The sequence below is a fragment of the Brienomyrus brachyistius genome, chromosome 14, assembly GCF_023856365.1.
Source record: "Brienomyrus brachyistius isolate T26 chromosome 14, BBRACH_0.4, whole genome shotgun sequence".
In the NCBI taxonomy this organism is placed as follows: Eukaryota; Metazoa; Chordata; class Actinopteri; order Osteoglossiformes; family Mormyridae; genus Brienomyrus; species Brienomyrus brachyistius.
In genome coordinates this window covers 14693863-14945209 of record NC_064546.1, presented here as the reverse complement: position 1 = coordinate 14945209, position 251347 = coordinate 14693863, and the positions used below count along the sequence as shown (strand labels likewise).

The following is a 251347-nucleotide window of genomic DNA, read 5'->3' as shown; positions in this document are numbered from 1 at the left end:
GGGGACACGCCCAGTACAGATTACAGAGAGAGAGAGGAGATGGGGACACGCCCAGTACAGATTACAGAGAGAGAGAGGAGAAGGGGACACGCCCAGTACAGATTACAGAGAAAGAGAGGAGAAGGGGACACGCCCAGTACAGATTACAGAGAGAGAGAGGAGATGGGGACACGCCCAGTACAGATTACAGAGAGAGAGAGGAGAAGGGGACACGCCCAGTACAGATTACAGAGAGAGAGAGGAGATGGGGACACGCCCAGTACAGATTACAGAGAGAGAGGAGAAGGGGACACGCCCAGTACAGATTACAGAGAGAGAGGAGAAGGGGACACGCCCAGTACAGATTACAGAGAGAGAGGAGAAGGGGACACGACCAGTACAGATTACAGAGAGAGAGAGGAGAAGGGGACACGCCCAGCACAGATTACAGAGAGAGAGAGGAGAAGGGGACACGCCCAGCACAGATTACAGAGAGAGAGAGGAGAAGGGGACACGCCCAGTACAGATTACAGAGAGAGAGAGGAGAAGGGGACACGCCCAGTACAGATTACAGAGAGAGAGGAGAAGGGGACACACCCAGTACAGATTACAGAGAGAGAGAGGAGAAGGGGACACGCCCAGTACAGATTACAGAGAGAGAGGAGAAGGGGACACGCCCAGTACAGATTACAGAGAGAGAGGAGAAGGGGACACGACCAGTACAGATTACAGAGAGAGAGAGGAGATGGGGACACGCCCAGTACAGATTACAGAGAGAGAGGAGAAGGGGACACGCCCAGTACAGATTACAGAGAGAGAGAGGAGATGGGGACACGCCCAGTACAGATTACAGAGAGAGAGAGGAGAAGGGGACACGACCAGTACAGATTACAGAGAGAGAGGAGAAGGGGACACGCCCAGTACAGATTACAGAGAGAGAGGAGAAGGGGACACGCCCAGTACAGATTACAGAGAGAGAGGAGAAGGGGACACGCCCAGTACAGATTACAGAGAGAGAGAGGAGATGGGGACACGCCCAGTACAGATTACAGAGAGAGAGAGGAGAAGGGGACACGCCCAGTACAGATTACAGAGAGAGAGAGGAGAAGGGGACACGCCCAGTACAGATTACAGAGAGAGAGAGGAGAAGGGGACACGCCCAGTACAGATTACAGAGAGAGAGGAGAAGGGGACACGCCCAGTACAGATTACAGAGAGAGAGAGGAGATGGGGACACGCCCAGTACAGATTACAGAGAGAGAGAGGAGAAGGGGACACGCCCAGTACAGATTACAGAGAGAGAGAGGAGAAGGGGACACGCCCAGTACAAATTACAGAGAGAGAGAGGAGATGGGGACACGCCCAGTACAGATTACAGAGAGAGAGAGGAGAAGGGGACACGCCCAGTACAGATTACAGAGAGAGAGGAGAAGGGGACACGCCCAGTACAGATTACAGAGAGAGAGAGGAGAAGGGGACACGCCCAGTACAGATTACAGAGAGAGAGAGGAGAAGGGGACACGCCCAGTACAGATTACAGAGAGAGAGAGGAGAAGGGGACACGCCCAGTACAGATTACAGAGAGAGAGAGGAGAAGGGGACACGCCCAGTACAGATTACAGAGAGAGAGAGGAGAAGGGGACACGCCCAGTACAGATTACAGAGAGAGAGGAGAAGGGGACACACCCAGTACAGATTACAGAGAGAGAGAGGAGAAGGGGACACGCCCAGTACAGATTACAGAGAGAGAGGAGAAGGGGACACGCCCAGTACAGATTACAGAGAGAGAGGAGAAGGGGACACGACCAGTACAGATTACAGAGAGAGAGAGGAGATGGGGACACGCCCAGTACAGATTACAGAGAGAGAGGAGAAGGGGACACGCCCAGTACAGATTACAGAGAGAGAGAGGAGATGGGGACACGCCCAGTACAGATTACAGAGAGAGAGAGGAGAAGGGGACACGACCAGTACAGATTACAGAGAGAGAGGAGAAGGGGACACGCCCAGTACAGATTACAGAGAGAGAGGAGAAGGGGACACGCCCAGTACAGATTACAGAGAGAGAGGAGAAGGGGACACGCCCAGTACAGATTACAGAGAGAGAGAGGAGATGGGGACACGCCCAGTACAGATTACAGAGAGAGAGAGGAGAAGGGGACACGCCCAGTACAGATTACAGAGAGAGAGAGGAGAAGGGGACACGCCCAGTACAAATTACAGAGAGAGAGAGGAGATGGGGACACGCCCAGTACAGATTACAGAGAGAGAGAGGAGAAGGGGACACGCCCAGTACAGATTACAGAGAGAGAGGAGAAGGGGACACGCCCAGTACAGATTACAGAGAGAGAGAGGAGAAGGGGACACGCCCAGTACAGATTACAGAGAGAGAGAGGAGAAGGGGACACGCCCAGTACAGATTACAGAGAGAGAGAGGAGAAGGGGACACGCCCAGTACAGATTACAGAGAGAGAGAGGAGAAGGGGACACGCCCAGTACAGATTACAGAGAGAGAGAGGAGAAGGGGACACGCCCAGTACAGATTACAGAGAGAGAGGAGAAGGGGACACACCCAGTACAGATTACAGAGAGAGAGAGGAGAAGGGGACACGCCCAGTACAGATTACAGAGAGAGAGGAGAAGGGGACACGCCCAGTACAGATTACAGAGAGAGAGGAGAAGGGGACACGACCAGTACAGATTACAGAGAGAGAGAGGAGATGGGGACACGCCCAGTACAGATTACAGAGAGAGAGGAGAAGGGGACACGCCCAGTACAGATTACAGAGAGAGAGAGGAGATGGGGACACGCCCAGTACAGATTACAGAGAGAGAGAGGAGAAGGGGACACGACCAGTACAGATTACAGAGAGAGAGGAGAAGGGGACACGCCCAGTACAGATTACAGAGAGAGAGGAGAAGGGGACACGCCCAGTACAGATTACAGAGAGAGAGGAGAAGGGGACACGCCCAGTACAGATTACAGAGAGAGAGAGGAGATGGGGACACGCCCAGTACAGATTACAGAGAGAGAGAGGAGAAGGGGACACGCCCAGTACAGATTACAGAGAGAGAGAGGAGAAGGGGACACGCCCAGCACAGATTACAGAGAGAGAGAGGAGAAGGGGACACGCCCAGCACAGCTAAGACTTTAATCCAACCGATGCAATCAGATGATGTTTATGACCAAGAGACACTACTAGCAGTGCTGGAATATTGGTTCCCTCATCTGACCTCTATGGTCCTAAAAACCTGCAGGACATCAGCGAAGCCCCCAATACACACTGTGCTGAACAATGCTTTTTGGCTCCTTCACTGTGTCTCCTCATTCTCCAGTGACACAGGAAAGGTTCGCAGAAACAGGCATTCGAATGAGGGAACGCCCTCCTCATTTCCGAAGCCCCTTCTCCACACTGGGAGGTAATGCGAAATGAGAAAGTAAATATTAACGACTCAGCAGTGAGAGACCTTCAAAAAAAAAAAGGGTTGAATTTGTGCAATTACCCAGGAGCAAAGTAATGATCTGAAGGGATCCAACTTTATAAATCCAATTATTTCGTACAAAAGCACCCTGATAAATAACCTCAGAGCTGGTATATCACAATTAACTGTTGCAGGAAATATCTTATCCTGGCTACTTATTACAAGTTGACATCATTTTCATTTTCATAAAAGGCTCCCACATCAAAAGGTAGTCTCCTGTTTCCATGAAGAGATCCTAATGTACTTTTAGTTATCACACCCCTACACCACATTAAGGAGAAAAAGCCCTAAAGTGTAAGAGGATACCGGAACCAAAGGCTTCGTGGGAGTTTTACTTACACAAAAATGTTCTGAAGGCGGAATGGAAAATGGTTCAGAGTGATAACCAATCAGATTGTAAAGGAGGTGGATCCAAGCAACAGGCGAATCGGGACCAAGACATCTGATTGCTTGGACCTACCTCCTCTACAATCTGATTGGTTATCTCTCTGAATCAATTATTTTCTTTTTCTGCCCTCTGTACATTTTTGTGTAAATGAAGCTTCTATTAGCAGCATTAACCTTTACTTAGACAACACTCATTCCAGCTCCACACTGCATATTCACCAGGAGTGCACACATGCACCCCGTTGGTGTCCGCAAATACAGACAGCAGCGTGCAGCGAGGCCAGGACCAGGGATATCTGCTCATCTGAAAAGCCAATCAATAGCAATCTCACGCCCAAGCAGAAGCCCAAAACCTTTCCAATGCACACTGGTGGCAGGATTACTTCAGGGACAGCCTTGTGCTGGCATGCGTCACGCTGACGTTCCTATGAAAATAAAATTCTCTCGCTTCCCACAAATGATTTCTGTACAAAATCTGCATCTACGTCAACCAGGTTGAATTTCAATAGAAAACAGATGCTTTACAGATCGCTTCTCAATCAGAGGTGCAAAAACAGAAAATGCTTTTCCTTAATAAGTGCCTCTGCTTACACTTTTCAAGCACATATTAAGTGCAGACACTTTAAGATAAGGGATTTTCCAGCCTAACGTGCACTGAGACTGCAAAATAACACTTTCAGCTTCAGAGCTGAAGGAAGCCACAATTCTAGATGATTTTTAGATGTTCTAGAACATCTGGTGCTTTCTTCAATGAGGAAAGTTTTAAGTACTTTACTGAGTTTCTAATTAAAATAAAAACGTGTTTCTTTTCAAGGGACCCTCTACAAGTCCCAGACAGAGGTGTTGGAGGGGCATGGATACCCTGTCAAATTTACGGGGCCCAACATTGGACAGTGGTCGGTAATATGTAAAATTTTACTCACAATTAAGCGGGGAACCCAATGTGACATTCTGTTAGTGGGCCCAGAAGTTCTTGGTACACCCTGGTCCCAGACACTGCTTCCAGAACACTGTATTCAAAGACTTCATTGGTTTGCATGGAGACACCGACCAAAATGGGAGCTGGCATTGGCTTAAATTGGATTTGCTGCCGATACTGTAGCACACAGGATTTGCTTAAAGCTGCATAATGGGCCTGTCAGCTTGACTGTAAGGCAGTGGATCCTGGACTTTCACTGGCTCATCGGCCTGGAGGGGCTGCCTCACCTCAGCTCTGCTGGCACCTTCCCAGGAGACCCCCGCCTGGTCGGTGCCCTGGGCTCAGCCACACGCTGGCATGTGCCACCCTGCAGGAAAGGCTTTTGCCACAAAGACTGTTAAGGTTTGAGTGACAGCATAAGAGTGAATGCCAGGCACAGGTCCAGAGAACACAGTGCGCAGTGGCGTCTCTTACGCAGCTACCTGCCTGCATGTCGCCTTGCAGTTTGTCGGTTTTCTCCTCAGCTCTCGTGTGGAAGTGAGTCGCAAGGGTTATCGAAAGAGAAACGGCTCAGAAAAGTAACGACCAACGAACCCACGTGGGAAAAACAGGCAGGGCAGGAAGAGAGGGAAGGGGCATGACGACAGTGTAGCGATCGTGATGGCGACGGCGGGGGTGAGCGCAAGGACGGCTCTCCAGAAGGTGCGAGCACAGCTGTGGAGGGACACCACGGCTCTGCTGCTGGTGAAGTCACACGGCGTTTGGCAGCATGTCTGGCTCCCTACTGTCCATGGCATACAAACCGGCAAATTTCACTGGCTATAGACAGGTCCGCTCTCCTGTGCCCCCAGTGGCCGACACTGTAAATTACACCCTGTGTCCCACTGCTATAATCAATTTTTCATCTAGAATGCTAGAATGCTCTCCAGGGAAGAACAGCAGCCCACCGGCACCAACTCACACTACAGCCCCCTGCCCACCTCTTTGGCTCCGGCCTCCGGCTTTGCGGAGCGACAGTCATTCATTCTCCTATCACTGTTCTCCAGTTTCCCCAGCCATTACACCCTTATGTATTCCTGTCTGCTATTATTACCATGCATTATTGATGTGGGTATTCTTTTCATTTAAACACATGCAGGCCGACACACCAATGTATCATCTTTCTAACTGAGCCCCAGAGATCTCCTCAAGGCTGCAAATTTCTGCTGTCAAAGTGAAACCATCAAAATCAATAAAAGATCCCACTTCGTAATATCCAAACAAGGCAGGAACAAACGCACTTGCTCTAAAGAATGTTTACCGGCCCGTGGGGAATGCTAAGGTTGCAGTTGCTCACATGGGCTCCCTGACTCCCTGGTACGGCAGTAGGGACAGTACGGCAGTTGATGGTGTCTAGATCAGAAAATGAATGGATCTCTCACGTACAGTACCAGTCAAATGTTTGGACACAGTATCCATAAAAAATTTGTACTATTCGCTACATTTTTGATTATAAAGACACACACACATATATAGAATAGAATTATGCACTGAGCAGAACAACAAACAAAAAAAATACAATTTAATGGAAGGCCGGCATCTCTGTGGGTTTGGACTCTGGTTCAAAAGGTTGCTGGTTCAAATCCCTAGGTCGACAGAGTGATTCCACCATTGGGCCCTTCTGCAAGGCCTTTAACCCCAGTTGCCTCAGGCACTGGCTGACCCTACTCTTTCCCCTACGCCAGTTCCATGAGGTGGCCTCCTGGGATGCTTTTCGAGCTGCCCTGAGGGAACGCCTACATACATATATGCTGAGCTCTCATTGGCCGCTTTTCCTTCACTCTCTGGTCAAGCTCCTCCCAAACCATTTATACTATGTTTAGGTCAGGTGGTCAGATCATGTGATGCGATACTATCACTCTCCATCGTAGGTGGCTTAGCACATCCACCTTTGATTGATACTGTAACCCCTTTACAGAGAAAATAGTGCTCCCCAGAGAGGCTTTCTCTGAGGCTAGGAGCTCCACACCAGGTGACGTCAAGAAGGCCACAAAAACAGAGCTTGGCTACCTTCTGAGGACAGGCCAGTGAAGTTCAGGTACACTGAACACAGTTCAGAGAAGGGTCTGACGTAAGCTTGGTTAACTTTGCAAAAAAGCTTCAAAACTTTGTTTAGCTATGAAACTGTCAAGAGTACAGTTATAGCCAGGAACCTGGAGGCATCAGTCCATAAGGACGGCAGGGCTCCTCAGCCATGATTGCCCACTTTAATGGGGGAGGAAAGGACATGGAGCAGGAAAGCAGCTTTGGACTCTCCGCAGAACCCCTGTCCGGCAGCGTTAGCACTATGCTAAGAGAGCGCCAGTCAGAGATAAGAGCGTCACATCGTTACAATCCACATTATTTATTTATCACAGCTTGATCCGCACGAAATGTCGGCTTAATGCAGCGAGTGGCGTCTCTGACTGGCACGCTCACATTATCTAAGAGAAACACGCGCACTGAGAGCGGTTTAGCGCCATTGCTACTGTCAGCAGAGCACGGCACCGCGCCGCCTGGGTTAACGACGCATCAGCCACGTGGCCGGGCGCATAAGGCTGCACGAGTTCGGCCGCGGTATTTTTAACAGCATGGAGGAGATGCAGAATAATATGAACATGCAGACAGAGTACAGTGTACATCAGGTATATATGATGCATGATACTGAAGATGTCATAGTAAAGCCTTGCTTGATATCCTAGATCTAAAGTTAGCGTCAGATAAAAGATCATCCATCCATCCATCCATCCATCCCTCCCTCCCACAGGGGCAGCAGTCTGAGCAGAGATGCCTCCCTAGGCACCTCCACCATGAGGACACCCAAACATTAAAGCTAAACTGTTCACTTTTTGGTGTGATACACTCCTTTGCTTAGCAACCAGCGCATTATGTAGATGCATGGTAGTCTACCCAGTCACCCATGACCATCACAGCCAGGGGGAGCACAAGAAGCAGCTCTCATACGTACCTTCTGGGGGAGATCTATCCGTGCGACAGCACTGAGCACAGATACCAGAAAGGGACCTTAACTTGTCACATATCAGATAATCAGGATGAACTCAGTCTAAGAAACCCACTCGTGGCTTAGACATGGATAAGACTGACTGAGTGGTCCACTGTCAATGGTTCTTACTACCAATATATTCCATAGTTATAAAATCAACTGTAACATATAAACCAAATTATTCCTTTGATGTACTGACGGCATTCAGAGACCAGTATTGCTTGTGACATGCTAATTAAAACATTGATATAGCGATATGGTGACCACTGAATACTGTGTTTGGACTCACACACACACTGTCCAAGCAGGATCACGAGCACCCAGAGGAACTGCACAAAAGGCTTAATACTGCGTAATTGTTTGTTTACAATATTTATGCAATTACAATATATTTTCTTCAGGTAGCCGTTTCCAATAAAAGGGGCTGAATACGTTTGACATTTGGCAAAACAAAAACCCTGTCTTTGTGTAATCAGATGGCATCCACTGAAATCAATTATGCAAACCCTGGCCGTAGATCCTTAATAAGAAGGGCAGCTTAATACAGGGTGAATCAGGGAGAATTTGTGAGGCACAGAAGCGCACAGCCTCCTCTAGGCCTGGGAGAACCTAAAGAACTCCCAGCTTGAAAACGGCGCCATTACTTAGATGATTGCATTTGGCAGCTCTGGGGCCTGCACTTTGATCAAGATGGATGGGTTTTTTATTACACTCAGACATAGATCCAGCAGTCCCGCTGCGTTTGCCTACAGAGGTCGAGTCTAATTAAGACGAGAAGACACCGATAAAGGCCCTCACGAGCCAGGCATAATGATGCAGACGTCCAGGGGGTCAGAAAGGGAGACCTGGGAGTGACGATGCAGACGTCCAGGGGTGCCGAGAGGGACAGGCGGGGCTGACGGTCTGGGAGGTCAGCGACGGAGACCCAGGGTGATGGTGCAGACATCCGGGGAGGGGTCAGGGAGGGAGACCTGGGCTGACGATGCAGAAATCTGGGGGGGTTAGAGAGGTAGCCCTGGGGGTGACGATGCAGACATCTGGGGGGTCAGAGAGGGAGACCTGGGCTGACGATGCAGACGTCCGGGGAGGGGTCAAAGAGGGAGACCTGGGCTGACGATGCAGACGCCCGGGGAGGGGTCAAAGAGGGAGACCTGGGCTGACGATGCAGACGCCCGGGGAGGGGTCAAAGAGGGAGACCTGGGCTGACGATGCAGACGTCCGGGGAGGGGTCAGAGAGGGAGACCTGGGCTGACGATGCAGATGTCTGGGGGGGGGTCAGAGAGGGAGTAGTTTAAAAGCCCTGCGATCTTGCAGTGGTGACCCATCACATAATCATCAGACTGACTGACGCAGTCAAAGCTTGGTCAAAGTAGCCTTTGTACAGCTTGTATAACTGGACTTTCTGGTCTGGATTCTAACTACAGGAAGTGACATCATGGCACTACATCAGGTATAACGGAATTCTAGTCAAATGATGTCTCTGCACCCGGCAAGCAAACTCCACACAGCTGTATAAACACAAGCAGCTAAGCGGCCTGAAAGCTCCATTTCACTTTTTTCCCAGTACACACAAGCACCAAGCTTTTTTCAGGACCCATTATCAGCACAATGGTCTACATCTCCCTCCCATTCACATTCAAAAGAGCACCAACAACTAATGGAAAGACATTGTGACAGCTTCAAGTAAATAAAAACAGACAATTATTTAGAGATCAGTAAAATCATGAGTCATCACTCTTCCAGGTTCAACAGGCAGGGATAAAACACTTTTTGGCTTACAGAATATTTTCTACAAAAGTCAATTAAGGTAAGCAAAGGAACCAGAGGGAGATGGAGGACTGATGTGAATGGAAAACTGGGGTGGACCGAGGGAGGTTGGGAGCAGACAGAGGTGGAAAGTTCAGGATCAGAACGTCCAATGAAACAATATTTTGTTTCCACCAACAAGGAAATAAAAAAGCTATTCTTCCACGACAATAAACAAACAGTAGATGTTCACATTTCCTCATGTCTTCCATAGAATCCAACTCTTCGATGTGCGTGACGCTTGGTGGAGATGACAATGGCCTTTTGTCATAATAAAGCCTCAGTCTTCTTCCACCTTCAGTTATGTGCTACAGTCAGCATGGAGGATCACTGTGCAAATTGGAGACAGCTGACCAGGTTTCCTATCCAGCTGCTCAACATGGAAGCCTTCATCCATAGGAAGAGTTCATACAGGTTGATCTGCCACAGAGTGAGAACCTCGGACAGGAAGATCTGCAGCCAGCGAGGGTTAGATCTGGCTTCACTTCTGCCATGCCTGCAATGGAGGGATTAGTGGTTAGGAAGAGAGAGATACTTACAAAGAGTTTCCATCAAATGCCTCAGAACACTTGTATGGATGCAGGTTTTTACTGATTTCAGAATTACCAGCAGCAAAATACCTACATCCAACACAGCAGCAATTCATCACAAGTCATTTATTTTGATGAGCTACCCAGCAAGCTAAAAGCACAAAAAGCCTGGGAACATTCACTGTACAGGAGTGCTTCCAACGCACCGTAAAAGGGGTGTATAATGAGGTAAATGAGCGTAGCAGCTGAATGCTCTCACTGCGGCCGGGGGGGGGGGGGGGGGGGGGAGGTGGTGGTGGTTGCTGAGGAGCACTGCAACACCCAGGAAAGCACTGCTGCCTTGAACCAGCGAACAGCACAGAAATCGTGTTCATCTCTGCCGATTTTCAAACAGCAGAGTGCCTGCCGGAACCGCCGGGTCTGACAATGCACACGTCTGTCAGGGATCTCCAAAAACACGAGGCTGGAGGAGGAGGCGGCCGTGTTTCCCGTCTGTGCGACATGCAGCGCTTTGTTATACAATGAGAGGAATAACGGAGGACGTGGGAAGGGATGCCTGATGAGATGAGTTGCGAGACAACATGCTCGATCCACACATGCTTGAGAAAGACTCTGGTGGGTTATAGTTTACTAAAGTAGTTTAAAAAGAGCATTGATACAGGCCCATGGAGACACCATCAAAGACCTCTAGCAACGAGGAGAAAGACTAACTCTACCCTGGCTACCCAGCAGATAATACAACAAACATGACTTTCCATAAAGACCCCTTCCTTGTGTTAACTGTCCCTGCTCTGTATGGTGTGGACGAATAATATTCTCCTCACTCTGTACATTGTGTATGAGTAGAGTTCTACTCAGTCTGTACGTTGTGTATGAGCAGAGTTATCTTTGATCTCTGGAGCATGCAGTGAAGTGGGCCTTTGCAGTGCAGTGCTCTGTGCATTAAAACATTTACCGCTAATCAGCATTTTGAGAGTGGCTGAAAGAAGAAACACTAAAGAGCTTGTTCAATAGATGTACTGCAAGTTTATCTGATAAAATGCTTAGTGCCCACAGAACTCAGGCCAAAACTCTTTTCGGCTAAGAGGGATGGTGCCCGGGTTGGGTTGTTTTCAGACCGAGCAAATGAAAGAATTCTACCGGGAGATGGAGGTTTGCTCACAGTGGTGTTACACATGTCTTTGGAATGATCAAGACGCTGACAAATATGCGAGTAAGACAGAAGGCCGGGGGAATCGGGTGGATGGGGGGGTCCTCTATGCTGTCAGCCAGCCAGCGTTGCTTAGCTCATGGTTGTCTCCTGTCTCAATAGAGGTGCTGGTGCAGGCAGAAGGTCACTAATACGTCTTACAGGACAATATAAACACCGCCTGCCTCAGTCTGGGTCCTAATGATTTTTTCGGAGACAGCGCACTTCATTAAAATGCGATCCATACACTACTAGAAAAGGACAGCACAGTCATGGAGTTCATTCCCCTGCAAAACCTGCGAGTCGAAAGGCAGGGGGCCTTTCCATCTCATCTGAAGAACCACATCGCAGGTCTATCATCTCCGTTGTCTACACGGGTCCTGCTGTGAGTTCGCTGAAGAAGCGTTTCAGGCAGGTCCTGAGGGCCCTGCCCTTGGGGAGGTCGTTGACCAGGAGCAATGGCAGGGAAGCCCAGCTGATCATCCCCCAGCACTGACGTACAGCTCTGTCTTTTTTGCCCCTACGTCCGTTCTAACAGGTAGCACAGTGACTTGGCAGAGGAGTCCGAGAAGACCAGTGTGAGTCTGCTAAACACTGCCAACTCTATCCACTACACAAGGACATGCTGTTCAGGTGTGACTGCAAACGGCCTTTAGCGTCTGACTGTGCAATAGCATTCTGTGTGTGTGTGTGAGGGGGCACAAACTGAGAAAGTCTGACAAGCATAAACCATTGTCTGTATTTCCCCTCAAAATAGAAGCCTACTCCAGATTTAGGTATGCCGTTATAATTATGAGGTCATTAACTGCAATGGAAAAGTGTCAGACACACAAGTGAATGAGCGGGTGAGTTAGTGATTGAATGAGTGAGTGAATAGTTAATGAATTAGCCAATGAGTGAGTGAATGAGTGAGAAAACGAATGAATGAGCGAATGAGTGTGTTAGTAAGTGAATGAGTGAAGTGAATGAATTACTGAATTGAGGAATGAGTGAACAAATGAGTAAGCAAATGAGTAAGTGAACGAGTGAGTACCCTGCGACTGCATTCCCACCTACGCCCTACACCACATTTGGCTCCCTTCCTCAAGCCACGTCTATAACACATAAAACAAAACCCGCCAGAACACGCGGCCGTGCTCCCCTCCCCACCTGGACAGGGCGCGCACGCAGCAACGGGACATATTCAGGAAGGAGCTGGCACTGGCGCGAGTCTGCAGGACCGTTTCGATGCCTCGCAGAAGGTCGTTGGTCTTCAGAAGCAGCAGCATTTGCCGGGGAACCTTGTTGAGGAGATCGCTGATCTGGGGCAGGTAGCGAGCGGCGTTAGCACGGATCTCCGTGTCCTGCGCAGTAACATGGAGAGACAACGTCAGTGTAACTCGCAGAAAGGTTCTAGGATTTCAATGTCCATCCAGCTGCAACCAGCAATAAGGGACCCAAAGACGGCTGCAGTGAGGGAGGTCAACACCCATAAAAACATGGCATGCGAGTGAGGCAAGGCCTTTCGCTGTCTCAGTACCCACGATGCTTTGGGCACTGACCTCAAGAGCATCGCGATTCTTCATGCTTGTGTAACCTGAGCTCAACATTTAGGTCCAGCAGGATGTGTGGGGCCGGGTCTGAAGAAGGGATTTAGGCCTCAGAAATAAAGATCTTATTTGCGTTCCCGCGAGTGGATTTAATTTCTCACCATCATCGGCTTAGGTAGAGCCAACAGCATAATTCTCTCAGCTGGACTCTCTGTCACATTGCATTTCAGGCGCGTGGGGCGATCCACCCATCCTGTCAAGCGGCCATCAGCAGAGAAGCTCGGGAAACAGTGCCTACCCAGTAATAGAACACCAGTCAGCCTCGTACGACATCCATTTTCTCGTTTACTCTTTCTGTCACAGCCTCCACTACTCTGGCCAGGCAACAACAGCAGCTTTAGTAGACAACAGGCAGACGGGGAGCCCACGGCTGCCTCAGAGGAGATTTGCTTCAGGGCCTTATCTGTGTGTCAACCCAACCCGAGATTGCAAGTGGCTCTCACAGCAGGCCAGCTAGTGGCCCCTACTCCTGTCCACCTCCTCGTCTGTGACACACTTTAGCTACACCCATGTACACACAGGGCCCTCGTCTCAAACCAACACAGGATCTGCTCATGATTCTTGCCATCTGGTTCTACTCAATCTACTTCCGGCTTGGAGATCTTGGTCCTGGTGATTCCACACTAGGTGGTGGTCAGTGTCTGCAACAGGATAAATCTGATGGCCAGAGTGTTGATGGGTTATGGAAGGTGGGGGTGGTGGCAATAGTCGTCAACCACGGGAGGGGAGCCCACTTGTCTGCAAGGGTCTGCCTTGGAAACCTCAATGTATGGCACAGCTCCTTGGCTTACACAGACGTCATCAAAACACTCACTAAGGACTGATCATCAACAGGCAGTAGTAGAAAGGAAACAAAGGAAAGACAAGCAGCTGGACAGAAATGGGCCGTGCTGTCTGTTACAGATGAGAATCAAACACGGCACATTGTTCTTATTGAGGATCAGAGACAATGGCAGAAGATGATGAACCACATGCGGCAAGGTAGGTGTAACGTGCGGTAAGAGGATTAAGCCAAAATAAGCCACCAACAAGCTAGAGACGAGCTGTTGGCTCCACGCCCAACCTATAGTAACCACACTGGTCGAAGAGGACAGAGTAAAACACTACTGACTGATGCCTGATCACCACTAATAAAAGCGACCATCACATGTAAAAGCAGCTGACACAGTTAAAAGAAAAGAATTCAAACCAACCAAGAGCTTGTGCGTCTCCCCTGACATTGTACGCTGAAGGTGACGCAAAGCCTTGTGTTTAGGACAACCCTGCAGCCATAATGCCTCAAACTGATAACGCGGGTCTTCCAGAGAGCACAATCAATTAAGAACTTCCGGGAAAGTGATTAGTCAGCTGGCATCTACCCACAGACCGACAGCCTTGTATTACACAAGCTACTTCTACAGCTAACTATACTCGTGGGCCGGTAAAAAGAGTGCGGCAAATCAAAGTGCAATTACTGTAGAGAACGCTACTTCTGAGAAACACACCCAGAATGAACGCTCCTTTAAACGGCTACCATGAAAATCAGGAAATAGCTTAGAGATTCACACTCCAAGGGCTGGCTCCGCGTGCAATCCCAGAAGGCACTTTGGCATCAAGCTCAGGTCTGACAGCACGGGGATTTTTAAACGAGCTGTAATTTAATAACTACGATTTCTGTCCTATAACTAAAAAACATCGAGCAGCTACCTTATGTTTATGCTAATCCCTAAAGCTCCGTTTATATGATTTCAGCAGGGAGATTAGAGGGTAAGTGGATTCCAGTACTGCAGTGCTTGTGTGGGACGCAGGAGGCTCTGAGCAAGAACAGCCAAAAACTAGAGGAGAAATTCCACATGACCTCTGACCCTGCCCTCAGCCCTGAGCAATCGAGCATCGACTCTCCAGGCAGGAAGTGTAGCCTAACCCCAACCTGAACACTGCCCTCCACATCAATCTCCATGCCGCGCCTGCGTCACGTCCTGACAGCTCTGCCGCACTTTCCGCAGAGGCAGGCTGCCGTATGACCGGTGTCAGAAATTGTTTCGTTCCTTTTTAATTATTATTTTTTTTTTAAACCATCAAAGGAACACACAAGCCCCCTGAAAGCACCCCCTCCCCCCCCCCCCCGCCAGTCTGACGAACTGGCATCTCTGCTCTATTTCGGGACGCGACAGAGCAGAGAGCACGTGGAGACGTAGGCGAGGGATTAGCGATGCGCAGGATTTCCGCCGTGACACTATGACTACAGGTGACACGCAAAGAGCTTTTCTGCGTTCGGGCTGGACACAGAAAGGTTCTAGAAGCATCTCCTGCATATGTCCAGGGGAGGAAGCAGATATAAGGGTCCTCTGTGATCTGCCTCATATTTTTAACACACGTAACATGTTATCATAATCATAATACATTATTGCATTGTATTTACTTAATAGATACTTTCATGTAAAGATATATATATATATATACATTTTTTTGAGAAAGCAGAGTCCCTGGAGCAATTGAGGGTTAAGGGCCTTGACTCAACGGCCCAATGGTGAAATCCTATGCCAGCACCAGGAACTGAACTGGTGACCTTCTGATTGCAACCACAGCGCCCTAATCCGCTGAGCCACATGCTGGCCCTATTGTCTGCCAAAATGTTCAGAAGAGCAGCCACAATGCCTGCAGATGGAGTCTAAGTTAAACCAAAAAATCCCCACCCATGTTACGTGACTGACTCAAAATAAGGAGTGCGCTGTAGGTGAGCACCGGGTCGCCGGCTCTCCGTGCCAGGCATCCATCACCCCGTCCCCACGGTGTGGCTTCTCCAGGGTGTTGATCAGCCCTGGCATCACAGCAAACAACCCACTGTAATCTTTCCCCTGGGACAGACATGAGGGTAGTAAGCTGGGTATCTATCCATCCCCCATGCAGACACCTTTAGCGTACGGAGAGACTGGAAGGTTCCTCAGGCAGGTCTCGACTGCTGGGAGCAGCGCCTGATGTGCAACGTCACGGTGAAGAGTAAAGTGCTCCGAGAACAATCAGAGAAAGAGGGAGTGTCAAAATACACAAGAAGGGTGGGAAAATTGCTGAGACTAAAAAAACGATTCATCACTTCAGTTCTGTCAAAACAATAATATTATCATAAGAAGAAAGGATAAAATAAATATAGCCTTCAGTTGGGCATTGAAGTACAGGATTACTTTGCACTGCACCTGAGCATCACACTGCTGTTTTGGAGTTAGGGTTTAGGGTACAGCTTATTGACAGGAAACAGTGACGAGCCCATGAGACTGTAATTAATCCTCCTTGGCCAGTATTAATTGCAGCAATTGCATTCAGGGCACTGGGGAAATGTAATGCCGGGTATTAAGCTGCAGACGACAGCCCAGACTGACGACCCGCCAACTCAAAGCCGTCACAGCGGTTAGTCGCGAGGCTGTCAGATGTAGTCCTCAAACGGGTTCCAGCCACAAGGGGGCACTCCACCAAATGGCCCCAGACACACTAGCACCCATAATGGGCCACCTGTAGAGAGAGAGAGAGAGATGCTGCTAGACAAGAGCAGCGATTCCCAATCCACTCCTCAGGGACGCACAGACAGTCCATGTTTTTGCTTAACGGGAGCTGGGAGGGAGCAAAAATGTGGACCGGCTGTGGGTCCCCGAGGACCGGATTGGGAAATCTGAATCATGACAAGGAGCAACGTAAGTGTACCATCTGAGAGAGTGTCCCAGAAGGCCATGCCAAAATGGTGGCAGAGAGTCCTCCATTTCCAGGAGAATCCAGGACAGCCCACTGCAACTAAATTATAAAATAAGTTATTTATTTTCCTTTACAGCGGGCGGGGTACTGGGGTAGGAAGGGTTAAATGCACAGGTGTCTGGATTCGGTGCTGTTCCTGGCCTGGAGGGTCTTCATTTCCACTTGGCATTCTTTGGTTCAAAGCACAGTGGCTACATTTTCATTTTAGAATAAACTCAATTTCAGATAACCGCGCCAGACCAACAATGCGGATGCGATTGCCCGTCGCACGCCACCTCCAGAGGCAAAGGTGTCTTCTTAACACGACGTCTGCTTTCTTCTCCATCAAGCCCACAGAGATAAAAAGGAGCAGGGGGGTGGACACATTGAGGAGACAGCAGGCCAACGCCCCCCAGGCAGATGTGAGGAGGCGAGGCAGTCTCCCTGTCACACCCCACCACGCCGGTCCAGCCTGACTGCTTTGGGGGGGGGGGGAACTGACAGCCTAGGGTGAGAACATTCCAGGAGGGATATACAGGCCAGTGTGCAAATGGCGGAGGGATCATCAAGCACCTCCATACTGCCTCCTGTCACAGAGAGAGACATAACCCACACTCTGAGCTGCCATGCAAGTGATCATACTCCATACTGTCATTGACATTGCCATACTCCACACTATCAGGGAAGTGACCATAATTCATACTGCTAGAAACACAGCCATATCCACACTCCAAGCTGTTGTGGAAGTGACCATACTCCATACTGTCAGTCACAGCTATACTCCACACTCCAGACTATAAAGACGAGACCGTAATCCACACTCTGAGCTGTCATGTAAGTGACCAAACTCCATACTGTCAGTCACAGCTATACTCCACACTCCAAACTATGAAGACGAGACCGTAATCCACACTCTGAGCTGTCATGTAAGTGACCATACTGTCAGTCACAGCTATACTCCACACTCCAGACTATGAAGACGAGACCGTAATCCACACTATGAGCTGTCATGTAAGTGACCATACTCCATGCTCTCTTAGATGGGCAGAGTGTGGCTCAGAGGGCTAACACTCCGTGCCTGTGATTGGAAGAGTATCAGTTTGAGCCAGGCCTTGGCAGAATAGTCACATGTCTGAGGGCCTTTGAGCTCCATGGACACTGCTGCAAATGGCTGCCAAACTTGCTCTTGTCTGTGTGCCATGGAGACCAAGATGGGGTAGGCGAAAAGAGAATTTCCCCGCAGGGATCAATTAAGTGGCATTATAATAATAATAATAACAACAATAACAATAATTATTATTACATAGCCACACTCTACACTCTAAGCTGTCGTGGAAGTGACCGTACTCCATACCAACGATGGGCAATCTTATCCGCGAAGGGTCGGTGTGTATGCAGGTTTTTCGGATGACCGTTAGGTCAGGTGTTCAAACCCAGGTGTGAGAACTCTTTTACAAATCAGTCCTGTAATTAGTCACGCAGCCATAATCCATACACTTAGCTATCATGGAAGTGACCATACTCGATAGAGTGGGCTATCACAAAAGTGACCACACTCGATAGACTGGGCTATCACAGAAGTGACCATACTCCATACACTGGGCGATCACGGAAGTGACCATACTCCATACCATCACACAATCATACTCACTGTCATATACATCCATCCATTTTCCAAACCGCTTATCCTACTGGGTCGCGGGGGGTCCGGAGCCTATCCCGGAAGCTACGGACACAAGGCGGGGAACAACCCAGGATGGGGGGCCGGCCCATCACAGGGCACTGTCATATACATCTCAAGCATAAAACATTACATGAACCAGGCAACCAAAACACACATGGAGTCGCTGTGGAGCTCACAAAGACGCCACTATATGTCGCTTTTAAGTGCTATGTTATATTTAGTGGTATTCTCCCCCCGGTTATGAAAACACATTTAAAATGAACACTGAATGACAGAGCCTGAAAGGGCAGGCGAATCAAAGGCAGAGCCTGTGATGCACGGTAACGTTACTGCTTAGAGCCACTGGAATATCAGGCGGCTCTCGTCTGCTGCTCCAGGTTTCTCAGCATCACCTCCCACGTGTCCCACCGCCCCCCCCCTGCACCTAGATGCAGGCCCGCCCCCCCATTCACCTCCACAGCGCAGGGGCTCCCTCTGATTCCAGTCCGCCCATGCATGCGGGGCCCCCTGCGGTGGGACACGGCCGCTTATTCTCAGCTGCATCCCAGGCTTGCAGATGTGGCAGATAGAAGCACTGCGTGCTGTGGGTGTGAAGTGACCCCCACACAGAGGCTAATGTGAACACACCTCTTCCTCCACAGCACACCACAGTCAACAAAACAGGTCAGTGGGGAGCAGCCTTGTCATATAACGTTTCCCAAGCATTGCCACACGAAGGAATGGCGTGTCCAGAGAGCAAATATTTCTATATCCTACTTTTTACAGAAACAGAACCACAAGAGTCCTGAGTAAATATTTCCATATGCCGGTTTTTATTGGAGCAGAACCAACAGAGTTGGTTTATGCATGTCCGTAAAGAACAACTCCACCTATGCTCACTATGACTACCACAACATCTGTTAATATGCGATTAAACATCTGGATGTTATTGCAACGTTCAGAAAACTGCCATACAGCTACGCAACTTCAGAAAACCATTGAAGGCAATCATTATGAATGAAAAAGCAAAGAATGTTTCATTACTGCCACAGTTTATGAGTGTTGTGAATGTGTTATAATAGTATTATGTTGGTATCGCATAATTAGACAACTTTTAACAGCATGGGCTGTTAATCTTACTAAGAGGTCCCACCATTTAAGTAAAAACAACCTGTGCTGTCTAGGTCATTTCACCGCCTAGAGCCTGCAGGTTTCCACTGACAATTTAACAACCCTTGAACCTCAGGATACACTTTCAGCAGGAGCCAAACGCGTGTGTCAATGGGCGTCACTGGTGAAGGTCACGACTCTGATATTCACACAGGGTGAGAAGCAACTGAAGGCTCCATTGGGACAGGAACATACCAGGCCGCATCTCAACAGCCTCGACTCAATCTGAGGGCAGCCGAAGGAACCCGGCATTACACGAGGCGCCCCCCCTCTTTACAGCTGCAGCCTAGTGGGCCTCAACATGGACAAACGGCACTGTGCTGCTGGAAAATTCTGTTGCAATACTTGCTTTTGGTGGTGAGCTCCACATCCTACTGCACAAAGTGGGCGTCGGGGCAGAGTGCATAATGAAAGGTTGAGCATTGCGCTATTTCGAGCACATTACACTCCAGGCCAGACCCAACACAATGCCATTAACGTCTAAATGCCGCGTCTGATACTTACCTGCTAGCATGTCTGCTTCCCATATTTCTACTGCTGCCATGAACATAAGGCCCCGGGGGCTCAGTGCATGCTGGGAAAACAACAGCTGACAAGTCGGCTGCGGTGCTAAAGCCCAGAGGACTCGGAGGAACTGGACAGAGCCCCGCGAGAGACACCCTGGACCAGAGGTGCACAGTTCAGGTCCAGAAATTAAAAATCCAGACTAAGTTGTTTCAACCAACCAGTGGAGTATAAAGAGTTACAACCAACTGGTTGGTTGAAACAAAATCTTAGTCTGTAATTTTACTTTCTGGACTGTACTTTTACATTCTTCTGAACCCCCTTTGCCCTGGACTGCTTTCCCTTCATTTTGGACCTACCTTGCAGGTTTGAGTCTTCATACCCGAGGAGAGCTACCAAGTGAGCTTGTCATTTAGATCAAGCAGCCCAGCTCCGGCACTTGATATGACAAAATGAGCTCAGTGAGTATCCTGCTGATCTTCTGAAATCACGGAAATGGAATATTTTAATACTGATGTTACACAGCATACAGCTATGAATCCTAATAGCATAAGTGCGATGGCGGAATGCAGCAGAAAGCTCTCCACAGCAGGGTATGAGGGTCTCTTCACTGTACCCAGCCCACGTAGGAGAACCTGGCAGTCTGAGAGGAACCTCCACAAGGGATACACTCCCCCACATGCAACATCACACTATAGGCAGTCCACTGAGAACTTGGGAGAGACTTGTCTAAGAACGTCTTGCTCAATAAAAGCAGCGATAAGACAACCAAGACCAAGGTGGATGATTAAAATGTGTGTCAAGACATACAAATGTGTGAGAGAGATACATACCTCAAGGTGTCATTGTTCTGGGAGGGTGCAGGGATAGGGGGGGGTTACAACAAGGTCCCCCACACACATACTAACAGCCGTATGAAAAATGGTGACCTTAAACCAAGCTCAGCATGATAGGGAATCAAGGCTATAGGCTTAGTCTCAACATTGGTAGGGACCAAATCAGCCCTGAACCCCCCCACCCCCCTAAACGCACACAATATTCCCAGAATATTGGTAGGGTCATGTCCCTCCCCCCTCCAAACCCAAATCTACGCCCTTAGGAAAAACCTACCTGTGAAGCATCTACTACAACGCAGAATGCTCTCATCAGCCACAATAATTTATCGCAAGTCTGTCAAAGTCCAAATCAATCAACACGTAAGACTTAAGGCTGATTTACACTTCAACAGTGAATATGCCGCGAGTACAGTGGAGCCCAGAGTGCGCCTCCCCAGAAATGAAGGCACACGTTGCAAATCAACTGTGATTTGTCCACTTGGTAGCATCGTGCTTCTTCCCGCACAAATGTTTTGTTGTTGTTTCTTTGTGGCTGGGGGTATTTTAGTGGAGGACAAGTCGTGTTTATTACGTTGCTGGCCGGCTGTTTTTTCCCCATGGCTGTAGCCATTCACCTTGTTAAAAAACATGATTGCAGCCGTTCACACTAGAGCTACACAATACCGGAAAATTTCGGATACCGCAATGTGATAGATATTGATATTTTGGTAGATATTGAGATATTTATAAAGCAAAAAAGGAGTTTAAAATACGTAAATATTTCACGAACTCATCTACGAGCGATTTAAACAGGAAGGGTGATTATGATTGGCTTTGAGAGAGCATGAAGAGTTCGTGCAAAAGCGGCAGGGATAGACTCTCAACTGATTTTTAAATACTACATAATCTTGAAAAGAAATAATGATTAAAACTGTATGTTTCTAATGATAGAGTAGAAATGTTTTAGCAAAGAGCACCGTGCTCAGCCAACTCGGCTAACAGTTCAATAAAGCCACTGGTTGTCAGGAGCACAGTAACTGAACCTGCCCAGTGTCACTCTGGCCTCCAGGAGGCGGGAGGAGGACGATATAGCGAGGACCCCCAAGTGGGTCTGCAGGGTGCAAGTGATCAGCGCCTGCCTGTTGAAGCCCATTGCCCAAGATTTCCTGCAGATGCTTAAATGGTTATTGGCTAATTGAACACATCATTGTTTGGTTAAACGATGCTAGTAGGTAAGGTTTTGTTACTTATAGAACGAAGTTCAAATCGCAAACCATCAAACTGCGACTTAATGACACTGATTATCGGAGACGTGATTTCACATCGGCCAAAGTCTTTTGTTCCCAAAAACATTTCCAATACCCACCGAAGACACATGCACCACTATTGTAAAACGTCGCCACTACAGAGAGGTCTCTTTTCAAGCAAATATTAAAAGGAGACAAGCAAACCAGGAGTGAAAAGAGAACATTATGGTTCCGAGCTGTGAACTCAGATACTGGGGCTTGCAGCATGATGAGTGAGGTAAGGGAAAGGGCAATCAGACCAGCTGACTCAATGCAACATCCTGCTCCAGTAGGTATCAAAATCAGTTCACCAGTTCAAACCTTGTCCTCCAATCTATACTGGGCCCTTGAGCGAAGCCCCTGACCCCTGAAATGCTTCTGAGGTTCTTGGTCTCCAAGCTTCGCTCTCAACTGCATATAAGCCTTTGTATCCTCAAAAGGAGAGAAAGGCGGGATATATCAAAAGGAGAGAAAGGCGGGATATATCAAAAGGAGCATAACAGAAATATATGTATGGCTTCCTGCTGCTGACTGCTCAGAGACACAGAGACAAGCTGCAGTGACAATGCTGGGGTTCTGGTCCGAATGGGCTCTAACCCAGCCGCTCAGTTTCCACCCATTCCCATTACTACACACCACATAACAATATGCCTTTATGGCTTCTTTCTTATGTAAATTAGACAGCATCCTTAAGAATGTCACAGCTGTACATTGAGAAGCAGCCATTATAACTGGCTGTAATTACCCAGGGCCAGGCCACTTCTAAACAGGCCCATAATTTGAGGTAGCATTGGTAGCGAGCTGGCTGCTTGCCTTCCAGTTGGCAGAGAAAGAAGGTGACAAGCAATCAGTCCAGCTAGGGCAATGGCCTTGCAGGTGTCACGTTACAGCCACTGTAGCTTAAGCGGGTATGAAAGGGTTAGCCAATGACATAAAATGAGCATTTAACCAAGCCGTGATTAATTGAGCAATTAATGAAAAGTTCTGCGATTTCAAAAGGGAGCTCTGTATATTATAGAACATCTAACATGCACTCTGAATAATCCGGTGAGGTTTGAGGCAGTGGATACTCAGTCAGACAGTAAGATTAGAGGCAGTAGAAGCCAAGTAAGCCAGCATGGTTAGAGGCAGCAGATACTCAGTAAGTCAGTGAGGTTAGAGGCAGCATATCCTTACACCTTAAAAGAGGGGGTGGGCAATCTTATCCAGAAAGAGCTGTTGTGTATGCGGGTTTTCTCTGCAACTGATTGCGACTGCAAACTCACACCTGGGTTTGAACAGCTGACCTAAAGGTTATCCCAAAAACCTACATATATACTGGGCCATCGTGGATAAGACTGCCCACCCCTGCCTTAAAAGGACAGAGCTGGGCTACGTACGAAGTGAGCTTCAAGAGCCTTCCCATTGTCCTGAGAGCACACCTCAGCATGGCTTTCCCATTGTCCTGAGAGCACACCTCAGCATGGCTTTCCCATTGTCCTGAGAGCACACCTCAGCATGGCTTTCCCCAGCAGCCAGGGATTCCTCAGAGTCACAGAAGCTTTGTGTGGCGGCCAATGTCCTCTCTGGACTACTGAGGGCAACAGGCTGTTAAAGAAAAAAGGCCCATGGATGGAATAACTTATGAATAGCCATCGCTGAGCCTTCCTGGTACCTGTGCCGGTTCAGTGACGTCCCAGAGAAGGGCTGTGACCGTCCAGGCCTGGCTCAGCCACGGAGTGTGTGCTCAGCCACAGAGCAGCGACCGAAAGCGCGCAGGTTGCGCAATGGATGTAAAAATAGAGCACAGATGGTCCTCCCCCCAGCCCAGCACAGGGGGAGCCTCCAGGCCGGTACCAGCACCACTCACGCGTGCGCTTGAGTCACACGCAGCCCACCGGCCCATCCCCCAATGCCCAGCCCCCGCCCTGGCAGACAGAACCAATCACAGAGGGGGTCACTTACGCCCCCGTCTTTCCACCAGGACGTGAAGCGGGGGCTTTCTGCGCACGAAAACAGACAGGAACAGCAAACAGGTACGTTCTGGAGGTGCAGAGGGTACGTGGTGACCATCAGCAGAAGACGCTTTGGCCATAAAGGCACTGATATCACCAAGGCAGCGGGCACCTGCTGAAGCTTGTGCATCCAGAGCAGACGTCTCGCAGATCACAGGAGACTGACACACGTGTAACCCTGCATACGGGAGCAGCAGCAGAGGGCCATACCTCCAAGCTCGTCACGGCGGTCTGGCTGATGCCAGCATTGAGGGAGGCCCAGGAACGCCCGGTGAGCACACAGGCGAAGAGCGGGAACATGTCTCCAGCTCCCAAGCGGCGGCTGTACCGCTCAACGCCCTTCATGTCTGCTTTCATCAAGGCTCGCCACAGCCGACAGTAGTCCAGACGGAAGGCCTGCTTGAGAACCTTAGAGAGAGAGATGCACACCAGAGAGTCACCATCAAGCCGTAGACCACGCTGCTCAGCCCAAAGTGGCACCCTGACCGCACTCAAGTTTGTGCTTACAGTGATCTCCAACCCAGCAGCTGAAGACTCCTAACTGATCTGGGATCAGTAGTGCAAGGAGTGGATACGCTTATCCCGGCAAGTACCGCAGGCCAGTGAGGTCTCACCTGATAGAGGCCATGGTCAAGCAGCACTATTTCACTCCTCTTGCTTCTGGGGCACTTCCGGACCAGGACGTTACCAGGGTGAGGATCACAGTGCACAAAACCATGGACAAATATCATCTCGCTGTACATCTTTCCCAGGTTCCTCGATATCTGTGGGAAACACAGACTGTAACTGTGCATGCTGACATGACCTCAACTGCATCATTGCAAACACATAATATCCGCAATCCACAATCTCCAGTGGGAGCAGGGATGCCCACGAAGGGGAGCTCACTGGGGGCTTCTCGCCCTGCTGATGGATACGAGATCTCCTCTTGGAAAGTCAGTCATCCGGTGGGGTGGATTCATGGTAAAAACCCCTCATGTGAGAAAATCCAGCATTTGGGGAAGGTGCACCAATAGCAAACACCCCGGTCCACTTACGTTTAACATATTTCGCAGATGTTTTTGTTCAAAGCTACAGTATATAGAAATCAGGCAAACGGCACATTGCAAACATACATGCTGTCAAGAAGTTCACCAGGCATAGGTGCAAGTAAGCTGAGTTTCCCAATGTATGCCCAGGTACAAGTGTAAGCAGTACTGCTACAAATCAACTACACAACTACTTCTAACAAAGCAAGAACCTAATAAGGGCCAGATGTACAACATAAGAACATTCAGGGAACATAAAGGGCTACTGTATGCAGAAGGATATTTTCCGGGTGGCATCCAAATGACAGGGACCAACATGCGGAGCTGCTTTGATTGCACACTGTAGCTCTCAAGCTCATTAAACCCACATGATGACTCCGCTGTACTCAACAGTGAGGCAGCAGCATCGCTATAAATGCTAATAAGTGGTTCGCGCTGTGATCTCGGTGTCCGACTGCCTGACTCACGTACACGCTTCTCTGCATTCGAAAGGACAGCTATCCATGGCTATGCGGCTTGACTGACGCCACTTCATTTTAAACGACCTCTAATGAAACGACGAGCGGCCTAAGGGCTGTCAGGAGGCGCAGTGTTTCATGCTCGGCGAAGAAACCTGGCACAGAAACCTCACCGTCAGTGGCAATGGAAATGTACTTCCGTTTCTCGCGTCTTCAAAAGCTTCCCCATTCATTGCGTCTACAGCCTTCCTCTTTGCACAGGAAGTGTGACAGTCTGACCAGCCACATGTGAGGTGAGCTGCCCGCTAATTAGCTTCATTGCTGGTTTTCATGTTATTTATCGTAACCATATAAAGCAAAAATCGAGCAAATGAATCAGCAGAAAAGCGAACGCACTTGAAGGTCTCTGTTTAATCTGCTCCAGTCGTCCGCTGTCACTAATCAATACCGAGCTAGACAAAGAGAAGCTCTTTTTAGGTGGGGCAGCAGTAACCCTAATGATCTCCTTTCAGGAACTGGCATGTGGGCAGCTGACTAAGCTGATCTTCAACCCGATAACACCTATGGATTGCTAGCATACCCCCCCCCCCCCCCCCCCCGCTTTTGAGAGGTCACATATGCGATCATTCATGAAGAGCTGCCCTCAAAAATAGCCTACGAGACCACAGCTGGACAGGCGCATACTAAAGCTGATGGACTTCACAGTCTTCCTGGAGTGTCTGTTGGCATGGAACAGCTCCTCACAGACAGCGTGAAGACGATGACCTTCGTGTCCAGAGGGGCTCAGTCTTAATCTCCTGTCCCAACAACCCATTCCGCACAGGCTGTTCCTCCTTTATCGGGTTCCTCTCCTCGAACCACCCAGACACTGAAAATCGTTTGGATGGGACTGCTTGGCGTCCAATGTGCCCAGCCAGGGAGAATTCTCCAGCCCGCAGCTGCATTTTAAAGCTGAACATTCCTAACTCGACTGCCTTGCCCTGTAGGTGCAACATCTCAAAGCCTCATTCGTCCACAGACACTCATGATCCACACATGAATCTCACACTATTGGTGATCTGCAATGAACAGCATCACTACCCTGATGTGGTGGAGTGGCTCAGCTAAGCCTCTTTTCCTGTGATCAGAAGGTTGCTAGTTCAAGCCTGGGTTTGGCATATCTGCAAGTCCCTCAGCAAGGTTCTTGACCCCCAGCACCCTGTGTGCCTCAACAGGTGGCTGTCCACCTACAGAGAGCAAGTTGGGGGAGGCATAAAGATTATTACCCCACAGAGATTAATTACTTACATGACTGTTACAGTACCATATTATCACACATATTATTCACAGTCAATGTGCTGCAATCCTCCAGTATCCCATGCTGCCCTGGATTCTCACAGATAGCCCCGCCTCCTCTCAGGGTCCCACTCTAACCATATAAGGTTAAACATTTGTACTGTCATTCCTTGCTACAAGTACCACATTCCTGTGAGTCTGGAAGAAAAGGTCAGGACATTTTTCACACAGACAGCTTAATAAACTTTCTGCATTGATTCACCGTACTGTATTTTTGCAGTGCATGACCAGGAAATTATATATCGGAAAGTCATAAAGTGCGGTAATGTATGAGAAAATCCTTCTGGACCTTCACGTGAAAGATCAGGCAGAAGCTGCAGCAGGTCCAGGATGCCTCTGTGGTGATACCGAGGTACCATGAGGCCTGCTGTGTACTTGGGTCAATCAAAACCCCAGAGGGTCAGACAGGAAATAATAGGAATTATCTGCTGTCCTGCATTAGAATAGTGTTTCCCAATACTTCCCTGGGGGACCCACAGCCGGTCCATGTTTTTGCTCCCTCCGAGTTTCCTGTCAGACAGTCCACATTTTTGCTCCCTCCCAGCTCCCTGCCAGGAACTGAGAGGGAGTAAAAACGCGGACTGTCTGCAGGTCCCCAAGTCCCGGGATGGTAAACACTGCATTAGAAGGTGAGGAGCTCTGAGCAGAGCTGGTAGCATGCTAGCCTGAACTCTGCAAACAAGAAGTGAGTCCCGTGAGCCACCACGACAACTCGTAAGGGGCTCCGCTCTGTGTAAGACTGGGCTGGTTAGAGATTACGCCGATGATTCACTCCGATCTGTCGGCTCTGGCAGGCTCTGGGCCAGAAGGCCCTCTGCAGGACCACACTCAGACTAAGAGAGCTCATAGACAGAACAGACCAACAGCGCCATGGGGGGGGGCAAGGGAGGATTAGTGATAGGGGTACCCAGAGCCAGGCAAGGCTGCGGGGCACCCTACTGCAGGGATCCTATTGTGGCTGCAGCTTTGCTGGCCGGACACTCGCTGTACTCCTGGGACCTGTATGAGGAGCTCGTGTGGGATGAGCATGGGGGGGGTCGAGACAGCACCGATAGGGAGAGGGAGCCCCCTGAACCGGTGCTAAGCACTATTTAAAAGTGTCATTGTCCCCCACACTAATTCCAGACAGTGAGGCTGAGGGAATCTCCACTGTTGCACAGAGTGGAGAGGTACTCCTTAAGAGGCAAAACTCCCAGTACGAGAGGCAGAACGTAAAAGTAACAGAGCTGGGTACTGCGACCAATCAGAGACCGGAGGGCCCGGTGTGCAAATGATATGCACACCAGCAGACAGGACGCTAGGGCTCAGCAGAGGCCCACATATCCGCCGCTCTCACACGTTCGCTTAAACGGCAGCTCTCGTGCAGATGCTGCTGTCATTTCATAATTCTCTGCATTTTCTGAGGAGGACTCCATTTATCAAGCCTGATATCCATCTCATCAGCTGTCTAATAACTCTCATTTCCCACAACTAATGCCGCTGCACCTGATAAAAGAGTGACACAGGACGGCCGTTTACGTGCTTGGGGAGTAAACGGCGTCGCGATGACAGCGCAAGGGGGCCTGGCAGGATGGCCCGACGGCCTTCAGCTGCCGTGCTCCGCGACAGCGGTCTTTAATCTTAGAGACTTACGGTGATCACACTCGTGCAGTGAACACGGCCTCTGTGATGCACAGGATCTTGGGGAAAGAGAGACGAGCATTGCTGGGTTTCAGTCAAGATGTGTGCTTTTATATAGTAAGGAGCCCTGTATCACAGTTAGGGTTTGAGTAGGAAGGCCGTGGTACAGCAAGGGTTAGAGCAAAGAGATCCGTAGTACAGCAATAGGTATACGAGGTCAGAGGTCAGAAGTAGGGATGGTCCAATCATTGATTTTCTGTTGTTATTTCTGTTATTAGCATCGGGCGAAAATAAGACCAATTTCTTTTGTTCTGTAAGGGGAAGGTGTGACCTCCAGAAAAGGTTATTCATCATGACGTGGATCTATCTTCAATGCAAATTCAACCAAGGGAACTGAGTTAGTAAAATCAGAAATATTAAAGTTAAATCTTTCAAATTTTAAAGAATTTATGCAGAAGCGTTGTGGAGCTGCGCTGTCACGGTTTGATACAACCGTGGTAGAGCCATGTGCTTGAAGTTCGTCACTGGTAGATGGTATCGTGGCTCTAAATGAGCCAGCAGACATTTGATATCCACACCTTGTACAACCGACAGCGGCTGGCTGTCCAACCCAATAAAGTATTATTTAGCTGCGATACGTTTCGCGTTCTTACTTTCCATACCGTAGGGCTTGACTTTTTTCCACTGTTGTCGTTCAGGGTGGTTGCACAAGAGCTGGTTTGCTAGTCACAGCAGCCTTAGTTAGCATTTGCAAGTTTTTCAAAGTCTGCATTTCAGGTGTTGATTGAGGCTTGCAGTGTTTTTTTTATTATTATTATCCCCCACAAGCAATTTCTTACCTCACTGCATATTTGTCATCTTTAGTAGAGACATGATAAAACCGGCGGAGTGGTGAGGACATGTGCATTCTGACTCTACAGCGTTTGCCTTATGTTTTTCTCAATGTCAGACCCGTGTCCAGCCGATCGGGGTCCACGTCAGAGTCGTGTCCAGCCGGCTGGGGTCCATGTCAGAACTGCGTTAATCCCCCATCTCGTATGCAGACACGCTGCATCACTGCACAGCTGTGGGAGGCCAGCGTACCCACAAAGACTGGCCAATGAGGTGCCAATTCAGCACACATAGGCTGGTTTTAGCTAATAGCATTTTTATTTATCACCAAAAAAAAAACTGCTTTGTCACCCACTCCAATCTAATAAAATTTGTCTAAACATAAGAGTTGGGATTAGCACACTAAAATTTCACAGGACGAATGTCCCCGAAGAACGTTCTCCTGTTTAGCGCTGGGCTATTTAGAAGTGGCTGGGCCAGGAAGCTGTGACGGGCTCCTGCGTGGACAGGGGCCATATCACGCCATGCTCAGCAAACGCTGGAAGCCTGTTGGCTGCTGTCAAACGTGCACGTTGTAGCTCATTACCTTCAGCTAAAAGCAGAGCCTACATCTTATTTATGGATCATATTTAAGCATTTCTGTAACACGACAATATTCTGTTTTCGAAACATTCTATTGATGTACTTTATTTTTTTACACTACGTTTAATTGTTTGCACTATGCGTACTGCCTTTACATCTTGTCTGTTTGGCACTATACCTATGCTCCTCTGTGCAATATGTTCTGTTGTATGCAACAGAATTTCCTGGGATCAAATAAAGTCCATCTTAATCTTGGCACAATGACTTGCAGGATTCAGTTACAGATGTATCGACGTGAAAGTGGCACTTTTTGCATTAATTCAGGGTTCCGCTTGACTGGGGTCTTGAATCCATGGGGCACGACTCACATTCCATACGGGACTGGCTATGGGTTACGCCTCGCACACAGCGGGGCTCAGGTCACAGCCATGTTCCCCTGAATGGACACCTCTTCTGTGCCAGGTGTAGGTGGGGCATGAGCTGCTATATCAGCACGTGTCGCTGGGCACCGGGAAACAGCTTTGGCTCCACCTCCGTGCAGCCTGACGAGAAACCTACAGGAAACGTCTCCAAAACCCGACCGGGCTCTGGTTCCTTTCCATCCGTGCGACTCCCCCTCTTCCCGGACCTTTCCAAAAGCGGTGCACGGATGTCAGATTCAACATGGCGTCTCTTATCAGTATCACAGGTTGAAGGGGAATAAAACACAGCCCAAAAACGTGAGCAATTAAGCTGAATGAGACCAACAGGAAAGGAACTCAGGTGGCAGTAAATCAGGAGGCAGCAGCCAATCAGAGGCTGCCTGGGTGCCTTTGTCCTGGGCGCGACCCCAAGGTCCCGCATCCGTGCTTACATCCAGCTGAATACTGCAATCTGCCCTATTCTCTAGCACATCCTGCTCAGGAGCTGCCACTCGGAGGAACCACAGATGCTGGGCAATTCAGGATGTTTCTGTTGCTCGCTGGCTACCTATTAAAGACATCTGGCAGCTGTTGGAGAGGGGGATTATTTCAACCGAGCTTTAAAAAAGCAAAACGTGATTGAAGTAGAGCGAAACTGAGAGCGTCAGCCGGCCTCGCCTCATGCCCAACAAGATCCAGGCCGTTTTGAGACCCGTGACACCGAGGTGCGGGGCGGCTGGGAAGGGACGCCGACTAATTACACTCATTCAGAGAAAAGGTACATGACCAAAAGGCATGCTATGTTAAAGGAAGCCTTTCATCTCCTTTGCCGCATGGGAAACCGCTGTCATACAGGCCAATAGCTCACATAATGCCAGCAAACAGCAGCCTGCTCACTTGCACATCTCTACATTATATTTATTTACCTTTTAGTCATTTATCCAAAGCAACATACATTTTCTTGAGAAAGCAGGGTCAGCGAGTACATGAAGTGAGTGGGAAGGCCTCACCAGTGAACTCACTGAGCCAACCCAGGGATGTGAACCAGCAACCTTCTGATCATGGGAGCAACAGGACGAGCCACACAAAGGCAAATGGATCTCAGCTGGCTGAAAACACACATGATTGGTGTGGCGTTTAGCTAAAATCACACTGTTAATTTACAGAGTGGACCCATCAAATCGACCCTGACACCTCCCCCCTCCAGGTCTCTAGAAGCCAAGACGAAATCACTCGATTTCAAAGCTACTCCAGGGCCAGGTTTAAAAAGCACAAAATTTAGTCTCTGATTCTTTTCTTGCAGCCAAAATGAGGCTAAATATTTAGGTTGACATTCATTACAAACGGCAAATCTTAAGTAAGACTCTACAGAAGGGCTCGCTTACCGTAGCCCTACAGGATTAAGCAGCTCTGTTGTCCCACATGACAGCAACACTCTGATGTTGAACACCTTTTCAAACGTAATACATCAGCCAGCCTCCCAATTGGCGACGCAGGGTCACGGCGGGTCGAGGAGTTAAAATGACCCCTTCTCTCTGAGCGGAGGTATGGACTGACAAGACTGAAATGTGGGATGCGGACGGTCACTGCAGGGAGGACTATGCTCTCTCCCTACCAAAGACACACAGAAGTAAGTGAGACAGTTGATAAAGGCCATTAGTTACGAGGAGGCGGCTGGCCTCGAGAGGGCCCCAGACTAAGCGTAGAGGCAGAGCAGTCTTTCATGGGTGAGACGCAGGACAAGCGATCATGTCAACTCACTGCCCCCCACATCTACACGGGACACACACAAAGCACAGCTCAAGGCTCAAAGGACACAATCGACCAGTCAATAATCCATTAACATCATAGGATCTGAACTGCCTGGAAGCACAAGGACTGATCACTGGCAGCCGGATTAAGTCTGTCTGTGTTAATCAAACCTCTTTAAATACCCAGGGTCTTGATTATGATTAACTGGCTTCCTGACCTCGGAATTAAGCAGATTTATGGCGATAAACACACTTAATATGCCTCAGTCCATGTTTACTGAACAGCAGAAGAAATCGGCTTGGATGGAGATCCTCACACAAGCATTCATCTGCAAGTCGTGGGCTGGGGGGGGGGGGGGGGGGGGGGGGGGGGCGGGAAATGATGTTAGCAAATCAGGAAGTCTGAGAGCAACTTTGGGTTCCGGCTCCCCCCTACCTCACCTCATTAACGTCGACGCTGTGTCGTCTCATGTACTCCCGGTCATTGACCTGCCCCCCCTCCATAAAGTCCATGGTCAGGATGCGTTTGGTGGACAGATCCCAGTGGATCTTAGGAACCTGGAGAAACAGAAGCCCAGTGAACAGTCCCGAACAGTGCAGAGCCGCTACCGTCCCTTCCTGAACAGTGCAGTGCCGCTCCTGTCCCTTCCTGAACAGTGCAGTGCCACTCCTGTCCCTTTCTGTACAGGCAGTGGCCCTATGTCCCTTCCTGAACAGTGCAGTGCTGCTCTTGTCCCTTCCTGAACAGTGCAGTGCTGCCCTTGTCCCTTCCTGAACGGTGCAGTGCTGCTCCTCTTCCTTACTGAACAATGCAGTGCTGCTCCTCTCCCTTCGTAATTATGGATGTTTCATTCTGTTTATTTTTCCATTTCACAGTATTACTTATGCTGCACTGCTAACTGATTTAACATAGCTAATCGCGTGTTAAGAACAGCGATCTGTGGATTTAAGTCAGGTAAGCAAGGTATTTTGTATTCGTCACAATTAAGGGGGATTTACTTAGCAGCTGGCAGATTATTTGTCATGTGAACTCTTTCAGGGAAAGGAGGACACAGGTGACTTCCTGTCTAGGTAGGGGTGGACGAGCCCAGTACACACACACACACACACGTAGGGTATACCTATCCTTATGGGGCCCGCTCATTCACTTCTATGGGAAAAATGCTAACACTTACTGCTAAGGCTCCTGATGCAAGATGCCTTAACATTACAAGAGCCGTGTCTCCCTCCTTGGAGGCAAAGTTGTGTTTCTGTTTTTTTGTTAATGTTCAGTAGGAAACCCAACCTAGGATTAGACAAGCCGAGGATTTCGAGTTATCTGGCACTCCAACTTCATACCGCTGTTCACTCAATCACAGGTGAGAATTCCTTATAGGTTGTTAGGCTCCTCACAGGACCACTGCAGCAGACATGGAGTCTGCTCCCTTAGTGACCAAGACCCAGGAGAATACGGTCACCAGTGAGCTGCAGCTGATGTACCTTCAGGAACTTGAAGTCCTTGAGCAGCTCTGCCACCTTCTCAGCATTACGGCCTTCGTTCAGGAAGTCCAGCTCCAAAGGCATATTCTTCTTGGCCTCTTCTACCAGCCACATGAACGAGAAATCAGGAAAGAGCCACTTCACTGCCTTGAGGAGCACCTGCAAGGCACACACTGGATCTGTTAAAGCAGGTAAGCTAAGGACACAGCTGTGGTGAGAACAGTGAACCAAAATGTACCAGGGTAGAGCAGAAACTCAAGTATCAGGTTCGGGTAAACCTAAACGTCCAATAAGAACGTTTCAAGTTTTACCGTCACATGTATTATGAGGAACACTGAAGTTCTTATGCTGAATGTGCAGGGGAGGCTACAGGTGGATGGGAGGACAACAGGACAAAGCAATGTGTAATACAGGGCAAATTGCAGGGCAGTGAGAGATAAGACCAAAACGGTGCAACGTGGGAAGTGAAACAATAACTATGCAATAAACAGGTGGTGCACAGGGGATGTACAAATACCCACAGCAGTGGCACATCACTGCTACATTACTGATATGTAATGATCAGCATGGAGAGGTTCAGTAACACTGGATTCCTGGATGTACCTCTATTACAACGATGTCCCGAGAGCTCTGCGCCTGCACCTTGGGGTGCTGCACCTTGATGGCCACCGTCCTCCCATCATGCAGCAGGGCCTTGTGCACCTGGGCCAGGGAGGCCGCACCCTGGGGGGTGTCCTCAAAGCTGGCAAACAGCTGGCTGATCTGGTCAGGGGGGAAAGAGGCCAGCGGGCGTTAACTCTAATAAACGGAGCATTTGCGTGTCGTGTGATATTATCAGGGACAAGACAGAAAGAGCTCACAGGGCATTTTCAAGTACACGATTAATACAGCAGCACCATTAAAAGGCAAATTGCAGGGCTTGTGTCTATGTTTTATGCATGCAAAAAAAATGGCAAGACTCATCTGAGATGAGGCAAAGTTAATGGGCTCCGACGTGAGCGTGGTCTCCACGCCGACTACATACATGGCTAATTTCCCCATTTGTATTCCGACCTTATTTAGATGGCTTTATTTTCCAGCACAAAATAGCCAACAGGATTTTCTAGCCGGGGGGCTGGGGTTGTGGCTCAGCGGTTTAAGGTAATCTTGCCCATGCCTGGAAGGCAGAAGCATTCAAATCTTGTGGTGGAGGAATAACTGTACCACCGTCGGGCCCTCAGGCGAGGCCCTTAACCCCATTTGCCCCCTAGACGCCAGCTGACCCCGCTCTCTGATCCTCTCTCGTACGTCTCTGGACAAAAGCGCCTGCTAAATGTACTGCAGTGCCTTTAGTGGTGACAAGACGGCAGGTCCAGAAAAGATCTTACGAGACGACCGACAGGCCACAGGGAGCATCACCCCAGCGCGGCCCCTTATTTCTGCTTCACAAAGCAGCCTGATAACAGAAATTCTGCATCCTCTTCCACTTTTCTCTGGAAGGTAAAGTCAAAGTCGAAGCCGTGTGACGTACGCGTGGCTGTTCGCGTGGGCGGCCTGCTCTTCGCAGAGCTGCTAGAATTTCCTGCTCCGACGGCCGTCGAGCCACTTCACGGTTGCCATGTGAAACAGGAGTAGCTCCTCACAGACGATTCCCTGGCCCAGGGCTCCCGCTCTGCCACCTCAGCAGAGGGACATGTTGGCCCACCATCTGCTGTTTGCCCTCCCTCCTTCGCCAGTCCACCTGCTCCCCTGACTCGGCTGCTCAAACGTACACTTTCACCACCCTCTTATCCAAAGGGGAGGGAGCATTTCCAAACGGAAAGAGGCCTGGCGTCTAGGAGCGGCGCACAGCTGAAAGTGCTGTCAAGGGTGCTGCTAGTGGTGCTGCTTAGCATGCTGTTTACAGTGTAGCCGGCAGAACTACTATGTGTATAGTTAGCAGAGCTGCTAAGCATGTAGCTAGCAGTGTTGCTAAGGGATGTTGTGCGTGCGACTAACGGTGCTGCTAACAGTTGCCATGTGTGCAGCTAGCGCTGCAGCTAAGAGCGCCTGTATATGCAGCCATTGGTGCTGGTAAGAGCTGTTATATGTGTAGCTAGCAGCACTGCTAAGAACGGTTGTGTGTGTAACTAGCAATGCTGCTAACCGCTGCTGCGTGTGAAGCTAGCGGTGTTGCTAAGAGAAGTTTTGCTAGTAGTTCGCAGTGCTGCTAAGAGCTGCAATGAGCTGCATCCAGCAGTGCAGCTAATAGCTGCAAGCTGTTAAACACGGGACAGAGAATGTTATAATACTAAGTGCTACGAGTGGGGATAGTCAGTAGAGCTAACAAAATGAGCTCAGTTACTAGCACTGGCACAAAAGAGACTAAGGATGCTTACATGAGTGTGGTTAGGAGCTGCCACCAGCAGCTGGGCACAATTCATTGTAGAGCAAAGCAAGGCAAAACCAATTAAGGCTATGGATTTGGATCTGCTAAGGTCTAGTAAGCTAATGTTTCGAGGAACCTTCTGTTGTACCCTTGTACATACCGCCATATCCCCTAACACCTCCTGTAAAAATGGCCACCTGCGTAATTAAATCATGTGACAAACACATAAGCCACTGGTCACTTCAGATAACAAAGAACGTTACATAAAAGGTTCAGGGAAAAGGTGGCGGCAATGAGACAGAGTCTTCCGCAGACTGAAGGTCCCACATGGCAGAGGGGAAGTGACAGCATTTGGTGTGAAGCACCCAGGCACTAGGGGTGGGATGCCCATCCAAATCATGAGCAAAAAATAAGAACTGAGCAAGGCCAAGCTGTTCCCTAAAAAAGGGTCACTGGCCCTATGGATCCACTGTGCTTCCCAATTCCATCTGAGGCCTGAAATTATCTAAACCCCCAAGTCCTGGGAAACCTGCTAGCTCCTCCCCACACACCCCTAGCTCAGGTCACTGGCTGTTTACATTACTGCAGCCTGGATTATCACAGTCAACACTGACAACACAGATCGGTCATTAGCATGTGCGGGAGACTAGCATGAAGACTCCACACTGCCACCTGGAGGGCTTTTGAATAAGACACCCAGCCTTACTGATTACAGCACCAGAAGGCAAGTCGGCTACAATTTACACAAAACCCTTTGGGACTCCACAGGCTAAAAGACAACGGGTGAGCCAATCAGAGGCTTGTTTCCTTTTGTTATGGGAGGAAGATCACCCACTATTAGTCTATGGTGAGGATCTCCAACTCAGAACAGACGAGGTCCCACCAGCAATACTCCATCTCCACCATCTCCAGATGCCACTCACTCACACGGATCCTGTGTAAGAGTGTCAGCAGCAAACCAACGAGGACACGCCCTCCGTGAGCTGGCCCTGTACCACGGTATACTAGACACGCACTGGGGTAAACCAGACATGCACCACGGTAAACCGGGTACGGCATTCATGATCCGGCCAAGCACATGTAAGACAGCAGTGCACCACTGCAAACCACGCTCGTCACCCATGGCCCATCCCATTAATTATCTCCACAGCACTTCATCTCACAGCTGAATAATTCCAGCTGACCCCTGACCTCTGCTAGCATGAGCACCACTGCACAGAAGAGAAATGGGAATCGGAGCAGACCACAGAGACAATGGGAAGGAGAAAAAGGGCCAGACAGTGAAAAGACGGCGGACGCTTCATGCTGGTTGCTGCTAGGGGCACAACAAATGTGTTTATCGCTGTTTGATCGAGCTGAGCTCTAATCGCACTGGGTGGAAATCCATAAATCACCATTCCCCATGAGCCGGGGAAATCAATCAGCATAAGGGAACACTTTGGACCGCTTAACCCAAGGCTCAAGGGCCTGCAGAGGACCACAAGCGCACGGTTAGGGAGAACGCCGGCCTTCTGGACACTCCCACTCTTCTTCGGCGATGCAGCGAAACTTCACAACATGTCGTCACATGGGGGGGGACTCGTGTGAACCTACCTGTGAACTGACTAAAACCTACAAGGGAGCTGATTCATTACACTTCTGCTTAAAAGCAAAGGCGTAGTGGCTATTAGCTGCGTAGTACATACCTAACTCATCTTCTATCTCTCTGAAGCTGAAATTCCCAAAAAACGGAAACACCCTCCATTAACATTTTTATCATAAACATGTGTTTTTCAACTCCTTTCAAAATGCTGTATAGATCCTTGGGAAAAAAAAACCACCACTTACTGAAATTGCTTGGAGATACAATCTTAAATTGTGCAGCGCCGTTCGGCATGAAATTGGTCGTCTTATCTTCAAAATGCAAAATCGCTTTTTTTTTTTTTGTTTTCAGATGCTGCACATTCAAACGGAACTGACTGGAACTTAACGTTTAACACACTCGGGAAACATGGCCAGTCAGCCAGCTTCTGCGTACTTAAAATCTGCCTGGCTGATTGGATCCTTTCATTTATTAACCAAAGACGAACATTAAAGGGGCAGTTCATCCCAAAACTGAAAAAGATATGTTTCAGGGTAGTGTCAGTGCTATCTATCCGAGTTTTGGAGAAACGTCGGGCTTCCCTGAGATATAATGGGAGTGAACGGAATTCTTTCGGTGGTGTTAAAGTGCGAAAAAAAATACATTTGAAAAATTGTACAGCATGTCTCTTACCAAAAATTATGATCCAGTTACTTGTAGTGAGCATTTTAATGTACAAAGTATTTTCCACACACCAGCACAGAAATATCGACAGGGTGATCGTATTTTCTGTACAGTCATAGTGCGCATGTAGATGCACTACAGGGAGCAGCACTAGTCACCTGTGAGGCTGAATCTGAGCTCCTCCCTACAGTGCAAAGCATCGAAGGAAGACGAAGGAAGGAAGACGAGAGTGACCTTCAAAAGGGGCGAGGTTGTCACCTGGATGATCCCTATGACACTGAAGTGTTCAACAGTCACTGCCATGAGGATCCTCTGGAACCACCACAGTGCAGACCTGGCAACACACTGCGCAGACCCTGGCCTGTAACAGCACACAGACTGGCCAGAGTGCCCTGCACAGACTGCCCTACAGCACAGCATACAGACTGGCCAACATGCTCTGCACAGACTGCCCTGCAGCACAGCCTATAAACTGGCCAGAGTATCCTGCACAGACTTTCCTGCAACACAGTACACAGAATGGGCAGAGTGCCCTGCACAGACTACCCTGCAACACAGTACACTGACTGGCCAGAGCACCCTGCACAGACTACCCTGCAACACAGTACACAGACTGGGCAGAGTATCCTGCACAGACTTCCCTGCAACACAGTACACTGACTGGCCAGAGCACCCTGCACAGACTACCCTGCAACACAGTACACAGACTGGCCAGAGCACCCTGCACAGACTACCCTGCAACACAGTACACTGACTGGCCAGAGCACCCTGCACAGACTACCCTGCAACACAGTACACTGACTGGCCAGAGCACCCTGCACAGACTACCCTGCAACACAGTACACTGACTGGCCAGAGCACCCTGCACAGACTACCCTGCAACACAGTACACAGACTGGCCAGAGAGCCCTGCACAGACTACCCTGCAACACAGTACACTGACTGGCCAGAGCGCCCTGCACAAACTACCCTGGAACACAGTACACAGACTGGCCGGAGCACCCTGCACAGACTACCCTGCAACACAGTACACAGACTGGCCAGAGAGCCCTGCACAGACTACCCTGCAACACAGTACACTGACTGGCCAGAGCGCCCTGCACAGACTACCCTGGAACACAGTACACAGACTGGCCAGAATGCCCTGCACAGTCTTCCCTGCTATGCAAGGCACAGCGTGCCCAGAACACTCTGCATAGACTTTCTGCAACACACACTGGTAGCATAGGGGGTGGTGATTGCTACAGCTGGGCCGAGAAGCATGCCGACTTAACAGAGCAGCTTGATCCACCAAAGGATGTCGAGACGATGACCCCAGTGCGAACGTGCTCTCAAGACCATAGGCCCTTTGTGTCAGCCAGCGCAGCACCCGGTTAGCCGATCCGCACACACACCGGCACGTACATGGAGCGGATACACGCTAAAGACTGTAGTGAGAAACACACCTCCCGCCTCCCGTGCCCTCAAGGCGGCTGCGGGGACACAAGCGGTCGTTTTTTATGCCAAACGTTTTCGGAGCAAATGTTCAGCTGGGATGTTTAAAGAGGCAAATTGAGTCAGATGTCTGCCCTCCAGGCAAGTGGCCTCATTTAATTTCATGTGAGTCAGAGTATTTTAAAGCTTCATTTTTCAAACCGCAGCAATTAACGAGTACACATTTCCAGAGGAATGCCTTCTGAATATTCATGCTGATCTTGAAAAATACCTTCAAGAAAACATGCAAATTTAGCACGAACGTCTGAGGCGCTGACATTTTAAAGGCTGATCAATCAGAATGACGTTCACTCCAACGTTGAAACAGTATTCACCGTGAATCACAGCCACGGGGAAACCACAGACCAGTCCCCAGAAAAAAGGGCTTATATTCGGGACCGCATCCACCAGAAAGGGGATGCCAGCAGCCATAGGCCCAGCAAGACCTGGGGGAAACACCCAGGATAATGAGGTGGCGAGAAGTTAATTAGGTGGCAGGATTTGGAGGCAAATGTTGGGAGACTGAAATTTGGCCCCAAATCCCCAGCATCATGAAGCTTTGATTTTCCTGCACAAAGAAAAATAGGTGGGTCACTAAACACTTCTGCATGACACGTAGAAGAAAAAGACCACATGGGACAAGATCTTAAATGACATCATTAAAAACCACAGACTAGAGGCCAGAGTACGGGAGGTCCACCTCATCACCCTGAGCCAGTGTTTCTCAATCCAGTCCTTGAAGACCCCAAGATGGTCCACGTTTCTGTTCTCTCCCAATTCCCTGGCAATTGAGAGAGAGCAACAGCGTTGACTGTCTGGGGGTCTTCGAGGAATGGATTGAGAAACCCTGCCCTAAGTTATGAGGAATAACTTCCACTGCTTCTCCTCGAGGTCCTCCAATCTCTGCTGTCGGCTTCTGCGTGGTCCATCCTACCGGGATGGGTATACCATGCGCTGACGTCCGTCTCGCTGCTTGAGGGCTGGCCTTCACTGATGAGCCCTGCTTCTGCTTCTCCACAAAGGCCCTTAATCAAGAGCAAGCAGGACCACAGCTCACTTAGTCAGCCCTCATACATTAATGGTCGCAGTGGTGCAGGTCGCTCACCGATCTGTTTTCTCTAAGGATTACTTGATTAAAAGCCAGTAAATCTATCCTTGGTCCTCCTTCACAGAAGAAGAAAACCTGCTCTGCAGGCAAGAAGCTCGGAACAAGCCACAGAATGGAAGTTACATTTATATGGTGCTTTTCAAAACACCCAAAGCACTTGTGGGGAGCCACTGGAAACACCACCACTGTGTAGCACCCACCTGGATGATGTGATGGCAGACAGTTTGCACCAGTATGCTCACTATGCAGTAACTAAAGTGGTGAAGGGGCAGGAGAGAATTTTCCAGTTGGATACAGGGGATGATTAGAGTGCCGGATCTGATAGGGCCACAAATTGGTGCCCCCTCAACACAACTGCAACCAACGAAAGCAGGGGTGTCAAACTCCAGTCCTGGGGTGCTGGAACCCTGCACAGCTTAGTTTTTTTCCTGTTCCACCACAAATTATTAAGCTCAAGAGCTGTATGGTAATTAGCACAAGGAGATGAATCAGGTGAGTATGACATACTCTTCCTGTTAGTGTAGTGCAAGCTAAAACCTTGGGTTCCTTTAAATCAGTTGGGTAAGATTTTAACAGCTCTGAGCTTAAATGATTATGGGCCGAAGGGCCTCCTCTCGTTTGTAAATTTCTTGTGGTCTTATGTAGATGTGTTAAATGAGGGGAAACCCAAAAATGTGCAGGGCTCCAGCACTCCAGGACTGGAGTTTGACACCTCTGGACTAAAGGAATCAGGAGTCAAGTTAAAGGGGGCGCTGTGGCCTGTCAGCCAGTTTTGAACTACCTCCCCCAATGTCTCAGTTTTATACATGAGCTTAACACGTGAGAGCTAAGTGGCTGTCTGATGAGGGACCAGCCCAACGACGGGAACAGCACAGAGGACAGCACACACTGTGCCGAAGTAACTGACACCATAATGCTTATCATCTGAACAAACAGCTCTCCTGTATTTCCAAGTGATAATTATCACATGCCATAATCTGCGCTTTATCTCTCAGCATGTACACGCAGCTGCCCGGGCCTGGTCCTCCCTCTGCATCATGGGAAATCTGCGGAGCAAGGAGCAAAGCTGGCTTCCGTCTGGCAGTATTAATTACAGGGCAGTCCAGATAGGATAAGAGCTCAAACCACAGCCCCAAGCATGTGCTGTAGGAAGGTTTCCATTATCAAATCAACGGTTGCATGTCTGATGCAACAAAAAACAAATATTCACAACAACAATTTCCATACAGTCATTTCGAGGAGCTTTTAATTACTAAGTACTTGCACGAAAAGAAAAGAAAAATCTTTAGTTGTCTTTTGCACAAGTACACTGTTTTCGTATATCCCATCTTGCTCTCCTTCCAAGCATACAAACATACGCATATACAGCTGACAGCACAGACTGGGGTCCAATCGCAGGGTCAGCCATTTATCTAGTGCTCCTGGAGGGTTTCAGGGAATTAAGGGTCCAATGGAGATGTAACTATTCTGCTGAGGATGGGATTCGAACTGTCGACCATCGCAGACACATAGGGCAGGCAAAAAAAATTTAAAAATTAAAAATAGCAGTTTTACACTCCAGAATATGACAAGAGTGAGCTACTGTTCGGTAGGTCGTCAGATGAATCTCGTATGGAGAAGTAAAAAACTAGGGCTCCACACTGCACTGCAAAAAATGAACGTCTTTTTATCATGGCCCATAAGGCGTGTGTAAACCCCGTCACGCTGGTGGTGCTACATTCTTCTGCTCTGACTTTCCGCAGAGCCTAGGAGGCAATTTAACATTTACATCAGTGCTGGTGTTCAACTAGGCCTGGGAAGGGTCAGCAAAAAATTTCAGCTGAGCTTCTCTGCAAGATACTGGTGATAGTGGAGGATAAGTAAGGAAGCGAGAGCAGAACTGTGCTCCAGGAAAAGTGAGAGTCATTGTCCAGGCGGTCGCAGCGAGGGGGAAACTTCTGATACTCAGCCATACGGTAACAAGGGAGGGAGGTTACAGTAAGAGCCAGGACTCTGCTAATTCTACCACTGCATCTCCACTATACAAGGAAGGAAATGGCTGAAAGACAGCTAGCCAATGACAAAGGAGGGAGGTTGTTGTAAGGGCCAGGATGCTGTCAATTCTGCTCTGGATCTTCACTGTATTAAGTGAAAAAAGAAAAACCAGCTGAAATGCAGTTTTTCAGAGACAGGGGAGGGCAGTGACTGTAACAGCCAGGAATCTTATAATTCTAACACTCCGTCTCCAGTATTCTGGGCAGGAAACTGCCACAAGACAGCCAGACAAACAGAGGAGGGGGGTTATTGTAACAGCCAAAGAAAACCCATAACTACTCCAGGCTGATGCAGTAATTCCAGAGGAGTCACAGCTTGAATGTGGTTGTGACCCACCCTCCCACACAGCGTGGAGACGCTATATGGGTATGAAGCTATGAGTCCCGCATCTCCTGCCTTTTCACATCTGTTTGTTCTTCAGAGAAAGCAGATCAGGCTATAAGGTAAATGAAAAGCTTACAGACCAACAGGTCCGTGAAATGTGAAAGTGTGTGAAGAAATGGGAAACGTCTCCGACCTCGAGGAAGGGGTCTGACTGGCGATCCCCCCGCCCGTGGAGGCCGCGCTCCTGTTTGGGATGTAAATCACGAAGCACACTGGCTGCAAGACAGGCAGTCTGAACTCTATGAACAGGAAAATAGACCCAGCTGGACAGCTCATAATCCACATAAAAACAGATTAGTACTTTAAAGATTCAATGTTATCTTTTGTGCCTTAATAAAACTGCACCATTTAAGATCCCATGCATTCAAGTCGATCCTGTGTACTGCCACTCCTGCCAGCCATCATCCTTTCATTGAAAAGCCGCGGAGGTGTAATGAATCAAGCCAGGTCAGCTCACCTCATCTGGTCCCCGTTCACGGCAGAGTGCTAATGAGGCACAGCCTTGTACCAGACTCTCCCTAAAGTTCATACACCAGGGCAACAGTGCAGTGGGTGACACTGTCGCTCTCTGGCCCTTGAACAGCACCCTTGAAAGAATATCTTTTCCAGGGTGTTATTCACAACCTGCACCCCAGCCTTCGGCTGGTACCACCACACTAACTGGTTTCCTTGCCTGTAATAAGAATTCCACTTCCAGATGTTGATGAAGTGATGTCACAACAGACCCACCCAGAGCATCAATAAACCTGTACATTATGCAGAACTTCAAGGGGGGACAGCAGCAGTCACCACCACAGATGGCTCTCCAGGTAAAACCGTCAGCAACTTCAAGCTCCTCAGGCTCCAGATCTGGGATGGACCGATGTGGGCGGAGACCAATCCTCACCGAAGCCTGCCGGAGCCTTCACTTCACAAATATTTACTCAGCAGACCCTTTTATCTGAAGTATCACGTAATTGAAAAAGCTGGGTCAGGCAGTGCCTGGAGTAATCGGGATTAAGGGCCTCGCTCAAGAACCCAACGGTGAAACGACTCTGCCGACTAAGTCAACAAAGGAAAGAAGGGATGAGCAAGGCCTAATGCAGATCTGTTTGACAGCGACCTCAGCAGCGGTATCATGGTATGTTGGGGTGGAGGCATACAGAAGGCTGTCAGGTCGGCCCAGAAGATCACAGCTCCATCTTCGGCAACAAAGCTCAAAGTAAATCAGGCTGTTCTGAGGCCTTGAGTAGATGGACACGCAGCATCAAGCTGCTAACCACCACACCAAACTAACTACCTAACCCCTACTCCTCCCATACCCCAACCTCCACAATCTCTAGCCCCTTACATACTCTCTCCAAAAACTATTTCTGCATATCAACATCTATGGCTGTCCTTTCATGCGCCGTCACATGACACTGCCTCAGTTTTGGTGCGATTTTTCCCAGATCCAGTTCATCACCTATACACTGTTCCTGGGAAGTTAGAAAAAGATCCATCCAGATATTCTGTTCACAAGATGAAGTGTCTTCTGCAGCCGCACTTCTTTTTTCCTTTGCTGCCACCTAGCACTTCTGTTTCAATTTTGGTGCCATTTTGTCTTGAAGCTAAATCAGGTATAGGTGTAAACCCATATGTTTTTTTGTGATGTGGTAATAAGATCCATTAAATCCTTCTTTATTTATGATATTCAGAAAATTAAGCATTTTCTGCGGCCACGAAGTGACGTCCATTTTCCAACACGCTTATCGTACCGGGTCGCGGGGGCTCCGGAGCCTATCCCGGAAGCAATGGGCACGAGGCAGGGAACAACCCAGGACAGGGGGCCAGCCCATCGCAGTAGTCATAAAATTTGTCTGTCAAATACTTTTGGAGTTGTTGCAGTAACGAGAAAGTGACTGTAGTGGTGGACATGTTCCAAAACCATATGTATGCCCTATCTGGGAAATACAGTAACAGTTATTCTACAAATGCATTCTCCTCAGATGGTAACACCTGAGCATTTCAAGTGTTTCAGAGCACTGCTGTTCTCTTATTGTCCACTAATTTATAAACTGTTGTTCTTTTTAACGAGTGTGGACTGAATGGGTTACCTGCACAAACCCAGTAAAACATCCGAAATCTGTCATTTTGCCTGCAAAATGCAAACCAGAGATAAAAGGATATGAGGGGTTAAACGTCAGTAATTAATAAATTATACACTTGAGCACATGGCACACTGTGAGCAGGCACAGCTAACGCGGCCCATTATGCACTGATGTATGCAGAATTTATTATTTATTAGCCCCTTGATTAGCAGTTTATCTTGACGGCTGCCCCAAGCAGGCGGTGTGGTCCGCGAGAACGCCAGTAGCAGCTTGACTGAGTGCTCAGTGAGCGCAGGCCAGATCGACACCACAGGGAGGCATATGTCAGTACACATGCTTTCTTTCAAACGGCTTCCTTCGCTGCTGTGCTGAGAGATGGGAAGCGAAAGAAAATGAGAGCAGCTACCACATACCCTAACACAGCACAAACACGGGCCAGCCTACAGGGCATCACACCCTAACACAGCACAAACACAGGCCAGCCTACAGGGCATCACACCCTAACACAGCACAAACACAGGCCAGCCTACAGGGCAACACACCCTAACACAGCACAAACACAGGCCAGCCTACAGGGCAACACACCCTAACACAGCACATACACAGTCCAGCATACAGGGCATCACACCCTAACACAGCACATACACAGTCCAGCCTACAGGGCAACACACCCTAACACAGCACATACACAGGCCAGCCTACAGGGCATCACACCCTAACACAGCACATACACAGTCCAGCCTACAGGGCAACACACCCTAACACAGCACAAACACAGGCCAGCCTACAAGGCATCACACCCTAACACAGCACATACACAGTCCAGCCTACAGGGCATCACACCCTAACACAGCACATACACAGTCCAGCCTACAGGGCAACACACCCTAACACAGCACACACACAGGCCAGCCTACACGGCAACACACCCTAACACAGCACAAACACAGGTCAGCCTACAGGGCAACACACCCTAACACAGCACACACACAGGCCAGCCTACAGGGCAACACACCCTAACACAGCACACACACAGGCCAGCCTACAGGGCATCACACCCTAACCAATCATACATACTGTACAGGTCAGCCTACAGGGCAACACAGCCTAAAACTGCCTTGAAATTAATTTAGTTTTTATACATTTTAAGTTAATGTTTTTGCAATTTTATTTCAGGGAATAAACTGAAAGTTGAATTTGTCTGATCTTTAGACAATCCTACATAAATGGACTTTAGCTACTAATGCCCTCAAAATTGGCAAAACCCATTCCAGGTATTATTAATGGTAAATGGTAAAGACAGACGCATCAATACTTTAGCTAAATACAGAAAATATTTGCTGTTTGTTTTCATTTTCTTTCAGGTAGCTTTGGAAGCAATATTTATCATCTTTGTTTAGTTTTTCAAATGTTATTTTCGAACCTATATTTCAATTTATGAGAATGTTGTCTTATAGTTTCCGTTAGGTACAGTAAGCCTGCACAGTAAACACCCATGTCCAGGTCATCACACTGTCAGGGACGGGAAGCTGGACCAGCTTGGAGCTTTATCTTCATTGAACCCAGAGCTCTCTATCTGATGAGCAGCAGAATCCTCAGCCAGCCTGGAGGAACGGGGTTATGAAGGGGTGTCCTGGGAGAGTAAGGGTTTCAGTGCCAGGGGGTCTTCTGTCTGGCACCAGGCAGGTCTGCAGCTCCACCCCTCTACATCCCCACATCTAGCGAGAACAACGCACAGTCCACGCCTTCTGCCAGCTGCCCCAGAGGCCGACACCTGCCTGGGTCCAGGGGATGTGAGCCCATTCTTCAAAAAGCTTGCTGGGCTTCTGGGTCTGGCCTGTACCCCTTGGAGCTTCACCCCACTCCGCGCCCCCCCCCCCCAGATGACGACAAAGCACAACCCAGAAGGGCGGTTTCCCAACAGGCAAAGCGGCAGCCCTCCAGCAGCAGGCCGAGAGAGAGATACGTCGCAGGCGCCTCGCCTCCCCCACACCGTAGCCACCGGAGCCGAAAATGAGAAAACTGGCCCGTGCACGGACACGCATCACGCTCGGCATCCGGGAAATTGAGTGTGCTCGTACATGCAGCTGGTTGCCATGGCGGCGAGAACGCGGCAACCCCAGCTCCAAGGAGACACATTTGATGGGAGTCACCCTCCATCAGTCTGACAGGCACCCCCCCCCCCACACCTGGCTGACCTCTGGGGAGGCTGGCAGAGGGATCCCCACATACGGCATCTCTCCTACCCAGAATCACGGCCATTTAACAAGCGCACATCTACGTTCGTGTTCCAACCGGCGTCCCGGGCAGGGCGACCTGTCAGGATGAGGTCCCCGCTGGCCCCTGGGGTCTCGCCACGCTGGGATCACACTGGTAGGCCTGGCTAGTTCCCATCCAGCAGCAGGAGCTTTCATTGCAGTCAAGCGCCGGGGATGACGTGTCCTTTCCTGAAGGACGCCTCGCACAGAGGCTGCAAAGCTTTCATTTATTTAAAAAGAAGCTGAGAGGAGGGGATGAGGGCCTGGAAGAAGATGGAAGCATCTATAAATAGGCGGTGCGGGCTGTGCCCGGGGGCTGAGGGATTTAACGGCAGAAAGTGAATGTTTATTACGCTAAAATCACGCCGCACACCTCACTTCCTGATAAAACCTGCGACTCAAACCTCAAACTCAGTGGGGTTAGCGTGTGTGTGTGTATGTGTGTGTGTGTGTGTGTGTGTGTGTGTGTGGGGAAGCTGAGCGACATTCTCAGGGACGGCAGACGCCTGGCACGTTGCTAGCCAGCGCACCACAGACCCTGGCACCAGTCTGTCCAGGTGTGTCGCTGAATGCAACATCTGGGAAGGACACACAGCTGACCCAAGGAACAAGAACCCACAGGGGTCCCACAGCAAACAAATACAGAAAATGTCTGATTGGCTTTGGAGAAACAAACAGATGCAAAAGGACGGAAATCCATGAGGCACAATATGGTGCACAGTACAAGCACAGCGTTAACAGCCTCACAGATCAGCAAGGATCTCCGCACTGCTACTTACATCCCTGTGGGCAGGTCTAGTGCCCTCTTCTGCTACTAAGAGCCAAACTTATAGTTTTGTAATGTACAAAGTACCTCAAAAAGCGAGCAGCCTGTGTGAAAGCCTCCCTGTTTGTCTGCCTCCCTGCCTGCCTGTCCGTCATCCTGCCTGTGCTAGTTTTTCTGCCTGCCTGTCTTCTTGCTTGTCTTCCTGCCTTCTTGCATGTCTGACTATTTTCCTGTCTGTCATCTTTCTGCCTGTCTGTCCATCTTCCTGTCTTCCTCCCTGTCTGCCTGTTCATCTTCTTGCCTGCTTGCCTGTCTGTCTGTCCCTGGGCACGGGGAGGTTCTGCTTTGTCCACAATGAAGGAACCACCAAACTATTTACAAAGAATAGATAAAACACAACACGCAGATGGCAACAAACTGCTACCGAACAAACACACCCAGCAAAGTGTGAAAACTTCCCCTTGTTGAGGTTAACCTTTGGTAATAGTTTTTGGCTGAAATCCGGGACCCAAGCAGACAGAGAGTAAAACGCCTCATCATACAGTGATGCTCCCCCCACCAGCTCTCTGACTCACCCTTCTGACCCTTGACCTCTGATCCCATCAGTATGCACTAGTATGGAGGCCAGCCAGAGGGTGACTAAGCTTACAGCCTCCCCTCCCCAGCAGAGCCACAGCCGGTAACCACCCCCCAATATAGCCACAAACGGTGTGTTACACCCATGTACGTGCGTGGGTGCAAGCGCAGCCATCTGTGCTTTAGACAGGCCTAACACTGGCGCACGCTTGCTGTACCTCCTTGCCCAGGTCCTCCCGTATGACCTGCTGGACCTCGACGATGGAACTCTGCGGGGCGCGACTGTGTAGCTCTTTCAGGACGCTGGTGTACTCCTCGGGAAGCAGGTAGTCCAGGGCGCCCAGGTGCTGGCCCACCTTTATGAAGGTGCCCCTGTTGGCACAGCATAGGTCTCTGAGGCGTTCTGCTGAGCGCTGGTGAACCTGCGTGGTGAAGAGGGCAGCGGTCAGGTCATGAGGGTGAACCTTCACATCAGTGCCTGGCCCAGCGAACAGATCAGCTTACGTCACATGGGGTGAGGTACCCATACTCTCTCATTATCCACATAATCGCTTGTCCTGACAGACACTGTTGCCTAGTGGTCAAATGCTGTAATAGCAACCCCTGTTCAAAAAAAAAACCCAAGAAACAAAAAGCCCTCAGTCAGAGCAGCACCGCTCCTGTGGACCCAGCGCACAGATGTAGAAGCAGATCCCGTCCGTTCAACAATTTACGAGGCCTGGTAGCCACTCAGCTGTCAGCCAATTAAAGGACACCAGTTAACTCTCGGCCTGTTTTCATAGCAGCCTGGCGTTTCCGCAGTCATCCAGCTTCCAGACCCAGACCCCATGACTGTCCCTGATACCACAGTCACCTATAACAGCCCAGCAGTTCCACAGTCACTTAGGCTCCAGACCACCACCGTTTCTGGGGCCATGACTGGCGACTGAAGCCACTGAAAACGAATACGACCTAGCACCACCTATTCTCCGAATACAGGGACTGTTTTTAAATTTGCCTGCTGTCGCCCCCTACAGGTCACAGGTCTCATTTTAGGCCGTGTTTTCCACTCAGAATGGGCACAAGGAGGTACTGCTTACCCAAACCCTCTGAACATCACCTGAAAGCCCTTCTGCAGATGGAGGCTTTAGCAGAGGTTAGACCAGGGACGGGGAACCTGTTCCATGGAGGGCCGGTGTGGATGTGGGATTTTAGGATGACCTCTCATAAAGCCAATCACAGTGGGTGTTAAAAACCACTGCTCTATTACAGGCTGATTGAGAGGTCATCCCCAAAAGCCACATCCACACCGGTCCTGCATGGATCAGGTTCCCCACCGCTGGGTCAGACGAATATATAATGGTAACGTACTGCTCATGCCACAAAATCTCCTGGCTGCATGATGGTCAGTGGCAGTGTGGGAGAGAAGCTGTCCTGGGTCTGGAGACTACAATGCAGAGCTGTGCATCTCACTGCTTCCAGAGACTCCGGGGTATGACGGAGAAGTCAGCACCTTGTCAAGCAGCGTCACGCTGACCACGGAGCAGTGCCGTTTACAGTTACCGTCGTGAGGGAGGGGTACATTCATCATGACACTGGCTTATGGAGTGTCCCATTTTACCACAATTCATCATTTAGCTGACTTTCAGTGGTGTCTGCATTGATTACAGTCATTTCATGGTCTGTGAGCCAGAGAAAAATGTATCGCTGAGACCATGCTCCCAGTTACTGAGAACGCGGAACTGAGATCACCCACAGCACGCTGAATAGCTGCAACTACAACAGAAAAATACAGGCAGGCATGATTGTCGGGCAGCTTAGCAAAAAATGTACCTTGCCCCGGTTATTACTGTGGATAAACACTCTGTGCTTGCTCTGTAATACGATCGTCCTGCCAGTCGGCCTCTACCAGATTTCATGGTCACCCTGGTCGAGAAAGACGCAGCGACAAAAGCTGTGCTGTGTCAACAGAAGCGTCGGTTTGCTGCCCATAACAGTGTTTTAAAGCTTTTCAAGCCACATCATTTTATTGTAGCTTCACACACACGTGTTCTGCCAGAGCATCGCAGCTGGGAAAAAGCACGACTGTGGTGTTTATTCATGCAACGTCTTCATGTAATACGTAAAAGCTGCAGTCGTGGGCAAGGGTCCACAATCACGTATCGATGATATCATTCTAAGCAGAGCTTATACTGGGCCTCGCTTCAGTGCTCATGGACTGAACCAGATGTCTTGGTCCCGCCTCCTCTATTTGCTCAGACCCACCTCCTCTACATTCTGATTGGTTCAGAGAGAGAACCAATCATTTTTCATTCTGCCCACAGAACATTTCCGCGTAAGTAAAACTCCCACGAGCCAATCGTGCAAGCAGGGTAGGATTCCTAAGAGACCATTTCAGATGAAGCTGCTTAATCTGTGGACTGCTCGTGTAGCAGAGGTGAATGCTGGGCTCACTGGAGGGAGATGACACTTCTCAGCTGCTGGCTCCCCGCATGCTGTGCTTCTGTGGAGCCACCTTCAAATGAGACATCCACTATAACAGGATAAACCGCAATATTTTGTGTATACAGACGCACCTCTACTTGCTAACTTTCAACTTCCGAATTTTCAGACATACAAACGAAGAGGACTAAATCCAAATTGTGTTTGTTGGGCTCCTGTTTCCTGTCCAGTAATTCCGCCATGTACGACTTCTGACCACTACTCCCGCCGCGCAGCAGCGTAGCGTGCGTAATCCCAGCATCCTAGTTCTTTATACTTGCGTATAGCCTTGAAATGATGTTGAATAACGACTTACGGACATTTCAAGTTAACAACGGCCGTTCGGAATGTAACTCATTCGTAAGTAGAGGAGTATTTTTATTGTGATATTCTGAAACTTTCGTGACAAAATTAGGCAAGCAGGGGTGGGGGTGACCCCCCCCCCCCCCCATGATAAAATCTAAATATATTAGGTGGACCCCGCAACTAGGCAAATTTTATCACCAGGATTTCTAAATACCAGAATAGCACCAATTTTGAAAATATCATTAAAATACGATATACCACGGTATAATGTCTGGACAGTTGGATGGTATGAAAAATTGAACAACTACTCTAATAGGAGGTCCCCTCTCACACAGAGATGAACACACCCTCCATGGTCACTGGCCAGCAGTCGCACCTAACTGCAGCGCTAATGACATAACACCAAATGCCCATGGATCCCCAGGCAAGCACAAGCGAGGAATTCACACATGCCGCTCTTGGGGGCTGTCCCACAATAACATCATTACATTCCGGTCTCCCCAGCATTCTCTTGTCGGAGTGAAGGCCTGTCTAGGATCTTCAGAACACTGCAATAGGCTCCCCGATACGCCTTCCTAATAAGCACATTTTAACGTTCATAAGCAATTATGTCCACAAGCAAGGATTGCTGGGAAATGCTGACCGTGAAGATCTACAGAGTTCCATAAAGCCTTCTTTGCCAACATGTCACGCACGCAAACACACTGACATTCGGACGTCATTCTCAGTTCCAGAAAGGTACCACGGGGCCTTGTATGGAGCTCCTCGCCTAATCCCCAGCCAGATCGGACTGCACGCTGATCTGTTCTGACCGCCCGCGTTTGGCCGAGAGCCACCTGGCAGGAGAGAGGGGAGGTACACCTGCCTGACGGTGGGTGAAGAGAACTGCCCAGGAGGACAAGCCGACCATTAGAGGCTAACGCCCTGGGCATGGCCGCTGAAGATCAGACCCATGCGCCCGGGAGGACTCGGGGACCGAGCGCGCTCTGTGGAGAGGGGTCTGCGCTAATGCTAAACACGACTCAAGTCTCAACCAAGGACTATGTATGGGTATGGTTAGACGTTGGAAGGATGACAGGGTCAAACACCACACTGGCTTTTATAAAGGAGATGCAAGCCAACACCAATGGGAAGTACCATGGTGAGAGATAGTAATAGGGGAGGGGTGTACCATGATGACGTCCGTGAGCGGGGGAGCGGACCATACAAATGGGGCAGAGTGGAGCGTACCATATTGATATACAAACGGGAGGAGGATACCATGTTGAAATACGAATAAAGGGAGTGCCCCATGGTATACAAAAGGGGGGTAGGCCCCCCACCCACAGCCCACTTGACTGTAACAAGTAGCTTTAATAATCCCAGCTTGCGATCTTCTGCAGCAGAGAAGTAGATACTGGAGTCTTATCAGAAAGCCATGTGGTGCAGGGAGGATAAGACTAAAAGAATCACTGCAAATACCAAAAAAAAACACACACAAAATAACAATCGGCATCACAAACCTATAATCTGCGACAAAGCGGCCAGCTTGCCTGTATGGGGAGCAGAGACGTCACACACACACAGTCAGGCATGTCCAGACCTCAGGGAATAAACCTGCTCTGATCTGGAGGGACCACTGAAGCTCTCTAACAGGAATGGACAGCAAACGGTGTCTTACACGCAGGGCTCAGAGGCGGCCCTGCATTACCTGGGAGGGATCCTCCAGCAGCTCCGTAACTGACCACGAGAACTTTCCCGTTAACGCTCTCGGAAAAGGCAGGAGGGTTCCAAAGAGTCCAGTAGCCTTCAGAGGCAGATTATAAATACTAATATTAGGTCACAGGGTTAATGACATCTCTTCGACCCCGAGCCACCCTGCTCCCACCACACGTCCATTAACAATCACATTTAGTGCCGAATGATTTCTGTTCAAGGCCGTTTTCTTCGGGGAGGCTTAAAAAGCAGCCTCAGATATATAACCCATTTCTATAGCGATGCCAACCTCCCATCACAATGGAAACGGGAAACTGAACACGAGCGAAGGGCTGAATGTCAAACGTGAGAATCGAGAGAGAGAGAGAGAAAGAGGGAGACTGAACAGTGGCAATTTAGCTCTCAGCCACAGTAAATTTCATGCTCTGCATTTGACTGTCACGCATCAGTAACTTCAGGCCCCTTCAGCACTGAAACCCTCCCAGGGAGTTGACATCACCCCCCCACCTAGCTGCACTCAGCACCACGCCCACCTCAGCTGGGTCAGGTGCCTCACAAACATTTCTTGGTGGGGGAAGGCAGGATCTGGCTTAATCAATTGCAGATGTGTTATGGAACATAGAGACGGGTTTCAACAGCCAACCAAAGAAGCATACATATGGCCACCAAACCATTCAAATCGACCTAGACCATATGACTAAATGACGCCCCTCACCTGACCGCAAAAGAACGTGCGGCTAGCTGACGCCCCTCATCTGATCGCCAAAGATTGTGTAGATAGCTGCCGCCCCTCACCTGACCAACAATGACCACACAGCTAGCCAACACCCCTCACCTGACCGCCAAAGACCGCGCGGCTAGCTGACGCCCCTCACCTGACCAAAAATGACCGCACAGCTAGCCTACACCCCTCACCTGACCAACAATGACCACACAGCTAGCCGACACCCCTCACCTGACCAAAAATGACTGCACAGCTACCAGACGCCCCTCACCTGCCCACCAAAGACCACACAGCTATCCAACGCCCCACATCTGACCGCCAAAGACTGTGTAGATATCTGACACCCCTCACCTGCCCGCCAAAGACCGCACAGCTAGCCAGCAGCCGACACTATAAGGAGGAATCTATCTGCACGGATGAATATCAGATGAGTTACGTTCAGAGAAGCATGCATTTTTGTTATATGAAGTTCAGACCTTGTGTGCCCATGCAGCTCTCACCAAGGAGCAGTTTGCAATGAACAGAGCAATTCACCTTAGGTCTATCTAAGACAATCTTTACATCAAGCCATGAATTTCAATTACAAACGGAAAACTTTTCAGTCCCCTGATGATGAGGCCAGCGGGGTCCATAGCTATCTGCAGAACTCGGTCCAAAGGGACACCTCTATTGTTCATCTTTGTTGTAAATGTGCCTCTTTCATTTACCACCAAAACAAACATGTGAAATTGTGCTTACACCAATTACTGTCCTTTTCTGCAGTTACTGTTAAGAAATAGCTTTTCCTACCTTCTTAGGTTATTAAAGAAAATCACACCCCATTCTATCAAACAAGCAATTTCAGCCCAGAATTGCTCAGGTGAATTAACAGCTTTCGGACCAGACGGCTGAAGCTTGGGCTTGGTGTTTTCGGGTGATGTTTCAGAGTGGACAGCTTCATCACGAGCGTCCAGCAAGGGGCTCCTCCAGATGGCTGCCCCACCACTCCCAGCTACAGTTCTCACAAAACCCAACCTTTTATTTCTGAACCGTACAAGGCCTGCATGCCTTGGGAGCGGTCAGCTAACCTTGGACCCCGACACCTTGAACAGAAGTATATTGGTCACTTTAGATTAGCGTTTCACAATCCAGTCCTTGGGGACCCACAGACAGTCCACATTTTTGCTACCTCCCAGCAAAAATGTTGATGAGCTTGGAGGGAGCAAAAACATGGACCGGCTGTAGGTTGCTGAGGACCGGATTGGGAAACACCTGAGACGAAGAAGCCCAGCTGCTGGGGCCAACAGACAGATCAAATGTGGTCAGATGGACTCAGAGAGGCTCCAGGCCTGAGTCCTCCATCTCCAGAAGTGATTAAAGCACTCTGTTGTAGTGCGTTACCTAACAGATGTCAATGGCAGCTGGGATGCTAGGCCCAGGCAGCACTGAGATGGGGAAACATGTTAGAAGATTTTATTTAGCGAACTCAAAAGCAAATTTATACTTGGTTTTAAGCGAACCCTATCTGTTAACGACTTAAAACCATCAAATCACCAGACACCCCTCACCTCTGAACCCAAGTGAGCCAAAGAGGGCGCTTTGGCTTGTTGTTTTATCGGCTTTCTTAATGCCTTTTAAAAGCACGATCAGTGTCGAAGATCCACGCCTCAGTTTCAGATGCTCTTGGCCTTTTCTGCCCTGACAGTCACTCCAACATTATACTGACAGATGCCCTCCATCATTCAAGTCTCTGAAGCAGTGTTTCCAAATCGGGTCCTCGGGGGGCCCGCAGACAGCCCACATTTTTGCTCCCTCCCAGCTCCTGAAACGTTGACGGTCTAGCAGGGAGCTGGGAGGGAACAAAAACGAGGACTGGATGTTAGTCCCAGCGGACTGGACTGGGAAACACCCCCTAAAGTAGCGGTGTGCAACCCCTGGTCTGCAGCTGGGATTCCATGGGGCCACAGAAGGAGGGGGTGTTACTGGGGGGTTGGTTAATTCCCAAAAATAAACTATATATTTTAAATTTCTCACAATGCTTCACATTTGCACATTCTGCTCACACCTGAAAACATGCAAACAACTAAACTGATTAACATCGCAGATGAAACCAGCGGTACATTTTACCAGTCCTTGACATTTTTTAAGAATTTGTTTTTACAACGTAAACCCATCCGCAGACATCAAAGGGTTGGAAACCCCGAGTCTAAAGGTTATGGACCGAGGAACCAGAAAGAGCAGAATCAGAAATCACAGGAGCTCAAACTAGGACAAAACAAAGGCTGAAAGTAGGGGAGGGTCTTTCAAACAGGACGGGAAGGCAGCCAGCGAGGAATAGAAAATACTCCTGAAGTCGAAAAAGAGAGGGCTGCAAGACTGCAGGGGCAGTAAATAAACTGTACACCTATTTAGAGGAGAAACTAAAATGAACCCTAATGTAAACATGATATACCTGAAATACTGACAGGCCTCGAACGACTAAATGAATGATTAAAATGAAAACATTTTAATTTCCAAATATAGGTGCTCCATAATGGGTACAGTATAATAAATTTACTGGCCATTGACTGTGAAATGAATCATTTCCTATTCCTCTAACAGTGTGGTGAAGGTATGAGAGGCTAACAGTGCCAACCGCAGTAGATCACACCAGTTTTGGATACACTAAGCCAGGGTTCCCTGCGCTAAGTGCTGACCATGAGAAGAGTCTGCTCTGCCCTTACGGAAAACCCGACCCAAAGAAAGCAGCACCCACATCTGGTCACACCTGGCAGGACTTTAGCCAGTGCTGCCATCTAGTGGCAGAGAGAGCAACTGCGAAGGCATCTTTTCCGAATGCCCACGCAAGCAGCCAAACGTATGTACAGTATGTGTGCTTATGTTGGGGTCTGATCTGGGAGTCTGTCCCTGGTAGCACAGGAAACTCATACAGTCCCCATACAGAGGTTATCATTTGCTTATCAGTCTGGACCAGGAAAAACTCCACCATCAAGATATCAGCTACCTCATAAAGCAAAGAGCAAGAAAGCAAATTAAACTATTCTATGGAACAAGATCTGACAAATACCTTACTGAATTATCAGCGGAATCAGTAAGCAGCATGCGCTGATTACAGCACGTAGCTGCACCCGTCACATGACAAACCACCTCAGGGATGAGAACTTGAGTGCAGCCATGTGGCAGGTGATACCTCAGCTCCACCCTACTCCAAATGGACCAGCGTGAGTTTTTTTCCACTGGCTGGAGTGCCAATCCTGCCACCAACCCCCAAATTTTCCATGATAGTTGGAGGACCTGCCTGCGCAGCTGGGTGTACATTAACGTCATTCACAGTAGGTTAAGGGCTTTGCTCAAGAGCCCAACAGAGAAGGATCACTCTTGGCATTTGTGGTATTCGAACCAGCAACGTTCCGATTAGCTAGCATAGATCCTTAGCCTCAGAACCATTACTCCGTCCCCTGAATTATGACGAATCCAATTATCCTGGTCATAGAGGGAGAGCATGCAAAAGTGATACAGACACACCAATGATGAGATTCGAACCCTCAACCTTGGAGGTGTGACACGGCAGAGCTACTCGTTGAGTCACCCTTAATTAAAACATGCTAGACATTTATAGGAGCAGACTACCATAATGATTTAAGTTATATCCCATAAACAACAGCCAGTCAGTGTCCAGAAGCTAAATACAGCAGCCCATCTTTGTCAAGGCTGAGCTCCTTACGGACAGACTGTTGGCCGCACCGGCGGGAAAGCACACCTCCGGTAAACACTCACAATAACACCCGTTCCCTTACTCTGTCCGCTATTGGCGGCATTTGCATTAGCGGCAGCCCTGTCTCTCATCTTTATGCCTCAAATGGCAGCAAGACTCTTCGGCCTCACGTAATTAGGCATTCAGAGAGTTTTCCTGCGTGCCTCCTTGTCGATCAGAGACCAGCTACCCAGGGGATCAATATCCACAGGGTGTCCCCACAGAACAGCTCCAGAACCAGCCAAAAGGCTAAGTGGAATTGACTGCCACTGGTCAGGTCCAGCTGCCATCCTTTTAAGGGGGCGTGTCCAGAGCAGCAGATCTGGGCTGGAGGCATGGCCCTGACAGCCACGCCCATCAGGCGGGAGAGCAACTGGCCACAGAAACCCAGCCGGAAACAGGAAGAATTTGGCGTCCCAAACACCATCCCTCACAATTATCGACTTCAAACACCGCTGAGATTTAGGCAAAAAACATGACATACTATCACATCAAAGGCAAACTTACAACACTGGCTTCAAAGGAAATCCTTCATTACGAATGTGTCATTACCTCCCTTTAAGGGTGTTTCTGTTCCCTGAAAATACACTGCATCTCTCACAAGTGAATACAGCTGTTAAATGGTACACATCAAAGACTAGATAAATCACCAGTGAGATCACAGAGGCTCTCACTTCCGGGTGTTCTCTCTAAGGAGAACAGAAATCAGGCCCATTCCTTAGCTCTTCAGGAGACTGCAGCTGCGGCGTTTAAAGCGTGACATTTAGTAAAGCCATCTGAACGAAGCACCCCACTTGTGGACACAGTAGACAAGTCTGAACTTCCTCAAGCCCGGCAGACATGGTGATGTCCTCATCGCTGCCCACGATTCCTGAGCTGAATGTATCAGGCAGCCATCACGAGATTGGCGTTTGAGGGGTATAATTAGCACCATGTCCCTCGGGGTCGGCAGAGGGCATCTCGGGGAACTGGGGGGTCAGACCTGAGTCACAGTAGCCAAATGATCTTGCTGAGCGGCAGCATGACTAACAGCTGGTGACGGATATCTCATGACACATTGATGTGAACGTGGCACATAGTGAAACAAAGCTGACAAAACGGCATTGCCAATCTACAGCAAAAAGGCAAGATGACCACATCCTAATGGCCATTTAGGCATCAGACCCAAGCGTGTCCCTCATACAGGCGGAGATCTGCATACAGACACACAACAAGACTGAAGGGAGGGAAGAAATCACAGCTCCCAATGACACCTCCATTACGGCCATGACGCTGATGCAGAAACGTGCAAACCATAAGGGGGAATCGAACCAGACCGGAAGGAACTATCCAAATCATAAGGAGGAATAGAACCAGGCCAGAAGGAACTATCCAAACCATAAGGGGGAAACGAACCAGACCAGAAGGAACTATCCACACCATAAAGGGGAATCAAACCAGACCAGAAGGATCTATCCAAACCATAAGGAGGAATCGAACCAGACCAGAAGGAACTATCCAAACCATAAGGAAGAATCGAACCAGGCAAGAAGGAACTATCCAAACCATAAGGGGGAATCGAACCAGACCAGAAGGAACTATCAAACTATCAAAGTTTTTTTTTGAACTATCAAAAGGAGAATAGGGGAACTGAACCCAGACAGAATGGGAGTGCCAAATCAGGAGAATAAGGGGAATTGAACCCAGACAGAATGGGAATGCCAAACCAGAAGGATAAGGGGGATCAAACCCCATCCTGAATGGGAGAACCAAACTAGGAGAAACTAAGTCCGAATGGGAGAACTAAAGCAGAAGAATAAGGAGGATCAAACCCCATTCAGAAGGGGAGAATCAAATTGTGCACAAATTCTTCCCCACAGTAAAGAGCTTCAGAGCTTGCTCTAGCTGGCAGCTCTGGATGTAGGAAAAGAGAAGCCTGTGGGGCCGAAATAACACTTCCTGCAGGAGAACTGTGGAAAAGGACAGGAGACCCCTTACCTGAGGCCATAAAATGGTTCTCTTACTCCTGCAGTCATCCGGAAAATGTCATCCCAATCTGAGCAGAGCACAGAGGTCCCTGCGACCAGCGACACGACCCACCATAATGAAGCGAACACATTTAAACACCCATGACAAACAACCAGAATGGGTCCATATTAATAACCACCAAAAAGGACACGAAATAAACCCTCCCGACCTTCATCTGCTTTTCAATGACTCTGACCATTAATCAAGATTAGTCATGGAAACGACATTACTATCAGCAGGCTACATCAGGTGTTTTTAACTTGGGTTTTGGAGCCAAGTAATTAATGACATCATTGAGTTGAGATTAACTAATAAATAGGGGGCGGGGCTGCAGCAGGGTCCCAGGAGCTAGCACTGGAACGAGCTCAGAGGCCATTACCAGCTTCCCGATATTAATGGGGGCCAGAATCGTTCGGCTTTAATGCCTGATAGTGAGGTAAGTGCACCAACAGCCACTCAGCCTGGATGCAGCAGCACAGTACAGGACTAATGCTCAAAGATGGCGCTCTCACAGTCAGCAGGTGGGGGCAGTGTGCGGAAGTTGTGCCTGGAATCAGAAGGTTGCTTGTTCGAGTCCTGTGGTTGGCAGAAGAATTTTGCCATTGGCCCCTTTAACCTGAGCTAAACCCTCTAACCCCAATCTGACCCTGCCTTCACAAGAAGCTCCCTCTCCTTCATTGTCATCTGGCTTTCTTTCTTCCATTTCTTTGTCTTCCGCATTCCCTGGCTTTGAATTATTCTGCATAAATGATGCAGGACTGTTGTGAAAGGTGCTATATATAAAAATAAACTGAACTGAAGTGAATCCACAAGAGGCCTGGCTTTTGTCCTCTAGGTTTGGGAGAAATTCCACCTGAGTCACACCTTTACTCCATGTGACGTTAGGAGGAGGGAGCCTTGCTCATCTGATGACTCTGCAGGCTGGCACCCCCTTCCCCCACACTGCCACGCACCACGCCCTGCCTGCAGGACTTGGTTATGCCCCCTGATACAGCTAAATGCGCTTGCCAGGCTACATTTACCACATCAGATGCCAGGACCCCACCTCCCCCTCACAGAGATCCACATCTCAGTCAGCATTAGATACAGCAGACAACCCTCGCATTTATGGCAGCATTTAGCCTCCCTGGAAGCACTGACAGTCGCCTTCTCTATGTCGGGTCAACCGGTGGACCCCCCCCGCTGTGATTGGCTGACGGGCTGAGGGCCCTCCCCCTGGCGGCCATTTCACAGCCTGCTCTATGGATGAACATGAGAACTGCCAGGCAAGGAGGGGCTCAGCGGCTCACCGTGCGTCTGCTGCCCCCCGCAGGCCGCCGGCACGCATCAGCACGGGCGGTACACCACGGCAAAGCGCTCATCCGTTTAAGCACGTGGATCGCGCTCGCTCACGAGAAATGGCTCTTTAATCCAGGAGGAGGGAAAATCAGCGACGGGTCCTGCGGGTGGGGCCAGGGAACAACCGCAACCTTGGAAGCCATCAGACACGCTCTCGACACTGACGGCAGAACACGTGCGCGGCAGGAAGTAATGCCCGCCCACTGGCACTCTGCTAAAATCATAATTAGCTCTGAAAAGCTCTCTACATCTCCTGCTGCCCTCTGTACACACGACTTTTATGTACGGTGAGATAACTGCTCGTGAGCAAAAGCTTTAAAAGGCAGAGAGGCCAGGCGGCCAGCTGGTGGGGAGCACAAGTACAAGCCAGAGATCCTGGATACTGCCCGTGCTGTAGAACAGGAACAGGCCAGATATACAGGATCCTGTCCATACATTATGCTTCAGATCATAGGACAAGGACAAGTTAAACATCCAGCATCCAAAGTACTATATTGGGCAGAAGAGAGTCCAGCAATAATCTATTCTTACTTAATTATCTATCTTTAATAATCCTCACTTTCTCTTGTGCCTAATAAACACAACACAGCAGCTGATGTCACAGTGTTTCACACAGCAATGTGACAAGGGCTTCACAGCCATCGAGAAACTGATCAGCTGTCTGGATTAAATCAGGGTCATTAATTCTAATCAGCGCGAGCAGCCAGGCATGACGGCTGCCCGCGGGAACACGGCGAGCTCTGCGCTCCAGAGCAGGCCTGGCTGCGTTCTTCAGGGGTCAGCGGCTCCCCTCCACACCTGCGCCGCTGGGCGGGGCTTTCTGGGTGGAGCTTTCTGGGCGGAGCCTGCGGGGGAGAGAGGCGGGCCTGTGCAACCCTCAAGAAACACAACTGGTCGGCTGACAACAACGACTGGAAATTTGTTTCAGAAAAAAAGAAAACCATAAGCGAGCTCACAGTTTATGTTACTTAACTATGGAATGTGTGGTCATACACTCTTATACAGGACACATTCTTTAAAGTGTGTTTTTAAATACTGAAGTAATAAAAGTGTCCAACTGGGGCATTTCTTCCAGCAAGCTTAAGCGTTATTAAAGCTCTCTGACATCAAACTAACACATTATGTGACATGCTGTGCAGTGAGACACCTGTTTGCAGGCCGTTCTGGGACAGGCAACGCCTTATTCGAGGCCAACTGCACATGCGCGCCAAAATGACCCAGTGACCTCAGAATGACCCAGCTGATCACCACTGCAGCCACATGTAGTGCTTGCAGGCAGAACTCCACCCTGCACGGGGCCTGTGCTCAATCCCGTTTTCACTTACACGAAATGCGACACACACACCACAGACTAACTGCAGAAAAATGTGACGCATTAATCCCATAAAGAAGGACACGTTTGGCCCCTTATCTGTTAGATGCACAACCCCCGAAACGATTTAAGGGAAAAAAAATGCATCTTACCTTGGATTTCAGAGCCCAGTATTCCTCTGTGCCGTACTGCACGTTTCGGAGGGAAGTGAGGTAATCGTAGCTGATAACTGCAGTCTAAAGACAACAGAGAGATTAAGGCGGGAAGACCTGTCAGTTTGACACATTTTCATTGGAAACAGATATGTGCGAAATATGTAGAAAAGAAGGACAGTTAACTATAGGCTGGTCAAGTGAATCCAGCCACACTGCCCTTAACCTGGGGGGTGGCAGCTTAAGGGACACAGAAAGCCAAGTGTAGGCAGCCTGTACTACAATATGTAAGTATGCAGAGTCTGAAGGACAGACAGGCAGTAAGGGAAGGTTTTAGCTAGACTCTTCATTATGGCAGGAAATTCTGTCGAAAGGAGATTAACCAAATATGAAATTCTATCATATGTGTTAGATATGCATGTCACCATTACCCAGTACGTGAGCCAGAGTGTTTGTGTCCGTATTAGATGACCTACCGTGTATGCGGCTCTACCAAACCGAACCACGCTGACGTTGCTGGGGTCCAGCTGTTTGCCGTAAAGGTAGAAGCCGGAGGAAGCGCACAGCGCGGCGGCGGCGGACGATACTGTGAGCAGGCGGCCAGCCATGGCGGCGCTGTAAGGGCGGACGATGGAAGTGAGGGACGGGCGGCAGATCGGCCCACGGAGGCCAGCAAACCATAAGCAGCCGGGACTGCAAATCATCTTGAAGCGGCGTAAGGTGCCGTTTAATCATCACCGAATTACTTAAGGGACAAAATGTAAACAATCGATATCTTTCATAAATTCTGTAAAGGTTGAATACCAGACTGCGCTAAACTGGTAAATGTGCATTTACATATCAAATAATTTTGTTATAAATAATTCACCTTTTACTTTTCCAAGATATGCATAAGTGAGATATGTAATCATTTTATCGTTCTCTTTTCAGATGAAGAGGATTCAGTATATGCTCTAAACGTTACAGAAAGCCATTCCCAAGTTTATTTTAGTGTCTATAATAATATCTGGAAATCACTCATCGTCCCCTTTGAAAATAAAGCAACATTTCCAAATTTCCATTTTTTTGAAATTTCAAAATAGTAGTGATGTGTCGGTCGCGAACGAAACGGCTCTCGGAGCCGGCTCCTGCCTGTGAGCCGGAGTCAGAGCCGCTTTTTTTCCATCCGCACGGATTGGTCAACTACACGATGCGTGTCTGCACTGAGCAGGAGCGGAAGGGGCGGTGCTACGGGGTGTGTTCGACTTAGGCTTTAAGGCATAACTCGTCTTGCTCTTGTGAGGTTTTTGTACCATGTGACATGGTCACGGATGGTGATGACGTTTTGCAGCGCCGGCTGAAGTCGGACAAAAAAAAATCTAACCATGATGCATTACGTTGGGACCAGAATGCACTGCTTTAAGCCAGCGCTGGAAACGGCTGCGTGAAGTCGAATGCACCCATAGACAAATACAGCAATCGCGCGCACAGAGAGAGAAACAGGAAGGAAGGAGACGCGCACGACAAAATGAGTGACTGCAGGAAACGGAGTAAAATTTGGATACATTTCAATTGCATTGATAATACAAGGGCAGAGTGTAGAGCTTGCAAGGTTAAAATCACATATCGAACAGGCCCTACAAATAATCTGCATCGGCACATGCAGAACTGTACATCCATCAGTGCAGTGGAAGAAAAAAGACAAGCAAGTGAACCTGCTACTAATTAAAGTGACAGTTTGTCTACTGCAACTGTTGAAAGTGCCAGTTTGTCAATGTCTACACCGTCATCCAGTACAGCACCACAACCACCTAGACCTACAACCTAGAGCTCTATGAGACAGTTTGCGCAAATAGAACACAACTGATGAGGAACTGGCTAAAATGATTGCACGTGATTTCCAACCACAGTAATTCATTTCACTAATAATGTACATTATTTCTGGTAATAAATTCACTTAAGCACCAAAAAAAATCTGAAGAGCCACTTGGGAGCCGAAAGAGCCGGCTCTCCTAAAAGAGCCGGAAATCTCATCACTACAAAATAGCTTTAGTCGCATACATTCATAGTTATTTTTAAAACTCATACCTGAACATGTGCAACCGGTCAGTCCCTGCCTATACTCTGCGTTGTGTTTTAGGGTATTATCAGGTGTGTGTGAGGTGCAGGAGGAAGGGATATTACAGACGCCGTTGTCATTCCCGAATTTTTTATTGAACCTGTTGGGAACAATAAGGAAAGGGGTAAACTTCGTATGATCTGGCCCTCTCTGCACAAAGTAAAACAATATATATACTTATGTATAGACATTTTTTCTATCCCTTACTTATGATGAATAATAAATCAAATATAATATATATGGGGCATAATTATACAATTGATTTATTAACTCGTGGAACCCTGATACTAGATCCTCATCTGCAATACACCAAAGGGAAGAGGAAATTAGGTTGGGACCCTTATAAAGGGGAAAAAACAGAGGGAGGGGCGATGCAGGACAAGAGCATCATGGGAAATTTAAGGGATATTGTACCCATCAGGTTAAACAGTAAAAGGAAAACAGAATCTGGTATAATTATAAATTAAAAGTAAAATAACAACCCGTCACACATGCAAAATGTGACGATTTTTTAAGTTCCTGTCGAAACTAAGCTAATAAATTGTTTGACTTTACAAAAGTAAGTTTCATTGATCTCCGGCACGGTGTTGATGTTCGCTGTTATGTGAAAAAAACGAAACATATTCAGCGTTTTTAATGGATATCCTACAGGTCAGGACAAAGTCAGACGGGGCAGAACAGATGAGAGGTGATTACAGTTCTGCTCTGACAAGTGTAGGGGGTAAACGGGACGTCACAGGGGATTGGCCATGCTGAGTAACCGGGAGGTCCATGTAATTTAGTTTAATTCACCCAAGATAAACACGGCCAATGTCACTTCACGATACGAATTCACCAAACCATGCAGGATAAACTAATACGTTACATATATTTCCTCAATTTAAAAAATATTTTTAAAAGCGATGTACGAAGGCTATAAGGTTTAGATTGGATAACTGTAATAATTTTCATTCACTCACCGGCTTTCCGCGACCTCTTACCTAACACAAGCTACATTACTGACACTGCGCATGTCACTATGTACGTAGCCGCTAGGGACCTCACTGCGCATGTTGCCTCGCACGTCATGCTGGTCAATGTAGTATACGCAAGTCCTGTTCGCATATTCAATCAAAACAAGGCAAGGACATATATAAAGCCAAGCATTCCATAAGGATAAATTTGGCTATACAAATAAAAGTAATTTGTATCATCGGCTATGATTAATTATTGTTAGAGGAATACTCATTCCAGGCAAAGCAAACAATTAAGCCATAATTATGTTTCCAACAATACAATGATACTGAAGTACCTAGGAAAGTGTGCAAGGATTTGTATGATAGCTTATAGACTTAAAAAATGCTGGTTCTTGAGAACAGAGAAAGAGATCTACAGTTTTGGAGATTTAGCCTCCCATACATATGGCTTGACTTTCCTACTGATCTTTGTGGTGTCCTGACACTTAGAGTCACAAGAACGATACACTTCAGTCAAAAGAAAATACGAATATATGAATACATCATCTCCCATAAAATTCAGTGGAAGTCATTTGTCAGTATTGAATGAAAGGATCATGTGCACAACTGGAAGCTGAGAAACAGTGAATGTGTGGAGTAATAATGAAACATGCAGCGACCAATAAGTCCAGGGACTTTATTTGGCTTGGTGATAAATATTTACAATAAACCAGGGAACAGGTGCACATTTTCTCAGATCACATATACTGGTTTACAATTTTTCCATAACAACACGGACATTCAGCTTTCCTCCACTTCTCCGATCAACCTTCGGGGTACAGATTGTCTATTTCTGCCAACCTGAAGCTGTGAAAAGAAAATCAATTTAATATGAGTTTTAATTTGCATAATATACATGGGAGACGCTTACAGTAGCAGAGCGGTAACCTAGTGCAGGCTTGTGAGAACACTTACCTTTGACCCTTCTATAATGTGTGGGTCTTTCTGTAGCGCATTAAGAAGCCCATCTTCAGTGGAAAAACTGACCCAGCAGAATCCTTTGTGAAAACCAGTGTCCTTGTCCTGAGCAATGAATTGGACAATCAGTTTCACAGAAGAACGCGCCAACATATTTTCTGATTACACTGAAGACAACTACTTACAAAAGGAAGAAGACATCTTTTTATCTGTCCAAACTGCCCGAAGTACTCCCTCATTTCCTCTGCAAAAAAAAATAAATAAATAAAAAATTAAAGAAATATACTGACAAAACTGATTGAAAATAAATTAATGGAATTCATTAGGCTCTTTTGGTGACAAATTCCTCAAAAATAAGCTGGGTCAAGAAACAGTTTCCCCACATTCGTGTCTGGGATGATCACCATTTGGCTGTAGTACTGCAGCATCTCTTCAGAGTTGATCAGGTTGTAGCTTATGACCTCTGGAATGTCGTCCCACTGTTCAAGGTCAGTGTGAAGTTGTCTGTTATTGGTGCACTGATTCAGAGTATCCGAAAGTTGCTCGATGGTTGACATGTCATGTGCATTTTATTTATTTCACAGACACTTTCATACAAAGCGATGTATAATTGAGAAGGCAGTCCCTGAAACAACTGGGAGTTAAGCTTGTTCAAGGGCCCAACAGTGAAATCACTTCGCTGATCCTGGCCACGTTCCACCACATGATTGAAAACACTGCCAAAAGCAGAGATGGCTTATGGTGAGGAGATGGGCATTCATGGCTCTGGAAACAGCTCTGGTGGACATCCCTGCACCCGACATGCCAATCTGCAAAACTTGAGGTTCCCGGGGCATTGTTTTATTTAACAAAAACTGCACAAATTAGCCATATTATTGTAGTCAAAATAAAGCACACCTGTGTAGCAATCAAGTTGCTCAGTCTGTCATGTTACTACTTTACAGTATATAGCAGGGGTGTCAAACTCCAGTCCTGGGGGGCCGGAGCCCTGCGCATTTTTGGGTTTCCCTTCATTTAACACACCTGATTCAACTCCTTGCACCTCCTTGTGCTAATTACCACATAGCCCACAGCTGATTAATTTGTGGTGGGGCTGGGAAAGAGCTAAGCTACATAGGGCTCCGGTCCTCCGGGACTGGAGTTCGAAACCCCTGGTATATGGGTTACAAATGCATAAATAACCTTTTATTTGGTAAAATCTGAAAGACATACGCACTTGGTACGCCTACAAAAAAACCCATTTTTTTTAGAACTGCTGGAAAATAGGAGTAAAACCCAAAAGTGCAGCCATATATATTCTTGCTCAGCATAAGATGCATACTCGTAAATTAGCCACACGTGACATACCCAAATCATTTTTTTATTCCATCACGTTAAAATGAAAATGTACAAATACTTAACAATTACAACAATCCCACAACATCCACCCCAGAACAGATTGATAGTGTCGACCGCAACAGTCTATCAAAGACCCTAAATTCTAACACGTTTTATTTGAAACATGCCGGCGAGCCGTCAAGCAAGGTGACATTGATCATTTATTTGTAAACATGCAATCTCCATAAATCACTTCACGTTAAATGTAACAGCATACCACCCTGGAACTAGGCGGAATATTTAAATGTACACCGATACTCACTGTTTGCGACAGTCCATGGTACTTTGTTAACGAAGAGCTCGAAAACCTTCTTCGAGGGAGCAGCCATTTTCTCCGGAAGTGGAGCGCTGACCTCTCACCCAAAGTCACATGACACGACGCCACGTGAAACCCCTCAAAGCGTTGCAAAAATGCAATATCATTGTACGGTAACACACTCATTTCATTTACTCGTTATATTTAGCATTCGTGTAAGCAGAACATTTAGTAAAAGTCAGTTACTTCCCGCTACAGAATACCTTGAAAGTGGAAGTAAACTCACAAGGCAAACAGACCGGCCGTTGCTTAGGAAACCAGCGTTGGTTAGTATTTACGTCCATTTGTGCGCGTGCTCAATGGGACACAATGAAATTACACCAAGCTTAATGCTCCGCTAAGTAAGGGACACAGACAAACGTGCATGTACGGTTCACTTTGGTTGAACTTTTTCTACTCGTGACAATAAAATAATTTGATATGATGTATTAAAGCTTTTTACTAGCTCTATGCGGAAGGAATGACAAACACCATTGGACATTTGGTTAAGGTTTATTTCCTTTTCAATGTGCTAACCGTCATCACCTTCTCAGCAGCTATTGACTGTAAGAAGCCCTTACCAAAAAAACCCATCAGGTTGTTTCTGCATCGTCTAAAACTATATAAAAAACAATGCATACAATAAAAGATGATGTGCACATCGTTAGACAGTTTTATAAACATTTATTATAGCCAATCACAGGGCAATGTAATCTTGCCTGTTCGACAGGAAACACCGTGGTTATGAATAGAAACCAGTTCTGGATTTATAATGACAGGCCCCCACAGGATGACAACTGCACAAAACAGATGTTTTTTGACATTGTGGGGAGGGGAGAAAAGACAGGCGATAACTTGTTCTCGTGAAAGAGAATGAAATCTTTATTTACAGCAAAAAAGGAGAATATCCGGTTGCCGCTAAAGTGTAAGAAAAAAAAACTCTGACCGGAAGAGCAACGTAACTTCCAAAACGAAAGCGGATCTGCACTTGGAATTCCAAGTAACTACAAGAACCCGCTACAACGTAATTGCACATTACTGCTTCTCTACCAGCTGCCCTTAAGTCATTTACAAATAAAAATACTTTCCAGCACATCCAGTTCCAACCTGCAGACATATACTCCAGTGTTTCCGTATTTTAAATGAGTAACAAAAAACAAATTTGCTTGTTTAAGTAACAGCTCACACACCAAACATTAATTTAGTGTAGGACTTTCTGAGATAGAAGTCACAAGGAGTGGTTACTAATACAAAATGTAAATGCCTCCCATAGTTAGTAACTGGCTGATGCAGAGGCACCCAATTAACTCTTAAAATTTTAGTTTTTGTTACATTACACATAAGGCAACTGTCAGTTGCCTTGCAGCCATTCATTTCTATTCAGTGCATTGTGTTTGTTTTTTGTGACATTCTGTCCCAAATTTAAAAATGCAGACAGCACACTGTAGCTATTTACATTATTTTCAGTTGGACCTGAAATGGCAACCATATGCATCCACTTGATTTACAACAAAACAGAAACACCGATCCAAACCTTTATTCTGGTCTGCACTCTGCAGCAATGTGTCTTCCTCTGATACTGCGAATGTCACTCCTCCTATGTAATCAAATTCAGGATAACAATTCTCATTTGCATAGAGGATTGAGGTGTCATTTACCAAACCTGGCCATGTGACCTCTTATCACGGGAGTGCAGGTGTGTGTGGTAAGTGCTGCTGACCTAGTTACATTCATGGAGCTGGTTCAATTACCCAGCAGCCAGCCAAACAGAAAAGTGAAATGATACAAGGTTACTAGTATGTTTCTTCATCCTAGACGTTCCCCATATAAAACAAAACAGGGTATTGATACGGAGCCTTTTTACAAAGCTTCACTCAGATGGTTTTGTATAGGTTTATAAAATAAGCAGGAGCTCAGCTATAATAATAAAATATCCTTTCTTACCAGTATCTTTATCTTTTTCTCTTAAAAGCGACCTGTTTTGCCCTGTGATGGGTTGGCGCTGCATCCTAGGTTGTACCCTGCTTTGCGCCAATAGCTTCCCGGATAGGGTGTGAACCCCTGCAACTCTGCGTAGGACAAGCTGGGATGGATGTTTCGTCATCTTTTTCACTGTACACTTAAAGCATGAGATGGTTTCTTAGCAGCTCTGCCAAGACACTCTGACATTAAGTCTTTCTTCCCTCCTACCTCTGTCCTTTGACACCTCTGTGCCTCCCCACATGTGCAATACCGCAGAAGTGTGTCGGGTCGACGTCAGTGCTGGTGGGGGACAGATGGAAAGACCCAGCGAAAAACACTTTGAAATGGAGCCTGTTGGGTGGAGGAGCTGCAACCTCTTTGGACCCACAGAGACTTTCAGGGGGGAAAAGGTCCCAGGTGAGACTCTGCTCCAGCTATTTGCTTCATCCTTGACCTAATGGGTGTCTCAGTCATTACAGAAGGGCCGGCATGTTAGAAGGTAAATGGTAAATGGACTGCATTTATATAGCGCTTTTCTACTCCTACGAGCACTCAAAGCGCTTTACATTTCATGCCTCACATTCACCCATCCACACACTCATTCACACACCGGTGGCGGAGGCTGCCATGCAAGGCGCCAACCTGCTCACCGGGAGCAATTTGGGGTTCAGTGTCTTGCTCAAGGACACTTTGATGGGGTCAGGAGGAGCCAGGGCACGAACCTGCAACCCTCCAGTTGCCGAACGAGAGCATTACCTCCTGTGCTACCATCTTCCCCAAGGCTGGTCCCACGCAGTCCTAAGGATACTGCTGCAGCAGTGACATGTATCTGTGCTCTATCTGGCATTGCTGTGAAACAACCTGATATTATCAAGCGCACATTGACTTTGATAGCATAAGGGGTAAATCATCACATTGGGGTGTATGGTCACGGTTCGTACAGCACAAATCAAAAAATCTGGACACACCTACTGAAAATCCTTTGTTTTTCAACAAGATAACAATCCTAATCACACCTCGAGGTTATGTTGTAAGTATCATCTCGTGAACAGAGATGGAGTGCTGTGACAGACCCCCTGACCCCCAGAATTCCCCAACCGAAATTCTATAGAGCTGGTTTCGGAAGGGTTGCATCAGAGAGTAAGCGGAAAGTATCCAACTTGTGCCCAGAACTTGTGGAAACTCCTTTAGGACTGTTGGCTTGTGGGAGTTTTACTTACACAAAAATGTTGTGTAGGCAAAAGGGAAAATGACTAGTTCAGCGAAATAACTAATCAGATTGTAGAGGAGGTGGGTCCAAGCAACTAGAGGAGGCAGGACCAAGACATCTGATTGGTTGCTCCCACCTATAATCTGATTGGTTAACTCTCTGAACCAATCATTTTTCCTTCTGCCCTCAGAACATTTTTGTGTAAATAAAACTCCCATGAACAGACCGTTGGATGCTGTCGCCAAGGCAAAAGGGAGCTATTTTGAAGAGTATAAAATTTATGTAAAGTTGTATGTCCCTACTTGGCTGGTACTGTATAAGCATAAAATAAAAGTAATATGCAACATTTGCAATTATCTATAATGTAACATAACTGTTTTAATCTAATTAAATCTGTTTTAGATCGAATTCACCTGCCACAGCGGCAGCACTGGCATGTTCTTTGTGGGTCCACTGGACAGAGTACTGGAGCTTCGTACACCCTGACCGCGGAAGTCATGGTCCGCAGAGGCAATCTGCTATATCCTGGTTCCTGCTAGGACTCATGCTACCTCTCAAGACGGTTCATCTTTAATTGTACCGGCATGACGCCCGTCTCGTTTATATGCTAATGACACAAAAGTGTTTAGTCTTCTGTCATATTAAATCAGTCAGGAACTGTACGGCGCACTCATTAGCTGTGATCTCAGTTTGACATTGCCAAATGTCTGACAACAGTGAGAGAATGTTAAACGAATGCTGCATTACTACATCAGGGATGCAGGGGGAGCCTGGGTAAATCTGACAGGCAGAGAGAAGGGGTTCACTCTGGACAGTCTGCAGTGTCCGCTAACCTCTATCACCGCAGAAGAATCTGCATTTAGCAAAGCAATTGTAATTTGTTTTCAAATTTAAATGACCTTCGATTCAGTCTTAATATTCAATTTCGAACAGATAATATTAGTTTCCAGGTAAGTAATTTGTTTTCTAAGAAGTATCACAAATGCACGACCTTAAATGAACCCTGAATGTCTACTAAATGTATTTCAAACCCATCCATCTTGGAATTATTTGGCCAGGGAGTTTAAAATTTTTTTTTTCAAAATATATGTGCCTTAGGATTCCACCGGAGACCTAAAAACTCTATGATGCTATCGAACTGATCAACTTAATACGTTTCTGTTACGTCCTTTCACGGAAGTATCAGATGTATCTAATGCATAGTATAAATTAAGATGTGGGGGTTTAGAAGAACTGTCATTCGGTCCAGTGTGTACCCCAGCCTTGTTCCCCTCGGCCGCATGGGACGGGCTCCAGGCCCACCCACAACCCTGATCAGGAAACAGTCGGATGGATGGCTTTAAGAGGAAATGGATTATTTAGTAATGTGACAATAAGGTAAGAAGCTACATTGCTGGTCAGCCTTGAGGGTTTCCCATTAGCTCAGCTGAGCACATGACAATTGCTCCCACACTGGGTTTCCAGTTCTCTTCTGTCCTATCAGTACTCAAGGTGAAACCCAAGGAGCAGCCTGACCTTTGTAAAATGAATGGTCCTTACAGGTCACTGAAGTGGCTACAATAGCTAAAGAGAGTCTAATAAGACTAAATCAATCTCTATCAGCTCAAATTAGATTCCCACCATACTGGTTAGACAGCTCGATTCGGGGATGATCCACCGACAGAGTCAGCTAGCTACTGGCTTCACGTGTGGTGCATGGAAACTCGTTTCCCTCTGAATACATGATTAATTGAGAAGCTGCAGTAACAAACCGGCACCATAACAAAGGATCCAATCAAATGCCGTCATCTACGGACACGTGTGAATATTCAGCAATACAATATGGCACAAATGAAGGCGATAGCTTGCCATAATTACACTTTGATTGCACACCGGCGCTTGAGAAGTCAGAAACAGAAAGAAGTGCGAATTTGCATGATCCTAGGCTGAACCATGCACAATCCGCATGAAACGTCTGCGTTTATGCAGACGTCTAACATATCGCAGGGTGCCGCTTAATCTGCACCCCCGTATTAAAAGGGACACAAAAAACTGCAAAAACTCCAACTGGCTGTCTCCCTGAACATCTCAGGTACACCCCCTGCAATATCCCAGCTCTCTACTGCTGGCAATAGGCCAGCGATCTATCATGAGTGTCTCTGATTAGGGCCTGCTAACTGGCATCAGTAACTCCTGCATGAAGTTCACTGAAGCAGTGAAAAGCTCTTCTCCTGAATAATAAGTAAGCCAAACTTGTACATGAATACATTCGGCTTGAAATTTCCAGCCTCGGCAATGGAATGAACAGATCTATGGGAATCAGTCTAAGTTAGAACCCACCACATATAGTACCAGTCTTATGTCTGCAAACACCTTGATGCATGTATCTATTTTAGCCATGTTATTCATCATACAGCTTAAGGCCTTCAGGCAATTAAGCAATACATATCAAATATTGCAATAACCAAAAGAAGTATTCAGCATCTCGAAAGTGTTCAGCATAGATGTTAGACTCTTCGAAACAGCCCCTTCTTGCTTTGATTCTTCTACCAGTCTCCAGACATAGCCACGTGGAATGCATCTCTAACAGTCCTGAAGGAGTTTCCACAAGTTCTGGGCTCCAGTTGGCTACCTTGCTCTTCAATTCAGCTTCATCCCTAACCAGCTCTATAGGGTTTAGGTTGGGGGACTGTGGGGGCCAGGTCATCTGTCACAACACTGCATATCTTTTCTTGTTCTCAAGATAATGCATGCTACACACCCTGGAAATGTGTGTTTCAGTAGGTGTGTGCAGACTTTTGACTGTATGCAGACACAGCTGAATGAGCAAAAAATGGCAGCATCGATCTACTTTACTAACAGCTGTGGTAAACCTAAATCTAAACCTAAATCTAAATGAACAAAACTAACTAATTTACTACCGGAGTAAATTACACACCTTTGAGTTGACTGGAGTGTGTAGGAACGTTCAAGCTGTAATCCATGACTTCCTGATTAACTGGGGTACAAACATGAGGTGACAGAGGCCAAATTCCCGTAGTCATCCATCAACATGGGAAAGATCAGAGAACACAAACCGAATGAAGGGAGAAGTGTGCTGACCTTCATAAGACAGGGAACGGGTATTAAAAATAGCTATTCGCCTGAAAATGCCCATTTCTACTGTTGGGGAAATAATAAAAAAGTGGACATCAACTGGAACTGTTACAAACCTGGCCAGAAGAGGACCCAAGTTTACTGTGCAGTGAGGAAGACTGTAAGACAGGCAAAAAAAAAATCCTGCGAAAAACCATCGGACACCACCTTCATGATAACAGATTATTTGGAAGGTTTGCCAGAAAAAGCTTTTTGTTGTTAGTTAACCACAAACGTAAGCAGCTGGAGTCGGCGAAACACTACATCTTCATGTTCTATGGTCTAATGAAGCAAAAATGAATGAAAAATGAAATTAATCTTTTTGGCAATAAACATTCAAGGTGGGTTTGGTGTAAAAAAAGGATGTATATAATCAAACCTTATTCCAGCTGTAAAATATGGTGGAGTTTCAGTGATGTTTTCCTTCACAGGCCCTGGAAACCTTTTTAGGGTTCAAGGCATTATGGACTCCATGAAATGCCAGGAGATTTTAAATCACTGGATGTTCCAGCAGGACAATGATCCTAAGCACATCCAAATCAACATAGAAATGGTTAGCTGACTGCAGAATCAAGCTTCTGCCTCGGCCATGTCAGTCACCTGACCTGAATCCCACTGAACACCTGTGGGCTGAGCTGAAGAGCAGAGTGCACAAGAGAGGGCCTCGGACCCTGGGTGATCTGGAGAGATTCTGTAAAAAAGAACTCAGATTCCCTGCTCTGTATTCTCCAACGCTATACAATGTTATAAGAGAAGATTCAATGCTGTTATATTGGCAAAGGGAGGCTGTACAAAATATTAAATGCTGGGCATTAAATTGTGGCATGTATTTTAGCTGAAAATAATTATTTCTTGGTGAGGTGTTTGTTTTTCTTTGATTAAATTTATTTCAATGAAAGGTTGGATTTTCCAAATTTTTTCAGTGTGAGATGAAGCTACTTTGCCAAAATGTGGATTTTTTCTAACCCTTTTTTGCAAATCTTTATAGGGGGTGCCAATAATTGTGGAGGGCACTGTAAGCATATGCAGTAGCGGGGTCTCAGTTATCCAGTGCTTGCACTCCTGCAAGTCCAAATAGAAAACAACATTAGAATAATTAGTTGTGCGCTCAAACACGCAGGAGAAGTAAATTGGTTGTGCTGCAGGTTTCGAGTGGCTTTGTAAGCCGTAGCCAAGCTAAACAAAGGTTACTCGCAGCCCAGCTCTGTAGCGTTTCACGAAACTAATTAGCAGGGACAAAGAAGCATTCTGGCTGTTTCGACACGTTGATCAATTTCTACAAAATAAATCTGCATTTTCAGGAAAGGACGTTCAAGGGAAGAATCACTTCAGGAACCTTAAGACAAAGGAGTTGTCAGAGAGAGCCCTGCTTGGTTCTTAACTTGTGTGTTCAGAGGATAATTATTTTTGTTTACTCTCAATAAAGTAGGATGTGTATCTCATAACTAGACAGGTGCAGTCCTCTCTCCTCCATTTTCATCCTTCCTTCGAGCGACAGCAACTCTCCTCTGCCGTTATTCAAAGACAATGTTGTTCTCAGCATCTCCTGGCCGACGGCCACATTGATTTTCCAGAGGAGCTGTGGGGCTCATTCATTAGCTTTTGGGAGCAAAGAGCTACATCCATCAGATCCTGCTCACACATTCTTTTTGAGACCCGAACACCAATCACAGCCCTTATCATTACGGCAGCACAGAACGCGAGCTGCATTCCTCTGCTTGACACCGGGGCAACCGGCGCTTATTAAATCATCACCGTGATCAGCGTCGTCAACGCGCCTCCACGTGGGTGCACGCGGAGGGACAGAGAGAGCGATAGGAGCTTTTCGGAGTCTGTCATGATGTTCCACGGCTCTGCTGTTATCCGGCAGTAATGAAGAATGAAATGAGCAGGGTGAGAGCGGATGTCTGGTTTTCCGAGGCCAAGCTCAAGTGACACAATGAGATGCCATTGTGGAAAACCGATGATGATTTTATTAGTGCGGGGAGTGTGACTGTCGCACTGGCATAGCGTGTCTCCCTGCACACCATACTCATACTCCAGAATCCGCTCTGGGAACCTCACAGAACTGCTACAGTTAGTAATAAATACATACAGATCTGGGCAAAAATCTTAGGCAGTCAAAGATAATGATGCTTAAATGATCGTCATGTTGGTGTAAAACTATGCAATCATATTTGTCAAAGTGTGATTTTCAAAACCTCTCTTAAATAACCCCAGAGTTTACAGCAACCATCCAATACACCCATACATTTAATAATCAACCTGAGTTATGCAACCATCCAACATCCGTGTCAGAACGTGTAAAAAAGTCAAACAGGCCATACTTGTTTATTACAACCAGAGGCATTTAATGCACAGGCTCACCCAGGCTGGAGCCCAGGGGCCTCTGATAAAAAGTGAACTCTACTAACGTCACTTAAACCATTTTGACCTATACAGTTGCCATCCATCCTGCATTGGAATATAAATTATCCCATATTGTGGGGGGGGGGGGGCATATTTTATTGCCAGGTTAACAACTACCTTGAAGAAAATAGTAACCATGTTAATGCTCATCTGATTACAGCAGGGAACCAGTTAGCACAGCTGATTCGTCAAATTTCAGGCCTAATGTTCAGATCAGCAGTAAACCATGCAAGCATGGCCACGCCCTCCCATCGGGGACACACCTACACCCAATGGGGACACGCATGTCCCCCATTAAACACACACACCCCATCGGGGACACAAACCCCATGGAATATGACAGTTCATACCAATTTGTGATTCTGCCTCCTCAGTCAGTCTGTTTCCCTTTGTAACCACAAGCTTCCTCTTGTATTTTGTTGCCTCAGTAATTAAGCCCTGTTAGTCTGGCTGTGCTATCTGATTGGGTAGCAGTCTTGCTCTCACTGCTGATCCAACCGAAGCATGCATTTGGCCACATGGGTGACGCCGGAGCCCGACTGAGCCCAACCGGCGAGGCGCAGCTGCTGGCGGCAGTCGTGCACGTTTCATCCAGGTGATTTCGCTCCCTGAATGTTCTCTGCATTTCAATTATTTCGGTGTGAAATACAAGGGGATGAGGAAGCGTGAGCAGATGGAAGATGCCACTTATTTTTGCCCGTTTTCTCTGTCTCCTCTGACTGCATTCTGCACGTTAGCTTTCATTCTCTTGCGTGTCTGTCCCGCCTGCAGCAAAGGGTAATAATGAGAAATAATTCCAGTTGTTTCTCTTGGAGAAAAAAAAAACTCATCATAGTCATTGTAGAAGTCTGCCTCGCTCCAGGCGACTGGGACAGAGACGGCTTCTTCTGGACTTCCGGGAGAGAGGCGGCTGCCGACATCTCCACGTTACCTTTTGCTTAGGTCAGCTGGCCTAACAAGCGTTTTCTGGATAATCTCGACAGTCTTCACTCCCAGGCAGCACATTACTCGGCGTGGAATAAACGGGGAGGGGAATCACCCACACGTGGCTGGATGGGGCTGCACGCACAATCACCCTCGGTCCCATTAACCCTAGTCTTCCCCGCACCTCCACCCCCCAGCCTCCCATTTGCATGCAGGCGAGGCCCCTGCTTTCGGCCCGTAAATTATATGCTGTCAGGGTGATGCATGTACTCGCTGCTTTCATTTCTGCCACATCTACAGCTTCACTTGCTGGGGGTTTGGCCCAGTTGCCCCAGCCCTGGCTGTCATCCCCAGATCCTCTCCAGCCCTCCCAGGCCACGAACAGCCTCACATCCCAAGTACCGCCGCACCGAACACCGTGCACAGGCACATTCTCTGGTTTGACCAGACGGCGAGGTACGCCTGTAAGGTTAGGGAACAGACAGGCGCAACATCAGTATTCTGGGCCTGTGTACCGCCGCTGACCTCAGGCTTGTTTATCCTGATTTGCTGTGAAATCCCATCAGGCCGACAGCAGGGCTGATGCACAGCGTCCCCTGGCCGCACTCAGCACCACTCCGCCATCTTATTTGTATGAATGCCGCCCGGTTCCGCATTTTCGTGGGGAGGTCAGTGTGTCATTGGGAGAGAGATAGCTTTCACCCGCTTTGTTGGTTTTACGTTCACAGCTCTCATTTTGGGAGATAATGAGGGAACATTAGCTTTGCAAATTGGGGCAAAATTGCGGTTGCTGTGTCATTTTTATAAACTGCCATTAGCAATAATTGCTGCAGTTACATTGAAATGCAGGATGCTGAAGGACCAGGGGAAAATGGGCGGTCCCCCCTGCTAGAGGAGCCTGGTGCCTGGGTTAAGCACTCCCCCTAGAGGCAGAGGGAGGCAGTGACACAGTGATTAGCATACATTCTCCTTGCTCCCCATCTATAAATGCTTAGACTTATACAGCTTTACAATCTTTACCTTTAACCCTGAGCTGGGATCCCAGAGCCAGATTTCCTTATTCCATCCCAGAGACTGATATACAAAGAGTGTTCTGCTATGCTCCAGGTGTGACGGCCATGCCACTGCCTCTGGTGGGGTGATTTTGGGATGGTGTAAATGGCGAGGAGAGAAACACTGAACGTTCATGCTTAATGTTCACCCCTAAGTTACACAATAATTCCAGTGGCACAGTTACTACTACTGGTACACGGTCGATTTGTTTGGAAATGTGTATTAAAGAGATGCCAATTAAATCCTGAAGGTACAATTAATCAACATGGGGTGATTTTGAAACCTACAAGATACTGGCAGCATCTAAACGACAGTTTTAGGTCATTGACTTTACACCCAAACCCACCAGCATTTTCTGTCTGTTTTTTTCCAGTCAGACACTGACTTCCTGTGTCCATCGACACACAAACATCTCCTGGTGACATCCAGCCTGGCTCTGCCTTCCCCGATCCCAACACCAGGCCTCTCAGTCAGGCACCACACACACCTGCAGTTGATGGACCCTTCATGGCACAGCACTAAATCTGCAGCACATAATTAGGTCCACTTATGGCTGATAATTCGGCACACAGCCAGTGTGGAGCGTGCCCCCAGACGGCGAGCACTCACCCTAGCAGGGTTGGGGGACGGGGGGAGAGGAGGGGGGAAGGTCTGCCTCCGCATCTGAAGACCATCTCCATGTAAAATCTGCATGATTTAACTACAGGGGGGGGAGGCACTTGACATCACGGCCATGTGCTTATTAACTGGGCGTCACTTCACTGACCACACCACATGCCATGTTCCCGGGGCAGCCCCACAAACACCGGACATCCCGTGTACATCCTGCCTCCTCACTGGCAGAGACCACACCCCTCGTCAGATGATGTCACGCAGTAGTGCTGTTTGTCTCCTGGAATTGTTGCTAAACATGGATCCTTGTGTGGTGCAGGCCTGGCTCTTCTTCTGCATGCTCCTCAAGTCATTTGCCTCTATAGGGTCCTATTGAAGCTGCTGTCTGCCCGAAGCGGCATCCGCACGCAGTGTGACACCGCGATATGTCCGTCACACAGCTCTGCATTCAGGGGCATGTCACTTCCGGGGCCCGCGGTCTGCACACGATCAGACAATCCTGATTAGTCTGACTCAGAGGTACGAACTTTATGGAGAATGAAACCACTGGTGGGGAGGGGGCATATCTACGGATGGCACAAGACAACAATGTCAAATGTCATGGAAAGTACATCTTACCATCACCAGCGCTCGCCAATCAGAGCACAGAACGGGACAAGTGAACCATCTGGGCAGAGATTGTTTCCCACAACAGGGCCGTCGCCCCGTCTGAAGGAAAATGTCACGGCGCGCAGAAAATCCAGCCGAATGAACAGGAGGGTTAGATTCCTGCCGTACAAAAGTACGACAGCTTAACCCTGCATCAGACTGCAGCGATAGCAGGCCACCTTCCCTGCAGATGGCACGGTGCACTCGCAGCGCCAATCACATCATGGCGGAGCAGGCAGGGCTCCCAGCAGCCAGTGTGCCTTTCCGCTGTGCCAGGGTGGTTCACTTGAGCCTCACGCAGCTCAGAGGTAGAAATATATTCAGCAGATATTTAACTGACACACAACAATAATGTTGTGTGTGATAATAATGAAGAACCCTCCCACCTGTGATTTTTGGGTTGTTGACTGCGGGTCAAGGTTTTGCTTTCACGTTTAGCTTGCAACCACCCGACGTTAACTAGCCAGCACAGTGGGGGAATAGCAGGGCTGAGGAGAGAGGGTGTGTCTGAGTGCCGTTATTCACCACAAATTATAGGCCACTGCCCAAAACAGCCCCAAAAAATGACTCCAAATTTCTGAGATGAGTGGAGTCCATGCAGCCAAGTAGGGGGGTGGCTGTGTGGGGTCATGCATACCCCCATCCGAAGCGAGGAGGATCTTCATGCCAGAAAGCAGCACCAGCTGCCGTTGTTATGACAACGAGTGCTTGCAAGAGAATCAATGGTTTCCTGGTGGGTTGATTACGGGCTATTATGTTATTTGCTCAGACATTATTGTTTTAATCTGTGTGCGCCCGTTGCCATGGTACCGTGACTGAAAGATGCTCTCTGCTCCAGGCCTTGATGGCTGTCATTTGCTAGCTGTGGGAAGGAGGTTTACCGTGACTCTTGCTGGATGCTCAGGAAAGGGCCTCTTCATGCCACCGGTCTACCACGAACCTCCACCGTCCGAGCAGTCAGCCGTCGGTCAGAGGGCTTTAGGAGCCATTTCTCACCTGAGATGTCACCCTCGTTCGTCTCCCCTGCTGTGGATAATCTCCTAACCGGACGACACACAACACAACAGGTCCCCTGCTAAGCTGGGGCTGCTGTTTCGGTCTGGGGGGATGGGGCCTCGCCTGCACCGCACGCCCGTTCTCCTTGGAACTGGGAGGGCGGGGAGCAAAGGCCTTTGTTTCCGTTTAACATAATCTCCTGCCTTGGGGGGGCTACTCGCGCCTCACGGCTTTTTGGTGGCCTGTAATTTCTCCTTTTCAATCACGCGGCTCCCATGGCAACCCTATCTGCCGGCCGGCCAGACGCACGTTGTGAAATTGTTCAAGGGCTGCTGTAATTGGCTCCAGGTTACCCTGAGAAAATGGGCTGCTCCACGTGTGTGTGTGGGGGGGCGGGGGGGGGGGTGCCTGAGGGGAAGTTTCAGCATCCATCACGTTTGGGAATGCCAGAAAGCGTGACAGTTTGTGTGGAGAAAGAAGGTACTAGCATTCCCCGGCATCCCATCATCATGAGGGTAGTGACGGAGGGTGGAGTGAAAAGCTACCAAACTGCAGATCTGTAATTCATCAGCACAAAAGCAGTGACCAGCTGCCCAAATGGCTGCCTTCTGAGGAGCTCTACTCATCCCACTGTGAATGTACTCAGCTGGGCCACGTGCTTCTCCGTGTCCGGCAATTGGTCTGGCCAACTCTCCATAGCGTCCCGGCTCCAGCCCACTCCCTGCGTGTCCCCCACATCATGTGAGCTGGGCTTCTCACTCACTAGCTTTGCAGTTCCAGCCAATGAAACTGTTATATTACCACAGATAACAAGTCCTCGTAATGAGTTAATCCTTGTCACCTACAGTATTTTACAGTTGAGTATGTGCTACGGTCCAACAGCACCCCCTGTCAGGCTTCCCAATGAAATGCAAGCGTTTGCATTGTTGGGTTTATGGTGACGAGTGGTCAGACCTACTCACCGCAGGTTTAAAATGTCTATGAACATCCTACCTGAGCTGTAATCCAGCTCTATGCGGACGATTTCTGTCTGTCCCAGGAGAGGTGGCCACGATACAGGCCAGCATGTCTCTTTGTAAGGAGGTACCAACCAGACAGCTTCAGGGTTAACAAACAAACACACACACACACACACGCCTTTCTGCCTGCCAGAAATGTGTACTCAGAGATGCCACGGGACCGGGCAGCATCATACGCTAGATACATATCTGACCTACTGTCACACTGGATGTATGACTGACCCTCTATAGCGCTGGATGTATGACTGACCCTCTATAGCGCTGGATGTATGACTGACCCTCTATAGCGCTGGATGTATGACTGACCCTCTATAGCGCTGGATGTATGACTGACCCTCTATAGCGCTGGATGTATGACTGGCCCTCTATAGAGTAGCTCTGGATGTATGACTGACCCTCTATAGCGCTGGATGTATGACTGACCCTCTATAGCGCTGGATGTATGACTGACCCTCTATAGCGCTGGATGTATGACTGACCCTCTATAGCGCTGGATGTATGACTGACCCTCTATAGCGCTGGATGTATGACTGACCCTCTATAGCGCTGGATGTATGACTGACCCTCTATAGCGCTGGATGTATGACTGACCCTCTATAGCGCTGGATGTATGATTGACCCACTGTCATGCTGGATGTATGACTGACCCTCTATTGTGCTGGACGTATGACTGATACAAAGACTGAAGGATCCCTGAAAGCCCCAGGCAACATGATGCAGGTATGGTTAGCTCCACACCACCCCTCCGGCCTCACAGAAATGGTTCGGTCCACGATGCCCCACTTCCCTCCCAAAGCTTTAAGCTTGGTGCATCTCATGCAAGGCAACCCTCCTGCTCTGTTTCCATGGCATCCAGCAGCAGCGGCCCAGGCGGACAGCGGGTAGGGGTGGCACCAACCCCCCCCCGCCCCGCCTGTAGATGCCTAGCACGAGCACCGCTCTCTTATCACTCGCAGCCAGATGTGCCTGGTGGGGGCCCCTGTAATTAGGTGGCGAGATCGCAGACTGCGATGGCCGTGGCTGCTTATCGCGCCTGACACCAATCTCCTTGAGTGACATTCCGCCCCAGCAACTCCGGGATCTGCACGGAAAGTCAATGCAGGGAGATGGAGGAGGGAAGGATTTACGGCCACGTCGCACCAAAGGCGGCTGTTCACCTCCGTCGTGTTTTTGTCTTTATTTAATTAAAAAGAACAGCTCAGCCAAATAGATAAAACATTCATTTTAATGCTTCGACACAGAGAGGCAGAGGGAAGAGGCTGTCCAGGCAGAAAGGCGTGGCATTCACCCACCGCGAGCGGCACTGGCGTCTCTGCTATCGGATTACAGTGGCCCTCTGACTGGCTCTGCGCAGGGAACCCCCTCCTGTGTGCTCGACCTGGGCTGCACCAATTGGTGGGGAGTCGGGGGGATCCTGAGGGCATCTTCGTGAACCGACAGAGCAGCTGTCAAGAAGCACTTCATACGCCTGGAGTCAGTCGCGGGAAAAATCGGAATCACCTCAGCGGTGCGTCGCTGCAGCGGTAACGCCCTCAGCCGTACCCAACACACCTCAGATTCTGCGTCATTCTGAAAGATTCTGGAACGTTCTAGCCCCCGGCTGAAAGCCACCTTCACCAGATCTAAGCTGAGCGGACACCCTGTCCGCTGGACTGCCCGTTACGCAGAAGACAGATACTGCAGGTGGCGTGCTGTGTCACGCGGGATCGAGGGCCGTGCGGAAGCTCCCTCCACTGGGCATCGTCCTCCTGCAGGGGCTGCTAAAGAGCCACCTTCTCTACAGATGCACATTATCATAAGACAGCATATAATGCAGCCGGGGATGGGATGGGGGCCAAAAGAGAGAACAACAGCAGAAATTATCAGACACATGCAGTGTTAAACGATAGCTTATCTCGCTTGTGCAGGGAGAATGCTTTTGTTGTCACATGCCGCCCTCCGATGAGCACACAGGACAATGACAGCAAGCCTCATAAGGAGATGTGGATGTGGGGCACATATACCCTCATGGTCAGAGTGACACAGGCTTAGTCAGTGGTACGGTGACACTCTCCTTCCAGTATTAGGAGGAGCACACCAGGCACACCTATAATGCTAGTCTAACTGCTTCATACTCGGCGCAAGGAAACAGCCAACAATCTACAGGCTTAAAGCTCCCCCTAGAGTCCTTGCTATATAATTACACTAAACGAGCAAGCAGTATTCACACACACCATATGAAAGGCATTTTTGTTTTTTTTTTGTTGCTGTACAAATGACTTCTTGGAATAAAAATCAGTATGCAATGACAAACAATTCAGTGAATGATGGCAGTGCAATATATAAAATATATACAGCAGTGGAGTAAATTAAGCCAAATTAAGAAATACAGAGAAATATAGAAAAACATACAGAAAATGATTTAGAATCGCTTTGCAGAGCACATTTGCAAGGTTTTTTTTTCCTGAAATAAAATGAAAATAGCTTTACCTCTTTGTTTCAATATCACATCGTTGCTTCATTAATGTATTTACTTTTTCTGCATCCTGATTAACTAAAATCACAATGTGGTACCATTTATTTGTTGATTAAATGCTAATGAGGAATGGCAATTAAAATCCCAGTGTGCAACAGCTATGATTTTTGCCAGTCGGGCATTCAGATTGTTCCTGAATTTAAAGTGTAATTTAGAGTCACACTTTGGGTCAGCTTTGAGTTACATCACCCTGTTAACTATTCACTACCCGTGGAAATCAGCAGCACAGCAAAACACTGGAATATAAAGGAGCCCAAGCCTAATGCTTCACACATTTACACCTCAGTTTCCCATCTCTCCTGTTCACTAGCGATGGACAAAATGACAGTTCATGAACCATTTGATGTATTTTTTGACCCCACTAGATGGTGCTCTCTATTTAAAAAAGGCATAAAGCATGTGCCAACGTGAACCAAAAGCGCCATCTAGTGGGGTAAAAAAATACAGCAAATGGTTCATGAAGCATTATTTTGTCTGTCACTGCTCTTCACTAATTAATCCCAGATTTATTCACAGCCCATTTAGAAAGAGTGAGTCAAACTGCCAACCTGGGGAGTGCTGGGTCTTGTGTTTGTTCTTTCTCTGGTTGATGCTCTTAAAGTCCCATGATGTATATTCTGTGTTCTATTTGGTTAAACTATTTTAATTGGCATTTCATGACCTCGGTGCCAGTCCTGCTGGCTCCACCGACAACATTCCTAAGAAAACTCTATTTTGAAGTTTGCCCCCAAACATTTAAGACACATAAAAGGCACAAACTAAGTGTTCACCAGTTCTTAATCAAAATGGACCTTTGAAGCAGCACTGGGAATTTAGGGCCATGAGATCCGAGAAAGTCAACGGGGAAAGTTATAAGCTATTATGAGAAAGACAATAACTGTTCTTTGCTGATGTAGAGAAAGAAAGAAAGAAAGAAAGAAGCAATCAAACAAACTAAATAGTTAGCCCTTGCAAGGACACATTGGTCTACAGTGGTGTTTTGGATGAAAGTCGACCATACAGAGCAAACTCCCTCTTTACTTACAGCAGACAAAAAATCAACATTTCATCAGTTTTGCCAGGTGATTGCAACTCTAGTGCAAATCATGGTGGAATTACCCAGGAAAATGCCAGAATAAATAGAAGAGAATAAATAAATAAAGAGAAACCGCACCTAAAAGACCTACTGGTCAATAAAGCAATTTATATAATCAGTAAGCTCTACTGCTATGTCAGGCACAAAATTACCAAGGAGTGTTAGAAAGTCCATACCTACACAGGCACTGAAACATGGGGGATGCAAAGAGTTCTAATAAAAGGTGTCACTTTGTTTAAAGCCTACGTAGATTCCTGCTACCATGAATATGCACAAAAATTACTTAATGGTGAACTATAGCCAGAAAAAACATTAGGGACCCACACATCTGTCCACAGTGTCCCTGAGGCCAAGATGGACCTACCGGAAAGAGGGTCCCACAATTACAACTGGACATCCAGGTCTCAGAGGAATCAGACGCGACCTGCTTGTGTATTTACGATCAGAAGGTGAAAGCACGTCGGATCTGTAGGGTGATAAAGCCATTTATAGAAGCCCACTCTTTACTGCAGCAAATGTCAGGAACTGGAAGCTCCGGGGAATTCCTTTGAATGGAAGGCATGTATTTTACCCCCTGAGAGAACGATGGGGGAGATAGGAGGCTGTTTAATGTCACACCAAAATGCAAATGTGCTCAGCATCAAAGACGTACAGGACTGTTTACCGGTTCTGTGCTGTGAAACAGGCAACAGTGGCCTGGATTCACCATGGTCTACAGCAGTGAGTGGCACCTTTATATGATCATATAATCAGAAGCAACCAAATGTCTGCTTCAATGTCATCACTTCTATGAAGTGCATTATGGGAGAGGATAGCATAGCAGTTGTATACATATGGTCACTTGTTGGCCACTGCACAAGTACATAGGAAATCATCTCTTCACCTACCCCATCTTGCTCTTCATAGCTTGGGGAGGGGGGGTCACAACACAGGCAGCATCTCTGGAGCTGGGGGGGGGGGTTAAGGGCCTTGTTCAAGGGCCCACACACACACACACTCTCAAGGCTGGGGCTTGAACCTGCAACCTTTTGATCACAGACACGGAGACTGAGCAACTCACTCCCAAGCAATATATCTAACATTAGCAATATGTATTGGACAGTGGCAACCATGTTCAGTAAGGTGTGTAAAGAGGCCTGTCCTACACGCCAGACACTGTGCTGTACTGCCTACCACAAGATGGCAGCGTAACTTTAAGCATCTACATACTAAACTCTGACCTTTTGATATAATTCATAATAAGCACACAGTGTTGAATCCCAGTCTAATGAACACGAAGCTCTGTGCTTTACGGTGGTTACCAGTACACAGCCAGCCTGTAGTCATGACCCCATAACCATTGCGGGTGTTCATGACATCCCCAGGCAGGATTTCGGGGCGCGTGGCAGGAGTGAGGAGAGTTCAGCCAGCGTGAAACCCAAAGCCTGTGACCTTTTGTAGCTTGTTAACATCTCTTCCATAATTAACGGTGAGTTAAGCAGGGAGCACTGCTGAGGATCTGCCTGGCTGAAGCTGATCGCTCCCCCCTTTCACACCTCTGCAGTCCTGGGTACACAGAGAGCTAATGGGAGGTGGTGCTGAGCCAGACTGAATCAAGGCACAGTCTCCATTCTGCTCCTTCCCCTCACAAACACTAGAGTTAGACTGCAGTTTGTAACAGCTTGTTATTATCCTTCACTTAGCAAGACATCAGTAAAATAAAATATACCCTGAGAGGTATATAGGGTCCACATATGGAAGTTCTTTTGGTCCATATTCTGTTTCAGACTGAAGATTTGTGTCTGCGTGGAGTTAGGCATGGTTTTGGTAGGGGGCCCTTTTCTGGAAAGACCCCAGCGCTGACCTGGGGGAGGGTCTGGGTCTGAGGGTGGGATTGGGGAACTGGGGCTTATACCTCAGCGCCAATAAAATCGGGAGAGGAGATACACAGCAATACTGGTTCATGTGTCAGGACAGACCACGGTACAAAGGCGGTACCGTACTGTGTGTACTGCCGGGACAGACCGTTTACAAAGCCAGTTCCAGTTTATGTGTAGTATCAGAACAGACCGGGTACGAAGTTGGTACCAGTTTAACGTGTATTACCGGGATTGATCCCATACAAAACCGGTACCAGTTTACGTGTACAGTCGGGACAGACCGTGTACATAGCCGGTACCGGTTCACAAACCCAGTGTTTTTTCAGTAAACCCGTCTTGCCTCTCTCCTCTCTTGTTCCATCTCCATAAAATCGTTTTTGCACCAGCGACACATGGCTAAACAGAATTTCTCTCAGCTTCATTAGCATTAGATTGATAATGGTCAGAAGCCATGGGGGACAATTCACCTGGCTACACATGGCCTCTTAGTATTCTCCAAAGAATGTTGTTGATTTAGACATTAATCTTTGAATGAATTTTCGACATTTCAACAATATTTCTGTATTACTGAAGCTCAGGTTCCAGCAACGGCGATCTTCTGAGACCTGTAAAGTGAGGGGGTGGGGAAGTTTCTTAACCGCTACGCTACATGCTGGTTTTGCTGTACGGTCTGATGTCGAGAAGTTCAGGAAGCTGCCCAGTTAGCAGGTTGCATAGGATCTGCTTGGTACCCAGATCAGCACCAAGCGGTACCTTCTTTTCAATGTCTAATAAAACCACTGCAGTACCAAGATTTGCAGGGCAGTATTTGTTTATTTAGGAGGAAAGTTATCTTATATCATCACAGTGTCAACTAATATAAATCTCTTGCCAGCTCACAGGACACGCCTCTGAAATGTCCTGCCGAAGACCTGGCAGAAATATTACCTTACAAACGAAATAAAAAGGGCTCCGTGCCTCCCCATTCCGTCGCACACTCGCTGTAGCGCCTCCCTCGTCATTCTTGCATTGTCTCTATCGGAGGATCCTCCTCCTCAGTGGCACGAGTCTATTTAATGAACATCAAATTATTCGGAATGACACCGGAACTTTTGGAAGCGGGAGATAAAAACATCATTACCCGAAAACAAGCCGGGAAATGCCGTACAAGAGACGGGTCCTAGAACTAGATACTAGAGATACATGAGGAGAATCACTGTCGCGTAAAAGCGGATAGTTCTAACTTTCTCTTCACGCTATAGCCACATCTAACTGAACGGAGAGAACAAGCAATGTAACTGCCTGTAAAACGCTCCGTCCAACATCTAGCCCTGTTATAATCAGGGACACCCAATAATATACACCTTCATGCATCAGTACATTTTAAAGGGACTTAAACATGACAGCTCTACAGACTGTTGATGGCGTTTAGTTTGTGCCTGAGCCGTAGTGCTTTAACCCTCACCTGCTGAAGAAAGTACACATATGTTCCAGGCTGGACTACGATCATCCAGGGGAGCGACATACACACAGCTCTTCAACGCCGCTGTCCCTCCTAAACTTTTAAATCGCGCAGAAGTTTTTCGCTCACCGTGGAGAGAAATGCACGCATTGATGCAAAAGTGGGCCGTGCTGACGATGCTTCTGGTTCAGGTATTGGGTAGTATACCGGAGGTAAGTGAGTCGGCTCGTACAGCTTATACCGATTACTGCAGTCTGGTTCGTCTGTATGCAGTATTTCATACATGCATCTGGCAAAGAGCTGCGCGTGGGCATGAGACAGGGGAGAATCATCCACACACACACACACGGTGTGACTTACACGGATCAGCACGGTGCCAAACGTTTGAATACTGTGGGCTTAAATGGGGAAACAGTAGTTGAAGTTTCATCAGAACCACTTGTGCTCCGATCCACACGTGGGATTTTTCCCGCTGGTTTGCAGATTCTCGGCGATGGTGCATTACATAGAAGGATATAAATCTTATGATTGGATTGGAGCCCAGATACAATAATCTCATAATCTCTCAGCAAATAGCAGTTTCAGTTCGGGGGAGTTAAACACGTGCCTGCAATGCACAAAACCAACACCATCACCACTTGCTCAAAATACCTAGCAGGATCATCATATATCCTTGTACAGCCTAACATTGCTTTTCTTAGCTTGTAGTAATAAAGGGAATGGGGGATGTTTTTGGTTTCTCAGCCAGCCTTAGGAAGGCAGCCACGTTTCCCCCCGTAACTGGCTCCATATGACTTGGAACTGGACACTAATGTGATGTGAAAGTGCCAAAATAACTGGTTCCCTAACAATCACCCTGCAACCTATGGAACTGAGACACGCTCTCAGTGCTCAGAAAGCAATGCCGTCTTTATCCCTGAAAACACAGGTTTAGCAATGAGCCCTTGAAGATGAGAATAGTTTCGTCTAGAGGAGCACGCAGGCCATCTTCTGAAGCATTACATGGTTTTTGTTAAACAGGCATTTCAGGAGGGTTCCAGCGACACTGATCAGAGGATGGGGGTTCCACAGTCCAAGCCGACCGCAAAGGTCCTACCATATCACCAACAGAAGCTGAGGTCACCTTACCAGTTGAGAGGGATTCAACCCAAACCCTCATCCAAAGAGAAGCCATTTCTCCTAGACCCGAAAAACTTTCCAGAACTTTCTGGTGCAGACCTCCGCTCCCACAATCCAAATATTCAGGTAGAGTGACTCGGACGCCTTTCAGGGCAGTTGCTGGAATAATGCCGTTAAATGGGGAGTGTTGTGGGAGCATGCAGTTTTTCCTGTAACTGGGATGTTAAATTCCACATGCACACTATTACACACCGTTCTTATGGAAGGCTGCCTTCACACAGCTTTCTGTCTGAAAGATCTCTGGCTGACCCCTCCACCTTCTGCCTTGCTGCAAATACTTGCACTGATTTAAATATGAAATTATTTTCAAGCCCTTAACTAAAATAAGTGGACAGATGGATGGATGGATCATTTTAAAACTCTCACACGAGATGCATCTATAGCCAAGGTGTCACTCAGGGACCTTGTGAATTCTCCTATCTCCCCCCCCCCCCCCCCCCCTCCTTTACGGCACCCCCATCCTGCCTAAACGCTCTTGTGGCTTCATGCTTGCACAGTGGAAAGGTCTGTAAATGCTGTGTAATTATAGGACTAGTAGATGATGTGGTAAATAAGCTGTTTCCTGGGGCCGGGCTGCCTGCCTGAGCTCAGCATTATCCTGCCCAGGAGCCGATAAAGACCCCATGTTCAAAGCAGGAGGAGGAGAGAACTGGCTCTGGTCAGGGGCGGTCCTGCCGTTTCTGGTCCTCCTGCTCCGCTTTCTGCCCTCAGCTGCACCAGACCATCAGAGTACATGCTAAATGACCGACTGCGACCTTGTTTGTGTGTAAACACCTACGGTAGCCGCCGGACTCTGCTGCTCTGTGGTAGATAAAGAGACAGCTTCATGTTTCTGCCGATGGACCACAGAAGGTTAAGGTTAGGCAGGGACTGCTGATATTTTTCCCATCAGTTTTTTTTTTTTTTTTTTTTGGGGGGGGGGGGGGGGGGGGGGGGTTATGCCTGGTCTCAACGATTGTGAACATGATGCAGAAACAAGCTCAATTTCCGTGTGATTATGAACCTGCTTGTGGTTATGGGCTAATGTGCACTCTTGCCAGGCTGGACCAAAGCCTTTTTTGTAGGAGCCAATGTGTATTAAATAAATGCTTTAGGAGGGAACTTAACAGAAGTGCTAGTTATGCGGTATAGAAGAATTGACATACCAGCCAATTGGGAAGCAAAGCCTCAGGCCATATTGGGTATGTAGTTTCTGTTGTATCTGCAGAGCTCTGGTTATCTCAGTGACACGTCGCCTGCCCTGCCCTCCAGGTAACCATTGAGGTTATGGACAGCCCCCAGATCGAGTTGGAGATTGACCTGGCTGAGGGCCGCAGCGAGTGGTCGCTGTCCTCCCTGGGTTGGCTGGCGGGGAGAACACCATTCCGGGTGCTTTTCTGGGAGCATCCGGAACCCGAGGATGGGCAAGGACACAGGAGCCCAGAGGACATGCCTGAAGACAGTGAGTAGGAATCCTCAGACTGGGGTGGAGACCAGGACAGCCATTTAAGGCAGGGCTGGGGGCCCACAGATGATTCCGGTGAGTGCCATGCATCATGCAACATCAGCCAGAGGGATGCTGCTGCTCATAGATCATGATGCTGTAAGATGTGTCCTCCCTCGCAATAGCACAAGCCCAAAGTGACTTTAAAGTGTGTTTGAGACATGTTTCACTATTGAGGTTTAGTGGGACTGTGGTTTCATTTGTGCCAGGGGTATTACTCAAGGGATAAGGTTACATCAGCTAAGTTCTCCATAAACCTTGCTGGTTAGTTCTAGTGATCATGTTACTATTTATCCGGTGAGCTGAGCTGACCTCCGATCCCCTCTTGTCCAGGTGTGGACAGCTGTGAACAGTGGCTCCGCTGTAAGAGCGACTTCCTGCAGCAGCTGCTGCTCGCGGAGCTGCCCAGCTGTCCCTGCTCCTACCCCTCGGAGATCGTCTATGGTGCCATCAGCATCTTCGACAAGCACCTGGGGAGGGCATTCCTGTGGCGCGATGCCAGTGGGCCCAAGGAGCGGCTGGGCGTGTACAGGGCAGCGGCACTGTTCTGCATTCGCTCCACGCCGTCCCGAGGCGGCGTCCTGACAGCAGCCCAGCAGTGCTGCTATGACGGGGACATGCAGCTGTTGACGCGGGGTAGTGGGGCTGGAGTGCCTGATCTCATCAGCGCTGACTTTTCCCCAGAGCTGCACCACCGGCTGGACGTGCTGCCCTGGCTCCTGTGCAAGGGCGACTGGAGCCGCTTTCATGCCGCCCGGCCCCCCAACAACGGCCTGCGGTGCACTGAGAACCCATCAGAGAAAGAGTATGGTCGGCAACTCGAGGAGGCACGCGAGTACTAATACACCCCGCCCATTCCGAAGCCCCGCCCACGCCCGAGCCACACCCACATCTGAGCCCCACAAGAGGTGGACCATAAGGGGTAGCACAGGCCATCTCACTCGAAATTCCAGTCTCAGCCAATCAGGTGTCGCTCAGGATAAGACATGTCACACTAGGGAACAGGGAGGATTGGGACATGGAGCCAGATGTATTTGGATCCCTGACAGAAAGAGGGAGACCTGGAATGTTTATTTCACTGAGGTTGGCCGATTTTTTTCTTAAAAAGTGTTTTATGAAATAGGTAAAGGGGTATGTGCGATTACCAGTCCAGGGCAGAACAGGACATCGTAACCGAAATCACAGGGTGTGGAGAATGGACTTTTAACAAAAGATTTATACTCAATTTTCAGGAAGAGACTAAAATTCAGAGTTCGTGTCGCAATGAGTAATTACATAGAGAAAAGCGCTGAAACATGATTAGAAAACAAATATGCTCCTTACATACAGTCTTAAAACCATCTGGGAATCGTATTTATCCTATTAAAAAATTGCAAGAACTGAAGGCTGTGGGAGGAGCCAGGAAACCAGGTGCACATCAAAAGTCACGTGGGACAGACGCCCACTTTTGGAGAACTGCTCCACACAAGGTTACATTTCGGTGGCGTACTTTTACTGCTTATAGAATGTTCCATCTTGGCACAAAACACAGTCCAGCTTGGGAGCATAACCACCATGATGTGAAATCGTTCCTTCAAAAGAGGGACGAGAAACTAATATCACAACTACAGGGTTTATCCTGGAATCTCCATGAAGAGCTGATGTGTGTGTGAGGAGTCGTTTCTAGGCTCTAAATACTCGCTCTCTCTGCTGTCACGTTCTTTGCTGAACTGGGAGACCTCGTCGACCCCATTTGTGATAGAGGCCCTTACCAGACAAGGGGAGTATTACTCAACAGGTAGTTGGGGACCACCTGACATTGGCCGGTGCCTCGCCATGTAACCGAGCACCTGTGAGCAGAACCACAGGCTGACAGACAGGTCCGTTTGTCTACGGCTGCAAGTGAGAACACGGGCCTGACGAGGGAGGCAGCGCGGCCTGGGATTCTGACATTGGCACATATAGCCGATTGGCACAGGAAGAGGAACAGGATGTAGAGCCAAGCAGGTGAGAGTCTCAGGGACCACCACATGCGGGGCTGCCTTCATGCCACCGAGGACTGGAGCTCCTGTGTGCCACAATCAAGCTGATAGGAAACTGGGGCAAAGTCACCTACAGTTAATGACTCAAACTACTAGCTTTGTCAAAGATGGCATCCCACCATAGTGGTGGCATTTCAAAGACAAAGAATGACACTGTGTGTAAAGGTAGCATGTTTGTATTATCTGTCAAGCAGTAAAGGGTGTGTACCTATCCATTGTTATGTGCTTGTTATGCCTTTCTAAGGTATTTATTAGAGTTTACACAATATACTGTGTGGGATAACAAAATAACCAGGAACAAAGCGGGAAGCAGAACAGAACAAACCAACTACAGGACTTCAGTTTGGACCAACTAATAAAACGTTTGCAAATGACCTTCATTGCATGTCAGTGGAACAATCACAACAACATGGCTATTTAAAGTTGGGCGTGTATGATCGTGTGCTCTGGTTTCATGATTAAATGTGTCGCGGACCTTGCGAAACACACAGATCTCGATTCTCTCAAATAGCCAAAGGAGCAGAGCCTGGAAATTCCGAACTCAGAACGAGAATGTATGTGTTTTTTTTTTATGACACCTGCCTGTGCACATGCTAAAGCGGGGTACTGGACACTGTGGGGAGATACGCAGAAAGAACAGGTGGAAATAACAGAAGGACACAATGTGTCACGTCCTACAAGAATCTCAGGAAAGCTACAGGAAAAAAAGACCAGCTACAGGCATGGTCAAACATCTCCCCTCACAGCTAATACCCCACACCGTGAGCACACAGAGAAAGACCAACAAGCCCTCATACCGTGGATAAACACGAGCACTAAAATTCGGAAAGCGACTCAGGAGGCTGAACACCCACATAGATTATCCTTATCACTTATTCTTACAAGTAGAAAAACTACAGGTCAGTGCGCAAAGCTGTTTCTGGTTATTACCCAGACAAATGACGTCAGGGATGTTTTCATGGTGAATCAGCTCAGACTCCCTGGGCATGGAACAGGAAAAAAAAGGACCCCCCTTATTGGTGAAATTTCACACTTGCTGAATGCTAGAGCATTCAGAAGATCATTAGAACAGATACATGTAAACATGTGGGATAAGACAGCTGCTGCGTGCACATAATAACCAGTATTAACTCCCTGGTCTGCTTCAGACATACAGTAGGCAGCGCACAGCACTTACCAAGAGCCTCGTTCCCACTGGGTGTGAATCGCTCGAATTCTCCACTTCACTCCATTTTGCTCATTTAAATTCTCCTTATTCTGACCCAACGATGTGTCCAGCTGTTGGGAAAACAGCAGGCAGAACATCAGGCTTTATTCGGGTCATTTGGAAAAAACAAACCTTTTGCTAGGAATGTGGACGACGTGTTGAGACAAACAAACACAGAGCCGGGGGGAAGCTCATTTCATATGGCTGATTACACGCCATCAAAGGGGTTGATAAGAAAGAAACCATTATCTCGACACACTAACTTCACACTCACTAATGCGTTTATTTTAAAACGACATGCCGTTAATCAGAGCTCTATAACTTTAAACAAAGGCTGACTATGTTCCACTAGATACACCCATTTTTAAACAAGCATACAGCACCCAGTTACACCCGAGGCTTAAGAGAAAAACAGCAATTTAATAAAGAATTCCATTCCAGTTCTGCACAGAAGTTTTCATTTGCTTTACCTGAGGGGAGCTCTCTCCCCCCGACAATAGCACACGGCAATAACTGGATGTTGTTCAATTAGTAAAATCTACACGATTGCTGTCCAAAATTACCCTGGCAGACAGCAGATATCTCAACTGCGCTGTCACTCACAGGATGCATAAACACAGGCGAGGCTGTCGGCTGTGTGTTACAGTGCAGTGCAGAGCCACACTGGCAACTGCAAAGGAACCAGCTCACTCTCAAATCACTCCATGGCATCCAGAGTGAGCTTCCTCCCTCCCCAGCAGGGCTATCTGGGCGGGGGCTGCTCCTTTGATGCTATCTCCTACACGCCAGCCATCATTGGCATAAAGCAGGTATCTTAAAACTGTATAACAGGCTTGGGATACAAAGCTTTGTTAAGCTCACGCTGGGCCACGCTGCCATCATACCTCAGGCGGCTGGGAGCACTGTGACACATCTTTCCTCTGTTGTTTTTTTCATTCTTTTCAGTATAACTTCACTGCGGCGTATTTATTTCATGTTTATTAACCTGAAACTTTTATAGTGGGATGTCAAGGTTGCGCAGTGATTTGCACTGTCGCCTCACACCTCAAGGACCATGGTTCAAATCTACATCTGGGTTCCGTGTATGTGGAGTTTGCATGTTCTCCCCATGTCATCGTGGGGTTTCCTCTGGGTTCTCTGGTTTCCCTCCTGCAGTCCAAAAACATGCTGAGGTTAACTGGAGTTGCTAAATTGCCCATAGCTGCATGAGTGAATGGTGATGGGTTTGCATCCCATCCTGGGTCGCTCCCTGCTTTGTGCCCATAGGCTCCAAACCCCCTGCAACCCTGAATAGAACAAACGCTTACAGAACATGGATGAAACTTTCATGTCTTATTTTTTTCACTATTTTTTTATCTTGCGCCGACCACCTTGCATTTCACTGCAGGTTATAGCTGGACTATATACCTTGCACGTGACAAATAAAACTCTTGAATCCCTGATTGGATTTAAGTCTTTCACCAGTGAGGCCTATTCTGACACCCAGCTTTTTCCAGATCAGGTGTAACACTAAAAGACACAAAGCCCCGTAAAATTAGGTTCAGGGGCTGGAGATCATTCTCTGGGTCAGACGCGAGTCCCAGTTTAATTTCTGCGAAGCAGCGTGTCAGTCAGCACCTCCTAAAACACGAAGGGTTGGAAATGGCTCACCTGACGGCACTCACTGCGATTCCATTCTCTGAGCCATTCCAGGGTTAGGTGCATTGCCGATCTCATGTTGACAGTCCATTCACAAGGAAAGGTATCTGCCTCCACTCTGCTTACACTGTTTGGCTTCATTGTTAGAGGTGTTTGGTTTGTTCCTTCACCACAAGTTTGTATACAGCAAACAAATGAACAAAGCTGATTGAGATGGTTTCTTGAGCAAACCCAGTTGGATCACAGAGAAAGAACCAGCAATGGATAGAGCTGCCTTAAAACAATCCTTTATACACATGGTGCCCAGCACATCTAGATGTCAAGAGATCACGTGGCTGGACTAAAGCTCAGACAGGGGGTGATTTTCTTAAGCATCCGCAATGTGGTTTCCGGGTCATCACTATCGTTTACGAGCGTGTAAATACTGCCACCTTGTGTACAACTTAGGAAACAAACATCGGCGCGCAGATCGTACGGGAAGCCAGCGGGAAGATAAAAGGTGATCTTCGACTAAACGATATTTTATTCTGTTAATGCATGTCGCTCTACAATATAAACCGTCATGCTAAATATGTGTAAAGGAATTTACCGTATATAACGTACTATACGGTTTAAAATGAAATATACAAAACAACTGACACTTGCATGTAACACAAAGTGTTTTCTTCTGTTTGTAATCACGGTGCTTTTGCCAAAAGCCGGTGAGCGTCGTGATACACCTTCTGCCTTGGACTTTGACCAACTGTTCCGCAAACGGAGGTGCGGCTGAGCCACGATGATCGTAATAATCACCGCAGCACAGTTAATAAGCACCGGCATTACAGGTAAACGTTCCTGAAATAAACGGTGAAAATTAAGTACCGTTAGGCCCCAGCGAGGATCGAACTCGCGACCCCTGGTTTACAAGACCAGTGCTCTAACCACTGAGCTATGGAGCCGAACCACAAGTTCTGATAGAGGCAACATGCCATACTTTAAAACTCCCAGCTTTTTAAACGAGCTATCATGTACATAAAATTATAGGAATTATATGAACGCCCCAATAAGCACAGGCAGTGAGCCAGGACTAAGTGGGAGGTTTTGTTGATTGGGTGGCTTACCAGCACTAAATAACCATCATGGCTACTACAACAGTGGGTAAAAGGGCTTCCTGCATGGAAACACCTGATGTAAAGTCACTGCATCCATGTGACGCAGGGTATCCATGCGTCCTGCCTGTTTAATAGTCACATGGAAGCTCATCACTAAGACAGATCATCACAGATCATCATGGCACATCGCAAACCTGTCACCTTCAAAATCCCCTTCCAGTCACGCTGCAGGAATCCAGACCCTTTGAGTTCAGTCCCAGGGGTCAGGCTCCCCTCGGTAGCCCCTCTGTACAGCAACAGTTACGGAAATGGGCCTGGTTTTTACTTTAGGCAAACCGTTACTGATTGGGTGACTAGAAAATCCATGTCAGGGAGGACACTTTGAGCTAGGACAGGATTTGTAAACTAATACTTCAAGTAAAAGGACCTGGATTTTACTTAAGCACTGAGTTCTTCTTGTGCACTAATTGGCGAGTCTCATATAATCATGAATGTGTCACAAATGTTAATGTGAAACAGTTGGATTAGTCATTCAATCAAAGAAACAAATCGGTCAAAGCACAAGACGACCTATTTAGACCAAGCACAGGAACCTTTCGGTTTTAAAGTAGGTAAAATGTGACGTAGCTGAAAGTGTACGTCCTGACGTGAATGATCTGATCACCCTATGACTGGGACACAAAATAACTTCATAAGAAAGAGGTAACAACCTTTGCAAAATGGATAAAATGTGCATTTATTTGCTGTTTATGAAGGTATTAGGTTAAGAAGTGGTACACAATCAGCTGTATACACTAGCCTAGCATGCTTGAACAGTGTGCATGTACAAGTCTGTTAGCGCCTTATGCTAACACAGAGCTATCCGGTTAGCATGCTTTTACCGCCCCGTGCTGTGGCAGGCACACCTCCAGCCTGAAACTCCACGCCCCAGCTTTGTCCCGCAAAGCTGGTAGCAGTGGCCCCCCTAAGCGGAGTTGCTGGGCTTTGTAGAGTCGGCGTTCCCGCACACGACCCCCGCGTCCTCGTGGTGCCCGCAGTTGTGCTGGGCCACGCCAGCGTGCTGACACTGCAGAAGGGTCGCCTCCGAACCCTGGCACCGCACATCGTCCAGCAGGATGCGCAGTCGCCGCCCTTCCCCGAATTCGGCGCGCCTGGCGGCCCTTAGCGCCATGCCGAAGCCCAGCTGCCTGCAGGCCACGCCGGCGCTGCGCTGGTCCCAAAGGTCATCGCACACCGTACCCCATTCGCCGTCTACGAAGATCTCCACCCTGCCACGGTCGAGCTTCCCCTCCGGCTGCCCAGCCAGACGCAGGGCCCCGTTCCGGTGCTTGCCTTTCCTGCGCCGACCCTTGCGCGCCTTGGTGGGCTTGCGTGACTTAACCGGGGCGGTAGTGATCGTGGCGGGAGTGCTCCTCCGAAAAGCAGGGGTGGGGGTGCCCGGGGTGGTTCTTCTTAAGGGAGGGGTGCTCCTTCTCGAGGCAGGGGTAGGGGTGGCGGGGCTGGTCTTCCCTGAGGTCCCTGCTTCTGCGAGCGAGTGCACCATTTTAGGGAACGAGACGGTGGTGGTGACCTGGCTGGGTGCAGGCGACGTCACAGACACCTTGGACGGTTTCACCGTAGGGGCCAGCTTGGAATGCTTGGTCGGAATCGTCACCCCAATCAGAGCTGCGGAACACAGGCCTTGCTTACGGACACTTAGGGTGTGTGACCATTGTGTCTCAGCGCAAAGCGTAAACATATATCATGCGATTGGCACAGACTAGCTTCCCGAAGCTGTGTGAACTGTACTCACTTTCCTTCGGTTTGAATTTAATGAGGTTGCCTTTCACTTTGACTGGAAGGGGTTCGTATTGGCATTTTGTTGGTGGCGCTCGTCTGTAAAAACAAACACAGCATTACAAAATGGTCCCACAGCCTGTAATCAGGGTGGACGGTCAGGCGATGAGCTTCAATCCAGATGCCCCAATGGCAGCATTCTGATTAACATATACTCTCTACACACCAATTTCAAAATGATTCCCAGCTGTCTCTCAGAACCAGAAATATTCATTCTTATGAGAGTGTTTGGGCTGGAGGTCAGGCTGCTGTAATCGCATCGTGACGTAATCGCGATTATATGGCACACGTACATTAATAACCAGGACTTCAGATGACGGGTGAAGCATCTGTCCGGACGCCAGCTTTTCGGTAATCTACGAACATTTACTTACACAGGCAGTTTGGAACACAGATTAGTAGTACATCTATAATATTCATGAGAGGCATATTGTGATGGCCAAAAGTCAATAGTCTATATGAATTCATGTGCCCTTATTTTTAATAACTGCCTGACCATAAAAAGCCATGAACTCGTCTGCCTGCTACCTTAGAATTTCCATTGAATAAGCGTTTGAGGAAATGTTTAGGTTAGAATCTGGACTTATTCTACCTTGACTGATGGTGCCAGTATGCATGTTCGTGCACGTTTGGTCTTGGTGGCTCTAGTATTATTATAGTAAACTAAATCTGAAAGGAAAACTAAATAAAAAAAACAATAATTTGTGAACAGAAATAAAAATGCTTATTGTTTCCATGATTTACCAAGACAGTTTTATGTGGCGCGCTCCGATAATCAAATTTAATAAACATAAGAATCCACTGCATTTATACAGACTATGGACTTTTAAACGTCACAATACGCATTTCATTAATATTTTAGACACTCTACTAATCTGATTACTCGATTGTTGCCGTAAGTAAACGCCTGTAGGGTAGCGGCAGCCCTGTGTCCGGACAATTGTTTCACCAGTATTCTAAAGTCCTGGTGATAATTGTGCACGTGCCATATTATCATGATTATATTGCGACGTGATTGCAACAGCCCCTGCTGCAACTATCTCCCTGTTTTCCGAACTGGTTCTTTAAATGTTATCTCATCATTCCACTGGGACTCTCAGCAATCCGTAGGAGGAAAATACAGGCTAGGGGATGAGTATTAGTGAAGAAAACAGGTTTATGGCTGTCCACAAATGTGGCTGGACTGGAAAGGACAGTAACGGACTGGCAGTTACTCACCGTGAGGGATCGATCAGTTTGTACACAACACCTGAGGCCGATGCTGCACTCGGGACACCAGTGGACATGAAATACAACTCTCCTGTGAAACACAACCTTTGGCTCTCAGGTTACCTAGGATCAGTTTAGTCCTGTCAGTTTTTACATTAGTAAGTGTGGCAAGGAACGGGTTGTAAAGCAAAGGGCTGTCTATTCCAAGAAAAGGCTACAGTACGAACCTGATTGGTTAGAAGTCACATGGTTAATCAGGTGACTGAAAACAACTGCAAAACTGCTTGGGTAGATATACCTTGGCAAACACAATAGCTGGACTGGCTGGATTTCAAAAATGTGTCTTTCTGGATGGTGCAGAGATGTTTTCTTAGTGAGACGAATTTTTCAAAGATTTGAGATAGGAGCATTTGGCTAAGTATGCTCCTGAGGACTTTTATAAAACTTCTGGAAACTCCTACTGAAGTTCTTGGTGTTATTTACACCATGGGAAAAATCCAGAATAATGCGGGCATTAAATGGAAAAAGAAACAATAAAGGTGTGGAGAGACTTTTCCCTTCATCCCACCTGCCTCATCCTCAGCAAAGGAGATGATGTACTGATAGTAGTTGTTGATGAGGCCTGGAAAAGCACAGGTCAGACCTTGGCCCATGCAGATCTCATGGTCATCCCACTGGCTTGTTACCTTGTCCTCCTGGAGAGCCATCATGCGCCTGGAATGCACAGGAACATCCGAACCCCCAGATTCCAATACAGCAAAACAAATTCAACTGTATCTGTAGATCTAATTCAACCTTGGTAAACAAAACAAGATCGGCACACTTTGGTTTAAATACTAACCCCCCCCCCCCCCTCAAATGATCCTTACCCACTCATGAAGTCTCCAAATATATACATGCCGTTCAGGTTGGGGTTTTCACAGCCACGATACACATACCCCCCAGTCACTGACTTGCCCAGTTTGTGAGGGTAGGCAAATATGGGTAGGACATCATCTACAAAAAGAGGAGCCAATCAGTTTCCTCTTGATCATCCAGTTGCATCCTGTGTCTCAACCAGAAAATGCCTCCGTATTTGGCAACGGGATAAAATACGAGATCATTTCCCTTGGTCTGGGAAATCATGGGCCAGAGTGCACCCATGTCACATATGGGGACCATATGGATCTCGGAGCTTGCGGTCCATTGTAAAATACCCACCCAGGGAGCTGTTGGCACACAGCTTCTTGTCATAACAGGAGAAGCCCTCTTTGGCCCTCCAGCCATAGTTCTTCCCCGATTCGATGATGTCAACCTCCTCATATTTGTTCTGTCCCACGTCTCCGCAGAAGATCCTGCCCTTTCCTTCCTTGGTGATGGGGTCGCCGCGGTCCACGGAGCAGCGCCACATGTTGCGCACACCGTAGGCGTAAACCTCCGGCCGCGCACCGTGCTCCCGCAGGAAGGGGTTGTCCGACGGAATCTTGTATGGCGGCCCTCTATCGTTGTCATCCACATCAACACGGAGAACCTTGCCCAGCAAGGTGGACCTGTGTGAGTGAGAGGAGAGACCGGATCATGCTGAATCAAGAGCGCTTGGTCCCATATGCTCCTGGAGTTTCACATCTCATTCTGCTCTAGCACTCTAAATGGCCCCTACTTGTTTTGTGAGTTCCCGAATTTGCCGAAAGGGTCCCCAGCCATGCCTCCGTCCCCAGTGAAGATGTACAAGTAGCCGTCGTCTGCAAACAGCACCTGGCCTCCATTGTGATTTGATGCCGGTTCATCAATCTCTAAAATAACCCTGCAGTATGAACGTTTCAAGAGAATAACAGCTAATGTAATGTAAAACCATTAACTGGTACATCTGTTGAAGGCTTCACACATGCACCTTCACATGCAGGTTGCATTTAACACAAGTCACATTTAGACAAAGGATGACTGGACAGACACACACCTTTCTGAATTATGGTCTACCACATTCATATCACTGGAGGAAATGCGGAACTGGCTGATTCTGATCCTCTCCTGGCGGCCCACCTTCACCGAGTAATAAACGTACAACTTGCCGTTGTACTTAAAGTAGGGGTGAAAGGTCAAGCCCAGGAAGCCTCGCTCATCGCCCTCCCACGGTGAAGTGAGCACTGTCTTTGTGATGTTTAGGAATGGCTTCTCCAACCGGGAGCGATCTGGCAGATAGGCCCAGACCAGGCCCACCTGCTCCGCCACAAAGAACCGATGCGTGCCATCGTTGGCGTGCACCATGGCCAGGGGGTTGCGTAACCCATTGGCCACCTCCTCGACGCACAAATGCAAGCAGCCTTCCTCATTTGCCGTGACCCGGCCCAGGTCCTTGGTCAGCTGCGGATTGCTCAGCAGGTGGGGATAGCAGTAGTCTGCATCGTCCAGCTCCAGGTACCTACAGAAGCGATGCTGGTTGGCCTCCAGGCCCTCCAGGCTGGTGTTGTTGGAGAGCAGGGTAATGACCGAGCGGCACCTCAGCCAGAAGCGGGAGCAGTAGTCTGGGCAGAGTCCCGGGAGAGCGCGAAGAGGAGTGCTAGGGTCCTCTGCGTCAAAAAGGTGAGCAGCATATGGGGAACATTCCTGGGGGAGCAGAACAGAATAAGAAAGGAGACCTCATGTGTCTGGGTGCCTCAGACTGAGGAAGTCAAGCGTAAAAGAGGGACCTACCACTATTCACATCGATTCACATTCATTGTTTAGAAGGCAGCCACATTCTGCATTTTTCGTTTAATTAAAACAGTTTAGTAAACTATCGAAATGACTCGTATCCATTTGCTACAGGTTTTAACAGTAACACATAATCGACTAAAGCAACAGTTATGGCACTCCAGACACTAAGAAAGTAGATTCGATGTACCACTTTCAGTTTTGGAGGTTATAATAGCTTTATGATATTTGCTTACCTGACATATAAGCTCCTGAACATATCCCGCGCAACTGGCATATCCCTGAATGTCGAAATTGTCCATGATCTCATAAAATTTCGCCATTAGTTCCCGATCTTTGCGAGAATCACAGCAGCCGAAGTCCGTGTACATTACGCAAAACGCGAGGGTATCCTGTGGTTTAAATGGGGGCTTGAAATCCAGGCACTGTGGATGTGGGGATGCAGGTAATATCCTGAGTCCGAATAAAAGGAGCAGGGCAAACAGCGGATGGCAGGCGCGTCCCGGGGTATCGCAATAGTACCGCATCTTACCGTTATTTCACTCAGCAGTGCCTTTATTCTGCAAAGACATCTAGACGAAGTACCGCAAAACGGCGGAAAAGTCTCCAGTCTGGCTTGTGAGACATGCACGTAGCCGTGTTTTTATTATTAACTATTTCCCTGAATCGGTAGTATTTCCATGTGCTGAACTGCGGTGCACTTCTCTACAGAGAATTTATACATTAGAGGACTCCAGCTACTTTTCCCTCGGAGTTACGAAGCCATTTTGGCGTTTTGTGCTGCTGGCAAATAACTTTCTTCCACGTTGTACTTGACCGCAGACGTTAATCATCCTCCCTGAACTTGCATCCAAATGTGTCAGTGTCTCAAAGGGTCGAGTTCTCATGCGAGGAAATCACGGAGATGAATTGTAATTAAGGCATCGGGCTTGTTTGGAATGTGCAGCCGCACCACGGCCAGACATCGCAGGGGCCGGGGAGGGTCACTCTGCTCCCGGTGGTCCCACGTCAGAGTACGCCGATCCGCATGCTTTGCTCCCTTCTGCCCAGGCTGATTTGTCCCACTAAGCTACTCACGCGCAATCACTTGATTTTATAAACGTAATACTTACCAAGTAGAAACAACGGGGAGGGGAGGGGGGTATGATAATAATTCTACAAATATTTTTCTCAGTGTATAAATAAAAACATGTAGCTGTAATCACAGCCGTAACGTTTGCTTGCTTTTACATGATTCTGGGCACGTACTTGTAGAAACGTGCTTGCGGATAAATGAGAAGAGTGGACTGTGTCCTGAAGGGGGCGCTGCATTCACAGAAACGTCGCGTAGAACGGGAACTGAATGAAACGTCGGATTTCAGGACTAACACTAATTAAAAAGAATAACGGAAGCTAAATATTTAACTGTGATAATGAATTATTTGACCCCAAAATGGACGTATAAATCTGTATGCTGCTATGCCTTTTGTCATGGGCCACGGTATTTTCAAAGAGCCCCATCGCTGCTCTTACATTTGAATCGGTCCCCGGCTCTGGCTCTGTCTGAACGGAGCTGCCATGCTCCTCCCACGGCTTCGCATGGCTTTCCTCCAGCTACTCCGCTCTTTAGCTGGATCTGCTTCTGAACTTCGTGTGCTGTATTGTGCGAATGGCCTGCGATGGGCGAGCTTTTGGTCTAAGCGTCGCAAGGCGTCTCTTCCTCGTTCTTCGTTTCTCGTTCGCTGTCAAATGTAGCGATTCGGCCAACTTGTCAAAACGTCAATAGTAAAAATGACATTATAACGGAGGAAGGCAAATATGCTTGGCACACACCATAAAGAGAAAGTCTAATAGAGGAACATTCATCGTTAATAATATCTATAGCGATACGAAACTCCAACTGTATGTTATTAATATCAGCAGGTATCCAAGTGGGTTAAAGTCACGACCGAGGCGTGGCTGGTAACACTCTCAAGCGATTCATTTCATTTGCTTGCCCTGGCGCTATTAAATAAGATTTATTGCTTCAGTACATATTTATGTACATATCAAATGGATATGAGCAAAGTACACATGTCATTATATTCACCCTTACACATGCCATTCATAGTGGGAGTGTAAATGAACGCCATGTACCCAGAAGGCGTGGTTTGCTGCTCCTTTAAGGAGGCCGGGCCTTGAGCACAAAGCGTCCGGCTGCACCTCCATCTACCTGCACCGTCACTGGGCGCTGGGCTGCACCTCCATCTACCTGCCCCGTCATCGTGCGACCGGCTGCTGGAAGCGAGCCTCTGCCGCGGCAGGGGGAAGCACCCATTTTAACCTGGAGATTCCGGCTAACAACCGTGTATTTAATGAGGGGAAACTTAAGATCCTCTGCGCTAACCCTCTGTTTGCTTCGGAGCAGTGGCTTATTTATACCCGACGGCGAGATAATCAGCAGGTATTTTGATGTAAAAACAGCCTCAATATTCAGTATACATTAAGCATAGAATGATCCGGGAAGTAACGTTCTTTTGAATTGATAAGGATTGGAAATGCCTTTACTGCATGTTATTCACTAATGTGCTGAGCGAGGAGCCGCGGAGAGCGACAGCCACCGGGACTGACCGATCGTTTTTACCACCGCTGGCCGTGTGTTGAAGGAGCATCTCCGTCTCACGCTACGGACATAAACGGGTTACTGACATAAATCACAATATGTGATTTATATTGACAAGAGGAAACTGGGCGTCACCACAGTCTTTTGCGGTTTAATCAACAGTTTAGAGGCTTTTTTTTGCCTATTTAGGTCACCCGATTTAACGTTTGTATTTTATGTTAGACATTTATTTCTCCAAATTGATGTATTAAACCAATATGCTTTTCGTTCGAATATTTCGCTTTTACAAAACTATTCTAATGATACCGTTAAGACTCCATTAAGTCTGCATCTGTAGAGTGTACCTAGTTACACTGTGTATGTGTTTACAGTAGTGAATATGGCAAAGAATGTGGCGGACGAACCGATGGACGATTTAAGTAAAGTTCCTGATGGTGAACTGCTGAAATGGAGCAAAAATGACTTGCTTAAGAGACTGAGAAAAGTGGATCAGGAGAAGATGAACTTGATGGTTGAACATGGCAACATGATGAAGGATGTCAATCGAAGGCTTCAGGTGCATCTTCATGAAATACGGGGCCTGAAAGAGGTCAACCAAAAACTGCTGGAGGACAACCAGGAGCTGAGGGAGCTGTGCTGCTTCTTAGACGACGACAGGCAAAAGGGCAAGAAGCTGTCCAGAGAGTGGCAGCGGTTTGGCCGCTACACTGCCAGTGTTATGTGGCAGGAGGTGGGTTTGTACCAGCAAAAGCTGAGGGAACTAGAGGTCAACCAGGAGATATTGGTGCAGGAGAACACGGAGCTAAAGGAGATCATCGTTATGCTGGATGAGCAGCGGAGTGGAGCTGGGTCTAGGAGCTCCATTGACAGTCAGTCCAGTCTAACGAACCTGAACGGTGGGTCCAGCACTCTCCGAGATGTCGGGGATGGAAGCAGCACCTCCAGCACAGGCAGCGTCGGCAGTCCAGACCACCATCACAACCACGGCCACACGCAGAAAGCGGGGGAACCTAAGGTGGAGAGCAACAGAAGGTCCATGGAAGATCTGTATGCCCCCACCCACCACCGGAGTATCCCCACTGCTCTTGATGGTGAGTCTAAATTGCCTCTGCAGTTCCTAGGAAGGACAGGTAACTTCAGTCTGTCTTACTACTGGTGTACTTTCAGTAGTTTTGTATATGCTTACAGAAATCTTACAATCTACAGTCACCATGAATCACAAATCCATTTTGATTCCATAGACAGGGAAGGATTTAATAGATTAATACTGATGTTCTGCGTATCCTGACACCATACCCAGAATTACTGCTGTGCCATTTAGTATTACTGATTGTAGTCTGTCTTTGGTCAAAGGCGGATCAGTGTTATTGCACAATCAGACTGTGTAAGGTATATGTTATTTATGCCAGATGTGGACATTTCAGGTACAGAAAGTACAAATCCAGACCAAGATTTTGATTCAACCAGCCAGTTGAGTACTCTGTGACTGTGACTCTTTATACCCAACTGGTTGGCTGAAACAAAATCTTGGTCTGGATTTTGACTGCCTGGACCTGAACTGTCTGCCTGATTATTATGAACTTTAGCAGAGTAGGAACAGCATGGTCTCTCTTTCAGTATTAACTGAGTAAGCAGACACCCCATGCTTAAAGGCTTGCTTACACACTTTGTATGACAGGGGGTGTGATTGCTCCTTTGGCTCCTGCCCCAGATTAGCCTCCTCACCTGGACATGCTATACTTAACCAGTCTATACTTAACCCCCCCCCCCTCTGTTGTGCTGTGAGCTCCTGAAAGAGAGAGGGGGGGGGATAACCTCAACAGATTTAGGGGTTGTGATACTGTCTCCCAGAACACCATCTCTCTCTCTCACTCTCTCTCACTCTCTCACTCTCACCAGAAGGTTGACCAGTGTTTATATACACTGGAAATTGCTTGGTTGCTTTGGTCAACATGGATACAAAAATAAAACCTAAGTAATAAATGTCAAGTTGAATTTGCATGTCATGCTTATTATCTCAACCACCAGTGTCTTTCTGAAACAGGTTAACTGGGAGTTTCTGGTATGTGGCCTTTTGCGATGGGGGTGGGGGTGGGAGCGGGTGACCTCTTCCCTTTAACTTGCACCTTTTCACCAATCCTTCAGCACTTTTGCCATTCCACTGACCCTTTGTCCTCTAAACCTTTTAGTTGAATCCATCTCCACACTCCCCCAAATAAAGTCCCAACCCCCAACCACCCCCCCCCCCTGCAGTTAAGTACCAGGGGACTAAGGGGGTCTTTTCTGGGTCATGAGCCGGACTTCTGTTGCAGGGTCGGGTATCACTTTTGCTCCGTCTTCCCACGGTCAAAAAGAAATGGAACCGTTTCTGTGGGATGGGAGCTTCCATTAGGTCCAGATCGGCCGCAGGGCCAGAGGATGCGGCAGAAGGCAGAGTGCTCTCAGTATGTCTGGGTGGTATTTAATATGGTAATTACCATGTGTATCGGTTTCTCTCCCATCAGAACTGGTTAGAAACACTCCCTGACAAAGCATTTTCCAAAATGTAGTTGGACCTGTTTCCTATTTTCCGCAGAATGCACCCCTATCTTTTTGAATGAGAATCAGCTGTGATGTTTATATTTCTGCATCTTTTGAGATTGATGATTTATCTAGTCCTCACTGCATGTGGCAGATCAGGTTACTGGTGAATTTATAGACCAGTTCTCTGGGTGACCACCCATATTTTTATTTAGCAGTGTGCTGTTAGAAGTGCTGGGATGGTGGCTTTTTATTTTCTTAAACACACTGATGTACTTCATGTATGTAATCCAGCTGAAGATGATTTAAAAGGTATTTGGGGAAGGGGGTGTGCGCAGACTAAGGTAGTCTGCATGTCATGGTGGTCATATAGAGGGCAGACCTAGCAACAGGGGCTCAGTGGTCAAACTGTCTTTCTCCACTTGATGAACATGTATTATTGGCTGCTCTAGATGTCAGGTTTCACCTATTAAATTCCCTCCATACTGGACTTCAAAGAGTACTCGCAAATAAGCTTGTAATTGGCTTGTCCTGCGGAACCTTCCAGCCACTCCAAACCACACTCTTGGGAGTATTTCTGAGGACAGAAGCTTGGATGGAAGTTCTTTCCCACTGACTTTTACAACAAAAACCACTGAATTGAGAGTTGCACTATAAACCATGGAAACCCCCTGTACATTATTTATGTTGACATTTATTGTTTGCTTGCTTTGATTTTGTTTTAAGCTGTAAATAAAATGTAGATTCATTAAATATTTAGCACATTCTAAAATTGGAAAAGAATAAAATTCCAAATGAAGACCTGATGACGTTCTCTGACTAGAGGAGTGCGTACATGGTTGCCCGTCTGACTGTTGTTTGTGCTGCCCTGCCTGTATTGGTAAAAACGGTCCATTGCACTGCATAGGGCCACTGTTTTGTTATGTTAATGAGCCCATGCAGAAAGACCTTCTTGATGAGAATGAATGGACGGGATTCTATTTTTGAAAGGCCCCCACCCCCTGCTTCACGGCTTCATTCATTTACTGCAAATAGCTGCTGCCATAGAGATTTTGTGGATTAGAATGTAGGCTTTTCAGGTTTGCTCCTTGTTTCGGAGTAAAGGAGCTTCTCATATTGCCGAAGTGGCTGCTCTGCCGTGACCACGTCTGGGTTGGGGACATCTGGTCTGCATGGGTAGCAGATAGCGCTAAGTTTCTCTGGAGTGGATATCGTTGGCACACCAGCAGTCCTGGTGGCCCATATGGTGGTACAATACAGGCAGCGGGACAAGGAAGGTCAGGAAAAGCACATCAGTGATGCTTCTATTCCAAACCACCAGTTTCCAAATGTATTCTTGATGTCACCATGAAAGTATATTCAAGTACGCTGTCTAGTTTATAGTGGATTTGGTTACACAAATTCAATATGCATAGCGCCAGTGTTAGTTCATGGTGATGTGGTTGACACAGTCTGTTTACATATCTGTATGTAAGATCTACTTTGTTCTGGAATCTCATTCTACTGTTAAGCTGAGGGATACTCCCCTCTGGAGCACGTATGCATTTCATCCTGTTTTCATTTCATTTAGGAAGAATTCATATGACAGTTTTAGCCCTTTTATTTTTTCATGTGGTTTGAAGAAACCGGTAATTGCGAGACTACCTTGAAAATGATCTAAGTGATGAATTTCTCAGGGGACTACCAGTGTCCAGGGTCCATTAGCAGCACAACGGGGACATTAGACCTGGAGATATCTTGTCTACACTGGCAAGACATCCTTCCAATATGTTTTACACTAAAGGAATTCCCTAGCCTGTTGGATTCACTGTGAAATTCTAGTGACAAAAAGAGATGAAGTAAAACAGTCACGACTGCAGCAGATGACACCAGTGCAGCATAAATAAAGAAAAGGGTCAGGCCATATATGAACTTTACACGTTGAGGTTGGAGAGTGTGACTCCAGGCTGAGCTAGTTAGGCTCCTAGGACATTGTGGCTTCTTGTTCTTAGGGGAAACGTAAGCTGATTGGAAAGGAAGGAGGTCAACTACAGGATGGCTCAGACCAGCTGCTCTTCCTGCATGTTTGGAGAAGGCTGGAGAAGTAGTGGGGGTAGGGCACCATGGTAACAGTTATTATCATCCAGCTGACTGCTGGCAAATCTGGTCCCAAGAAACAGAAGTGGGGCAGCACTGAGCTCTCTCGAGTGGGAGGGGGTGTTTAAAGCACTCTTTTGTTAAAGCACATCAAAGGAGAAAAAGCCTGCTGTCATGCATCTGCTTATACAGGAACAGTTAAGTTTTTCCCACAACTGTCCTACAAGTGAACATCTACCATGCCATGTTGGAGAATACAGACCCTTTGTGGGATAGTGTGTTATGCTTTAACATGTTTAATTTGGTTACCTACCTGGGAACCACAGAGAGGCGTTATTAAATGAGCTGCCCACTCAATTTCACCCTTTAATTTTCCTTTAGGGATGCTCACGAATGTGTTCCTTGGGACCCTATATTACCACTATAATAGGTGTCACTAACACAGATCTGCCTTGCAAATTCGCTATTAAAATTTTTCAAATATGGTAGCAGGGCTTGAAATTAAGTAGCGATGGACAAAATGACGCTTCATGAACCATTTGCTGTATTTTTTGACTCCGGTAGATGGTGCTCTTTATTCAAAAAAAGGGCACAAAGCATGTGTCAAAGCAAGTTAAGAGCACCATCTAGTGGGGTCAAAAATACAGCAAATGGTTCATGAAGTGTTATTTTGTCCATCACTAAAATTAAACTCATCCACTTGCCTAATGTGAGTAATTAAAATGAAGGGCAAGTACAAGAACTGAACACTAGCCTAGTGACTAATAATAAAAAAAGGCATGTTAGACATTTTTTTATGGAAGTAGCACATTTGGCTAGTAACAAATATTAAGTTCCTTCACAGTATGGTAGCATTGGGTGTTAAATTCATTAATCTAATACATGTTCTATCAAGGACAGGAATAATGTGCAGCTTCTCTTTTCAACATGTATCTGTTTTCACAAAGGACTTGAAGTTGTGGTTGGCTTTGGAATTAGAATATAAATTGAGTTTGGCTTTAATTATGTGCATCTCAGTTAATAATGAATATTTCAGAAGTTATTAATTTTAAAGATTAACCCAAAAACTGAGTGAACAGTAGAATTTTATGCAGTATGTGGTATCACATGATAAGTAGTTAAAAGATGGATGGATGTGGCGTCATTTTAATCAGACCTCCCTTTGAAGCTTTGTTTACAGTGTTTTCATGGATAACGGTTTCCCCCTCTGCTTCAAACTCTCCTGAACTGCTATTTCCTCTCAGCAATACGGAAGACCCTGAATTCACTACCTCAGGAAAAGAATGTAGCATATAACTCCTTTGCCAAGAACTGTGGAAATTCCTGTTGCCTTTCTGGCATCTCTCCAGGAACAGGGGTAGGGCTGTCGAGTGTGATGTGCTCAGAAGAGAAACATACCTTATGGCCCTCAACATGGTCCTTGCTACGGTTCACTTCAAGCTGCCATTCCTCTACACAAGTGCATGCGGCATAAAGAGTAGGGTGAGGCTGGATCATGGGATGTTGTGGCTGAATGGCACGCCGGAGATCTGAGCCACAGTAGATCAAAGGAGCTGACGGCATGCTCTTATCTCTCTGCATTAAACTTTCATGTGAGCCATTTATACTGCAGAACAGAGAGCAGAACGTTCATCACATCTGCTGAGATTCCATTCAGGGGAACTGAAGTCATATTCCACATCATTAAAAACGTGTCCTCATTAGTGTGGTGGAAGCTGCTCTCCACAGCTGAGAACTGGCCGCTAAGGAAGATGGAATAGCAGACACATGCATGGTTTTCCACAATCCAGTCTCAACGCAGCGCTGAGACTCCTGCTCAGTCTGTCAAGCAGTGGCACAGAGGCACGAGAGGCAGCAGGGTGCCTAGGGAGAGAGTGCTAGTCTTGAGAACAGTGTAGACATTCACCTGCAAATAAAACTTAAGCTCTGTGAATGTTGTCAAGTTGATGTTGTAAAGCCAGCTGTCATTCCCTACCAGTAATCTGCGTTCAGATGCCTGTAGTGACATGTGTGTCTCATCGATGCTTTTTTTAATGATGCTTCAGTTAGCATGCGGTTTCGTAAACACAAGTTCCTTGTTGAAGATCCCTCTTCGGATTCCTTCAGTAGAAAATGGTATGGTACACAAGAACAGCTGTGCCAGCAGGGTTCTCCGTACATTTAATCGCCATGATAAACACCTGGCCTTTTCTAGACACAGTGCTACAAGGGACCAAGAACCTTGTATAGTAGATCCATGGCCCAGCAGTGTAACTGCAGGGCCAAGTTCTCCTTTAGACATGAAGCTTTGTTCCTCAATACAAGTCTTTCATGTTTTCCTCTAAATGTATTTACTTTCCTAACAGGTTACTAAAACAAGGAAATAACTAGCTCAAACACCAATTTTAGACAAATGCATGAAGTGAAGTAAAACCTTAGTTCCTCCCGTTAGGAACATGAGGTTCCATATTCAAAAATAAAAGGAGAAAGAGGACCACAGATTTGCATCTGTGACTCTTTTGTGGTGTATTTTCTCACACTTATATACTTCTGAGCCAGACAATGTGAAGTAAAAGTTGTAACAATTGAGGACGACTGTCCCGTCTTCTTGTCTCCTGTTGGAAAACCATGGAAGCCAATGGAACGTGTCAGATAAACATGTCCAGGCACAGTGAATGGGGTTATGTAAGATCTGTAAGATTTTCTGTATGATACACAAGGTTTCCTGGAGAAGGTGTATCAGGTAATAATCTTCTGGAAGATACAAAGGTAGAACAAACAGATAGAAGGTAGAGACGTTCCTCTTCAGATGAAAGCCTCGTGGATGGAATGCCGCAGCTTGGATTAGCATCACTTGTGTTGAATCTCGGTGAAACCTCAGCTGACAGCTAAGAAGTTTTCAAAGTAAAATTCTTCTGTAGGTAGGGCCTGCAAAAACGGACCAGTGCTGGTCACAAGCCCGGGAATTGCGCAGGATGGGCCATCAGGCCATTTGACGGCATATATACAATTCACAGCTACAGGCAATTTGGCAACTCCAGTTCACCGTAGCATGCTTTCGGACCCCACAGGGACAACATACCAACTCCAAACAGGTAGACCTGGGGCAGAGGCTCAAACACTGGTCTCTAGAGCAGTCAGGCAACCATGCAAGTCACCGCACCACCATACCACCCCCACCAGCTTCAAAATTGCTTTTAATTCAGAAAGGATTGCAAAGGGCAGCTGGCAGCCAGTTTTACTGTGAGCTGCTGTGAAGTTACAAAATTGGTCTTCAGGCCACAGGGATGCAGGAGGGATCCTGCTGCCTTTCACTGAAGCAGAGTGAACTAAATTACAGTAAATATGCAGCCATGTGTCACGTGGCACAGACCATAATCCAGGGAGTGAGTCACCAGGGTGGATTACTGCGGCCAGCCTGTAGGCAAGGATAGAGTTGGGTCCAAACAGGTTGAGCTGGCTCCTCTGGATAGCAGACGCCATGCTCAGGAGAAGACAAGAGCTAAAGGTCAAAGCCTGCTCTTGGTTTATCAGGCAGGAAGCACCAGTGAATATGTCTAGTGCATAAGCCCTGGTGACCACTAGGAAGCACTCTTCTTCATATGCATATACAGGTGGATTGCACAAACTCCAGCTCAGAGCATTACTGTAGACAACAGTGTTAAGGGTCATATCCTTCTGCAACCACAAATCAGCATCTCACACGAACACACTGGTCTACACAGTAAACCCATTTGCATATTGTCACGCCCAGCTCGTCCAATCCTCGTGTGTGCCACGCCCCCTCATCATCCAGGATTCATCTTCCCCGATTGTGCCCAGCTCTTCCCTGTTATTTCGACTTGACTCATGTATATCAGTCCACATCTTCCTCTGTTGGTTGTCCGTCATTGATGTTTGATGATGTTGTGATGTACCGTTCGTCGCCATCTGCCCCGTCTTCCCCAAATAAACCCCCATTGTCCGGTATTCCGCCTACCTGCCTCGTCCTTCGCCGCTTCCTGCTTGCTCGTCCACCGCGGGACATAACAAAATATTCCAGACCTCTTAGCACTTCATCTCGATGCTTTCCTGTGCTACTGAGATCCCATCATGCATCACGCGTAGTGCGTTTAATAATGTATGTATGCCTTTCATGTTCATTGTTAAACATTTCTTTAGTATTCTGCTCTACATTTTAGTGAAGTCATCAGGAGTAGTACTTTCATTCTAATTTTCAAAAAGTAGCGTGAGACATTTATCAACACAGCCCTCTGTCGGTGCGGCCGGCATTAAAGGGCGTGCGATGGTATCTATTAAAATACGCACTTTATTCACAGGGCTCCAATGACAGTCAGGGTACTACTTATGTAACCCTGTTACACGACTAGGTTGCACTCAGCTTCTGCTGGGCCAGGAGACTCTTTCCCAATCACTCCTGCCGGCCAGTCAGTTTCAGCAAATTCATGACCTGTGTTTTTAAAAAGGTGAAGGAGATGAAGGCATGAACGTAGCTCCAGAAACAAAACAAAGGTCCATTCTTCTCCCCAACACACAATTGCTGATTGTCGTGTTTAAAAAAAAAAGAGCTAGCTTAAGTAGATAACTAATAGACTGTAAACTTGTCGGCGAAGTCCCTTTTTTAACTCCAGGTCAATACATTTGAACAATATCATTTACATACTACTCTTATACTCAAGTTTGATTATATTTTCTAACTAGTTTTAGGCTGCTTTGCAAACAAAGAGGAAACCGGTGGCAGGACACAACAGGAGGCTTCAAAAGGAACACAAATATACACACAGAAAGTATTTTGACTGCAGAAAGCAAATGTCAACATGAAACGAAGCAAAATCCCAGACATTTCAAGCACTTTTAGGTCCCAAAAAAGATATCAGATCTGGGAAAAAAGGATGCATGATCACCCTACTGTAAGTTGCAGGCTGCACATTGTATAGCAGCAGTCTTCACAATGTCACCTCATGTGCTCTGAATGGTCTCAGGTCATAGGTGCAGCTTCTAGACTGGGAGCTGGCCATCATACTGCCAGGGACAGGCCAAACCGCTGTTTAGCCAATTCTGTGCAGCAAAGGATTGCATTGGTAATTCAACTGAGAGTGATCAAGATACAGTAGCCAACCATTTTAACCTACATTAATTGTTCATTAACTCGTAACATTTCAGGATGAGAGTCATTTGAAGATTTTAGACATTGTGGTCATGAAGCAGGGCTATGTGACTACGCGTCTGCCATTTCCATTCAGAGGAATTTATGTTTTTTCTTGTCCATTTTTTCCTCTAGATTCAACTTCCAATTATGTCAGGCAGCTGGAAACCAAAGTTCGGATGTTACAGGATGATGACAAGCTACTATCACAGGTAAAAGTCCATAATACCACGAAGCTCTCACGGCAAAGACAAGGCCACTTGTTCTGTATGTGTCATTCAGGGTGAACGACAGCATCTGAAACATCGAGGGTTTGGCTCATGTTTCTTCTGGTATCTACGTCATAGATGAGAGGATAGAACACTCTGTACTTCAGGAAAGTTATCTTGTGCCGTTTAACTACCCTCTTGCTCGTGAAGTTTTTATATAAATGTTTACAGATGCTGTATTAGCTGTATTGTGTCATATTGCACAAGAGTTGCGCACATTTTTGTAAACTTAATGCAAATGAAATGAAATACGATACAACGTAGATGTTGTATTGACATAGTGAAGCAAAAACGTGGTTTTGTCTGAGGGGCTTAGGCTGATCCAAGCGATAAGATATAAGATGGCGAGATCCCTTTCAAGTCATGCCGGTGGAATCTGCTTACTGCCCAATCAGATTAAAGGGCCCCCTTGAGAAGAATGGAGGGGATCACCCACATGACCTAAGGACTGTCCTGCATATTATCGAGAAGGTCATTCATAGTTATCTGTTCTCTCCTCTCTCAGCCACGTAGCCGCTATAGTTTGCCAAAGATGCCAACAAAGGTAACCATCTGAGAGCTCCGCAAGCTTGGTGTGCCTCTGTTGGTGGTCGGGACTCTCTTTTCCCCTTGCCTGCAAAACGCCATGTTCTCTCCTGCAGCCAGTACACAGCCAGTGTCGAGAGCTTCCTGCTGTAGTGAATTGCTTTGTGGGGGAATTACGTGGCTGCTTGTGTTGTTGGTCAAATAGATATTTTTCTCACTTGCTCACACCTCCGTTCATGTAAAGTTCCGCCTCTCCCTTCACACATTTTCACTTTCTCTTTTTCAGAATGTAAACAAAACCCTTTTGATAATTTTTGTATTTCTTTCGGGGCAGATCAGAATTCCTGACTAGATATTGAATGGGGTTATGTGAGACTAAAAGCTAATCTCACTACTGTAATCTTCAGGGAAACATTATGGGCTGTCGGCACATGCACGCATGCCAGCGCAGTTATTCGAGGGTGATTGACTGAAGCGGTGATGGTGATGTTCTGGCTCGCGGAGGACTGTATTTCAGAAAAGGACTTCCTTTTCCCATGATGGGAACATAACGTGTGTGTGTTATTTGCCTCTGGATAGTGTTGTGTGTAGAGAAGAGTATGACATGAAACTATCGAGAGCTCCCTTAGACCATCTTCTTTGTCCTCAGGGTAGCACAACTGGACTGAGGCCACTGAGGAAAGGTCTACCTCTGTGCCACTCGGAGTCACAGTTATCCTCCTTGTCCCAGCACCAGGAAGAACCGCAGAATGTGTGTACTACAAACAGGACACAAAACAAAACAAGCTTACACTTTCATTCTTAATTCTGAAAGGCAAACTGGAAGTACTGAAAGTGCTGTACATATGCATCCCCTATGCTGTGATTCCTTGGCAGGGCAGTGCCAGAATCGCACCCAGCAGTGTTGCTGCTAAGGGCGGACTCCTGCCTGCAGCCCAGAAACCAGAGGCTGTGGTTCAAGCTATGAAGGTAGAATGGTGGAGCCATCTGTCCCAAAACAAAACACAATAAAACTTGACCTGCAGGCCGTTGACTAAGCTCTAACAAGACGTACATCTCTAGTGTTAACTTGCTGTTAATCTGCATCCAGATTAATGTGAAATGCCTTTAAACAAACTCTGCATACTATAGTGACCAGGGATTCTTTTTTTGCATTTTCTTTTATAGTATTGCAGAATTATACGTGCTTCTCTTATGCAAACATGGTGTCAAGTGGAAACGTTCTCTCCAGATTTCCAGTTTTCTGGATGAGTCAAAGCCCTTTGGCCACGTATTGATAAGTTCGGCTTATCCTTAGAAATTTCACCCTCCTGTCACTGGCTTTTGCAGGTGCTTGAGGTCCATGAGAACCTGGAAAAGCAAATTCCTGAGGATTACGAAGAAGACCTCACAGAAAAAGAGAAGGCCATTGTCCGAGAGATGTGTAATGTATGTAGAGTGCTATTTCAGCTTTTTCTTTTACACAAACCAATGCTGTGTTTTTTGACCTCTTCGGTTTTTCAAGGTACAGTTTGAGGCATCATGTCCACATATGTACACCTGCTATCCAGTGATTTCTCCCACTGACAGTTCATCCATTAACCATTCACCACATTACCCAATTGAAGCACCATGAAGGTTCCTGGTAATATTGCCACTCTGCCCAGGGCTTGTTGAGCAGGTGTCACATTTATTGTTGGTCTGTCAAATGCTCCACACATTTCTTCAGCTTGTGTCTCACTTCCCAGCTCATGGTCAAGCTCTCTCTGTAGAATATTCTGGTTGGCTTTGCCGCGCAGGTCGTATGGCGCAAGTTGGAAGATGCCGCCAGCTCCAAGCCATCCATCCGGCAGCATCTAGCGGGAAACCAGCTCAAAGGTCCGCAGTAAACAGATCAGAGGAAAAGTATACAAGAACCAGGGATGGAAACTGTCTACGAAAATCAGATCTGTTTCCACTGCCCACAGACTTTGCTAGATTTTGATACTGGTGAACTGTAATTCTCGACTGGACCAAACCACTCATCAGATCTCAATTTTGTAACTATGAAGGCTTCCAGACTGGCAGTTAGTTTGTCTTCTTTTATTCTCCAGGTGTTGATCGTAGGAATACAAAGTGCCAAATCAATGCTTTTATCCTTCAGTGTTTATCTTTAGAATTTCCTGGTCATGGTCTGGTCCTATACTCCACGTGCAGCTATCTATACTCCATAGATATATACTCTAAAATACTGTTTCCATGCTTTGTTTGTTGCTCTGAGGTCACAAAAATACCCAGTTCCCACCAGCGTGGTTTCGGAGCTGGATAGCTGGAAAATTCGATCGATAACCGACATAGTTTTGTCTAATATTATCGGTGCCGGCAGTGAAACAACTTGCCACCGCTTATTAGCAAAATAATGTTACATCTTTTTTTTATTTTGTGAAAAGCAAAAGATCTATTTGCTGGCCAGATTTAATTATAAATGATAAACATGTTGCAGGTTGAGTAAATAAAATATTGTGGTGCTCGAGTGACAAAGAGATCAGGAGGTAGACAGCAATGTTCAGTTTTTAGCAGACTCTTTTTACACGATCCCTAAAAGGATGGCAGTAAAACAGCCTTTAATAGAGACAAAAGTGGATATGACACTTTTGTCTCTTCAAAAGCACTTGAAATCTGAAACAGAAAAATAAATCCAAAATGGACCATATGGACCTTTATTTTACACTCATTTCTGCCCATGTAATGTTTCCGTTCTGTCCTTTAGTAAAACCAGTGGAAATACAGGCAGGTTCTCAAAAGGCACCAAGCGAAAACCAGCCCAGCAACAGAACCGGTTCCGTGTTGCTGGAAACAAGGTAAAAGGTTCAGCAAATCTGTCAGTTTGCTTGAGGGAGATGTCTATCATGAATGCAGAAATCACTAAGTAGAAAAACCATATATACATATCAAAAGCATCACTGTCAGTTTTCTATTTTATTGGAAGTCCATGTGTGCATGCCAGTTTTTGCTATGCGTTTTGTTTTTAAGAAGCACGCTGTCTGAGCACAAACCTGAGGGTCTGAGGCAAAGGAATGCTGGGCTAACATTATAGCCAGCCAACCAGAGCCCTGCAGATGTTAAACGGAATTAGGGTGACACCTAACACTGGGGTAACAAAGAGTTACAGTCTGGAACTTTGGAGGAGGATAATGCTTCCAGAATGAAATACAGCTCTGAATATACGGAAGGGCAACGGCCTCTTCCTACATGAAGATCTCCCATGCATTTGTTATAAGCATAAAGTAAAGCAGTTATTTTTCCAGAAATGAAAATGGTGGTGGGTATACTGGAAGTCTGCGGGTGTACTGGAAGCAAGGGTTGAGGACATAAAAGGGACAAGTGTGATGGAGATGGAAGAAGAGTTATGGGAACAAAGGGGACAGGTGTGATGGAGGTGGAAGGGCCATGGACACAAAAGGGACAGGTGTGACGGAGGTGGAAGGGCCATGGACACAAAAGGGACAGGTGTGACGGAGGTGGAAGGGCCATGGACACAAAAGGGACAGGTGTGATGGAGGTAGAAGGGCCATGGACACAAAAGGGACAGGTGTGACGGAGGTGGAAGGGCCATGGACACAAAAGGGACAGGTGTGATGGAGGTGGAAGGGCCATGGACACAAAAGGGACAGGTGTGATGGAGGTGGAAGGGCCATGGACACAAAAGGGACAGGTGTGATGGAGGTGGAAGGGCCATGGACACAAAAGGGACAGGTGTGATGGAGGTGGAAGGGCCATGGACACAAAAGGGACAGGTGTGATGGAGGTAGAAGGGCCATGGACACAAAAGGGACAGGTGTGATGGAGGTGGAAGGGCCATGGACACAAAAGGGACAGGTGTGATGGAGGTGGAAGGGCCATGGACACAAAAGGGACAGGTGTGATGGAGGTGGAAGGGCCATGGACACAAAAAGGACAGGTGTGACGGAGGTGGAAGGGCCATGGACACAAAAGGGACAGGTGTGATGGAGGTAGAAGGGCCATGGACACAAAAGGGACAGGTGTGATGGAGGTGGAAGGGCCATGGACACAAAAGGGACAGGTGTGACGGAGGTGGAAGGGCCATGGACACAAGGGACAGGTGTGATGGAGGTGGAAGGGCCATGGACACAAAAGGGACAGGTGTGATGGAGGTAGAAGGGCCATGGACACAAAAGGGACAGGTGTGACGGAGGTGGAAGGGCCATGGACACAAGGGACAGGTGTGATGGAGGTAGAAGGGCCATGGACACAAAAGGGACAGGTGTGATGGAGGTGGAAGGGCCATGGACACAAAAGGGACAGGTGTGACTAAGATTACGATGCAGCTCTAGAATGCAACCTGGATTCAACATGCATTTGTCATTTAATGGTACAATTACTTCACAAAAAAACAGCACGCAAAATGAGTTTTCATCTTGCAGCACAAGCACCTCAGTACGACAGAGCAGGCCTGTGAAGTGGGGGGCTATCTTACCCTGATGTCATCTGTTTACGGGCATTCCTGACATTCCTGCTGCCCAGCAGGGATAACCAAAGTGTGTCCTCCTTTAAGCCTTCGAAAACGATATAAAAAGTGACCTTTGTTATACAAATGATGAAACAACTACTGGCTTCTTCTATCAGTCGGTATGAATAAGGTCAATGAATGTTTGTCTATATCCACAATGTGACACTGAGACTTGTACTTCATAGTTCCAGTGCATTCAGTTATACCACATGTGGCAGAAAAAGATGTACTTTCAGGACTTAAAAAGCACTGTCATGACTGATTTCTTTAGAGTACTTGGGACTAACATTAAGGTTTATTAAAACCTGGCACTGTATGTAGCTAAAAAATGGACCGATAATTTAGCATCTTAAAAAAACCAAAATATACAAATGACTAATTTTTCATGATTTGAAATAAAAACAACAAGTATTTCTTTATAGTACTGTGAATTATTCATACATCCATATTCTAACCACATATTCTGGTCAGGGTCATGGGGTGCTGGCCGTAGAACCTGCGGTACATCCTGGATGGGATGTCCTGGAAATTGTTTTAAATGAAAATATTGTATCTGTACTGAAACATAGATCAAAGGAGACAATGTCGCCACCTACTGGCAAGACCAATCATTACAAATTATACTTTAAGAAGGACTGTGGTCAACGGTCAAGCAGGGTGTTCTGTCAGATGTGAGACAATGAGCTGATTTTAAGGCCAGTACCCATTAAAAATTAGTTCCTAGCACAAGACCAGCCATAACAGAAGTGAGAACGACACAATCATGGCATCTGTGGTCATATAGTACAATGTGCAGTTTTCATCATATTCAAGAACCCAATTTTAAAATGCGGTTAGTGCCTAATACAGCCAGAAAACGACTTTAGTTCATATAAAAACCACCATTGTATGAGAACCAAACGCACAAATCTGATATAGAGAAAACTTTCCGTAAAACACGCTACATAATGTAATTATTAATAAACTAAACACATAAATGCATAAAGAGCAGATTTCAAAGTAATTATCAGTCTTAATGAATGTCTAATGAAGCACATGCAATGGCGGTATATTTCTATATAGCCATAGCAAATGTATACATTTAAGCATTCCCTAGGAAACTTGACTAGTAAGTAAGCTTAACCGATAAATACAAGTACTAACATTAGTGAATGGAGACAGAATATGTTGTATAATACTACCAGAGGTATGAATAAGCACCTCAGATAATTTAACTAATATAACATTTTGTAATGGAATATTAGTGTTAAAACATGTCCTGTGAATAAATGTCTAATAAGGACACAGACTACTTAAGACTTAAATAAAAGATTATTATGAAGGACGTCATAAACACAGCCTATTTTAAAAAGTAAGCGTCTATAACGTCCAGTATACGGCTGTAATGTCACGTAACGCCCCCTCGTAATACCCCAAGCTCCGCCTTCCATGACGTAAGGGTGTACGCCCAGCGGCCCTTTTTAGCTCCTTAGATTGACGTTAATTTAAACAAATCATGAGCTTTATATCATGGCCTTTTAAGGTAATTTCATGTCGCCGAAGAAGACGACCAATTACAAGACACCAGGGCCTTGCCGTTTATTTCTGTGTGATGCAAAAAACTTGATATTTACGCACGGTTGATTGACATAAAATATAGACCTATCAAATTCCATAACAACCGGGGCGGGTCCCTACGTTAGCCAATAGCTGTGAAAAGCGAACAGATTTCTGTCGTGCCCTTTATGGGTATGTATCCGCTGTACCGCTCTCTTGGAAGCAGCTATAATATGGGCTGGAAGTGAGAACCTGCGGAGGCCGTTTAGAGGCAGCATGTTAGGCTGCACACTCCGTTCCGGTGGTTGAAGAGGACTGAACTCCAGGCTGTCAGGAGGACCTGCTGCTGTCAATCGGAAGGTAGTCGACTAATATTTTAGAAAAAGGTTGCAACAGGGCGCCGTCGCAGTCGGTGTGTTGTGCGGTTATTGTGCCGCATTCTGCTGCTTACTTTATGTGGACGATCCGCCTGCAGAAATGCTAACTGGCTAGCTGCCCTCCTTCAAAGTTCATTCGCCGCCTTCTGTTTTACTCACGATCATCCGCTCGTCTGTGATTTCTTGACTGGGCCTTATTAAAACACGTTTAGTCGCGGGCGATGCAGGTCTCAGTAACGTGCGAGCTGTCACGCCATATTTTTAAAGCTGCCAGAGCTTAAGCTGCTCTGTTAGATAGGTACATGGATCGCCTCTACGCCTGTATATCTGTCTGTACGCATCTCTCTTCGTATTTTTTTTCATTTTTGTAAATGCACATTCTAACTTAAGTGTATTTAGTCTTACTGCTGTTCGGTGCATTATAACTAGAACATATTCATCCTTCTGATCGTCTTTGGGTTTTACCCAGATGATTGGCTCTTGTCTCTGCTTTCTTTATATTTAGTGGGGTTATATTATTTATATTTCATATAACTCCACTAACCAAAGAGTCTTGATACTAGCAAAAAGAAGGTGCAGTTATTTAAGTTTAAACTTAAAATGTCCCAGGTGTGACGGTGGATGGCAGCTTGCAATCCCATGTGCCTGTATTTCATCAGCATTACTGACCGCGCCTATAGACTGTGGTCCATATTGGAGGTCTGGACTGCTAAAGAGGGTGGAGTTCCAAGCAACTGACGGTGTCAGACCTGTGCCCTCCCTCTAACCTTCACACACTCCAACACTGTCTCTGCTTCAACACTTGTCCATGCTCAGAAACATCCCTGTTCATGGATCTTTGATAAATATTCATTTATGCCTACCTAAGTAAGGATGGATGGGAAATGATCTCAAAAATGTCCCTTCCCAGATGATCTGGGTCTAAAGTGGTAATCTCACAGCCCTCTAGTTTTGGGGTGCATGGGATGGAGCTCATTTCACGCTTCTCGTTCTGATTGGATGAATGCTTGGATCTCCGCCCCTCCTACTCCCACAGCAGCATCATCACAGGAAGGGCCTGCTGGTGTTTGTTGGCTAATGGCTAATGCAAGCATGTCATGGAATCGGGGAAAATTCCAGACTAGGAAGTTAACTGGAACAGACACGGAAGGAAACATCTTGGAAGACACAGTTTTATGTGTCTTTTCAAGCATATATCGTCCATTTCATTCACAGGTATACTTATTAGTACAGGACTTTGCACATTATGCAGACACTCAAGCGGCATAAATCAGCCACTAAAACCTCAGTTTAACAGGTACATTTGTGTTTATAAGAGGGGAAGACATGGCTGAGGTCTGTCCAAAGCTGAAGACCTGCAGCAAGGATCATGATACACAAAATCCTACGAGACTGAGAGGATTTGGCTGCTGAAGTCACCTGAGACCATATACTGGGCAGCAAACTCAGAAAAGGGGAACAGTAACCACCCAAGATCTGCACAGGCAATGCTTAAACAGCAAAACAGTCCCACAGACTAACTTCTCACGCTACATGCAGCTGATCGGTTACATAACAAAGTGCTTATGAATGGAATACCATGAAGTCTTGTAAACTGCGCCCTCTAGTGGTTCAGATTAATGATTGAAACTGTATGATCGTTCCTACTCACAAGTTGTTGTTCTCAGCAGTCCTTGATCGTGGTTCAGCCTGAACATGGGGAAGAAGAGCAGAGTGAAGACACAGAAGTGGGGAACGGGACCCACAGCTGTGGCAAACCCAAAGGAGATGTTGAACCTGGTCTCGGAGCTCTTACAGAGTAAGGGTCTGCGCAGATGTCTCTTCATGTAACATTGCTGTGGTCTTTGTGGGCTGCTGTTTTCCTCTTGGGAATCTCCCTGTCCAGGCTGCTTTTCTTTCTCTGGGCTCCAGGCTAATGTCTTCATTTTCCAATCCCAGAATGCAGTGGGGCAGCCCCGCCCCCGGGTCAGGAGTGGGCGGAGTATGTCCAGATCCGAAGCCTTGTGGAGAAGATCAGAAAAAAACAGAAAGGTTAGTGTTTTGGGTAGCTACACAATCATACTGTTTGTGAAGCTGGGGGTTTCTCAATTCCAGCGCGCTGTATACGTCTTACCTTGTGAGAAATGGTGATGGACCACATGAGCTGTGTGGCATGTCGACAGGCCTGTCCGTGGTGTTCGATGGAATGAGAGAGGATCACTTTCCGGAGCTGATGGCCTGGGCTGCAGAAAATGGGGCCTCGTGCGAAGGCTTCGAAATCTGTAATTTTGCAGAGCAGGGGTACGGCTTAAAAGCCACGCGGGACATTAAGGTGAGTACTGATGGCGGGGCCACTCTGTGAGGGATGCATCTGTAGAGGGGTTCAGGCTGGTTGAGGTGAAGATCTCTGCCTGTGTAGGCAGAGGAGCTGTTCCTGTGGATCCCCCGGAAGATGCTGCTGACAGTGGAATCGGCAAAAAACTCAGTGCTTGGTGAGTCCCTCAGAGGATGAAAGTTCTGTCTATACAGGCTGTCTTCCTCCAGGTCAGCCTGCAGACCCGGGGACCCCGGCTTATTGACCACGCTCCTGCATCTCAGCTCAGTTTCCCATCTCCAGGTTCCCTGTACAGCCAGGACCGCATCCTGCAGGCCATGGGCAATGTGACACTGGCTCTGCACCTCCTGTGTGAACGTGCTAACCCCAGCTCCTTCTGGCTGCCCTACATCAAGAGTCTACCAAGCGAGTACGACACGCCGCTGTACTACGAAGAGGAGGAAGTGCGCTGCCTGCAGGCCACACAGGCCATCCAGGACGTCTTTAGCCAGTATAAAAACACGACACGCCAGTACGCCTACTTCTACAAAGTCATCCAGGTGGGTCCGGTCCTGGTTTAGGACAGGCTACAATGTCCTCAACCGGGAACCCTCTGTCCTGCTTGGGGTGTTTGGAAACTCTGGCTTAAACAATATTTGGGACTGTTCACTGTTCACATAAAACCCATGTCAGGAATTGTGGGGGTTCAAGGAGTGGGCGGGGTTTGGCACCTGACTTCGGAGATCTCCAATAAGAGCATGGCCTACACAGCCAGCTTACGCAGTTTGCCGTGTACAATCCAGAGCAGAGCACCCTGATGCTACTCTGCTAAGAGAGTGCAATATAGTGTGGCTCTGGCAGTCAGTAACAGGGCTGCGGGCTATGACATGCATAACAGCAATGCAACAAACTGCCCACAAGGGGGAGACGGAAACCATTTAATGAGCTTGTAGCTGTAGAAATAATACCCTCCAGCAAGAGGCTTTGATAATTCTGTCAGGGTCATAAAACAAAAAGAGTAGCGTTTAAAAATGTCATTGATGCTTCTTGTTTTTCATTCAGTAACTGTCAGTGTGAGTATGGTACACTTCTGTCAAGATAAAACATCCAATATTTATCCCAGTGACAAAATCATTACGCGATGTTTAATGTTTTCCTTGTACCTTTTAAATCACAGGATGTTATGAGTGAGCTTATTTGTGGGCACTCTAGATACGAGACTTCCTGCTCGTCAGGGTCTCTTTCTCTGCTGCAGACATGCTTTAAATCCCTTATCATACTTTATCACAGACAGCCATGTATCTGCAAGCAAATTGTTATAAGGGTCTGCGATGCCAGAGTGATCCTCTAGGTGGCAGAAATACGCTACAAAACGTCTGAGGACAAAGTCCTGTTTTTACTATGTTATTTCACAGCGGTACAGTGTGTATCGTGCACTGACTTTCAGTTTAGCCCTTCCCCCTCCCCCCAACCAAAACGATTGCCAAAATGTCTGGCACCATAACAAAACCAGAGACGAGTGAGGTAAAAGATGAATGTTGGGGTCGACTGACACGGGCATGGAAACGTGCGCACACACACTCACACACGCGCTCACACTCGCACACTGCCGTCTGAGCAAGGCACTTGTGAACCGGCTGCGAGCACGACACCCCGGTTTAAACAGCAGCCCCCCGCTGCCTGCAGATCACCCCAGTCTATTTCTACGGCCGCTTCAGCATGAGCTGGTTTGGCGGGAGAACGTGGCCCAGACGAGCCCTGGGACACATGGCCGGCTGCTTTACATGTAGATTGTTGTGGTTCGCAGGCCAACTGTCGGCCAAATTGATGAAGCAGATTTATGATAGCTGCCTCGCACAACAAATTAAGCTGACAGTGATGTATGAGGGGCTAATGCCGCCGTGATCCCACTGCGGGCCGCCGGATGCTCCTGCTCTTGTTAGTATCTGTTAGGCGACCGCATAATGAAATTGTGCCGGCCAGTTTCAACTTATTTCTGCTTTCTTCCCCCCCCGCCACAGACTCATCCCGCTGCCAGCAAGCTGCCCTTCAAGGAATCCTTCACCTTTGATGACTACAGGTGAGGCGGGAGGTTGCCTCCCCAGGCCGCGCCTCCGCTCAGGAAGCCCCCAACAGGGGCTTTTTGCATTCGTCCTTCTTTCATTAGCTCACCATTATCTCCGAGGGAATAATTCATCGCGGGTCTCCTTTTATCTCCGGAGTCTCGCAGCCGCCCTGATTGCGGGGGCGTTTAATGCCACCGTTCTTGTTCCAGTGGTGTTTCTGACTCAAGGTGCCTCTCTGCAGGTGGGCCGTGTCCTCCGTCATGACCCGGCAGAACCAGATCCCCACAGAGGACGGCAGCCGGGTCACCCTGGCCCTGATCCCGCTGTGGGACATGTGCAACCACACCAACGGCCTGGTAGGTACCGCGCTCCTGCCTCTGCGTCGGACCCTCTCTGTCCTGGATGGTGACCATTTCAATGGCGGTTTTCATCGCTCGCCATCTTATGTATTCAGAAGGTGTTCCTATTATGCTCTGGAATTTTATTTTAAAATGCTGGATAAAATGAAAAGTGCAGTCATTAAGAGGTTTAATGGCGTCATGCAGCTCCCCGGGGCTCCGCTTTGATGAGAGAGGCCTGCGTTTCTCTCACCCTGACTCTCCATGGAGAAATCACACTGCTGCCTGCGGCTTCATTCAATTTTCTCTGTTTCAACTCATTTGAAAAGTTCTTAACTCAATTCTAACATGTATACCGATATGGCGCTTAATTACCTGATGTAAAGTCTGTCCAAATTCCTGCCCCTTCACTCTACTCATTTCCTCTGGAGGCAAAAAAAGAAATCAAAACGTGCAGCTGGTGGAAACAGAGGCCAGGCTCGTCTCGCTCAGCTCTGGTGGTGTGTAGACGCAGTGCAGGCTGCAGTGGTTGAGGTGAGGAGGTGATGAACCGGTGCCGAGCCTAGAAAGGACCCCCTCCTGGGTCATTATGCTCGCCCCCTTCACTCGCCTCCTGAGCTTTCATTAACGGATGACTCCGCAACTCAGTGGAGGCCTCTCCTCCCCGCTTTATGGTCCATCGCCTGTGCCCTTTGATCCAACGGTTTGAATAAAATCTCACTTTGTGGTTTTAGATCACAACTGGGTACAACCTGGAGGACGACAGGTGCGAGTGTGTCGCCCTGATGGACTACAAGAAGGATGAGCAAGTGAGTATCTGTCATCAGTCATCTCACTCATGAATGGCTCTGATTGGCTGCTTCTCTGACACCCACAGCTATATAATACTGTGTTTTTACATTTGTCTTTGACTTTAAATATGCGCCATAGCCAGGTCAGCATAGGTACACTTGGGCTGGGCAGACAGGGTGTCTTTTGATGAAGCTGGTGGTGGCAGCTGGACAGACGGCTTGTAACCTAGAGGGGGGGGGCGGGGGGGGGGGGGGGGGGCACGCATCTGGAAGCTGGACGCTTCAGTAGGCTGTTCGAAAGGATCCTGCCTCGGATTTTGCACGTGTTGGCCGGAGCCATCAGCACCTGCCGCTCACAGAACCGTTTTCCCAGAAGCTGACGTTAGTGTCCAGGCTGAAACGCCTGGTGTTTAGCACTGAAACTCTCGATCTCTTCCAGTGAACTAAACGGAAACCGGCCCTCAGTAACACCGCATGATGTGGTCAGCGCTCACAGGCCCAGCCTGTGTCTGTGGATGGGAGATTTCCTAGCGATATACCCCACTGTCTATGCTCCTCTTCTCTGTCTCCGATACTGGGCATCCTGACAAATGTACGTTCGCTCGCCATGTCCCCAGATCTACATCTTCTACGGCACGAGGTCCAACGCGGAGTTCGTGATCCACAATGGCTTCTTCTACGAAGCCAACGCCCACGACCGGGTGAAGATCAAGCTGGGTGTGAGCAAGAGTGAGCGTCTGTATGCCATGAAGGCCGAAGTGTTGGCCCGCGCAGGCATCCCCGCGTGAGTGTGCGCACAAACACCGAGGCAAAGGGACTCTGACCAAGTGCCCCGTGTTGCCCACTGCATGTTGAGGGTTAAATCTCTGCCATTCAGGTCGGGGGGGGCGGACAGGTATAATCTCATTGCTGCACTGGTACAGCTCTATAATGCGTTTTTGGAGAAACTATTTCAGCTTCGTACGGCTTATTGCCGCTCTGATCGATAAACTGAGGAACAGGGAAATATTACCCTCTTAAAATGACTTTTTTTTTTCTGTTTACGGTCTCTGGGTGATATTTCTCTACTGTTGAGCAGAAGCTATTGGCTGAGGACGTCAGCAGTAAATGGTGAATTATAAATGACTGAGTGTTTAAAAATGCAGCAGGTTCAGTGGAGTTGCGGCCCGTTCACATCAATCAGCCGTCAAGCGAGAGATGGGGGAGGAGCTAGGACGGGGCAGCTCCCCCATTGGCCGCGACTGCTGTTGGCTCCCCAGCCAGGCTCCTGCATGACTGCACCGCCGGGCTACTCAAATTGGAATTTAATTTGGGGGGTGGGGGGGTGACCGATCCGGGATTGGCCACCCGCCACCTTCAGCAGCCCCGTCCAAATTCCTTATTGTGTCAGATTGATGCTTTTTTAATGACCTCCCTGTGTAATGAGTGCTGTCTCAAAGAATCGGAAATGAAAAGCTGCGATACCGAATCCGAGCTCCCGTTCCGCGAGTCTCTGCTCGATGACGCTATCTGAGGCTGGCGGCTGATAGGCTGAAACCTTCCTCCACAGGTCCAGCATGTTCGCCCTGCACAGCGCAGACCCCCCTATGTCCGCTCAGCTGCTGGCCTTCCTCCGCGTTTTCTGCATGACAGAAGGTAAGGTTCTCGCTGGCGCCCCCTGGGCAGAAGGCGTCTGTAGGGCCTCCAGGCCCTCGCAGGTGTTTTCAGTTCCATGGCGAAGAGTTGGAGAACAGTATTTTGCAAAGTGATCTCCATTTTTAATTTCCTGGGACAGTTTAGGTTTAGCGTCTGTTCTGTAAACGTGCTCACATAGCGTAGCAAAACATCTCAGGTCTGCCCCCTGCTGTCTGCTCTCTGGCAGTGCTCTTCCCACAATCTCGGCTTCTCTGCTCTTTGATCACAGAGGAACTGAAGGACTATCTTGTGGGTGAGCAGGCCATGAACACTATCCTGTCGCTGGGCAACGTCGAGCTTCCTGTCAGCTGGGAGAATGAAATTAAGCTGTGGACCTTCCTGGAAACCAGGGCTTCTCTGCTCCTGAAGACCTACAGCTCCACCACGGAGGTGGGACCTGGGGGGGGAGTCGACTGTGTTCTTAGGGCAGTAGAGATCCCTGCTCTCCTCACCAGAGGTGGGATTCCTGCCATGCTTCTCTGTAGTCAGTAAGGTTATAGTCATTAATGAAAGCTAAAGTTTTGTAAGCTAAGACAAAATAACATACAAGAATAAACTACAACTAAATGACAACACAGCTAAACTGTAAATAATGAGCTGAAATGAACTGAAAACAAAATAAAAAAACAAACATCAAGTACTTTAGTTACCATTTGAAAATAATATTTAGTTGTTATTTGCTTATTATTAATTAATACCTAAAACATGTTTTGCCCATTATATACTAAAATGTGTACTGTGCATTCGGGTAGGATTCATTAAAGATCAGATACATAAAATAGCTCCACAACTTTCAATCTATGCCCTGAAATGAATTGCTAAAACTTAAAAAATATATATTTCTGTTTAGTAAAATAAAAACAAACAAAACTACTTTGAAAACTAAGTAAATGTATAATAAAATATCTAAGTAATATAAAACTTAGAAATTCAGAACTGTAATGATGCTGGTCAGCACCTACTGGGCTTGCCGTCGCCCCTCTCCGGCACCAAGCTCACTGCTGGTCTCCCTCCCTCAGAGTGACCAGGCCCTGTTGGAGCAGCCTGGACTCTCCTTCCACACCCGGGTGGCCGTCCAGCTGCGCCTGGCCGAGAAGCAGATCCTGGAAGGTGTGGTGCGCAGCGGCCGGGCTCAGCGCGAGCACTTCCGAAAGCTGCTGGAGGAGGAGGCCCCGCTGCCACGGCGACAGGAAGCCGGCGATCCCGACGGCCAGCTGCCCCTGGTGCTCCGGGAGCTGGAGGAGGCCAGTGACCCCACACTGGGGCCTGGCGACGCCGGAGACACACCGGACGCCCTGCTCCTCAACGGCGGCATCGCCGTGGAGAACGGGAATGGCGTTCCGCACAAGGACGGGCCCGGCACGGGGCGGACTGGAGACGGGGTTGAGGAGAACTCTCAATAAAGCAGCCCCCGACCCCACCGCTGCGCCACTATTTATTTATTTCTGTTTCTCGAAGTAACTTAAAAGAATAAAGGCACCCCTACAGGACCCCCCCCCCCCCCCCCCCCCCCCTTGGCTGTAAGTCCAGCATACTGTCTGAGAGCCCGTCCTCAGTATTATCAGTCAGCCGCGTCTGCCGTTTAACAGCACCCTCAATGCTGACTGGGTGGACAGAAGAGGGACCGGAACTGAGGCTAAACCACCTACCAGGTCCAGCACGTTGTGGTGGTTAGCGCTGAAGAGATCTGGATTAATGGACGAAAGCTTTTGTGCAAGAGGCACAGGAAGATCTGCGCCAGCACCCCACCTTTCCATTCACTGCCTTGAATCTCAGACAGGGCCGTGCTTTTCCGGGCCTTCTAGGGGCTCCTGACCGGCTCTGCTCGCTCTGCCTCTGAGGTCACATCTGAGCAGGGTGGTTTTTTTTAGCCCCAAATAAATTTGACCCTTTGTGCTTTATTCTTAAAAGCAGATACAGTTATATGAATAGTGGGAGCGATGGGTCACCATGGCTTTGTCTGAAAATAATTTCTGAATGTAACAGGATTTTATTCAGCATAACACCATCAGGGTTTGTTTGTTTTTTTTTTACACTAAAGTTGCTGCAGATTGAACGCCGGTGGCGCTGTGGATGTCAGAATGCAAGCTACTCGTGTATGTTACCTTCATTTAGCATTGAAGAGCTGTGTGTATTTCTGTGAATTTCTTTGTACTTGAGGCCTTAATGACCTGATCGATGTGCGTCAGTCCTTCACCAAATGCAGAGGGCGGTCTGCTGGGAAGTGGGTTTCCTCGTTTGGGGTGCACAGTGTCTGGCGGACACCACAGCAGCTCGCGGTTACGCTTCCTGGACGGCATGACCCTCCGCCATACTGCAGTCCTTCTGTGCCGATCGCTTTGTATCTACGCTTGTAGCCACTGAGCGGCTAGAGATTTGAGAATAAAGACAGTTTAAGTGCATCGCCGTCGCTAGTGAGAATCTATGCGTGTCTGGGGGCACCAGTGCTCTGCTCGATGGCCGAGAACTCTGGAGTAATGTGGGAGGTTAAAGTTAGATTTGTGTTTTGTGGGTGCTCAGCAGCGCCCCCTGTGTGTGAATCAAGGCCTCTCGAGCCACAACCTAATTTTTACACACATTTTTTCCCCTTCTTCAGCCCCTGGCCACATTACAAATTTATAAAAGAAACATTATCTTGAATCATTTAATTCGGAGCAATTAAATTTTGAAATTTGGCATTCATTATTCATATGTTCCAAGATAAAACCCTTTAATTGTTGAATACATTAAAGTAATGGGCAGTAGGTCTGTCGAACCAGGCACATGTGCGTCCGGGGACGTTAGCAGTTAGCAAGCGACGTGACATTGTTGTCCTGTGACGCGTGGCATGAATAATTCACAGGTCGCATTGATAAACATGCACTCTGTGCACCGCTGCTCTGGCACACAGTTACCAGCAAATAGTAGCCTGTGAACACCCTCTATGCTCTACAACGCCTCCTGGTGGTTAGTGGCAGAGGCGACTTCAGCGGCTCATCTGATTGAGGCCAGTCACAGCCTGTAAGACAAAGCATGGTGTGAGGCCCATTCGTCTTGTACCACAGGCACAGCAGCTGGTGGCCTGAAGATGGAGAGGTGGCAGCCCTTCACACTGCTGCTCCCTGAGCATGAGAGCATGCGCGAGAAATGCGGGATCAAAACCCGGTAATGTTGGACTCTTAACCTACCACCGTTGCATCCCTTCTTCATCCACATTTAGGCCCAGTGAGTTACCTGCAGGCTGGCGGAAGGCTGGCATGGTCACGTCTTAAGCGCGCGATCCAGCTGGCTACTGACTGGGAGGCTGACTGCTTTCAAACATGTCCTCACACCCAAGGAGAAGGGGTCCTCCCACAGCCGGCTCCTCCTCGCCTCCAGCCACCATGCGCCCTTCCTCCTATCCCTTCCTCAATCTCCGCTTGGGGGATTGCGCCCTAGAAACAAGAGGGGGAGGGTGGGGGGCATTAGCCCGACTGCACTGCCACTGCCGTCCCCACAGGGTTGTTAATTCTGCTCCCTGCACGCCCCCCACTCACCCCCCCCCCCTCGCCGACCGACAGAGAGCCACATCATTCTCCATCCTCCAGGTCAGAGTGGGAACAATTAAATGTGGAGGGTGAGGTGGCGTGGAGCAGCAGCCCGCGGTTGATGAATGAGCAGCCGGCTGGCAAGTGACAATATGCAGACAAGGGGGATCATTTGCAAATGGAGAGCGAGGGGAGAGAGCGCCGGAGTCCAGGGCCGCCAAGCGTGGGCTTAACCCCTTCCACTCCGCCTGAGAAGACTGGGGGGGTGGGCAAGAGTATCATTCTTACACACGGGGGCACGTAACCAAGGGGCTGCGGCTATCCTGAGATTCAGCCATACATGCATGTAAGTGAGTGGCTGTGTGCGCCCCCTAGTGGACTGTCTATGCATTAGTCCGGTGCGCCTCACTTGGCCCACTCCTGTGTCTGGGCCGATACTCTGCTTGTCATTGTCCCTGGGCGCCCAGCAGGCTGCTGCGGCTTGGGAAAGCCCAAGGCTGAAGAACACTCTATGCAAACCAAGCGCATTAAGCTAATAATAGCACGCTAATAAGTGTAGCTAACGTCCAGGCTAATCCGACATTAATCAGGCTGCCTGCCACACACGTCCACGCTCCCTGCAATTAAGGCTGCGTAGCAAACCACATCGCACTGACCAAAGGCTGCACATACGTGGCTCCCTCGTCCTCTGGGGGGGGGGCTCCGCCTTTAAGTGTGGCTGGTAACAGCTGGAGGGGGGGTGGGGGGGGGGGGGTTTTCTCTGAATGTCACCGGTCACAGTTAGGGGGAGGACGTTTGTAAGCTGATGTAGAGACCACAACACTGTGAACGAATTATATATTGAAATCATATTACACATTATTTAAATAGCACAGCAACTGTTCAAGTAGAAACATTAAATGAGGAATGCATCGGGCTAAAATCCAATTGGACTGAAACAAAGTAATATGACATTTAATTTCTATAAATAATTACTGCCCCAAAAATCCCCAGCGGCTTCGCCCGCAGGATATCAAACTTCTAATGCTCTTAAAATTGTCTGCCATCTTTTATTTATGGCATTTTATATACTTTGTTACTTCAAAGTCCCTGGAAACTCCTCATTGTGTCTGCTGTGGGTTTCCTATAATGGAATTGCACTGTGTGAAAGTGAACTGAAGTGTTTTTACATTGTGAGGTTTTAATAACAAAATTTTATCTGCCTTATATATAAAGGATAAGAGTGAGAATGGAAAGAATTAATTTCGCCTGGGTCTGGAGATCAATGAGTTGGCACCTTGCAGGGAACTGGTCATTTGATGGATACGACCACCTGACACAGCTGATGTCTGATGGTCGGTGTACAGTTCCAAATCTGATCCCTCGCCACTGGCATTAAGATCCAGTTGTTTCCAGCTGCTGTCCAACATCCAGTGAAAGAGGTAGACCTGGTCACTGGAGCGCGGCTGTGCCACAAAGCATCTCGTCTGACCGCACTGTGCATCCACCTGCATGGCACTACCACTTGCCAGGCTTGTTTTTAGGTCAGGCAGAACACCAGCCCCCTCCCAGCCCACAGGCTCTGGTTAAAAGTGCCCTCCAATGGAACAGCATGCCTGTATCCACATGGTCATATAGAAAGTCTCTGGCTTTCCAAACTGTCCCTCTTAGAACACCATTGACGTTGCTTAGAACACCACTGAACATGGCCACATCACCAAGAACAGCACCTGCCACTGTCATGTCACCTATAACACCAGCCGACATAGACACCGAACCCAGAACACCACCCAATGCATTGATGCAGTACAGAACACAACAGAACAGAACACCAATCAACACGGTGATGCAGCATAGAACACCACCCAGTATTGTCATGTCACCTAGAACGCCACATAACACAGTGATGCAGTACAAAATACAACAGAATGCCAGTCAACACAGTGACACAGCACAGAATTCCATGAGATAAGGAAAACGACACTGATGTGTCACCCAATAGCACCTACAAGAGCCTGTTATTATCACTTGATTAAAGGCTTTACTTTAGAACAATTTAGCTACATTTAGGATGTTCAGCGGAGATGAACACATTTAACAATCTCAATGCACATTTAACAATGAGTCAAGCTTTCATATTGGTTAAATGTGTCGACTCTGGTGTTATTAGAGTGCCCAAGAGGCACATACACACAGCTAGAGTGGTTTTTACTGCATTCTGGCTTCTCTTTTCATCTGCATGATCAGTCTGCAAGAGCATTTTGAAGTCTGTAAATAGAAGCCATTAACCAGCAGAGGGCAGCGATGGACAGTTAATGAGATGAGCACCTAATTATGAGCATCGCTTGGCAAGCTTCCAGACCAGGGCGTAATGCCCCACCCACATACTATAGTACAACCAGCCAGGTCAAAGGTCAAAGCATGCCCATGTTCACGTTTGTTTGTTTTCAGCTGTTGTTTTGTGTGTTTGTGCCAAACGGCGGGATTAGAGTGTCATTCGGGTCCATCAATGGCGGCGATTCTGGATGCTGTACCTCGCCGTCTATAGCGGGTAAATGGAGCTTGGAGCTGGTCAGTGCAAGCATCCGCAGTGAGTTCAACGTGTGCTGAAGTCACCATGCATAGGAGGTGCGTAAAACCTTGGGAGTCAATCTTCTGGCACTCACACAGTAGATAAAACTTCTATAGATATCAGGTCAACCATGGTGTATCAAGTCGTGGTATGGGGGAGCATGAGACAAGCAGATAGTCTCAAGGGAGACAAATTTATACTGGTGTAGTGCGGAAACCAGAGATGATAAGGACAGACAGGGCTCAAAAGGCTCTTGGTCAACTGATCTTCTGCCTGATACGAGGCGCTGTGTGTCGGTAGTGCAGATGAAATCGTGTAGCGCTGGCAGCCAAGATGCACACTACTGAATGATTGCCTGGCTTTGGCACTGTGGCAGGCCAAGTTGCAGGATCAGCACTGCCTAACACTGGGCTGAAACATTACACCAATTACACCTGCACCACTGAGAAACACTGCTGTGTAATTGGTGTGAAAGAGCGTAGAAGGCAGAAATGAGACCTCAGTGTAATTGCATCATACTTAGGTTCCACCTCCTCAGCTGTCTCTCCAGGTTCTGATATGAACACCCACAGACAGGCAGTACATAGTGTAGGCAGGTACCCCTGGATCACTTGGTGGTCATATCCTCATGTGACATCCAGTGAGGAAGAATGAAATGATGAAGACCAATCCAGAGAACCTTGATTGTTTCCATTTGGTGAAGGCTGTGGTCAGAACTCAAGTCTGCTTAGTCATAACATTATCTACACGTTCTATTGGCAGACAGACCGCAGGTCACATGCTCTCCTGGGAATATCAAGCTTTCCTAGTGGTTGGTAGACGTGGACTAAAACTCTCCAGGGAGCCTCAGAAGTGGGCTTATATTTCCTGTGAAACAGTCAAGTTTAGTCCTAAGCTCAGGGACGGATTATGGGTTGTGTGGGCCCCTGGGCAAAACGTTCGCGAGGGCCCCCCCCACCACCACCAGCACCACCGCCACCACCACCACAATTCAAGGGCCCTTGGCAGCCAAACGCCCTCCCTATAGGGTCAGGGGCCCCTGTAGGCAGAGGATCAAAGAATGTAGGCCCTCTAAAATAGACAAACGAAAATACATTGTTGATAAGCGTTGCAAATTGTTTTGGGCTAGGGGCCCCAAGGGCCCCTGGGCAGCGGCCCCGCTGGCCCGGTCCGTAATCCGTCCCTGCCTAAGCCATTGCTATTTTTCATTCCAAACAATCCAATTTGTAGCTGTATTTTCAAGGCCTGCAGTGAAGCACTGGAAAGGGACCTGAAGAAATCCACCAAGCCACTGGCTGCCAGCAGGTTGGCTCCCCACCTGGGAGGGAGAGTGTGCTAAGCCAGATATTAGTCTGTCAGGGAAGCATGGCCATGGCTTGTAGTCTTCACTTTCCTCAACCCTGACAAAGAAACATATCCAAAGGGCAGTCCTGTTTTTAAGGAACTCGCCAACTGCTCCATGGATCAGCAGCACCAGCTGTGGTGAAGACTGCCTGGTGTATGTCAGGGTTTTAAGTTAAACACAGTTATTTTCTGAAACAGTCGATAAGCAAACACTTCTACTGCTCTGAAGTTTTCCTTGTAAACAAGGCATTGTGAATTTGAAGCATCCATGAATGGAATTCTCACTGTAATGTCACAATCTTTTTACATGGGCGGCCTCCATCACTGGAGTTCCATTTGTGATTTCACAACCTCTGTAGGTGTGGAGCCTCCATCACCAGAGCTACAACAAGTGATGTCACAACCTCTGTAGGTGTGGAGCCTCCATCACCAGAGCTACAACAAGTGATGTCACAACCTCTGTAGGTGTGGAGCCTCCATCACCAAAGCTACAACTGTGATGTCACAGCCTCTGTAGATGTGGAGCCTCCATCACCAGAGCTACAACTGTGATGTCACAGCCTCTGTAGGTGTGGAGCCTCCATCACCAGAGCTACAACTGTGATGTCACAGCCTCTGTAGGTGTAGAGCCTCCATCACCAGAGCTACAACTGTGATGTCACAGCCTCTGTAGGTGGAGCTCAAAACACACTAAATCACAATATTCAGTAGCAATTTAAAGTCTTCTAAAAACTGAAGAAAAAGACAATTGTCACCAGTGCATTCAAACAAAACAAATGTCTGACATGTAAAGTACAATAGAGCACAATATTTCTTCATAACAAGACATTTTCAGTTATGCATTTGTCTTCATTGTTTTTTTCCATATACAATTGATGTGAAATTCATGAATTTATGAGTTTAAACAGAATCATTTTAGTACTTTGCCTTTTTCAAAAGTGTAACCTAATTATATGTGCTTAGTGTGATAATGACCAACGTATACATCAGCGAGCAGCACCTCCTCATTGTAATTCCATTAATTATTCTGAACTAAAGTCTCTCTGATTAAACACCACAGAAGTGAATAAGTAAATTCTAGAGTTAATTATGAACGCAGCTGAGCTACTGAATGTGTTAACGACTCCTAAATAAACCTATCATTAGCATTTTTTTTCTTTAAAGGAATAATTGAAACTTTGATATAGTTAATTGTGCTGGAGGGGTTTCTCACTCTTAAACACACGTGGAGACTATCCTAGGAGAACTTTTAAAATTCCAAGTTTGATTTGAATAAAAATGCTTCACAATGTTAGGAAATTAAATTAGCTAACTTTAAATCTCATAATGGTCCACAATGATGTCTACCGCACAGGTAAATCACACAAAAAGGCCCCTCCTGGTACCTGCATCGCCCGTCATATAGCTGTAATATAGCAAAAAATCAGACCATTCTAGTATGTCCATTGTATGCCATACAGCTATAATATGACAGAAATCAGGCCATTCTGATAGCTGTGTCGTCCGCCATACACCTATATCATCACAGAAATCAGGTTATTCTGATAGCTGTGTCGTCCGCCATACACCTGTAATATCACAGAAATCAGGCCATTCTTGTAGCCGCGTCGTCCGCCATACACCTATAATATCACAGAAATCAGGCCATTCTCGTAGCCGCGTCGTCCGCCATACACCTATAATATCACAGAAATCAGGCCATTCTCGTAGCCGCGTCGTCCGCCATACACCTATAATATCACAGAAATCAGGCCATTCTCGTAGCCGCGTCGTCCGCCATACACCTATAATATCACAGAAATCAGGCCATTCTTGTAGCCGCGTCGTCCGCCATAGACCTATAATATCACAGAAATCAGGCCATTCTTGTAGCTGCGTCGTCCGCCATATAACTATAATATCACAGAAATCAGGCCATTCTGGTAGCTGCCTCGTCCAACGTACACCTATAATATCACAGAAATCAGGCCATTCTGGTAGCCGCATCGTCCAACGTACACCTATAATATCACAGAAATCAGGCCATTCTGGTAGCCGCATCGTCCAACGTACACCTATAATATCACAGAAATCAGGCCGTTGTAGTAGCTGTGTCATCCACCATGTGAGTTTAATATCATGGAAATCAGGCCATTTTGGTAGTGGTGTTGTCCGTCAAAATCCCTATAATATCACAGTAATCAGGCCATTCTGGTAGCTGTGTCGTCCGCCATTCAGCTATAATATCACAGAAATCAGGCAATTCTGGTAACTGCATTGTTTGACATACAGCCATGATATCACACACACACACACACATTGTGTTGATCATGTTCCTCTGGTCCTTGTAGAAACAGGCAACACACTCACGCTAAGACCCACCAAGGAAACACAGCAATGAGTGGAAGCAGCCAGCCTATTCCCTTCCTCCCAACACCTCCGTCACGGACGGTCTAGGGAAGTTCTGCGGCATCGAAGTGGGGGGTGGGGAGAGGTCCTGATGGCAGGGGGGCTGTGATTTACATATGCCTGCTGCCGGCCAACAGAGGGTACTGTTGTATTACAATCGAAGGGATCTGAGGGCTAGGGAACTGCAATCACGGCAGAGCGACATTTCTCTTTACGCAATGCCAGCCTCTTTGTTTCAGTGGAACTGTGACGGATGCTGGTATTGCCGGCATCACCTCGCAGTGCCTGGAACCTGGCTGCAGTGACAGTTTGTGCCCTAAATAAAAATGACAGACAGAAGAGCCAGACTGATGCCGGTGATGTCTCAGGGCACGAGGATAGTGTTTGTCACGTTCTGGTCACTGTGGCAGGTTCGCCGAAAAATAGAACAAACCCAACGACAAAGCAAGAGAAACATTCAAGGAACAGTAACATCCAACACGAGACTCCAGTCACACATAAACAACAATGTCAGTATTAAACAAGTCAGTATTAAAACAGACCCAAAGCACAGAAAAATAAACCATCACTACTCACTCTGTGATATGATGACAGCTTCTTTTTGAAGCAAGATCCTTGATTTTTGATGGTTTAAGGAGATATATATATATATATATGTTTGATCAAAGATAAACTAAAAAGAAACTTCAATTGATCAATCAATCAATTAAACACTTAGTCACTGAATCAACCAACCAATCAATCAAAATATATTCAGTACAGTGTATTTTAACAAAAAAGTTGTTACTAAGCATGTTAGCTTCTGGAGGGAATCAGAATGCAGAAAAACAATGTGCTATTATATGGGGGGAACCAAAGATCATTCCCTGACCCCCTGTAAGAAAAACAACAGAGTAATACTTAGGGAAAACGATCTGTTTATGGATGTATGAATCAGAGATTACACTGTGGCTTATGTGAAAAATTCTCTCCCAGATCTATATCTCCCGGACGCAAACAACGATGGAAAAACAAATCGTAAAACTGAAAATAAAATATTTTCATTCGCAAAAAATCTTACCATCACTACACCGAAAAAAAACAGTCATTCAGTGGCAAGTTATTCATTGTGGACTTGGCTAATTTTTTGGACATGTGTACGAATGCATTTATATGCAGCGTGGAATCATTAGAAAGCTTGCATATGTCTCGACAAACTGAAGACTCTCAAATCTACTGCCGATTCTTAGGTTGTTTAATCTGTCTTTTTATCCATCTATCAAATCAAATCGCTTTGAACACAAGTGACTGGCCAAAAAAGTGATGTTTATGTGTAAAGTGCCACCTGGCATTAGGTGTTAAAAGAATGCCTGATGTTTGCTTAATTTAGACTGTGGTTTTCTAAATCTGTAAAAATCTGTACGTGTGTGAAATGACTGACCTTCAAAGGGAATTATTACTCTGAGGTATTGCAATCTTCTTAATCTACAACAATGTATGGAAATTAATAAGAAGATACATAGATCTTGAAAACAAATTTCTCCCATAGAAGAATCCCCTCTCTTGGTGATGTTAGCTTGGAAACCAGCGAATTTGTTTGTACTGAAGGAGAATGTAAAAACACAGGAGTCTGGTGAAAGAGAAACAAAAATACTATGATATAAACGATTACGGCCACTAAATTAAATTAATCGCTGGGTACAATTTTACATCCAGTCGGTGATTAGATGTTGGTAGAAGGTGGAAGAAAATGGTGTGAGCATCTGATGGACTCTTTGCGAGTGAGATGTCAGGCTACTGAGACGTCCATTGCCTTTGTTTTAATCGTGCCAAGGCCTCCACGCCCCCTGCAGGCAAAGATCCTCACCGGCTAACATAAGCAGCTCCGCTGGACCTCAGGGTCGAATTCAGGCCACAGTCTGTGATCTTTGGGCACTATAAGGTTTTGCAGTCTCTCCAAAATAATCATGTATGTAATAAGCAAATTACTCGGGGAGCTTCCAAGCTTCATTTTTTTCATACACAATGGTTGAACTATGGCTATGCAGTGTCAAGGCGGGGACTTTTAATAATGGGGTGGGGTGGCGTTGCGTTTAGCCAATTTTTATTACATTTATTTATTTAATCAATTTAAATACGGGCAATTATTGTTGATTTCACTGTACACCAGAGCATATTAAAAACGTCAAGTAAAGCAACTAACACAGATAATCATTCATCTCCCTGACCGACACAGTTTGTAAAAGGACTCAACACCTCTAACCATTAGATAAATCTGTCCTCGTCGTCGGATCTATCCGTTTTCCTTCGACCAGCAATGCAACGGGCGCCTCTCCAGCGCTGCCGGCGCACGCGGGTGCCCCGACCGACCCCTTCCCTCTCCTCTCTCCTGTACACGTAGTGTTTTAGAGAAACAGCGGTCCTGGTTCGCTGTAATATTGTCATTTGAATAAATATTTATTTAAAATTACTGAAAGATAATTAAAAAAATACAACAATCAATCAAGTCTATACCAAATCACAGACAATGCTGACAGTTGTATATTTGTCGGTCCACGTACATATCTTGACGTGAAAACAGAGCCTACTTTAAAACCGGATACGTGCCTTTTTATGGATATTTTTCATTTATAATATTCATACATATGTATTTGTCTGGAGTGTACTATTCTATTCGATAAGCATGAGTCTTAATTATACATTGGAGTTATTTCTTTCCGTCATTTACAAGTTTTAGATAATTGATTACATGATCAATTAACAAAGCATTTTAATAGTTTATTCTAAATTTTATAATTTTTATTTTATCATTCTATTAATAACATTATAACAACAGATTATAGCCTATCTGTACATTCTATTAATAATAACAACACAAAACATAGTAATCTTATTAACTGATTTGGAGTACATTATTGTTCTTTTCCTGAATGAAACGAGGCGAAATGTTTTACATGGATGTTAACTATGCGTATATCCTTTTGCTTATGAATATGCGCGTTTGTCATCTGGTGATCAATCTTAACATTAATACATATGCTACATATTAAGGCAAAATATTCAGAAGACAAAATAATATCTGTTTATTCGTCATAATTCTAAAATGCGAAAATCTTTATTTTTTTCTTTTTTAATCACATCATGTTTGTAATCTGTATTCCAAAAATGCAGGCGTTTGTTACTGCTTAGTTGTTGTATATTTTAAAGTATTTTGCTTTTTTCCTGACGGTTGGGAAAACTTTGGGGAAAAAGTGTCCGGTATTTTATTGGCGGACCGTTAATGGTCAAGCGCAATACTGTTACTGGCCTCAACGCTGAAGGCAAACGCGGCGTGTAACTATGTCAGGAAAAGGAGAGAAATTTACATAAATAAAAGGTAAGTAAAAACACCGAGCTTTTAAAGAGGGAACATTTTAAACCCTAATAAAATAATCCTGCACACAAATCAGCAAGTTCTATAGTCAAACGTAGATGGATTCACGTTACAGCACGAGGGTCATTACAAAGATGTCATGTAATCATGAATATGATGAAACAAATGTGTCTAAATACTGTAAACGGCCACGAGGTCTTACACGTTGACAAACCTACAAATATTTTTATGTTGTTATAACTGCTGCAAATATGTCTGTCTCCAGTCAATAGGCACTTTGCACTGAAGGTGAATTCGTACGAAATGAGTCCCCGCGGCGGACGCAGCCCTTAGAGACGCGCGTAGCTGTCAGCCGCTGACCGCTGCAGCGCCTCTCATCCTCTAGCTGTGAAAGCCACCACTAGTCGCCCCCAGTGCTCCTGTAGCCTCTCACTGCTTCCAATTTCATTCTCACTAGACTTAACGTCACGTCCGCACTTGAACTTGAATTTTATCCCATTGTACAGAGTCAGCCTCAGCCACACAGACACAGCGAGCGCCCAGAGAAGTGGGACTCCGCCATCTTCACAGTTAAAAGAAGAGGAGAAAAAAAAAGGCTGCAGGTCTTGTTTTACTTTCAAAGAAAGGTGGAGGTCCTTGCGCTCCTCAGTGCACGACAAGGGAGCAAGTGTGAAGAGTTAGAGAGGCGGCACTGGGCGACACAAGCACTGAGTGGAGAAGAGGATCCCGAGATCGCTTGGCCAACCTGAGAGATCGCTGGATTCTTCTTACCAATTTCCTAATTGTTTTATTTTTATTTAAGAGGCAAAATTCCAAGTCCACACCTCATCTACAGCCTTGTAGAAGACTGGCATTCAGCGTGACCAAGCTGTCAAATCGCGGCACAGGACAGCGCTTTTGATTGTCCAGAAAGGCAGGGAGAAGATTACAGAGGTTTGCTCACGCCTGTCACTCACAGGCGTAACACATCACGGATATTTATTTCCTGCTCTTTGCAGACCTCTCTCATCACACACCTTTTGTAGATGTTTTGACTTAGAGGACACTGAAGGGGAGTCTGCGCGCCCCCAGGTCGGGTCATCGGAAGACCAGAGTGGTCTGCAGCCTCGGCGCGAAGGTACTTTCCGTACTGTGAGCGAAGGAGCCGGGCTGGAAACAAGGAGTTCCCAGGAAAAAAAAGTTACTGCAGGAAAAGGGAAGAGTAAAGCAGGAAAACCATCGTCCCCAGTGCAGGTCTCCGGGCAATGCCAGTGTAGATGCGGGGCAATGTCCCGTCGCAAGCAGGGGAATCCGCAGCATTTGTCGCAAAGAGAGACAATACCGCGTGAGTACCTTTATTTTCTACAGCTTCTGAGAAGCATGCAGGAGGCGAAACAGATAAAAAACCCCACCTGTTTCAGGACTTCTCCGTGTTTAAAATCCGTCTATTAGGAAAGGTTCTCAAGTAATAGAGTGAACCACATAAGCCTGCCTAAACAACACAATATAGAAAATGGAGACAAATATGTAAAGATATTGCAGTGATTTTGATAAATGTCGAGTGATTATATAAACAGAAAAACATTTGCGCATAATTGGCGTAAAAGAATGTTATTAATAATATTATTAGCATTGTAATCTAGTATTTTATCTATTAGCAGAAATAAAATTCTATATTTAGATAGCCTTGAGCAAAACAAAGAAATAAGTGTCTGACTAGTTTAATTCCATGTTATTTACATTATAAATTAGAACTGAATTGTTCTGTGCTGGCTAGGCCCGACAAGACTAATAAAAATGTCTGCATACAAGAAAAAATATAATTTCATGGAATGATAGCGCATGCATGCCTTCTGGTTTCATGTTGTCTGTATTTATAATGGGTTTTAATTGGTTCCGGACTGGAAAATAGTGTACTTCCATTCGGTGTGTGTCATCTAAGTGCGCGAGAAGTATTCTCAATTTACACACACACACACACACACACACACACACACACACACACACACACACACAACCATGATTAAACTGTACTTGTAACTAACTCTTCAGTGGAAAGTAAAACTCAAAGACTCGGCACATTTCATCTTTGGCAAGCCTGAAACAATTTGAAAAATAAAATACCGAATTGGGAAAATAATTTAGTACAGGTGCGATGTAAACAATACCACCATCACTTAGAGAGCGTAAGAAAACGGAACAGCTGCGGCAATGCACATCGCAACCAAACTTAAGTGTTAAGGGCCCCGCTCAAAGCACGGGCGCAGACCTTGAATATTCATTTTATAACAATCTTAAATAAATAAATGTTACTGTTTGCTTTTCCCAGGAAGAGTAGAAGAAAATCTTCAATACAAACGGAGAATCCGCTTTTGTTTGTGTAGTTTTTTATTTAATTTATTTTTTTTGATTGTCATATTTAGCCTACTATAATTACTTATCACAGTGAGATGCATTGCTATTGTATCTCAAAGCAGATAATTTAAAACTTGTTCCAATGCACTCACGATGACTATGTATACATTGACGTTTATATTCTAGGGAAATGCGTTTACTCGTTTCATTGAATACTCCGTGAAAAAATACTCTCTACATTTATTTCGAGTCGAATGTATTTGCTTCTACCCGAACTCATTAAACTAGTAGTTTCTTTCAAGAATATTTCATTTTCACTTTGGGTGAGGCCGCTGCCTGCATCAAAACTTACGCACACCCAAATTATTGCAATACTTTGCGGTAAAAATAACATGATCTATTTGATAAAGAAGCAGGTATTTGCTAAATTTATGTTTAATTTTGAACGTGCTATTAATTTCTGTACGTGTTGTTGGGAGGCGCTTACACGTAACTAAGGTACTACGAAAGACGGATAGTTGTAAACGAGGCGTAAGGGCAGAAATGCCATGAAAATCGTAATTCCTGTTTATCTGATTACATTATGATCATTCACACAAGTCTGTATGAATTACAGATCGGTAGAATGCACGTGAATAATTCATGTTTAAATGAGCTCTTTTGATTACTAGTCTGCATAAAGTCACGTTTCCTCATGGTTACTCAAATAAATGTAATATTGTGCTCATAAACCTTATGAAGTAGTTTGCAGCTTTTGCTTCTCTTTCTCATAATTATCAAGAGAAGAGGAGTAACAAATTTAAGAAGACCGGGCTAAAATCGGTCAGGACACTTCAGCATTTTCCAAGCATTTTCAGAGCACGGTCTAATCCAGCTAATTCATAACAGTTGAGTATGATGTAATCTCGCTCGGATCTGTTTTGTGTTGTACTGGGTTTTAAACTCGTATTCTGCACATTTTGTCCTGCCTTCCATTCCTTTATTTGTAGGCTAATGATTTTTGGTGCATTTTTAAATGGTTACTACGTCAGCTCTCATAGCGGGGGCACGCTTCTGTCGGAGTGGGGGGGGGGGGGGGGGGGGGCTCCTCTCTCCATGTTTACTTATTCACTTACCTTATTTACCTTGTTTTACACGGTCCAGCACACGCTGGGCCTGAAAGAGGGGCAGCGTGAAGCCTCGCCGTGGTCATCTGCAGGCCACCGGGTCACGCGAGACCCTCCGAGGCGCCGGGTGCCGCTCGCACGCCGGAAGGCACCTGCAGGAAGCGACGACTGTTTACAGGGTGCAGGGTGACCTGACAGCACACCGAGACACGCCTTAGTATTCCGGAGGGCCTCCACCACCTGGGATGTCGCGAATGTGGCTGGGCGTTGGCTCACGCAGACCACAAAGTGTTTGGGGCTGCCGTGACGGCGCTCAGCCCCAGTGGCCCCCGGGCCCTTGGCATCATATAGCCCAATACACAGTGGGGGCCACCGTCCACCTGTTTGGCCCATGTCTGTTTCACTGCTGTGACAGGGCGGCACTGGACTACATAGGCAGGCCTGAGCGGCCAGCTTAGCTGTGCCCAGCTCATTAATCAGCAAGCTTGCAGGATACCGACAGGTACTGTGCTTCTTTTGGATGTTAGCGAAGAGACAGAGGAGTGCGGGGTTGTACGCACGCAAATCCCTCCGGTGCAACACTGGTGCTCAGCCTCGAAACAGGAAGCTATTGCACTTGTGGGGGTGGGGGAGGCAAAAGCAGGGCTGCAGGGAGAATCGCCCCCCCCCCCCATCCTCCTTCCGAAGGACGGTGAACTGAAAACAGGGCCGACCGTCCGGAGTGTGGTGGGCAGTACTGAGGGAGCCCCTGGACTGAGACTGATCAGTAGCTACACAACACACAGAAGATCGTGAGTCCCACACCTGGGGTACGGAACCCTGCTCTGAAATAAATTATTCAGAGCACATGAAGAAATGTTCAGCCTAACTTCACTCGTGACTAATTAATGCGACAGCCATGGGAATGCGACGCTGTCAGGGCGAAATGCTGAAAGGTACTTGTGGTCACATTTTTATTAAAATATCTTATTTCAAATTTAATCTAAGATCGAAAGTGTAACCTCAGGTTTCAGGGGAGGCCTTGAGAAAGTGGTAGAATACATGCACACACCTGCCAGTCAAGACGTCGCTTGTGGTATTTAGGTCTTGCTAACCGCTATTCCTTCTGTGGATTAGCTTCAGGCAGGGCTTTGAGCTGCACATCTGAGTGTTTCGGCCGCGTGTGAGAGCCGGTGCGCGTGTCGTGTGCAGGCAGCGTCCGCTATGCGCTGTGGCTCCTTCGCGACGCGGGCAGCTCTGCAAGCAGGCGCTACACCGGCGGCCTTTTGCGCTGGTCTTTTGGGGGACGCATTAGGGGAGGTTTTCTGAGGATGTGGCAGCGAAACACGGCTGCTGAGCTGCACAATCGCACGCTTAGGCCTTAGCTGCAGTCAGCCTCTTCGGCCTGGAGCCTCTCCTCTGTCGCGAAAGCTAAATGCAAGCTCCCATTCTGCATATTGGGCATAAACGCTGCTGGCGTTTATATGTACCGAGATATAACTTTCCCTTAAATTTATTTCTGACTAAACACATTTTTGAATGGCGGAAACAACCAAAAGACAAATTCTGTACTAGATTTTTTAAAAGACAAAGAAAAAAAGAAATCTTGACTTTTCTGTCTTATTGAAATGATATGAAAAGGATGGCATTCTGCAGAATTGATGCGACTTTTGTGGGAATAATTTGGTATGTAAAAAGTTTCTGACAACATTTCAGGCAGATAAATGCATAAAAAACAAACAAACAGGTCCTTTATGCGGCTGGGGAAGGAGTGTTTAAATGAGGTTGGCATGCCTCTGGATTATAAAACATGTGTTGTGTAATTTAGGTTAATAATGCTTGCCATTAATATTTTTTCAAAATGTGCACTGAGTTTGTCCCCTGATGAATGCAAACCTGTGCCGGGTGTAAAGCTTTGCAGCCTGATCACTGGAAATGCACAGTAGGCGGGACTCAGACATCATGCTTAGTAACTGCCGCCTGACACCTCTGTGCTTCACACTCATTTACATACTCACACACTTATTTTTTTGTTGTAAGAGAAAATCTTTTTGTTGCATTCAGCAGAAGACTCATAATGCAGTTTTTTTTTTTTGGGGGGGGTGTTTTAAAAATTACATATAAACTTATTATATATGTATGTGTACATAATCTTCCATATGTCCTGCTATTAGTCAATCTCAGTGGTTCCTGAGGGTGCAGTTGCTGTACCTAATTTGACCTGCTAGGGGGAGCTCTGAGTCTGTGAGTCAGCCTGCTGTGTTGCTGTATGGGTATTTACATCTTGTAAATCTTTCGTTGTGCTGGGGGATGGGTGAAAAAACTTGTAGGTGGCTTTTGACCACTGTCTACTGAGATATTTGCGCTGATATGTCCAAACCCGCACCCAGTGCAGAAGAAAGCTGCTCATATCCTGACGGGCAGCGGGTGCTCGGCCTCTTCCGCGGGGCCACTGTCTCTCTTGCACGGTTCCATGATGTTAATCTGATCCTCACCTACAGACCTTGAGCTTCATGGAGCCTTATTTTATTTGCTAATTGTCAACCTCTTCTGGCATTGGCAGAACAGTACAACGATCTCCCAGTTTTTACTTTGTTTCCTGGGTGTTCCTTGCTCTCCATTTCGAAGGCTACTTTGACACAGTGTGTAAAATGGAACAGATGCATTTGTAATCGTGTGGCTGTGATCTCATCTCAAGGTTGACATTTGCAGTGTGTGTGAAATCAGTGTAGATTTTGCCTTTAAAGTACTCCTTAAGTCTCTCCTTCCTTCATGTATGAGCTCAGCTCTGACACTCAGTGTCTTCCTTTGCTCTGGGAGAAGAGGATCAATTTTCTGAAAAGCAACAAAAATATTTCTATACATTACTGATTTTGTTTTAACGCTGGATACTGTAAGGACGTAAAACTTATAGGCCCCGCAGGTCCCAACTCTGATCAGCCTGCATCAGTCCATTTCAGAGCTCCAAGATAGGCATCCGCTGACCCTGACAAGACTGGACTCCACTCACCAGACCACCCCTTTTAAGGAAGTCAAAGGTCTGCCGGCTCCTGAGAGGCTGGATAAAAATAACTGCAGCAACACAGGGAAAGCAAGACCTTTCACCCTCGGAGTGACCAGAGCCCCACAGTCAATCCACAGCAACAACAGCTGTCAGCCTACAGACACAGACACGTTTTCCACTATAAGCAGGATAACTCACCACACATAGATGTTAGGGACAAATACACGCATGTTTGGTCTCATTTTAATTGGCATGAGACGGCGAGTATTATACACTCAGATTTAAGGCAGTATAACTTTCCCTAAGAGAAATATAGAAAATTTGGCTAAACCCACCAAAATGAGAGAGCCTCTCCCATGGTAGAACAAGGGAATTATGACCGCCTCCTAAAGTGATCTGATTGGCTGGGGACCTGAGAACCAAGGTCAGCAATGCCCCTAAAATTAGCCATTGGCCGAAATTGGTCAGTCTTCAGAGACATGCCATCACCTGGTTTGAATACTTAAGGAAGGGCTTCAGAAGAAGTTGGGGAGTCACTCTGTAATCAGAGCTCCCACAGAGAACTGCGCGAAAGTCCATCTGTAGTCAGATACTTTCCGCAGAACTTTGTGCACTCTCAGCTGAGGTATGTGATTGTTTAATATTGTATTTGTCTTAATGAAAATGTATTTAAGAGTGGCCAGCTGTCAATGATTGTATATTGTAGTATGTTTAATAAATGTTGTTTTGATTACTTTATGACTGTCTGATTTGCTAACTTCTTTAGAAACTTTAAAGATTGGATTTCTATCCTGATTAGGACTAAAGTGGTAAATACTATCTTGCAGCCACTGGGTTAAATCCCCTTTATCCGGGTCCCAAACTCGACTGCCCAGGTTAAGTTATGGTGGATACCAAAACTACACCTCTGGAGTTCGCGCAAACTCAGTTACGGGCCGATGTAACCTCTGTGCTCAACATAAGCTAATGAAAGGTACTGGTCTACCCACTGAGGAACGTACAAACTATGTTCCTAGGCACCGGGCATAGTCCCTGAGACGTTCACAAGGTAGATACCGGGTAGCATCGGCGGAGTCCCTGAGACGAGCCCAAAGTGAGCCTCCTACAAACTTCTGCTGCTACGAAACGTGTGCCTTCACAGCCACTGAGGTTGACACACATTATGATATGGGCTGCCCCCGGCTGTGCCCCTGAGGTGGAGGTACGTGTAGTTTGGGTAAACATCGGCTTAATCTCCGAGACACCCACAAGCTCAGTGTTGGTGGATACTGAGCCTCTGGGTAACTATATAGGTCGAGGGACCCGAATAATCAGAGGCTGACATTGTCTTAAATGGTGGCGGTTTCCGTACCTCTAAGACAAACCCTGTGGAGCAGGACCCCGGATCACCCTGTCGGCTGAGGCGAATCTGGCGGACTCCTCCGTCAGGGGTAAACTAGGGTTGGTAATCTAAAGGAGAGTCCCGAAGTAATCCGAACAACATAAACGTCATAACTACAATCTGCTGAAATAAGGTCTTTAATAAAATGGAGTCAAATATGTGTCTAAAAGAATACTTTATATATTAAAAAGGGTCAGTAATTTCCAGGAGCGCTCGGAAGGTCCAACACGCATTCCTAGCCTTCGGCTGCCGCACTGGATTCCGTCACTGGGTCAGTGGGCGGCTCCTTACAATACCAAGGTAGCAGCATATAAATGCCATACTGTGGTGTCAAATCCAATGGTACTATTAAGCTTCCACTGCCATCCTCCTCCCTGTCTCCCCCTGTCAGTCTCCTCCTCCCTGTCTCCCCCTGTCAGTCTCCTCCTCTCTGTCTCCCCCTGTCAGTCTCCTCCTCTCTGTCTCCCCTTGTCAGTCTCCTCCTCCCTGTCTCCCCCTGTCAGCCTCCTCCTCCCTGTCTCCCCCTGTCAGCCTCCTCCTCTCTGTCTCCCCCTGTCAGTCTCCTCCTCTCTGTCTCCCCTTGTCAGTCTCCTCCTCTCTGTCTCCCCCTGTCAGTCTCCTCCTCCCTGTCTCCCCCTGTCAGTCTCCTCCTCCCTGTCTCCCCCTGTCAGCCTCCTCCTCTCTGTCTCCCCCTGTCAGTCTCCTCCTCCCTGTCTCCCCTTGTCAGTCTCCTCCTCTCTGTCTCCCCCTGTCAGTCTCCTCCTCCCTGTCTCCCCTTGTCAGTCTCCTCCTCTCTGTCTCCCCCTGTCAGTCTCCTCCTCCCTGTCTCCCCCTGTTAGCCTCCTCCTCTCTGTCTCCCCATGTCAGCCTCCTCCCTGTCTCCCCTTGTCAGTCTCCTCCTCTCTGCCTCCCCTTGTCAGTCACCTCCTCTCTGCCTCCCCTTGTCAGTCACCTCCTCTCTGCCTCCCCTTGTCAGTCTCCTCCTCTCTGTCTCCCCTTGTCAGTCTCCTCCTCCCTGTCTCCCCCTGTCAGTCTCCTCCTCCCTGTCTCCCCCTGTCAGTCTCCTCCTCTCTGTCTCCCCCTGTCAGTCTCCTCCTCTCTGTCTCCCCCTGTCAGCCTCCTCCTCTCTGTCTCCCCCTGTCAGTCTCCTCCTCCCTGTCTCCCCCTGTCAGTCTCCCCCTCTCTGTCTCCTCCTCTGTCTCCCCCTGTCAGTCTCCTCCTCTCTGTCTCCCCTTGTCAGTCTCCTCCTCTCTGCCTCCCCTTGTCAGTCTCCTCCTCTCTGCCTCCCCCTGTCAGTCTCCTCCTCTCTGTTTCCCCCATCAGTCTCCTCCTCTCTGTCTCCCCTTGTCAGTCTCCTCCTCTCTGTCTCCCCTTGTCATTCTCCTCCCACCAGTCTCCCCACTGCCAATGTCCCCCTGCCCGACCCCCTTTACTGGTTTCCCTGATTGTGCTTAGAGCTGACTGCTGGCCACAGAGCCCAGCTGTGCCATTCCGTGGCAAATTCACCTCACCTTACCTACACCTCTCTATTCTCTCCCATTCTAATTATACAGAGACAGGCATGCACAAGTATCTAGGGCTGGGCGCCAGCCTGGTTACTCACACAGAGGCCTGCATTCTGAACCTAATTGCCTGTATGTACCCCAGCTATTAACATGCTAAATATAGACTGTAAAAAAGTTATACGCAAATAATCATTTAATTTGATGTATTGACAGCAAGTGATGCACTCCTGGTAAAAAATGTATCATTACTTCATCTAGTTCTCCTGATTTTTATGACTTATCCATGGTGCGGAATGTTGCACCAGAACATACCTACATGTGTGTGTTTCACACATGCTGTGATGCAGTTGATGGTTCGGTTGTCCCTGTGTAATTCTTTGGGTCAGTATGTGTGACCTGCAGATGGGGGAATGTTGTGGTATCTGGGAAGCCAAATCACGCCCCTCACCACAGTGTGTCTCAACAGTCCGGCTCTTGGCTGGAAGCTCATTGCTCCGGTGGTTATGTTCTGCAACTGAGCTACACCTTCCACTTTCTACACAGTTAGAATTTCTGTGATTGACCTCTGTCTGGGTAAGGCATGTGTCCGTGTGTGCTCTGAACACCTGGGGGGGGGGGGGGGGATGTATCAGGTGAATCTGATTGGACCCCAACGCCCACCCCCTCAACACATACCCACTGCACCAGTGTTTATTTCTGAAAGATAAAGCTCAGCTCATGATTTCATGCAGAACTACAGTCGCATTTAAAACGTAATCGGCAAAATGTACAGTTTTATTAGTTCTCACAGTCGGACAGTAAAAGGCCCCTGATTCATACTGTCCTACTTTGTTATGTGGAAGATGGTGTTTTCGCAACATACATCAGGGCTTGAAGGTGCAGACTGATTCTGAGCAGCCAATCAGGCAAATTTTACGACACGTTGTGACTATGACCACGTGTCATGTGATCTATCAATGTGTCAGTCTCAGCTCCCAGATACTGATTGGCTCTGCATCTGGTGAAAGGTGATCCGGTTCTCCCTGTAGATTAATATACTTCAGTATGTGTAGAGAGTAAGTTGGCAGTGGGGTGTTCATTTTTAGACACTAAATCTGCACGGCCCCTCTTCCTGACACCGGCGACGGAAATCCTATTACTCCACTAAGTCAGGACACACCAGGGCTGCCTCTTATCCGTCATCCACAGGTTTTGGGTTTTGTGATTTATACTGAAAATTTAAACTGACGTGTAAAATCCATCAGAGTAACACAGAGGCAGGCAAACCTAATACTGTGTGAGCTTTATGAGCAAATCAGTAAAGAATATATATATATATATTTCTGTCTGTCTGTCTCTCATCGTTTAACTTCATAAAGACAAACAGCATTTGCAGGCAGTGACAGAGGACCGGCAAGCGCTAATGAGGGCACTGGGGAAATCTTTGCCAATATGGTGCTTCTAGGAAGGAAGCTGTTTCAGTGCCAGTGACTAAAGGAGAGGTCTTAGTTTACCTGTCTATGTCGGGCACGAGCTGGGCTGCCCGTGTTGACTGGCAGGGCTGCAGTACTGCAGATATGGCTCATTCACATCCTGTCCTCTTCCCCAACGGCAGACCCTGACCATGTGGACATCATCCGTGTCGTGGTCGACACCCCCTCGCCTGACCTCGGCTTCACCTGCCCGCTGCCGTCCGGAGTGGGCGACCACGACCTGCTCACCTGTGGCCAGTGCCAGATGAACTTTCCCCTGGGGGACATCCTAGTCTTCATCGAGCACAAGCGGAAGCAGTGCCAGACTTTGGGTGGGGGCGCCGGCTGCTACAACAAAATGGGGGAGCCGGGAAGCCCCTCGCCGAGGCCCGAGCCCAGGAAAGTGGTGGAGCCGGTGGAAATCGGGATCCAGGTGACGCCCGAAGAGGACGACGAGAGAATGCTGACACCTACTAAAGGAATCTGCCCCAAGCAGGAGGGCACCCCCGCAGGTAGGTCTGTCCCTGTGCGGTTCCGGTCACACCTACCCCTGTGATAATAACAAAGGCACACTCTCACTTGCTGTCCCGTCGTGTGTCGTGGCGGGAGGCCGCGGCAAACATCGCCTCCAGTAAGGAAGGGCCAAACGCCTCCCATTCAGGAACGTCAGGCTCAAAAGGTGGACAGATCATTAAAATTCAGATACTCCACAAAGGGGATTAGGGGAGCCACTTGCACAGCCTGTCAGCGGACCGAGCTGCCGTGCGGCCCGCCGGATCACCTGCAGCCGCTATCTCACATACTTAGGCATATTTACTCGGGAACAAGACAAATTGCAGCATACAGGCAGGTCACATGAGCGGCTGGGAAGCAGACAGATCAGGCAGGGTGCGAGACAAACAGCAGGCGGGGTAAAATAACCTGCGTGAAGCGGCTTGCGGACTCCTGATTGGCCTGCGGAGAGCTAGAAAGAGACAGACATTTAAACAGTAGTTCATCTAAAAATAACAGTGAAAACGCCAGAGCTGGATCTAATTTAACGGACCTGCGAAAGACGCAAGTTAACGCACAGTACAGTTTACAAGCAACTGGTCCTAAAACGTTATTCCTGCTACACAAATGTATTATTAATAAACAACATCTTTTGTACAGTAATAAGTGGCAGCAATAGCAGGATAAATTTGTCATGATACCAGTGGTTTATAATGCATGGCCGTGAAGTGATCTGTGTTCAGATGAATAATTCACAGGTTGAACTACTGAATTTTTGGGCACATCCTCTATAGGTTGCAGTATTAATTAAACGTGAGCACTGGAGATTTAAGTAATAGGCCACTTTAAATGGATTATAATACTGACACTTGAATATTCAAGTAACCAACGTACAGAGGGAACGTTCTAAAGCCACAATAATACAACAGAGAAGCTACTGTATTAACTCTGAGGCAGTAATGCTCGTCTTTCCAGAGATCTTAGCTTTAAGTGACCAAAAAAAAACCCTGATATTAGATTTTTTTTTTTTTTTTTGAATAACCGGTTATAAAAATCTGACATGAAAAGTATAGCTTTGTAATTCAGATGATAATCCTTATAAGAGAATCTTACACCTTCCATAAATGAAGCTTTGGACAGGAGGAGGATCTGGTGTCAGGCAGAAAGACAGCGAGATGAGATGTCCACAGAGGGTGATTAAACAGCTTAAATGCCAGTTTGTGCACTCAGCTAAGGACACCCTCCACAATGCACATTCATAATTGCCTCCCAGCAGGTTAAAGCATTCAAAAAGTTTCCTGTTCCATTTGTTCTGATCGTGGAAGGGAAAGTCATAAACACTCCAAGCCAGAGTTTAAAAATAGAGCCGTTACCCCTGGTCTCCAGGCTGCCATCATTCTTCATGAATTAGTTTTTTTCATATATCCATCTGTCACTTTGTAGTGAAGCAATAAGATGGGGAAGATAGAGGTTTGGAGCCTTAGACCGAATCACAGAGGCTCCTCCTCCCCAACCTGGGGCTTGTATTTGTACACACAGAATGTCTCTCAGACTTCGATCCCCTTTCGCTTAGACAGCGCAGCTTCATCCGTTTGTTGTACTCCGTCAAGCTAGTCAGCCTCTTCCTGCCAGTGAACGGCACTCACTGCCTAGCCTGGTGCGAGAGACGGTCACTGGTCACCAGGTGAATGACACTGGGACGTGGGAAAGGTGTTCAGGTCTGAGGATGCTGTATATAAAACCATGAATTAGCATTGGGCAGTACCGAATTTTAAATTCCGTTATACCGATATATATGGTATTTTGATGGTAAAATTTACCGAACTCTGAATACCAAGGGGCACTAAAAAAATTTTTTATCAGCATGATTTCATGATATACTGTATTACCGTAATACTGCCAGGTGGTACAGACGAGGATGGTGGAGATGTGGAGATTAGCCACACATATTCACACTCTGAGGGACGTTTATATTACAGTGAGTAGACTAGGCGGTACAGAGTAGGACGAGGAGATCAGCCAGGCATGTTCATGGTTTGAGGATACCGTCAATTTTTATTTGGGATGCCTCGCACGTAAGGTGCCAGCTGTGAATTTTTAATGCGATAAAACATATTTGCAGTGACATTTACCTGGGGAAGATGCACCGGCTGGATCAGTGCACATCTCCACCGTGTCCACTGTGCAGTTAATCTGAGACTAATCTGCAGGCACGCTGCAGCTGAAGCTGCAGAAGGAATCTGCTGTTAATGATGCTGATTGAACTGCTGTGGGTTTGGGTCGAGGGGGATGCCGCTCAGACGAGCTGCTGGAAGACATCAGCCAAGCAGATTCTGCCCCTTTGTGGTTGCCGGCTGTTTTTCCGTGTGGAGGGTTTCCAACTCTTTGTAGGGTTTACTATTTCAAAGTCGGCCATTTAATCGATTAATTAAATTAACTGCGAGAGCATCTTCCCACTCGACGTCGGGTCGGAGGGAAGTCATGAAGATCAGCAGCAATGAGGCAGAGGAAGGAGTCTCTCTTTATGAGACTGCCAGGACATTAAAGGCGTGAAAGGAAGACACCAGAGCACGATATTAGGGCTGTTCAACATGTAGTCATGTTGAATGTTATTTGTAATTTAGTCGTCTAAATAGTGCCTGTAAGTGGAGGTCCTTTCCAGCCAGCACACTGGCTGAATGTAGGCTTGGCCTGCTGCACAGGAATTTCACTTCCTAATTCCAAACCCTCTGTTCCTACTTGTTTTTTGATCGTCTGCCCAGAGAGATTTGTTTCTGCTGAAGGTGCCCTCTGGGTCACCTGCCAGTCCTCGGTGCCAGCTCTTGGGCCGATGAACACGGGCGGTACTGTTCTGTTTGTCTTTTTCCTTTTGAGTATTAATTTTCAGCTTTTTATTATGGGGTTTACCGCTGATTTCAACAGAAAGGGTAAAGTTCCAGCGCTGTTGTGAGGTGGTAAATAGGATGGGATGAGGGGTTTGCAATGTTGTCCTACAGCAGGGACAGAATATGGCAGTAAAGGCTTTGTAATGCGCGCACACACACACACACACACACACACACACACACACACACACACACACACACACACACGTACGCATAACGTTAGCAGAAAGTTAGCCTGATTGTTATGCAGAAAAGACTCGGACCGCAAAACTGGTGTTCTTGAGATGCTGCGTGTTTAACGGGCTTAACGGGCTCTGAGCGGTGATGCATCACCACGCAACCTCGCATTAACGTCGCTGGTGGCCGCTTTGCTGCCTGACTATGATGTGGCATCTGCTTCGCTCGGCTGGATCTGATGGCTCTTCCCTTATCTCAGATCATAGACGTGTTCTTCTGTTTGCTGTTTATTCCTTCCACCCGTTGCTGTTTTGCATAACCACAGAATGTACTCCTAGAATCATTAATAAATTCCGCAGTACAGTATTACATATATGGCCATATTAATATCTGCAGTGCTACATTGTGACAAAATGACTTATTCCTGTGTTGGGTTCATGATCCATGAAAGCCGGTAGCAGGCAGAACCCAGAGAGAGTCCTTCCTAGGACCTACGTTTCGGGGTGCAGTGGTTTGGGTCCATCTACGTAACCTGTGTCTGCATGGCACTACCGGTAACAGCCAGGAAGCAGCAGTTTCCTGGGCCCGGCATCAATGCGGTGTTCGCTTCGAGGCATGTCTCGCTGCTGCGTCGCTTCAGCGTGGGCCGCCTTCCTGAGGGCATGGTTGCACGTGACCCAGCGCAGCGGCCCATGGCAAGGGGGGTGGGGGGGGGGGTCGCTTCAGCTAATCGCTAACGGGTGGCAGGGCACATGCTGTACATCGTTAATATGACGGACGCCCCCTGCGGCAGAGTCGACCCTTTGGTGAGACGCGTACTTTTCCTGAGCTTAATCCAGACCCAGGAAACTGCTACCTTTATGCAGCGTTTGAAATCGTTTCCAAATCCCGCTTCTTGGGCCAGGTCCAGCTGCTGAAGGAGAGCGAGCGTCGTCAGGCCGCTTCCCCCATCAGCAGGCCTCAGCGACGGAACGTGGCTCCGCTTCTTAGTATCCTCAAATCCCTTTTAACATTCTTGCCTCGTTGCGTTTTTTTTTTTTTTTTTTTGTTAATCACTTTGCATGCACTCATTTAAATATTAAAATTTTCTTTAATCATCAAAGCCAGTGAGCCTCATGCATATTCATATGTTTGCCCCCCCCCTCTCTTTGGGCATTACAGGTTCATTACCTCCCTCCAAAGCCAAGCCATCATTACCGAAACCCAGGGCTTTAATTACGGCAGACCGGCGCTGCCGTCTCTCGCCAGCTAGCATCTCACCTCCATAAGAATACAGAAGCTCATTTCTCAAGTTTAAAATAACTTTACATCATTCTTATATGCTTACTCTACTTTGGAAAGAGAGAGAGAGAGAGAGAGAGAGAGAGAGGGAGAGAGAGGGAGGGTAAGCGAGAGAAGCGGTTCTTTGGCTGGAGCACTGAATATTTGTCAAGAGGCTTGACGAAACTTTCATTTGCATAATGACTTTGTAGTTCTGCATTAATAAAATTTGCATATGAAGTCGTGTTAATTACTCCTGATCAGGCTTTTTTGCATTCATGCATGGTAATTTTCTGTGACTTGTGAGAATTGTTGTCCCAGCATCAGGGCCCTGACTGGCTGGCTTGGGGGGGGGGGGGGGGGGAGGTGGGCGGCGGCGGAAGGGGGGGGGGACTTGCTGGCGAGGCAGGGGGGCGAACCCTGTGTCTGTGGATCTTTACCTCACGCCTGTAACATCTCCTGTAACAAGTGCAACACGATTAGATCCAGGAAGGGACTAAACGCATCAACAAACAGCCACTTCAAATCCGCCCCTTTATTTCAAAGTCGACTTTACTGCCAGGTGCTTGCAGTTTAGACGGTATGATTTCAAGCGAGAGTGTTCATGTGGAAAATGACACGATTAGAGGCAGCCATTTTTTTTCAGTTTTCATTATTGCAGCCCCCTTTAGTGTTGAAGTACAGTCTTCAGAGCAAGTGAACAGTGTTTGTATCACATGTAAGCTGGAAGCTTAAGAAGAAATCGATTTAGCGCAGGGAATTCGTACAAGCAGGCTGTTCCAAAGCACTTCACAGGAATTTACACATATTTTTCTAGAGGGAATAAGAAAAAAAAAACCAAACTGCTACTAACAGGAGAAGTAAAAATGCTGCCCTAACCACTTTAATGACTTTAATAAATGTACGAGCGACAGCTGTAAATAATCTGCAAAATTAAACATTGCAATCGTGGTGGACAGCAGCTGGGCTAAGCGATCATGTCAATGTGGTGAGCAGACCAGGCTGCTGGAAGTGTGGGGCCCACAGTGGGGGGTTGGGGTGGGGGGACACAAGGGGGGGGGCTCCTGATATGTCATTTAGTCTCGCTTTTTCAGTCATTTACACTTTGAGAATAATTTCAGCGCTTACTGACGCCAGACGTGCAGCTCCTGTTTTTGTGTCTCCGAAGCTGCTTGTCTGCATTCGTCAGACACTCTGCAGGGTGACATGCAGAATGAGAGTGAGATTAGGATCAAGCACAGCACTGCAGCTAAGCATCGGGGCTTCAGGTCTGCCAGCCAGGAAGTGCCAGAGAGAGACGTTTAAACTGTGGTCACTGTGGTATTTTCATCTGGGATCAGACTAAACTAAGAGTGCCAGCATTTGACTGAATTAACCCTTTGTGGTGTCAGACAGCAGAGCAACACACAGACACTTCACTGCTTTTGATGGTCCTCTTGTTTTTTCTTATGATTTGATATTTGGGGCTGTGCCTCTTATGTAGTGAAGTAGGCTGTGCACGCTCTGCAGTGACATGGGGCTGTTTTATGCAGTGAGACAGTGTTGTGTGCACTCTACAGTGACACGAGGCTGTGGTATGCATTGAGGCTGTGCATGCTCTAACAGTGACATGAGGTTGTATTATACAAAGAGGCAGTGCTGTGCATGATCTACAGTGACATGTGGTTGTATTATGCAGTGAAGCAGTGCTGTGCATGATCTACAGTGACATGCGGGTGTATTATGCAGTGAGGCAGTGCTGTGCATGATCTACAGTGACATGCGGTTGTATTATGCAGTGAAGCAGGCTGTGCATGCCTTACAGTGACATTGGGCTGTGTGTGCCCTGTGATGACGCAGACACAGGCCTGTGTGAGTTCTGTCTGTGCTCTACAGTGACATGGGGCTGTGTGTGCATTATGCAGTGAGGCAGGGCTGTGTGCAGGTACTTTACGGCTGATGCATAGAAAAACAGGCTTCTCACTATGCTGTCACACACTCCGCTTGAGCACCAGTGGACAGCAACCCGAATCATGTCCGTGTCGTTGGAACGTGGCTCAGACGCTGTGGCTAATTCCGCTAGCAGAGTACCCAGAGCGTAATACGCATAATCACATTAGACCCTTGACCTCGGCCGAGACGTGCCTCCGCTGCCATATCACAGCTCAGCGGCGACACTGATCTCCGACCGGCTTTGGCTTTCCGTGTCACTGAGGTTGCTGTGTGGACCGGCGGCGGGGGGAGCGAGACCCTTTCAATTGCAGCCGTCCGACATCCCGATCCTGCAGCTTCCATCCCGTCCTGGGAGAGCAGTGCAGCTCTGGGACGGCGGTGATCTGACACCCCGCACGAAAAAACGAGACGGCTGAGGCGGCGTGCCCGAGTGTGCGTGAGGGAGGCCTGTCCCGCTCGCCACTGCGGAGTTCAGAGCGGAGCTGCTATTCGGGAAGAGAGCCAGCCGGCGGGATGCGATTATCAGGTAGTACAAGGCCTGAGCTCCGGCTCGGCCGCTGGAGGAATTAGTCCATCTCGCTGCTCCCTCTCACATGCCGCCAGCTAATGAGGCCTCTCAGTGCGGAGTCCTGCTGCCAGAAGGGTGAGGCGTTTAGTGCGAGAAATCACCACTTAACAAAAGCTCATTCTTCACTCCGCTGCCTGGGAGGATTAGGGGTGGTGCTCAAATAATGCAAACATTTTTTGCATGGGGGGGGGGGTAGAGGAGGGGATTTAAACCGCACTTACAGGGAGGGCGGCCGCTTTTGACAGAGGTGAGAGCGAGCGTGGAGAGAGCCTGAGAGGACGCCCCTGTGCTGAGCCCGCTTGTGCACGTCGGATCCTTTCAGTAACGTCGCAGAAGTATCCAGCGATGCTAATGTTTGTCCCCCCCACCCGTGTAAGAATGGAGTGCAGGCCTGCTGCGGGAATGGCTGGCATGCGGTCGTCGCATTCTCACCTTAATTGCTCTCGTCTGCGGGGCCGAGAAGTCACATTCCATCAGGGATGGGACCATCCAGGACAGGATAAGGATACAGGCCTGCAGGTGACCCCCCCCCCCCAGGGTTAGAGTCTCTGACTGGTCATTTTCCTCCATCCGGGTAACACGTTGCTGTTTTAAAGTGATTTAATTGGGTCCATTTCAGAGCTGCCTACCAGGATGGTCTGGGCACCTTCCTTTCAGTGAGGAGGAGCGGTTTGCTAGGTGCTAGAGACCTGGAAGAGAGAGATGGAGAGTGAGCGCACTGCATGCACGCAGTAACAAACGCACTTCCACTGGCGCAGCTGTTCCCTGCAGTTGCAGCCAACTCCTGTATATGCATGCAGACATCTGAAGGAGATTTTACAGGGCCTGCTTCACCCCCAACAGCACGCCCAGTGCCCAGATTTTTATAGCCACATTTGAAGTGAATGGGACGCCAGGCCCAGCTGGGATCATCATGCTCTGGGTTATCCAGAATCACAACTGTGTTTCATGGGCCCCAGACAGACTCCTGGGGAGCGTACTTTAAAGCGGCTCTTAAACGTCACCTGCGACACGGGTGAAGCACTCAGGCAAGAAGAACATCCTTTACGGGCTGCTGCAGAGCCCCGCCCACCACCTGCCACAGCGTTTGGTGCGGTCGCAGCCACAAGCTGGTAGCAGAAGCTCAGCAGCCCCTTCCTCCCTGCAAACTGACCCGAGTGCTTTGGAACCCGTGGGCATGTGTGCAGACTGCGTTTGGAGCCATCGATTTGTTTGGCATAAGCGAAGGAGTGCGATTGGGGGGGGGGGGGGGGGGGCGAGATGATGTAGGAAGAGCGTGATTGAGAGATTGACGATATTGGAAAAGCGTGATTGGAGGAGGACCAGCGTCGGCTGCAGGCCACATGTGGCTTTGAAGGCCTGTTCCATGTGGAGGGGAAGACCAGGGCTTCCTGCAAATGGAACCAGATTGGAATAGTTATCAGGGGCTGCTTTTGGTTAGTGTGGAGCCAGGCGAGCTGCTCAGAGCCACAGCCTTCTCCGCAGGGCACGACGGCTCTCGCCGGCATTGCAATGCCTTCTTTTTCCATTTAGCTTGGTTTTTTTTCTCTCTGTGCCTGGGAATGAAAGTGGAGGCAAGAGGCATTCCCCGCGGAAGCCTTCGCTGGACGTTTTTGGCAGGATTTTAGGAGACAGATCCTGGGTCATTGGCTGGTTTTTCAGGCCTTGGCTTTTTGCAGAGATAGGTGCGTGCAGTGTGAGATGTCTCTTTAGAGAGCCTGTAGAAAGTCAAATTAAATGGCCCTTTTTTGTTACTAAGTTATTAATATTCCTGTTCAGGTTAAATGTCACATTTCCCTGGGTTATATGTGAGTCACATTTCAGCTCATGAAAGAGGAATCTGAGTAAAAAATCTGAAAGAAGTTGAAGGGGAAGAAGCAGGCAGTTGGTTGGCTGCCAGTCAGCACAGCAGCAGGCAGGAGGACCCGACGCAGTTATGCAGGCTGCATTTCTGTGCGTTTTCTGTGCAGTTAGCCAATTAAAAATAATGAAGTTGTACTTTTTTGCAGTGTCTGGATGGGGGGAGCTTGCTGGCTTGCTGTGGCCCAACAGCAGGGGGCTGACAAGCGCAGGCGGTGCCAGATGAAGGCTGTTCCGACACTCATGAGCTGCTGAAACACGGCTGCAGAGCACTCATGTCACTGCAGTGCACTAAAGCTGCTGCTGTTTTGACCCCAAAGCCACGTGCCGGACCAGCAGCCGCACGGCTGGTTACGTTTACAGTCGCTTGTAAAACAGGGGTCCATACTTGTCCATGTCTGATGAGGAAGGATACTGCCGGTCGACTGGGGTGGGCCAGACACCGCAGCCAGATGCAGAGGCTGACCTCAGATCAGTCTCCCAGACGACACATGCTGTGCAAACACTGCGTTGGCACAGTGTGATGTGCAGACACTGGACTGGAGCACCAGATTGACAGTGTGTGCGGTGTTTAAAGCTGGACTCACACTATTTCCTGTGTAAACACTGAATTGAGAAAAGCGGATCAACACCATGTGCTCTGCAAGAACCAGATCAGCGCTGAGCACTGCGCAAAAACAATGGATGGACTTCGCTGAACGCTATACGTCAATGTTACGTGTAAGGTTGCTGAACATTTACATCCACCTGCTTGCTGACAGTTTGATCCAGCAGGATGATGTGATATCTGGCATTCCGCAGGAAACTACCTGCATTTTTTTAAATATAATAATGAATATAATCCTGGAAGTGCTAATCCAGGTATTTCCGAAAGAGGTACATCGTTAGTCGTCGTTTGAAGGCACCCAGTGCTCCGCCAGTTCAGACACCTAGTTGAAGTTCTTGATGCATGTCTTCTTTGCACCTTGAGGGACGGTGGGACCAGTGGACAAACGCACTGGAGGATCGGAGAGGATGTGGTGCAGTGCAAGGACAAACTGCATGTGGCTTTAGCGCAGGTGAATGCAACTGGCTCTTTTTGTATCACCTGCAGGTTACTCCAGAACGGGGTGGGGGGCACATGCAGTTAGGTTTTCACCCCGCTGACCGAGAGCATGTCTCAGGACCTGAAGCAGATGTACCTGGTGAAAAGCAGGCTGTGATTCGACAGCCAGCAGGTGGCCGGAAATTTCACTGGCACCGGTTATTTAATCCAAATCTATGCTTAGACTCACATATGACAACTAGCATAGGTTCTGTTTTCAGAGCTGTTAAACTGAACACCTTATCCTAATCTACACAAGAATACGGTACTATAATATAGCATACACACATCATATTCCTCCTAAGAAAAGGTGGCCATGCTGTGACACTGTCCACGTCCACATGCAGCACTGCTCTAATGACCGGATTATACAACATTTACCTCCTTCTTCACCTGTGATTTGGAGAGATGGGATTGGTCCCACAGCCGACGAGAGCCTTCCCCACCTCCTTGGGATTCTCTGGGCTGTGGGGTGACGCCTAAACATCAAACATTTCAAAGGGTTTATTACACAGAGTCCTTATTGCCAAAGGGCTTAGTGGTTTTTACAGAGCGACTGCTAGGCTTGGCTCTCTAGGCTCAGGCGAGCACCACACTAATCCACTGCTCTCTATAACACACGGTGGGCTCGTGTGGATTGCAGCCAGCCATCAGCTGGCCCCGTCCTGCCTTTATACCTGCAGAGGAGCACAGTTGGTCACATCACCTGGTCACATCACCTGGTCACATCACCTGGTCACATCACCTGGTTGCTTGCTGAGGTGCACGCCATGTACACATCGGGCTGCGTTCCTACATATTCATTATGAAAGTGTGCTCGGTTTACATAACCCGGCCTTAGTGCCCGATCCACATCCTAGTCTGCCACGCTGAGTTCATTCACATGACATTACGGTTGCCCCGACTTGCTGCCATGACATCACATTACAAGATATTAGCAATTTAAGGTGAGCCTTGACAGAGTAGCAGATCGGACTCATTGGTAACCAAGTCCAGACGGCCAGCCACACCACCACGATGATGTTCCATAGGGTCCCTGCGCCTGACCTGGGATCAGGCTGCACAGTGACTCCCTGGTTTTCATTCCCAGGACGCAGAAAGCTGAGCAGGAGTAAAAGCAGAATGACTTCGGTTTGCGACGGTAATTGTTAAAGCTTGTGGATGACGGGAGGACCCAAGCGTGAGCAACTGAGGTAGAGGAGAAGACAAGACAAGCTTCTGGGTTTACAATCAAGGAATTACAGGGAATGCTGGGAACCCAGAGGCAGGCCGTGCGAGGAATGTCCGACCCAAAGGTGGTAGTTAGTAGGCCGGCGGCTCTTAGCTCTAAACCCAGTGACGCCCCCTGCCCTGAAGTCTAGGACCCAATGCAAGGGCATAACTTTGGGTTGAGCATTGGAGGCTGGGGGGATGGAGGTTGAGGTCTCCACCCATTTAAGGATGTTCAGGGGGGAGGGGGGGTGTATTGGTTGGTTTTGATTATTGGGGGGTTACACCCCCCCCCAAACCCCCATTAATTTACATCGATGACCCACTGTGCTCTACGTGATCATTTAACATGTGTTACGGCATAAGAGGACCAACCTAATACCCTCCCCTATGTTGAAATCTGTCCATCAGGGTTTATAGTCTTCACCCTGTATTTCAATTTCAATGTGAGAGATGGATGACTGGGGGCTGAGGGCCTGGGAATCGTGACGCTCACGGGGCCGGGGGCGGCCAACAGGGTGCAGGCGCCGTTCGGATACGAGGAGCCCGCAGCCTGACACGCTAAGAGCCTCCCGGATAGCAGAACGTGGGGAGATGAGCAGCGCAGCATGGCCTGCTGTAATAGCCCTGATTTCATTTAGCTGTTTAACCTGTAATTCCGGCAATATTTATTGAAGAGCAAGGGGAGAAAACTGGGCCATTAGACAGTGAGGGTGAATACATTGAGATGAAAATGAGCACTTCTAACTGCTAGTTGACCTTTGCATTTTGCAGCATTTTTTATTAGTACGGGCCGTAGTAATTACTGCAAATTGAATCATAGTGAAAACTGAAATCATCCCATAATGAGCATTTTTATTCGTTATTGCACTTTGAGGCCGCGCTCAGAGGCATGTGTGGGTGCTGGTCCGCCAACTCCCCCTGCCCCAGTGGCTCGTGGGTAAGCTGGAGGGACATGGGGCATGCCACGGCCGACTGCTGGGCGCAGAGCGGGACAGCGTCTGTGCTCTGGCGAGTGGGGGGGGTGTTGGCCTGTTTGTGCCCATTGTCTTTTAAAGACATATGGCATGCAGTGTACGACGGGGTCGACATGCAAATCGGGGAGGGGGGTCTGAGTTTAAAGGAGCTAGTTAGTGTGTGTGTGTGGGGGGGGTTTGAACCGCACGTAGCTGTCGTGAGGATTAAGGGGCCGACGCCACAATGGCCCAGGCTGGAGCCAGCTGACCTCATTCACGCAACAGGAGCAGATATGGACATATATAACACATATATTACAGACACACATACCCGGCCAGTGACACCACAGCTCATTACCGCACTACCGGTCGTTAAATGACACGACCTGAAGCCGCTCATTGTGCCGCGATATCTCAAACTGTCACGGTTAGGCTTAGTCGGAGCATCCCTAACCCTGACCCACCGTGGCACGCTTCACCTACCTCTCCGCTCGTTAATCCAGCAAGCAGACGGGGCCAGAGACACAGACATCGCTCGCAATGCACTGCCCCCCCCCCCCCCTTAAGTGATTCAAGCAACGCAAGTGTCCTGAGAATGCCCAGAGTCAGGCCTGGAAGAAAGCCAAGGACACATTTAGAAGCAAACTTCCACCCTCTGGTGGCCTTTTACAGTGCTAATGTTTGGACCGTAGTGGGATCACATATGTCCATACTTGTAAAAACGCACCAGGCCTTAGGATCCATGACAGCTAATGCCGTTTTAAATAACAGTCAGGCACAAATCAGACTTCATTTTCCTTATTGAAAGGCTGAGCCAAACGGACGCAGCAAGGCCGTGCCGGAAGGGGACGGCGTGTGCGAGGCGGCTGGCCGCGCTGAGCTGCTGTGGGCCGCACGCTCCTCTGTACGCTGTCCAAGCCTCTGCTCCTGCCAAGCAGCGTGTGAAACGCAGCCAAAGCAAACAGCGGCAGCCGGCCAGAGGGATGCTGCCGCCCCACTAATGGAGGGGCTCCCAGACCCGACGCGGCATAATGGCTTAATGAGAGCCAGGACGGAGTCCCCGCAGTAAAGGCTGCAGCGTCAGGGACGCGACTGTGCGGCCCAGCGCTGTGTGGGAATCGACCCCTACAGATCAGTCCCATATCTCACTTCTGCTCCCCATCCTGAACATCTTTGCTTTTAAGGCAGAAACCAAACAAACTCTTATAATGACAATGCGTGTCACAGTGCCAAACGGATGAAGACCGGCTTTCTTTCCCCGTCTGGCAAACAAAACGACGTGGGGTAATGATTCTGAAATGGTGCTTTAATCCCATAAATGCACCAACAGCGACTTGGTCCCAACAGGAGCACAAATCAGCTCTGGTTTTTTTGGCTAAATCATTAGTGAACAAACATACAAAGGCCCAATGCAGGCTTTGTCTTCAACAACAGGCTTATGAATGGCGTCTCTGGCCGAGTCGTCACATTGGCTATCTGACAGCAGCGTGGGGCAGCAGTGTCAGTAGTAGGTGGATGGGAGGGGGGCACACTGGGATTCTGTCTCAGCGTTCGGGAGGGGGCACACTGGGATTCTGTCTCAGCGTTCGGGTGGGGGCACACTGGGATTTTACCTCAACGTTCAGGAGGGGGCACACTGGGATTCTGTCTCAGCGTTCGGGAGGGGGCACACTGGGATTCTGCCTCAGCGTTCGGGAGGGGGCACACTGGGATTTTACCTCAACGTTCAGGAGGGGGCACACTGGGATTCTGTCTCAGCGTTCGGGAGGGGGCACACTGGGATTCTGTCTCAGCGTTCGGGAGGGGGCACACTGGGATTCTGCCTCAGCGTTCGGGAGGGGGCACACTGGGATTCTGTCTCAGCGTTCGGGTGGGGGCACACTGGGATTTTACCTCAACGTTCAGGAGGGGGCACACTGGGATTCTGCCTCAGCGTTCGGGAGGGGGCACACTGGGATTCTGTCTCAGCGTTCGGGAGGGGGCACACTGGGATTCTGCCTCAGCGTTCGGGAGGGGGCACACTGGGATTCTGTCTCAGCGTTCGGGAGGGGGCACACTGGGATTCTGTCTCAGCGTTCGGGAGGGGGCACACTGGGATTCTGTCTCAGCGTTCGGGAGGGGGCACACTGGGATTCTGTCTCAGCGTTCGGGAGGGGGCACACTGGGATTTTACCTCAACGTTCGGGAGGGGGCACACTGGGATTCTACCTCAACGTTCGGGAGGGGGCACACTGGGATTCTGCCCCAGCGTTCGGGAGGGGGCACACTGGGATTCTGCCTCAGCGTTCGGGAGGGGGCACACTGGGATTCTTTCAGCGTTCGGGAGGGGGCACACTGGGATTCTTTCAGCGTTCGGGAGGGGGCACACTGGGATTCTGTCTCAGCGTTCGGGTGGGGGCACACTGGGATTTTACCTCAACGTTCGGGAGGGGGCACACTGGGATTCTGCCCCAGCGTTCGGGAGGGGGCACACTGGGATTCTGCCCCAGCGTTCGGGAGGGGGCACACTGGGATTCTGCCTCAGCGTTCGGGAGGGGGCACACTGGGATTCTGTCTCAGCGTTCGGGAGGGGGCACACTGGGATTCTGCCTCAGCATGTGTGTGTGGGGGGCTGGAAGGCAGAGTAAGGAAATACAAAATTCTCGGTTTGGTACAAACTTCGGTTTTAAGTCTATAATTCAGTGCAATTTCGGTAAAGCAGGGAAAACTGAATTAGCTTTATTAAAACTACAAACACAGTTAGAAACAGTAGACCAGACAAAAGGCATTATGTCTGAATAACAGAACCTAAGAGTTGCCTATTTGCACATGTGAAAATATGTGAAATACATAAAAATTTAAAAATAACACAATCATAATGAGCTATACCCCCATCCAAAGCCCGTGCTCACTACTACGGAGTATGACTGTACTGTATGCCCATAGCAAGAAATATCCCTATAACCGGGGTTCTCAAACTTTTCTATCGCTTTTCTATTTTTCTATCATCTATGTCTGCATCACATTTATGTTTAAAGGCAGAGGACAATTGTCAATAAGAAAACAGTATTTCATGAAATTTAATGAATTAACAATAACATTTGATATAGACGTCAATATATACCAATACTGGGGATGCTTGCTGATTGTTTAAACTCTCTCTCGTGGGGTGGTGGTGGTGGGGGGGGGGGGGGGGGTTATGACAAGTTACATGTATGTGAAGTTTGGTGGTTCTACATTGTATTTCTGTACTTCAAATCATGTTAAGCCTTTTTATGTTAACCATTTGGATTCATAAGATGTATTACTGACTGGGTCCGGATTAACTTATGGTTTGAACCCGTGCCTGTTAGCCTTAGTTATTTGTAGCATGGTCTGAATTTCCTGGCAAAGGTGCCTGAATTGCCATACCCGAGTTTGGTATAACAGTCAACAGACATTCTTGGTTTTATCAGCTACTCCAGTGTTGGTGTGATGTATTGGCGAATCAAAATGTTCCAAACTGTTGATTACGACTGACTGTAATCAGCATTAGCAGCGACTAGCTCACAGCCACAATTAGCATAATGTTTTCCATGTTGAACATCTACTTGTGAATTTAGCTTTTCGCCTTTGTCAATAAATGTATTCGTTCGTTTCATCTGCGTGCCAAACTGAAAATGATGTAACAGTAAGGTTCATGTGAGAGACGAACGATAAACACACATCCTGTTTCACACTGGGTCTTCTGTGTAAACACACGTCTGGCCCCCTTTGACGTGTACAGTTGGCTTTCAAGCACTCGGGTCACCATCAGCCATACATCCTGCCTTTCTGGAAACTTAAGATGCTTATTAATAGGTCTCTCAACCACAAATTACTATGTGTCCAGCAAGGTTCGAGGGATGCTGCCCCATACAGTGCAGTATTTTGGGATGAATGCATGTCAGTATCATTAGGAGGCTATAGATAACACAGCAGGTCCGTCGGGCCCTCTGCTCCATTCAGATCCGCTTTGGTCCACTGCACTAGTGAGGCCTAGTTTGGTCCACAGCATTAGTAATGTTCATTTTGGTCCACAGGAGCAGTGGGATATGGTCTGGTCCAGGGCTGTCTGGTGGAGCAGTGTGGTCTGGTCTGGTGCAGAACAGAACTGAGGTCTAGTCCAGGGGAGCAGTGAGGTCTGTTAGGATCCACTGGAGCAGTAAGGTCTGGTCCATAACATTGATACTATTTGGTCCAGCACACTGGAGGAGTGAGGTCTAGTGTGGTTCAGCAGAGCAGTAACGTCTGTTATGCTGCACTGGAGCAGTGAGGTCTGGTCCAGTGTACTGGAGTGGAGGAGTGAGGTCTATTCTGGTTAAGCGGAGCAGTAATGTCTGTTATGCTGCACTGGAGCAGTGAAGTCTGGTCCAGTACACTGGAGGAGGTCGATCCTGTTCTGGTGCAGTTGACAGCAGCAGTAAAGGACGCTGGAAGCTTTAGGTTTTGTTCCCTCTCCCGGCCCGTTTTCATATGGAAATGCAGAATAATGGGGTGATTAAATAGAGCTGTATATTAAAGCACAGCTGACATTAGAATTAGCATAATGTGCTCTAGCCTCAGGCTGCATACTTTATTTGCCATCTGCGTTGGACTCCTGTCCCCCTGGGAGGCCCTGTGCTGAGCGCAGGCGCACGGCCGACTCCCTCCGTCTATGGAAGGGAGGGCATCGCTCTTAATTGTGGGGCACAAACAAACACTGTCCCTCCCCCCTCCACCCCCTTGACTTCTGACAGCCTGTGGGAAGTTGAGCCAGTTCAACAGGCACAAGTCTGACGGCCGCAAGAGGCAGGGGACCCGTGAGATTGTGTGTGGCGGCTTGTGCCCGAGAATGAGCAGCAGGGTGTGTTTCTTTGGGGGGGAGTTGGGGCTGGGGGGCAGGGTGTGTTTGTTTTGCGGGGGGGGAGGGCGGGCAGTAATCAGGCTGACATGAGGAGCTGCTTTTCCAAAAGACTGTGCCGCTGACCTAAAATGGACTAAAGGGGGGTCAATGAAGGCTCCCGAGTATGGGCTCACGGGCCAGACACACAAAACGGCCGTTGGGACCCCATGCACCCCCGAGATCCCAGCATGGAGACACATTCAACGCTAAAGCAATTAGCACAGCACATGTTAGCGTTAGGTCAGAGCTGAGAGCTTCCATTTAATACAAAGGGTAACGATTCGCAGGAGTACACACTGCAGCACACGGTTCTGTAACCCTTTCAGACGGGGAGGCCCAGGCTGCTTGTCCGTGGGGCCCTAACAAGCCCCCTCCGCATTGCCGAGCAATTTCACATCACGCCTTGCCCACCCTGCAGTTAGCCGCCGTCGCTCAGCGACGACACGGCAAGCGGTGAATCTCACACTGCACTCCTGTTTCTTTCCTCCATCTGTCCTCTGCATTCTGTAAGTGAGCATGTGCCCGTGATTATCCTAAACGAGTCAAACATAATAACACATCAGAAAGAAGAGGAAATGTCAGCCCGCGCTTCTCCTTCGCTCCGGCCGCTGGCATCATGGCGATGCGCAAAAAAGCCAACGCGGGGTAGCGGAGAGCAGCCCTGCAGTGATATCTCAGAGAAACACAGTAAAACAGAACGGAGTCACTCCCACGGGGGAGCACTGCAACAAAACAAAATAAAGTAGCACACACAAAACAGCACACTGCGTATCGTAAGACAACGCGGCAATATTCTTGACATAATCACACAAACAATAGCTGCACTAGGTATTCAAATATATATATTTATATACACACATGGTCCTGTAGGTATACAGTTTTTATTTTACAGTACTGATTGGATTGATACATTCCTGGAACCTGTCCCTGACACTGTGACACACAGAAATGCACACAGTTCATAAATGCTTGCGTGATTGAAATTCTTCAATTCATCCACTGTGTGGGGCTTCCTCTCAAAAACCTAAGACACTAAACATGACCCAGTACGTACTGTAAACTAAGAACTGTAAAACTGATTTTAAAAATAACACACACACACACACGCACGTCGGGTATACCTATCCTTATGGGGACCGCTCATTCACTTTTATGGGAAAAATGCTAACGCTAACTGTGACAACCTTAACCCCCACCCTGCCCTAACCATAACCATAAGTAACCAAGCAAAATACAAGAGTTTTTGCATTATTAGTTTTTCCATAGCAGTCACCGATTTGTATAAAATGAAGTAAAAAAAAAACGGATATTTATCATGTTATGGGGACATTGTGACCCCATAAGGATAGGTATATAAGGATTCTCACACACAGACACATACACACACACACACATATATATAATGAAATTGCACTGTATCTGAATCAGTATATAGTTCCTGAAACTCTCAGATTACAGATCAAGGTGCCAGTTTTATTGTATCACATAAGGTCCTGTTATGCGTTCATCTTATCACCTTAGCGTGCAGCCCTTAACCCTTCCTGTGAAATCGCTGTCCTGCAGTGGCTTTCACACCTACGGGCTGCTTTAAATACCTGAACCTGAAGAGATTCCTTAGCAGCTTCGCCTCACCATTGCATTTTTTCACTCTTCATTATCAACCATTTATCTCCTGTGTTAAGCACCGTTCACTGTAGGGCAGAGCGATACGGACCAAAACCCACGTCTCGGGTATTTTTAGGTAGAATAGCGACATGATATATATCTCGGTATTTTCTATGAAGTGGGGTAAATACTCAGTTGTAAGTCAAAGCCACATATGAGATGTCACACACATTTTTACTAAAACAGTATGGTTGAAACGAGATGTAAATGCAGGATTTGCATCCCTTTTTGCAAATATACTCTTAGCATGCAAAAATAAATTATGCCTACATCTGTGTTGCATAGGTCAAATATAGCAACTACAGCATAAAAGCGTTTCACTGCAGCGTGTCCAACAACAGACCTTCTTTCCCAGTTTATGACATTGCTCTCAAACAGAAGGTTCATGTTTATGAACGACAACAAAAAGCTATTTAAACCTGAAACCTTCTTGCAAATGGTTTTAAAGCAGAAGCTAAACAAGCATTGAAAGTGCACTTAATAAAGGGAAAGATCCCCGTTTTTAAGGTATTAGCCTTCAATAGAATAAAACAAATATTGAAAATTGCGATTATTTTTAACCTTAGAGCTGTCTGGCAATTTCTAAAACAGAATGACTGAAGCTGTCACAGTGCTTACATCCAGAAAGGAATACTATACATTTATATTGAAAATAATGCTCATACTATTTCCCCATATGAGTATCAAAATACCATATGCATTAACACCAGGCAATATTGCACCACAAACCTTACAAGGAACGCTGACACATTAAGTGTGACAGGTCTAATTTTAACACACAATAACATACATTTATATCAATATAAATGGCATTGACTCATCTTACATCTGGCTTGAAAATGTATTAATATGCCAATATACTGCCCAGCTCCAGTTGGTTGTATCATTGGTTGTTTATGTGAAGCGAAAGTTCTTTATTTGTAACTGATAATGTCCTTAATCTGGAACGGAGCTGTACTTTTTCAGTACAGAAGCACATTATAAAGTTTATAGTGTGACTGAGTGCTTTGGACTCTGGGAGATTCTGCAGTGACTACCCAGTGATTCCGTGTTAGTGCTACAGAAAGTCCCATGTGATCCTTTTGGGATTGTGCTGTGAATCTACAGTGATTTCATTGTGATTCTGCAGTGACTACCCAATGATTCTGTGTTAGCACTACAGAAAGTCCCATGTGATCCTTTTGGGATTGTGCTGTGAATCTGCAGCGATTTCATGGTGATTCTGCAATGATTCCTCAGTGATTCAGCAACAATTCCCAGATGATTCTGCAGTAATTCCATGACAAAACACAATTTATGATTTAAATTGTCTTGATTGTTTCGCACAACACCCTGAATTAAATTCCTTGTACGTAAAAGTACTTGGTGATAAAGAAATGATTCCAGTTCCGTTTCTGATAATTATTCCAGCATTTCCACACTTATATCCCCCAAATCCCCTGTCCAGCATTCACACAACATTAAAATGGTAACACTGCATCACCTTCCAAACCAACTATATTTTGAAATTGTTGTCATGCTACTGGTGGCAGGATTCTTTGATGTCACGTGCTTCTCTGAAAGCTCACTTTCCCATGGGTTTGTGTGTGCCTGCAGGTAGGGACGAGCCATCCAGCTACACCTGCACCACCTGTAAACAGGCCTTCCTCAGCGCCTGGTTCCTGCTGCAGCACGCCCAGAACACGCACGGCCTACGCATCTACCTGGAAGGCGGCCCCACCGGCAACGCCCTCACGCCACGCATTACCCTGCCCCCGGCCGTGGGAGCCGAGTCGCTGCCGCAGCCCCCCCTCACTGGCTTCCTGGGGGAGGGGAGCCCCTTCCATCTGCTGCGCATGGCTGCGCCGCTCCTGCGCGAGCCGCCAGGCTTTGTGGAGAACCGCCTGCCCGGCACGCCCCCCTTTGTGAGCCCCCCTCCTCGGCACCACCTGGACCCGCACCGCCTGGAGCGTCTCAGTGCCGAGGAGATGGGTCTGATCTCCCAGCACCCCAGTGCCTTCGAGAGGGTGATGCGTCTGACACCCATGGCAATGGAGTCCCAGTCCATGGACTTCTCTCGCCGGCTCAGAGAACTGGCGGGAAACAACAGCTCAAGTCCCCCGCTGTCACCGAGTCGCACAAACCCTATGCATCGCCTACTCAACCCCAACCCCTTCCAAGCGAGCCCTAAGTCGCCCTTTTTGAGCACCCCTCCTCTGCCGCCCATGCCCCCTGGGAGCGGCACCCCGCCGCAGGTGCAAGGTAAGACCAAGTCCTGCGAGTTCTGTGGCAAGACCTTCAAGTTCCAGAGTAATCTAGTGGTCCACCGACGCAGCCACACGGGGGAGAAGCCCTACAAGTGCCAGCTCTGCGACCACGCCTGCTCCCAGGCCAGCAAGCTGAAACGGCACATGAAAACGCACATGCACAAGGCTGGCTCGGTGACCGGCCGCTCCGACGACGGCATGTCTGCCACCAGCTCCCCGGAGCCGGGGACCAGTGATGTCACAGGCGAGGCTGTAAAAAACAGGGAAGGCGACTTCAGAGGGGAGGGCATCGGCCCGGACAATGAGGAGGAGGAGGAGGAGGAAGAGGAGGAGGAGGAGCTGGAGAATGAGAGCAGGCCGGAGTCAAGCTTCAGCTTGGACTCTGACTTCTGCCGCCCGCGGGAGAACGGTGCCAAGCCGCCGGCACTCTCCCTCGATAAGATGGTGGAAAACGCGTCCCTCAACACTCTGCAACAATACGGGAGCCTGATCGTCGACAACCGGAAAAGGCTGCCCTTCTCCACCAGGGGCCATGAGGGCCCACAGGAGAACAGGGACAGGCACCCTGAGAGGGGGGAGCTCGAGCCAGTGCAAAGGACCGCCGTGAACGGCAGGAACTGTGGCTCGGGGGACTCGCTCCCTAGCCTTTTTCCACGCAAGCCCACACCCATCACCAGTCCCAGCCTGTCCAACTCATCCGCCAAGAGGATCAAGATCGAGAAGGACCTGGACATGCCAACAGCACCACTCATTCCCTCAGAGAACGTGTATTCACAGTGGCTGGTGGGCTACGCCGCCTCGCGCCATTTCATCAAAGATCCCTTCCTGGGTTTCAGCGACTCCAGGCAGTCGCCCTTCGCCACCTCTTCGGAGCACTCCTCGGAGAACGGCAGCCTGGCCTTCTCCACTCCTCCGGGGGACCTGCTGGATGGCACGGCGAGCGGGGGAAGCACACCCCACCTCGGCGGGCCCGGCCCGGGCCGGCCCAGCTCCAAGGACGGCCGTCGCAGCGACACATGCGAGTACTGCGGCAAGGTGTTTAAGAACTGCAGCAACCTAACGGTGCACCGGCGCAGCCACACGGGCGAGCGACCCTACAAATGCGAGCTATGCAGCTACGCCTGCGCGCAGAGCAGCAAGCTGACGCGGCACATGAAGACGCACGGCCAGCTGGGTAAGGAGGTGTACCGCTGCGACATCTGCCACATGCCCTTCAGTGTGTACAGCACCCTGGAGAAGCACATGAAGAAGTGGCACGGGGATCACCTGATGACGAACGAGGTGAAAATCGAGCAGGCAGAGAGAACCTAAAGTACGAGCCAAGGGCACGGCTAGACGCCGCCTCACAGATACTCATGCTGTAGTTTAACATGACGCCTAAGAAGCTGCCAACTGAGAAAAAAAAAAGAAAACAGGAAATGAGAATTAATGCTGGTCTAATCTGCCTTGTCTGGCTTTTGTTTCAGCAATCTATCAGAGTATGAATTAGCGGTAATGAATAAGAAATTCGTCATGCCTTCTAACTGTGCAATAAGTTCTCTATTTATTTGGTTTGTTATTTTGGCCTCTGCAGATATATATATATTTTTTTGATTTCATTTGTGTTTTGTTTTTAACTGTAATTGCTGGGAGTTTTGCTGTTTAAACCCAGACGATGTCCTGAGATTTTAGCGAAAAACAACGCAGTTGTTTTTAGCCCACCTTTTAGCCGCTGCTTATCGGAAAACCTGCATATTTTAAACTACACGTGTCACTTCTGGAGGAAAAGCCAGATCTAAAGACGAGATGTAGCCGTGAGAATGCCGCCGTGTTCACGAGAGCACACACTGACTGTAAACATATCAGGTCTAACTGGGAACGTACCACTGAACATCAGCTTTGGGCGGGGAGGGGGTGGGGGGCAATCTGGAGGTCTGTCGATCTCCTCTTTAGAACGGGATGAACACCAAGGCAGCTGCTCTGAGGTACCAGGTACCGAGCCAAGTGGGGCGCGACCAAGAATGCGGGCTGGCAGGGGACTCTTAGATGTGTCCTTTGAACACACACGTTTAATCCACGCCAACACTGCCATTGGGAGCCGTGACACAGCATTCAGGATGACCCGTTTATAAACGTGTGCATAATCTCAGGATAAACAGCCCAGCGGCTCACTGGGTGACTTCTCACCCGCCCATGGGCGCATCTCCATCTCGATATACAGCTCATGGAGTGACGATCCACTCCAGAGCAGTTCTCTTTCTGAACCCTTTTCCAGAGGGAGGGAACTTGTTCCTTCCACCTGGAAACGCCGGTGAGGGTGTAGGTGCCAGCTGGAAAGGCCGTGGGAGCGAATGATTCTAAACCATTCCCCTGTTTTGCTTGTAGCATTCGAATTTTAAACTCTAATGACTTCATGTCATACTTGGCAAGGGAGCATCTATTTTCTGAGATGGGTTCTGCGTTTAGCCCCCATGAGCTACCCCAGCTTTTCAAGCAGATGTTTTGGGCATCGAATACTGAAATGAAATCAGCAAGTCTCGTTACGTTGAGAAATCATGCCGTGATATTACTTGAATACATTTGCGCTATGCATTCACAGCTTAGACGGCAGATTAATGTGAAATACAGCCCTAGAGTCTGACAAAATTCAGTTTCCCCTGCTGACCTGGTAACCTCAACCCCAAGGCCCAGTGCATCACCAAACTGCATTTCCTGTAGAACTGAGTGTGTCTTTCCTGTCCCTTAGGATTTCCACTCATGTGTAGTTGACCATGATAAGAAGTAGCATCTTGTATGGACTAAACAACTGGCCCTGGCAACCAGCTGGCCCTAGATCAACATCTACCAGGTCACCAACCACCAGCTGGCCCTAGATCAACATCTACCAGGTCACCAACCACCAGCTGGCCCTAGATCAACATCTATCAGGTCACCAACCACCAGTGGGCCCCTAGATCAGCATCTACCAGTTCACCGACCACCAGCTGCTCATAGATCACCATCTACTTGTTAACCAACCACCAGCTGTCCCTAGATGACCATCTACCAGTTCACCAACCAGCAGCTGTCCCTAGATCACCATCTACCAGCTAATTAAATGTATGGTTTGTTTTGGCCAACAAAAATATCTGGAGAAAGACAACGTGTGTTAGGTGGACTGAGCTGGCTTGGCAGAGGGACGGTGGGGAGCTGTAGCAGCTGACACAGGTGCGAGAGGACATGCGGAGGCGCAGATCGCAGCGATGCCACCATGACTGGACACTTTGCATACTGCCACCAGTTTGACAAGAGCGTGCCTTTAACAATGATCTTCCGATTGATCGTCTCCTGAGACAAACGCGACACACGTCTGTGATGCAAACAAAAGCTATCCTCCATAACCCTAACCTACTCATGAATTTATGGAGCGATGCCCGCAGAACAGCGTGTAGATGTGCACGCAGATGTACATATTAAGGCACAAGCGAAAGGAATTATCGATTTCAGGACAAGACTGCATGCCAACTTCGGAGAGGACTGTTAGACCACAGGTAGTCACTGAAGAGACTGGACAGGAATCAGGAACAACAGAAAGTAGGGAAAAAAGAAAGAAAAAATGAAAAAAGAAAACAAAAAAGGACAAACTTAGTGCACTCTGTCTCAAAATACGTTTACAGTATTGAATCAAGTACAAGGGTAAATCTTATCTGTGTGTGTTTGTTTTAAATGAGTATTTTTTTCAAGTTTGCTTAAAGGTTTCTCTGAATGCCATAGTGGCTGTGTATATTGTTTTTTTGGTGATGGGTTTTAGTATATATATAAATATATATAAATCTATATCACATTTCTCTTGTTTACTGTAAAAGTATACCGGTATTTGTAATATTTCAGAATGCCTGGGCATTTTTAAAAAAAAAAATTTTAAGTTTTTTTTTCTCAGCCCAATTTCAATTGTGGGTCTATTAAGATGTTTTGTCACTGTAAGTGTAAAAGTCTTGAGTTTTAGTAAAACCTTTATCCTTCCTTGCGTGTAAAAAATGTAAATGAAACGGGACAAACTGCAGAAGAGTTCGAGCCGCTGCCGGGCGGACACAGTGCCCCCACACGGCGACACAGTGCCCCCACACGGCGACACAGTGCCCCCACACGGCGACACAGTGCCCCCACACGGCGACACAGTGCCCCCACACGGCCGCCGCCCTCTCCTGCTTCCAGAGGCCGCCGCCCCCCCCCCCCCCCCCCCCCCCCCCCCCGCCCAGGTCCCATCTTTACTCTGGAATGGCATCCTCTCTGTGTAGACAGTCTTTTTACAGGAGCTCGTATTTTTTACTTAGTACGCGCATCCCTAGTGAAAGATGGTACTGTAAGTACTATGTGTCATTTTTCTTTTTTTTTTTCTGGGGGTGGGGGGGGGGGGGTCCTGGTTATTGATTGAGGAAAAAAACGAGTTGAAAATGCATCACAAAGCTGCCACAATATATTTTTTTTAATTTGGCAGGATAAAAAAAAGCAAAACAAAAAAAAACAATCTGAAGAATTTGTATTCTTAAAATGAATCATATTGTACAGCAAGGTGTGAAGGTTGTCTGACAGCCTTTTAGCTACACAAAAATACTAAAGTAAATGTTTTGTTTACTAGTATATTGGCTGAAAATATTTTTTATGAGTACCCTGGTGTGACTCAGGCTTGTGTGTGTGTGTGTGTGTGTGTGTGTGAGTGTTGTCTGATACGGGCAGCTCCTCTGACCAGGTCAGCGCTCACTGATGCCTCATCCCTTGGGATAACCCTCCATTCACGCTGGCCAGCATTGCAGGTACTACACAAGCACAAGTGATACCAGGACTTTTCCAACGCGGCACAAGTACGGCAGCCAAGCACCGTGCTGGAAGATGGATGGTTTGGAATAAAACCGCATGAACTGCTGTAGCGGTGCTACACACACGCACAATGGGGAAGGCAGCAGTAAGTGTGTATCAGAAAAATCTAACCCCTGTTTATTCCCAGTTAAGCCAGAAAAAAACACAAGCGAGGTGCAGGCCAGCCATGGACCTACCGCCTGTCCTCAGTCGGAGGTGGAGTCGGGACAGCTGCGTGTGTGTGTGCGTGTGTGTGTGTGTGTGTGCCTTTGTGTGTTAGGGGCTACGGCCCCAGCTCAGGGCGTGAGGAACCTCTGGGCCGTAGTTTCTGAATAAACATTACTACTGCGCTTCGTCCTTCACCTCTCTCACCTGACCGTATTGTAATCTGCACAGCTGTATCTGATGATGTGACAGGGCTGAGCTGCACATCTCTCACACTGTACGTAGAAACGTGAGTGACACTGTACGGCCCTACAAAGGCAAAACAGAGTACTAAATACTAAAAGTCCAATACTAAAATAGAGAAAACAGGCCTCAAAGATTTTTTACTGTCAACCCACATGTGTAATATGTAATTAAATTACACTTTATTCTTCTAAACGGAGCATAGTTGAAGTAAGATATTACACTAGTGATAGAATAGTGATACTATATCAATCTCTTAATTCCCTTTTTGCTTTGCCCCATCTTGCTCTAGAGAGCACGCTTGGGGGGGCTTTTTAACACACAAGCTTTTGCCCATTTGTCAGGTAGACTGGGATACTCGGCACCCCACTCATACCATCGCCGGCATTTCTGGGGCAATGATGCCAGGGTGACCTCATAGATGCCGGACTCAAGGTTCCTGCATCAAGCAGAGTCACCGGGACTCACACGCTCCACTGGCCATGATTAAGCCCCCAGGGTGTCCTCTCTGCACCCCTTACCACTATAAGACCTCATATGGAGGGCGGGGCTTAACGGGGACTGAAAACAGGAAGTTGGTTCTTTTAATACGCCTCCAATATTTTCTTAAATTTCAACAAAAAAATTTATTAACAGTTAGTGCACTGATGCCTATTTATTACAAACAGCAACAACGGAAATATTATTTAGGCTGCATGACTCTGTGTAACAAAGCAGTCACTTACCGAATTACACTTGTTTCTAAAACACTTTTAATGATCTGCTAGCCTTCTCTGAAACCTCTCTATGACTCCAGCATCAACAAACGATAAACCAGGGAAATTTCCCCTCAAAGCAAGCCTTGGTGGCCTTTATGTGGGAAGTTACAGTTTTATATATTTAATTTACAAATCATTTATGCTCGGATAATATATATTGCTAAATAACAAATTAATTGTGTCCTTTAACAGCTGGACATTAAACCAACCGTGTAAATGGACTTAAAACTTAAAACAAATTCAACTTTACGTTGAAAAGCAAACGTGAACAGGGACATTATCAGATCTTCTTAAGAGGCCCCCATGCAGAGGTATTTCTAGATTGGTGGGGGCAGTGCGAACTGGGGGAATGCCAACTGGTGCAGCCACTGGCTGGGGGCAGGTTAAAGTAACCAGCTTATCTTTTCACATTTGAATATATTAAAGGTTGCATGATTTTCAGAGAGGAGCGACATCTACATGCCTACTGGAGAAAGAGCAAGATGATTAAAATGAAGTCAGCCTGTATGTCGGGATCAAACCGCAATGCTTCCCCCCCGCTCCAGTTTTCATGACATCAGTATATCTGCTATGTGCTTATTAGCTCAAATGCATATCAGTACTTTATCGCAGCCGGAATCTGAGATATCTATTGCGCTAGATTAAAAGGAAGTCCATCCCACATCACTGCAGCTTCAGCTGTCAGCCCTTATCTGCGAGTCGAAACGCCGGTGGGCAGTGGAGTCAGACAAACCTGAACCACAGAGCTGAATGATGGTCTCCTCATCCCAAGAGCTGCGACTACACAGCAAGGCAGAGCCCCGCAGGAGCAGGTGGCCCCAGCGGAGTCCACAGCAGAAAGGGTGTCACAGACAAGGAAAGGACTGCCATCTTTATGGTGTTCTTACACACTGAGGGTCTGGCTCAATGACATGTTTCTGACTTGTGCTGTCATGACCTTGTCCAATAACAGTTGCTTAACACCATGAAGTTATAAAAACGAAAGCATATAAAGCACAGAAAAACACAGCTTACATGGAGTATCTCTGATTAGATAGCTCGCGGTACCCAGCTCAGTCCTGGATGCTGCTACCAATCATCTACTACTTTTCAATAAAGTATTTCTGATTGGATACCTCGCTGTGCCCTCTCCTAGATGCTGCTGCCTGTCATTTATCTACATTTTTTGCAGACAATTCCTGATCATTTAATTTTTGTTCTTAAGCGGCAGACTTTATTCAGAATAAATTTGGCTCCCAACACTGAGAGAGCCGTTCACGTGTTTCGCAGCAAAACCCAAACAGCAAAAGACTCGGATAAGTGACTCAAGTCTCCCGCTCCCAGTTTTCAGCAGAACGGAAGGGAAGATGGCGGCGAGCTCCCCGTCGCTCCTGCTACGCGACAAAGGACGCATCTCGGTGCTTGGTGTGTGTGCGGAGTGCCGGGCGGGGGCACACGTGCCAGGCACGGGCACCGGGCACGGACGCCTGTTTGATATTCAGATGGGCCTGCCTACACACAGCATTATGCCACATTTGGATGATCGCATTGTGGGATTAAGAGGCTGGCTTGTCATTTTCAACAACAATACAGCGATTTAGGGATGCCGTTTTTCACGCCGTGCCTCGCATTAGCACAGGGCCCAAGATTTACATAAATCTTTGTCTTAAGATGAAAGAACGTTTTCAGACAATGAAGTTAAGCTTTAGAAATGGGGTGTGTGGGGGGGGGGGTGCATAAAAGTTTTATTCTAAATCACCCACTGCAGCATTGGTGCAAAGATACTTCACTGCCCTCTTTTTCAGTCCCTGTCATGAAAAATGAAGGAGAAGCAGAGGCATGGGTTGGGCGGGGGGGGGGGGGGGAGGGGGGTGTGGAAGGCAACTCCACAGCTGATTTAGTGCTACATTCTGACTCGTCGCTAAGCTCTTCAATCATGTTGCCCGCAGCAGCCAACGTGAAAACTGACCTAGATTCCCGAGCGAGTCCGTCCCGCACCGTTGCCTATCGGCTGAGATCAACGCGAGAGATGGATCCGGAAGAGGTGGTGCGTACCACGGGCAGATGCGTGCTTGAGGGGCGGGCCATCAGCCTCCCATCATACACCAGCTTGCGTGCCTCAGCCACAATAATGTCATTAACTACGGAGAAGCTTTAAATCCACATACATTTCAACTTTCATTTTTCAAACGATCTGCTTTATTTCTATTTTCTATCCAATTTAAGTACAGAAAGAACAGTCGTCTCCTTAGAGATTTCATACTTATTAAGGAGAACATTCTACCTAATTGTATTCTCAATGCAATTTCCATATTTAGATAGTTTTCTAATGCTAATCTTTGTTCAAGGGGACTGGTACATCTCGTGACGTTAACACTATAAATGTCTGTACTGGTGACAAATTGGGGCAGGTTAAGATCCTTCGCACAATTAATCTCAAATAATGGTGAATATTTCCATGCCCTGAAGAACATCCATCACGCAAGGTGTGCAAAGGGGCCCAAAACACATTTATGTTCTCACTCCCTAAATTGGCATGTCTTGCGTTCATTACACAAACTGTCCTGGTCAGCTTCCCCTGGGCTGGCTTGTTTGCTCATTACATTTCCAGTAAGAAGTTGCTTATTTACTGCCTTTCCCCCACTATGATGGGCCTGTAGGCCCCCCTGCGGCCCCCCTGCAGCCCCCCCGCAGCCCCCCCCGCAGCCCCCCCCCTCCCCGCGGTCCCTGTCTCCAGTAATAAAGGAAACAAACGGCAGTGGCCAATGTCCCACCTTGAAGTGCCGCAAAGGTTATTTACATCTGTGAAAGTTATAATAAGCCTGCATGGCATGGCTCCGGACTGTGGGCCCCCGAGAGCCAGCATCAGATAGCAGAGGGGCCCGGCCCTGCTCTGCTCCTCTCCTCCACGCCGCTCACAACTGTTTTTGTGCATTCTGCTGCACTCCACTCCGGGGGCCAGGATCCTCAGGAACATGACATTGTAATTTCAGCCATGTTTTATTTATGGACCCTACCGAGTCAGATAACGGCGGTTTTAACAAACAAAGATGATTGCTTCAGGGGTTACTCGCTCGTCCTGAGGTAATTAAGACAAAGTAGCTCCCAGGACTGGGCCTTATGCAAGCAGCCAGCTATTATTTCCTGAAAAGGGAAAGAAAGGAAGGTTTGGAGACTAGTAAAAAAGGACAGCCTGATTCAAAAGGTCCTTTGTCATATTTTATCTTTGCTTTAGTGCAGTTATTCAGCTGCGTGTCAGCAAAGCACCTATTCAGCACAAAGTGCAGGGGATAGTACTGCCCATGGAGTGTGTGTACACGTGTATGTATGTGCATGTGTGCGTGAGTGCGTGCGTGAGTGTGTGAGGGACACTAGGCCTCGTGCCGGCCCTGATTTGGTTTAATATGGCCACTTAATTGTTGATATGATTTCAGCATGAAACAACAAGGCCGCTTTAGAAATCAGAGTCCTTGGATAAATGCTATTGGGACAGAGGGCTTGAGGGACCTGGCGGAGAGGTGGGCTGGCCGCTCCTCGCTGCGGACGTATCTCTTTGTAACCCGAGCAGACAGTATGAAATCTGGGTTGTATAAGGACATACTAAGTGCCAGCTGGCTGGATCGCGGTGCTAAAAGACCTAGAGACACACAAACAGTGAAACAGACAAATTCTCACACACACCAGCATTAAAGAAGAATCAATCTCAGGATGCCACACAAATCCAAGTGGAGGGCCACGGGGCCCCAGGCCGTGGTGGGTCCAGGGCCGTCCACCCTTACTTGCACACGTTCACGGATGCACAGTGAGCAGCAGATGGCCCCAATACACACACAAGGCATGATTTTCTGTTAATTTCCCTGCTTTTAATCCAGTCAGGCCAATCTACTCAGCTCAGATTCCACGATGAATGTCAGTCACATTTCTTTTTCATTGCATTTCATCATTCTTCCTCTCATGCGGACACACGCGCAGCTGCGATAACCACTTTCTCTCCGTTTCACACACACACTTCCTCCCGCAGACATCAGAGTGACAGATAGACAGCGCTGCCCTCTGTGGGTACTGCTCTCTTTGCTAACTTTAGACCCCACGTCTACAAAGTTGTTGATCGGAGACAGGTAGGTTTGCAAAGTGCCCCGTGAGAAGATGCAGCCCTCGCTAATTGCCTACATTGCCCCTGCCTGGATCTGCCACTGGTCATACCCCATGTCTGTAGACTGGATTCCATAGAGTCACCATTATGGTTCTCTTGGCAATTGTCAAACTTCATGTCTATGGACTGGATTCCATTGTGCCACCATCATAGCTCAGTTTGTGACCATCAGAACACCAATAGCTCCCTCCATCTGCCTGCATGCTGTCTTGAATTATTCTGTATATTTGCATCACCTCACCAGGAGTAAAGCCCAGCCTCAACGGCTGCAGGGTCAGTGTTTAGAGTAACACACTTAATAGACACGTAGCACTAGGTTCTGAGCCTGACTCTGCCGAAACTCACCATTTCATCCTTCAGGAAAAGCAAATTTACAAGCGGTATCGAGATCATCGAAAGCAACGAGGAGGCCACACCTACCCAAGGACGGATACAGCCGAGCGAAATCACAGTCCATATGCCCATATGTCTCTTTCCCGTCGCCAAAGCCCTAAGACGATAAACATGGTTTAATTAGACTCTAATTTACAGTGTAATGAGCCAGTATCCATGAGGGTTACACCATGGATTTCACAGGAAAGCTTCTCTCTTTGTGTGGGGAGCAGACCATGTTAGCTGGTAATGACTGTACTGCCTCGCTAGACCTGGGGCCTGCAAATCACAGTAGCTTGACGGCCGGCGTTTCAAATTTTTCATAGTAAATGAAAATGTAACTTCTGGTAGGTAATAAAATGACAGCAGGCTCTGTCGGAGACGTACAGTAAGGCTATTGGCTTACATTAGGAATAAGACCAATCAGGTGCTCCTGAAACAAACTGTCTAATAATAACAAAAATCATGGACTGAAGTGACTGAAGCAAACTTTCTCATTCCTCCTGGGACCTCCACGCACACTTTACTGTCTCACCCTCCTGTACTGCAGAATGCAAAGCTCACGTCAGCTCTAGGCGATGAGGTAATCAACATGCTAAAAATGATGAGATGGCTTTAGGAATTTGAGCAGGGACCTGGGGTCGCTGCCCTTTACTGTTTCAGGTTATCAGGGGATCTCAGAACCTCCATTTACTCTCGTCTCTGTCTACAGCATTTTGCTTTACTGCACTGCTTAAGCTAGCAGGCACTTCACTTCAGATCAGTGTTTCCCAATCTAGTCCTCCGGGACCCACAGTCAGTCTATGTTTTCGCTCCCTCTGACTTCCCTGCTAGACAATGCACATTTTTGCTCCCTCCCGGAAACTGGGAGGGAGCAAAAACGTGGACTGTCTGTGGGTCCAAGAGTACCGGATTAGGAAGCACTGCCTTAGATGTACGTCTCAGGATGAGGTTTATTAGAATGGCAGGGGTCAGGGGTGTCATGGAGTGAGGCTTGGGTGAGGGGTGGGGAGGGGTGGGGAGGGGGGGCAGCTGGAGAAAGACCCCAGAGAAAATACCAGGAATATATTTAGGATGGGGAGCGGAGGCAGGACTGGACCAGATAGAATGCACTTCTGGGAGAGACTTTACCTGTACTGGTGGAAGAGCTAGAGCAGTGGTCTCTAGTCCCTCCCCCAAGATTCAGTAGCTCGCCAGAGTATTTTCTTTGCAAACGTAGCTCTCACTGTAAAAAAGGATCGAGACCACTTATGCAATGAGAGACATAACCTATGGAAAGGCCTGAGGTATCGGCCGACTGGGGATCAGGTTGAGGAAACATTAAGGTAAGATGGTGGTAAAGCTCAGAAGCCCCTCGCGGAATGACTCAGCGCTTTCTAACTGTGACGCGGCGTTAAAGCAGGGCAGGCTGAGAAGGTCCACCGCTCCCTGTTTGTGATTAGAGAGAGACGCAGAAGCCTGCAGCGCTGTGAGCTGCTCAGTGTGCTGTTAAGACGGGCCGAGACAAGCTGCAGTGGTCCGTTCTAACAAAGCACCTCCTTCACCTGAGACCCCACGTCTGGCGCTCAGAGCACCCTCTCCCTGGCAGCACATTCGATATTGTCTTCCAGCCCCTGAGCCTGGGTCGCCCTCTTCATTCTCCTCCTCTTCACCCCATGAGCAAGTGAGCCCTTATCCTTCCTTGTGTGGCATGCGCACATTGGCAGGCGGGGGTTGGGGGGGGGGGGTTACTCTGGCCCCAACCTTCCTTCCCTCAATGCTCGGGGGTCGACAGGTTAGTCAGCGTGTGGCTGGCAGGACTGCAGCTCCATCTCCTGATTGCTCTGATAAATAACACACTGCACGCACCATCTGACAGACACATATGTATGTATTTTATTCAAAGATTAAATCTTCTGCTTTCATTGACGGAGCGAATGAATTATGATTACTTTTCTCAGCCATTGCCTGCATATGTGGCTGAGAGATAAGTTGACCTTTTGCAAATCTTAGCCCCAATCAGACTCAACGGTTGCTGTGATATTCCCACGCAGGCAGCTTAGAAGGCGGGCCACTTGCAAGCACACTGTGGCATTTGTACATGCGACTCATGCAAACGCCGGAGCTCCTCCTTGGCTATAACACGGCCACATTCCGATGGAACAAGACCGGGCAGAACTGTCATCATTTAACACACACTTTCACCCCTACGAGCATTGTGGTGCTTAACCAACAATTCACAGGGTGTTTTTCACTGGAAAGTGTGCAAACCTCCTTTTAAGGAGAAATGTGCGTGTGCTGTGAGCGATTACAGTAAGCTGTGACTGCATTATGTGTTCTGAGTGGTTTTAGGAAACTGTGCTGTGCGTATACGCTGTAAGGAATTCAAGTGAACGGTGATTCTGTCATGTGTGCTGAGGGGTTACAGTGAACTGTGACTCTGTGATATATGATGAGGGGTTACAGTAAATCTGTGACTCTGTCGTGTTCTGAGGCAATACAGTAAACGGCAACTCCATCATGCGTGCCGAGGAGTTACAGTAGACTGTGACTCGATCACAAGTGCTAGGGGGTTACAGTAAACTGACTCGAACACGGGCGCTAGGGGGTTACAGTAAACTGAGACTCCATTGCAGGTGCTAGAGGGTTACAGTAAACTCTGTCATGTGTTCTGCAGGGCAGGAGCTGGTCCATGCAGAGCCATCAAGCTCTTGGTTTGTGCCCTGGCCTTGGAGGGTCAGAGGCTGGTAGGGTGCTTCAGTGAGGCATGCCGTTCATCTTCATGAACACACGCGGCTCGCATCGTTGGCCCCGTCTATTACGGTCCCCACGTCCCAGCGGCTGCGGTACCTAGTGAGAGATCTTCTTGTGATAATTAGGGTGATTAATAGGCTGATGATGGCAGCCTTCAGAGAGAAGCCACCTTTGCAGCCATGGCAAAACGGGGTGAAAGTGGACATGAGCTCGTCCTTATGAAATGTTTAGCTTTCATATTTGATATGGATGATAATGATGTATAAAACAACGGGTATGTGAAAATGTAACTTGCCACTAGAATCTTCCCTCATCAAGTGAGGACTAATTTAATTACCACAAGCGTGATACCCAGTGTTTCACTGCAGCGGCAGTGACTGCAGGGCAGCGTGAAGGCACGGCACACAGTCACAGACCAGTCTACCTTTCTCCCACGAGGTTAGCTTTCATGTTTCATCTCAGTTAGTAATAAACTCACCACACAGCCACAACTCTTTGACAGTTTCACCTCGATGTACCATGATCATGCATTGTGCCATTTTCATTTAGCTTGGTCTTGATGTCAATGCCAGGCATGCAGATGGTTCCACCTAAAACCACAAAACTCAATTGAAACGAAACCTACTGAAAACAGCCTATAGTACAGTGCTGAACATCATTGGTTATTAAATCCCTCCACGGCGACAAACTGAAAAGCGTCTGTCGCGTCGAGGATCAGCATTGTGTGAGCCGTTAAATGGGGTGGACAGATACAGCAAAAGGTCCACATTGTAACCGGCTGAAGAGCAGACCCAGTGTCGGACTTCGCGAGAACCCTGACACACTAGATGGTGATGGTTCAGGACACAAAGACAGAAGAGAGAAGCCATCAAAACACAGCTGTCAGACATCACGGCATCTAGAACAGCCGCGGCAAAATATCTACCTAGGTAGCTTTATTGCTGTCTTAACAGATCAAACAACATGGCTGACGACAGCATAATCAGTTACAGCAGTTAATGAGAACAGTATCAGTGATATCAGTGTAAATCAGCGTAAATAACCATAACCATTAACAGCCTCGGCGGCACAGATATCAGTGGACACTGTGAGATATCCTGCTCCTTTGACAGCCCTTCTGCATCCTCGCTGTGTGTCCTTTCACAGCTGTTCTGAACTGTCCACACCAAATCCTTCGTTTATTGATTTTTTAATTTAGCAGCAATAAACGCTTTGCTCTTAAGAAGATAACTTGGAGAGGACTTGGTAATCCAGTAAACCACCATCACCGGGAGAAGTGGATAGCCGTCTAAATGGATCCCGTAGATTTAGATTATTGGGAGCAAACATGCGTATCTGTGATCCTGTCTTTCATGTCATTTTAAAAGCTACCGACAATCCCATTGTTCAGGTAACAGTGACTGATCGGCCGACGTATCTCCCATGTCATATATTGTTGAACGCCTCAGATATTTCTTGGGTGATTTTGAACTAGAGTTAACGGCTTAATTTTGTTTTCATGAGCACAGACTGAAGTGTTAATTGTCTAATTAGATAGTAATGTGTCTTATCCATTGTACCTTTTTCATTGTTTCACTTGGCTGTGAATCTAATGACAGATCACTGTGGACAGCTTAAGCCAAAATGGAGAGTGTGGTCCCATACCTCATCAAAAGCATTTCTCATTCACACAGAGTGTACCTGTAACCCACAGATGAAGTAGAGTTTAACATGTGTGGGGACTGCACTCTGATATTTTAATTTATACATCCGACATTAGCGCAGCAAAGCAACACTGTGTGACTAACTTGGTTAGATATGGTGGAGTTTGGAGCTCAAATGATATAGGAAACAGAAGTACAAGAAACCAGTTAGTGGAACGGCCCGTGATAAAATGCCGAGGTACCTCACTGCAGAACCACATCAGGCTGCCAGCAAGGCCACTGGATCCGAGTCCCGCTTTATCACACTTCCCATGATGCATTGCGCAGTGCGCATGGTACAGACAAGAACATGGAAAGCTTAGCAGCACACAGAGTAATTAAAGTTAAATTATTAATCCTCACAAAGAAGCAGTTGGAAACGTAAATCACTCTATTGCCAAGCAATTCCATCCATCCATCCATTTTCAAAAACCACTCGTGTCACTCAGGGTGCAGAGCAATTCCGATGCTCTAAAACAGACATATAAATAAATAAGTAAGTAAATAAATAAATAAACCCCCCACCTCCACCCCCCAAATACACACACAAAAAACTGATTGATGTCCACGATGGGATAGATCCCTAATGGAGCAAACCTGACAGTGATTGCTAAAGCCCATTTAACTGCTGATGTTTTGTTATGATTGGACTTGTCATTCTTCCTTTACTGATTAAAAAGAGGGAGGAAACTCAATGTGCTTCACGTCCTTTGTACAGTTTTTTGCCTCAGCCAAAGCGATGGGTGCATATTATTTTGTCAATCCTGGGGAAACGGTGGCATTCAGAGGGACGCACAGACAAGCGCTGCCCTTTTCTCCCTCACAGAAGTGACTTTACTGCCAAGTTGCTTCAAAGCCCCTTTTTAAACTGAAGGTCAAAAAAAAGAAATGAACATTTGACATACAGCTGTTTGTTTTTGTATTTGCTGACATTCCGCAGTGTAAGTCTGGAAACTTAGAGGTCCCACCAGCTCAAGACCATTCTGATGTTTTATAAGGTAGCAACATTCATCGAAAGAAATACCTTTACTTACAATAAACATACTGGGGACCAGTTGAAGTAAAGCATGATGCTGAGGTGGAACCTGCATATATGCATTATTGGGCACAACGACATGAAGGACTGGGAGGAGTCACTGTGTGACCATCATATCAGGAACCCCATTATCTATGACATATAGGACTGGGAGGAGTCACAGTACGACCATCATATCAGGAACCCCGTTATCTATGACATATAGGACTGGGAGGAGTCACTGTGTGACCATCATATCAGGAACCCCGTTATCTATGACATATAGGACTGGGAGGAGTCACAGTACGACCATCATATCAGGAACCCCGTTACCTATGACATATAAGACTGGGAGGACTCACAGTACGACCATCATATCAGGAACCCCGTTACCTATGACATATAGGACTGGGAGGAGTCACAGTACGACCATCATATCAGGAACCCCGTTACCTATGACATATAGGACTAGGAGGAGTCACAGTGCGACCATCATATCAGGAACCCCGTTATCTATGACATATAGGACTGGGAGGAGTCACAGTACGACCATTATATCAGGAACCCCATTATCTATGACATATAGGACTGGGAGGAGTCACAGTACGACCATTATATCAGGAACCCCATTATCTATGACATATAGGACTGGGAGGAGTCACAGTATGACCAGCATACTGGAAACCCTACTATCTATGGCATAGGTTCCTATTATTCAAATCACGGTCCTTGAGGTCCGAGCACCTGTGAGCCAGGTGCGAAACCTCCGACCAATCAGAATCAGTAATTACTAAACTAACTACCTGAGAGAACTGAAAACAAGACCTAGCTTTGGAATCGACGTCCAGATTTGAAGAGCCCTGGCATAGCAGAAGGTGAGCCCTGTGTAAGTTTTATGGCTGCATATATCGGGGTGTGTCTGGGTACAAAGCACCACAGACAACAGAAAGGGTAAAGCAAGGGAAAAAAAGGACAAACTTACATAAGTTATTGAGCTGAGGGTATGACATATTTATACCCCTCCACACAGAGATGCATGTATTCCTGCACAGGCAGTCTCTGGGACATCTGATGTGCCTCTGGAGAAGAAACGTCAGTAGAGGAAAATTAGCAGAGCTCACATAATAGCAAGAGCAGAATCAATGAACCTTCAGCAGTGCTTTTTATCCTTGGAGGGAGGTACCTTGGGGTTATCCTGAAACATAAACATACAACTGCCTGGTCTGAGCTCTACGGAAAGACCAAAGACAGGAAAGACTCACCTGAAACACCTGACACACCCCGAGAGAGCCGGCTGGATGACAAGAGCCTGCTGCTCCAAGGGACAGGAGACGCAAAGTCCAAGTTCATTAAGAAAATACACACATTCATACTAATAAATATGGGAAACCTGATGCGGCTGGACAGAATTCATGTGAAAAGGGAGCTTTGACTACATCACCTTAGACAAATTAGCAGCATGCATCAGCTATAAAGGAGGTCTGCCAATGAGCACATGGTAGTTTTCAAAGCACAATGAGGTCCCAAGGCGTTCTAAAGAGGTCAAAGAGTTGGCGTCCCACTTGCACCATCGCTGTAAAATCATTTGATACATCAAGGGAAACTCTCAGAAATTATGACAGCATAAGTCAAACAAGTACAAACGGCATCAGCAAAGTGGTTGCAAATAGAAACTGACTGACAGGGGTAGGTGTGCACTTAACCGGACGGTCACTAAACACTACAAAAGTCCAGCTTCAAAAAAGGTCCACGGAACTGAATTGACACCTCTGCACTCCAGTGATGAGCAGCCATCCGGTCATTTCCTTTAGTTCTGATGGTTGCTCTGTGTGGCCAAGGAATATGACATCATTTTACAGCGCCAGGTGCACCCTGTGGACGGTCTCCCGATATTCCTAAATGATGTCACCCCGATGCACTGCTAAATCGATTTAAGAGTGGTTTTAAGAATCCGTGCCGCCCCCCCAGTCACCAGATATAAACATCGCTAAAGCTTGGACGTCTGGAGCACAGAGTGTGAAGCTTTTTGGAAAAACGCTCCGATATGTCACATGACACATTCCAAGACTGGGATATATTATGCCCAAAAGCATACAATTCATTTTTGCTTAGACCTCTTCTGTTTAGTGCAGTGCTTCTTACTGATATCACGAGCTTGGCATTAATGAGAAGGCACCTTTTAAAAACCTGTATACCAAATGCTGAAATAAAGCACTACAGATCTCTCTCTACGCTTTCAGGAGGGATGAAATTCCCCATCCTCTTTTTAATTAAAAGAATCTCAGCAAGAGGTGAGCACAACGTGTGCCGTGTGATTCCTAGCCCGCTGCCTTGTATTAAGTTTCTAAATGAATAAATGAATATGTGCAGAACTGAGGCGAGCAAATCCTCCTTTGTCATTAAGACGACTCCATCAGCCCTCCTTTGCTTTCAGCCCCTCGCCCTAACCCACACCCACCACCCCGAGGTCCAGAAAGTGCATACTATATTGCTTTGGCTGTCTGTCCATCTCAGCTGTCCAATTCACACAAGGGAAAGGAGGGGAAAAATGCTTTCACCTTTTATCATCAGGTCAAGGGAGACGTGATTTTCAAGCACGTTTCCTAATGGCTTCCGTACCCTTTGTTTGCGAGTGACAGGTTAATGCTTAATGGATCGGCCTTTAACTAGGAGTTGTACAAGAGAAGGCTGGGTTCTACTATTGTACCAGGGGTAAGATGACTGGAGCTGAATAGGTAGCACAGGCAACAAAGGCTTTTTTTCTTTAGTCATTAATTTCAGCAGCATGGTGGAGTTTGGGCAAGGGGAACAGAACGTGCTCTATTCAAATCTAACATTACATTCAATTGGACAAAGTGCCTCATGTCAGATGAAGGGGGTAAATACATACCCACGAGAACATTAAACAATATATCAATTGAGGGACAAGGGAACACTCATTTTATATGATCTCCTTTTAAGTACTAACACATACCATTATGACGTGTAGGGGACGAACCAGGACTGATGAAAATTTATGGCTGAGTGGCCAGTCCCAGTTCTACTTGGCGTATCCAAGGGTGTATATTTTAATTAGCAGATGTGGATACAGAAAAGCTTCAGTAATGCTTCCAAATGAATGCCGAAGCTGAGTAAAAACCAGCCATCATTGGCCAGGGAGTTATAGAGGAGATGGACAACATGGCGGCGTGGACAGTGGTGTCTTAATGGTTAGGGAAGTGCACTTGTAATTGAAAAATTGCTGGTTTGAATCCCTGACCAGCAAGACACCACTGAGTTAACCTGAGCAAGGTACCGCCCCCAAGCACTGCTCCCTGGGCGCTGAATTAGCTGCCCCCTGCTATGTCACATTGTCACATATGAGTTAAATGCAGAGGACACATTTCATTTTCGAGCACTGTGTGCTGTGGTGTGTCGACGATGACCACTGATCACTGAATTGCAATTCTAAGAGAAGGGAGTACAGAGGAGGAGTAAGAGGAGATTGACAGTATGAAGAGAAGGGAGTACAGAGGAGGAGGAAGATAGGATGGGCAACGTGGACAGAGGGAGTATGGCGGAGGAGGATGGGATGGGCAGCGCGGACAGAGGGAGTATGGCGGAGGAGGAAGACGGGATGGGCAGCGCGGACAGAGGGAGTACGGCGGAGGAGGAAGACGGGATGGGCAGCGCGGACAGAGGGAGTATGGCGGAGGAGGAAGACGGGATGGGCAGCCCGGACAGAGGGAGTATGGCGGAGGAGAAAGATGGGATGGGCAGCGCGGACAGAGGGAGTACGGCGGAGGAGGAAGATGGGATGGGCAGCGCGGACAGAGGGAGCACAGAGGTATAAGATAAGAGGACACTAAGGTCAAGGGGGGCTTGAAGTCCACAGCTTAGGCCACCCGCACTAGTTCCATCTTACCTTGTTTAGCACTGTATGCAGAGCAGATTCTCCTTCCCGTTTAATTGAGTCATTTATTCTGTTTAAAAGTGACATCCTTAAACGAGAAGGAGATGGGGGTTGGGCTGTGGGTTAGTGTCAGGGGCCTGAGGAATGGGGTGCTGACAGGACCTGCTCTTTAAGAGCCAAGGTGAGAATGAGGTCCAGCTAATTATACATCAAACGCAGAGCCACTTTGCCTGAACGATTCCAGCGCAGCAAGCTGACAGAGGGAAGTAAAAAGAGAGAGAAGCCACTTTGGCCATGAGGCATAATCCCCTGTGTGTGTTCAGCCTTCCTTTCCATGTGAGATTATGCCCGCCTCAAGTGAGGCATTCTGTAAGCTTCCACACAGAGCAGCCGGTCTGCTGGAGTTTCTGCTTCAACAGTTTACCTTTTGTTATTTATCTAAGATGCAAAATTATTCAAATCCCATTGCTGCTGTCTTTGTATCTTCTGCCACGGCTTGAACGAGGGGGTGAGGTGCAAGACAGGAACTAATTGACACGGCACAGCGCCCCCCAGTGCTTTGCCAAGCTAGTGCTCCACACTTCAAAGAACCTGGAGCTGAGTTAGTTTTGCCACCGCATTTACATGGTAAAATCGAAGAACAAAGGCACAGATGGTTCCATAGCAGAATTCATACTTTTGACAAAAAGTCTTTAACCAAGGCCTGTAATGTTCATGTGTTAGGTGACAGCATCTTTTGATGCTCTGATATAACATTCCCCATGGTGGAGGGCAACACGGGGAACATGGATGCAAACTCAAAGTACCTCACACCTGAGCTCCTGCCGCTAGCTCTCACATCCCTACTGCTGGGGTGGTGAGAATTCAAGTGAGCCAGGTACAGTACCACAACTACACAAATAAGATGAAGTAAGGACCAGCAGAGGGAGGCTCGTCCAGACCGACCTGCAGCATTACACAACATTCACAATTTACATCAGCGTTTCCCAATCCGGTCCTCGGGGACCCACAGATAGTTGAGTTTTGACTATCGGGAGCAAAAACATGGACTGTCTGGCAGGGAGCAAAAACATGGACCGACTGTGGATCCCTGAGGACTGGGTTGGGAAACACTGCCTTACATGAATTGCATGTAATGCATGAACAGCGGAGCTTCAGGGGAAATGCAGTTTGTTGTAGCCAGACACTGTTTCTTTTCGCTGAACGACTGAAGATGCCTGCCTGGCCATCGGAGGGCCACTACAGCTGTGATGTGACACAGGAGCTGGGAGGGGCAAGTCTGCCAGAGGCTGCATGCTGGGAGGCTTGGGGGGGGGGGGGGTCTGAGCAGATCATGTCAGCGTATATCCCGAGCCACCCAGGACGTCAGCCACACTGTCACCGCGGGCTTCATGCTCGCTTAAGCAATAAGTCGGAAGAAGGTGGGAGTTCATCAGCCATTTTGTCCCCAAGGGCTTCTGGCAGGAGAGAGTTCTTATGGCTGACAGATTAGTGAGAGACTCTATAGCCCCTCCCTCCTCCAGAAACATGCAGCAGATTAAGGTTAAGAAATATGCAACGTGTGAAGTCGCAGCTGAAATATGGCATTTATGCAGTTCATTACTGTAGGAAATAGTTGGTACTAGAGAAAATATAAATAATATTTGACATTTAAATATACTGCTGAATTCTGACATCGTGGAAATGTGACACAAGGCATTTATTGGACTCATCCAGACAGCGGATGCCTGGATCACGCAACCAGGACCAGGTGGAAAATAAAAGCCACTACTACAGACATTTCCTTCCATGTTATTTTTAATAACAATGACACTTTATTGATCCCTGTGGGAAAAGGCTCATTGCACCTAACCCACCTTGCTTTCCAAGATGCATACGTAAGAGAGAGCAAGCTTAGCGAAGCTGAGGGTCAAGGACCTTGCTAAAGGGCTCTTAGACACGTGACTATTTTAGCTGAAGGTGGGCTGGAACCAGCAACCTTCTGTTCACAGCAATATAGGCTTAATATAGCGAGCCACGGGCTGCCCCATTTTCAGTCCTTTTCAGCTACTACATACATTTCACTGGAGCCACTGGGTTTGGAAGCTGGTGCAGTGCATGCAGTCCTGCCATGTTACCGACTTAAGACCGAGATAAATCATTTCTAGCATGTAACATCCCAAAGTCATATTTTTTCATTGCATGATGAATATTTCACTGCACAATATCTGGGCCAATTAGCTGTTTCCTGGGTGCCCCCTGCAGCAGCAGCATCCACCGGCCTGACTAAGGTCTTTATTCACATCTCAAAGACACCATGCCTGCTGCTTATTAAAACAGACATTTTACAGATTGTCGGCGTGTTAAAGATATTTACCTACTGGAGCTCAGTAAAGGAAAAGGACATGCACCAAAAATCTCAGGGAACTATCGCGTTTTGGCATGGCGCCCTGCCCACTTGAGTGCCCTCCCGCATGCCCAAATACATGTAGGTCATGTAATTCAACATGACCTTTAGAAAGGTGCCTCGCACCACTGTGCTTCCAGGGCCTCGGACCAGGTAAGTGGGAGCCACACATCATGAGCCATTACTGAAACATGGGTGAATGTATTGTGCTGGGCTACAGCAGGGGATATTCCAGAGACTGTGTGGTCTGTCAGACACAGGCAGGACCAAATCAGCCAGGACACACAGTATGTTTAATATATGCACAATTACAGAGGCTGCAGCAGTTCTGATATATAAACACAAATAAATGCAAAATAACTGCTGCTGAGGCGGATAACACAAATATTAACAGATTTTGAAATATTTTTTTTTAAGTGTAAAATCAGGCACAAGTTGTTTATTCCTGCAGGGACAGCCGTTGTGGGAACAACCCTGTATCCTGTTATTAAAAACAATTATTAAATAGCAACATAAATATAGGGAATTTCTTGTGGTGGCTCCTTGCAGTTAAATGATGAGTATTTCCATTAATTTGCTCGGTTTATGTTTTTATAATTTATTACTACCCAATACATTTGAATAAATTTCAGTAAGAATCTTTGTAGAAATGTGATGTAGGAGTATGTGTCAAGTATGCATGCACATGCAACACATATATGTGCAGAGTGACACACCAGAATAGAGAGGTGGCGGGCGGTAGCTCAGCTACACCACATGTACATGCACAGTGACATCCCAGAAAACAGATAAGGTGGGTGGGACCTCAACTGCACCACCAGTATACATACAGTGACACAACAGAAAAGAGAGAAGATGGCTGCAGCCTCAGCTACACCACTAGACCTTAGACGGTGACGCACCAAAAAAGAGAGAACGTGGGCTGGGTCTCAGCTACACCACACGTACATGCACAATAAACCCACATACAAACAGAGAGAACGTGGGCTGGGTCTCAGCTACACCACACGTACATGCACAATAAACCCACATACAAACGGAGAGAACGTGGGCTGGGTCTCAGCTACACCACACGTACATGCACAATAAACCCACATACAAACGGAGAGAACGTGGGCTGGGTCTCAGCTACACCACACGTACATGCACAATAAACCCACATACAAACGGAGAGAACGTGGGCTGGGTCTCAGCTACACCACACGTACATGCACAATAAACCCACATACAAACGGAGAGAACGTGGGCTGGGTCTCAGCTACACCACACGTACATGCACAATAAACCCACATACAAACGGAGAGAACGTGGGCTGGGTCTCAGCTACACCACACGTACATGCACAATAAACCCACATACAAACGGAGAGAACGTGGGCTGGGTCTCAGCTACACCACACGTACATGCACAATAAACCCACATACAAACGGAGAGAACGTGGGCTGGGTCTCAGCTACACCACACGTACATGCACAATAAACCCACATACAAACAGAGAGAACGTGGGCTGGGTCTCAGCTACACCACACGTACATGCACAATAAACCCACATACAAACAGAGAGAACGTGGGCTGGGTCTCAGCTATACCACATGCACATAAATATTGACACTAGAAAAGACAGAAGGTAGGCGAGACCTCAGTTACAACACGTGTACATGCACAGAGATACATTAGAAGAGGAAGAAGGTGGGCTGGGCCTCAACTATACCACATATAAATGCACAATAAACACACACGTACAGAGAGAAGGTGGGCTGAGCCTCAGCTACACCACTCGTACATACACAGTGACACTCCAGAAAAGAGAGCAGGTGGGTGGGGCCTCAGTTACACTACATGTATTTTGCACAATAAACATATGCGAAAAGTGAGAAGGTGGGTGGCACTACAGCTTTCAGCCAGAAGTGAAGACTGCATCTGACTTAACCCTCTTCCTGCCGCTGTCATTAGAAATCATACACACGACTTTAGTATGCGTAGCAGCATGAACAAGACCTGGATACGTCTGCTGTACACCAACTGCAAGCTGGAACACATAACTCCTGTATCCCTCTAATCTAGTGATATTGAGAAATGCATCTACATATTACCAAAATGCAGTGCTTTGCCTTTAAACCATACAGTATGATTAGAGACGGCATCACCAAACCAACAGTTGTCATTCCTTCAAAGTCTGTCGAACTACAAGGCGAAGGACAGTCTTCTATTCCGAACGGCATGAATGTCCGTGTGATGACTGATATCGGTTTACTGCATCTGTGCCTGCAGACTCCACACCATGTCTCTTGGCTGTTTTCTTCCAGTTGTGAAACAAGCTCAACATCACAGATCCAAATTCTGCAATCAAGACCTTACTTCCCCATCTCCTGTCGCTCACTTTACCATGCTCTTAACATACTTAGCATTCCTTTTATCACAATTTACTCACATTCTTATTGCTTTTCATAAAGACTAGCGTATCTCCCAGCTTTTTTCCAGCAATTTTACGACTGAGCATTGGTGCAATTTCCGATACTTAAGTTTTATTTCCTGACAATCACATTAGCATGTCATTATGTCGCTTGACGATGAGCCGTCATGTGGGGGGGGGGGGGGGGGGGTAGGGGGTTTTCAGGGGAGAACTGGGGAGGGGGGCAGACAAAGGCCACCAGCTGGAAGCTCTTCTCACATGCCAGGGCTGCCTGTGTTACTCAAGCTGTATACAACGCCATCGCTTCTGTTAGATGTTCCATCGCTGCGCTATTCACGCAGCAGCAAAGGACCCAGCTAACGAGAGGAAATACTTTTCACTCCAGACTGTCAGTCAGGAAGAGCTGCAGGGACTGAGGACAAGCAGAACACATGCCATCCCACCTTGAGACTGAAGGCACTGGGGAAAATTGCTCAACCACAAATCAAACACTGTTCATCTGCCGCAGGGAATTATGTATACACTGGTTTTGATTCATTCGAATGAAATGCAATATCCCTAAGACGGCCTTTAGCAGAACAGCCACTAAATTATTATTTTTTAAAAATAATATAATATTCTTCAGAAGAAGCTCTACTGTCAATTGAACTGTACAGGGATGTTTTGCCATACAATGGAACATGGTCACATGTAGAATGCAGACTGTGTACTAGGATGCAGAGTGGTGATGAGCAGGGTGTGGATAACAGCGATCACATGGACCAGCACATGGACAACAGGAACCACATGGAGAAGGATGCAAATAGCAGTGACCGCTTGGACCAGCATGTGGATAGTGGTGATCGTGTGGACCAGCATGTGAATAGTGGTGACCGCGTGGACCAGCATGTGGATAGTGGTGATCGTGTGGACCAGCATGTGCTTAGTGGTGACCGCGTGGACCAGCATGTGGATAGTGGTGACCGCGTGGACCAGCATGTGGATAGTGGTGATCGTGTGGACCAGCATGTGAATAGTGGTGACCGCATGGACCAGCATGTGCTTAGTGGTGATCGCGTGGACCAGCATGTGAATAGTGGTGACCGTGTGGACCAGCATGTGGATAGTGGTGATCTTGTGGACCAGCATGTGAATAGTGGTGACCGCGTGGACCAGCATGTGCTTAGTGGTGATCGCGTGGACCAGCATGTGAATAGTGGTGACCGCGTGGACCAGCATGTGCTTAGTGGTGACCGCGTGGACCAGCATGTGGATAGTGGTGACCGCGTGGACCAGCATGTGCTTAGTGGTGATCGCGTGGACCAGCATGTGAATAGTGGTGACCGCGTGGACCAGCATGTGCTTAGTGGTGACCGCGTGGACCAGCATGTGAATAGTGGTGACCGCGTGGACCAGCATGTGCTTAGTGGTGATCGTGTGGACCAGCATGTGAATAGTGGTGACCGCGTGGACCAGCATGTGAATAGTGGTGACCGCGTGGACCAGCATGTGAATAGTGGTGACCGCGTGGACCAGCATGTGAATAGTGGTGACCGCGTGGACCAGCATGTGGATAGTGGTGACCGCGTGGACCAGCATGTGCTTAGTGGTGACCGCGTGGACCAGCATGTGGATAGTGGTGACCGCGTGGACCAGCATGTGGATAGTGGTGACCGCGTGGACCAGCATGTGGATAGTGGTGACCGCGTGGACCAGCATGTGGATAGTGGTGACCGCGTGGACCAGCATGTGGATAGTGGTGACCGCGTGGACCAGCATGTGGATAGTGGTGACCGCGTGGACCAGCATGTGGATAGTGGTGACCGCGTGGACCAGCATGTGGATAGTGGTGACCGCGTGGACCAGCATGTGGTTAGTGGTGACCGCGTGGACCAGCATGTGGATAGTGGTGACCGCGTGGACCAGCATGTGGATAGTGGTGACCGCGTGGACCAGCATGTGGATAGTGGTGACCGCGTGGACCAGCATGTGGATAGTGATGACCGCGTGGACCAGCATGTGGATAGTGGTGACCGCGTGGACCAGCATGTGGATAGTGATGACCGCGTGGACCAGCATGTGGATAGTGGTGACCGCGTGGACCAGCATGTGCTAAGTGGTGACCGCGTGGACCAGCATGTGGATAGTGGTGACCGCGTGGACCAGCATGTGGATAGTGGTGACCGCGTGGACCAGCATGTGGATAGTGGTGACCGTGTGGTTAAGGACATTGAAAAAGGGTGAGCGCAAGAACCCGGACATAGATAGGGGTGATTGTATAGATCAGGATGCACAAAGAGATGACCACATGGACCAAGACACGCCCACAACAATGATCAATTCTACTCCGTCTGTGACATCTGTCCTTCCTAAAGACAAAGGACTCCTGGAGGTGCAGGCCCATACTGGCCTGTTTAGGGCTTCAGTCACCTCCCCTTCCTGACCTCAGGTGCTACCATGACATCCAGGTGACCAGGAGACAGCCAATCAGATTTGTGCACAAGACCGTGGGGTCACCGCACGCACATGCCGCTTGATGAAAGCACAGCCCCGTCTCATGGCATTAACTTGTTTATCTTCTGCTCCACTGCTCGTTCTGCGCTGGAGAGATAGAAGGAGAGACACAAAAAACAAAAGGCAGCCACTGAAATTTGCATGGTGCTCAATTATACATTAGCGAACATCACTTGGCAATCTGTTCATATCACTTTAATTGGATTTTAATACTGCCTCTGATCTTGTTTTCTAATTAACAGCAGCGGCTGGCGATAAAGCTAACCCATGCACCCAGTAACACCTTTGATCCTGGCCATATGGAGTTCCTTAGAGCTCAGAGAGAGAAATCAGTCACCTAAACACAGAGCCACGACGAGCCCGGCGGAGAGGAAGGACTTGGTGTGGTTGGGGGGGGGGGGGGGGGGCGACCCCCAGATGGCCGGATAGCGCTCCTGCTAGCGCCTTCATTGATTAATTTCTCCCCTGATTGGTTGTGATTACTGATAAATAAAACATGATCTCGGAATCAGATGCAAATCAGCTTCCGAGCTTTTGGGAGATGTTGATTGCTTTTTCAAATCTGTTTATTTCTCCCCTTGTTGCCCTCAACCTTGCATTTGATGAGGGACCATAAATGTGTTGTTTTTTTTCCCTTCCTTGATTGCGTCAAGAAGCGGGACTTCCGCTGGGTGCCGACTGCTAACTGCAGGGAAGGGCAGGCAAAAAGCAGGCCGCCGAGCTTGACCTGCCGACCCCCTGGGGTGTTATTACAAGCGAAGACTTAACAGGCTTCTAGGTGATGCTGGGCCAGCGACACCCCGTACAGGACGACGCTATTCTGACACACTGCTCATTCACGCACGGTGGAGTATGATGGATATGCAGACGGTTAAGGAAAACGTGTCTCTCTGCCTCGCCGATAATACCCAACACTACTATAATAAAAATGCATAAACGAGGCCTTAAGATTTGCTCAGTGCCTGCAGGAATGCGGGTAATTCAAGGTACATGTTTGTCCTGCAGAGGGTATTTGTTTCCAAGGATCGGTATTATCTGAAAGAGTTGTCGCTTTTCTATTAAGAGTTTTCCATTAAGATGACCGAAGTCCTACGTGTTTAGCCATCTAGCTTCACTTTTTTCTAACTGGAATGAGGAAGAGCACCTCTTTAGTCCCCATAATAGAGAATATCTAAGAACACTGCATTTTAGGTGTTTTTTTTTTTTTTTTTGGGGTGGGGGGGGGGGGGACTCCATGAACATTTGACTGCATAAAACCTGTTAGAAATGCAAAGGCTAGATGGAAATAAGCCAAACTGGGGGGCAGTTAGAGGGAATGCCAGAGGATGGTACAGGAAATGGGGGTTAGGGACTTGGGAATCTGCTGTTCTCACGAAAATGTCACCAATCACCTTGCATTTGAACCTTCTTCAGGCCAAAAATGTGATGATGTTCAGAGCGCCTGTATCTGTATCTGAGGTAGAGGATGCAACCACACGTTACCCAGAAACCTCTGCAGTTCTTCTCATCAGCACTGTCCAGTACAGAGATGATAAAGGTCTGCATAATTGATTTTCAGTCATGTTCTGTCGCCACACCATAATGTGGAACATTCTTAGCTTTCTTTAGAGATTTACATTAATTTATATCACAATTAACCAATTAAAGCCAAAATCGCACCGTAAATGTGTCAGCTTTGCAATATGGCTGCATAAAATGTTGCGGCGATCAAAAGATTACAGGACCTACAGACTACAGATAGAACAGGGATCAGGTTAAGGTGGGCATTCTGAAGGGGCACGACAGTGCCATCTAACACAGGAGACCGTGCTGTATGGGTGTGGCTGAGGAGACCTATGATGCCAACCTGGACATTAAGCTGATCACATGCCTTTCATTCACACCAAAATTAGAGACGTTGCTACAAGAAAAGTCTACAAGGACAACAAAAGCAACGTGCCACAACAGATGGACACCAACAGGAGCTAACGGCACCCCTGAGTTGGCTCATAACCACAAAGGCCTTCCCCAGGTTGTTCCAAGAAACTAATTATATTGACTGAACATGATTCAAAAATAAATATTAAGTTACTGTACTGACCCCTGCCATGATTTTTTAAAAATAGTACAAAACTATATTATCTTCCCTTATGGTGCATGTCCCAGTCCTTCTGGTTATAGCCAGCCTGTGTTCCAGTTAATCCCAGCTAGTTTCCCAGTTTACCTAATTAGATTCAGCCAGTGTCCCGGTCTCTCTGGTCATGATCAGCCTGTATGTCGGTCGACTCTGGTCATGGTCAACCTGTATCGCGGTCTCTCTGGTCACGCCCAGCCCGCGTCCCCGTCTCTCTGGTCACGCCCAGCCCCGTCTCTCTGGTCACGCCCAGCCCCGTCTCTCTGGTCACGCCCAGCCCGCGTCCCTGTCTCTCTGGTCACGCCCAGCCCGCGTCCCTGTCTCTCTGGTCACGCCCAGCCCGCGTCCCTGTCTCTCTGGTCACGCCCAGCCCCGTCTCTCTGGTCACGCCCAGCCCCGTCTCTCTGGTCACGCCCAGCCCCGTCTCTCTGGTCACGCCCAGCCCGCGTCCCTGTCTCTCTGGTCACGCCCAGCCCGCGTCCCTGTCTCTCTGGTCACGCCCAGCCCCGTCTCTCTGGTCACGCCCAGCCCGCGTCCCCGTCTCTCTGGTCACGCCCAGCCCCGTCTCTCTGGTCACGCCCAGCCCCGTCTCTCTGGTCACACCCAGCCCGCGTCCCCGTCTCTCTGGTCACGCCCAGCCCAGCCCGCGTCCCTGTCTCTCTGGTCACGCCCAGCCCCGTCTCTCTGGTCACGCCCAGCCCCGTCTCTCTGGTCACGCCCAGCCCCGTCTCTCTGGTCACGCCCAGCCCGCGGCCCCGTCTCTCTGGTCACGCCCAGCCCGCGTCCCCGTCTCTCTGGTCACGCCCAGCCCGTGTCCCCGTCTCTCTGGTCACGCCCAGCCCGTGTCCCCGTCTCTCTGGTCACGCCCAGCCCCGTCTCTCTGGTCACGCCCAGCCCCGTCTCTCTGGTCACGCCCAGCCCCGTCTCTCTGGTCACGCCCAGCCCCGTCTCTCTGGTCACGCCCAGCCCGTGTCCCCGTCTCTCTGGTCACGCCCAGCCCGCGTCCCCGTCTCTCTGGTCACGCCCAGCCCGCGTCCCCGTCTCTCTGGTCACGCCCAGCCCCGTCTCTCTGGTCACGCCCAGCCCCGTCTCTCTGGTCACGCCCAGCCCCGTCTCTCTGGTCACGCCCAGCCCCGTCTCTCTGGTCACGCCCAGCCCGCGTCCCCGTCTCTCTGGTCACGCCCAGCCCCGTCTCTCTGGTCACGCCCAGCCCCGTCTCTCTGGTCACGCCCAGCCCGCGTCCCCGTCTCTCTGGTCACGCCCAGCCCCGTCTCTCTGGTCACGCCCAGCCCCGTCTCTCTGGTCACGCCCAGCCCCGTCTCTCTGGTCACGCCCAGCCCCGTCTCTCTGGTCACGCCCAGCCCGCGTCCCCGTCTCTCTGGTCACGCCCAGCCCCGTCTCTCTGGTCACGCCCAGCCCCGTCTCTCTGGTCACGCCCAGCCCCGTCTCTCTGGTCACGCCCAGCCCCGTCTCTCTGGTCACGCCCAGCCCGCGTCCCCGTCTCTCTGGTCACGCCCAGCCCGCGTCCCCGTCTCTCTGGTCACGCCCAGCCCGCGTCCCCGTCTCTCTGGTCACGCCCAGCCCGCGTCCCCGTCTCTCTGGTCACGCCCAGCCCGCGTCCCCGTCTCTCTGGTCACGCCCAGCCCGTGTCCCCGTCTCTCTGGTCATGCCCAGCCCGTGTTCCAGCCTCTTTCCGCTCACGCCCAGCCTGTGTGTTCTCTATCAGTAGGTAATAAAAGTTCAAATTCTTGATGACAACGATTCCTAGATGTGGTTTACATTTTACTGTTCTTTAATTATTCTTCTGTTAGGCTATTTGGTGTGTAATTAAAGTCAGTGTAAGGACAGCCGTGCCGTAATTAAAAGTTAATCCAAGCCAGATTGACAGATATGAACCAGTAGAAGATCAGTCCGAAGCCAGTACAGAGGGGGAGGGGGGTGACGTTGAGCTGCCTTTCTGGGGCAGAGGGGGCCCGCGGCCGTAAATGGCAGTGCTACTCGTTTTGTTTATAGAGCAGCTTCACACAAACTGAAGAACATAACAAAGGAGAACCACCAGGTAGGAGGAAGATCTCCCTTCAGCCAGTATCAGTCCCCATGTTCTTATCACGCTTTTTTTTAGGGTGATGAAAGACTGTGACCTCAAATGAAACAGGCTCCTAGAGCTACCCCTGGCAAAGCGGAGCTTCCCGCAGTTACCCGCCAAGAGCGATGGCGGGGGGGAATCGGGTGGGGGGGGGGTCCCTCCCTATTCTTCCACTCATTCACATATAACAACCTCCTGCTCAGTTGCCTAGAACCTCCTCTCCAAACAGACAGCCTGGGGCATACACACCCATGCAAGTGTCAGGTCTGTGAGCTCCTGTCCCACAGCAGAGTCCTAAAAACGCTTCATTATGATATCAAAGCTTTAATGCTGCTCAAGCCAAACCAGCCTTTTTTCAAAAGCATGTCATGACGAAACCAACAAAGATCTATCTGCATTGTCCAGGAGAAACAGGCGAGTTTATAGTGCAGATTTCAGGATTTCAGGCAGTTCTTTTGGAACTGGCTGGTAAGGGTAGGGCCAGTTATAACTTATGGGAACATTTCTGTCTTGTGGGCAAACAGCCCTGGGAAACTTCAAATGATGACCAAAATATTCTTGACATCTTAATTAAATGTCAAGTCACACGGGAGAGCGCGGTGCAGATGGCATGCTTACAGAGAAGGTGCAGGGAAGACAGTCCAGAAGTAGACCCCGTACTTTGAATCATAAGATGACATGTCTGCACTGCAATAAAAATGAAAACCTGGTAAAATTAATCAAGACAACATTTTTACCAACAAGAGTAACAAAGGTGAAAAGATCATAAGTAGGCCACTGATGCCTTGACAGACAGTGATTTAACAGCCTGCAGATTCACACACACACACTCATACACACACACACACATACAAACACGGCGGTATATTTTGGAACACATCCCGGTGAAGCCTGAGGGTGGAATTCCACCAATCAGCACTCAGCACGCAGGGTGTCCAGAAACGGCAACACCTAGCGCCGACTCCCGGCCGTTTTGGCACGGGTTCCAGATCGACAGGACGAGTCGGATCAGCTTCCCAACTTGTCCTCAGAAAGACGATCACTTCAGGAAAATAGTTCTGCTATTAGAGTAGAATTTAATTAAGTGTGTGGGGGCTGATTACAGATTTACAGTTATTTAAAGATATCTGCTCTCAGGAGAACCGTCATCGCGTCGGGGTGAGCCTTTGTGCTGTGTGCAGACAAGCTCGATACTCATTTAACGTCACTCCTGAACGTCTCCCTCTACACCCGTTTCTCCTGAGCTCTTTCCTGATAAGCCTCATACCCGTCGGTCCTTCCCAGGTCTCTCCTGACCTGCCCCCCCCTCCTTACCCTTCTCTTTGTCGGACCTCTGAGCCGGGTACGGGGGCGTCTTGGCCCAGCCTGCCTGCTGCCTGGCTTCCATTTGGAACCCCACGGTGCAGCAGAAAGCAGAGGGTGTTAATTGGCCTTCAGTCATACCCTGCTCTGCTGGTCCGGGTCCAACAGCACCAGCTAAAGTGACAAAACTGTGTAGCTTGTGAGAAGAGCGCAGGACTAGGCCGAAGCCAAGCACTCTCAGTGGGCTTTTAAAACACAATGGAAGCGAGACGTGTCTGTCTGCCTCTCATTAGGGAAGAGTTTATTTTGGACCTGATATTATTTCTAAACTCCGTAGCTGAGTTGTAATTGTCCATCACAAATGCAGGACCGCACTAAGCAAGTGACCACAGACACCAACCTGAGGCATCATTTACACAACAAATTCCAAGTAACATCATTGATCCGGAATATATATATATATATATATATATATATATATATATATATATATATTTTTTTTTAAGCAATTTCTGAATTTCCCAGAGCTACTTGTGTTCTCTAAGTTTCTTTATCCACTTGATTACACACAGTCATGCTGCGTAATGCATAGTCTGACTGTGCTGTAATCCGGAAGCAGCGAAAACACCACAATCCACCACTGGGGTTTCCCAGGTTGTGCTTTCAACGTCCTGCCATATTTCTCATTTTAATACATCATGTAAGCAGAATTTAAAATAAACATCTAACTGAGCACTTATACACAATGCACATTTTGTAAATACCAACTTACTGACTCTAATCTGTACTGATTTGCACTATTTAAACCAATTTATTACTTTTATTATGTTCTGTGTTGTATTTGAATGCACCAATGCTACCAATTTCCTAGTACTGATCTGGGTGAGACACTGGTAAAATCACACACTTTATCATGCCACATGTGATAACTGTAGAACCCATTTTGATCGTGACATCAGCCATTCCTGATGGAGACAATGGGCATTAAATATAGGCACCTGTCAGTCAAGAGAACCTCTCAGTCAGCGCGGTCTGCACGGTCTGCGCGGTCTGCACGGTATGCGTGGTCTGCACAGTCTGCGCAGTCTGCACGGTCTGCGCAGTCTGCACGGTCTCCCGTAGATCCCATTCAAAGCTGCAGTTGAAGTCTTCTTGAGAACACGGTGGATTCACACGCCTGCGCAGATGGTCTGATGCCACTGGAGGGGCCACATCGCTCAGCCGTGCCACTAATTAATGAAATCAGAGTCTCAGTTATTAGCATAAAAGAAATATGATATATATTTTTACAAAAATGTGATCAAAGGGTTTACGGGGTCATGGAGACCCAATCACACATAAGCCTGTAGGCCTCTCGCAAGCTTCTGCAGGCTACACTTTAACAGTAATGATATTTGTGGTGTAATCATGCATATATATATATATATTTCACTCCTACAGCTAGGATGGAGTTGTACCCACTAATGTATTCCAAGTCAGACCAAGTGCAGCTTGCAGAGAGAAAAAAAAAGAAACGCTTTGGTTGAGTAACCGTAATAATTAGAAAATTATTTTGATAGCCTGAAACAATCTAATATATTACAAAATTTTATTAAAATAATATCAGATCAAATTAACTGCTATTCCATAATGAATTAGGTAACAAGGTAGGCAGATATTAATCACCCTGCCCTCCCCCAGGCCAGAGACACTGGGGGTGGGGTTATTAAGTTAACTCTATGGCTCGTTAGGAGTCAGAATCTGCTGGGGGAAAAAAATCACTGCATACAATTCACTGTCTTGAACACATGCTTTCCCCCCCTGCCATTTCTGTATGGGTCTTTCAGGTATATTCCACTGTAAATGTTTTGACATTTAAATCAATAATTAATACTCGGCCTACCCTTGACCAGACAGGCAAACCGAAGCCCCTCCCCTAAACTTTCTATTGCCATTACTTCTTTGAAAGGTGCACTGAAGCTACCAGAACTTTCCTATATGAGAAATAATGAGTCAAGGCTGGCTGGCCAATTGCCTGTCGAGTAAAGCAGTTCTGTTGATTGAATAATGTCCTTGTTATATATAACAAAGGAGGAGGTTTGAATGATTTCACTGGACTGCCATAATACGGGCCTGCTCACAAATCAGGCCAAGGGGGATAGCTGACACAAAAATGCTCTCCTGAACCTCCTTAATAGAAAACATGAGCCTTATCTGCTGGTGCAAGACCTATGATGCCATGTAGAACCTTCCATTTGTCGTTTACTTCAGAGCGTCTACATGATACCTGGAGTAGAGCCACCAGATGCTATCTGGATGGTGCCTGCTGTAGAACCTCGGAATTCTGTCACATCTAGAACTTCCTGCGTAGAACCTCCTGGTGATGCCCAGGACGGAGCTTATAGATGCAACCTGGTGCAGAACTTACAAATTCTGCCTGGCATAGAACCTTTAGATGATGCCTCGTGTTCTGGGTTCTGAGTAGAACCTCACATTCACGGTCTAGTGTAAAAAGCTCATTATACTGTTGGGTTAGAACCTTGATGCTCATTCACACCTCCAGCTAGTGCCGAGCATTAGTGGGATGACCTTCAGTTTGGTGCTGGCACAGGCTGAGACATGGGGACAATGGAGGAAATATGGTCTCTTTTTGGCGGGGACAGCTATACCCCTGACACCTAGACTCCCCCCCCACACCCCCCGCCCCCCCCACACACCTTATGAGGGGAAAAGGCATTTCGTATTTTTAATTACTAATTATTTTGGAGGTTTTATGGCTTTATTTTAGCTGTCACAGTGAGCGAGGAGAGAGGATTAGCGACCTCGGGGGGAAGGCAAGTGAGGGAGATGCAGGCAGAGGGAGGACAGCTCATGTTTGATCCAAGGGGGCTTTGCAGGCCAGGGGGTGACAGCTGCACTGTCTTCAGCCGGATTTGAATTTGAATTCTATCTAACGACGCAGCAATGCACGGACTTGGCAGGGCAGTCTGCTAATCTTCTTGACACAAATGCCTGGGCTTTTCTTATGTGCCCTCACAGAGATTTGAGTAATTAAAGTTAAATTGAAGGAATAAAAAATATCCTTCTTGTACTAAGGCTGTCTTGCTAATGCCAAGTGTGAATAGTCAGGGTTGTCCTTAGAAGTCTAATCCCAAATGCTTTTTCTCCTGCCACAGGCTGCCAGGCCCTGGCGATAAGGCCAGAGCACAAGGCTCTCATCTTACAGGCATCTGTAGACAAGAAGAAAGGAAGATGACTCCAGGTGGAATTCATTAGCCCCCGAGGTACATCAGACCAGTAGGACAGATCTGCTCAGGTCAGAACACTTACCCTCCAGCTGGACCCTCAGAGCAGGAACATGAAGTTTCCCTCACGGGTATGCTCTTCATATCTAAATACATGTCAGCGAGGATTCCACACTCTAGCAGCTCATAAGGTACAACTGTTCCCTCCTTTGTCTGCATGCAACCCAGTCAACTGCTCTAGCATACTGAACGGAGCCAGGTCCTGGATGTACTGTAGCACATGGCAAGAGGGAACCAATGGTTGCCTTCCACTGGGGTGTGACAGACTCAAGGCGACAGAGGAACTTCACTCCCTGATAGCACCCCAATACCTGCAGAGTGATGAGGACTTCCGAAACAAGCACACAGAACAGTGATCTCATGCGCTAGAATACGTGTCGTTTGTGTTTGGTTTTTTTTTCAATCCTCCCTCTTCCTCGAATGCTATTAATGATTTGACATCTGAGGAAATCATTGCAGAGGTCACTGTGTCAAGGGGAGACATTGACAAGCGGCCTTCTAGAAAGAACTTGCTGGTATTGGCGGGCGATTACTGAGAAGAGGACTGGCACAGGAAACTGAGTATGTAGACTGGGTAGGCAGTGAGGCGCTCCACAGTATACTTCCACACTGTACTACTGTGCACTACATGCGCCTCCTTTCCCGGAAAAGAATGCTACCATCAGTTTTGGATCATGTCTGCTCTCCCCTGACTGCTGCAGGCCTTCACGCTGGACAGAGATCCTGTCTGAACAGCTCTATTAATCCCCAAGACCTTTGAGGTCTGGCTCACGATGCCACATAATGCATACCTGTCTGGAGTAATTAATTCTCCCACTGTCTGTCATTGCCTCAGGCCAAATTCTTTTTTGTGGTTTCACCTATCTTAGCGCCTCCTGCCACCCAGTGTTCGGAGACCGCTCTAACGGGCATGTGAAAACCACAAGAAAGCTACCTTTCTCCTAAGCTCACAGCTACCGAGCAGAATCAAGCTTTAACCCCATGGCGAACAGTCGGCCAGCAAAGGCGACAGCAAAAGGCAAGGCGCAGGCAAAGAGGAGAGGGAGGCGAGATTAAAGGGAAGGTGAGAGATTTTAACATCAGCTTTCAAACGGCACTTGGCCGTGTTACAGGTTCCACACTCACCCCAAGCTTCTCCTACACGCCCACATGCCAGCCTTCCTCTACTCCTGAAAAGACAGACCAGCACCTGGAGTAACACTCTCAAGCTGCTTACACCGAGAGAAAAACATGCAATTACTGCTAGGAGATGAGCTCAGCATGCTGCGTGGTGAGGGTCCACGCACACAGCAGTGCGTGAAGAGATTAGCAGCACGGCCAGACTGCAGAACACAGGAATAATCATCCTGTCACAGCTACCGGCTCAGGCTACCAGCAGCATGTCAACATCTCCTGTTCTCCCTGCATTAAGACATACCGACAAAGATTATGTAGGCGAGGAAGACAAAGATTTATTAATAAACTGCATGCAATAAATTCAGAATTTAATACATTTGACATGACTTCTGTGACATAACTTCTGTGACTTGGTCAACAAATCTGTGCACTTTGTGGTCTTCGGTGGACATATCAGGAAGACATTGAGGAGACAGACCAACAGTACAGTAGTTCAATATAGGTAGAAGTTCTCATCCAACTTCAAGTATTAAAAAAATTAAACTCACTACATGCTCTCGGTTCAACTCAGATCCTACAGGCTGACATGTAATTGGCTGCTAGTCGTTCCCAGGTGTGCACTCTGTAAGAAGCGTGTACTCGAGCAGACAGGGACGCACCGTCCAAACTGAGAGCATCACATCATCACAAAACAACATGGGAAATACCTTGTCGGAGGATGGATGGCTGGCCACTCAGTCCTTCCTACTCCAAACTCCAATCTCAAGCACGCTTGGAGCAATTTGTGGCAAACTAAGGTATTAACATAATATCACATAGTTTCCTTGAAAATTCAGTAGTGGATAAGAGCATACCCAGAATTCAACATGTTGCCCTTTATTAAATAAAAAGTGAAAAAAGAAAAGAGAGTTGATAACGGGCAATTTTACGAAGGGGAGCACATCAGTCATAGCAAAAAATTTCATAAGTAGATATCACTTTGAATAGATGATATATATTCCATCTTGTTTTTTGGTATTTGGTTCTTGGACAGACACCTCTCTCCAAAGCACCCTGTAAATTTAATAGGATATTCAGGTTAATCTGATATTAACAGCAGAGCCAGTGGCTCTCTAAGAAACCCTAATGAGACTCAGTTACCCATAAAAGTAATATTCCCATATTTTATTTGGTTCACTATGTCATATCAACCCACCCTGAGCAGGCTTCACGTCTCTGTCCAGCAAAAGCTATGTGGCTGTAAACCAGCATTCATACACCACAAGTGCTAAATATATCAATATGTTAAACGTTTGATAAACTGTCACATACGTGTGTGTAACAGCACCTAGTAAAGACCACATGAGGATATTTGACAGAGCAGACTCACTAATCAGCATTCAAGTGCGATTCTGAGGAAAATAAACATGGACTCTTGCATTAATCCATGCGAGGTGCAGGGGTGCTGGTCGGGCAACACAGGGATGACGGGCTTCCTGTCTGCAAATCTGGCAGAGTCCAAGTGGGAAACAGCAGTGACTCGGCCGTCAGTACATGTGCCACTGCTACTCACACTACCAGCAGCACTACTCATTACGTTAAGCTGACACTTAATTATAACTTTCATCTACTGCCGTTTCTGCTGCGGTCCAAAAACATTCAACTCCTGTCCAAAAAATGTGCAAGACATTCATGTCACTCTCCAATTAGTCAGAGAACATGCTTGAATTCTGCCTCCCACGTGAAAATAAAGTAACAGTTGGAGGTAACCAAAGAATAAGTTGTGACTATGATTCCTATTGTATTTCGATGGCAGATGGGCAAGACCCAGACATACTGAACATTTTGTGTTTAGAAAACAAAATTGCTATAGTCTAAAGCGAACGCAATTCTAAACATAACATTTTTTATCGGCCACAGGAGATAACATAATGATTGGTGCACTGATCGTTTCAAAAAACACACGCAAAACAAAAAAGGAAATCAGACCTTGTGAGTTGCATTAAGCTGACTCACTGGCAAAGTTAACATATATGTTGAAGTGCAACATGTAAGGGCATGTTTGCACAAAACCACAAACCCATAGCAAAGCAGGAGACTCAATGTTGCCACCCAAGTGACCAAGAGAATATCTGTTTATCACCTGAGAAAGATGAATGGGTAGCAAAATCTCCCAGGAAAGCTTCGGTCTTTTGGCAAGGTGGTCTGTGTGAGCGTAGTGTCATTACAGCCCCAGGTTTGGCCGTGATTCTCCGATACTGCTGGAACCTGTTCCCGATGGTCAAGCCAGGTCCATTTCCTGCTTAGAGAAGCAAAGAGCTGTGCTTGTACTCACAGTGCACGACATGCGTGATTACCGTCGGTATTTTATGCTTTGTTACTGGTGTACAGCCCAGCAAGGCGACAAACCACTGCCCGTTGGTCTGTGTCATATAAATGGCTCAAGCTTGCAGCTGCAATGGACTTAATGATCTTTAACCAAACTGTGCATCAGTATGGCTAACATCCATGTTTTCCTGTACACGCATAAAGCTGGGGTCTCAAAAGCAGCCCGATGGAACCACAAAATAATGCATTTACCAGCTCATTAACAAATCACCTGATTCTGCTTATCACTGCTCCTGAAATGTAGTAAGCTCTGACATCCAGGGTTAATAAGCGCACTGGGAGGCACAGAATTCACTGCGGCGGTAATAAGCGTCACGGCCAGCAGCTGCTGAAGAGCAGGACGTGGGGCCAAAAGAAGGGTATTTATCATGTTATTGACTTTCTGACTGCAGTGTCATGAACCCTTTTGTCATAAAGTGGTGCACTTAGAGTGAGAGCGGCGATCGATGCGAGGCAAAGCTGCTGTCACGTCCCCCCCCCCCACCCCACAGAAAATCCCTCCTGTTGCAGAACTCACCTCACTGGTGAATGCGCTACGGAGGTGGCGTACGGGGCCTCTACAGCTCGCCGCCACTTCAGGACACACAAAAAAATTTGGGTTTATTTGAATCACAGAGACACAGAGAAACAGAGACTTTGCAAGCGAACCATTCTGTTGGCATTTGCATTGTGAGCCAGGTAAACACCTTTCAGCTGCTGCGCTGCCACCCGTGAGCTAACAAGAGGAGATGTACGAAGTTCAGTATCTGCAGGAGTGCAGAGAAGTTAAAAACCTCACCGCGAGCTCCATTTAAGAAAGGGAGGGGAAGCTGAACTCTAGTTAGAATGGGAGGGGCCGGTGCACTGATTTATTCACAACGCTAGCTAACTGACACCCGCAAAGTGAAATAGTAGAATACATGTATAAGTCATTGATTTGGAACCACGTATCGGCCAAGGGCCTTATCATCTAGCAATGTCCTGTTGCTGTTTCTGGTTCATTCTCACTATATTAATTTCTCTATTCGCTGTGGTCATAACCCAGCATCTTCCTGGTATTGTGCGACCGGAAGGCATATCCACACATCACATGGAGATCAGCTAAAAGGAGAACCAGCAGCACTAAACGTCAGCCATGGGACAGCTGAACCCTAAACCTGTGTCAGCCAGGGCAGGGTGTCGGCAGCAGAGAAAACAAAAAAGATCAGTACAAAGACGCAGATAGATTCGTAGCCTCTAACATTCCTTTTGTGTGACAAGAACATTCTGTTCTACCATCAGGAGTCCCAAATCCAGACTAAAGCCATATACGCAGGTACTGAAGTCCACTGGGTTTTGGGCAGAGCCCCCTTCTCAAAGAAAAAGCTGACCAACGGGATCAAAGTAAACACACATTCCTGGGGGGTTCACTCTGTCCACTGACTAGAATTTCACATCGGTCACTACAGCTGGAAAAGAGGCAAGCAAAAAATGTGAATAACAGGATGATAGTTTAAGGCTTAAGGTGACTTTGAACATCACAGAATATCATCCGCCCTAAATTCTTCTTGACTAGCTGAATTCGGCTCTGACTGGTCTTCTGCCTCTGGAACACAGATAAGCAGCTCTGAGTGATTTAACATGCCTACATGTAGGACCTGTCACATACTAGCTTACTCCTGAAACCACATGATAAAGAGGAAGTATAATGTCCAACGGTCCCTGTTCTGTAATAAAGCCTTTAAGTATTCACTGAGCATGCATATGTGTGAATATAGATCGACAGTCAGTGTGGCATCTTCTGTCCTGCAGACATTTTTAAACTTGCATTATGGATCGATTTTAGACAAATTATACGAATGGAGGCAGACGCAAGCTTTTCTTAAGCAGGAAAATTGTGATAAATATACAGGTTTGCTTGAAAATTTGTTGAAAAATTGTTTCAATGATACATAAAACACATTAATAATAAGACAATCATGTGTCTGATGAATAGAAATTAAAGTAATGAAAACTTTTCATTTGTTTAAAAATCATCTCAATCGTCTCAAATCATCTCAAATTAACACAAAATGTGTATATTGACAGTTAAAGTGCAAATGTCAGCAATAATATGGAGGATGAGACCAGAGGTACAAGATTTCTAGGATAATTATGTAATTGCCTGTAAACTCTAAGGGTGAGGAAGCCCCAACAGAGCTGAGCATCGGTGAGAAATCAACCTCCCAGTCAACTGTGCTCACTTGTGATGCGTAAGAAGAAAGAGGTCAGAAGCTAATGTTTAACACCTAGGTTTCCATGGAAATCGCCCGAATGTTTTGGTTCACGCACACTGTACAGCTTAAATGGATTAAATTCAAAGAATCTTTCCTCAGCACACATGCTCCCCTATATTAGGAAAAGACAGATGAACGATCGCATGTCGTGATAACAGCACTATGGGCATAAGATCATGGCATTGCTAAAGACACTGACGTGCGTATCTCCATCACAGGTCAGTTCTGCGCTGCTACCACTGAGCTAATGCATTTGTAATTAGCACATTCGTTATCAACATTTCCCTGTGAAGTAAAATGCAACAGATGTACAGGCAGCTCAGCAGTGTTCGGAAAAAACAGCAAAACTCTGGGGCTTTTTGCAACAGCAGTTGCAGCAAGGAAATTTCATGGAGACGGATCACAGCTGGCCAGTGGGAGCTGGGTTTCGGAGGTGGGCAGGCAGTGGTTCTAACCCTGCAGTTCAAAGCAAGAGGTCCTCCAGAGACAGAACAACAGGTTGAAACCAGCAGGGTAGCCTAGAGATGCTGCTGGATTGGGGAGGAACTGGGGAAACACTGTACCCCGACTTAGGTGAAGTCTGGTGTTAAAGAGAAGGAATCCTGCATTTGAATATGACTTGATCCAGTTCCCAGGACTGACTGAACCCTCATCCAGCTTCACAAAGAGAAGGCCTGGCTGACCATTGCAGAAGTCAACAGGTGTATGTTTTGTCTTTTAAAGAGAAGGCCTGAGGGCGGGATGCTGGGCTGCATCGGCCTGCCTTCACCTCTGGAAGCCACAGTGCAGCCTCGTTGGCCTATTTAAAATGGCACCTGATCCCATTAATTACTGTCCGACTCCTTGTCAAGCTGTGGCACTAAAGCCTCTCCTGGCGTTTCTGGCAGATAAGGTGTCAGCTATCTCTTTGGGAGGTTAATAGACCAACCAAATAATCCTTTCCCTGCTTCAGTAGATACTTGGTTATTTGCATTTGGTAAGCTGATATGGTCATTCAGTTCAAAGTGTGACTGCATTCCTAATGAATTTCTCCTTAGTGTCTTCCCTCGGGGCTGCGCTCAAGGCATCAACAGCTCCGTTCATTATCTTTTTATGCTCAAAGCACCCAACTCTGCAGCCTGCCTGCAAAACCCACTGGATGAGGGTGTCTTAGGGAATTTAGCAGAACTATTAAAGGTGTGTTCAGGGGCTTTAATATTCAATGGGACTCTTCCACCGTGAAAAGGTATGACAGGCCTATTTGGCTCAGTGCAGCAGCATCACCGGTGTGCTGTGACCAATGCTTTCATGACCCTCGACAGCTTCAGAGGACACAGACTGAATTTGTCGCTCCCAGCTGGCGCACGGAGCACATCTGTAACTCAAGACAGAAACGGCAGAGATCTCAGGCTAACAACTTGTAAATAAAAGTGCTGGAGAAAAACAGTCCAGCTGCCTGGCTGGCGAGCATTGGGTCCTCGGAGCTCAGGACAGGCACAATCGCATAGGGTCTGTCTACTCTCATTTAGTTCAATAATCTAAGAACAGAACTCACCATTACACACTGGCACTGCAGCTACAGGGTCACACTTCCTGCAGGATCTGGGTCAACGCAGAGATGTGTCTTATGCTAACTAAAAAGGAAGTTGCAAATATGCTACATTTCTGAAGATATTTCCTTGAAAACTGAAGAGGGAGTTACATTTCAAAGCATTTCATTTGTTGGTAAAGATCTAAGTAATACAGACACACAAGGACATGAATAATGGGCATGCAAGGATACATGCTGCTTTGACAGCATGTCTCCATGGTTACAGGACACACAAATGCTAAGTGGCCTTTGACCTTTAGACCACGTGACTTCAGTATTAGGATATCTCCTGCCTTTCTCCATCTGCGTGTCACCCCACACAGGGAGCCTGACTACGCAGACCTGCTGAGATGATGCAGATCGCACCTGCACGGGAATCATTGAGAATAGCGAATTAGTCTTCCCTCTTAGCACCACGCATCCATGAAACCAAGGAAACATCCCCTGCAAATTTCCAAACATATGCTTTTACCGTAAGACCGCATCCTATTTCTCTGTACAGGTGTTTTAGGTCAAAGACTATAGGATGATCTTTTTAACTTCCTGCTCCTGGATGCACTGATAAGAACTTCACCGGTTTCTATCGACGGCGCTTTGCAGGAGGGATCGTTAACGGTCCACATTGCAAAGGCTCCGAGTTTTGGTGCCGTCGTTTCAAAACCACCCGTGTCCCGGATGAAAGATGACGACGGCTCCTTCCCGCCCTTAATCAGTAGCACTGACCTTTGCGGACGGCCCCTAGCAGAGTGATTAAACCCCATTCAGGGCACAGGAGAAGAATGGAGGCAGCCAGATGGAGGGGAGACAGAGAGTTTTCCTGTCCTTGTGTCATTTTCAACCTTTACCATCCTGAGAACCCATGCTATCACACACCAAAGATTAGTTTCACATAAATGTAAGGAATTAGCAAAAAAAAGGACATTCACACAAGCAATTTATCCCACAGCGAGACCATCCAGTCAGCCAGCAGAAATTCACACATCATTCTGGCTAAACCTTAAGATAATCCTCATTGACTTGCCCTGGCTCATGCCCAAAGCACTCCAAATAAAAACGACTTTGGCGGAAGGAAACCCTGGTAGGTGTACCTGCATGTTGACAGATTTCTAAAACGAGTGACACAGAGGGCGATGTAGCCAAGGAGACTGGCGTGTGGATGTAAAACCGAGAAAATAACAACAAACCTCTGATAACCAATTCTGAGTTGTGGGAACCATTTGTAGAAAAAATACTTCCAACTAACATTCTGATCCCAAAACAGGAAGTGGCTTTAATGCATAAATCACAGTATAAGTATGACAATAGTTTGTGAGACCTGAATAAAGCAGCCACCATTTTCTCACTAAAACTGGTACAGAACTGATGGCAGAGATACATGAATGACATAAAGGTAGACTACACGTATACAGAGTGACAATTCAAGTAACTGATGCATTAATACATTTATCCTATATCTGAACCAGTTAGGATACATGCATGTCAACTTAAGTATAAATGTAAATGTGCCAAAATCACTTGGTTTTAAAAAGCAGTATGGTGAGATCACGTAAACTGCTAAAATCCCTAATGAGTATTAAATGCAAGAAGGAGGTGAGAGATATGTAGCCAAAGGTAAGCTCCCTCAGAGCGACGGAGGGAGACACGTCTGCATGTCTTGGAATGGCAGGAGTAAAGCTCTGATGTAACGACTTCAACCCCATGTCTAGCTGCCATGCTACGGGCATCCAAGTTTGGCCAAGGCCTTCCCTCGCTTAACAGGCAGTCGGGCTCCTCTACCTGGCAGACACCCGGTTCATATGAAGGCCCTTAAAGGGTGCATTTTGTCTGCATTAAATGAAATGACACAAGATGTGTAGTTCAACCAGTGACTGCTCATTACACCGTCGGAGGACTGCCACAGCAACCAGGCGAGCGCGTCTTACAAAAGGCTTCAGGGGAAAGGCCCCCAGTGGGCCGCCGGGTGCCCGCTCCAGGACAGCTGGCAGCCGCAATGTGGGACGCGCAGGTGTCGTGACACTGTGTCCTAAGGGTTCTGAGATGCACTTCTCTGGAAGGGGGGGGAGATGGTTCATTTGTCATTCCTGCTGGAATTCAGTCACTTACATGTCTTTACCAGCAAGCGCTGTCAGCTTCTCTGAAGCTTTCACAGGCTGTGGGCCTTACCAAGCCTTTAATTAACGAGGTCTGGGTGTCAACGACAGGCTCCATCCATGTCACAGGGGGTGCAAGATTTGACCCAGGGGAACAGCCGCGTACCATATCTGGTGATTTGGTGTTTGCCTTTTAGAGTAAGTGCACCAGTGATATGACTGTTACAGCATGACACACAGCAAAGGCATTGGCTAGGTCACATTCTGGAGGCAGAACTGTGGAACCACAAATTGTCATCCTCCAGGAAGAAAACACTTCATTTTCATTCTTCTGCTACATAGTTAAAACTGACTTAACGATAAAATAAATAACAGTAGATAATCCAGGAAAACTGTTCTCTCGTGGTCTGTCTGCACACACATTTTTTCACCTCATAAAAGATGGCTTTACAGTCTGTTGATGCACACGACATACTTTTATGCTTAATTTTAGTGCCAAATTTACACTCTGGATATCAAGCACCTGAACACTGTGTTTTATTACGTCTCCCTCACAACGACGTTCAACCACCGTAAGACTGACAACTGTGTTCAGTTACGACATCGGGTGTCACGACGCTATGTTTATGTAATAATATTGGAACTTAATGTGTCAACAGGTAACTAAAATGAATAAAATCTAATTACGCAATTCCAAATACACATTATGGAAAAACACTGAAATTAATTCAATCGAAATGACAGTTTCCATACCAGAAAAAGAAAATCTTTTGATGTTTATTTCTCTTTACTAAAGCTTGTCACATCTGTGTGTGGAGCTGAAGAAGCTGGATTACCGTGGTGAGCACAAGGTCAGCGCAGAGCCCACGCATCTCTGACAGAATTCAAGCCTCGCAGTGTCAGTGACCGGGGGACTCAGATTTGACGGTCACCTTGTGCAGGCTACGAAAACAAAGAGAAGGACAACACAGAGAAGGGTGCAGTCATTCAAAAGTCAAGATTATTTTCTTTATTCTACATACTATCATCCATACGCTACCATCTAAAACTACGGCTTTCTTTTAGCAGACAAAACAGCGTGCTATCTAAGCTAATAGCATGTTAATGATGCAGGCACTGCAGAGTCTCACAGCGGTATGGGCTGTGGGCAATTCTACATTTTACACAAAAAAGGAAAAAGCTAATTTAATTATTAATTAGAACGATTATAGACTAGACCTTCATCATGTTCTGGGATGTGCTTGCCTTCCTGAGCGGTCTTGGGAAAGTTTCTCACAAAAAAATAAAATCCATTAAAGATAGAGGTGGAAAGTTCACCTGGGTCTGGATCTGCATCAGCTCCGGACCTGAACTATCCACCTCTGTGTGTAACGGATCACGTTTGTGAGCGACTTCCCCAGCACCGTTCCTGAGTATGTGGACTACTGCTAGCTGCAAGCTCCCCTACTTGCAGCTGCATCACTTAACATCACCAGAACAGTTTTTGTAATTTCTGATAGCAGAAATCATGCTCACTTTCAAATAATACTGGTGACTAATGGCCAACAGCTTTTTGTAGATGTGGATTTGGGTCACTAAGCAGCGCAAACCACAAGTCCACAAGCAAGGCATTGGCCAAGGAGCCACCATTTAAAATGATCCATTTCCACTGTCCACTTCAGGGGCAGCAGCACTGAGACCGCAAGCCCTTTACAAAGGCTGCCCGTTTACAATGACGGCCCCTTTAAAGAAAAATACAGCAATCCCTCAGTGATCTCTCCAGTTCTGGGGAACTGGGGCATATCCGTGTCTGGGAGCTAGAGAGCACACCCATTGTGCAGCTGAAAATAATAACTCATATTATTAACTCAAAAATCACTTGGAAGAGACCATCCTATTACCCCAAAAACAGGGAATATAAATATTTCATTTTACCAAATGGCAGGTTAAGTGAGGCTGCGATAATGCCCTGACAGCAATGATATCTTTAATTTCCTTTTCTATTTCACAGATTTATGTAAAGAAATTAAATTCCACTGAGCTTTCGGGGCTGAACAATTATTATAAAGCTGAGGGGGGGAGGGTCACTTTTTTGGCGGCAAACATAAATGAAATTGGTTAAGCTGCAGAAGAAAGGAAAATAAATATCAGTGTTATGTAATGAAGCGAAAAGCGGCGAACAGACACCAAGCTGGGTTACATGAGGACATCACACATTAGCGCCAAATCATCAACACTGCACCTGGAACACCACTGCGGCGTTAACGCTAAAACTGGAATACTAATATTACAGTACATATACCCAGTACAGTTTGTAACTCAACCTATGCCAGTTTGGCAAATTAAACTAAGTTAAAATTATAGAATTCAATTGCTTAGAAATTGAAGACAATCAATAGGAGCTGTTCCTGCAGGATGTGATTCTTTCAAATCTCAGTCACAAGGACACCAATCAAAAAATCTTTGGCGTGTGACGTCTCAGGGCCTCCAGGAGAATCCTGTAATTTTGTATTAGAATAAATTAAAATGCATCTTTTGTGCTCCACTAGGTGGAAGACCTAAATAACATTAGATTATTTAAAACAGTGTTTCCCAGTCCGGTCTTCAGGGACCGGTAGACAGTCTACGTTTTTGCTCCTCTCTGCTCTCCATAGGGAGCTGGGAGGGAGCAAAAATGTGGATTGTCTGGCAGGGAGCTGGGAGCGAGCAAAAAATTGGTCCACTGTGGGTTCCCGGGAACCGGATTGGGAAACACTGATGATTCAAAACCATTTACTCCTTCTCTGATGCTGCTGGATAAAACAAGTCTGCAGGTCAGCAAACTTAAACGCAGAATGATCAGAGTTACGCTTCAAATCTGCAACAGATCATGGCACCAGGAATCCACAGTGCAGGCTGAAATGCTGACTTGGTCATCCACAAAAATCACCTTGCCCAGTTTTTAAACGATTACATCTATACAGCAATCTTCTTGTCTTGATTTATGACATTATGAAGTATAAATTAACATTCTGGATAAAATACACAAGAATAAATAATATTTGAGAACAGTGCGCTGTCTCACATAGACTGGTTCCATTTTTTTAAAGGAAGCTTTTCCTTCGAGGTATGACATGACCTCGCAGTTTGACCTTCAGGAATAACAACTCTGAGTAAAACAGACTCCCAATCACTACACACTACTTCCGCATTGACTGTAGGACTATACTGCTTGTTTTTTAAAACCATATATAGGCAGCCAATCAAATCCAGCCAAACCCTGCTCTCCCTTTCCTATTTTCGGGGGGGCAGAGAGCCCAGCAGCCAGATGCGATACAGTCATCAGCTGCACGGCGGTAAACGGCCCACCCAAAGCAACAAGAAAAAGTGCCTAAAAGTTCTAAATACATATACCCACCGTAAGAATGCGAAACTTCTCGCTTTTTAGTCAAAATTCAAAACAAAGCTACAAGTACAAAAAGTAGTGTAAATGTCCTGTATCAAATCTCTGATACACAGGAAGGTTTGGTTATAAGCTACTGGTACAGGTGAAGGGCACTGGCGATGAGTTCCTGTCAGGAAACTCAGTAACATCACAATGGAATGCGGCAAATTAACACCATCTAAATATACCTGTGATACCAGGAAGCGGGATCAAGGTGCAGCAGAACCTCAGTCATCACACTTTCATCAACACGTGCATGGCTTGGTAACAGAGATGCTTCTTTGCGAGGACATCCCACTGCTTTCAGCTTGTAGGTATTCTGTTTTTCTCAGCAGAGGGAAACTCAACACATCAACAGCCAAGCACATTTTAATTGGTGTGTGAAGAGGCGTATGTGTGCCGATGGTGGGGCTCAGCCTTCCATTGGCTGCTGAAACGAGCGTGGCCATAACCCCCCCCCTCTTGATGCTCCCGTTTCAAGCCGTAACCACAACGATAAGCCAGGGAGAACATTAGCCTTCAAGGTATAAATGGGGACCACAAACTCGAGGGTGAAGCCACAGCCTGGCAGCCGTGACCACAGCTGACCCTCCCCAATCTCCCCGGCAAACCTGGCGCAGTCCGTGGTCTTGTGGCTTTCTGCGGTCTCACTGGGAGGTGGACCCTGAGTGCAGAATCCCAGGAGAACCAACTGTTGTGTGAAGTTACATCCCGCAGACAGCAAACTTGTGTCATCTCCATTTACTGCTATCAATTAACTAATATATAGATATATAATGTAGATATCTTCGAAAACTTAGCTATGTTTTTTTAAATGTAATATGTAATAAAAATGTTACTTTTTATACCGTTAATAAAGTATAGCATTCAATGGCAAAGCACAAACGTGAACCAGCAAATAGCTGAAATGGCATTGTACTTTATCACCAACAGAAAAAGATTCCAAATGAGAGGTGATTCTTGGAAGATTGTAACTCTGTACGTGTGAATCTATGTTAAAGACAGACCTCAGGACTCCTTTGTGGCTGGAATCTTCTGACAGATCAGCATCTCCTACCACAGCGGGTCGTTAGTCTAACGGTCACACAGAGTGTGTTACCAGCATGCCAGCAAGGCGACAGACCCCCCCCCCCCCCCACACACACACACACACACACACACACACACCTGCCCCCACCACAAGCAACCCACTCATCACCAGCTCCTCTGATACAAGCAGAACCAAATTACAGCAATAGAGACCAGATAGTGACACTAGAAACACTGTTATGGGAAAAAACTGCTAGAAAAACTCCTATTGACTTTGAAAACCTCAATGCACAGGTTTATACTACAAAAATACAAAAACTATTTGTAAAGTGCATACAGCCAATGTGAAATGATCAATTAGCAGGTCATTATTCTGAATGAATTAATCAATTAATCCCAGGGCCCTGCACCAAATAGGTAACTGGAGGATGGATGGATGGATGGATGGATGGATGGATGGATGGACTGACATCTAACAACACAACCAGTCGAACACAGAGACTAGCTAGAAGTCAGACAAAAATGATTGTGTGGGAGGGCCAGTGTCCTTTGCTGTTTGGTTCTCCTCAGTGCCTGCACTGAGCCACCATTCCTGATGAATCTAAGCAGAGAATCAGCGCTGGGAGAAAAGACAGCTGACATTGATTGATGTCTCAGAGCTCTTCCTGATTCGCTGATTAAACCCATCAATCTATATGCAGAAGAGGTGTCGGATGCAAATGGAACCAATCAGGCCGAACAAAATGGTTTTGTCAGGATGTTACAGCAGTAAGAGGAGAGCCAAAGGTAGCTGGAGAGCAGGGGATTTGGGCTGGCGCACAACCATCGCATAAGCTTTCAAGCTTTTTCTGCTACCTCCTGCAGGGATCAGTTAATACAATTATGTAAGGACCATATTCAATATAATTACAGTAAACTATTAAGCAATTATGGGCATATATGGCCATTTTGGGGAAAAAGGCCTGCATAACATCAGCCTTTGTCATCTACATCTTTATCACTGGTCAGTGTCTTCATAGCTCTCTCCATAGTGCAGGTCACCATCTGCGCTGTCTAGAGCTTTGTCTGCACAGTCCAGGTCACCATTTGCATTGTCTAGAGCTCTCTGCACAGTCCAGGTCACCATCTGCATTGTCTAGAGCTCTCTGCACAGTCCAGGTCACCATTTGCATTGTCTAGAGCTCTCTGCACAGTCCAAGTCACCATCTGCATTGTCTAGAGCTCTGTCTGCACAGTCCAGGTCACCATTTGCATTGTCTAGAGCTCACTCTGCACAGTCCAGGTCACCATTTGCATTGTATAGAGCTCTCTTTGCACAGTCCAAGTCACCGTCTGTATCTCTTGCTTGACTATCCCGGTTACTGCCTGCATCTGCCTCTAGACTGTCCAGATCACCCTCTACATCCCTCTCTACACAGTCCAAGTCACCATCTGTATCTCTCTCCACACAGTCTAGGTCACCATTTGCATCTGTCTCCACAAAGTCCAGGTCACCATCTGGATCGCTCTTCACACAGTCCAAGTCACTGTCTGCATCTCTCTCCACACAGTACATGTCACCATTTGCATTTATTTTCACACAGTCCAGGTCACTGTATGCATCTCTCTTCACAAAGTCCAGGTCATCGTCTACATCTCTCTCTACACAGTCCAGATCATTGTCTGCATCTCTCTCCACGCAGTCCAGGTTATGGTCTGTATCTTTCTCCACAGCATCCAGGTCACTGTCTACATTGCCAGCTCTGCCCATTTGGCCCTCGGCCTTGCCTCTGTCTGCGTGGGATGGAATACCTCTCTCAAACCAGATCAGATCTGAATCTCTTTAATTAAGGCAATTGTGTTGGCATAGTAACAACCCAGCTAATTTATCAGGGGAAATGTCTGAGAGACTGACAGGTTGCTAGGCAACAGCCAATAGAAGCACAAAGACAGGCAATAACAAATTGCATAGGATGTAGATGTGATGATCAGCCTCTTGTCTGTGATGGTTAGGAGAGTGAGAGAAGATGAAGCTACATGCTAGCAGTTCATCTGCTCAACAATCATTCTGTTAATGAACCTCTAAAGCATAGCTTCCAGGAATGCAAAAGCAGAGCAACATACTTAATTTCAAAGACAATAAGCTTACAATAACGCTCCTGCTGTTCTTCATCTGAAACACTAAAGCAGTTCAAGGGTTTGTGAACCAGCATATCAACCTACAGGTATTTTACAAATAATCCACTATAATGTGACACTAATCATGTATGACGCGATTAAAAGTGCTCACAGAGGGAACACAAACCCATAAGATGAAGACAGCAGACCCACAGCAGACTTTATCACCTAGTGCTACTCCATACTTATGAATATATGATCAAATGCAAGTGCTGAGTCAAGCAAGTTAGGATGTGCTGTGAGCATCCGGTGGAGATCCCTGTCCGGAACATCTTCAACTGACACCTTTGGCAGAACTTCTCTTGCACCCTGAGGGAGTCAGGGGATATTGAGCCAAAATTGGCCATGTTCTGGGATTCCATTGCTGAGGCGGCAGTGAGGAGCTGTGGCTGTAAAGTTGTTGGTGCCTGTCGCAGCGGCAATCCCCAAACCTGATGGTGGATACCAGCAATTATAGGAGCTTTCAGGCTGAATAATGGTGCCTTCAGAGCTTGGTTAGCTTGTGGGACACCTGAAGCAGCTGACACGTACCAGCAGGCCAAGTGGAAAGTGGCTTTGGCAGTAGCTGAAGCAAAAACTCAGGTATGAGAGGAATTCGGTGAGACCAGGGAAAGTGACTTTCGGTTGACCTCAAAAAGATTTTGGCAAAACATCAGGTGACTCAGGAAGTGGAAGCAGAGCTTTACCCATGTTGTTTATTGGAGGGACGAAGCACTATTGACTTCATTAACCCACCTCTAAGGCTGAGATCACTCAAGTAGTCCAAAAACACTTTGGTGGTAAAGCTCCGAAGGTGGAAGAGATTCTGAAAGCTCTTGACATTGTTGGGCTCTCTTGGCTGAAACAGCTTTTCAACATTGCATGGAGGATAGGGGCGGTGCATTCGGATTGGCCCCAATCCATCATGTCCTTGTGTAAATAGATCAAGAGATTGGTTTGCATTGCCAGCAGTAAGTCAGACTCATTCCTGGTGAAACTCCGTCTGGGCTGCCCTTTGTCACCAATTCAGTTAATAAATTTTTGCAGATGATGTGGTCCTGTTGGTGTTGTTGAGCTGTGACTTGCAACATGCACTGGGCGGATTGTGGGTGAGGATCAGCACCTCCAAGCCTGAAGCCACAGTTCTCTTCTAAAAAGAGGGTGAATTGCCCTCTCCTGGTGCAGGATGAGTTACTGACATGTTTAAGTATCTTGGGGTCTTGCTCACAAGGGAGGGAAGGAGGAAGCAGGAGATTGACAGGTGGACTGGTGCAGTGTTGGCAGTAATGCAGACCCTGTACTGTTCTATCATGGCAAAGAGAGAACTGAACCAGAAGGCAAAAATACCAATTTACAGGCTGATCTGCCTCCTACTACCATCACCTACGGTCAAGAGCTATAGGCAGTGACAGGTAGAATAAGATTGCAGATTCAAGCAGCATAAATGGTGAGGAGCTTGGACATTCAGGAGGAGCACAAAGAACTTCTGTTCCTCTGCATCAAAAGAGATCAGTTGAGGTGGTTCAGGCAGCTATCCAGGATGCCTACTGGACGGCTCCCTGGGGAGGTGTTTCTGGCATGTCCAACTTGGAGAAGACCCTGGGTCAAACCTAGGACGTGCTGGACAGATTATTTCTCTAGGCTGGCCTGGAAAAGCCTTGGTATTCCCTGGAGAAGCTGAAGGATGAGGTACCTGATGTTTACATTTTACGCAGCGTCTCAACTTTTTTGGAAATGGCGTTGTACAGAAAAGAAAGTGAAAGAACTGATTATCGGTCTTCTTGTGGTCTTCAGGCGACTGAGATAATGCAAGTTACAATTGAACATGCCACTTCTGGAATGTGCCAAAATTTTGAGGAGCAGAAATGTGTTAAGATAACAGGACTGAGTGAAATCTTTGGGACAACTAAAATTTGCATTTCAACTAGCATATTATTGATTTACTATATGGAAAATGCATTTAAAGCATAAATGGGAAATACCGTCACACAAAAATACAGAAAATAAGATTTTTCAAGGTTTTTATCATTATATTTCATGGTGAAGTGTAGCATTAGTCAACAGGGACAGGTGACAAACTTTTTTCAGTGTTTTAGGCAGGTTTTATTAAAGTAAATTAATGTATATTTAATTTGCAATGAGGACATTGTGGAAGACGCTTTGTATGATAATAAATGTATTATAAAGCTACTTCATTCATTCATTCATTCATTTTCCAAACCGCTTATCCTTCTGGGTCGCGGGGGGTCTGGAACCTATCCCTGAAGCTACAGGCACAAGGCAGGGAACAACCCAGGACAGGGGGGCAGCCCATTGCAGTAAAGCTACTTTTCATACATATTTATACATATAATGTTCTGCAGACAGAAATGGCACCGATTTGACAGAATAACCCATAAGCATTTGACTGCATATGACCTGGATTCATACACAATCTAAGGAAAACATGCTCTCGTGCTACTCCCCTCTGTTGTGCAGTTAAACTTCTGAATTCTAGTCAAAATGTTCTGTGGTTTGTTGTGGATGGTTTTAGATTGAACATATTGTCTCGGTCTAACGGAAAGTGCGTACTGACAATTGTAACTTCTTACTATAGACGGAGTATACCCATTCTCTCAGCATGTGACGTCTAATTGACTGATGAAAAGATGTTTTATGAAGTCACTTAAGTAGTATTTAAGTATGCACTAGTTAACATTTATATTCATGATGGTCATTTGTATGGATTACTTTAAATGGCTCGTTTTAACAATGTTGATGGCCAGTTAGCTAGCTAACAAGAATCATTATTAATTGTGAATTGCAAGATTAGTGTGTTTCTTATTGACATTGACATATTTGCCTTGCTGACAACAATCTATGCAAGTCCATTTAAAACATTAAGCCGTTCACTGACGGCTTTGTCACCGGTCTCTATTCGTGGTGCTAAGGGTGTCTCATTACATTGTTTTAGGTTTATTCTGTAAAGTAGTTTCTGAGAAAATGGATTTTTTATGGTCATGAAATAAGATTTTGGGAGATTTTCACCAGACAGCGATGATGTTCATCTTATTTATATTATTATAATGAATTTTCGGTTGCACTAACTACTGTGCAACTCAGAATTACAGGGACAAGGAACATTTCTTTCTGCTACATAATGTCTATTTTATTATGCCTATATTTATATTTTCCATAAGCAGCTGCAATACCGTCATGGCGTGATCAAAGACATGTGATGTAAGCCAGGACGGAGAACGAGAATGAACAGTTTAAAAGACTGATGTACAACCAACAGAAACCAACAAGCCAACGACTTTAAGACAGCATGGGCTATTTGAAACAGAGTAATAACATAAGGTCGAATGTTCTCTTGGAAAACACCACCTTAAGAAAAGGTATCCCATCGGTGTGACATAACTGTTCTAATTGGCCCTGACATGTAGAAGTGACTGCAACGCCCTCCATACCACAGCACATCAAATACAGCACGCTTAACAGATCATTACCAGCCATGTGGGGCGGGTTCACGGGGCCCCATCCTCATTGGCTGAGTATGGATGTCAGTCAGAGGCATCTGAAGGTTTTTGACAGGCTTTTGGATGAATATGCAGACTATGAGCACACGGCAGAAGTGCAATCACGTGGAGCAGTGGCGGCAGCACTATAAATCTCTGTCTGTTTCAATCGCAGCTCCGGCCGAAATGGTGTAAAATTCCAGCAGGGATGTCATCAATTTCTGTTAGGTCTTCTGTCCCTCTTTGTGGAGCGGCCGCAGTGATGGATTGACTTTGTCACTTGTGCTCAGTTCACAGTGTGTTAACACGGAAGGGCAAAGCTGGGTTGTACAGAAGGGGTTATTAGAGTCCAGGGTATGACTGGACTCTGCCATAGGGACTGGAACAGTCGTGCAGGGGAGACGGATCAAAAGAAAATGATAATACAACTGCTAAATTATTACCTTCCGTAAGATTTTACAGTGTAACTTAATTTGAATCTGAGCGCAAATCTTTTTATCTCTCACAGACAAACCCTGAGCAGAATGACACCTAAAAGGTTCCATAGGTGGTGAGATTATATTGTCATAATGGCCTAAGCCAGCATTCGCTCACTACTCTGAGGCTGAATGACTGCCTCCGGTGGTTGCTTTCCGTCGGTGGTACTTCGCACAGGCGCCGTCCATTAGGCAGGTGAGGTCAACGGAATCATTACAGCATGCTCCCCAAATCTACCTTCGAAATGCTGTGACCTTGTGCGATTTACATACAGTCCGCAGTTACTCACAATCCTCCAAAAGGACTGTGAAATTGCATTCCGTAAACATTTACCCAAGAGTACCGTCAACCTGCCTGCGTCTATGACTGTGGGAACATACAGTCCCAAAGCAGGTATGCACTGTATACTGTCGCATGCTCCGTTACATCACCAGCTGTTTGTCTCTCTTCATTTTGATCTATTTAGGAACCCAGCATAGCAAGGCTAAAGTCTGGAAACGTAACTTTATAATAAGCTTTATAATAATGCTGGAAATAACTGGGGAGAGAAAAAGATCCAAATCAAAGCAGATAACACCCAAACACCCACTGAAAGGAAAAGAGAGAGATTTTGGATTTGTGACATGGGCCAATTCAGCATGAGCCCTGTATGGTCACTTGCATATCCATACATCCTCAGCAGAATTTTGGTCTTTCCGCCTGACCCTGCAACTCTAGCATACCAGGTTTGCTGAGCTTAATCTTTTGCTCCTCAGGTCTGCTCCATCCAGCCTCCATTGTAAGGGCCAGGGTATATACCAGACGGGATCTCGGGGTTTCCCACATTTGTAACCTGGTGCTCCCCACTGGGGTGAACATCACAGAAGTCAGGACGATCACTCAACTAAAATGCTGAGCTCCAGGGCATCCTCCAGGTCATCAGGCGTGTTCTTCTTCCTGGATGATGGTTCTGTCAAAAGCCTGCCGAGTTGTGGAACAGTAGTGGTGCCCGGTCTATACGCATTGCAGGTGAAATTAGCTCAGATTTACCATGATAGCCGGAAGACATCCCTTTAGAAATAGCAGAGCGGAACACTGCAGCCCAGCATCCACAAAGGGGACACTGGCAGTGCCTTCAGCATTTCCTCTTGCACACACTTTGCTCTCCTCTTCTTCATCACAAGGCATCAAAACAGGATCCGCCCTTTCAGAAACCAATAACCCTGGAGTGTTCCATACAACCTTTAGCAGTCGAATCACTAACAGTCAGCAGCTCTTGGGCTTTTCCCTGCTAGAACGCACTATAGAAGATTAGCCATTAAGCTTCTCCACATTTCAAAGCTTCTGATCCCAGATCTGGGGACCAAATGAATTGAATTTTATATTAGGTTACTACAAACTGTTTTACAGAATACTAATTACAGTATAAGTGCATCACAATGGTGTGCTATACTGTTAATTTGACGGATTATTAAATATGAGCTATCACAGAATAAAAATTATAGGCAGGATTGTAATCACACAAACGTGTAACAGATTAAACCTCAAATTTTACAAAAAAAAAAGTGCACCGATGCCTCCTTCTATACGAGGGAAGACTCTCCACGTTGCATGTTCACAAGTGCAGTACGAAAAAGACCACATAGGATCATGACCTTTTGTGAAACGGGTAATCCTGTTAAGCCTCTCCATTCACTCAGGACCGCCATGCGAGTGCTCAATCATTCCTTCTTTCCAGGCCAAACTGCTATCCTCAGTTGGAGCTCAAAACCTTCTGCTGGCCTCTCCTAGCTATGAGGAGCCCAAGAAATGCAGGGGAGCCTGGACTGGAGGTAAAACCATATGGCCTTGGCTCCCAGAGCGACTACGACTGCTGTCTAATCCGAACGCAAACCCACCAGAAGCACAAATATTATGTTGTTTGTGCATTTATAAGACTCTTTTTGGGGAAACATGGACTGTGCCGCCAACCTCATGTCTTGCAAAAACCAGGTTTTATGATAAGCGTATAAATACTATATATATATTATATATGCTAAGCAAGTAATCTGATGATAAGGTGTTCTGGGAGTTCAGGATCAGTACAATACGGTGAAGGAAAGCAGATTTACACCAGCAAGTTATTTCAGCTGAGGACAGTTTTTTAATAAAGGTATTTCAGTTTTATGCAAATACTTACAGGGTACGGGTAGGAACACACATTTGCCTCTCGGGTCTAGTTGTCAGGAGGCTGATTTGCTTGGGATGGAGTGGAATGAAGAGATGCTTCTCCCTGGGTGTTCCCAATGCCCGTGAGGTGATCCAGCCTGGCACATTGTTCGCTCAGTAAATAAAACAGACGCCTCCTCGGGTTGTGTCCTCGCTCCCCTCCCCCCAGAAGGGCTGAGGTCACACTCGCGGGCTGGTCATGGGGAAGCGAAATAATAAGGCCCTTGGAGTATCTGGGGACGACAAGCATCACTCACATCTCCCATAATCATCAAGGCAAAGCTCGGATGCCTCTGTCATTTACATAATACCATTCTGACACTTTTACTCCAGCCATCCATCATGGGCAGGACGAGACCCTCTCGTCTCTCTCCTCTCCCCCGATTGTGTCTCCTGGTTATCTGGCCAAGCACACAAGATTGATTCCCCACCGTTCCTTTCCCTTATGTTCAGCAGATAGGAATTTTTTGCAAAGTGATGAAGCACCAAGCCAGCTAATGATGAGAAGAAACACATTCGGAGTGGCACCAAGACATCGTTCCGCGTTTGGGTTGTGTTGGGAAAAGCAACGTCAGGTTAAAGGGCTAGAGATCTTCTCCAGTGTGTTAAATTAAAAATGCAATCCGTTTCCTGTCGGCGCAGTGAAACGTCATCATTTAAGCGGGAGAAGGAAAGAGATGGGGGAACACAGGCACTGCCAACAGCGAAATATTTCACTGCTCACTCTGCAAACATACTGCTTTGCAAAAAAAAAATAAAGCGGTAATTATGTAATTCTGGACAGATGGAAAAAAAAATGACACAAAATCTATACGCTACACCAGGGGTCACCAACCTTTTTGAACCTGAGAGCTACTTCAGGGGTATTGAGCTGTACAAAGGGCTACCAGTTTAAAACGCCCTCCTAAACTTATCTAAACTTCATGTACAATAAACATGATTTAAGTGTTTTTTTTTAAGATATTGTCATTTTCAAATCTATATAAATGCAAATGTGATTAAAGAAGAATAGCAACAGGATACAATTAAATTTTAGACGCCGCTCACTGGTGAGTTGCGATACTTTTACAACAGGTCCGCGGGCGACTCATGTGGTCCTTGGGGGCATCCCGCGAGCACCATGTTGGTGACCCCTGCGCTACACACTAAACTATCAGTATGAAGGGACCAGTATACAGTATTATGCAAATGTCTTAGGCAGTCAAAGAAAGTAATGTTTAAATGATCATATTGGTATACAACTATGATATTACGTCTGCCAAAGAGTCATCTTAGTCATTTCAAAATCTCTCCTAAAGTCACACCAGAATTTACAGCAACCATCCAATATACCCATGAATACCCATGTACTCGACCACTGGCATACCTTGTTTGGCTAATCAAAACCTCATTAGGTTATTTAACTAATCAAACTGATTAAGTAATTGACCTGGCGGTATATATACAGCATATAGAATTGCTGTGGTGCCCCTGAGGAGAGGCTTGGGAACCAAAGTGGTGCTCGGCAAACGTTCCAATAAGATATGAGCAAATGTTTGGAGAACTTTTGGCATCCAGGCACAATGTTTGGAGAAATTCTTGTTAGTTTTTCATTGCGTTTCTGTTGTACATGTTCTAATGTTAATTTTGTTGTTTGAGCAAATATACACTTACTACTCATATACATAGCAACAGTGAAACTTATAGCATGCAATGTAGTTTAAGCGTTAAAATACAATATTAATATTCTCCTGTGAACACTACTAGGTTCAAGAGCACTGCTAGAAAAGCTTCCGTGGAGATTATTGGAAAAACACTGCGGTATTTTCTCCTCCACAAACATGCGAGGAGGTTAGATTTTGTGGCTTATTAGCAGTTTGTGTCGTGATATTGTGCATAAAACATTTAATGTAACTACTTTAAAGTGCATTTAATACCCCAGAGCAGGGGCTGAGCATTAAAAATAATTAAACACAGCATGTGTACAGAACTGAAAATAGAGTTAAGGGGATTTGTGCTTAAAAGACCTCAGAGATGGGTTTGATTGAACAATAAGGGGTCCTGTACCATTCTGTGTACACAGCATCTCACTCCCTTTATAGAGTTGATCATTTATCTGTATTATTTAGACCATATTGTCCAATTGAATTGCATGATTTATCCTAAGCAAGCCTCTTCTGAATCATTTCAGTCTTTCTGACTCTTCTACACCCTAAAACACATAGTTCTTTGTACAGTATGTTTGATGTATCCCCTTCCTGTTCTGCTCAACCTTGGGAAGACGTTCTGGGCTTTAGTCTTTACTTCTGTTGACAAGAATCTCAGACACGGATCCAGTCATACTGTATTTCACCTGCTTTTCAGGTCTGAGACACATCCAATCGTCTATCACTTAGGATCGACATCTTTCATGAACTACCTGGACTCTCCCCTCATTCCCGTTACATACAAGGTGAGAAACATCCAGCATGCTTCATTTTTTTTATTTTATTTTTTTACACAGTTTAAGTCCTCAAAGTTTTGTTTACGATAACAAAAAACCATTAGCTGCTGTCAAACGGAGAAGAGAGATTATTTTTTTTATTGAAATAAGATTAAAATGATAACTTTGACAGAAGCTTCCACCGGATAAAATATTTCAGCTCATAAGCATGGTGTGAGCATAAGGATTAAAGGGGCAGGTAGGAAAAGGAGCAGGAGAATATTCATCATATATAATAAAACAAAGGCTGCCATGGGAAATAACACTGATATTAAAATTAGAATGAGACACAATCTATCTGAAAAGTGCAGATTTAGGAATGTAAATGATTACAGGAGGGAAAAAAAGCCAGATATTTAAATTTAGGGTAACAAACTCAGCGCCAGGCTAATGGAGTGGGGGGGGGGGGGGGCTGTGTAATTCTAGATCACTTTGGTCAAAACGTGCTCAAAGCCTGAATGTTACCCTCAAGCAAGTAGTGGGCAAACAGCTACCTCCATGTTTCTTTGAAATTGTCCACAAAATAACTAAACTAAGTTGTTAAACTGCAAGGACAGACACACAGAGGGGAGGGAGGGTCTGGACTGGAAGGCCCAGACGCATGAATCTTTTACAGTGAGAAATGTAGAAGCATAAAAAAAACCAAGGCAATTAACAGGCAAGGAATTACAGCGTAGCACACAATTTTAATCCTAATTCCTACCAGCTGACTTAAAAAAGCTGTTCCGTCATCATTGTGGGCGAGAACTGCCAGTGACCAATCTTCTGTGGCCTTGCGTTCACAGCGAGCAGGTCACCGCTGAATGGAGAGAAGGGGACACGTATAACGCATGGCTGTATTCACCTGTGCGGAGAGCAAGACAAGTAAAGCAACAAAGGCTGGTAAACACCTGCAGCAGCACTACTGCACTTATACAGTGTAGATTCCAGTTACACTGTCTTTCAAACTGGGGCAGTAAAGGATCAGGCCAGTTATCATTGCGGGAAAATGAGAATGCTTGCTATCACAATCCATTTTCATGATGCAAGAACATGAAGGACTCCACCGGAGTCCTTGCAGTATTACTGTTCAGTTTACATTATCTGAGCCAATCAAGACAACACACAAAACCAGTATGCTAGCAGCCACAAGGCAACATTTAGCTAAACCCCGTACTCCTTTGGCAGAGGAGTACATATGTAAAGAGGTTTGCCGCCTCATCCACAATTATTCCAGCGTGAGCAGATATCTCTGCTGTTAACTATATAAGCTTCCCCTATACCCCAACCTGACAAGTCATCTCCCTCTTTCGAGACACACAAACAAAGCTGAGGGATTTCACACAGCTCATGGGGTGACCATTCAAAGTGTCATTTGTCTGCCACTAGGAGGATTCCATGCCGCCTTTGACCAAAGCCTGCACGGATCAACCCTGCTTCACCTTTGAACATTTCATGAAACAAAGTATTAAAACTGAAGGAAAATCCCGTATGAATTACATGTGCATCTGCACAGATGTTGCAGTGAGATGTTGCAGTGAGTCCATACTTGGTTTTGATTTTTTTGCCTGTTCCATCTATCTGGCTCTCTCTGCTTGTAAACTATGTAAGTGAAAAGAAGAGGTTGCAGTTAGTGATACATGTCTGCTGAAAGACTGATGCAACTCAGACTTGAAAATACTAAACACTCATTTTTCCTCTGACAAACAAGGACATGCACCTCGCTTGAATACATTTACTTGCAAATAATGTCCAGGAAAATGATGATTGGCATCTACTTAGACCACATCAGTGTAAGAATGAATCTCCATCCTGTCTATCTGATGACAACTCCAGCAGTTTCTCAAAGCCGCGTTTCCGTTGAATGGTTCAATATTCCTCTTTTCGGAAGATACGTTTCCTAACGATAAATCATTACAAATAGAGACAAATTATCAATGCTACTAATGATTGGTCACAGGTATTAGAATAAGTCGTGATATCAATCCTCACTATGGGTCATGCACTAGCTAAATTACCAAATGTTTATTAAATTCCATTTTTGAGTAAGCACGGGTCGAAACTGTATTAGATACAGCAGTAAGTAGCTGATCTTGTGGAATTTGTTCTCAGGAAAACATAATGAACGCATGAACTTTGTGTTCATTACTGTTATGTACACAGACTTAGGCAGAAAATTCAGCCAAAAAGAGAGATTCCGTGTCATTAACAGAGGTTGCTTCTGCTGATAACTGGCTTGTATGTGTTTGCTGAGTGAAACTCTGCCAGATGTTACACTGCGTGAGAGTGGATCGCTGCATTAAACGGCTACAAAATTCTGATTGAGTTCCAGGTGAAACATACAGGCTCAGATAACATTTAGCAAACTGGAATATTTCTCTGCACGCGGCCGTCTAGACACTGACCCTCATCTCCGTGCCGTCATGAGTTCTATCTACCCAGGTACCTCCGCAGAGTGAAAGGTCACTTTTCCAGGCGCCTCCCCCCGACTAGAATGTCTCCGTGGCAGGAGACGGACGTGGCCACATTAACCATGCATGATGAGCACAAAAAGCAGGCGTGCTGCTCCGCACGGGGCCGTGCTGCGAGGCTGCGGCAAAAGGACACAGGAAGCTTGGGTTCCAGCCGACTGCCCCCGAAAGGGGAGCTGTTCTAGCAGATGCCCTCCATGACCAGCGACTGAAGGACGAAGCTACACATGTGATATACATGTAATGTGCAGGGAGACCTACAAAGGCCCTGAGAATGGGGAGATGTATGCAGCAGTCATAGAAAGGAAGTTGCTGGAAGCCCACTTTTGGAATGGGACCCCAGGCCGTAGTACTCGTGCGATGGCCGGAGCACGCTGTCTGGTGGTTGTGCTCCAGCCCTGCCGTCATGCTGCCCGTTGCCAACGTGACCGCTTCTCCATGCCAGCACCACACACACTCACTCACACACACGCAAGCCAACGCCCAGCAGGTGCTTGTTCACTACTTTACTGAATTACTCTTTGGGCTTTTTGTCTTCCATTTCCGCCATTGTCTGGCTGAGCGCCAAGCAGCCAGAATGTCTCCTGTTGGCTCCCGTACTGGGCGGATCGCAGACAAAGCGACTCATCCCACCAGGTTTGAAATCTCTCCCTGGGGGAGGGTCGGACACGGATCAGGCTCTCTTGCCGTCAAAGCCCAGGTCCCACTACTTCTCACAGACTGCTTGTCTGGAGGTCTTATGCAAGGAGTTCACTTCCTGCATTTAAAGGAACCGGTGATCTGGTGCACACACACTCCCCCAAACAAGCTGCTGACAAGCTACAGGTGCATCAGCTTGGATTCTCTAAAGCTAAAAAGAAGAGAGAAGCTCTTCTGTGTTATCTGTCAGAGTCGTAAAGGTAAATACCGATGACAAAGGCAGTTTTCTTACCACTAATGCCAGGCTAATTCCACTCTCTCTGTGTTAACAATCCACGAGACATGAGCTAGTTTATTGCTTACTGGCAAACACGTATGTTAAATAACTGACTGTGTGGGTGACTGCGTTCCATTTTATTTTTACCTATTTCAGGCACAGCGCGACAACCATGACTTGTGTAATATATTCTACTGCTCTATCCACAGAATAGCCCCGATGTTCAAAGTGTCACAGGACAGTGTAGCCTTACCCTAGCAACACCTCCCCACGCTCTCACGGACTCTCCCTGGTGTTTCAGTGATCAGCACATACGTGTGGCATGAGAAGCGATACATCTCTCCCTTGGGCGGAACCGGAGATGAGCTCGAGGCCAGCAGTGACATCTCCACCACACTCCTCTCCACCGAACTTGAAATCATTATTCCTTGTGTTTTATTTTCTCCTAAAATTGAGACAAGAAATTCCACTGACAAGAAACACCTAAATTCATATTGTAATGAATGGAAAACAGAAATCTTAAACTGAACTCTCACCTTTAGCTTTCACCGAAGTCAAAGGTCAACTACTCGGACAAGAGCTGCATTTCGCCTCTATTATATTAACAGAAGAAAGGCAGAAGACCCATCTGGTCCTCGAGGGACAGCACACAGTCAGTCTTCCAGGATTCAAGCTTCTTCTCTGTAAACACACAAAGTAGCCTAGGACCCAATCTTCCCAACTGGGGACAGCATGCTAACCCAGGACCTTGGCAAACGTTTCGCTCTGAATGTATGTCTTGTTGTCATCCCCCCAGAGTGGCGTCCTATTGGACGTGGAAGTGTGATCAAGCCAGATGGGGTCTATTCACACCACTCTGAGACACCAAGAGTTTGGTGGCACCCTGCAGCCACTTCTTGTTATCTTTTGTCACCAATCATGTGCAGCATTTTTTTCTCCCTTCGGAGTGAATTTTCATGTTTAGAGTCTATGTGAGGTTCTGAGCCTGCCTCTAAAAGGGGCTGAATCTAACACTCTTTGTTGGGTGCACAATGGCAGAGATGGTAAACCCGATTACAACAGCTTTTGTTACCTTTCCAAATATATATATTACTCATCCCTGGCTCAATGCGCACCTTTTCAGCCCCGAACAGCAAAACCCACTGCACAAGATAGACACAGACTCAGACTGGGGGAGGGGGGGTGGCTGTACCCACTCGAAGATAAACAGCTCAGCACAGGATCACGGGTCACAAGGCAGCATCTGATGGGCCAGAGCCCCAGTGCTGAGGACATGGCACACGTCGATGACATGATTATCAGATGCCACACTGACCTTGACATTCATTCATTCATTCAAAAGTAGCGGCATCGTTCCGATTATGAATATTTCATCTCTGAGCAGCGAAAGCACCCATCTTCTGCAACATCGTGGAGGTGAGTGATAAAGGGGGCTGGAGCAGACCGACGTGTATAATCCAAGTCATAATCTCCCATTGCTGGACACAGGCTTCCTTGTAAGGTACAGAATAAATACAAAACTGGCTGGCAGTAAAGCCCTCAGATAGACGGCTCATACGTCACAGCACAGCCCACTAGCCAACGTATGGGGGGGCCCCCCCTAGTCTCAGTATTTAAGTAGAGAATGAGGACCTGCTACTTCAGTGTAGCTTAGCGTAGGCCAAGTCTCACAGCACACTGCTCCTGGTGCACCATGTGCCTGGACGCCAACCAAGCACAAGCTACAGGGTACAGTGCCTGCAGAAGCTGGAAAATTGTGGGCTATTGCTCAACTCCCAGCTTCAGTTCTTACAAAATCCAACCATTTATTTCTGAACTGTACAAAATCAACATTTTGTGCTGTACTTTTTTAGTTCTGGCCAACTATTCAGGCAGTCCCTGGGTTAAAAATGTGCTACGTATGGAAAAGTTCCAACTTCCGTAAAGCCTATTACATAAAAAAATTTGAGATAAGCACAATGGTTTGTAATAAAGAATGCACACACTACTGTGTGGCACTCATGAAAACATTGCATGGCTTCAGTGGTCTATTAGTTCGATATACAGTATTATATGTAGCTTTATATGTATATGTACCTTAATTATTATGGTATTATTATTACTATGATGTAGGCCTTGTTTGTACTTACCTACAAATTGGACTGACTTGGGTAACAGAACTCATTCATAACCGGGGGACTGCCGGTACTTTGCTTCTTGCATCTTGCTTTCACGGCTGACGAACCCCTGAGCCACTACAGAGTATAACAGCCCCTGAGTATTAATTCACCTGTCTCCCCACCCCCCCTCCACCCTGCCGTGGTCGACAGAAAGCCGTGGATAATTATTGTCCACTTAGTCTGGCTATGGATTAAGGGAGGCTTTGCATGCTCAGTGAAGGAAGCAAAAAAACAGATAAGAATATAAGACTCCTGTGTTGGACTCTGGTAGTTGGTACAGAGTGGAAAAAGAGCCTGTGAATAGTGAGAGGAGAGAGGCATGGTCAAGGACCCCCCATTCAACTAGAGAGGAGATGTGAATCATGTCATTTCCTTCCAGGTAATATTTTTTAAGCTAGAGCTGGATGGTGAAATGAGAGTCATTTTGGCTCACTACCATTGGCCATTGTGGTTCACTACCCCACACTAGCCTCGGTCACTTTGGCTTTCAGGATCCGCATGCCGCCACTTGATGACGGGGAAGGCCGAGACGGGGGTGGGGGCACATTACAGTGAAGCCACAACGTAGCCTGGAGACAAAAGAATAAGAAGAGTCTGGAGTCAGCAGATGGAGATGATGGAACTGTTGAAAAATATTCCCGCCTCCTCCACTGATGAGGTGTCAGCTGTAAAAGCATGTGACCATCGCCTCCATCGCACCCCCAGACAAAGGCACTAACCCACCTGAGCATCTATTTCGAAGGGGAGTGAGGACACCAACCACCGGGACACAAGCAAGGCCACGGGAAAGTGTTACCTTCCCAAATTCATCAGGGCTGCAGAGTATTTTGCTTGCCAAGATCCAGATCTACTCTCTGTCTTTCTGCTTTTTTGTAAACTCACCCATTTGGTCATATCTAGCTGCATGTTTACTGTTTTAATTTGAACACTTAATTATAAACCAACTCAGTCACTCTGTGCTCTATATATACTCATACAAAACATAATGCACACAGTCACTCATGTACAGTACCCATACAAAACATAGACTCATGTACTCATACAAAACAGGCCCACTCAGTTTTACATATTAACTTTGAGTGAATATGTATACATGAGAGATGTGTTCTGGGACGGAGGAAGCAATTTTAAAAGCTACTGTAATAAACATGCTGGGTGTCAAAAAAGGAGGACTATTTGGGACCCTTGGGGGGGGCGCTTTGGCAGACTGTAACAGTTACGCTACAACTGCCGCAGGCAACGCCTTTGATTTCATCAAGTAAAATATGTGGATTTGTAGAGTCTGAGTGGTGTGATAATATGGGGCTTCATTTAGGGCAGAAAGAAAACACCCAGAAGCCAATGGATGAGGCAGGACAGCCTTAAAAATGCTGCTTGAGAGGGGGCCCAGTGGGCTCCGTGGTATGGAGAGGATGAACATCCACACCACAAACAGGAGGATGTGCAAAGAGCTCTTTGTTTTCAAATAAAGACATAAATACTCAGTTCTCCTTCAGTTGTTTTCATGTTGAAAGTGAGATTTGATCTAGCAGACTAATTACCTGTTTTACGCGATGTCCTTTTCAACTATGATTAAGGAGTAAATAAAAAGAGATGATAATAATAGGTAGTAATAAGGCCCCCCCCCCCACCACGCCTCGGAGCAGCACAGACACAGTGTGTACACCCACTCCCAACATGCTGCCGGCCAAACCGGCTATGACATTCGTAAGATTCTTCAATTACGCTTTTCAAAGTAGAGAGCGAATATAAAATGCTGCACAGGGGAGCAACAGGCTAATAAAAGCTGATTCTTGATCGCTATTAGCGGGCTTGGCAGTCGTCGTCTTGCTCCCCACATCAGAGGGACGGCCGAGCCGTTTCGGGGGCGGGGTGCGGGTGGGGGGGGGGGGTTCTAATTCACACATATGGAAATGCTTTTTCTCGCCATTCCGACCGCCTCTGCTGTGGCCAGATGGAGCTCGAGAGCGCTCAGGAGCCGTGAAGGCAAACACATCAAAAAGCAGGACAAGACTGCAGTTTTGGAGCAGCAAGGAGGACGCAAATGAATAAAAAAAAAACTAAACTCCTCAAAAGCACTTAAAAGATAACATGCTTTTTTTTACGTGTCTAATGAAGAGAGGCCCGGTGTGTGCAAACTTTACTTCACAGGCAATATCAGTCCACCATATCTGTAAACCCAATGAGACCAGGTGCACCAGGTCCTTCACACCTATCTCTCTAAATAGATTTTACCTGAATCTGTAATCTTGTGAAAAGAAACCAAAAATCTGTTTAACCATCCATTCAATCCATTCAGACGATGGCCTGGATGCAGATGATCAGATTAATACAGAGATGATCAAAGAAATATTTCTACAGTACTTATGTTCTTAAGGCTTCTCACGATTTCAAGCCTTCAATGAAAAGTAAGCTTGAAAAACCGCTCCATTACTGTACAGCTGGCAACCTTGACGATGGAAGTCGTGCTGTACTGCAGAGCCCCTCCATTCCACTCTGTCCCAGGGTGAGCTGACCCAACCCCGTCACACTCGATCAAACGTGACGCGAAATCTGAGAGCCTGGGGAAACCTGGTCCATGTTTGGGCTGGTCAGGAACGGAGACCGGATTCCTCTGCAGCCTTGATCAGATGTGAGACGGAGACAAGAGGAGATGAGGGGAGAAACAGGAGAAGCAGCAGGAAAGACGACGGGACACCCTAGGGGAGAGACACGACGAGGACGCCTCACAAGCAGGAGCTGCTAAAAGGAAGGAACGTGTCCTCAAGAGCCTGAACTGTGCTCCTTTCACTGATGAGTACCCTTGTGTAGGCAGTCATCCCAAATCAAAACAGGATGATGAGAGCATTAATCTTTAGAGGCATCCATCAACTGACAGCAATGACTTGTAGTAAAATGAATGAATGGGCAACCCGAGGGACTGGGCTACTTTTTGCTTGGCAGAGTTTCACCTCATACACAGCAGAGGATTCCCATCGCTTATTTAGCCTGGCTTCTTCAAGTTGCCCAGCAGAAAGTAGAAAGGAACGGGTACCTTTCCACAGCTCAGGGTAACAGCTTGGGAAGCACAGTCATTCCTCGAGCTTCAGTCGCCGTCTTCCGGGACTCATCTCTGAACCCAAAACGAACATTAACACATGACTCCAGATTGCTAAGAATAAAACGAAAATAACCCATCACTACTGGTCTCAGTTTTGCAGTTGCATATAATGACATAAACACAACTACACAGGATTCGTCTGCACAAGCACCACAGATAATTCAGGAGGGTGGGGGGCCCTTTAGCTTTGCAAAGAACAGTAAAATCCTTTGGGGCGGGGGGGGGGGGGGTGGACTCCCTACAGCTGCTTTTATTTACCATTAAATTCACTCCAATCCTTCATGTTTCTGTTCTTCAGCCAGCACCACAATTAACTTTTCAACTTGTGGTAAAGACCAGCTTTTCTGAGAAGCCACCAACAGACTAAACTATTTCCATAAAACAGTACCGGTTAATTAAACATTCTTTTAACACTTTCGTTCCTGCACTGTCATATGACACCAATCCACGGTAACAACAGATAGGCGGTAAAGGCAGCAAACGGACATGACGTACTGTATGAGCACACAAGAGTTGTCAGATAAACATGTGAGTGGCTGGTTATATGCTGCAGCCCCAACAGGGGCCAAATCACCAAGGAATAAAGGTCACCAGAGGTCATTCCAGCCACTAGCCTCCTGTCACAGGTCAACTAATTTTCACCTTGTTATGTTGCCTTCTTTCACACTTGATGGGCTCTAACAAAATGCAAATAATAGCAAAACAAAAGTTATACAAGTCAATATTCTTTTATATGAAGAGAAATAGCAACAGATCCCTTTGAGGCCAAGACCAGGATGCAAGAATGATTTAATTCATCCGGTCCCCAGAGTGCTATCATAATCACTGCAAAAATCAGCTCCCAGATTTCCTGGAGTCTGATTCGAGTGACCAGTAGATCAATCGACTCCAGTTACGGGAAGAAACACACTACAGACCATACATGGGAAACATACTGTATGTAAAAAACATCTGCCATTGACCATCAAAATGCAAATGAAGGAAACTGCTGGGTTAAATAATCTTAGTTCGGCCCTTGCCTGTACTCCCTGTTCTCTTCTAAGTGCGGTTCCCCATCCAATGACCAGATCACTTCCGATGAGGAACATGCACCGACAGACAGGTTAATTCCCACATGCCCCGCATGGTCCACGTGCAGCCGTTCACACAATGGAAGTGATCCGTCGAGAGCTGCGGATGAAAGAAAGTGTAACGGTAAGTTCCGGCTGCGCAGGGAGTCATAATACGCACTCCCAAAAGGGCCAGATTAATTATGAATGAAAGATGCAGACTAAACCTAATCACATGAGGGAGAAGCTCCTCGTACAGCATGAAATATATATACGGCTTAACTCCTTTATTAAGAGCATATTTAGAAAGGGATTATTGATTCTCATAATGGACAATGGAGTAGAGGCTTCCTCTCATCAGCCTTCCAAAGGATGGACGTGTGAGAGACAGCAACCTGGCGCCCGGGGAAGTGCAGCAGCCCTGCTTTGCTGCTTACTTGACCTGCCTGGTACTTCTGTAGCACCTCTGTCATGTGATGATTTGGGTCCTGCTTGGGTTGCGCATGTTGACCAGGGGTGGGGAACCTGATTCACGGAGAGCCAGTGCAGGTTTTTGGGATGACCTCTTAATCAGCCAATAATAAAGCAGCGGTTCTCAACTCCAGTCCTGGGGACCCACTGTGATTGGCTGATTGAGAGGTCATCCCAAACATCCACACCGGTTCTCCATAGATGAGGTTCCCCTCCTCTGTGCAGCAGGCTGTCAACATGCCACCCACGCCAGTCCTGGGGACCCACTGTGATTGGCTGATTGAGAGGTCATCCCAAACATCCACACCGGTTCTCCATAAATGAGGTTCCCCTCCTCTGTGCAGCAGGCTGTCAACATGCCACCGCCACTCAGGTATTACATGGGCCAATCCGTAACGCAAACCTCTATTAAGACCATTGCAAACGTGCAGCTGGCCTATTTCTAAAGGAGTCCAGGGGACTAATGAAGCGACGCGCCAAGCAAAGTAGCATTTTAAAATTCATGCTAGCTATTAATAGCTAGACCAGATATTCTGGAGAGGGAACGTCCAGCTTAAAAAAATAAGAGGAAATATTTCACCGGGAAGTAAAAAACTGTGTTGTCGATGTTAGGAATATAATTAAAATAGATTGGTCTCTTGGGCTTTATCAAAAGTTGCTGCATAGTCATTATTCCGACTGTGGATATGTCATCAATCCCAGATAAATGTAGGGTATCGTGCCATTCTGCAACTAGGGCAACAATCATCTGACACAAGCAGAACGGAGACTGACCCACAATTTTTAGCTTATAAATGATATCAAAGGTGTTATTCCGTGACATTCGGATGTGTTTGATAACTAGGTAAGACACAGCCGTTAACACCGGGACAAAAATTCCAACTGATCTCACAAATCTCCGAAAAACCACTACAAAATGAAAAAGGGCAATACGATGATTTAGTTGGTGGTGAATGTTTAAAATAAAATGGGTGGGTGAGAGCTGATGTGTCGTACTGCTCCTGAGCATACATGGGGTAGGGCTATACTGTACAAGATGCAAGCAAGCCGTTTCTCCTCTCTCTGCAGTCAGGGTTAGGGCCCAAAACATGACGTGAAAACAGCACTCCTGAAAAGCAGATATCAGTGGGCAATGGCAGCCCTAGTCCCCTAACAGAAGGACCACATTAAAAAATATACTGTAGAGAACCAGTTAAAGGAAAGAAAGCAAACAGTCATGTGAGGTGTCAGCGCCGAGTAGAAACACAGTATCAGTAACATAAGGCTGCAGACATTTTGAGAAAGAAAATGTGTAAATTACATCAAGGATAAGCAGTTGCCTTTTAAACAGAAGACTCTATACTCTATAGCAATGCCGATTTAGATAAAGTCTTAGAGCTCTTTTTAAGAGCGTAAGTCACTCATTCTGAAGAACAATCAGATCCAGTGTGCTTCAGCTGTGCATCACAAAATAAGTTAAACCTGAATACATCGTTTTAGTTTCGTTGTTGTTGAAAAGAGATTTTGACAGTGGCTAGACCACCACTAAACGGACTGAATCAATATTAGTGGTTATGCTGATTATTGATACAAATCCTGATGATGTCTACAGAGACACCTTGAGGAAAAGTACTGAAATGCAGCATGACAGGGGATTGGGGGATGGACAGTAAGCACTTAGGACAGTGCTGGTATATTTTTTGACATTATCAATATACAGTTTGCCTTCTTGGTATCGAGATAAACGTAGTACATTCACTCGGATGGTATACAATTCCTAACACGACATCATATGGACAAACAAGGCTCTAATCATAGAAGACTGCAATCTTCTTAGGAAAAATTCAAAGCATTTCGAAAATCTAATTTTGAGTGACCCACCTGTGGTACCTCCACTTGGGGTCACTGGTAACTCCAGTGACGTGCACGTGCTTCCCAGTGCTGTCCAACTCTGCCCGCCACCCTGCATCGGTTCACCGGATAACACGCTGCTAGCACTCGCCAGCTTCCTGGACAGCAGCTAAGCTATTAGGCGTGACATCGCTAACACTGCAGGAGCAGCATTAGCATGTTACCGCTGCCTTCTGCTCAAGGTGTCCTGTCCCTTTTCGTCCTGAAGGCCGGGACATGCAGCCACATCTTTCACGGATGCATACAGGCTTCTTCAGGGCTCAGGGCTTCACACACTCACCACAGAACAGACTTTTATCCCTCACACAGCTGCCTGCTTCTGCAGTCACACTGTTCACCTGTTCGGAGGCAAAGTTTGGCTGGAGCACAAGGCCATTACCTTAGCTGGTTGGGCTGGTATGACTGTGTTGAACACCGTCGCACAGAAAGGAGCGTGCTGACACTCTCTGCCTCCCATCTCCCACAGTGGCTAACAGGTTAGGCTTACTGGTCAGACTGGACACTGAAGCCGGAAGGTTTCAGGGGAAGCTTGGATGAAAACAACACAGTAGCTAAAGTGGATCTTGGAAACAGCAGAAAAGCAGTTTCTACATCCCTCTGTATACTAAACTGCAGATCCATGGACTGAATACCAGCAGTGCAGTGCCTCACACGACCTTTTTTCTGGGTCCAGCCAGGCGAGAGAAGTGAGTACCGGTACTCCATAGCTAAACAGCTCCAGGGAGAGAGACAGGTCTACGAGCCTGATGCTATCGAAAGGAACTTCGCCAAAAACCCATCCTCTTTAACATCCTACTCAATTACCCAAAAGCACCTCTTCATGTCCTGTCCTCCTCTCTTCTGGGTGAAATGGAACTGCTTATCCGACATCAGTGATCAGCTGTCCATTGCATGACAGGGGGCTTAAAGTCAACACAATCTCGTCTGCGGACCGAAGTGGGCCACATGTTTGCACATACCTGACACAGAAGCTCCGCAGTGTTTCACCCTTAATCCCTGGAAAATAAACACATTTTACATGTTGTAAAGTGATACGCAAAATGAATTTTTCATGCAATAGAAAAGATGGGCAGCACATGCCTCTCAAAAGATCAAACAGCTGAAATGAGGGAGGACTGGCCCTTCAGTCATTAAGCAGCTGAAACCGGCATGCTGCTGAGACGGGCTGCTGTTAGATTCACACAGGGCTCTGGTGGTGGGGGGGGGGTTCCACACGGACACACAAAGAACCACAGTGTACATTCTGGACCTGATTTCAAGCCAAAGGCATTCTGATTGTTGCCATGTGGCCTGCATGAATTGAGCATGGTGACAGAAACAGGGTTCATGGGGGGGGGGGGGGGGGTGGCATTTCATCAACTATTAAATGGGGAGGGACCACTTAGGGGGCTAATGAGGACAATTTTTAGTGATCAATAAATGATGAGTTATTGATTTTTTAAGCTTCTTCTGTCCTTTGAAAGTCAGGGCCCCTTTAAGAAGGGGCAGGCAGGAGACCAGATGGAAAAGATGTTTGTGAAGTCAGAGAGGACCATGACCGCCCAGTAGGATATTGTGGGCGCAGACAGTCACAGTCCACGCGGTGGGAGAGGACAGTCCAATAGGACACTGTGGGAGCGGACAGTCACAGTCCACGCGGTGGGAGAGGACAGTCCAATAGGACACTGTGGGAGCGGACAGTCACAGTCCACGCGGTGGGAGAGGACAGTCCAATAGGACACTGTGGGAGCGGACAGTCACAGTCCACGCGGTGGGAGAGGACAGTCCAATAGGACATTGTGGGAGCGGACAGTCACAGTCCACACGGTGGGAGAAGACAGTCCAATAGGACATTGTGGGAGCGGACAGTGTCAGTCCACACGGTGGGAGAGGACAGTCCAATAGGACACTGTGGGAGCGGACAGTCACAGTCCATACGGTGGGAGAGGACAGTCCAATAGGACATTGTGGGAGCGGACAGTCACAGTCCACACGGTGGGAGAAGACAGTCCAATAGGACATTGTGGGAGCGGACAGTCACAGTCCATACGGTGGGAGAGGACAGTCCAGTAGGACATTGTGGGAGCGGACAGTCACAGTCCATACGGTGGGAGAGGACAGTCCAATAGGACATTATGGGAGCGGACAGTCACAGTCCACACGGTGGGAGAGGACAGTCCAATAGGACAATGTGGGAGCGGACAGTCACAGTCCACACGGTGGGAGAGGACAGTCCAATAGGACATTGTGGGAGCGGACAGTCGCAGTCCACACGGTGGGAGAGGACAGTCCAATAGGACACTGTGGGAGCGGACAGTCGCAGTCCACACGGTGGGAGAGGACAGTCCAATAGGACATTGTGGGAGCGGACAGTCACAGTCCACACGGTGGGAGAGGACAGTCCAATAGGACATTGTGGGAGCGGACAGTCACAGTCCATATGGTGGGAGAGGACAGTCCAATAGGACATTGTGGGAGCGGACAGTCACAGTCCACACGGTGGGAGAGGACAGTCCAGTAGGACATTGTGGGAGCGGACAGTCACAGTCCACATGATGGGAGAGGACAATCACACATCAGTAGCACATGGTTGGTGGAAGGTGGACAGGAAAAAGAAAATCATACTGTAGCCATCTTTTTAATTACAGGATAACCAGAGTAACACAGGCAGTGAGTTTGACTGTAATTCCAAGGGTCAAAGAATCAAATTTACTGATTCAGACATCCAAAATCAATCAAATCTAGCTGTAAAGAACAGCCATAACCACGTAACACACTGATCAGAGAAAAGTAATTAAACCTGCTGATATGCCTGCAACTGGATCTCCTTGATATACTGAGGAACTCTTGTGAATGGTTACCTCCTAAACACAAGATGGGCAAGAACGTTCAGTTTTAAGCCATCGCACCCGAGAAAGAGCAAGAAAAATCTAAGTTTCCTCAGAGTTAATATATGCAGACAACCAAAAAACCCACACTGGCTTCCCTCTACTCTCAGACATCCTCATGGACTTTGCTCGCTAGGCTTAAGGGAAGCAGATGCTATCGTTTCCTCACCTCCTGCGACGAGCTTCGCCTAATCCTCGCTGCTGCCTGGTGGCGAACAAAACGCACCGCGAGCCGGGCGCCTTACTGAGGTTTGGGCACCTTTGGCTATGGACTGAAACTGCAAAGGTCAAGATAAGGTTTGCAACATGGATGACTGATTACCTGCAGGAAGTACAAACAGTAAACAGTAAGCAGACGCACATGACCCACATGATGACCATCTGCCATCAGACGACCGCAGTTCTGGACAACATCGCTACCTTTGCACGTTGACTGGTAGGTACACATTTCAAACTGATGTTACGTGCAGTACATCTCAGTGGGCTTCTATACAGGTATAATCCTGATAATTCTAGTTTAGACATTTCAATCCAACTGGAATGACAAGCACGCAAAGTGAAAACAACATAAGAGAAGGAGTACATGTTTCAGGCTGACTTCAGAGCTGGCCTTAGCCAAAGAGGGAAAAGTGCCCCACCGGGACTTGCTTTGATCTTATAACGTGTGACATAACTACACAAACTGACAGAGAGCTGCAATACTTGAGGCAGTAACAGTTTAACTGAAGAGTTTCCCACTTTCCCTGCAAGTAGAGCCAGCATGACGGCCTTGAGCTCGTTTTTCGTGGTGATTTGGAGGGCGACGCTCTTGAAAATGCAGCCAGCGGTGGTGTCCTCTCCTTCAGCCTGGTGT

General features: G+C 47.3%; 8 protein-coding genes and 1 non-coding gene across 62 annotated transcripts; 5 read left to right on the top strand and 4 right to left on the bottom strand.

Annotated features, from left to right (window-relative positions):
- Positions 1-8146: 8146 nt before the first annotated feature.
- adck1 (aarF domain containing kinase 1) lies at positions 8147-65696 on the bottom strand. Of its 2 annotated transcripts, XM_048974062.1 has the most exons (12): positions 65568-65696; positions 64578-64708; positions 62987-63125; positions 62511-62594; positions 49002-49205; positions 34127-34285; positions 33524-33682; positions 32486-32602; positions 24653-24802; positions 24249-24446; positions 12465-12658; positions 8147-10092 (listed from the first exon to the last, which is right to left on the bottom strand). In XM_048974062.1, exons 2-12 carry the CDS (start codon positions 64583-64585, stop codon positions 9924-9926), a joined length of 1581 nt encoding a protein of 526 aa, XP_048830019.1. In that variant the 5' UTR covers positions 64586-64708; positions 65568-65696; the 3' UTR covers positions 8147-9923. The 2 variants fall into 2 exon arrangements, with proteins under 2 accessions (XP_048830019.1, XP_048830020.1); XM_048974063.1 differs by lacking the exon at positions 64578-64708 and having other exon boundaries at positions 65568-65694.
- A 530-nt stretch (positions 65697-66226) lies between these two features.
- LOC125706962 (SRA stem-loop interacting RNA binding protein) lies at positions 66227-236744 on the bottom strand. The gene is made up of 5 exons (XM_048973797.1): positions 236741-236744; positions 68161-68240; positions 66707-66765; positions 66519-66626; positions 66227-66410 (listed from the first exon to the last, which is right to left on the bottom strand). Exons 2-5 carry the CDS (start codon positions 68225-68227, stop codon positions 66345-66347), a joined length of 300 nt encoding a protein of 99 aa, XP_048829754.1. The 5' UTR covers positions 68228-68240; positions 236741-236744; the 3' UTR covers positions 66227-66344.
- On the top strand, positions 88591-93898 carry LOC125706961 (isthmin-2-like). Its single transcript, XM_048973796.1, has 4 exons — positions 88591-89242; positions 90051-90275; positions 91461-91650; positions 92026-93898. Exons 1-4 carry the CDS (start codon positions 89054-89056, stop codon positions 92532-92534), a joined length of 1113 nt encoding a protein of 370 aa, XP_048829753.1. The 5' UTR covers positions 88591-89053; the 3' UTR covers positions 92535-93898.
- trnat-ugu (transfer RNA threonine (anticodon UGU)) lies at positions 97424-97496 on the bottom strand. The gene has a single exon. It is a non-coding gene; the product is annotated as a tRNA-Thr (tRNA).
- LOC125706954 (HHIP-like protein 1) lies at positions 98370-104459 on the bottom strand. Its single transcript, XM_048973789.1, has 9 exons — positions 103601-104459; positions 102631-103277; positions 102334-102477; positions 101895-102223; positions 101564-101690; positions 101263-101408; positions 100704-100785; positions 99442-99524; positions 98370-99314 (listed from the first exon to the last, which is right to left on the bottom strand). The coding sequence occupies exons 1-9, from the start codon at positions 103889-103891 to the stop codon at positions 98614-98616; spliced, it is 2550 nt and encodes an 849-aa protein (XP_048829746.1). The 5' UTR covers positions 103892-104459; the 3' UTR covers positions 98370-98613.
- On the top strand, positions 105523-121363 carry ccdc85ca (coiled-coil domain containing 85C, a). Of its 50 annotated transcripts, none has more exons than XR_007382151.1 (10): positions 105523-107036; positions 115802-115878; positions 116441-116479; positions 117110-117211; positions 117337-117429; positions 117790-117888; positions 118239-120431; positions 120553-120593; positions 120635-120673; positions 120715-121363. XR_007382151.1 is itself a non-coding variant. In XM_048973795.1 (7 exons), the coding sequence occupies exons 1-7, from the start codon at positions 106325-106327 to the stop codon at positions 118326-118328; spliced, it is 1212 nt and encodes a 403-aa protein (XP_048829752.1). In that variant the 5' UTR covers positions 105523-106324; the 3' UTR covers positions 118329-121363. The 50 variants fall into 50 exon arrangements, 1 of the variants encoding a protein (XP_048829752.1); XR_007382145.1 differs by having other exon boundaries at positions 118239-120502; positions 120542-120593; XR_007382157.1 differs by having other exon boundaries at positions 118239-119928; positions 120216-120256; positions 120503-121363.
- On the top strand, positions 122677-132426 carry setd3 (SET domain containing 3, actin histidine methyltransferase). 2 transcript variants are annotated; one of them, XM_048973794.1, is made up of 13 exons: positions 122677-122845; positions 124533-124660; positions 124801-124893; positions 125025-125173; positions 125261-125333; positions 125459-125715; positions 127177-127235; positions 127463-127577; positions 128294-128368; positions 128968-129134; positions 129900-129985; positions 130254-130414; positions 131044-132426. In XM_048973794.1, exons 2-13 carry the CDS (start codon positions 124558-124560, stop codon positions 131425-131427), a joined length of 1722 nt encoding a protein of 573 aa, XP_048829751.1. In that variant the 5' UTR covers positions 122677-122845; positions 124533-124557; the 3' UTR covers positions 131428-132426. The 2 variants fall into 2 exon arrangements, with proteins under 2 accessions (XP_048829751.1, XP_048829750.1); XM_048973793.1 differs by having other exon boundaries at positions 124530-124660.
- bcl11ba (BAF chromatin remodeling complex subunit BCL11B a) lies at positions 143556-179122 on the top strand. Of its 3 annotated transcripts, none has more exons than XM_048973792.1 (4): positions 143556-144489; positions 154069-154441; positions 174496-176315; positions 177867-179122. In XM_048973792.1, the coding sequence occupies exons 1-4, from the start codon at positions 144432-144434 to the stop codon at positions 177887-177889; spliced, it is 2274 nt and encodes a 757-aa protein (XP_048829749.1). In that variant the 5' UTR covers positions 143556-144431; the 3' UTR covers positions 177890-179122. The 3 variants fall into 3 exon arrangements, with proteins under 3 accessions (XP_048829749.1, XP_048829747.1, XP_048829748.1); XM_048973790.1 differs by having other exon boundaries at positions 174496-176422; XM_048973791.1 differs by having other exon boundaries at positions 174496-179122.
- On the top strand, positions 200462-201970 carry LOC125707225 (protein starmaker). The gene has a single exon (XM_048974209.1). The coding sequence runs from the start codon at positions 200462-200464 to the stop codon at positions 201968-201970; it is 1509 nt and encodes a 502-aa protein (XP_048830166.1).
- Positions 236745-251347: the final 14603 nt, after the last annotated feature.

Bases quoted from the DNA above. Each gene is read 5' to 3' on its own strand.
- adck1 (XM_048974062.1), bottom strand. The intron at 32,603-33,523 runs GTACATCAGCTG...CTGTTTCTCCAG, and splicing joins AGGACTTCAAGTTCCTGAAG to GTTCCTAAGATCCACTGGGA. The intron at 12,659-24,248 runs GTATGGCCCTCT...GTTACTGCGCAG, and splicing joins CCGCCGTGACGAGCTTGGAG to GACACGGAGATCCGTGCTAA.
- LOC125706962 (XM_048973797.1), bottom strand. From the start codon at position 68,227: ATGGCTGCTCCCTCGAAGAAGGTTTTCGAGCTCTTCGTTAACAAAGTA. The intron at 66,766-68,160 runs GTGAGTATCGGT...TTTTTTTTGCAG, and splicing joins ACCATGGACTGTCGCAAACA to AGGAAATGAGGGAGTACTTC. The intron at 66,627-66,706 runs GTAAGTAGTTGT...TTCATTGCTCAG, and splicing joins AAAGATGTCTTCTTCCTTTT to GACAAGGACACTGGTTTTCA.
- LOC125706961 (XM_048973796.1), top strand. From the start codon at position 89,054: ATGTTCCAGGCTGGACTACGATCATCCAGGGGAGCGACATACACACAG. The intron at 89,243-90,050 runs GTAAGTGAGTCG...TTTGTTAAACAG, and splicing joins TATTGGGTAGTATACCGGAG to GCATTTCAGGAGGGTTCCAG. The intron at 91,651-92,025 runs GTGAGTAGGAAT...CCTCTTGTCCAG, and splicing joins AGAGGACATGCCTGAAGACA to GTGTGGACAGCTGTGAACAG.
- LOC125706954 (XM_048973789.1), bottom strand. From the start codon at position 103,891: ATGCGGTACTATTGCGATACCCCGGGACGCGCCTGCCATCCGCTGTTT. The intron at 100,786-101,262 runs GTGGGATGAAGG...TGTGTTTCACAG, and splicing joins CTTTGCTGAGGATGAGGCAG to GAGAGTTGTATTTCATGTCC. The intron at 99,525-100,703 runs GTGAGTAACTGC...TTGTTTTTACAG, and splicing joins AAACTGATCGATCCCTCACG to ACGAGCGCCACCAACAAAAT.
- ccdc85ca (XM_048973795.1), top strand. From the start codon at position 106,325: ATGGCAAAGAATGTGGCGGACGAACCGATGGACGATTTAAGTAAAGTT. The intron at 115,879-116,440 runs GTAAAAGTCCAT...CTCCTCTCTCAG, and splicing joins ATGACAAGCTACTATCACAG to CCACGTAGCCGCTATAGTTT. The intron at 117,889-118,238 runs GTATGTAGAGTG...TTTGCCGCGCAG, and splicing joins TTGTCCGAGAGATGTGTAAT to GTCGTATGGCGCAAGTTGGA.
- setd3 (XM_048973794.1), top strand. From the start codon at position 124,558: ATGGGGAAGAAGAGCAGAGTGAAGACACAGAAGTGGGGAACGGGACCC. The intron at 128,369-128,967 runs GTGAGTATCTGT...CCATGTCCCCAG, and splicing joins ACTACAAGAAGGATGAGCAA to ATCTACATCTTCTACGGCAC. The intron at 129,986-130,253 runs GTAAGGTTCTCG...CTTTGATCACAG, and splicing joins CGTTTTCTGCATGACAGAAG to AGGAACTGAAGGACTATCTT.
- bcl11ba (XM_048973790.1), top strand. From the start codon at position 144,432: ATGTCCCGTCGCAAGCAGGGGAATCCGCAGCATTTGTCGCAAAGAGAG. The intron at 154,442-174,495 runs GTCTGTCCCTGT...GCCTGCAGGTAG, and splicing joins GAGGGCACCCCCGCAGGTAG to GGACGAGCCATCCAGCTACA. The intron at 176,423-177,866 runs GTGAAAATCGAG...CCTGTCCCTTAG, and splicing joins ATCACCTGATGACGAACGAG to GATTTCCACTCATGTGTAGT.
- LOC125707225 (XM_048974209.1), top strand. From the start codon at position 200,462: ATGCAGAGTGGTGATGAGCAGGGTGTGGATAACAGCGATCACATGGAC.